Source organism: Silurus meridionalis, chromosome 12 (genome assembly GCF_014805685.1).
Source record: "Silurus meridionalis isolate SWU-2019-XX chromosome 12, ASM1480568v1, whole genome shotgun sequence".
Taxonomy (NCBI): Eukaryota; Metazoa; Chordata; class Actinopteri; order Siluriformes; family Siluridae; genus Silurus; species Silurus meridionalis.
In genome coordinates this window covers 15,685,269-15,973,626 of record NC_060895.1, presented here as the reverse complement: position 1 = coordinate 15,973,626, position 288,358 = coordinate 15,685,269, and the positions used below count along the sequence as shown (strand labels likewise).

General features: G+C 36.4%; 7 protein-coding genes and 1 pseudogene across 15 annotated transcripts; 3 read left to right on the top strand and 5 right to left on the bottom strand.

The window, feature by feature from the left end:
• Positions 1–1,293: 1,293 nt before the first annotated feature.
• tnfrsf19 (tumor necrosis factor receptor superfamily, member 19) lies at positions 1,294–18,763 on the top strand. 2 transcript variants are annotated; one of them, XM_046862620.1, is made up of 10 exons: positions 1,294–1,769; positions 2,234–2,318; positions 2,646–2,756; positions 9,033–9,211; positions 9,983–10,068; positions 14,993–15,154; positions 16,204–16,329; positions 16,485–16,587; positions 16,950–17,233; positions 18,152–18,763. In XM_046862620.1, the coding sequence occupies exons 2-10, from the start codon at positions 2,253–2,255 to the stop codon at positions 18,154–18,156; spliced, it is 1,122 nt and encodes a 373-aa protein (XP_046718576.1). In that variant the 5' UTR covers positions 1,294–1,769; positions 2,234–2,252; the 3' UTR covers positions 18,157–18,763. The 2 variants fall into 2 exon arrangements, with proteins under 2 accessions (XP_046718576.1, XP_046718575.1); XM_046862619.1 differs by having other exon boundaries at positions 1,296–1,769; positions 16,482–16,587.
• Positions 18,764–19,620: 857 nt separating this feature from the next.
• Positions 19,621–41,691, bottom strand: mipepa (mitochondrial intermediate peptidase a). The gene is made up of 19 exons (XM_046862618.1): positions 41,247–41,691; positions 38,751–38,924; positions 38,115–38,203; positions 37,950–38,036; positions 37,642–37,705; positions 36,846–37,028; positions 35,864–36,020; positions 35,651–35,699; positions 34,712–34,772; positions 34,557–34,609; positions 32,108–32,261; positions 31,892–31,969; positions 31,421–31,625; positions 30,433–30,542; positions 30,269–30,343; positions 30,064–30,180; positions 25,904–26,025; positions 25,462–25,535; positions 19,621–20,684 (listed from the first exon to the last, which is right to left on the bottom strand). The coding sequence occupies exons 1-19, from the start codon at positions 41,394–41,396 to the stop codon at positions 20,584–20,586; spliced, it is 2,103 nt and encodes a 700-aa protein (XP_046718574.1). The 5' UTR covers positions 41,397–41,691; the 3' UTR covers positions 19,621–20,583.
• Positions 41,692–42,834: 1,143 nt separating this feature from the next.
• On the bottom strand, positions 42,835–54,444 carry LOC124394382 (TRPM8 channel-associated factor homolog). Of its 2 annotated transcripts, XM_046862542.1 has the most exons (11): positions 54,412–54,444; positions 54,064–54,303; positions 50,825–51,051; positions 50,046–50,168; positions 48,386–49,089; positions 47,288–48,288; positions 45,589–45,683; positions 45,209–45,422; positions 44,230–44,469; positions 43,775–44,112; positions 42,835–43,541 (listed from the first exon to the last, which is right to left on the bottom strand). In XM_046862542.1, the coding sequence occupies exons 5-11, from the start codon at positions 49,003–49,005 to the stop codon at positions 43,299–43,301; spliced, it is 2,751 nt and encodes a 916-aa protein (XP_046718498.1). In that variant the 5' UTR covers positions 49,006–49,089; positions 50,046–50,168; positions 50,825–51,051; positions 54,064–54,303; positions 54,412–54,444; the 3' UTR covers positions 42,835–43,298. The 2 variants fall into 2 exon arrangements, with proteins under 2 accessions (XP_046718498.1, XP_046718499.1); XM_046862543.1 differs by lacking the exon at positions 54,412–54,444 and having other exon boundaries at positions 50,825–50,885; positions 54,064–54,388.
• Positions 54,445–54,577: 133 nt separating this feature from the next.
• Positions 54,578–68,563, top strand: LOC124394385 (growth factor receptor-bound protein 2-like). Its single transcript, XM_046862547.1, has 3 exons — positions 54,578–54,997; positions 67,858–68,026; positions 68,161–68,563. The coding sequence occupies exons 1-3, from the start codon at positions 54,981–54,983 to the stop codon at positions 68,344–68,346; spliced, it is 372 nt and encodes a 123-aa protein (XP_046718503.1). The 5' UTR covers positions 54,578–54,980; the 3' UTR covers positions 68,347–68,563.
• Positions 56,424–63,801, bottom strand: LOC124394383 (TRPM8 channel-associated factor homolog). The gene is made up of 7 exons (XM_046862544.1): positions 61,860–63,801; positions 60,765–61,753; positions 60,030–60,124; positions 59,667–59,880; positions 59,135–59,374; positions 58,681–59,018; positions 56,424–56,917 (listed from the first exon to the last, which is right to left on the bottom strand). Exons 1-7 carry the CDS (start codon positions 62,468–62,470, stop codon positions 56,675–56,677), a joined length of 2,730 nt encoding a protein of 909 aa, XP_046718500.1. The 5' UTR covers positions 62,471–63,801; the 3' UTR covers positions 56,424–56,674.
• A 12,644-nt stretch (positions 68,564–81,207) lies between the features above and the next one.
• On the bottom strand, positions 81,208–88,206 carry LOC124394384 (annotated as a pseudogene).
• Positions 88,207–99,914: 11,708 nt separating this feature from the next.
• LOC124394802 (transcription regulator protein BACH1-like) lies at positions 99,915–113,169 on the top strand. Of its 2 annotated transcripts, none has more exons than XM_046863263.1 (5): positions 99,915–100,050; positions 103,571–103,825; positions 104,184–105,380; positions 106,270–106,476; positions 109,972–113,169. In XM_046863263.1, the coding sequence occupies exons 2-5, from the start codon at positions 103,586–103,588 to the stop codon at positions 110,302–110,304; spliced, it is 1,977 nt and encodes a 658-aa protein (XP_046719219.1). In that variant the 5' UTR covers positions 99,915–100,050; positions 103,571–103,585; the 3' UTR covers positions 110,305–113,169. The 2 variants fall into 2 exon arrangements, with proteins under 2 accessions (XP_046719219.1, XP_046719220.1); XM_046863264.1 differs by lacking the exon at positions 99,915–100,050 and adding an exon at positions 100,381–100,494.
• A 3,152-nt stretch (positions 113,170–116,321) lies between these two features.
• Positions 116,322–278,230, bottom strand: cadm2b (cell adhesion molecule 2b). 6 transcript variants are annotated; one of them, XM_046863674.1, is made up of 12 exons: positions 277,869–278,230; positions 172,124–172,150; positions 153,187–153,336; positions 138,754–138,906; positions 137,826–137,963; positions 133,465–133,626; positions 132,826–132,916; positions 130,983–131,161; positions 124,268–124,291; positions 119,238–119,360; positions 119,010–119,115; positions 116,322–118,544 (listed from the first exon to the last, which is right to left on the bottom strand). In XM_046863674.1, exons 1-12 carry the CDS (start codon positions 277,927–277,929, stop codon positions 118,439–118,441), a joined length of 1,320 nt encoding a protein of 439 aa, XP_046719630.1. In that variant the 5' UTR covers positions 277,930–278,230; the 3' UTR covers positions 116,322–118,438. The 6 variants fall into 6 exon arrangements, with proteins under 6 accessions (XP_046719630.1, XP_046719633.1, XP_046719635.1 ...); XM_046863677.1 differs by having other exon boundaries at positions 116,322–119,115; XM_046863679.1 differs by lacking the exon at positions 119,010–119,115.
• Positions 278,231–288,358: the final 10,128 nt, after the last annotated feature.

Sequence of the window (288,358 nt, the reverse complement as noted above, 5' to 3'; positions counted from 1 at the left end):
TAGCAGTTGACACACACTGTAATTTAAGTGTACCATGTCTGATCTTTGCTTTTCGTATATTTTTCAGATGATTACATAAAGATCCTGATATTTGTGCAATGTTTAGGTTTAAATCTGTATTTTATTTAATTAAAGCTTATTTCCAGTGAGCTACTGGTCATTTGCCTGTTAGGTTCTAAGTTTGAATATATAGCTCAAATAATTAACTATAACTGAGTATATATTATTTTTGAATATGGTAATTAATGTGCATAATATATTAACAGCAGGATCGTGTTCATGATTTTGCCAATTACAAGATGCGAAGGTGGTCATTGAGCTCCAAATGTCAGTAAAACTCAAATGTAGAAAACCCATGCTTCTATGTGTTTATCTGTTCAAATCTATTTATGTATATTTATATATGCATATGTATATCAAGTCAAGTCAAGTCAAGAAGCTTTTATTGATCCTCCAGAATCCTAGATGATAGAAGGCAGCACAACTGTGATTATGTATGCAATGGATATTTGTATATATGATTATAGTACAGTAATCTAGCAGAATGAAGCTAGTATATATACGTTCAGAATTTTTTGTTTCACTATACACCGTGTCTTGATTTTATTTTTATTTTTTCGAAAGAAAACCTAAAATAACCAGTAGATGGCAGTATACTCATTTACATCAATATAAAGAACATGAAAATGATTAGAGGTCTAATAAATAGTTTAGGAATATTTAGATAATAATCCATAAAGATGATTGCAAAGTTCGTCACTTTGTTTTTGAATATTTCTTGTTAATTTATTTATGTATAATGTAATTATTTTTTTCAATTGCAACACTTCTAAAAAAGTATAATGTATAAATAAGCTAAATATAACCATTCCAACGTGATTTCATTTGGATTGAATGATCTATTGTTTACACTTGTATTATTAGTATACAATATTTTCTTCAATTTGTGTCACATAAAACTATATTAATGATAGATGCATCAGAGAAGTGGCCATATTCCCTGCCTACCCAAATTTCCCCTTTTTTCCTCAACTCATATCACACTCCAGTACAATTTCTGCAATCATAGAAAATCATTATATTTTATTTTAATTAGTGGACATTTTAATTTTTAACTACAATTTAATTGTTGTAGTTATTGCATTAAGAACAGTGGAAGAGCTAACGATCCTGCACATAAGGCTGTAGTCAGCGCTGTTATGGACTTGTTGCACATCAAAGTTTTCCTGTGAAAGAACCTGGCCAGCCAATCGCAGGGTTCCCTGGTGACGTCACGCGGCGCGTCGAGCGCGCCGATGAGCGAGGATTTCAGAGGCGCATCATCGCTTGGGCCGTCCGTCCGTCGAACACCGCGCACTCATTTTTTTTGAGCGCACGAACACTTGGGACGATCCCGGATCTTATAGGAAGCACACTCGTAAAATATTATTTTTCTGTTTGGAGGGTTTGGACTCGGGGGAGAAGGTGCATAACTGAGCTGAACGTGAAGCGCACGTTTGTCCTCCGCGATCTGCTGAAAGCTTTGATGCGCGCGCTGATCACAGATCAGATTACAAGGGTCTGTGTGATCGCAGGCACGCTGTCTTTGATGTGAACACGGAGCTCGTGTTTGCGTCGCACACACACACACACACACACACACACACACACACACACACAACCTGCTGGGGAAGAAAGAAGCCGCCGAGAAATGAGCGGATGAAGATACTGAAAACTCCTGGATTACACTACTGATTCAAGACCTGAACTATCAGAGACTGTTACTTGTGGTAAGAGAATTCTGCAGAACATTAATCCATTCATGCATTTATGCAGAATGATGTAAAATGTGTACAATGAAACTACAAACTTAACACTTTCCGATCTAGTGATTAAATATATGAAGTCACAAGTAGTCTATAAAAGTCGGCACGAGTTTGTTCAGTCCAAAAGCAAGTCATCTAAAAAAATCTTATAATTCAGAAAAACGTTTTTTCCATTTTACAGTAGACCTATATTGTATCTAAACAATTTTTTTTCACATTTTTTTGTAACCTGAAATAAGGAAATTTTCATACAGTTGGACCTTTCTGAAAATTATTTTTATTAATGCAAACAAATATTATGCATATTTTGCACAATAAAAAAAATATATATTTAGGCTATTAATGTTCTGCTTTCATGTGCCTTACATTCATTTGGTTACATATTGGAGTTGTGTTCATGCCTAATTCTAATGACTTTTATTTCACAGTGTACATGAGAACTTCAGCATGACTCTGGCATCAGGACTCAGGCGCTTTCCTCTTCTGAAGATACTTTTCCTGCACTTATTACTAGTACGTTTCACACCAAAACTTAGACACCCTGACGTACACTGCAGCTAACTAGTGAATAAAACCTTTAACATACATGTGAAGTTAATAAACATAAATCAAATTCCTGAAATCGGCTGTGGGTTTTGGAGATTTGAATACAATATGGATTCATTTTTGGTTGTGTGTGTTAACAGCACGTATTTGATGGCTACTCAGGATGCAGGAGTCATGAGGTTATTCCTCTAGGATTTAGCTCAGCATGAAAATGATCCATATAATGGCTTTTATATGCTGTGTTGAAGTGTTGGAATTTTTAACCATGGGAGATCGTGTTTATTTCCATCTCAGGTTGCTATAATGGCAGAGGAAAGAAGAGCATGCAGGGAGCAGGAATACAAGGATCAGTTCGGGAACTGCTTTGCCTGCAGGCAGTGTGACGCCGGACAAGAACTATCAAAGGTTTGGTGTGTTTTGCTCTGTTTTTTGTCCTGGATCATGTCATGATGCTAACACCGTGTTATATGTTGAAATCGTTTATTTGCTTGTTGGATGCGTTTCAAATTACTTTTGGATTAAACAATCACAGTCTGTTGACTAAGACATAGGAATGGACAGAGTTTTTAAATGTACAACAACTAAAGATTTTCTTCAGATAATTGTCAAATCACATTTGACCCTTTATGGATAATTTACAACAAAATACTTAAAAAAAAATTTGGGAAAATGTCTGAAATAAGTGTAAGCTTTGTGTGGTCCTGGAGCCACAGAAGCACAGTGGTCATAAAAAGAGACAAATTCACCAAATTGATGTCTTGAGGTTTATGAAGTTTCAGAAGCTATTGTAAAAGAGTCAGTTATGTAATAGGCCAATAGAAAAAATATTGCTTTAGAGAGGGGATATCAATGCTTTGAATAGTGTGTCCTACTCAATTATTTACTGCTTCCTCTTTGAAGAGAGAGAAGATAAAACATGTGTTGGACCTGCTTTTACAGTTACACCCATACGCCTGGGTCTCACTCGATTCTCTTTTATTAATTTTTTTAAATGCCTTTTATATTAAAAACTACTGTTTTCTGATGTGTTAAAGCATAAGCTTTAAACATTAGCTAAAGGACATGAGATTGACATTTAGTGTACAAATGTGTACTTTAAACTGTGGTCAGCTTGTAGCTATACATTATAGCGCCAAGTTAAATGAATTGTTTTACTGGAATACCTGCAGGGTTTGCAGATAAGTAAAGTGACGGAAGCATCTTAATATAAAGATACAAATGTGTTGTCAATATTAACTCTTCTATAAAATTAGCTTTATTCTTTTGCTTCTTTATATATTCTTTCAACCAAATGTGTTTTTTCTCCTGGGCAACACAAGGTTTTTGTGAAGTTTCTGTAAATGTTCACCCTGTGTGTGGGTTTCCTCTGGGTTTGCTAGCTTCCTCATAAATTTAAAAAGTGTGCCAGGAGGTGGCTTAGCTATGCTAATTTGATAAGTCCTGTAATGGACTTGCGTGCGTTAGTCAGGGTGTGTCTCTCAGATAGGTGCTGGGTCCACTATTACCATTATCAGCAGTTATTAAAGATAAAAGAATACTTTTTTTTTTCCCCCATGCAAGCTTTCTACTTCCTTTACATAATGATATTGTAAGTTCAACCACAGTTCTGTTGATTTCGTAATCCTGAGGTGTTCATCTTCTAAACAAGGCAGTCATTTTAGCTGCAAGTCATAAGTTCACATAAGTTCATAATAATGTGTCTAATTTATATGTTAATGATTCTATAGTAAAAACCTACAGAGGGATTTATGTAAAGACTTGTTGAAGCAAACTTTCCACATAAACAGATTTAAACAATGTGGCATTAGATGGAGCCTCCAATGTCAGCACTTTGTAAGTCAGAGGTAAAGCCATGCCCTCACTTTTTTTTTAGGCACTGCAAAGTATTCAGGACAGTGGGATTTGTAGTTTCATGGTAAAGCTGCATTTTTCTTCTCTAATTAACTTCAAAAGGGTAAAAAAAAAAAGTCAGGCTGGTAAGGGAATGTCTGCTTTTGGTAGCTGTCACATACATGATAACAGGAACCTGTTTTCCTCGGCAATAAATGTAATTGTAAACAGATCAAAATGTACAGTGATTCATGCTTTAATAAATGGAGCATTTTAGTATAACCAGATGTGTGTGGCATATGATGAATAAACACTATAAGACATGATGAAATAGAAAAATAAATGATCATTGTAGATATGTTTTATCAGTCATAATAATAATAATAATAATAATAATAATAATAATAATAATTTGGATTATATACTGATTCCCAGATTGTTTTACCCTTATGGGGGACACTTAAATGTCCTATAAAGAACTTTACAAGAGTATATGTTTCTTATCCTCAAGTATACAAATAACCCTGTTTTTCTAAATAGAATAAACTTTGGAAGAACTTACATTCCACCTGTAGTTCATCAAAGTCCTACAGATGTTCTGATCAGAACTGTTACATCATCACATCTTTCATAATCAAATTTCATTGCTGCATCTTTTTGAATTTCTCTTGCACCACTGTTCTTATAATCATCTAATCGAAAGATTCACCAGAGAAAACCATTTAAAAGCACAGCTCTACTTTAATTCACACATCATTGTGTCTCATTATGACAGATTAAGATCAAAATTAAAGCAATAAAGAAAAAGCTTTGCGACTCGATCAAAGTTCACCCTCAAGCTCTTTGAGAAGGCATGTAAATTGACAGGTTTTTCAGTAATTGAGGGAGTTGGAGAATTCTCCAGGGCCTGAATAAAAGCCATTTAAACACTGGTGTGTCTGAACATGCTCATGCTTCACCCAGTTTTCACTTCAATTGCCCTACTTTTCTGTTTTTTGCCTGACATCGCTAAAATCAGATGTCGAGATAGGAGCAGAATGGTATATTGTGAGTGCTGATTTCGAGAATGCTAAGGCTGTTCTAAGTTGATAGGTGTTGCTGTATGTGAAACAGGCTTTTAGCTGGAACACATTTCTGTTGTATCTTGACATTTAGCATGTGTTTATATATATACATATATATATATATATATATATATATATATATATATATATATATATACGTATATATATATATATATAAATATATATATATATATATATATATATATATATATATATATATATATATATATATATATAAACACATGCTAAATGTCAAGATACAACAGAAATGTGTTCCAGCTAAAAGCCTGTATATATATATATATATATATATAAGTTTATATGAATTAATTTATTTGTTTTTTTTAGCTATCTGGTCAACATTTCTATTCATAACAACTTGAATGAAATGATATTGGTTTTTATGGAATGTATCTATTATTTACTAATTAACAATTAGCCAAATGTCCCATATCTAGATTCCTTCACATAACTTTTGATTTTGAAGGCCAATAAACTGTCCAAACCCTTTCTCAATACTTTTTGAAGGGTCTAAAAAAGACATGCCAGAGTGGATCCAGACCTGCTGCTAGTTATCTCCTCAGTGATGGCACTCTGCCGACAAACAGAGCTGGGCTATGCTTATTTTCTTTCCTCTGTCTTTGTTGTCCAGCCCTCCTGCCCTGTTCCACAGTTGTACAGCTGTAATTCCCCATTAAATAGAAGGGCCTTATATAGGACAGGCAGGCAGCAACAGCTGCCATTGTGCTCTAACACCTCTGCCTGTTTGTTTTGTTGGACCGCTCCATGCCAAGAAGGCCAAATTGGGCTTCATGGCTGCAGAGGCTGAAAAATGTCAGATTCCTGGTGTTCTGGCGTGAGTTCAGGGCAAAGCTCCCATCGTTTACTCTATCTGACAAGCCAGGAATCTGTGCCCACATTCAGAGCCTGTGTGTGTCCAGAATGGAAAACAGTATCTGGGTGGAGAGAAGGCCACAATTTGACACTGACCTTCAAGTTAATGATATATGAGCATGTGTGTGTAATGCAACTCTGTGGTGGTGAGGCTGTAAATGTACTCTCACTGGAGAAAGGGGAGCTGGATTAGACAACACTACTGACTGATGTCATGCCACAAAGGCCCTTTTGCTTTTCTCTTATTTAAATCCACTTAAACATGGAAACCACTGTCATTTTCAGTAATATGATTTTAATTAACTGTTCAGTTTCCTGTAAATGCATTAAAAGCATTTAGTGTTATGGAATCAGAGACCAAGTGACTTTTAATAGCCATACCTACTTATACAAACTATATCACTTTATCAGCAATTAACCCATAGGCATGTAATGATGATTCATATGAATACAGTCTTTACAATATGTGGCTCTCCTGATGTGGTTATATTCATTGCAAAGAAAACAACAATAAAAGGACATAAATCAGACACTTTCTTCCTTGCAAGTTAGTATTGAAAATGACAATTACAGCAATCTACTCTACTCTAATGTGGCATAACTGTTTTGATACAGATCAAATATTTATGCCACAAGCTATTTAACAAGGTAAACTGTAAATGTTTAAAAAGCACAACATGGCATTCTTTTTATTGGTGAATTAAAATCACTGCCAAATTGCTGTGGTATAAGAGAAATAAAACTCTCCAGGGCATGCTGTTAAAAAAATAATTAAATGTATTTAAGTGGTAAGTTAACTTTGCTCACACCACCATGTGTTTGATTATTTGGTTATTTAACAAATCGTTGGAAATCTTTGGTCATTTAATGGTATAAGGATTTACTTTGATCAAACAAATATATAAATGTACAGATGTTTAACATTAGTTTCATTGAAAAATCCACCTTTAGCACAAATAAGAGCTTTACACACTCTTACCATCTGGGCAGTTAGTTTCTCCAAACATTCAGCTGAAATACGTTGCCATGCCTCTTATAAAACTTGTCAAAGGTGTTTCTCACTAGTTGGATATATCCAATTAATCACAAAGCAGTGTAATAGAATTTAGGCCCCATGATAGATAACACTCCAGCTGACTTGTTTGCTTTCTAAAAAAATGCTTACAAACTTTGGAGATATGCTTTGGATTCTTTTCTTATTGTATGGTGAAGACGGTTCCAATTAGTCACATTCCAGAGGGAACTGCATGGTGTTAAAGTGTTGAATGGTAGCCATGTTGGTTCAGTATTTCTTTCACCCAGAATAAGTCACCAACCTTCTCTGCTTCAAAACCAGCCCAAATCTTCCACCTCCATCGTTGACAGTGTATGTAGGGCAGTCTGCTTACAAACCTGCATACGTTTTTTTTTTTGTTAAAGCCATAAATGTCATTTTTCTGTCATCTGACATTTCACTGTCATATTTTTGTGTGTTTTTGCCTTTTATTCAGGTTGTTGCAATAAAAACAAAAGGAACATGCGAGTGTCTCAAAATAATTATAAAAGACTAGGTGTTTCCTACTTTTACAGGCACTGTACATAATATGCTTTTTCCACACTATCTTGGCTAATTGACACTTCTACACCAATATTGTAATTAATATTGTATATTGTTAAAACATGGTTAAACATATATATTTTTTGCCATATTAACAGCTAACCGTTCTCACACTGTAGCCACTTAAATGCTTTGTTCCATCATATCTGTCATCGTATTACAACCATTCATGTTGTCTATTCCATAGATTTAAGTATAACTAACTCATGATTATGGTACATGATCAATTGTGAACTGTCTAACTGACTAAGTCTTACACTCATTTTGGTCAGTTTGCTTTTAGAAAACACTGTTATTTTATTTTTTTTTTGTGAAGAAGACAGATACAAACTGTTTGGATTGAGTCTGATTACAAGACACATAAGACATTTGTTTAAATTTTAGAGCCAGCAGAGTTTGGTTACATTGTCTCATCACAAAACATCTTGACCAAAATTAAAGAAACACCAGATGAAAGATTTCAAAATCTGACTGACCAAGCTTAAAAGATTCTGTTGTTGACATTTTCTCTATTGTGGCATTTTGTTATTCTTGTATTTCAACACCTGTTTCTTGAGTGCATAAAAATATGTTTACAAGAACAAGTAAATTTCTTAAATCCACTTGTTTTACCCCAATTGTGTTGCTAAAGCTGAGGGAGTGTGAATGTTTTTTTTTATCTGTGTCTTGAAAACTGCTTCTCCAGATATCATGTTTTTCCATATATAGCAAACATTATCTATCCTCGAACTGCACTCTACCTCTGTGGCCCTTGATAAATATAGCTCTTATATCCATAAAAAAATCCTTGGAATACTTCAGCTATAGGCAAATTGCCATTAAAAGTAAATAATCAGACATCAGTCTCAGAGATTTTCTTAAACATGCTAACGTCAACTCTGATCTATAAACAACCATTCCCTTCTTTTCAGTGATTAAATCCTCCCTCTTAGAAAGACTTTGCTTTAGATGAAGAAGGGTCACACACAGAAAAAACCCTTACACAATGACCTCACAATAAACCAACAATAGGCATCCCTATGGGCCTTTCTTATTATAATGCCTAGTCTTTCATTGGACCTAGAGCAGAAGGCTGCCCATGGATCCTGAGAGAGTCAGGGAGATTATTGCCAGTGTACTATGGAGTATGAAAAGAAGGACAGCTTTTGTTTGCTTGGAGATCTCACACACACCGGGATCATTATTTCATTGCCGACTCTTGTTAGTCCACATTGATGCTTTTTGTAGTCTCTTACCCCCATTCCTCCCTCCTCTGCACTCTCTCACCGGTGGGATATCTTCCGTTAATCCCTGCAGGAATGTGGCTTTGGCTATGGAGAGGATGCCCATTGTGTGCCCTGTAAGGCTAGCCGCTTCAAAGAGGACCAAAGTTCGCAGAAGTGTAAACCCTGCCTTGACTGTGCTGATCTAAAACGCTTCCAGAAAGCCAACTGCTCCAGCACCAGCAATGCTGTATGTGGTGAATGCCTGCCTGGGTGAGTCTTCCTTAATTGGTAGTCTGCCCTGATTTGACATTTTTAATGCTTGGCTGGATCTCAAGGGCAGTCATCTTTTCTGTGTCTTCATAAAGATGCATTAAAAACCTTTGATCCAGTTCTAACCATTTCATTAACCCATAGGCAAAGATGTCCCCACATTTTTGTGCTCACTGGGAATTCCCCCTGCCACATATATTAAAGGAATCATGTAAATGTATTGTTCTCCCCAAAAGTAATTGCTCCACAATGCACTGTGTGGTCGTATAAGTGATCGGGCCTTCTTAAAAAAATTCTAAGAAGCTCTTTGAGGTCAAGAACCCACCCTCTAGCTTTAGTGAAGCATATAAAGCCTTCTGAGGTTAAAGTTAAGGTCAGACATTAGATATTAGAGTACGGAATTGCCCAGACATGCAGCCAATGCTAAAACATGTTAGACTTTTTACAAAGTATTTTATAATGGTACAAATATTTCTTGTCACACTAGACTTCCAGTTGATTCTTGTCACTTTATTACTTACCACTAATTATATCCCATTTCACATCCAGTTAGTTACAATTTAGGAGGAACTGCGAGGAAGATTTTTTACTTATTTATCTATTTATCTATCTATCTATCTATCTATCTATCTATCTATCTATCTATCTATCTATCTATCTATCTATCTGTCTGTCTGTCTGTCTGTCTGTCTGTCTGTCTGTCTGTCTGTCTGTCTGTCTGTCTGTAGCAATGTTTATTTAACTCCTTCACTCCTGTTCTACACACTGCAGGTTTTACAGGAAAACAAAGCTAAGTGGATTTCAAGACATGGAGTGTATCCCATGTGGAGATCCACCACCGCCTTATGAGACACATTGTAAGTACTCTCATAGAACTTGATTTATAAATCTCCCAGTTGATCTCTAAGGATGATATTTTCATAAAATGTCCCATCTGCACAAATAATTGCTCCATTGTCCTGAAACATAAACTATCGCGGAAAATGGAACATTTTTATATCATCTGCTCAGTCACTATTTTTGGCTTGCCAAGGAAACTTTTACAACCTAGAAATGCTTAGAAAATTTTCTTCATAAATTATTTAGGTTTCAAATCACTGTGCCTTTGAATTCTTGAAATCAAATTTTACATGTAAAAAGAGTCTCAGTAACTATATTTGCTATGTTGCTTTTTTTTGTCATCTATTCTTTTGAGCCATCATAGAGAATAATGTGAATCAGTAATTGAAATGAAACCATAGTGTTTTGTTAGATATTATTTATTCTCAACATTCTCATCATGTGATAAGCAACAGATGACTCACTACAAACACTAGCTTAAGACATATTATTATTAAAAGCTTTTATACATTAACTGTGATCCGATGTTTTGTGAACGTCTTCTCAATTAGCAAAAGTGCTGATATTGGATAGCTGTGTGTGCTAGCTAGTTTCGTAGGCAGTCAGGCATACATTTTAAGAGGAAACCTATCAGTCATATAAAAACAAAATATGTGATTACACAGTAAAAGTATTTATTCATTCTCTAGAGTATAATTCAGCAACATTAATGAGTCTCATTGCAACCATAACTCAGTTACAGTGTGGAATTAATGTCCTTCGTTGCTAGGCATACAGGAGTTTCATGCTATGTCCTCATAATCGAGTGTGATTTCCTGAAGGCTCCGAAGTAAGCAGCTGCTTCTTGTGAAGATTTTGGCTGTGTGAGAGAGAGTGAATTTGAGCCAGGTTTAGCATGACTCTGTCAGATGCATAGGGAAAAACCGCAGTGCTCTTGGTAATGAACTTGTGTAAGCTATTTCTTACAACACCTTATAACTCCCCATTGTGTTGACAGAGGTTGATAGAAAAATGTAGTCAAGGAACCAGATACGCATTTGTGAGAGAATTTGTCTTCACACATGCAAGATTCCAGAGACTCCCATGTTTCCCCTAGCCAAAAATAAAATATCTCGGCTCTCCCTGCAAAACCTGTACAGCCCAACCTCTTCACTTTTTAGCCCTGATATCTGACGAAAAGAGTTGAAAACGTAAAGACCAGATTACTTTAATCACAGCATGCAGGCCTGGGGCTAGAACACAGCTGTGTACATAGGCCTGTTTTTAGAGAAGTCCATAAATCTGAACCCACTCCAATCTCTCCGTCTCAGGAACAGGGGGAGGAAAACAGAGAGACATTTTATGGATTCTTCTGGCTGCTTAAATGTATTGCATCTGCTGTTGTCTCTTCTTGTCATGAGAGAACTCTAAATATTTGGCAAGGCTCTTCTCCAGCTGTCCTGTCTAGCCATATGAACCAATGTTACACCAGATTAAGTAGTCACATGAGACCAGCGTTTAAGTTGATAAAAGGTAACAGTAATGAAAATAGGCATCACCTGTCATGGAGATTATTATGTTCTAAAGATTTTTCCGTAGATATGATTTAATACCTTTGGAATATGGTTTAGAGAAGTGATTTGTGTTTAGATTTGTTTTTCATGCTTGAACACACCTGATTTAGTTCACAAAGGCCTTGATAGCTGGAAGCAAGGAAACCATTACAATGTACAACAATGTTCTTTTGGACTGGGAAACATTATGCTTCTTTTTTCTGGTTGTTCAAATTCTATGTTCTTGGCGTATTTAAAATGTATTTAAAAAAAGAAAACCTTTATGCTTCGAAATGTTATGCTTTATGCTTATACTTTTTCTCTTGTCCATTGAATATTTGACATGAAATAATGGTAAAATACTAATGCTGTAGACTGAATACACAGTATAGAATGCTCACATGTGTCGATGTATACAAACGTGAGATAAAATATGTGTATGTTATGCAATTAATGGACCAGAGATGGTTGGCTATTAATATTTAGAGTGAAGTGTTATATTCATCTTCCACTGCTTGGCCAGCAATTGTCCGCGTTGTCAACCTCAAGTTCATGTGCATGAGTTTGGCATTCTCCAAAGTCAACAAGCGCAGCGCACATATCAAAAGGAGTAGTCTATTGGCATTGAGGCCAGCTGATAAGATCAGCAGGTGAGATCTCTTCAATGGGCCAGCCTTTGTCTGTTTGCTGCAGCTGTGTGGGAGCTGATAACACTGGGAGAGGTTTGGTTTTGAAGAGTGAGAAGGAGGCAGAGAGAGAGAGTAAGAGAGAGAGAGAGAGAGAGAGAGAGAGAGAGAAACAGGGGTAAAGGTAGCTTGAGAATGAGAAAGAGAGAAAGAGAGAGAGAGAGACATCTGTGGGAAGCACAACATCTGTGGGGTACATTTTCTGGCACAGAGACATACAGGGACTTAAGTCTGTCATTTTAAAGCTGGTTTAATAGGCAAACATTTTCCTAATAGACAAAGATTTCCAATGTCTTTAAATGAACAAAACCTTTCAGTATCCTCTCATTTTCGTCATATGTTCCTGGTCATATCTAAGTGGCTTTTTTTTTCGTCCTTTTTCCCGCATCATTATTTTACTTATCGTACTTTTTACTGTTTGTGCATTCTGTCAGTGTTGTATTGATATGGTTTCACATTCATATTAAGAGCAGATTATTTAGAAGTATGAATAACACTATATGAACAAAGTTTGTGGACAACTAACCATAGCATTCACATGTGCTTTTTAAACATCCCATTTCACATTTAGTCCCCATTTGCTGTAATAATATCTGACACTTTTCCTGGAAAATCCACTAGATATAGAGTGTGGTTTATATAGAGCTGGCTTTGTGCACAGGGGCATTGTCATTCCAGAACAAGTTAGGGTCTTCTTGTTCAAGTAAAGGCATCCTTTACAATTGTGTGCTAAGTCAGGTGTCCAAATACGTTTGTACATATAGTATATGTAGCTTGCATAATAAAAAAAAGGCATGTATTGACAGCTATTATAAGATAGTTAATTTAATTTCATTAATACAGAGAAATATAAATAAAAGTATTTGCATTTTTATTATCTTCTTCTTCTTCTTTGCATTTTCAACATGAAAAGTTATCGGAGGTCACATGTTAAAAAAAACAACAATTCATGTTAGAATGGAAATGTGTGTGTTTCCTGTAGCAAGACGTCCTGTCCAGAGCTTTAGAGTCTGTTATAAAAGCAAACATTTTTTTATTATATTAAAATAACACTGAGAAAGGATGCACACTTTATTATTTATCTAACATACATCCTTTAAATGAACATCTGAGGACTATTATACATTCAATGTCTTTTGGATATAAAATACATTTTATTCATTTTGCTTTTAGAGTATTAACTTTTTTGTATTGACTACGATTTTGTCCTTTTTTTTCTTTTTTTTTTGGTTCTTTGAACTAATTTTCTACCTCATACTACTTATGAACAGATCGTGTATTGTTTATAGTATTGTGTTAAAAGTGTTTGAATTTGCAAACAGGCCAAGCCCAAATTTACTCTGTGATTAATGTGTTCAAAAGCAAATAAAGAATGGTTGTGTGCATCCATTGAAATTCCCTTAAATAAATAATTGGTTAATATTTAACCTCATTAGATACTGACCATACTTTCACACAAAGGCGCTTCAAAGGACTTTATCTTTCTCTATCAAATGCATGGTTAATGCTTTGAAACACTAAAGGTGGACAAAATGATGGAACCACCACATGAAAGGAGTCTATGTTATGAAGAGAAATACAAACTAATCATTCTAAAATATTAACAAGATTTCAAAGCTTGTATGGGGGGGGAGAAGAAGATGAAAAGATAATTTCTTATGCTGCAGGTGTGCAACAGCCAGAGTAACAAGCAGCGGTTTATTGGGTTAGAATAGACAATGTGCAGATTGGTCATGGCCTTTACAGAGACAAAACAATATATAAACCTTGATAAGAAGGGCAGAGTTCACTGCTTTTTGAGAATTAAACATATTAATCATATTGTTAGAAATATCTCATTTTAGATCAAGCATGTCTTATATGATATACTAGGCCTTCTGACACCATAAATATTTTACTGAGAGATGTTCATTTTTTTGGTCAAAATGTCTTCAGAGAAGTCTGTGCATTTTTCTAGGGCATGTGACAGGAAAATTATGCTGTCAGTTAAACATCGTGACCTTGCTTTAACTAGTCTTGTTTGGCTGAATTCTAGACACAAATGTATTCATGTAATTTAGATGGGTTTTTCCCCAGTTTTGCTCAGAGTGATGAGGCGTATGGTTTTGCAGAAGGCAGAGTTCTAATATGTGATGGCATGGTGGGAGTGAATAACAAGTAGCAGATGTTTTTTTAATGTACTGCGTACATTCCCTTTGTCTCTGTCTGAGCAGATGCTTAATAACGGAGTCATCAGACTGGCAAGTAAAGGCCCGACTGCCCTGGGGTTAGGGGTGAACACTCATCTCAGACTAAGAATGTACACCCCCAACTCCTCTTGAGCTCGAAGGCATCTTTACTTTGAACTAGAATATTTATAGCCATAGTCAGAATCTTGAGAAGTATGAATCATGAGCAGTGACATTAGAAGTGTCTTAGATATAATCGGTGGAATAGATATATAATAGCTAAAGACTTGAAGTAATACAACAGCAAAATACTTTGTAATTTAAAATGACACCATAATGGAAATTATTTTATAAAGGTTTTCCTCTAAGACCCATAAAACTCCAAAAAAATGTTGTTTAACATATTGTATTCACCCATGGAACATAGCAGACAGGTGTCATATTTAAAGCTCACTGCAAGTGTTATTTCTCTCACCTTGTACAACTGATCTCGAAACTCCAGGATCAGTTCTGTATTTATACTTTTTTTTCGTCTGTGTTTTTAATGCTTCTCAGGTGGTGGGCGTGTGAATCTGGTGCCCATCCCCTCCACAGTGACCAGCCCCAGAGACATGGCACTAGCTGCAGTCATCTGCAGTGCTCTGGCCACTGTCCTGTTTGCTCTTTTCATCCTTTGTGTCATCTACTGCAAGAGGCAGCTCCTGGAGAAAAAGCCTGGTAATTAAAAAGAAACGGACAACACACTTTTTTCCCCCCTGGAATGCATTTCTAAAGTATAGACATGTTGGACAATTCTATAGAAGGAAGTGAGATTTATTATTCACGCTACAAAAAATGTCTTCTTGGCAAATGGAACTGTAAATATCTTGAATATAGTAAAAAATATATATAGTCAATCATATAGTCAAATTATATATAGGCACCTAATTTTGCTTATTTCAAGTATTGATTTCTATAAAAAAGCAACATGATCTGCCAATATACTGTCATAAGAAACCTACAAGCTGGAAATGAAAGAATATCCAGAAATGTTTAATTATATCCTTTTTTATTTATTGTACTTTTATAAAAGGCAATAAAAACTATATACATTTATTTATATTCAAGATATATTTATTTACAATGAAGAGTTTGTTTAATGATGAGGAGTTGAAGGAAGAGTACAATGAAGAGTTGAGTTTTTTTAATATAAAATTCTCTGCGTTTTTTGCGGTTGTTCTTTTTTCCCCTGGGTCCATATACACACATTTTTAAAATCTATATCGTCATAGGCATGATTCTCATGTGTCATTAATAAAAATATATTATTCATTAATATTATTATTATTTGCAAGATAGTCTGTCATTACAGATGTTATAAGCTGTACATAATCAAGGCAATAAAGCTGTTGGTGCAGCTGTTACTGCCCACTTCTGTGTTGAAAGATTCGGATAAGGTTTTAAATGGCCAGAGAAAATGTTAGACATAACGCTTGCATTTTTGCATTTACAAAGCTGTAAAAAGAAAAAGAAAAAATCTATATTTGTGCTATTTAAGCCCTGTAATATGTATGTCAGCTTACATAGAAACTATTATTCATATATAATTGTTATTCTTTTTGGAAAATGTTATTTGTCTCCCACTCCTACAGCAGTAAGTGTGTGTCTATAGTATCTATAGTATTAATAAGTACTATAACCAAATACAGAGGTGAAATACAGCGTATCATTTCAAGACATTTGTTCGGTAAACTTACAATTGGAATAACTTTAATTACATTTGACAGCATCACTCAGATCTCAGGATGGTTCCTTTATTGGAGCTGAGCTATCCTATTTGGATCAGCAACAAGTTCTGGACTTTTCCCAGCAGCCCTGCTGCTACTGTCAGCACATCCCTGAGCAAACATGTGGTGAGTTGTCCCGATGTTCTCAATTACCACAAAATTAAAAAACGAGTAGTGAATATATTCTTTGCTTGTATGGGGCTTTGTGCGTCATACTTGATTTTGCATGGCTGTTAAATTGCAGTCTCATTTTATAATATGATATTTGTGTTAATTAGCAGGCCATGTGCACCTGCTTAACTCATTGTGCCGTGAGGACAGATGCAGCCAGAGACTGGGCCAAGACAACAGTCCCTTTCAGTCACAAAGCAGTCTGAATGATAGGTATGAGTTTAAAAGAACAAGCTGTAGAGGATCCAGAAAGCCTGTTAGATTATTTCATTCACTTTTTTTTTTCCAGTGTTTTTTTGCTGGTTTACAGTATATAGATTCCATAGATCATATTGGTATGACTACATGAGGTGATCCTGTTACCAAAATTATATAAATAAAGAAATTAAGAAAAAATGCTTTTTATAGTTTTAATTTGCAACATTTAAAAGAATTAAAAGGCACTGCAGGTGTGGAATCACCCACAATTTTTAAGGGTCAAGATTTTTGTCCTACATCTTATTTTTCTTTACTTTATTTTCCCATCAAATATCACATTTTCTTACACTTCCTTTATTTTTTATTTTCATCCCCAGACTTGTACGGCAGTCAGCGTGGAACAGCCAGTGTGATTTGGAACAAGCTACCGAACCTCTTCCTGTGGAATTTTCTGAGGAATTACCACTCATGGAGAACAATGAATACAGGACTCACCTCAGGCCACAGCCCACAAACAGCAGCAACTCTTTCTCTGAGGAAGATGAGGAGGAAAATGTGAGCGGGAAACAGCAGCATGAGTCATCTTTGGTCTGCCCTAAGCTCTCTTCAGAGATTTTACAGGATGCCAGCAGTTTGGCAGAACATCTGTCTATAGTTGAAGGTAATTGGTCCACAGGCGTGCTGATGATTTGAAGTAGCAAAGCTCCAGCCAGACTACCCTTTTGATAAAACAGGCTTCTTTTCCAAAATGAGAAAAAGAAATTATATATTTATTTCACTTTATTCTGCACCTAATTTATTATACAAATTCAAAATATACACGATACATTGTATATTATGTCTCCACAGACAATTTTAGACTGGCTTTCCTATTTGCAAACAACTATTATTAATCCGTCAGAAACAGATAGTTCATATTATTTCTGAACATTACTACATAGATGCTGTTGTGCCTAAGTTGGTCCATATAACGTCGAATTAAATATCAGCTTTTGGCAGCATATAGGCTGAAGTTGTCTGGAAAAGACTGGAACATTTTACTGTTTAAGACGTAAAAAAAAATGTACTATTATCTATCAGCTATTGCTATTGTAGCACTGTCTTATGAAAAACTGCTGTGAAATGTGAACATTCTTGTCAGAGGAAAACTGCACAATGGCAGCGTGAGAGAGAAAGAAAAACACTAGACAAATAGATCTTTTGGAGTTAAGAGCACAAGATAGTGTTCAAAACCCCACTCTGTCTGGAAGCTTTTAAAGTACATTTGGGGTTTTAACAGACCAGAAAACAAACAAACAAAAAACCAAAAAAAGATAAAAATAGAAACAAGGAACAAATGTTAATTTAATGTTAAACATCTTGCTGTGGAAAAACATCATCTTTCATTACCAGCTTTCATAATACATAAGTTTTTTAATTTATTGGATAAAAAAATTGTAAGCTTGAACAGTTGGCTAACACATTTGTTTAAGTGTAGTTTGCTGTACATTTGTGTAAATGAAAAGCAGTAATATCCATTAACAAAATGTTTTTTCCCTAACGCAATAATTCTTTTTCATTAATGTCTGCTCTTCTGTAGGATGACCTGGCTTTATCTAGCTCACATTAATCCCTAAGAACTATTCTGGATGTAAAAAGGAGGCACTGAGGAAGATGCCAGCTCAGATTATACGAGGCCACACACACGTACACATCCTGAAATCCAGGTGATGTGCTCTATCTTTCCAGCAGCCTGTGGCCCATGGCTATCCAGTCTGAATCAGACCAGACGCTGTACATAAACATGACCCAGAAAAAACCCCAAACAGACTGAAGAAATAGACTGAGGAACCCAGACAACAAAAAAAAGCTTTGTGCAATGCCACACTGCATTCCAAGTGACCTGTTAAGATTTTATTTCCTTTGCACACAAGACTTTGACTCTGAAATGAAGAGAAGTATAGAGAAAACAACTTTGTGATTGAAAATATTTTGAATGTGCATTACCTAAAAATCTGAACATGTACGTTTGTACCATTTCATTGTTTTTCTTTTTCCCCCCTTTGTAGATATTTTGTTTTATAGAATAATATTTTTTAATGTAGATAGTCAGTAGTCAGCCACAATTTCATAGTCATGGTTGAGCACTTTTCGTTGAACATGAATTTTATTTCTCTTTGTATTTGTAAATAAATAAACAAATGTCACTGAATTAGAACAAGAGTGATACATATATGGAAATCTACTTCAATTACAACATACAACCATAATTCAGTACAAAAATGGGACGCTCTGTAGTTTAATGGTGTTGGGTTCAGTCTGTATCAACAGCAGTTTTCATCTCAGTGAGTCTCGAGAATTTGATGGAAATCCCCAGTACATTCGCAACAGGAACGTTCCATTAAAAAAAAAAAAAATCTGTAATTTAATGGGTGCTTCTTAACCATCAAGACAATTTGGAGGAATATAGCCAACATTCCACAGGCGCTTTGTAGAGGAGCGGAAAAAAAAAAAACAAAGCTAGCAGGTAATTTGTGATCACATGTTTGGGGCTTTGAGTTAAGGCAGTAACCATGATCAACATGATAATATGATACAGAGATTAGTTATTATAACAAACATACAAACAAACAAAGCAGATTAAAAGCCACACATTTGACAAGTTTTAATTGTGGAACGTTCCCTAAAAAAATTACACAAGGAATAACACAGACAGGGCATGATCTGAGTGAGGAAACAATTAAATCCATTTGAAAGTTTTTGGTTTGTTCCTTTGGGGGTATAGTTAAAACCTTTAATGGTTCTCTGTGGAACCATTTCCCTTCTCAGAAAGGGTTCTAAATCTTTCCAGAGAACCCTTAAGGAAACCCCAATAAGAGAAATCCCACACTTCAAATTCATTAACACAGGGTACAAAAATTACATTCAAAATTAAATGTCAATCAGTGACACATTATTCAACATGTTATCCAATAATAAAAACTCATTTTCATTGGAAATGAGTTCTCTTAGGGATTTGGCTTTAGGTGTATATCTATGCAGTGGGTAAATAATGAAGCAGTGAAAAAATGAGGCAAAATTAGTGCATATATTTAATGTGTTACACAGAGGAATTCATTTTGCTCTAATTATTAAGTTCCTTTTTCTGGTAAGTTGTTGTCATTACCACATCAAGTTCTTTAGCTTATCCAACACATTCTATTTAATTTATCCAATTACCAAAGCATTTACAGGCTGAGGATGTGGTGTAATTAATTCTGAAGTGATTAAGCCGATATCGCACACTTGCCTTTGCTTAAAATGAAATGCATAGTGGTGCTCTGGGAAAACCCATCAGATGTTGTTATAGCTGAAATCTATTTCACCAAAACATTAATTAAATGATCTTAACTAAGGTTGTAAAAATCAGCCAGCCTGCCTTCAGATGTTCCAACATTGTAAAACTTTCAATGATGAAAACCATTCCTATGGTGCAACACCAAACCAAAAGGTTTGTGAACACCTGATCATTTGGTCCATACATGGGGTTCTTTCTCTAACCGATGCCACAAACTTGGAAGCAAATAACTGTATAAGACGTCTTTGTATGCAGTAAGATTTCCCTTCACTGGAACTAATTCCTAAACCCATATAGTAAATGTTGAAACAGTTGCACAGTATCATATCTGTGTGCTTTAAGTTCCTGTGTTTTTATTACTGCCTCAGGTAACACGAACATTCATATTGCGAAACATTGTACTTAAACTGGCATCCCTGCTTGATCAACTTAACCAAGTTATCGGACACTGGCCTGAGCTTAGAAGAAAAAAAAAAAGAAAAATTGTGTTTCTAGTAGCCTTTATATTCAACACCTATGGAGAAGGACCATATTCAGATCTCAGTGTTGAATTTGTAATCTCAAATACTGCAGAATGGACTGAAGTCTCACAGTAGCCTTGTTGATTAAAGAATCATAACTCTTTCCCTAGACAGCCTGAGGTAAGTACTATGGCCTTCACTTTTATAAAGAGGAAGCTTTGCAAGGTAGTGGAATCATCCTTCTGAGTCCATGAAAAATGTCTCAAAATTTGGGTCCAGTTCTGAGACCAGGGCATCAACAAAATCCTCGATGGATGGTCTTTTCTGCAACATGCCTGCATGAAGAAAGAAAAAAATTAAAATTATCATAGAGCTAAGAAGCTAATTTGGACAGTATGTTAATTTAATAATACATCAAGGACAGCAGTGCAGGTTATATAACAATACACAGAAAGGAAACAATTCACAATGTACACTATATGCATTCAATCTATTGATTTAAGTACAGAATTTCCTCTCTTACACACACCTGCTAAGTAGCTTCCTCACAGCACTGCTATGACTCGTGTGCGATTCAGCAGTCCGCCTGCTGGCTCCTGAACTGTGTGTGCACTCATTTTACAATTCCACGGCTCTCACGCTTTGAAGTCTGCTCATTTCCCCTTGAAGAGCTGCCAATGTAAATAGGCCCTCCTCCCCACCCCCTCTTTCCTGCATGGGTCACCTCCAACACACGCATACACTCACACACTGACGCGCAGAACTGAAGCTACAAGCGCAAAACTGTTAAAAAGACACAGACTATATATCAAAAATCAGTGCTATATAAAGAACCAAAAAAGTTCCTGTTTCAGAACCCTCCTGTTAAACTCTGACTCACGAACCGAAAACAGCTCTGGCTGAAAATGATATCTTGTAAAGATTCTGTGGAAAATCAACCATACCCAGAGGACCATCCAGACACACACCCCAACTCACGTTCACAGTAAAACTAATTTGCAGTATTGAAGAATTGGAAAAAGTACTAATCAGTGAATATTTCAACAGACTTCTGGGTTTTAATTAGATGACTATGCAGAAGGCACTAGAGAGACCGCTGTATCAGTTCCATAGACTCAGCTTCAGTCACACCTTACCCTGGGGCACATGACTGACACACGTGTATGCATGCACACACAAACACTCATACGCACACACAGGCATCTGTAAGGCACAGTGACCAAGCTAATGTCAGTTTATTTTCTGTCAGAAAAATGTTTTAATGTGAACACAACAGTCTTTGGAAGTGTGTGCACGTTATAAGCAAGGACATGCCTGCAAAGGATAAAAAAAGAGACTTTCAAATCATTAAGGTTTCGAATGGGGGGGTGCAATGTTGAAATCTCACGCTTTAATCTGAGGGTGAATCTGGAAAAACTGACCTCTATTTAGATGCTTGCTGTCTCTTACATCACCATCACTTTCTATAATAACTGCAATTTCCTGACTTTGCTCCAGATGGAACCAGCAAGCGAGATCGAAGAAAATCTTTTCTCATGGTAGACTAAAGTTATCACAATATATTCCAATTCAGCCCAATATATTTAATACTTTATGAGCATTGTATTGTGACTTCTCTAAAAGCTATGAGAGTGATGATCATTTTAGCTATAAGAATTCTAAAGTCAAACAGATCTGTAATTTTTTATCATTTGACTGCTACAGTTTCTCCTCATCTCAGAACAGCAAAATTGGTTGCTTTCAAATTCCAATGCAATCTGGCATGTACATTTCCTACATTCTGTTAAATATTTATTTATTTACTGCCAGAGCAGGAAGATAGCTATCTCTGTGATTGGTCCGGGCTCGACAGCTTGGTTTAATGATGACTCTTGGGGAGTAAGCTAACAAAATAAAAAAAACAAAAAAAAAAGACATCAAAGTGTGAGCGAGAGCCATTTCTTCTCAATTAAACCCCACGTAATGGCACGGTATCGCTCCCACAGCATCTGCCACACCTTGAGGTTTTAAAAGTCTGCACTGTACTGAGGCTTAGCTGGGCATAATCAGGCATGGTATAACATGACTAGGGTTGTCCTGCTTTGACTTTGGGAAGTGAATAAAAGCTAGTTTTCATTAAAAGCACACATTGTGATTTCACCACTACAAAATGGTGACCTGGTCATTCAATACGCTATAAAGCTGAAAGACATGGCTGACGAAAGTGTTACCCGATCAAATTCTTAGACTGAGCATGAGAAGCAACTAACAATTGTGAGTAACTTGAAACAAGTTTGGTGTGACTGTTTTTTGTAGTACGATGCTGTGATTAAACATCTTTGCATTACTGAGTGTCTAAAAAAAAATAATACTTGGGAGCTCATACATTTAAAAAGTATTCATAAATGTTCTTCCATATTTTGACTTTCCTCATAAATGCAGCTAAACCAAGTTCCTTCTGGTATGCTCGATCTTTAAACTCTACTTTGACTTTAACAAGTTGTGCTATTGGGAATAACATGGAAATGCCTTTCTCACGTCCACGGAGTCCTTGCTTTTCCTCCACACTGTTCATTCTGCCTGCATTTAAAACATGTCACGAGTTGTACTTCATAACCTCATATTCCTCCTAAAGGCAAACTACTTCTTTACAGCTTCTATAATTATGGTTTAGAGGTAAACCAGCTTCAAAGAAGTAAAAAGCAGAAAAATGGGTGTGCTGTAATTCAGAATTACGTTAAAAAAAAAAAAAAAAAAAAAAAATCCAGTAGACTTTCGAAAAAAAACTTAGGAATTTTAATGAACTTATTTTGACCAATGTTACATTTTGCATATCTGCTTGATAAGTGTCAAATGCTAATTGTGGTGCTGTTGAATAGGAAAAGTGAAACCTTGGTTATGGCTTTATCACAAAACTCCAAAGAAAGAGAACCTAGACACAGATACAATTCTCTACTACAAGACTACTAGCACACATCCCTGTACATACAGCTCTCTGTGCTGCTGGCTGGGGAACACAGGGCTTCAGTCAGCATGGCAGTCAGTCGATCGTTTTCTGCTCCCTGAGCTGCCATCTAATCTGCCCGGGGCTTTTCAGCACCAGGAGCCTGAAAGCCGGTCAGGAATTGGTACATCGCCAGCGGCAAGTTTTTTGTAGGGTTCTAAGATGACTGATTCTACTCGAGCTGCTGTTTCTGAGTGGAGCATGGTGAAACTGAAGCAGTCTTTTCACTCAGAAATACATGGACATACTGGTCCAACACTGGCACGGTAGGAATGGTAAAGCTAAGCAGGCTCAAAGTTAAGGATTATATATTAAGTAAATAAAAACACATATTTGCACAAGTGCGCATTAAAACCGTGTTATTATATGATGTGTATAGTAATGATAAATGGATGGATGAGGATCAAGTGTCTGAATGAGAACACGATATAGTAAATATGCACTGTAAGCTAACAGATCCCTGAGCTCTGAGAAACCTCTGCATTTTCAACCAAGTTAAATCCGTGTTATGATCCATTATGGCGGCAAAGAGAATTAAGACTTGTTGCAACAAGTCCTGCTTAATCTACAACCACATGTAGGAAAAACAACCATGATTCAAACTGCAGAAGTCAAAATTATACAACATGGCTACTGTTTTATGACCAGAGTCATGATGAAGTCATACTATTTCAGATTTTTATACCAGTGTAGCCTTTGGTTTGGTTACAAAAAAGCTGTTCCACACTGCTGTTTCCTTGACTGTAAACCACGTGGTGGACTCCACTAAAGTGAACCTCATGACTTGATTTTCTAAAATATGGATTCACTAAACAAGATGTGTACCCCAACATAAATAAGGATGAATTGTTTTAGATTGGAAAAAGCTCACACTTTTTTCCAAGCCTGCAGAAAATCCCACTACATACAAGCTGCAGCTAGAAACCCAGTTACAAAAAGCAATGCATTGCTCTTTACATTAAATGTGCTGCATTTTGCAGATGCCCTTATCCAGAGCAACTTATATTTATCTCAATTATCTAACTGACCAGTTGAGAATTAAGGTACTTGCCTGAGGGCAGTGGCAGCCTGGTGGTGCCTGGATTTGAACTGATGACCTTCTGACCAGAAGTCTATCATCTTAACCACTGAGATACCACTTTTATTAAATCATTACATTACCAAACCCACTCAAACAGAAATAATCCAGCTCGAATGGTGCTCATTTTGTTCTTCTGCCTTTTATATACACATGCTTAAGTGCAAAAACAGAAAATGACAAAATCCATCAAACTCTTAGCCTGTTTTTTGTTTCTGGGCAATGACCACTGCTAGTTTACACAAGTTTCCCAGAACCTAGAACGTTTTGAAAAGTCCGGAAAAGTATCTAATTTAAAGTATTCGTTTCCAGATGTGGGAAAATCTGAGAAAATCCAGAACATATTTAAACTGTAACTTTCAGACAATGACCTATTTGCTTCATTAAATCATAATCAATAAGTGTTGCGTTCTAAGCATTTTAATACTAGTAAGGAAAAAAGCTAAAAAGTTTGAAACAAACATTTTCAAGTCTAGAGAAGTCAATAGCCCCTTTTCTTTTTCAGTGTCTATTTGTAATGGCTATAAGTAGCAGTGGTAAAATGTGAGCACAGATCAGGTTTGCTTATTTGGCAACATTAACTGTGCTAAGCTTGCCAGCTAGGGACTAATCTTGTAAGATAATGCTATCTCTCCAGCAGTAGCTATGCAACTTTAGTAGCCATGTTTGTTAGTAGGTTTTAGGGGAAAACTATTCAAAATTGATGTTAATAGCCAAATTAACCAAATGCCAAATGCCTCTGCCAAAAACAATCCAAACTCTTCTTGGTGCTAATTTGTATGCCAGAAAAACTCTTTAAACAGGGGAAAAAAAGCTATTGAAGAAAATGTATGTAAGATATATTACCTCTATCTCTTACACTTAAATCCATTATGGGTTAAAATCTAGTTTCTCTGTTGGTTAAAATGATAGTCCATATAAATCCTACAAACATGATTGAGATATCACGTTTGTGATAACCTCTGACAGATAGTGAGACGTAAATGCCTGTAAAAACACACCTCCACTACTCAGTGGCAGGGATATAAAAAAACAAAGAAATTAGACTCACCTTCCACCATCAACATGGGCTCTTTCCCTCCCCCATGAGCTAGCATCTCTCGGCGGTAGCGCTCTCCAGTTTCCCTGACACAAAACCAACACACAATCAGATTAACAGAGCCAGCATGGCCAGCATCGCCAGCACCGCCAGCTGGCCAAGACTCCTCAGATTAGTTCACTGAAATGTAGTTTCAACAAAACCAAGTATTAACTGACAGGAAAGCAGAAAAACTAATAGACCCATACACCAGTAATAGGGGTAAAACCCAAACAAAGCCATGATGGTGTTTTCTGGAAGTGATTAATGATTGCTTTTAAAGGAAATCACCGCATCAAAGACAAAAAAGGTTGCTTATCTTAAGTCTGAAAGTACAATTTGCATGAAAATCAATCTCTATTGCAGAAATGCATTGTTATGTGGACCAAAAGACTAAAAAGTCTTTTAAGCACACCTGTTTAAGGGGTCCTTATGGAAACATTGCCTCCAGACCATGGAGGCTACAGCTCGAGACATCAGGTAAGAGTAGTACTTGGCCCCATAGCCAATGAGGTGACTGAATCTCAGCTGCCATGCCTGTATTTGCAAAACAGAGAACTTAGTGAGAAATTGAGGATTTATGTTATTTATGTTAATGTCTACTGCTTTTTATATATATATATATATATATATATATATATATATATATATATATATATATATATATACACATACACACACACACACACACACACACTGATTGCTATCAATCCAGGGCAACTAGCAATGAGAAAGTAAAGCCCATTTAACATTGAGCACAAACATTGTGGCACACTGTTTTAAACACTACCGACAAGACATGGGGTTTAAGATTTTTGCGAAGGAGAAACTTATTTGCTCAAAACCACATAGCAATAAACAAGATGCCCCAACATTATTTAGGAATTAAGTGTTTTAGAGTGTTAAAAGCTGCCATTTGTTTACAGCCTGCAAAAGATCCTACCGCTAAAGGCTCAGTTACAGAAAGCTCTGAACTGATTTTATTAAATCAGTTTATAACCAAACCATCTCAAATAGAAGTAATCCAGCATGAATGGAGCTCATTTTGTTCTTCTGCCTTATGCAAGGTTACGTGTAAAAAAAAAAAAAAAAACAAGAAAAATTACAAAACCCATCAAAATTTTTTCAGCCTGCTGCTCATTCTGGGCAATGACCACTTCTGAGATACCCAAGTGTTTAAGATATTAAAAAGTCCGGAAAAATATCTAATTTAAAGCATTTATTTCCAGATGTAAAAAAAATGTCAGAAAAAACAGAACATATTTAAACTGTAGTCTTTAAATATTTCCTTCTTTGTTGAACTCAAGCAGAGCAGTATGCATTTTTTATCATCATACAGTTAAGCATTTGAATATTAGTAATAATAGTGAACAAAATCCGAGAAGAAAAAAAAAAGAAAAAACATCTGGAAAAAGTGTCGACTTTGGGATGGGGAGGGAGGCATCTGGAGCACCCATTTCTCTTTTACAAAACCGTGCTGACTTATTTACGTTGAAGTTAATGCATCAGTTATATTTTTAAGAGCTTATCTGTTCAAAGGCAATGCTAAGAGACAGAAACAAGCACCAACATTCAATACACTGCAGAACAACAGGACATGTAATCCTGTCTGAGAAAATGAGTGATCCATGCTTAATAGCAGCCTATAATGTTACTAAACAAGAGTTCTATCTGTTATGGGAAAGAAAACAATTCTCTTAAAATTAAATGCTTATTAGATAGTAGTTATGCATACTGTAAACAGGAACATTTTATTCCTAATACGACTGAAAACTGATCTTTACAAGTTAACAGACAAGCACAGAGACTGAAGTTTAGCCAAGCGTGACCAGGGTTAAAATGTTGGACACTAACAGGTTGTTTGAAAAGGATGGGCTTATTCAAACATTGGGTGAGAGAGAGTGCACTAGTCACATAAAATGTACTCAAGCTGCAGAGTGTCAGCCTGATGACTCCCATCTGGCACATAATGACTTTCATAAGTGTAAACAGCACTCAAAGAGGAAACCTTAACATGTAAAAACTAAACTCTAATGAAGACCAGGATCAAAATGTGAAACTAAAGTTCTATGTTGAGGCACTCAGATCAGGCTGGATTTGGAAAATGTACTATTTCTTTAAACCTCAACTGAAGATTGAATTACTTTTGGAAATATGCAAAAGTCTGTACAAAAAAAAAAAAAAAAAAACTTGTGTGAATGGAAAGAATTGATGTGAAGGTCAATTTGATTTTTTAAAATGGAATCGTCTTTAGCTTCACTGACCATTTTATCCTGGTAAGCGTGCAATTCATCCAGAGCCGATCCTGGCCCAGGGTGGGACTTCAGTCTGTCGTAGGGCACCATGCACACCCACATTCACACACTCTTTCTCACATAAGAGAACCTAAGGTAGTTTTTCTTTACACGTATTAGTCCATTTGAAGAATCTGAAATCGGGGCAAAATCGATTCTTGGTTCCTCTGTTATTTTGCATCACATAAAAAAAAAACACGAAAAATCCGAGCACCCTGTAACAATGCGGCAGCGAGTCAAGCAAATTTAAAAGCAAATTAAAAATTTAAATATTTGTTAAATGAAACAAATGTTATAAAATTACAAAATGAGAATATTTATAAATTACTATATTGAAACGTATCTTGATTTAATAAACAAAATAAATGATTTCCAATGCATTCCCCTGCTCTAATCTCATAATGCAATACTAATTGCACTAATGCATTTTCCTACATTAATAACACAAACATTGATAGTCATTCCTTCTCATCACTCATACTTTCTAATGTGTTTCACTATATTTTAACACTTTACAACAAGGCCAGTTGTAAAAGTCATGCATTTCTTATTCATGACTCATTCATTTAAAGTTTAAAGTTTGAAAGAAAGTAGTATGAAAGTGCATGTTGAATTGAACAGAAGAATTGTATCCATCGGATTAAAGCAGAGTTGCTACAACTTCTTCCAATTAGGGTCCAAAAAAAAAAGAAAATCCCACTTGGTAAGGTCATGGGGCACAAATAAATGTTACATTGTACCAAATAAAACTAAAGTTGCCATGGTTTCTCTCATTCATTATTTTATAATATTAAAAATAAATAAACAGAAATTACACTGTAATCTGCTTGAGTAATGCAGTTTCATCAAGTTCTAGTTAAGTGAATCTTTTAGTACAACGAGAAGCAATCCAATTTAATGTACAATATAGTCTATAGGTTTAAAGTCTCCAGTTTAAAGTAAGCACTGAAAATCTCTTATTTTTGCTTAAATATGCTTAAAAAAGAGCAAAACAGGAACAGACTATTAGCTGCATTTCCCGGAGTTTAAACCGATAAAAAAAGAAAAGCCTGGTGATTTAAGGGATGTTAAGCACACTGGAGCAATTAAAGGGGAATATTTAGTGCGAGAGACGTTTGATTCCTCATGGTTTCATAAAATTACAGACTAGGAGAAATTTAAGTGCAAATCCAAAACCAAAAGTGTACTGTACATTGCCATAGCTCTTGATTGGCCATTCCTATGTTTAACTCCTTGCTGTTAGTAACATTTTCCATTTTAAATAGCTCCCTAAACAAGAGTTTCAAATTTTTCCCCTAGGGAGTGCTTATTCACACTGTAGCAAACTAAGTATAAAGGACAGAGCTTTTAGTCAGGCTTTAAAAAAAAATTTAAATAAAAAACCCAGAAGAGAAAGACGAGAAGGAGGAAAAACATTTTAATCCTATAAATGCTTGGGTATTAGACAAAAAGCTACTGTGGCAGTCCAAATTCTCACCTCTGATGTGCCTTCTTTACTGTTCAACAGAGCACATGTGCAAGACTGTAAGATGTTATTAAAGATTAGCCAGGGAAGGAATTTGAAACATTCATTAAGTTAAGTAGCTGTAATGGATCATAATCATTTGGACCACCTGTAGTGTGGATAATGTTAAACGTCCTGTCACTGTCTGGCTGCATCATTGACTATCCAGTAGCCAAAAAACCTATTCGTATAACTGCTGTTTTGACAGGCAGATTACTAGAAAGGCATACAAATCCCCACATTTGAACATTTCTAGTCTGTAATGACAAGACACAAATTAAAGGAATGAAGCAACAATGCTGCTTTTTGGTGATGGGTCACCACAAGTCACTACAGTAACTTCAGGGAACCTTGACAGGGATTCAAGATAATCTCTAGAGTGGTACTGGAGGTAAAAGTAACTCCCATGGATTAGTGTTTTGATAATGATGGTGGAGAGCGGTGTCCAATATGTCGCTTCTAAATCATCCATATGCATTCGGTAGGATAGATGCAATCGATCCAGAGACTGCAAATGCTACAGTATAGGATTTACACCATTTTCATACTCATCAAAATATTCAGTGAGCTTTCACAGTTTGTGAATGGGTGGAGTCATAAAAGAGACCAAAAAGAAAGTTGGCACTGTTACACTGATTTGCAGTAACTTCACACTAAAAGGAACAAGGGGACCCAAACCATACCCACCGCGGTGCCCCCCCCCAAAAAAAGCACCCTACCGGTCTTCCATGTGACACACCCAAGCATATAGTGAGCATTTCACCCCCATGTACTTACTGTGTTGGGTACATATGGTAAGCCATAATATTTCTGTTGCATCTCTATCAGGATATCTGTAGTTGATAGTTTTTGCGGTTTGCCGTGATAAACCTGGTCCAAAGCTGCATAGAAAACCTGCAATACAGATTTATGGCAAGTGTGTTAAATAGTTTCATGATTAAATGCATAATGTCCCGTGTTTAGCATGATGTGTCAACAGTACCTGAAGTTGAGTGTCGGCAGCACCGCAGACTTTCTTAGATTCGCAAAGTCGTGCCACCATACTCTCAGGCAAAGGCTAGGAAGAAAAATCCCAGAACTCTGTTATACATAAGCATAAACAGAAATCATTAGAAATACTGCATGTGCAATAAAAACCCTTATTACCTGTCCTGTTTGATAGTGGCGAGCAAACTGGTTGATCACACGATAATCAGTGGCAAAGTATTCCATTAGTATAGACGGCACCTCAGCGAAATCAGTGGCACACCTCGTTCCTGCAAAAGTCCAAAAGAAGCCACATTCTTTTACAAATGTGATTACACATGGCACATACAAACCTCAACAAGAATTAGTCTTAATCACAGTTGAGTATAGGTGGATGGCATGTTTTAATGAGTGTAAGTAGCAAAGGAATGCACTGACCACAATGTGATTGTTAAATGAAAAGAAGGGCTTTGTAGGACAGTTTTATTAATTTTGTTAGTTCAATTTTATTTTATTTTTTTATACGTTTTAGCATTCTGTTAATATTCACATGTATGCTGATCCTGAGAATTTAACAACTTTTGATGATGTCATGAGCTTCTTTTTAATTCGTTAAGACTGCACAGTGTAAAAAAGCATTTTCAGTCCAAAGGATAATATTAAAGCATATACATAGAAAAAAAAAAAAAAGAAAAGAAAAAACACAATGGAATCTAGGCTCTGTGTATTTTTAAATGTAGGATTAATTACATTTTAATTTAATCTGATTTAAAAATTAAAATAAAATAAATACCTAGCTCCAGTTTACATAACTCTTTAGTGGGGATGTTTGGGGGGGAAAAAATTCAACCTGATTTATAAAATTTCAGTTAACACAAAAAGATTGCAAAAAAACCCAAAAAAAAAACCAAAAAAAAAAAACAAAAAAAAAAAAAAAAAAAAAAAGGAAAGAAAAAGAAAAAAAAGAAGAAAAAATAGAAAATAAAAAAGAGTTAACAATGAGGTATATTTTCTTTAAACAAAGAAATTACTGATGATGCAAGCTTCTATATCTTTGAATTGTATTGTGTGTATTGTATTGTTGTTTTTTTATAGCAGAACCATATATTAGTTAAATAAACCAAACACATGTTTAGGAGCAGACTATGGGTGACTGTAGGTATTTTACCTGTCACGTGCTGGTAGTGTGTGCGTGCGAGCATCGAGTGCATGGCGTGACCCATTTCATGGAAGAGGTTCTCCATCATGGCTGGTGTAAGGAGTGTAGGTGCACTCTTGGTGGGGTGTGGGAGATTCAACATCAGCACCACCACTGGCAACTGGTACTGCCCATTGTCCAGCTGCCGACCTCCACGGATAGTAAAATGGCAGTCCTGGGAATACATAAATTGTATGGCCAGGATTTTACAAGCACATAACACAAGGTAGAATATGAACATTTACAGTAATGTTTTATATCTGTAGCAGTTTGTGCCAACTATAATAGGCTGAGATGACTGAAATGTGGGGCTTAACATTTGTACATCACACAATAAGATACATGTCACATATGTCAGTGAAGTGAATGTTTTGTTCAGTTTGTTATAGCCTGAAAGTATATGACACATGAGAAGTAGAGTGTATGTAAGTAATACTGTACCTGATGGGGTTTGTCTGGTCTATAGAAGAAGTCACAATAAACGTATCCCAGCAATCCTTCAGATTCATGTACCACTGCCTGGGGGTACAATTTAAAACGACATATCACTGAGCCACATAATAAGCAATCAGGAAAGTCACACTTTGCTGTCTTTTGTATGACACTTTTTCCCAGTCACATAATCTAGACTCCAGGCGCAGTGTCTACGTTGCTTACCAGTTTGCGTACATCCTCACTCCACACTTCTCCTGCACTAGGCTGTTCAGCCAAAAGTGACACACCAAATAGCTGTGCAAAGAGACTGTTCAGACCTTCCATACAGGCCCCCAGGGAGAAATAAGGGCTGTATAAGCTTGGCTCAATGTTAAATCTGCAACAAACATCATGACATTAAAAAGTGCATATTAAATTCCAGTCAATTATCAAACACCTTTCTCATTTTTCAGATAGAATATCTCTCTCTCGCTATGTATATGTATTATATTATATATACACACACATATATATTATATATATACATATACATATACATACACACACACACATACATATACACACATTTTTATATATATACATATACATACATACAATTTTTTTTTTAGTTTTTTGAAGACATGCAAAACAACAAGGCCAGAGGTTTATTTCTTTTTATTTTAAATAAGTAAATAAATAAATAAATAAAAATTGTGGCTCCTCACTCAGACCGGAAATAAGATTTGGTTTGCACATGCATGAAAACACTAAAGAATGTCCAGTTTTAAGAATTTTTCTTAGAAGGAAGAAATCCTGACAATTCTGCATATCAAGGGAATGAATAAATTAAGAATTGAAAGAACAAAGACATTTGTTAAAGTATGTTAAAATAAGTAGAATTTAATCATTTTAAAATCAATTTAATCAATATAATAAAAAAATATATTGCATTAATTAGATTTTTTTATTTGTTATAAAATATTTTGTTCATATTATTTAACCAAGCAGGCATTTTATTTATAATTGTTTTAAATATGTAAACTGTTCAAATGTTGATAAACACAAATGTTAATAATAACTGCGTTGATAAAAAAAGGTCAAGAAATGTTTGCATGAAATGCATTTGTTCCCCTAACCATAATGAAATTGAACCGAACACCCACATTATATATATATATATATATATATATATATATATATATATATATATATATATATATGTTTATTTATTTCCCTCTCTCGCTTTCTTTTCTGTTTTTTGCCTTTTGAAAACTTGAATGAAGCAATAAAGTATTTTCTGGGACAGACTTCTGTCTCATGGTTTCTCTGATTAGCCACTACCTCGGATACTCTGCTACAAAAAGTTTTCTTGCCTCACCTGCAGGTTGATATATGAACTATTAATATACAAGCTTTTAATTCATTTTAGAATCAAAGATTTGATAGGCCAAATTAATGTATTAACTTTGACATATAAATATAAGTGGCCCAAGCTGATAAATAAATAAGCATTGAATATGTATGTGCTGATATAAAAAAAATATTAAAATCCTATTTTTATCTTTGTATGTGCCTTTTATCAGTCCAAAAATCTGCACTGCTTTTCCCCTCAAATGTTCAAATGCATTTGTACACAAATTACAACTTATTTTGAGGATTCAAATAAATATTTTGCACAGTGAATATATGTGTAATATAGTTTTGACTATATTATTTTAAATTATTGAAGGTTATTTTGTTATTTAAGGTTGTTAAATTCTGCTAAAATGTACATCAGATGCATGTTTGCTCATATGAAGATACCACATGTACCTCAAGCACTTCAAATACACCCTTACTGAGAATGATTAGGGCTCCGAGAAAGTGAATAGAATTAATAATTTGTAGGCTCTAGAAATGATTAGACCAATTGTTTCATATTAGGAACTCTTTTACAAGCCAAAAAAAAAAAATATTAAGCCATTGTTGAAGCATTAGATCTACAAACTTTTGTTGATACATAATAATCTGATCAGATTGAATTGCTAACAACATATCTTACTTTTTAAATCACATCTTATCCATTGTATAATGCATTCCTTGTATTAATGTGCACTTAGATACAGTCTAAAATATTACATCTAAATATAGTCTTAAATATTACACTGGCCTTAAATTAAGAACAGCTCTTAAATGTTTCGGAAATATTTCAGTCTCATGTAATAGGGAAAAAACTACTAACAACTGAAGAACACTTCCTTTCCTCCCTCATTCAGACATAACTGCTGCCAAAAGCCCCATGTTGGAAACAGCTCAGAGGTCCTAAAAGCAAGAATGCTTGCAATAAAAGCCTGTTAACATGTCTGCCAGTGCAGCAGAGGCTCTAGTGAAGGACTGAACAGTGAACCGAGTTCATTAATAAACCAGAGACGAGCATGGCTGTGCAGTCCTAAATCTCAGAGCCAAATTTCAAACAAAAGACTTCAGCCACTGCCAGTTCCGTTTAAACAGGGCAGATTTTAAAAAGATAGATTCCAGAGTTGGACTACATCTGTATTTATCTGAAGAGAGATACATTAATAGCTGTTCTGTAAATCACAAAGGGGAGCTGATTTTTAAAACTAGACTTACCCTCAAACACAACCGTAAAACAAATATATACAATTCTTCACGGCACCATTATACAATAACTACAGTATTATCCCCAACCTACCTCTCTGCACGTACAACACCACTCAGGTAGGGGTGATCCCATGGCATAAGTTCCTACAGTGCAGAGACATGATGAGATAAATGATCTGCACATATAGTAAGTGATGCAACTACACACATTTACAGAATCAAATAAAGTGCTCGTTGATTGCTTACTGGATTCCTGGGATTAAATCTGCTCTTCATGTCTTTCATCATTTGAAAGTCTTTTGCAGTCCTTAAAAAAAAAAAAAAAAAAAAAAAAAAAAGAATGAACACAAAAATGAAATGAATCACTACAACATGATCGATGCTAATTTATCATTTAGTCCATACTGCCACCTTGTGGAAAATCATAGCCATTACTAGAATTACTAGAAGTAGAATTTAGTTAAAAACAGATTAAAAAGAAGGCATATTACATGCACATGCATATTGTGCTGAAATTAAGAGAATCCCTGTTTACAATCCCATTCATTCACAAAGTTTATATATGTATAATCCGGATTGCAATCTTTTAATGAAAAGTTGGTTCTTTTTTTAGAGATCTAAAATAGTCCTGGTTATGCTTACAAAATTTCCTGGGAAATGATCAGAAGGCGTCATGTGTGAACAGATACTATATGTACTACAGAAATGCCTTGGTGATTATTTATCCTATAGCTTGCTAACAGCTTTTAAGCAGCTGAACAAACACATTAGCACAGCAAAGCAACAACAGTCCGAAAAGTCTCATGCGCAATTCCAGGGCCTGGTGTACACTGATGAAAGCAGATAATAAAAAGTCAGGCATCAGACCCTGGGAACAAGACTTTCATTACAACTGTGAATGTTAGCAACCCAATAAAAAACAGTTTAACAAGTTGGAATGGCACAAAGCTGGAACAATATTTGCTGATTAAGTCCCAGGCTTTGAGAGTCAGCTCAGCTTCACATTAACCAAGGCCAAATGTACTTAAATCCTAAATCATAAAACTCTAAAAACTGCTTGGGTTGCATTTAATTAAGGAAATCAAATGATCATAATTGGCATTAAAAATGCCTCTGTTTTGCCAAATCATTTGATTCATGATACCTGTTGTTTCATGGTTCAAGGTTTGGGTAGGAAATTTTTACCTGTCTTCAAGCTTCTCTGTCAAAAGCTTTAGGAAATTCATCACAGTGTCTGTTCAAAAAGAATAAATGATATCAAAATGATATCAAATACAGATGAAAGTAGATCCCCAAAATATAATAAAGTGTATTATCAGGCATTTACTGATATATGTATTTTATAAAAAAAAAATGTGATGCAAAACATTTAGAGGAGAAAGGAATGAATTTTATCACCTGGGCTTTTGGCCATGGCCCCTTTTAATGCCCTGTGTGCATAAGATTCATAGCCAACCAGCTTAGCCAGTTTATGTCTACAAGCCAGCAGTTCCTCAAGGGTATGCATCATATCTTCATTTGGGTACAGAAAAATTCGGTAGGCAACTTCCCTAACCTGAAATCACAAATACACCAGAGATATATATGTGTATATATCTTTATATACATATATATCAAGCAATATATCATATGTTAAAATTTAAATTCACAACACCTAAACTTTCAAATGTATGTCCTAAATTAAACTAAAGATGAGAGTTGTAGAAATGGTGGGCAAAAGTTTATGCATGTTATTAGAAAATACTACCTGCAATGTGTACTTTTTTCTTCTCTTATTGTATTTATACATTGTACTGTGTATATACTGTATATTATAGTATGTGTATATTCTTTTTATATATTTGCATTTATTATTATTATTTTTTCTTTTTATTTCTTTCCTTTGCTGCTGTAACAAAGAAATTTCCCCACTGTGGGACGAATAAAGGTATATCTTATCTTATTAAAGTATTACAAGGAAAAAAAGAAAATATAAAATCAATGCAAACAATCTGTTTTGTTGGAAAATGTTAGTGGGGGGTCAGTCATTATAAAACACATACAGAGATCAATCTTTCTCTTTTTTTTGTCCAATGTCCAATTAATAAAAATATAAACAATGTCTTGAGATTTTTTTCTAGATTGAGTTTGGGGAAAATAAGAAAGGTTGTGGCACTAATAAAAGCTGTATCTAGCTTCTATTTTAAAACGTCCATGATGGTTCACAAAATAATACTAAAAACATTGAAATAAATAAGCATCATATAACATATTTCTTAATCACCCTGCATGGTGGTATACTTCATACATTTCCACTTTACATAAACTATCTTGTAAAATGCTTCCTCATTTTTCTATTCCCATAACATCTATAAACAACAAAAGAAAATGTGAATCGTACCAGATCATCAGGTGCATCAGCATGCAGTCCTCCAATCTGTACATATTTTCCTTCATTGGTAAATTGCTGAAGGATGTGTTTAGGGAGAGCTTTCATATCAATTCTGTTTGGTGTGTGGCAGCCCATTAGAAACTGATTATTCAGATCCAACAGCCGAACATTCAACTTGACTGCTTCCTTCCTCTAAGAAAGAAAATAAGGTTAGTGATATATTTGAGTACAAAAGAAAAAAGTACAACATGATGGAATGTTACTTAGGAGATAATGACCGAGTGCTGTGACACAGACCAGTGTTATGAAGAATAGCAGTTACCATCCCAGAGTTGACCGTGTTCGTAAAACTGCATGTCCTCAAATATTTTATTCCTTTAACATTACTATGTTTTTAAGAGTGATATTTTGTAGCTAGTGTCCGTTTAAATCTACAATGTTGTTAATGACCATGAAACAAGTTCTTCTTCCGGCTTCTCCCATTAGGGGTCGCCACAGGGGATCATCCGTCTCCACAACCTCCTGTCCTCTACATCTGCCTCTGTCACACCAACTACCTGCATGTCTTCCTTCACCACATCCATAAACCTCCTCCTTGGCCTTCCACTTTTCCTCCTTCCTGGTGGCTCCATCCTCAGCATTCTCCTACCGATATACCCCATGTCCCTCCCCTGAACATGTCCAAACCATCTCAATCTCACCTCCCTCACCTTGTCCCAAAACGTCCTACATGTGCTGTTCCTCTAATAAACTCATTTCTAATGATAAAAAATAATAATAATAACTCAAGGTAAATAAACCTGACCTGTTTTTCATCCAGGTGAATTCCACTTATCTCAAAGTCAAACATGAACAGCTCAGCTACTCTCCTGTACAGAAAAAGAAAACAAGTTTGAAGTGGTAGTGATCATTGTCCATTATAAAAATAGGCAGGAAAAAAAACCCTCTTACATAAAGTGTTTTAAGATATAATAATATAAACTTCAAACAATTTCATCAATATTATTCAAACAGGCTTGTCTTCCTTTGTTTTATTTATTTATTTATTTATTTTTTAACACTGACAATATTTGAGTAACAGTTACTTAAACTAAGAGTCAGAGCAAAACACACCTTGTTTCTGGATCCAGATTGGCCATCACCTGCTCATCATCCAGCAGGTTCTTTAAACTCTTAAACAACTCAACATTGGTGTTAAGCCTGTGGGAAAGATCAATGGGAGGTTTAAAAAATACCCCTGCTGTAGAAAAAAATAAAATGCATCAAAAGTAGACGTACTTTTCCACCGTGGTGCCGATCTTCATGCAGGTTTTCTCCGCGGCATCTCGGTACAGTGGATCAGGATGGGCCACTTTTATAAAGTCTGCCTAGAAAAATGCATTTAAAAGACATATTAAGGTAAAAAAAAAAACAATTTCATAAGTAAATAATGTTTTATTATTGCTATGAATGTCATTATTTATTAACTAAATATTTTTTTTACTGGTTTTTATTATTATTATTATTATTATTATTATTTATTCTACTTTTTGTCTCCGATCAGCCCTAATCTCAATGTTACAGAGATTATTAGGAACTCCAGATCAATTTAAATTAAAACGTTTGTATTATCTAGTCAGATTTTGAAGTATTTTGCATGATTTGCAATAATCATCTTTAACATGTTTCAGCATAAACACCTCGATCTTACTGATGTATTTTTAATCAAGAACAATTTCATCTCGATTATATGTTAGAATTAAAAAAAAAATCCATTGTTGTACAGCGATTACAAAAACAATCATATGAATCTATTTGACATTCTCACCAGCAAACCTGTTCAATAATTTATTGCACAGGTTTTAATGTATATGATCTCTATGTTTCCTGTATGAACAAGCACGAGTCAATAATGAACAAATGCGGCAGTGTTACCAGATCAGCCACTCTGCATAAACTGTCTGAGAGTTTATCGAATGTCTCCACAGTCACACGGCCGGGCGATGTGCTACAGGCTTTCTCCACCAGGTGCTCGGTCTCCTGCAGAGCTTTCTCCTGGATCACCTCAAATCCCTCTGTACAGCTCAGCTCAGGAACACCAAACAAACCCTTGATAAACATACATGAAAAAATGAAGTGGTTTTAAATGTAAACTCTAAGCAAGAATAATTCAATGACAAACTGTAGAGAAGAACTGACACATACAATATGGAGAGATTTTAACAAATGCTCCACTAATGTTCTTTTGCATCATTAATACATGTACATTTATAGCATTTAGTAAATGGCCTTGAGCAAAGCGACAAACTTTGTTGGAAGAGAAAATAGTCAGAAAAAATTTTTTTTTGTGCTAATTTAGGGAACCTCTAGAAGAGGCAGGTCTTTAGACATGTAGCTGATTCTTTAAGTCATCAAACATCAAGTGGAAGTTCGTACCATAATTTGAAACATGTCTTCCTTGTACCTTGAGAGATGGTGGGACCAGATGAGCAGTGTGTGAGGATCGAAGTAAGAGTGTTTACACATTTATACTCTATTATCCATAGTGATATTCAGGCCATGTTTATACATTAATATAAAATAAATATATGTTCTGCTTCTTTGTCTGTTTAGTCAGATATAGTTTAAATAAATACAGCAAATGTTTGCTGAAAAGCAAGTGGGACTGTGCAGGCCTGGAAATATACCTGTTTACCAACTTTCTTTTGGCTTTTCCCGTTAGGGGTCGCCACAGCGGATCCTCCGCATGTTTTGATTTGGCACGTTTTTACGCTGGATGCCCTTCCTAACGTAACCCTCCCCAATTTATCCGGGCTTGGAAACGGCACTGAGCGTGGCTGGGGTTGGTTCCCTGACCGGGGATCGAACCCGGGCCAGAGCGGTGAGAGCGCTGCATCTTAACCACTAGACCACCAGGGGACCTTTGGAAACATACCTGCTAAAAATCTCTAAAGTCATTATTGGCCTTAAATGACAGTTTATACAAGGTTGATGTAGAAATGTTGCAGGTTTCGCTTACAATTTGGTTACTAGACAGGTGTTCCTGGGCTTTCTATTAGGGCTAGGGTAAGAAATTTGGAAAGCCTTGAGGTAGAGAAGCGGCTTCTACAAATTGAGAAAAGCCTGCTACACAGGTCCAGGTACTTTAGAAAAAATGCCTGTAGTTTTAGAGAGTGGACAGAGAGCAAGTGACGGACCAAGAACCCAATGGAGAGATTATAGATCATCTTGAAAACGAGTGTGTCATTTCTTACCATCCACATGTACCATTCCTCTCCATGCAAAAAATTTGTCATCCAGCAATTATTTACAGTACAACTGTCTTCAGTACCACTCATCTTCAACTTCATTACCATAAACTGTGTACATGCTGTTTTTGCACATCTTTCTGGATTGCTGCTATTTGTTCTTTTGCACAACATTTTGTTTACATTTTTGCTACTGTGTTTACATTTTTGTTCACTTTGTCTCTTTACAACAGGTTTACTGGCGGAGCTTTTTTGTGTATTGTCTTTGCACTGTCTTGTGTTGTCTTTGCACTGTTTGCACCAGGTTGCACACATGCACTATATGTGGCGAGGACACTTATTAGTCCTTGGCCCTGTGTTTTCTGTTCTGTGATTGTTGTTGTATGTAGCATCAGGATTCTGGAGTAACGTTGTTTCATTTCACTGTGTACTGCGTCAGCTATATATGGTTGAAATGACAATAAAAGCTTCTTGACTTGACTCTTGAACTGATGTTCATGCATTGGTTTTGAATCATCGGTTTTGATGTTTTTTGCGGCACAGTTTTAACCTTGTTTAGCTTGCACTATTTATATTAATGTACGTCATATGCACTTTTATTGAAGAAAAGTATTTTTTTACCACATTTCCATTTGTTGTAAATGTTCATGTGCATTTTCACTAGAATTAAAATCTGTAAATAGATTAATTACACATTGTACTTTTAAGCTTAATTATTTGGTAAAGTTTTGTTGAAGATGATAGTCATGATTGAGGTTTTATGCGGGAACAACCTTTGTGGTTGTGTTGCTCTCAAGATCGGATGTCTGTGTGACTTGAATGAATGAGGAAAAAGGAGAGGAGGAGGAGAAGAAGAAGAAAAAACACGAAATAGTTTCAAAACTATATAACCCATCCATACTAGGGAAAGATGCTGAACATGTGGTCAGGGAAGGGAAGGGAAGTAAATAGGGAATTGGTTAGGTAATTTGAATTGATGGAAGGATGGATGGGTAGAAAGACTGAATAGACATCTTATTCTGTTACAGTGAACCTTGTGTGATTATAAATAAAATGAAAGCAATCAAGCAGGTGGTCCATTTCACTGAAAGATGGAGTAGAGGGGGAATTGACAGACAGAATGATTCCTGATTAACATGATAAATGATACAGACATGATAAACGTATCAGTGAGTTTGCATACCACATTTTGTTGAAACAGGTCAAGTCTTCTGCCAGTTTTGGCGTTGAAAGCTGCTCCAACTGGGGACCAGGTGGTGACATTCCTCCTCCAGAGCTTAACAGTTCCTCTGTGCCTTATAACACTCAGAAACAGCGCTTTCGAAGCGGACATGGCTGATACACTTCTATATTGAAATACACTTACATTTACTAACACACATAAGAGATTAGTCTGCTAGCTAGCTGGATAAAACCATGTAAAACACGTTATACAACCTGTCCTCGGTTTAATCGCTCTACAAACGTTTCAGCATTAACACTCGACATTTATCCAACTTCCCCTGTTTCTGTCCCTAATAACCTCATAGATAACTTAAAGGTTATTCATGCGGGTTCCAGCCAGTCAGTTACAGCTTCAGGCTGAATCCCAAAACGCTTCGCATCGGATATGAAGTGCACTACATAGGGCACCTCAATCCTCTATTTCATAAACAGCGCACTACTGTAGGAACGATCACGCCGTTTATGTGTTTACCCGAGCGCACATGAGCTGTGGATTTCTTCTTCTAGTATTTTTTAGTGCCCGAAATTAAAGCATAGCGACCTCTAACGCCCCTTCGAGTAATAACAGCCTCCTCTTCAGATTATTTCTTTCGGCTTCTCCCGTTAGGGGTCGCCATAGCGGACCATCCGCATGTTTGATTTGGCACGTTTACGCTGAATGCCCTTCCTAACGCAACCCTCCCCATTTATCCTCTTCAGATTATTGATGTTAAATAGCGCCACCTATCTCGCTGAGTTAGGTGGCGCTATTTCTCCTTTGTAATAAACTGTTTTACAGTCAGACCCCGACCCCGAGATATAATAATAATTTACATATATTTTATTTACTTTATTTGTCTTCTTCTTTCGACTTCTCCCATTAGGGGTCGCCACAGCGGATCATCCGTCTCCATACCCCCCTGTCCTCTACATCTGCCTCTTTCAACTCCACTACCTGCATGTCTTCCCTCACCACATCCATAAACCTCCTCTTTGGTCTTCCTCTTTTCCTCCATTCTGAGGGGCTCCATCCTCAGCATTCTCCTTCCGATATACCCCATGTCCCTCATCTGCACATGTCCAAACCATCTCAATCTCCTCCCTCACCTTGTCTCCAAAATGTTCTACATGCGCTGTCCCTCTAATAACCTCGTTCCTAATCCTGTCCATCCTCCTCACTTCCAACAAAAACCTCAACATCTTCAGCTCTGCTACCTCCAGCTCCACTTCCTGTCTAATTTACTTTATTTGTGTAAAAAACTTTATTTTATGTAAAAAAAATTAAATGTGTTTACAGTGCCTCTTTATGTCTGCGTCTGAACGTGTCATAGAGTTGCCACGCTTCTCGACTCACGACCTGATGGACTTACGACCATTTTTTCGGTCCCTATCTACGTCGTTAGTTGGGGTCTACCTGTAATTTCGCCTAAACATTACAACATCCTCTCACACACAAAAAAATGTTATTGTTTACATTTTATAAATCCCCCAAAATTTACATTTTCCCATCCGTCCCGTTCTACACCGATTAGGCATAACATTATGACCACCTGCCCAATAAACAAACATTTGTAATAATTCAAGCTTTTTATTTGTAAGCAGCATAAATAAATCTACAGACTGAGTCCAATCATAATCAGCAACATTTATTTTTTTAATGTACACATTTAATGAGAAAAGGAGATTGGCTGTATGATATGATTATTATGAATCCCTTATACATGTATCTAATATGTCCCTCCTGTGAATCAATGTACAGTATGCATGTATTTCGCATACTGTAGATTTACTTTCTATATCTCTGGGAAGTAATTTTTCTAATATGTTTATATGCATCACCCTTATATTCAAACTTAGGCCACCACCACCTCCACCACTGAGACTGGGGCATCAAGAGTACTGGGGCATCAAGCATAACTTTAATATCAAGCACATTGGAACAGAAGCATAAAGGAACTGAGAAATGGTATTCAGACATCCAGGGACAAAAGATTTTAGCATATTAGGACTCAAGCATACTAAGAACTGGTGATTAAGCATACTGGGCCATGGGATGGTCATTCCAGCCAGGCAGACTGCTGAGCATTTCATCAGTGGAGGGTTGAATGGGCCAACCCCAGGCTTTAAAGAAAGGAGCCAGATTCATGTTCACTACATTTGAGAATGTTTTAGCGTATAAGTTCATCTTTCCATCTCGGTCTTGTGGCACGTTACTAATGCTGTGGTAAGCGGCAAAGACTTTCTTGAAAGCATCCCAGCCAAATTTTTCTTGCAACTGAAACAAAATAGAGAATATAAGAAGGGGCAGAAAATATATTTACATCTGGAAATATATATATTATATATTTATATACATTAGAAATGTAAAGTGTATTTATTGCTACTATTCTAAAATTAAGAACGTAATTTGGTAATTAGGATGGTAAATATTAAATTAGTAATACCCTCCAAATACTTTCACAATATTTGAAATTGATATTTATTTAAAAAAAAAAAAAAATTGTTTACCTGAATGTACGTCTCCAGAGCTGTCCAAACACTCCATTGCTCTAGATTCCTTCCTTCATTAGCGTAACTCACAGTTCGACTCTTTCTGTTTTCTACAGACATGTTTGGATGAGCATTTTCCCTCTTCACCCCCAACACCTCCTCATGTATATACACTGACCACAGGTTACATGTGCATTCAGTGGTATGTGGAGGGAACTCCCACACTGAACGTTGCTGATTATGGCCCAATTCATGAATTGGCCCCCAAATTCCCGTTTTACGAGCTGTCTCCGGGTTCACGAGTTCCGCGGCAGAGGTGGAGTGAATCATTACTGGGTAGCCGGCATGCATGAAACCTGTTATATGAGGGATTGAGGGATTAAGAAACCTGATTAGTCATGATCATGTCATGTCTTAACCATCATTAAGTAGCTTAAGTTGTTATGTCTGTGCTACTAAGAAACAGAACAAACCATGAGAAATTTGAACATCAGCGACAAAGCGTTCCTTGCGTGGAAACTTGGCAGGCTTTGCCGCTAACTCAGCCACACCCTTCATGATGGAATCCCAGAGAGCCGCAACCTCGTCGGGACGATCCAGTTTGCGTATGAAGTCTGAGTGTAAGGTGATGATTACATTTTCAAACTCAAGTTCGGCCCAAGGAGCTGGCGCATTACGGATCTTCTTCACCCAGTCTTCTACGCTGGTTTTTCCTGATGGCGAGAGAATGTTAAGTTTACTTATTTAGCAGTACTATAATAACTTTTATGAAAAACTATGAAATACATCCAATTCCAAGATGTATTTTTAAAGCTTGGCCTAGAAGTGGCATTTTTCCTGAGTGTCTGAAACATATCTGTGAGAGTTAATTAATCTAGACATCATTGATAGCAATGTAATCATTATTTTATAATATTATTCATTAATAAGCTAATGATATGATATTTAACAAACTGCTGGCATTTACTACAAAATATATGAATAATTCATTTTAAGCATTATATTTATGGGCAAATCACCATGCTGAATTATTCACAAATCAATTAAAAAATATGTAGTCTTTTTCACATCAGTTGTCTATCCTTTTGCATAATAATCACTTCATAATGACATATAATCAACATTGATCAATTCCAATACTAAATAATCAGTTAATGACTGTTGCACTGATTCAGTTCACACTATGCCTTGTAAATCAAAGCACTGATCCAGACTATTTGTTACATTCTATATTCTAATCATTCTGTTGGAAAATGGCAAAAATGTGGACCAGCTATCCATCAATGATTTTACAGAATAAACACTTTTTTATTCCAGTCTTGCTACATGTTGTCACCAAAGATTCTCACATAGTTTTCAGATCACCGTCCACTAATCAGAGAATCAGGTATTATATTGCAGCAAACTGCTTCAGTAGTAGACAGTGCTGGTGTTAATCATAATTTAATTTACCAGACTTGTAGTACGGTGCTTTTATGGCTGTTTGTACAACAACCTCCACCCCTTTCACTTTGCTCTTGGGTGGTACAATCAGGTAAATGAGACCTCCCCACAAATTCCAGACCTGCAGCATCTCGCTGTCCAAAGCAAATCGCTCATGCACCACAGGAGCGCGTTTTAAAACATCGGCTTCTCCCAAGCAATCTGTTTGGCATCCAATCTGCAGCTGTAGACACAAAGTGTAAATGTTCACTTTACTTTATTTCAATTCTTCCTGCAAGTACACAAAACTTATCACGTGTTCATATATCTCCTGCATCTCCACGGTTGCAGCAAATATAGAGAAACATGTTTGAATGAGAACATATAGATATACTGGGCAGTGTAATTACCTGCCATCCTTTGCCTTTGATTTCTGGAGGTACTGCAATGTATGTTCGCATTCCAGGAGAAAGATACAATCCTGTGCTTATCCATTCTTCACGATCTGTAACAAATATCACTTGGTATTATACAGTGTCACGAGGTTTAGAAATACCAACATGCAGATTGTAAGCATGGCTGAAACCACAAGGACACAGAGATCCAGACCTTGGTAGTTTTGGCAGTGAATATATTGAGCTGTCAAATTCAACATGATGAACTATTGTTAAGAACCATTAGAAGTATTATTCCAAGATCTACTGTAAACTGGAAACTTTAACAGGAAATTCAGGAAAAACACCCCAGACAGGGTGCCGACCCAGTGCATGATATAATCTCTCTCTCTCTTATACACACATTCTTGCACTCACTATGAACAGTTTTAAATGCCAAACAGCCTGTAGTGCATGTCTTTGGAAGAATGTATAATACTGCTAGTCGGATCTGCTTGCTACTTGCAGTAACATTGGCTGATCAGGTTGGGCTCCAGCCTCATTAGTTGGCCATAAATAAACATTTAATGTTAGTTCAATTTGATGTTGTTATGCTGAATTACATTACTCATTATTGACACACCCTGTGTGTGATAATGCATTATTAACTCTTGTATGTCATGTCATGGGCTTGTAAATTTGTAAAACATTTCTCTTCTGTAATAATGGAAGGACAACATCAGAAGTTGGAAACGGATATATAGCACAGATTCACACTGATTTACAGTGCCTGCCAAAACTCTGCAAACACTTAGTCTTTCATAGTTTTCTGAGACACATGCATGTTTCTTTTGTTTTTATGCAACAAACCAGGTAAAAGGCAAAAACACACAAGAACTGGTGAATAACTTGAAGAAAGTTCTTTGGACAGATGAGTTCATATTTAACATTTAAATAAGAGCAGAGATGTTAGCAGACAGCCTAACCCCTAAGCTTAATTGTTTAAGGTTGTTTGATAGCAGGGAAGGTTGGAAAGTAAATACGGTTGAAAGGAACACTGAATCATTATGACTACTCATCAATATTTCAGAGCCATGCAATTCTGTCTAGACTGCAACAATTTTGGAACCAACTTCACCACACAACAAAACAATGAGCCAAAGCGTTTGTTCAAGGATCTTTAAGCAAACAGTTAGCTGGAGTGACCTAAATCATAGTGAACTGCTCCAGGATGAACAGGATCGCAAGGTCTTACAAAAATATAGTGAAGAACACCTTTGGCATATTTGACAAAGGTATTTCAGCTTAATGTTTGGAGAAACTGTTCAAATGCCAAACATGTTCAGAGATGCTAAGAGAGGATTTTTCACTGAAAATAAAGTTTATCATATGTACATTTACATATTTGGTTAGTCAAAGTAAATCCTCATAGTCATTTTTTTTGTTACCTAGTTGGTTACATTACAACTTATGTAAACAAAAGGAACATGCACATGTTAAGATCAAAAAAGAAAAAACTGGTTGTTTTCTGAACTTATGACAGTCACTGCATATATTTTAATAAAATACTAATCCTGGTTATAATTTAACGTAAACTGACTGTGGCAGAAACTTTACAGTTCACTTAGTGATTTTCCTGTTTGGTGTAAAAACAACCAGCGTAAGCTAAAATGTAAACTTAATAAATACAAAAAAACAGAAAATGTCGTTTCTATTAAAGAAAAAGAATCTCTACCAGATGTGTCTGCGCTGATCTGGATTCTCGCATTGAACACCGAGGGAAGGTTGGGTAGGTTCTTGATGATGTACGGCAGAAGTGCATCAGGTTCTTTGCACACCCTGTAAACCTCACTTCCTACATGAAGCAGCATTTTATCTTTGGAACTTTGAACAGGACACGTCTGACACACCTGTGGAACTCCTGCCTCTTTGACAATATCTGTGATCAGTGAGACCATTGAGGTATAGGAAGCGCTGTCATGAGCCTGCATACGCAGATAATGTGTGCAGTCACGTCTCAGCTTTTGCAGACAATTCTGTTCGTGTTCTGTAAGATCCTGGCCCTGGATGACATGGCCAGCAAAGCGCTGCAGCAGGTCACGGAAGTGGTATGCACGTGTACCTCTATCACCATATTCTGTCATTTGCTGGGCTTTATACAAGTCACCTCCCAAAGTATTACCCATTATACACAGTCCCATTTTACTGAGAATGCGGTTTCCTGGGCAATTGGTCATCACATTAAGTGCAGGGTTGCTCTGTGCCCAGTACCAAGCATGACCTCCAATCATGAGACCTCCACCCTCAGCAACAAATTCCTGGATCTGGTTACATTTAGAATCATCGTAGGAGGTACAAACAAAGACACTTAGGTCTTTCCTTAATCCAGTAAATTCACATTTTAGACCCGATTTGCTCAGAACACGATGGGCATCTTTAAGTTGGGGCATGATTCCGATAACCCCTTTGCGCCCTTCATCAAGCCAATGGATAGCGTTAATAAGGAAGTTAGAGAGTGAATCACGCCCAAGAAAGCTTTCATGGGTGGCCACAATTATTCTTCCTTGTCCATAGTAGGCCCCAGCAATGAATGCTCTACCACATGGGGTAAGTGCAATAGGAAAGGCTAAGGGTCCATGTGCCATCACTTCAGATGCTAAAGCACCACCTCGAACATCAAACTCTGAAACACCATTGAGTAGAAATTGCAGATCATCTTTGAAATCCTTACCAATCCTGGAAATAAGCAGACATAAAACTAGTGAGTTTTTGGGGTTTTACAGACAAAGAAATGCTTGTTAAAAAAAAAACATTTTACATTTGTTTTACTTACGAAACTGCCAGCCAGTTCGAGGGAATTTGCATGGGAATAGGACATTTGCCACATTCCCCTGGAATCTCTGAGAAATAGATTCCTGCCACACTGCACACTTTGTTTCCTGGAAAAGAGAGCAATGTATTCTCTTCTGGATTGGTCTGAGCCCAGTGCCAAGCATGACCAGCAATAAGCAAGCCTCCCCCAGCTTTAAGGAAGGCAACCAAGTCTTTGGCACATGAATCGACACTGTAGGCATCAGTCACATAGACTGCATAACCCACATTTCGGAAATCTCCTACCTCGGTTTTCAGAGCACAGTAGGATAAATTCTCAGCAAGGGAACTGAGATTCTTCTGAATGCCTACTGTTGTGCTTTCAGACTCAGGTGGCATAAGCCAAGCCAAGGCATTTTCCACCAGGATTGGGAAACTTGTTAAATACTTCTCATGTCCCAACACTACTATACGTCCCTGACCATAGCGAGATGCGGCTATCAGAACCTGACCTCTTGGATTCATAGCGAGTGGAAAGGCTTGGCTGCCTATTAGCACAAGGTCACTTGGTAAAGCATTGGCTTCAAAATCAAGTTCCTGAATTCCTTTCATAATAGCACAGTAGTCTTGCTCTCGTTCCATTGTGCTTTAGTTAATAATTTCTTCTTTGGTATCTCCGGCGTGAATTAATCTTTTACGATAGGGGTTTCAGATGGCGTAGTGGTTCTGAAAGAAAAAAAAAGGCTTAAGAATGATCACAATGTATTCACATCCCATTTTAAATGACAGAGTCTAACTGTTGTCCATTTCCTAAATGTGGATAAAGACTATGAAATTCATTAGTATACCGTAATTTCCGAACTATAAAGCGCACCCATATATAAGCCGCACCCACTTAATTTTTAAAAATATTTTTATTTTTAACATAAATAAGCCGCACCTGTCTATATTAGTGTACTGTCTATATAGTCTATGCATTAGTGTCTACAGTAATGTACTTTACACAGGCTTTAACGGTGTAACGGGTGAAATATGTTGCGCTTCCTTTAGGAGCATAGCCGTATTTTGGGAAAAGAACAGCACAGCATTTTTCTGGTATTACTGCGTATGTTCAAGACGAGGATTATGCGTTTATTATTTTCTGATGCTCATTTCTAAGTTTCTTTGACTAACCCTTAACGCTGTTGCCAAGAAAAATAAAAAAGCACGAGTTTTGGAAACCTGTCTGTGCTTATATGATTTCTGTTGTAACTGGAGTTAGTGAGCTCTCCCTTCACCCAGACTCAACGCGTTACAACGGCTTGTATCTAAACAGTAGCCTACCAAGAAAGTCATTGTTCACTGTCTTCCTCCTTCCTTTCACAACTATTTCTCTCGGGAGTTTATCTTTTGTTATCGTCGTGCGTTTAAAAAAAAAACCGCAGCCGTGCAGCTCAGAACACAGGTGAGGTGCGTTTTTTCGTTTCCGTTCGGAAATTTCATTGGACTAATGTTATGTCACCTCGTTCAAAACGTAGGAAAAAAGTACCGGCTTATAGTCCAAAAAATACGGTAATAGAATATTTGGTTCTATCCCTAGTCAGCAGATTATCTAACTTGAGACTGATTATATATTTAAAAGAACTATGTTTTAAACATTTAATATCAAGAACTAATGTAGGTCTAAAAGAGTATGTACTTACCTTAGAAAAAGAAGGAGTAACAAGCCTCTCCCTGAACGTCCAAAAATCTTTTGAGTGTGTTCATTTGAGCATTAGTGAGCCTGGTCTTGAAGAGCAACGTTTAATTGTTTGTTCTGCCAGAAGCTGGGTGGAGTAAAGAAAACTTCTTTCAGCATCACTATTCATTACACATTCTCTCCCCGTAGGTGAAGTTAGCAACACTGACTGAAATAAAACTACTGTAAGTGATCTAAAATCATGTAATTAACACGGTTGATTATTCGGGCACAATGGTGTATAGAACAAAACAACAAATATTTGTACAAAATGTAAGAGAATTAAAAATCTACTGATTTCAGTATAAATCATTACATATTTGTCATTTACCTAAACATTTTTTTGCCTTGTGCAGTATTCAGATAATGAATACAATACATTAAACAACATACATTTATTGATGTTGCCTTTTTTTGTATACATTATATTAAGGATAGAAAATGTTTTAACTGATCTTGTTTAAACACCTTAATCTTTAAATAAATAAAACTGTTTTAGACAAAGATCATTTTATTCTGTAAATATTAGTTGTTGGTCTTATTTTTGCATTCCGTCACTCAGCATACAATGTGTCATATTGAAAATATAATTAGTGTCGAGGACAGTAACCAAACAAACTGGTAGAAAAACCAATATTTCCAGTTTTATCTTAATCCCACCACAAACAAAGAGCTGCTCATCATTCTACATTACACTTCAGCATGAACTTGATTTAGATGCATGTCATGTTATACTGAACTCACCTTGTAGAGATGGTCAGCAGTGAGAGGTCAAAGATGAAGCCTTTTCTTCACACTGAGAAAACTAGCGAGCCAAAACACAACTAGTTCTCATGAAGAGTCAGGAAGAAACGCCCACATATTTATGTGTTTATAAAAAAAAAGCCCTTCTGTTCAGGGGAGGTGTGAGAAGTCTGAGTCTAACTATTATGTAACAGGAAAAGCCTGTTTTGGCAGAAAGAAAAAGATTCCTAAAATTGAAATAAAAAATAAAATAAATAAAAAAGGGCATACACATATACTTTTAAAGCTGTTGTGCTGCAAAGAGGTTTTAAAGGGATTAAACAGCTGTATGTAATTAAGCAAATATATAACCTTAGGAAGTAATACATTTTAAGGCAAAACCAATGTAGTTTTGAAATTAATGGCTGTAACACGTCTCGGAAAAGTTGGAAAAGGCTCATGTTTACCAGGGCCATGAAGTATTTCATTTTCATTTAACAACAATCTGTATACATCTGGAAACTGGGGAGACCAGTTGCTGCAGTGTGGGAGAGGAATGTTGTCCCATTCATGCCTTGTCTGCTACAGGATTCTAGCTGTGCAACTGGTCTGGGTCTTTTTTTTTGTGAAATGACGAGCCAAATGTTTACAATTGATGAAAGGTTTAGACTGCAATGCTTTTGTCATAGATGCAGTACTTTTAGCATTGTCTTACTCAAACATGCAAGGCATTCAAATAAAAACACGCAGACTGGATGGAAGCATATGCTGCTCTAAAACTTGTTTATACTTTTCAGCATTGATGGTACCATTCCAGATGTGCATGAAACCCATTCCAAAGGCACTGATCGACTCTCACACCATCAAAGATACAGGATGCAAAGTGTGAAGATGCACTGATAACAAGCCAGATGGTCCCTCTCCTCTTTAGTCTTTCTCTTTTTAGGAGAACGCAGAGTCCATTAGAGGTGTAATGCTACACAAATTTCATTGTTCAGTATGTACCTCAGTTTTAAATCACAGTTCGGTTGAATTTTGGTACGGTTAGGGGGAAGAAATGCAATACATAAAATTTCTTGTTGTTTTTATAAACCCAGTTTATTTTTATTAACATTTGTGAGCATCAACAGTTTACATTTTTAAAACAATTTTAAATAAAAATGCCTGCTTGGTTTAAAGAAAAATATAAAATGTATACAAATAAAATAAATAAATAAATAAAAACATTAAATTAATGCAATACAGTAAGCGATTACATTGACAATTTAAATTAATTAAATAAAATAAATAAGTGCAACGATCAAATTACATTGTTTATATTTGTTAGACAGCATTTGGGTAATACAGATGTGTGTTTTACATTTAATATTTAATTTTCTAAAAATAAGTTCTACTTAAATTTTTCTACTTATTTTAGAATATTTTAACAAAATGTCTTTATTCCTTCCATCCTTAATTCATTTACTCCCTCGAAATGCGAAATTGCCAGGATTTTCTCTATTTGTGATGGTTTGCTCATGCGCGTCGAGTAGAAAATAAACAAATCACTCTTTGAGATGGTTTGGACCTGCAGAGGAGGGACATGGGGTATATAAGTAGGAGAATGCTGAGGATGGAGCCACCAGGAAGGAGGAAAAGAGGAAGACCAAAGAGGAGGTTTATGGATGTGGTGAGAAAAGACATGCAGGTAGTTGGGGTGAAAGAGATGTACAGGACAGAGGGGTATGGAGAAGTTAATGGGAGAAGCCAAAAGAAGAAGACGACTATGAGACTACTAGTTCTTCTGAGTCACATTAAAGACTTTTTCAAAATGAATAAGTTGTTCATGAACGACACATCACTACTTTGCCACCATTTTAAATGAGCAGAGAAGCAGGCAGCATTTCTAAATCATATTGCAAACTGTGTTCACAGACAATGAGTTTTTCTGTTCCTGATCCCATGCAGTAATTTCCATTACAAAATCATGCTTGGTTTTAATGCTGTGTGACCTGAGGGCCCAAAGATCATGTGCACTCTAAATATTGGTTTTCACCCTTGACATTTATTTGAGATTCTCTGCCACTTTTAAAGATAGTGTACTGTAAATGAGATATTCAAAGTATTTTCAATCTGATGTTGAGGAACATTATTCTGAAATTGCTCCACAATTTGTAGATGCAGTTTTACACAGATTGGTGAACCTCTAAGCCATGTGTCAAACTCATCGGGCCTGATATACAATTATATCTGACCCGCGAGATGATTTGATATAGAGCTGTTATTATTGTTTAACGGCCTGATTAATGAAGCGCTGATAACACAAACTACAGATCCCATAATGCATCGCTTCAGCTGCCTTACCGAACGCAAGGCTACCTGGGAACATTCCAGCGTCAATCAAGTCGAGCTTCTGTTGATGTATTTAACCCTATTGTACAGTTATTGTTAAACAGCGCCTCACAGTGGTGAAGAGAAAAGTTGACTCTGAGTAGATGTTTACTGACACTGCAGGTAAACACGTGTGTCTTATTTGTGGAGCGAACGTGGCTGTAATTATGGAATTGAATCTAAGACGGAACTACGAGACAAACCATTAGAATCAGCTGAAAAACCTGAATGCAGAGCAGAAGATACAGAAAGTAGAAGAGTTAAAGAAGAATCTGACATTTCAGCAGAGCAAAATCACAAAGTGAAGCTGGTGTGAAAGCAGAGGAGAAACCAGAGTCACATCAACCGGTTATTTACTGAGGGAGAGTTTCTGAAGAGCTGCATGATGAAGGTGTGAGACGTCTTGTGTTTGACTGGAGATATTTTTATGGAGAGCAAAATATTTTAAGTTACTTAAAGTTTAATTTGATTTATTCTGGAATAATATTTCTGTCTTTTTTTTATTCATATTAATAAAAAAATAGTTTTAGTGTGTTCAATAAATGTTTTTCCTGTTCGGCCAACGACCTAAAGTGTGCTTTGAGTTTTGGCCCCTGTGCAATTGAGTTTGTCTCCCCTGCTCTAAACCATCTTTTACCTGTGAGAGATTCTGACTCTTACTTAATTACAAAATTTTTCTTATTAGTAACATTTACTTTTCCATCCTTTTGTTGCCCCATCCCAGATTTTCTGGGATGTGTTGTAGCTCTCAAATTCAAAACTACCTTATCCTTTTCCCTGTTTTCAACATTTTATATATTTAATATGTTCTATTATGAATAAAATGTGGGTCTATGAGATTTGCAAATCATTGCATTCTGTTCTTGTTTACATTTTGCACACAGTCTTACCTTTTTGAAATTGTGGTTGTAGGGTTAGCAAGGTGATTGGCCCATAACTGGTATTTAATGCAGTCTTTATCTACTTCACCATAGTTAAAGAGCTAACATAATAAAAGTGTAAGTGAGTGTATTCTGTAGAATATAAACTCCATTTTGTTGAAACAGGTCCAGTCTTCTTAGTGTTGAGAGCAGCTACAACAGGTGACCATATTTCTCCTCCAGAGCTTTACAGTTCCTCTGTGTGAAACTCTGTTGATTAAAAATGTAACACTACTTCTGATTAAAGTTTATAGAACCAATAAGAAACTAAAATCTCCGATCTTCATCACAATAACGCTTTACAGTTATACAACGTACCTCGTTTCTTCTTTGGTGTTTCCTGGCGGTTGACATCCAACTTTAATGGTGCATTACCGCCACCTACTGTGCTGGAGAGGCAACCAGCGACGTACAACGTCTACGTAGAAGGAACTCTTTCCTTCTCACCCCTCTTTATCCTAAATATAATTTCCCAAACTGTAAACTATATCCTATTTGTTTAGGAAGCCAAATAGATGTGTAAATTTTTATTATTTGAGTGGATAAAACCGCAACTAGTCAAATTGCCACTTGGGCGTATCTACTTATCCGGGTTACATGACTCGTGATTCATGAATTCTTCTCTTCATTGACTCGGATCACTTTAATCCTTGGTTATCTTGCTGCTTAACAACATGTAAATAAAACTTGTAAATTACACAGTTTAGTTGTTTTAAGCAAGTAAGTATAGCAACAGGTAGCTGACTGAGTTTTTTAGGACAGTTCCTGTATGGTCGGAAACACAGGAGTCTCAGTTTTGCAGGTCCTATACGTGTCCTGGCTGATCCACCTGAACCGTGCGATTCAGAGGATCCGTAGTGGAATCCGGGAGATTGTGAGTGGGATTCATGAATCCACGGATTCGGTAAATTAAAAAAGTGTTTGTTGAGTGCCCTCTAGTGGAATTCCATGGTAAAATCAGGCAGCATCCCAACCGACTCAAAGTGACTCAAGAGACTCGTGCGATTCGGATCCTTTCACTGAGTAATTCAAAAGGATTTGAATTCGTAAACTGATTCAGATTTCTCATCTCTACTTTCTGTTTGTTCTTCTTTGGTGTTTAACGGGGGTTGGTCTCAACGGTGTATTACCGCCACCTCTTGTACTGGAGTGTGAACCGGCACTAAACAGAGATTAACTATATCTATATATAATAGACACTTTCCTTAATCCTAATGATAATTTTAAAAACTGTAAACTATATGCTATTTGCTAAACCAGTGTCCTTTAGGAAGCTAAATAAATGTGTACTAATGTCATTTGATGTTTTTTTCCCAGTAGTTCCTTAAGTGAATTAAATGAACCCCCAATTTCCTTATGTTTTCTTTCATCATTATTTGTTCTCTCTCATACTTCCAACATTCAAGGGCCACATGCTCAACAGATTTAATACTATTACAAAATGCACATTTTCTGATCTATGCTTACCTATAATGTGTACGCACTTATTTCATCCAATGTCCCATTATTAATTTTCGATTCCTTCCAGTTGTCCTCTCTGTTCTAACCTCTATTGTACTGTGTGCTGTATAAATGTCTTCCTCGCTCCTCTCCATCCCAACTTCTCTTCCACTTTCCCATAATAAATCCAGAATTTAGTTTTAGCTTCTGTTTTACTTATTAAGATTGATATATTTTCTCTTTTAACTGGTACTTTACTTGTACATCTTACCTTCATCCCTATCTGGTACTTTATATACTAAATATTTGCCGTAACTGTGACTTAAATGATTGCTTACACTTTAAGACGGCACTAAAATCTGAGCAAATTACAACTTGGTCTAATTTTTTCTACCCACTGAATGAAATGCCAACCAGATACCAGTCAGTTTCACTGTAAATACAGATACATGATCAGACATTCTTGTTTGTACCTTGATTCCCATCTTTGATACCACGATTGCAGCCCCATCATTAGACCCATCTGTTCAGATACCTAGCAGACTCCCTATTCAGATAATACAAAATGCTTCACAGAAGTCCACCTCCTCACTACTTTTATGCTTAATATCTGTAGGTCCACACTAGGCAGTACAAAGAAAAACTTTATTATACCGCATGCAAAGACATCTTATACAATTGTGTGCCACAAGCTTTGAGAAAACAGTTCCCTATACCTTTGCCTATATAGTGTTTGTGTGTGTGTGTGTGTGTGTATAATATATAATTATATATAAATGTATATGTGAACATATAAAGTATATGTAAAACTGCATTAAATAAATCTACACATTGATATGAGAATGTGAAAGGGACTTATGTGCTACAATAAGTCCCTTTCACATTCTCATATCAATGTGTAGATTTATTTAATGCAGTTTTACATATACTTTATATGTTCACATATACATTATATATATATGATATAATATAAAGCCTTATATTCAGATATATCAAGATTTTAGTATTAGGCTATCAAGCATACAGCAATTGAAGCAAACATCATAGAGTGGTTGACAAATGGTGATCTAACAATATATTGCAACTTTATGAATCAAACATACTGGCACATCAAGAATACTAATAACTGCTAATTAGGGAGTTAAGCATACTGGGCCATGGGATGGTCGTTCCACTTAGGCAGACTGCTGAGCTTTTCCTCAGTGGAGGGTTGAATGGGCCAACCCCAGGCTTTAAAGAAAGGAGCCAGATTCATGTTCACTACCTTTGAGAATGTTTTAGCGTATAAGTTCATCTTTCCATCTCTGTCTTTTGGAACATTACTCATGCTATGATAAGCTCCAAAGACTTTCTTGAAAGCATCCCAGCCAAATTTTTCTTGCAACTGAAAAAAAAAAAGTTTATTTAAAGTGAGTTTTTCCTTTTATATATTTTAGAAACATTTGAATTTTAACACTAAAATCACACACACACACACACACACACACACACACACACACATGTTTGTCACAATTTAATGTCTCAGATCATCATCATTTAATTATTAGTAAAATATAACACAAGTTATAACTGGTTGGACCACCCTTAGCAGCAACAACTGCAATCAATCGTTAGCAATAACTTGCAGTGAGTCTGTTACAGCGCTGTGGAGGAATTTTGGTCCACTCATCTATGCATAATTGTTGTAATTCAGTCACATTGGAGAGATTATAAGCATTAAATGCATTTTTAAGGTCTTGCCACAGCATCTCAATAGCATTCAGGTCAGGACTTCACTCCAAAGTCTTCATTTTGTTTTTCTTCAGCCATTCAGATATGGACTTGCCGGTGTGTTTTGGATCATTGTCCTGCTGCAGAACCCAAGTTCGCTTCAGCTTGAGGTCTCGAACAGTTGGCGGGACATTCTCTTTAAGGATATTTTGGTAAACAGCAGAAATTATGGTTACATTTATCACAGCAAGTCTTCCATGTCCTGAAGCAGCAAAACAGCCCCAGACCACCATCATATTTTACTGTTGGTATGATGTTCTTTTCTGAAATGCGGTGTTACTTTTACGCCAGTCGTAATTTTACACACCTTCCAAATAGTTCAACTTTTGTCTCGTCAGTCCACAGAGTATTTTCCCCAAAGTCTTGGGGATCATCAAGATGTTTTCTGGCAAAACTAAGACGAGCCTTTATGTTCATTTTGTTCAGCAGCAGTTTTTGTCTTGGAACTCTGCCATGCAGACCATTTTTGCCCAGTCTCTTTCTTATGGTGGAGTCATGAACACTGACCTTAACTGAAGCAAGTGTGGCCTGCAGTTCTTTGGATGTTGTTGTGGGGTCTTTTGTGACCTCTTGGATGAGTCGTCGCTGTGCTCTTGGGGTAATATTGGTTGGCCGGCTACTCCTGGGAAGGTTCTCCACTGTTTCTATGTTTTTGCCATTTGTAAATAATGGCTCTCACTGTGGTTCACTGGAATCCCAAAGCTTTAGAAATGGCTTTATAAATTTTTCCAGACTGATAGCTCTCAATTACTTTCTTTCTCATTTGTTTCTGAATTTCTTTGGATCTCGGCATGATGTCTAGCTTTTGAGGATCTTTTAGTCTACTTTACTTTGTCAGGCAGGTCCTATTTAAGATATTTCTTGATTGTGAACAGGTGTGGCAGTAATCAGGCCTGGGTGTGGCTAGAGAAATTTAACTCAGGTGTGATAAACCACAGTTTTACCAGGTGGGCAAACACTTTTTCACACAGGGCCATGTAGTTTTGTATTTTGATTTCCCTCATTCCTTCATTTAAAAACTGCATGTTGTGTTCACTTGTGTTATCTTGTACTAATATTTAAATAAGTTTAATGATCTGAAACATTAAAGTGTGACAAACATGCAAACAAAATAAGAAATCAGGAAGGGGCAAACATTATTTCAGACCACTGTGTGTGTGTGTGTGTGTGTGTGTGTGTGTGTGTGTGTGTGTGTATACACATATATATATATATATATATATTATAAACACACACTATAATATACACATATATATATATACACACACACACACATATATATATATATAGTATTTACTAACTTAATTCAGTTACTAAATATTAAATAAAAAAATACCCCCATATTAATTGGAATAAAAACAATCAGAAAACGCTTACCTGCAGGTACGTCTCCAGAGCTGTCCAAACAGTCCATTGTTTCAGATTCCTTCCTCCCTTAACGTAATTTGTAGCTTCACGCTTTCTGTTTTCTACAGACATGCTTGGATGAGCATTTTCCCTCTTCACCCCCAACACCTCCTCATGTATATACACTGACCACAGGTTACATGTGGCTTCACTGGTATGTGGAGGGAAGTCCCACACTGAACATTGCTGATTGTGACCCAATTCATGAATTTGCCCCCAAATTCCCGTTTTACGAGCTGTCTCTGGGTTTACAAGTTCCTCAGCAGAGACAGATTGAATCATTACTGGGTAGCCGGCATGCATGAAACCTGTAATATGAGGGATTGGGGATTAAGAAACCTGATTAGTCATGATCATTTCATGTCATAACTATCATTAAGTAGCTTAAGTTGCTATGTTTGTGCTACTAAGAAACAGAACAAACCATGAGAGATTTGAACATCAGCGACAAAGCGTTCCTTGCGTGGAAACTTGACAGGCTTTGCCGCTAACTCGGCCACACCCTTCATGATGGAATCCCAGAGAGCCGCAACCTCGTCAGGACGATCCAGTTTGCGTATGAAGTCTGAGTGTAAGGTGATGATTACATTTTCAAACTCAAGTTCGGCCCAAGGAGCTGGCGCATTACGGATCTTCTTCACCCAGTCTTCTACGCTGGTTTTTCCTGATGGCAAGGAAATTCTAAGTTACCAAACTTATTTGGCAACGCTAGAATACATTTTCCCAGCATATGTTTCACAAATTTAAAATACATCCAATTCCAAGAAAAGTATAAGAAACACATGACTGACACAGGCTGATAAACCACAAGTAGAAGTGACATTTTCCATGACTAACTGTTTGAAACAAATCTGTAATTTAATTGCTCAGTGAATCACAAAATCAGATCAAAATCATTAGCAGCAAACAGTAGTAATTAATGCTGGTGTTAAGGAAGTAAATACAAATGAATTTACCAGACTTGTAGTATGGTGCTTTTATGGCTGTTTGTACAACAACCTTCACCCCATTCACTTTGCTCTTGGGTGGTGCAATCAGGTAAATGAGACCTCCCCACAAATTCCAGACCTGCATGATCTCCCTGTCTAAAGCAAATCGCTTATGCACCACAGGAGCGCGTTTTAAAACATCAGCTTCTCCCAAGCAATCTGTTTGGCATCCAATCTGCAGCTGTAGACACAAAGTGTAAACATAAGCTTTACTTAAGCATTTGTTGTTATATTTCCTGTGTCTCCACAGTTGCAGCAAATATAGAAAAAACATTTGAATGAGAACATATGGAGGGATAAATTGAACAACATACTGGGCAGTGTAATTACCTGCCATCCTTTGCCTTTGATTTCTGGAGGTACTGTAATGTAAGTTCTCATTCCAGGAGAAAGATACAATCCTGTGCTTATCCATTCTTCATGATCTGTAACAAATATCACTTGATATTATACAGTGGCACGAGCTTAATAAATACCATACATACAGATTGTATGCATGGCTGAAACCACAAGGACACAGAGGTCCAGACTTTGTTAGTTTTGGTGGTGAAGTAGCATATATTTAGCTGTCAATTTGGTGAAACATAGTAAAGAACCATTAAGACTATTATTCCAAGATCAGCAATGACAGTGATCATATTAAGGATAATTCCTATTTATTTCTTCTACTGTCAATGCCTGAACATTTAACAGAGAATTGAAGGCACCCTCTGGACAGGGTTCCAATCTAGTGCTGGGCCACAGCCAGAAGTGCCAATCAGTTTACTGTGCATGTCTTTGCAGGAATGAGTAAAGAAGGATTTTAGAATATCTGGTGGAAAACCCCTAGGGTTTTCCCAAAGACTTAATTATTTTGCTCAATAGGTTTGATATGCAATATAAGAGGCAAGCACATAACTATTAAATAGACAAAGTCAAGATATTTAACATGTAATATTTTTAAGTGCATATGCATTTGGATTTTCTTTTACTACTAACAGTAATCCTGGTAGTCAAATCAGTAAACTTAGTAAATACAATCAAGAACAAAATTTTTATTTCTATTAAAGAAAAAAGAATCTGTACCAGATGTGTCTGCGCTGATCTGGACTCTCAAGGGTAGGTTGGGCAGGTTCTTGATGATGTATGGCAGAAGTGCATCAGGATCTTTGCAAACCTTGTAAACCTCACTTGCCAAATTAAGCAGCATTTTATCTTTGAAACTTTGAACAGGACAGGTCTGAGACACCTGTGGAACTCCTGCCTCTTTGATAAACTCTGTGATCAGTGAAACCATTGAGGTATAGGAAGCGCTGTCATGAGCCTGCATACGCAGATAATGTGTGCAGTCACGATTCAGCTTTTGCAGACATTCCTGTTCGTGTTCTGTAAGATCCTGGCCCTGGATGACATGGCCAGCAAAGCGCTGCAGCAGGTCACGGAAGTGGTATGCACGTGTACCTCTGTCACCATATTCTAAAATTTGCTGGACTTTATACAAGTCACCTTCCAAAGTATTACCCATTATACACAGTCCCATTTTACTGAGGATTCTGTTTCCTGGGCAATTGGTCATCACATTAAGTGCAGGGTTGCTCTGTGCCCAGTACCAAGCATGACCTCCAATCATGAGACCTCCGCCCTCAGCAACAAATTCCTGGATCTGGTTACATTTAGAATCATCATAGGAGGTACAAACAAAGACACTTAGGTCTTTCCTTAATCCAGTGAATTCACATTTTAGACCCGATTTGCTCAGAACACGATGCGCATCTTTAAGTTGGGGCACGATCCCGATAACCCCTTTGCGCCCTTTATCAAGCCAGTGGATAGCGTTTATCAGGAAGGTAGAGAGTGAATTACGCCCAAGGTACGTTTCATGGGTTGCCACAATTATTCTTCCTTGTCCATAGTAGGCCCCAGCAATGAATGCTTTACCACATGGGGTAAGTGCAATAGGAAATGTTAAGGATCCATGTGCCATCACTTCAGATGCTAATTCCTCACCTCGAACATCAAACTCTGAAACACCTTTGAGTAGAAATTGTAGGTCATCTTTGAAATCCTTACCAATCCTGGAAATAAGCCAACATAAACCAAGTGTGATATACGAGACAATAAAAATACTTTTAAATTAAACTTTTGTTTAACAAAAACATTTTTTACATTTGCTTTACTTACGAAACTGCCAGCCAGTTCGAGGGAATTTGCATGGGCACAGAAAATTTGCCACATTCCCCTGGAGTCTCTGAGAAGTAGATTCCAGCAACACTGCACACTTTGTTCCCAGGAAAAGAGAGCAATGCATTCCCTTCAGAATTGGTCTGAGCCCAGTACCAAGCCTGACCAGCAATAAGCAAGCCTCCCCCAGCTTTTAGGAAGGCAACCAAGTCTTTAGCACATGAATCGACCCTGTAGGCATCAGTCACATAGACTGCATAACCCACATTTCGGAAATCTCCTACTTCAGTTTTCAGAGGTAAACTTCCAGCAAGGGAACCGAGATTCTTCTGTATGCCTACTGTTTTGCTTTTGGACTCAGGTGGCATAAGCCAGGCCAAGGCATTTTTCACCAGGACTGGGAAACTTGTTAAATACTTCTCATGTCCCAACACTACAATTCGTCCCTTACCATAGTGAGATGCAGCCATCAGAACCTGACCTTTTGGATTCATAGCGAGTGGAAAGGATTGGCTGCCTATTAGAACAAGTTTACATGGTAGGGCATCCCCTTCAAAATCAAACTCCTGAATCCCTTTCACAATAGCACAGTAGTCTTGCTCTCGATCCATTGTACTTCAGTTCCTGGCTTGAGATAATCTATTATGTTATGGGTTTGAGATAATGTATTATGTTATGGGGTTAATATGTGGTAGTACTGCTGAAAGAAGGAACAACCTTTAAGAATAGTCACAATCTATTTTACATCACAGTTCAAATTAAACAATGCAACATTATTAATGAATTATTATTGTAAAAGTAAAAACAATTGGCACATATTTAAATCTATAAATTTCAAATTATGGTTAGTAAGTCAGCAGTAAACAGAGACTACAGTATGAAATCAAATAGTATCAGAAAATTCAGAGGTCTGAACAAACATTACATTATTATATATTCAATTATATTATAAACAAAATAAAATATATTATAATATTAATTATAAATTAAAATAATATTGTCATTGTATCCATAATCAGCCCATTATTTAGCATGAGACAGACTACATAGTTAAAAGAAATAAAACAACAAACTATGTTGGAATTAAAAGAAAATGCATATAATGCTATATAAAAAAGAATGAGACGCAAGAGTATGAACTCACCTATGAATAAAAATAAGTAACAAGTCAGACTGTCTCTCCCTGAACTTTTAAAAGTCTTTTGAGTGTGTTAATTTGAGTATTTATAAGCCTGTTGAAAAAGAGCAAAGTCAGCCCACCACAAGCTGGGCGGGGAAAAGAAAACCTCTCTTAGCATCACCATTTATTACACATTCTCTCCCTAAAGGTGAAGTTCAAATCAAACTATTGTATTTGATAAATGGGTAATATAAGAATATGATTATTGGGCAAAATGGTGTATAATACAAAGCAACATAATTTGTACAGAATTAAAGAGAAAATCTAAATCCACTGATTTCATAATGAATCATTACATATTTGTTATTCACCTATATATTTGATTGCCCTGTGCAGAATTCAGTCATTAAGACAATACATTATACACTGATGTACATTTATGAATGTATTGCATTATTAAAAAAATCATTTTAAATAATGATTATATGCATAATATAAGTATAAAAACTGACTGGGCTGATTTTGCTCTTGCTAAACATCCTTATGATCGCTGTCACTCAGCATGCAATGTATCATACTGCTGCTGAACAAACTGGTGCTGAGTATAGTAAGCAAAAAAACTGGTTAGTAAACCAATACATCCAGTTTTATCTTAATTCCAGAGCAAACAAAGAGCTGCACATCATTTTACACTACACTGGAGCTATGATACTCTCAAATGTTGAGCTATTTTATTAGTTGCACAGTAGCTCCTGGTTCCACAATGTCAATTGACTGTATAAGACTGTAAAAAATTACTCAATCACACACACTCCAGTACTCATGGTAGTTCTCACTCTCCAGTGTTTTATATTGTCTAAAGATTTATAATCACACCCTTGATATCACCCAAATGAGGATGGGACTCTTTTGAGTCTGGTTTCTCTTAAGGTTTCTTCCTCATTACATATACAGGAGTTTTTCCTCGCCACAGTTGCCTTAGGCTTCTCATCAGGGATTAAGTTCTGTCAAACTGCTTTGAGTCAATGTCCTTTGCAAAAAGCGCTATAGAAATAAACTTGAATGACACTTTAATGAACAAATTTAAGCATGCACTTGGTTCAGATATATCTCGATTTAAACTGTACTCACATTGTAGGCGTAAACAGCAGAGCAGAGAGAGGCTGCAGATGAAGTCTTTTCTTCACATTGAGAACATGGGCATGTCAAAACACAACCAGCTTTCATGAAGAATGAGGAAAAAACATGTACATAGATCTATGTTCATAAACAAGCCAGTTGTGTATCTAGGTTGAACATGAGTATGTATATGAGAATGATACCTTCTGTTCAGGGGAGGTAAGAAGTCTGGATTGAATGATTATATTGTAACAGTAAAGCCTGTTGCAAAACAAACAAATAAACAACAAAAATAGCTATATATTTATCTACCTCCAAAGCTGGTGTACAGTAAAAAAAAAGCACATACACATTGTAATGCAGAATTTTCACTTAAAATAGTTAGAACATAGATACAATAATGTTAAATAATACAACAATAATAAATAAATAATTTGCAGAAGGGGGTTAATTTTCAGATGGTTTGAAGTAATGCATCAGTGTAAAGCCAACGCCTGATATTAACTGAGGCACCCCATGATAAAGCAAATATGATAATTTACATTTGATTACAAAATTATTATTTAAAAAAAAAATAAACAGGCAGCTGGGGTATAATTTCTTTTTTAACTGATATGTAAATAGGCTAGTGTGGTGATTTGCCCATAACTACTTCAACATAATTAATTAGAAATCTAAATTACATTGTTTTTATGCTTGGGAAAGCAAATTTGTTTTAGTTTGTACTTTTTCAATAGAAAGCCAGATTCTGGGTATGAGAGATTTAAGAGAACTCAGGTGGAGCATAAGAACTATTTAGATGGAACAGAAGTTAAATAATGAAGCTCCAAAAATAAACCAAGATAAAATAATAACCCATCTAAATAAATGGCCTATTTAAATTAAACTGGGACAATATACTGACATACATTGCTAAAATAACTCATATTTTCACTGTAGTCCTTGAATTTGAAATAAAATGATTTACCTGTTCTAGTGCACACATATTGCATTAACTATATACTTTATTAAAGTATTCACCTTTTGCTTGATGACAGCTTTTCACACTCATTGCATTGTCTCAGTACGCCTTACGAGGCAGTCACCTGGAATTGTTTTTCAACAATCTTGATGAGTTCCCAGGTGATCAGATTCAGCAGGCCATCCCTTTCCTTTTTTTAAAAGATAGCTCTTGAAGAACTTAAAGGTTTGGGTCATTGTCCATTTAAAAAAACAAAGTGCACACTAAGTGCAAACCACATGTTGCTTAAGTTTGCACTCAATTTAGACTAAATCACCAAAAGTGTCACCAGCAAAACACCCCCACACCATTACACTTGTCTTCCATGCTTCACACATTCAGAAATCATCAGTTGTAACAAAGACACAGTGATTAGAACCAAAAGTCAAAAAAATGTTCTCATCAGAACAAAAGGTCAGTTTTTCACTGATCTTATATCTATTACTTTAATTTCCTGGAACAAGCAAGTCTCTTCTGCTTGTTTCTCTTCCAAAGTAATGGTTTCTGACCACAACCATGAAGGCCTGACTTCTCTGAAGAGTAGATGTTGAAATATGCTTGTCACTTGAATTCCAGAAAGTGGTTATGTAAATCGTGGGAAAGACAACTGATGAAGTGGTCCCTAACCTTTTTTTTGCGCCACGGACCGGTTTAATGTCGGACAATATTTTCACGGACCGGTTTAATGTCGGACAATATTTTCACGGACCGGCCTTTAAGATGTGTCGGATAAATACAAAAAAATAAAATGATACGACCGGCATAAAAACTGTTTTTTTTTTAAATATAATAATAAACGTGAATCCACTGTGGTGTGTGTTTTTTTTTTTTGCTAGCTTGGGGGTTTGAATTTATCGGTAATGTATTATTTGTTAGCGGCCGGAGCCCCTTTAAGAAGGTAGCGGATGGAGGTAGACATGTGACCGAGGCATCATGAAGTGCATTAAGAGTCATAGACAGATGTGGCGGAGAGAATCCGGTCATTTTCCAAAATAAAACATCGTTCAGAACTAGATATTAAATAAAACGGAAATAATGTAAGTTATGTGTTTTTTCTGTGCGGCCCGGTACCAATTGACCCACGGACCGGTGCAGGGGGTTGGGGACCACTGCTTTAAAGCACATTAAGAGGGCAAGAAATGTCACAAATGTACTCTTGACAGGGCAAACATTTGAATTAAAAACCGTCCTAGGTGACTACCTCGTAAATCTAAAGAAAGACTACCATGAGTGTAGCAATCTGCCATTAAAGCTGAATGTTGCTACTCTGTATAATCCATAATCTAAATATACTCAGGGTTGTTTAACACTACATTGTTTACTACATAATTTCATACGTGTTGTCATAGTTTGAATGTCTTCGTATTAATGTATAATGTTGAAAATAAAAATAAAGAAGTGTGTCCAAAGTTTTGACTTAAAACCCTCAAACCAGACCAAAAAATAAATATATAATAATAATAATAATAATCATCATAATAATAATAATAATAATATTAATATTAATCATAAAAAATAAATAAATAAATAAATATATACAGTACAGACCAAAAGTTTGGACACACCTTCTCATTCAAAGAGTTTTCTTTATTTTCATGACTATAAACATTGTAGAGTCACACTGAAGGCATCAAGGGCTATTTGACCAAGAAGGAGAGTGATGGGGTGCTGCGCCAGATGACCTGGCCTCCACAGTCACCGGACCTGAACCCAATCGAGATGGTTTAGGGGTGAGCTGGACCGCAGAGTGAAGGCAAAAGGGCCAACAAGTGCCAAGCATCTCTCGGGGAACTCCTTCAAGACTGTTAGAAGACCATTTTAGGTGACTACCTCTTGAAGCTCATCAAGAGAATGCCAAGAGTGTGCAAAGCAGTAATCAAAGCAAAAGGTGGCTACTTTGAAGAACATTTTTCAGTTGTTTCACACTTTTTTGTTATGTATATAATTCCATATATAATTCCACATGTGTTAATTCATAGTTTTGATGCCTTCAGTGTGAATCTACAATTTTCATAGTCATGAAAATAAAGAAAACTCTTTGAATGAGAAGGTGTGTCCAAACTTTTGGTCTGTACTGTATATATTGGTATGTTTTGGTACCGGGTACTGGGCCGCACAAAAAGAATACATAACTTAAAAACAGTTGTTCCTTTAGTGTACCTCTGTTTCATCAGCTAGTGCGAGTGTCGGTGTGCACATGTGTTGCTGCTTCAATTGTTCTGCCATTTTATGTGCAGTTTCATATGAAAAGCAACTATTGATAGTTATCAGTTTAATTACCTGATTTACCACCGCACATGACTAGCTGGAAGAAGGGAAAGATTTTGGGTCCATTTCTGTGTTCCAGGATGAGATCAATCCACAGTCCACCTTTGAATACATTTTATTGCTAGATTTATTATGGCACTATAACTGGTGTGTTGAAGATAACGTCTGACGTGTCGCCTTCTTAAAGGAACACATTGTTTTCTTCCATTACGAGCAAAGGTATCATTTGAAATGATTTGAAATGAACATCTATACACTCAGCACTCACCTTTATTAAAAGTAAAACAGTAAAGTTTACCTAAATGTTTTTTTAAGGGGGGATGTGTGTGCTATTTCAACTGCTAATTTATGTACATTGTGTTCTTATATTTTATTGTCTATTGTTGTTTTACTGGAAAGTGCCTTGTGCTCCATTTGATTTTGATTTGTGTGAAAAATGTCTTTTCTCTCTTCCTCACTCATTCTCTCTTTCTCTCATTATGTTTCTGCAGGTTTGGCAATGATGTACTGCACTTCAAGGTGTTGCGTGATGGGACAGGAAAATACTTTTTGTGGGTTGTGAAGTTCAACTCACTTAACGAGCTGGTGGATTATCACCGTTCGACCTCCATCTCTCGAAACCAACAGATCTTTTTACTTGACATTGAGCAGGTGCTTCAGGTAATTCAGCAAAAACTTAAAGTTCCACCATTGACCCAAATGAAATGTTTATATTCGAGTTACTCGCATGTAGAGAATTTTCAGTGATTATAACTCATGCAACTTTTTTTTGTTTCTTCTTGTTGTTTGTGCAGCACCCCACATATGTGCAGGCCCTGTTTGACTTTGACCATCAGGAGGATGGAGAGTTGGGGTTCCGTCGTGGTGATTTCATCCAGGTCCTTGACAACTCCGATCCTAACTGTTGGAAAGGTGCATGCCACAGCCAGACAGGCATGTTCCCATGCAATTATGTCACACCTGCCAATTGGAACATGTAAACAGCAAAATTGTAGGTCCCTTATCTCCAAAAACACACAACCCTCTTCAGATAAGCCTCAATGTCCCCCTCTGCCCCTAACGGCCTGTGATTTGCAGAGTGAGAAAAGAAAAAAGGAAACTGAAAAAAAAGAAAAGAAAAAAGAGTCAGGAGAGTGGGTTTCATTTCTTCAGTCACATACAGGCAAAAAAACAGAATAAATAAAAAAAATCAACCAACGCTGATTTCTGAGAATTATTGATTGCAACACTATGACCGCTTGCAACCAGAATGTAATGAGCTTACTGCAACACCACACAAACTAACACCACAACAATCCTGTGTGAAGATTTCCCCTCGCTCCTTCTGCGTCTCTCTTTCAACATTTTCTCATCATAGCGCGTTTTCTCTCCATTACGTTTCAGCTGCCGTTTTGTGTCCAAGATAAAAGAAAAAAAGGTTGAATAAAAAGTAACCATACATATATGCAATTAAAAAAACTAAACAAAAAAAATAAATAAATAAATAAAAAACATCAATTATCGATGCTAATAACAAACTCTGAAATAACAGGCGCAAGAACTTTGTACAACAGTTTTTGGCCATGAACATATACATAGAGAGAATCCATTTTTAAGTAGATATATATTATATATTTGTATGTGTTTGTTTTTATTTTTCCACGCATTTTCTTTTAATTTTTTTATTTATTTTTTTAATTCTGTTCTGTTGTTTTCGGATGAAGCGGAGAAGCTCTGGGACGTGCCGAATCGTCAGTATAATTACAATGCATTTATAATCGAACATTTCTCAGATACGTCGGCATGCGGCTTAACTCACCACATATATTCTTTTTGGAGAAAAGAAGCAGAAGAAGAAAAAAAGAAAGCGTTAGTTCTGGAGCTGCATATTGTTAAACATAACAGTTTATCATGACTCCGTCAGTGACGTGCAGGTGAGAGCCATTTTATGCTGCAGGAGTTTGTTTAAATGTGAATTGTCATGAGGCCAGTCATCATTCAAAGCCAAGGTATTTACTGCAGCCACTTTTTTTTCAATTATTATTTCTTCCTCGGGCTCTGAATGTAGCTGACTTTAGTCCTTAGAAACAAGCATGAGGGACGTAAGGTCACTGTCCTGAACCACACACCCGCTGGAGATTTCAGAGGCGCGTCTATTTACGGTGTCAAAACAACGTATGACCATGTATACATACACACCAAACAATATGCACTAGACGTGTATACACGTTTTAAACAGAAGATTGAAAGTGGTGTGATTTTGATCTTTCATCATGACGTATTTCGCTAGGCCCCAAACTGGCACCAATAATACCAGTATGTAAATCCATAGAGGTTTTTTTGTATGTGAAAAGAGATATCAGCTTTCCTGATGTAACTGTTCTTTTATTTCCCCCTTCTCTCCATTCTTATTGTGTGTTTTAAGCACTTTCTATGTCGGCCATTTTGATTCCTTTATGTTTCTATATATATATTTTTTGTTCCCAGAGTTTTTTTGTTGTTCTCTCTGGATTAGTGCCTTTTTCTCTGGTGTGTCCGTGTCTCTGGCCTGCAGCTTTGGCCTGTGTGTCGAGCTCCGCCATTTCCCACAGTGAGAAATGGTGCTTCAGCACATTTCCTTGTAAACGCTTCCCCAATCGACACTTTCCACCAGTGTTTACATGGAACAAATCCTTTCTATTTAAACATCTCACCTTCTCTTATTTTTTATTCTTGAACATGTGTTGACTGATCCTTTTTTTTTTGGTACTTTTTTTCTTTTCTTTTTTTTGTTGCATGTGTTGTAATCTGTTCTCTGGCCGTTTCACTATCGATCATTTCCTTTTATTGTGTTATTATTATCAATCTATTTTTTTTCTTTTTCTTCCTTTCAAGGAAGGAGGGTGATGACTTGCTTCCTCTGCTGGCTTTCTGTGTTTAATCTTATTCCTTATTACTTTGTTTTCTCATTTTGAATTTTGACTCTTTCAGCAGTCATTTAAATGTCTGTGTTTATAGCCGGGGCCAAATCTTGGCACCTTCGGTAAAGATGAAAAAAAAAAGGGTTGAAAGAACTTTGTTGTTTTTCAATTAATAATAGCCTTTAGAACAATGATTAATATAAATGTCCTCTAGGTTCTATTTCTAATAAGTTCTTTTGACATGCTCAATTGTGGTGGGTTTTTTGTTTGTTTGTTTTATTTAAAAAAGAAAGTGAATACTGGTAGTTTTAGTATATGTAGCTTTTGGATTGCCAACATTGTTTAGGCAGATAAATACTGCTTTAATAAAAAATATTTATTCACTGTTATCAGTTACTGCTTTATCCTGGTCAGGGTCATGGTGGATCTGAAGCTTTACTATGAACACACCCAGGATCAGAAACGCCAAGCGAACAGTAACCAGAGCTCAGGCTCAGACCTCAGCACCTGCGAGTCTCCAGCACTACCTGTTATGAAGGAAATTCCAAATAAGGCAGTGTTTTTTAATAAATATTGAAGATTTTATATGTTTTGCCACCTCACAGCTCCAGGGTCGTTGGATCTATGTGGAGTTTTTCCTTAACAGAGTGACATTGGGGTTGTGGTTGCTGGGTTTAAACTGATGTTGGGTTTCTATATGTACATCGTGATTAGAACCCACAGCTGTTCCATTCAATAGCACTTCAGATTAAAACATTGCGATTAGAAGAGGAGTGGGAAAGTGTATAGGACTGTGGTGAGACCTGCAATGTTGCATGGTTTAAGATAAGATAAGATAAACCTTTATTCGTCCCACAGTGGGGAAATTTCTTTGTTACAGCAGCATGAAAAAATAAAAATAAGAGACAGGGGCATTGAGACAGTGGCATTGAGTACAAGACAGGAGGTGGAGCTGGAGGTAGCAGAGCTAAAGATGTTGAGGTTTTTGTTGGGAGTGATGAGGATGGACAGGATTAGAAATGAGTTTATTAGAGGGACCGCATGTAGGACGTTTTGGAGACAAGGTGAGTAAGGCGAGATTGAGATGGGTTGGACATTTGCAGAGGAGGGACATGGGGTATATTGGTAGATGAATGCTGAGGATGGAGCTACCATGCAGGGAGGAGAAAAAGAGGAAGACCAAGGAGGAGGTTTATGAATGTGGTGAGGGAAGACCTACAGGTAGTTGGTTTGAAAGAGGCAGATGTAGAGGACAGAGTAGTATGGAGACGGATGATCCGCTGTGGCGACCCTTAATGGGAGAAGCCGAAAGAAGAAGAAGAGGTATTATGAGAGGAGTTATCCTTTGATGGCAATTTCTTAGCCAATGCCATACATTCAAATCATTTGAGTTTTCTAGTTTTCTTAGTATATATTATTATTTATATTGATAATAAAAAAAAAAACTTTACGTTTATTCAAAATATATGGTTAAATATGCTTTTCTAATATTTTTTTTTTACTGCTTACTGTTCTAATAAAGGAGTCTAATTTTTTCAAACTACACAAAAGTTTGTGGACACCTGACTATAATGTTCAAATGTGATTTTTGAACCTCGCTTTTCACATTAATCCCCATTTGCTGATAATAAAACTTCATTCCCAAGGAATATAGCAGGCCACTTATTGATTTACATTTAATGAATTTGGCAAACACCCTTTAGAGTGACTCACAGTTCATTTATACAACTGAACAGTTGAGGGTTAAGGGTCTTGCTCAACATTAGCAGCTTGCCAGTGTTGGGTTTTGCACACCTGAAATCTTCTAGTCAGAAATCCAGTTTATATAAACCATATCTTTATTGAGCTTGTTTTGTGCACAAGGGTATTGCCATCCTGGAGCAGGTTTGGGTCTCCTAAGAAGAAAAAAGGTTTAATGCTTCTACACCTAAGAAAGAAGGAAAGAACCATGTATTGCTGGAAAAGTCTTGTGTCCCAATACTTTTGTCCTTATAGTGTATTAATTAAACAAGAAAAAAAAATTTTTGTGCATAATTTGTGTTGAAAAATTTTGTAATGTTCTGAAGTAATTCTGTAAATTGTATATAAATATAAATATATATATATATATATATATATATATATATATATATATATATATATATATATATACATTCAAAAAGTATTCAGAATTTTCAAACCCCTTCACTTTTTTCAGTTTTGTTATGTTGCAGCCTGATATTACAATTAGTCAGACTGATTTTTTTTCTCATTACTCTACACTGGCACTGGTCAGGACCTCAGTCTGTGCCAAAGGTTTACCTTCCTACATGCCAAAGACCCTTAGCACACAGCCAAAACAACACATGGGTGATGGGTGGCTTAACTCTGTGAATGTCCTAGAGTGGCCCAGCCAGAGCCCTGACTTAAACTCCATTGAACACCTCTGGAAAGACCTGAAAGTGGCTGTCCACCAACAATCCCCATCCAACCTGACCCAGCTTCAGAGAAGTTGCAATGAAGAATGGCAGAAAATCCCCTAATCCATCTTTCCAAAAGCTTTTTGCGTCAAACCCAAAAAGACCTGAGGCTGTTGTTTAAGGTGCTTCAAGTACTGTAATTTCTGGACTATAAACGCACCCATATATAAGCCACACACACTGAATTTTACAAATATTTTTATTTTTAACATAAATAAGCTGCACCTGTCAATAAGCCGCAGGTGTCTACACTAATGTACTTTACACAGGCTTTAACGAAAGACACGTTACACACGGTGTAACGGGGGAAATATGTTGCGCTTCCTTTAGGAGCATAGTGGTATTTTGGGAATAGCCTGCCACTGCATTTTTCAGTATTACTGCGTGTGTTCAAGACGAGAATTATGTCCTTATTATTTTCTGATGCTGATGTCTAAGTTTGACTAACCCTTAACGTGTTGCCAAGAAAAATAAAAAAGCACGAGTTTTGGAAACCTGTCTGTGCTTATATCATTTCTGTTGCAACTGGAGTTACAACTCGAGCTATCCCTTCACCCAGACTCAACGCGCTACAACGGCTTGTATCTAAACAGTAGCCTACCAAGAAAGTCATTGTTCACTGTCTTCCTCCTTCCTTTCACAACTATTTCTCTCCGAAGTTTATCTTTTGGCATCATCGTGCGTTTAAAAAAAAACGTTTTTTCTCCCAAAGCCGTGCAGCTCAGAACACAGGTGAGGCGCATTTTTTATTTTCTGTTCGGGAAATTTCATTGGTCTAATGTTATGTCGCTCAGTTTTTTAGCTTGAAGTTTGTGAAACCGGGAAAAACCCAGGAAAAATTTATAAATTAGCCGCTTCGTTGTTTAAGCCGCGGGGTTCAAAGCGTAGGAAAAAAGTAGCGGCTTATAGTCGAAAAAATACGGTAATTACTAAGTAAAGAGTCTGAATACTTATGTACATGTGATACGCCAGATTTCTTTTTAATGTAAAAAATATTAGACATTTCCAGAATTTTGTTTATACTTTATATACTTTATCACAAATCAAAATGTGAAGTTATTTTTGGAAAACTGGGACGCCATGTCATCCTGACTAAAAAGGACAAGGACAACCCTGTGGCAGAGGCAGCTTACACATCTGAAAGGCACCATCAATGCTGAAAGGTATATCCAAGTTCTAGAACAACATGTGCTCCCATCCAGACGTCGTCTCTTTCAGAGAAGACCTTGCATTTTCCAACATGACAATGCCAGACCACATACTGCATCAATTACAACATCATGGCTGCGTAGAAGAAGGATCTGGGTACTGAAATGGCCAGCCTGCAGTCCAGATCTTTCACCTATAGAAAACATTTGGCGCATCATATAGAGAAGGATGCGACAAAGAAGACCTAAGACAGTTGAGCAACTAGAAGCCTGTATTAGACAAGAATGGGACAACATTCCTATTCCTAAACTTAAGCAACTTGTCTCCTCAGTCCCCAGACGTTTGCAGACTGTTAAAAAAAAAGAGGGGATGCCACAGAGTGGTAAACATGGCCTTGTCCCAACTTTTTTGAGATGTGTTGATGCCATGAAATTTAATATCAACCTATTTTCCCCTTAAAATAATTAATTTTCTCATACATGTCATCTCTGTTGTATTCTGAATAAAATATTGAAATTTAAAACTTCCACATCATTGCATTTTGTTTTTATTCACAATTTGTACAGTGTCCCAACTTTTTTGGAATCGGGTTTATATATATATATATATATATATATATATATATATATATATATATATATATATATATAATATCATTAAAATGTTGATTTATTTTAGTAAGGCATTACAAAAAGTAAAATATACCGGTAGTTTAATCACACACAAACATAAAAAATTTGAATACTTAATAAGACCAAACATAAAAACGTGTTTAGTGAATTGTACTTCTGGAAAATATGTTTATTTACTGTATATGTACTCAATACTTAGTAGGGGCTCATTTTGCTTTAATTACTGCCTCAATTCAGCGTGGCATGGAGGTGATCAGTCCGTGGCACTGCTGAGGTGGTATGGAATCCCAGGTTTCTTTGGCAGTGGCCTTGAGCTCATTTGCATTTTTTTTTGGTCTTTTATTTCCTCTTGACAATATCCCATAGATTCTCTATGTTCAGTTTCAGTTCAGTTTGCTGGCCAGTTAAGCACACTAACACCATGGTCATTTACCCAACTTTTGGTGCTTTTGGCAGTGTGGCAGGTGCCAAATCCTGAAAAATGAAATCAGCATCTCCATAAAGCTGGTCAGCAGAGGGAAGCATGACATGCTCTAAAACTTCCTGGTAGACGGCTGTGCTGACCTTGGATTTGATAAAACACAGTGGACCAACACCAGCAGATGACATAACTCCCCAAACCACCACTGACTGTGTAAACTTTACACTGGACCTCAAGCAACTTGGATTCTGTGCCTCTTCTCTCTTCTTCCAAATTCTGGGACCTTGATTTCCAAGTGAAATGCAAAATTTTCTTTCCTTTCATCTGAAAAGACGACTGAGTCAACACCTTGTCGAACCACCTTTTGCTTCAGTTAAAGCTGCAGCTTTTTGGGTATGTCTCTACCAGCTTTTCACATCTAGAGACTGTAATTTTTGCCCATTCTTCTTTGCAAAACAGCTCCAGTTTAATCAGATTGGATAGAGAACATCTGTCAAAGATTCTCCATAGGATTTAGGTCTGGACCAAAATGCCCTGCATTTAGCTCTATCCATCTTTCCATCAACTCTGACCAGCTTCCCTGTCTCTGCTGAAGAAAAGTGTCCCCACAGCATGATGGTGTATTCAGGCTGATGTGCAGTGTTAGGTTTCCGCCACACATAGCATTTTGCATGCTCAATGTTCAATTTATTTTATATATATATATATATATATATATATATATATATATATATATATATATATATATATATATATATATATATACACACACACACACACTGGCGATAAAAATTAGATAACAATTTATAAAAAATTGAACAATTCTGAAATAATGCCATCTTCAGTTGAAGGAGTTTTTGTCCTGTCTATACCATGCTACCAGAACACCTTTTCCACAAATTAACTAAGACATTTAAAAAAAAAACATTATTTTGCAGAAAACACACTGATCAAAATTAGAGAACACTTTCAGATACCCCCAGTTATTGGTGTTAATCTGGCACCTGCTAATTTCCTTGATTGTCTGTCAACCCCTCTTTAACTGGCAGCCTAACTTCCAGTTTCACTGACTCTGCAAGATGGTGGGCCGTTCTAAAGTGACTGAAAGCCTCCGGCAGCAGGTTGTCCAGATGAAGGCCAAAGGGATGACCCTATCAGCCATAGCAAGACAAGTTGGTCGTTCCAAATCTGTGATTTCAAGAATATTGAATCTTTACAACATCAAAAACTTATTCAAGTCCGCCAAGAAGGCTGGTTGTCCACGGAAGACAAATACAAGAGAGGACAGGATACTGCGGAGGATCTCAATGGGCAATCGTTTCCACACTGCAGCTGGATTTGCTCACCAGTTCAGTGCTGAACAGGGTAAGGATCTGTCTCGTCATACAGTGTCTCGACATTTAAGAGCATTTGGACTGAAAGCCCACTCTGCAGTGACCAAACCTCTCATTAGCAGAAAGAATCAAAAGGCTAGACTAAACATGTTGTGTGAACAGAGGAGAACTGGTCCAAAGTTCACTTCAGTGATAAAAGCAAGTTTAATTTATTTGGGTCCGATGGAAAACATTATGTTCGGCGACAAACTGGAGAAAGACTGAACCCAAAGTGTGTAAAGAAGTCAGTGAAAAGTGGAGGAGGAAGTGTAATGGTTTGGGGCATGTTTTCTGCAGCAGGAGTTGGGCCTCTCATACAGCTACATGGCAGAGTGAATGCAAATGTTTATCAGAACCTTCTTCAACAACATATAGTACCTTCCCTGCGTTCATCACCCAATCAGCCCGCAGTGTTCATGCAGGACAACACTCCATGTCACACAACAAAACGGGTAAAGCAGTTCCTTGAAACTGAAAACATTGAAATAATGACATGGCCTGCTCAGAGTCCTGATCTCAACCTAATAGACAACCTCTGTAAAATCCTTGGTGACAAAGTTATGGACAAGAAACCCACTACAGTCACCGAACTGTGGAGGAGACTGGAAGAAGAGTGGACCAAAATCACACCAGAGCAGTGTGAGAGACTAGTGCTGTCCTGTGGCCGCAGATGTGCTGAAGTCATTCAGGGCAGAGGCCTGTACACTTCCTACTAATTGCTGACTGTTGTAACCTTCAGAAAATTTTGGAAAACTTTTTTCATGCTACAGTCATTGTTGTTCTCTAATTTTGATCAGTGTGTTTTCTGCAAAATAATGTTTTTTTTTTTTTTTTTCAAATGCCTTAGTTATTTTGTGAAAAAGGTGTTCTGGTAGCATGGTATAGACAGGACAAAAACTCCTTAAACTGTTGAGCAGTGAAGATGACATTATTTCAGAATTGTTCAATTGTTTATAAATTGTTCTCTAATTTTGATCACCAGTGTATATATAATAAACACTTTCCTTCTCAGTTCTCCATTTTTATAATACTAATGATAATTTTAAAAACTGTAAACTATATCCCATTTGCTAAACCAGTGTCCTTTAGGAAGCTAAATAAATGTGTGCTAATGTCATTTGATATTTTTCCCAGTAGTTTCTTAAGTGAACCCCAATTTCCTTATGCTTTCTTTAATCATTATTTGTTCTCTCTCATACTTCCAACATTCAAGGGTCAAATGCTCAACAGTTTCAATACTAATACAAAATGCATCCTGTTCTATGCTTACCTATAATGTGTAAGCACTTATTTCCAGTGTTCCATTATAAATCTTTTCCTTTTTTATTAGTATTCTCTTCGATTCTTTCCAGTTGTCCTCTCTGTTCTAACCTCTATTGTACTGTGTGCTGTATAAATGTCTTCCTCTCTCCTCTCCATCCCAACTTCTCTTCCACTTTCCCATAATAAATCCAGAATTTAGTTTTAGCTTCTGCTTTACTTATTGAGATTGATATTATATTTTCTCTTTTTACTTGTACTTTACTTGTACATTTTACCTTCATCCCTATCTGGTACTTTATACTAAATCTTTGCCTTAATTGCTACTTAAATTATTGCATACTCTTTAGTAGGCACTGAAATCTGAGCTAATCACAACTTTATCTGGTCTAATTTCTTCTAACCACTGAAATGCCAACCAGGTATGAATCAGCTCCACTGTAAATACAGATACATGATCAGACATTCTTGTTTGTACCTTGATTCCCATCTTTGGTACCATGATTGGAGCCCCAGTTTGTGGATCCTTAGACCCATCTGTTCAGATACCTAGCAGACTCCTTATTCAGATAATAATACAAAATACTTCACAGAAGTCCACTTCTTCTCTAAGTTTATGCTTAATATCTGTAGGTCCACACTAGGCTGTTCAAGAAGCGTGGTGGTCTGACTGGCAACAAAACTATATTTATTTTCCCTCCAACCTTATCTCCTTTACAAAAGCTTTACAAACCCATCCGAAACTCTGCTTTTTAACCCTTTCATGTTTCTAGCATGCCTGCATTACTACTCTTGTGGGGTGGGACCTGAAATGTCCTTGTAGGTTTACCCAATAATATCGCTATAAAACCATAATTTATAACAGACTTAATCAGTGCAACATATATCTTACTCAGTGACTGCCTTCTCGGCCCCACTCCTGTCAGGCACCTCATCACTTCCCTTGTTTCTGTCCTTAATAACCTCATAAATAACAAGGTTATTTATATGATTACATTCAGTTAGAGCTTCAGACTGGCATCGGATATGAATTGCACTACATACGGAAAATCAAGCCTTTATTTTTTACTCAATGTAGAACGCGTTACTGTATAGGGAGGACGGATTCATTTAGAAGTTGAAGACACATATAAAAGTGAAACTACTGCGACATCTAGCGGTCACGTTAGCAACAACAGCTAATTCTGAAGAAGGAGTCCAAGTTCAAGTGAACGAAAAACTTTATTAAACCGCATTCAAAGACATCCTATTCAATTGTGTGCATCCAGATTTGTGATAACCATATAATATACCATATAATGTGTGTATAAACACCATGTACCATATAATGTGTGTGTGTATGTATATATATCCTGAAATACCTAAACTAGCACTTTCCAAGTTTGTAGAATTCGAGTTATATTTATATTAAGTTTATAATCTTGCGTACCAGTGTAGTTTTATTCATTACTAGAGACTCAAAGCACTTTTGTACGTCGCTCTGGATAAGGGTGTCTGCTAAATGCCACAAATGTAAATGTATATATATATATATATATATATATATATATATATATATATATATATATATATATAGTGTTGGGCGGTACTTTTGACAGTAACTAATACTGTAACACGTTACTTTAAAAAATAAAGTAACTCCGTTACCGTATGGTGCGTTACCCGTTACATTTATAAATGAATAAATTTCGGCTGAAGTGTAGACTACAGCCTAACCTGCTTACAGCAGCGTCGCATTGTAGGATTGGTGGATGAACCACTGTAAACACGGAGAAGACGCATTGTAGGATTGGAGAATGAACCACTGTAAACATGAAGAAGACGCACTGTGGGCATGTCTCCGTTGATTCAGGTCTGTGCGGCAGTAATGGGGAGTCGAGGCGAGAGCAAGAGGAGTTTCTCAAAGTGGAAATGTGCTCATTATTTCACTTTAGTTGAGTATAAAGACAAAACTTTTAAGTCAAATGTAAGCTGTGTCTTTCTGGTTCGAAGCTCAAATCTACTGCGATAAACAGCAACTCCAATCTGTCAAAGCTCCTCCAGGACCTCCATGCCTGAGGAGCTAGTAGCTAGAAGCTAACCTGGTGTTCTGTTTTACATTGTTGATAGTTTTCATACTTCAGCTGTGAAAGGAACATTTTTAAGAGCTCAACACAACAGCAGAATCCACTTTAGTTTTTGATTGTGAATATATTATTTAGCTTGTTTTGTTATTTATTTCAGAAATCCTTGTGATATATTCAGTTTGTGTTGGTCTGACTTAAATGAAATAGTGTTTAAAAATGACTGTGTTTAAGTCAGTTTTGTGTTTGTAGACCATAACGCATAAAAGGGCATTAATGGGAACATTATAGAACATTCTTTAAAAAAGTAACTAAAAAGTTACTTTTAACAGTAACGCGTTAACTTTTTGGTGTAAGTAATCATCAAAGTAACGGAGTTTTTGAATGAAGTAACAAGTAACTGTAACTAGTTACTATTTTTTTTAGTAACGAGCACAACACTGTATATATATATATATATATATATATATATATATATATATATATATTAGGGATGCACCGAAATGAAAATTCTTGGCCGAAACCGAAAACCGAAAAAGAGGAAAGCAAGGCCGAAAACCGAAACACCGAAAGAAATTATGCCAATTATTATTACCATTGCATTTATGGCTACGACCTTACTAAAATCAAGGCTTTTCAATTTTTGTTTCAAAGAATTAATCAAATACAAATTATGAAAATATTTATTTATAGCACATTGCAACAATGCACAGGATAAAATTCAAACCTAAATGTTTAACTTAAATGCACTCATTTGTACATTAAATAATAATGTACAGGCCCTCTGGCCTGCTGAAAGGTTGTAAAATTAAATATGTTCTTTCATAAAAACAAAGTGCATTCAGAACAAGTGCAACTGCTTAAAGATACAACAATACAACAATATCACTGGGAAACTTCCTTGCCTTAAAAACGTCCACCAGTGCGCATGCTCGGAGGGGTTTTGCTTTTCTGTGCCGCGTTTCTCTCATGTTCAGCATAGCGATCGGATGTTTGGATTTCAGGTGATAAATTAAACCAGACGTGAAGAAAGTCTTTGCAGACGCACCCCCTCTTGAAATTTCGGCATTACATGTTTTGCAAATCGCTATCCGTGGGTCTTTCTCAGATATACTGAAATACGTCCACACCGCAGACGAGCACGTGCAGGCAGCGGTTTCTGTTTGCGTCATCACAACAAACTGTTTCGGCCGTGTTTTTCGGTGATCAAATTCTTTCGGCCGAAAACGCACTTTTGGGCCATTTTCGGCCGAAAACCTTTGGTGGCCGAATATTCGGTGCATCCTAATATATATATATATATATATATATATATATATATATATATATATATATATATATATATATATATATATATATATATATATATATATATATATATATATATATATATATATACACACACACACACACATTATATGGTACATATGTTTGTGTGTGTATATGGAAACCCAAACCTGTTCCTGTGCACAAAGTGAGCTACAATAAGTCCCTTTTACATTAATCTCATATCAATGTGTAGATGTATTTAATGCAGTTTTGCATATATATATATATATATATATATATACATACACACACACACGCACTCAGGCTAACACCATCACCACTACCAAAAAATCTAATTAAAAAATACACCAATATTTTTGTATTAGGCTATCAAGCATACAGCAATTAAAGCAAACAGCATATAATGGTTGACAAATGGTGATCTAGCAATATATTGAAACTTATAATTCAAGCATACTGGCACATCAGGAACACTGATAACTGCTGATTGGGGAGTTAAGCATACTGGGCCATGGGATGGTCGTTCCACTTAGGCAGACTGCTGAGCTTTTCCTCAGTGGAGGGTTGAATGGGCCAACCCCAGGCTTTAAAGAAAGGAGCCAGATTCATGTTCACTACATTTGAGAATGTTTTAGCGTATAAGTTCATCTTTCCGTCTCGGTCTTTTGGAACATCAGTCATGCTATGATAAGCTAAAAAGACTTTCTTGAAAGCATCCCAGCCAAATTTTTCTTGCAACTGAAAAAATAAAGTTAGAAAAAAGTGAGATTTTCCTTTTATATACTATAGAAACATTTAAATTTAACAATAAACATTTATATAAAGAATACACATTGTATATTTTACACACACACACACACACACACACACACACACACACACACACACACAGTGGTGTGAAAGTGTTTGCCTCTTCCTGATTTCTTTTTTTTTTGCATGTTTGTCACAATTTAATGTTTCAGATCATCAAACTAATTTAAATATTAGTAAAAGATAACACAAGTGAACACAACATGCAGTGTGTATATATATATATATATATATATATATATATATATATATATATATATATATATATATATATATTTGTATTTACTAAATTTAGTTACTAAATATTAAATAAAAGAATACCCCCGTATTAATTGGAATAAAACCAATCAGAAAACGCTTACCTGCAGGTACGTCTCCAGAGCTGTCCAAACAGTCCATTGTTTCAGATTCCTTCCTCCCTTAACGTAATTTTTAGCTTCACGCTTTCTGTTTTCTACAGACATGCTTGGATGAGCATTTTCCCTCTTCACCCCCAACACCTCCTCATGTATATACACTGACCACAGGTTACATGTGGCTTCACTGGTATGTGGAGGGAACTCCCACACTGAACGTTGCTGATTGTGACCCAATTCATGAATTTGCCCCCAAATTCCCGTTTTACGAGCTGTCTCTGGGTTCACGAGTTCCTCAGCAGAGACAGAGTGAATCATTACTGGGTAGCCGGCATGCATGAAACCTGTAATATGATGGATTGCGGATTAAGAAACCTGATTAGTCATGATCATGTCATGTCATAACCATCATTAAGTAGCTTAAGTTGATATATTTATGCTACTAAGAAACAGAACAAACCATGAGAGATTTGAACATCAGCGACAAAGCGTTCCTTGCGTGGAAACTTGACAGGCTTTGCCGCTAACTCAGCCACACCCTTCATGATGGAATCCCAGAGAACCGCAACCTCGTCAGGACGATCCAGTTTGCGTATGAAGTCTGAGTGTAAGGTGATGATTACATTTTCAAACTCAAGTTCGCCCAAGGAGCTGGCGACACGGATCTTCTTCACCCAGTCTTCACGCTGGTTTTTCCTGATGGCAAGGAAATTCTAAGTTACCAAACTTATTTGCCCATCATATGTTTCATAAATATAAAATACATCCAATTCCAGGAAGAAGTATTACAAACACATGACTGACACAGGCTGATAAACCACAAGTAGAAGTGACATTTTCCATGACTAACTGTTTGAAACAAATCTGTAATTTAATTGCTCAGCGAATCACAAAATCATTAGCAGCAAACAGTAGTAATTAATGCTGGTGTTAAGGAAGTAAATACAAATGAATTTACCAGACTTGTAGTATGGTGCTTTTATGGCTGTTTGTACAACAACCTCCACACCTTTTACTTTGCTCTTGGGTGGTGCAATCAGGTAAATGAGACCTCCCCACAAATTCCAGACCTGCAGGATCTCGCTGTCTAAAGCAAATCGCTCATGCACCACAGGAGCGCGTTTTAAAACATCAGCTTCTCCCAAGCAATCTGTTTGGCATCCAATCTGCAGCTGTAGACACAAAGTGTAAACATGAGCTTTACTTAAGCATTTGTTGTTATATTTCCTGTGTCTCCACAGTTGCAGCAAATATAGAAAAAAACATTTGAATGAGAACATATGGAGGGATAAATTGAACAACATACTGGGCAGTGTAATTACCTGCCATCCTTTGCCTTTGATTTCTGGAGGTACTGTAATGTAAGTTCGCATTCCAGGAGAAAGATACAATCCTGTGCTTATCCATTCTTCAAGATCTGTAACAAATATCACTTGATATTATACAGTGGCACGAGCTTAGTAAATACCATACATACAGATTGTATGCATGGCTGAAACCACAAGAACACAGAGGTCCAGACTTTGGTAGTTTTGGTGGTGAAGTAGCATATATTTAGCTGTCAATTTGGTGAAACATAGTAAAGAACCATTAAGACTATTATTCCAAGATCAGCAATGACAGTGATCATATTAAGGATAATTCCTATTTATTTTTTCTACTGTCAATGCCTGAACATTTAACAGAGAATTGAAGGCACCCTCTGGACAGGGTTCCAATCTAGTGCTGGGCCACAGCCAGAAGTGCCAATCAGTTTACTGTGCATGTCTTTGCAGGAATGAGTAAAGAAGGATTTTAGAATATCTGGTGGAAAACCCCTAGGGTTTTCCCAAAGACTTAATTATTTTGCTCAATAGGTTTGATATGCAATATTAGAGGCAAGCACATAACTATTAAATAGACATATGTCAAGTTATTTAACATGTAATATTTTTGAGTGCATATGCAATTGGATTTTCTTTTACTACTAACAGTAATCCTGGTAGTCAAATCAGTAAACTTAGTAAGTACATTTAAGAACAGAAAATGTAATTTCTATTAAAGAAAAAAGAATCTGTACCAGATGTGTCTGCGCTGATCTGGACTCTCGAGGGTAGGTTGGGCAGGTTCTTGATGATGTATGGCAGAAGTGCATCAGGATCTTTGCACACCTTGTAAACCTCACTTGCCAAATGAAGCAGCATTTTATCTTTGAAACTTTGAACAGGACAGGTCTGAGACACCTGTGGAACTCCTGCCTCTTTGATAAACTCTGTGATCAGTGAAACCATTGAGGTATAGGAAGCGCTGTCATGAGCCTGCATACGCAGATAATGTGTGCAGTCACGATTCAGCTTTTGCAGACATTCCTGTTCGTGTTCTGTAAGATCCTGGCCCTGGATGACATGGCCAGCAAAGCGCTGCAGCAGGTCAAGGAAGTGGTATGCACGTGTACCTCTGTCACCATATTTTGTAATTTGCTGGACTTTATACAAGTCACCTTTCAAAGTATTACCCATTATACACAGTCCCATTTTACTGAGGATTCTGTTTCCTGGGCAATTGGTCATCACATTAAGTGCAGGGTTGCTCTGTGCCCAGTACCAAGCATGACCTCCAATCATGAGACCCCCACCCTCAGCAACAAATTCCTGGATCTGGTTACATTGAGAATCATCGTAGGAGGTACAAACAAAGACACTTAGGTCTTTCCTTAATCCAGTGAATTCACATTTTAGACCCGATTTGCTCAGAACAGGATGGACATCTTTAAGTTGGGGCACGATTCCGATAACCCCTTTGCGCCCTTCATCAAGCCAGTGGATAGCGTTAATCAGGAAGGTAGAGAGTGAATTACGCCCAAGGTACGTTTCATGGGTGGCCACAATTATTCTTCCTTGTCCATAGTAGGCCCCAGCAATGAATGCTTTACCACATGGGGTAAGTGCAATAGGAAATGTTAAGGATCCATGTGCCATCACTTCAGATGCTAATTCCTCACCTTGAACATCAAACTCTGAAACACCTTTGAGTAGAAATTGTAGGTCATCTTTGAAATCCTTACCAATCCTGGAAATAAGTCAACATAAACCAAGTGTGATATACGAGACAATAAAAAGACTTTTAAATGAAACTTTTGTTTAAAAATTTTTTTTTTTACATTTGCTTTACTTACGAAACTGCCAGCCAGTTCGAGGGAATTTGCATGGGCACAGGAAATTTGCCACATTCCCCTGGAGTCTCTGAGAAGTAGATTCCTGCAACGCTGCACACTTTGTTACCAGGAAAAGAGAGCAATGCATTCCCTTCTGGATGGGTCTGAGCCCAGTGCCAAGCCTGACCAGCAATAAGCAAGCCTCCCCCAGCTTTTAGGAAGGCAACCATGTCTTTAGCACATGAATCAACCCTGTAGGCATCAGTCACATAGACTGCATAACCCATATTTTGGAACTCTCCTTCCTCGGTTTTCTGAGGTAAACTTCCAGCAAGGAACTGAGATTCTGTTGAATGCCTACTGTTTTGATTTTAGACTCAGGTGGCATAAGCCAGGCCAAGGCATTTTTCACCAGGACTGGGAAACTTGTTAAATACTTCTCATGTCCCAACACTACTATACGTCCCTGACCATAGCGAGATGCAGCCATCAGAACCTGACCTTTTGGATTTATAGCGAGTGGAAAGGATTGGCTGCCTATTAGAACAAGTTTACTTGGTACGGCATCCCCTTCAAAATCAAACTCCTGAATCCCTTTCACTATAGCACAGTAGTCTTGCTCTCGATCCATTGTACTTCAGTTCCTGGCTTGAGATAATGTATTATGTTATGGGGTTAAGATGTGGTAGTACTGCTGAAATAAAGAAAAAGCTTTAAGAATAGTCACTATCTATTTTACATCACAGTTCAAATTAAACAATGCAACAATTATTAATGAATTATTATCGTAAAAGTAAAAACAATTGGCACATATTTAAATATATAAATTTCAAATTATGGTTAGCAAGTCAGCAGTGAACAGAGACTACAGTATGAAATCAAATAGTATCATAGAATATTCAGAGGTCTGAACAAACATTGAATTATTACATATTAAATTATATTATAAACAAAATAAAATATATTATAATGTTAATTATAAATTAAAATCATATTGTCATTGTATCTATAATCAGCCCATTATGTAGCATGAGACAGACTACATAGTTAAAAGAAATAAAACAACAAACTATGTTGGAATTAAAAGAAAATGCATATAATGCTATGTACATAAAGAATGAGACGCAGGAGCATGAACTCACCTATGAATAAAAATAAGTAACAAGTCAGACTGTCTCTTCCTGAACTTTTAAAAGTCTTTTGAGTGTGTTAATTTGAGTATTTATAAGCCTGTTGAGAAAGAGCAAGGTCAGCCCACCAGAAGCTGGGCGGGGAAAAGAAAACCTCTCTTAGCATCACCATTTATTACACATTCTCTCCCTAAAGGTGAAGTTCAAATCAAACTATTGTATTTGATAAAATGGGTAATATAAGAATATGATTATTGGGCAAAATGGTGTATAATACAAAGCAACATTATTTATACAGAATTAAAGAGAAAATCAAAATCCACTAATTTCATAATGAATCATTACATATTTGTTATTCACCTATATATTTGATTTTTCCTGTGCAGAATACAGTCAATAAGACAATACATTATATACACTGATGTACATTTATGAATGATTATTTATTTATTGCATTATTAATAAAAAATAATTTTAAATAATGATTATATGCATAATATAAGTATAAAAACTGGCTGGGCTGATTTTGCTCTTGCTGAACATCCTTATGATCGCTGTCACTCAGCATGCAATGTATCATACTGCTGCTGAACAAACTGGTGCTGAGTATAGTAAGCAAAAAAACTGGTTAGTAAACCAATAGACTTATGTACATGTTTTTTCCTCATTCTTCATTAAAGCTGGTTGTGTTTTGACATGCCCATGTTCTCAATGTGAAGAAAAGACTTCATCTGCAGCCTCTCTCTGCTCTGCTGTTTATGCCTACAAAGTGAGTACAGTTTAAATCGAGATATATCTGAAGTAAATGCATGCTTAAATTCATTCATTAAAGTTTCTTTTAAGTTTATTTCTATAGCGCTTTTCGCAATGGACATTGACTCACAGCAGCTTTACAGAACTTAAAAATTATAATAGAATTATTTGTATTAACCCATTGTTTTTAATGCTTGGGAAAGCAAATTTGTTTTAGTTTGTACTTTTTCAATAGAAAGCCAGATTCTGGGTATGAGAAATTTAAGAGAAATGAGGTGAAGCATAAGAACTATTTCGATGGAACAGAAGTTAAATAATGAAGGTCCAAAAATAAACCAAGATAAAATAATAACCCGTCCAAATAAATGGCCTAATTAAATCAAACTGGGACAATATACTGACATACATTGCTTAAGTAACTCATATTTTCACTGTAGTCCTTGGATTTGAAGAAAACGATTGGCCTGTTCTAGTGCGCACATAGTGCATTATCAATTTCTTTATTAATCAAAGTATTCACCTTTTGATGATAGCTTTTCACAGTCTTGGCATTGTCTCAGTCAGCCTCATGATACAGTCACCTGGATTTGTTTTTCAACAATGTTGAGGAGTTCCAAGGTGATCAGATTCAGCATGCCATCACTTTCCTTTTTTGTAAAGATAGCTCTTACAGAACTTAAAGGTTTGGATTATTGTCCATTTAGAAAACAAAGTGCACACTAAGTGCAAACCACATGCTGTTTAAGTTTGCAGTCAATTTAGACTAAATCACAAACAGTGTCACCAGCAAAGCACCCCCAACACCTTCACACTTGTCTTCCATGCTTCACACACAGACACAGTGATTAGAACCAAAAATCTAACATTTTTACTCATCAGAGCAAAAGGTCAGTTAATCACTGATCTTATATCTATTACTTATATTTCCTGGAACAAGCATGTCTCTTCTGCTTGTTGCTCTTACAAAGTAATGGTTTCTGACCACGACCACGAATGCCTGACTTCTCTGAACAGTAGATGTTGAAATATGCTTGCCACCAGTGTTGGGCAGTAATGCGTTATTAGTAACGCGTTACTGTAACGCAGTTACTTTTGACAGTAACTTAATACTGTAACTTAGCTTATTTTTTAAATAAAGTAACTCCGTTACCGTATGGTGCGTTTGTGCGAATGAATTAATTTCGGCTGAAGTGTAGACTACAGTCTAACCTGTTTACAGCAGCGATGCATTGTAGGATTGGGGGATAAACCACTGTAAACACGAAGAAGACGCACTGTGGGCGTGTCTCCGTTTATTCAGGTCTGTGCAGCAGTAATGGTGAGTCGATGGCGAGAGCAAGACGAGTTTCTCAAAGTGGAAATATGCTCATTATTTCACTTTAGTTGAGCATAAAGACAAAAACTTTTTAGATAAATGTAAGCTGTGTCTTTCTGGTTCGAAGGTCGTGTCTACTGTGATAAACAGCAACTCCAATCTGTCCAAGCACCTCCAAAAACTCCATGTCTCGACGAAGCTAGAGGCTACCCCGGTGTTATGTTGTACATTGTTGATAGTTTTCATACTTAAGCTGTGAAAGGAACATTTTTAAGAGCTCAACACAACAGCTTTTATGATGCAGAAGCCAGTTTAGTTTTTGATTCTGAATATATTATTTGTTATTTATTTCAGAAATCCTTATGATGTATTTAGTTTGTGCTGGTCTGACATAAATAAAATAGTGTTTAAAATTACTTTGTGTTTAAGTCAGTTTTGTGTTTGAATAGACCATAACGCATAAAAAGGCATTAATGGGAACATTAAAGAACGTTCTTTAAAAAAGTAACTAAAAAGTCGTTTGACTCTCATCCCCTGTGCATCGTGTGCTTAGGAGTTCGACACCCACAGGCTGTGGGTAACTCCGAGTGCTGCCCGCACTGTGCTCTTTTTCCGTCAAGGGTTCGGGAGTGCCGATTGCGAGTCGCGGCTACGAAAAAAAAGGAGACCCATGTCTCTCTCTGCTGCCCGCGGAGAGGGATGAGGCTGCTTCTCAAGCACAGTGTAGCTGGGGAGAGTTGATGGACGAGGTTTCTCCTGTCCTTCCTTCACTCTTCGAATCAAACCCTTTAGTGAGTGACAAGGGTGAGGAAGAGGAAGATGATGAGGTTGCTCATTTTTTGGAGGAAGATTTGGAGGACGAAGAGGAGGATGCTATCCTTCCTCCTGATCTTCTCTCCAGGCCTGGAAGTGCTACGGGCCCTTCCCAGGTGCCAGGTGAGCTGGACCTCGTGGAGATGTGTTGGAGAGCAGCCAAAAAGCTCTCCATCAAATGGCCATCTCAACAGGTGCATCATGACGCTGAGAGAAATTTGTATGACGGGAAGAGGCTGCCATCGCGCACTTCCCCAGTTAAGCAGCTGATTCCTGCTGTACTGGCGTGTGTCACAGGAATGCGTTGTTTTTTGGGACAAACCCTTCTCACATAGAGTGCCCGTTAAGGGTTTCTCTAGACTGGAGGTGCACAATATGGAGGATTTGGGGATGTACAAAGACAGATTATCCCTTTTCACTGTTCTGTGGCAGAAGTATTGTGCTTTTTGCAAGGACATTTGGATAAGGGCAGGGCGTTTTCAACCGTTAAGGTTTATCTCGCTGCTGTTTCTGCATGCCACGTAGGGATTGACGGTAATACTATTGGTCATCACCCGCTCGTGTGCAGGTTTATGAAGGGAGCACGGCACCTGAACACATTATCAAAGCCACTGGCTCCGCCGTGGGATCTGTCAGTGGTCCTGAGCGCACTCTCTCAGCCTCATTTTGAACCGATGGAGAGTATTGATTTGAAGCGCCTTTCGCTGAAGTTTGCTTTGTTGTTGGCACTTTCTACCACGAAGCAGGTAAGTGCTCATGTTTATAACTCCTGTATGCGGTTTGCTATGGATTTCTTGCGAGTGGCTCTCAAAACTAATCCGGCATTCATCCCTAAGGTGAGCGAGTCAGCCTTCGCCTGCAGACAGGTGGATTTAATGGCTTTACAGGAAATTCCTGCGCTTTGCCTATCGGGGCACAGCCTACGAATATTTGACGGTCCCGTTCGGGCTGGCATTAGCTCCACAGATCTCATAGAAGCTCCTTTTGCTGAAGGTTGCTTTGTTGTTGGCTCTTTCTCCCGCGAAGCAGGTTAGTGAACTTCATGCTCATGTTCATAACTCCTGTATGCGGTTTGCTATGGATTTCTCGCGAGTGTCTCTCAAGACTAATCCGGCATTCATCCCTAAGGTGAGCGAGTCAGCCTTCGCCTGCAGACAGGTGGATTTAATGGCTTTTCATTACGAAAGGTTTGAGACGGAGTAATCAGCTGTTTGTTTCATGGGCTGATTCTAGTAAAGGAAAACCTGTTTCCCGGCAGCGCCTGTCCCATTGGCTCGTGGGGGCTATTATATTAAGTTATAATAGCGTGGGTCTTAACCCTCCAAAAGGACTGAGGGCTCATAGTACCTGAGGCTTGGCCACATCGTGGGCGCTTTTAAAGGGCGTTTCGATTCAGGACATTTGTGCGACAGCATGCTGTCTATATCCCATAATGAGATACTAAACAAATGTTTGAAAGAGAACTTTAGGTTACTTACGTAACCCCGGTTCTCTGATAACAGGAGTGAGGTATCTCACCACATTTCCCTCCTTGCAGTGCACGAAGAAGCGTTATGTGAGAATGAGGCAGGGACTGTCAGCAGCGGTGTATATAGGGAGGCGGAACTCCTGCATCACTGTCGTGATTGGTCTGTCAGTCGACAGACGTGGTGTGATTGATGCTTCCAGGATTGGTCATGCCCGAGGCGATTCCCATAGTGAGATACCTCACTTCTGTTATCAGAGAACCGGGGTTACGTAAGTAACCTAAAGTTAGCCTTTCACGTGCTGATTTTGCTATATAGAAATTGGAGCATTAATTGTAATTGTTGTTTTAAGCATAATAAGGTGTATTATTATTTTGTTAACATTATGATTGATGTGGGTTTTCAGTTCAAACGTGTTGTTTGTAGCTATGTGAGTTTTTTTTTTTTAGTCACTTTGTATGTTTTGTGTTTTTATTCAGCTCTTACGGTGCGTTATTTTGGACATTACTCTCTTGAAACTGATGTTTATCAAAGATAAAGGGGGGAATCGCGGCAATGCTGTTGTGTAAAAAAACCTCCAAAAACACGTGCATGTACATTCCCATTTAACAAATTTCAAGCCCATTAATATATTGCCGCCATATTAGTTTTTGTTTGTCTCGATCATCGGTTATCTCAGTGCTTTTTGGCGTCCCCTAGGCCGGCGACATAACCAGGTTCCACTGTACCGTAATTTCTGAATTATTAAGCGCACCCAAATATAAGCCACACCTTCTAAATTTGACAAAGATTAGTATTTTGAACATAAATAAGCCGCACCTCTCTATAAGCCTGTCTACACTGAAACAAATGAACTTTTCACTGGCTTTAACAAAAGACAGTGCCTGTTACACAGCTTGTATCTAAACAGTAGCCTACCAAGAAAGTCATTGTTCACTGTCTTCCTTCTTCCTTTCACAACAATTTCTCTCGAGAGTTTTTCTTTTGGCATCGTCCTGCGTTTAAAAATCACCATCGGTAAAGCTTTTCTCCCGATGCCGTGCAGCTCAGAACACAGCTGAAGGGCGTTTTTTCATGCCCGGAGAGGCAGGTCAAACGTCAGAGGAACCTCATCCATATTTATGATGTGGTGCGGCCCGATTCAGTGGGAGTGCACCCGATTTAATATAAAGAGTTTCATTGGTCTAATGTTATTGGGCTTAATTTTTTGGCTTGAAGCTTGTGAAATCGGGAAAAAAAATAGGAAAAATCCATAAATTAGCCGCTTCATTGTTTAAACCGCGGGGTTCAAAGCGTGGGAAAAAAGTAGGGGCTTATAGTCCGGAAAATACAGTGTCAAAACTGACGTATGCCCATGTATACATACACACCAAACAATATGCACTAGACGTGTATACACGTTTTAAACAGAAGATTGAAAGTGCTGCGATTGTGATCTTTCAACAAGATGCATTTCGCCAGGCCCCAAACTGGCACCAATAATACCAGTATGTGAAACGGTAGCATAGCTGAAAAGAAACACTTTACTCTCTTGAAACTGATGTTTATCAAAGATAAAGGGGGGAATCGCGGCAATGCTGTTGTGTAAAAACCTCCAAAACACGTGCATGTACATTCCCATTTAACAAATTTCAAGCCTATTAATATATTGCCGCCATATTAGTTTTTGTTTGTCTCGATCATCGGTTATCTCAGTGCTTTTGGCGTCCCCTAGGCGGCGACATAACCAGGTTCCACTGTACCGTAATTTCTGAATTATTAAGCGCACCCAAATATAAGCCACACCTTCTAAATTTGACAAAGATTAGTATTTTGAACATAAATAAGCCGCACCTCTCTATAAGCCTGTCTACACTGAAACAAATGAACTTTTCACTGGCTTTAACAAAGACAGTGCCTGTTACAACTTGTATCTAAACAGTAGCCTACCAAGAAAGTCATTGTTCACTGTCTTCCTTCTTCCTTTCACAACAATTTCTCTCGAGAGTTTTTCTTTTGGCATCGTCCTGCGTTTAAAAATCACCATCGGTAAAGCTTTTCTCCCGATGCCGTGCAGCTCAGAACACAGCTGAAGTGCGTTTTTCATGCCCGGAGAGGCAGGTCAAACGTCAGGGGAACCTCATCCATATTTATGATGTGGTGCGGCCCGATTCAGTGGGAGTGCACCCGATTTAATATAAAGAGTTTCATTGGTCTAATGTTATTGGGCTTAATTTTTTGGCTTGAAGCTTGTGAAATCGGGAAAAAAAATAGGAAAAATCCATAAATTAGCCGCTTCATTGTTTAAACCGCGGGGTTCAAAGCGTGGGAAAAAAGTAGGGGCTTATAGTCCGGAAAATACAGTGTCAAAACTGACGTATGACCATGTATACATACACACCAAACAATATGCACTAGACGTGTATACACGTTTTAAACAGAAGATTGAAAGTGCTGCGATTGTGATCTTTCAACAAGATGCATTTCGCCAGGCCCCAAACTGGCACCAATAATACCAGTATGTGAAACGGTAGCATAGCTGAAAAGAAACACTTTACTCTCTTGAAACTGATGTTTATCAAGAATTTTAATGTCCAAAATAATGCACCGTAAGAGCTGAATAAAAACACAAAACATACAAAGTGACTAAATAAAACTCACATAGCTACGTTTGAACTAAAAAACCCACAGCAATCATAATGTTAACAAAATAATAATACACCTTATTGAGCTTAAAACAATTACAATTAATGCTCCAATCTCTTTCTAGCATAATCAGCACGTGAAATGCTAACCTGCATACATACATTAGCGACCTGCTAAGCATTAACCATTAGCTTCAATGGAGATGGCTAAAATAAACATTCCAAAACCACCAAATTTCCCACACAGATGAAATTAAAATGATACCTTGTGCCCTTCATCAGCTAGGAGCTAAGGCGCAGGAAAAAACCATTTTAAAAAACGTGTGTTTGACACCAGTACAGCCAAAAGTCCACCTTTCCCTTTCAGTAACAAATCAGACTGCTATTTCACGTAGCAAAATTCACTAATGTCCCACAGCGCCATCACATGACCACACTGCCCTCTATTGGACGGAGGTAAAGTGTCCGTGATTGGAAGATTTAATGGTCATTTACAGAAACCATCGAGTTTTTTTTATGTGAATAGTAGAGATATCAGCTTACCTGATATAACTGTGTTCTCCCCCCCCCCTTCTCTCCATTCTTAATGTGTGTTTTGAGCACTTTCAACATGTCAGTTAGATCCAATTCCTACTAAATTACTGAAGGAAGTGTTATATACAACTGGTGAGCCTCTTCTCAATATTATTAACTCCTCACTATCGTTAGGTCACGTCCCTAAATCCCTCCAGTTAGCAGTTATTAAGCCCCTCATTAAAAAACCTAATCTGTATCCAAACACGCTATCGAATTACAGACCTATTTCAAATCTCCCATTTCTGTCTAAGATTTTAGAAAAGATTGTCGCTGCCCAGTTATGTTCCTACCTGCAAGAGAACAATATCTTTGAAGAATTTTAGTCAGGTTTTAGGCCCCATCATAGCACAGAAACTGCCCTAGTTAAAATCACTAATGACCTGTTTTTAGCTTCAGACCAAGGCTTCATCTCGCTGTTGGTTTTACTAGATCTTAGTGCTGCATTCGACACTATAGACCATGATCTCCTCCTCGATCGCCTACAGAATTACATCGGCATTCATGGACAGGCATTAAGCTGGTTTAAATCCTACCTGTCCGATCGTTACCATTTCGTAGATTTAAATGGAGAGCTATCCAGGCTAATGCAAGTAAATTATGGCGTGCCGCAAGGTTCAGTTCTAGGACCCCTGCTCTTCACAATATACATGCTTGCGTTAGGAAAATTATTAGCAGGCATGGAATTAGCTTCCATTATGCTGATCATACTCAGCTATATATCTCATCTAAACCAGACGATATAGCTCAATTAGCTTGAATAACTGAGTGTGTTAAGGAAATTAGAGATTGGATGACCCATAACTTTCTACTTTTAAATTCTGACAAGACTGAGATTTTGCTCATCGGCCTAAAAACTAGTATACAGAAGCTCCAGCATCTCAACCTGCATTTAGACGGATGTTCTGTAACCACTAGTTCAACGGTAAAAGACCTGGGAGTTATTTTAGACAGCAAATTGTCTTTCAAATATCATATCAACCAAGTTACAAAAACAGCCTTCTTTCACCATAGAAATATTTCTAAGTTAAGAAAAATGTTATCTATATCCGATGCAGAGAAGCTCGTCCATGCGTTCATGACCTCCAGAATAGACTATTGTAATGCAATGCAAAAAAAAAAGGTTGAAAGAACTTAGTTGTTTTTCGTTTTATAATAGCCTTTAGAACAATGATTAATTTAAATGCCCTCTATGTTCTATTTAAGTTGTCTTGACCATTTATTTTGTGAGTAATTTGTGTTAAAAGTTATGAAGATATGTATTAATTCTGTGAACTGGCTATATATATATATATATATATATATATATATATATATATATATATATATATATATATATATATAGTCCCCAGATGTTTGCAGACTGTCATTAAAGGAAGAGGGGATGCCCTACAGTGGTAAACATGGCCTTGTCCCAACTTTTCTGAGATGTGTTGATGCCATGAAATTTAAAATCAACTTATTTTCTCAGTTTAAACATTTGATATGTCATCTATGTTTATTCTTAATAAAATATTGAAATTTAAAACTTCCACATCATTGCATTATGTTTTTATTCACAATTTGTTCAGTGTCCCAACTTTTTTGGAATCGGGTTTGTATATATGTGTACATGTGTGTATGTGTATATACAGTGAGGAAAATAAGTATTTGAACACCCTGCTATTTTGCAAGTTCTCCCACTTAGAAATCATGTAGGGGTCTGAAATTGTCATCGTGGGTGCATGTCCACTGTGAGAGACATAATCTAAAAAAAAATCCAGAAATCACAATGTATGATTTTTTAACTATTTATTTGTATGATACAGCTGCAAATAAGTATTTGAACACCTGAGAAAGTCAATGTTAATATTTGGTACAGTAGCCTTAGTTTGCAATTACAGAGGTCAAACGTTTCCTGTAGTTTTTCACCAGGTTTGCACACACTGCAGGAGGGATTTTGGCCCACTCCTCCACACAGATCTTCTCTAGATCAGTCAGGTTTCTGGCCTGTCGCTGAGAAACACGGAGTTTGAGCTCCCTCCAAAGATTCTCTATTGGGTTTAGGTCTGGAGACTGGCTAGGCCATGCCAGAACCTTGATATGCTTCTTACAGAGCCACTCCTTGGTTATCCTGGCTGTGTGCTTGGTCATTGTCATGTTGGAAGACCCAGCCTCGACCCATCTTCAATGCTGTAACTGAGGGAAGGAGGTTGTTCCCCAAAATCTCGCAATACATGGCCCCGGTCATCCTCTCCTTAATACAGTGCAGTCGCCCTGTCCCATGTGCAGAAAAACACCCCCAAAGCATGATGCTACCACCCCCATGCTTCACAGTAGGGATGGTGTTCTTGGGATGGTACTCATCATTCTTCTTCCTCCAAACACGTTTAGTGGAATTATGACCCAAAAGTTCTATTTTAGTCTCATCTGACCACATGACTTTCTCCCATGACTCCTCTGGATCATCCAAATGGTCATTGGCAAACTTAAGACGTGCCTGGACATGTGCTGGTTTAAGCAGGAGAACCTTCCGTGCGTTGCATGATTTCAAACCATGACGTCTTAGTCAATTAGATTTCCCCGTAGCCCTTTCCAGCCTTGTGGAGGTGTACAATTTTGTCTCTAGTGTCTTTGGACAGCTCTTTGGTCTTGGCCATGTTAGTAGTTGGATTCTTACTGATTGTATGGGGTGGACAGGTGTCTTTATGCAGCTAACGACCTCAAACAGGCGCATCTAATTTAGGATAATAAATGTAGTGGAGGTGAACATTTTAAAGTTTTAAAAAATACTTATTTGCAGCTGTATCATACAAATAAATAGTTAAAAAATCATACATTATGATTTCTGGATTTTGTTTTTTAGATTATGTCTCTATACAATTTCAGACCCCTCTATGATTTCTAAGTGGGAGAACTTGCAAAATAGCAGGGTGTTCAAATACATATTTTCATATATATATATATATATATATATATATATATATATATATATATATATATATATATATACTGTACATACATACAGGTGCATCCCAATAAATTAGAATATCATTAAAATGTTGATTTATTTTAGTAATTCAGTACTATAATACAAGTCCTTTTTGTCCTTTTTCCAGGTAAGACACCTATGAGTTGTCTCTGCTTCAGGAGTGGCTTGACACAAGGAATGCGTCAGTTGTAGCCCATGGAAACGTCATAAAATAGCAAATTTCGGGTAGCTTCCCGGGGGGATTATTGTATTCAGCCCCATGAGTCAACACTTTGTTGAACCACCTTTCGCTCCAGAAAGCAACCAATCAATGTAAATTGGGCGGTTTGTTTTAAACTTGTTTTGTATGACGCTTAGTAGTGGCGGATTTAGGGAAAGGCGAAAGGTCGGCATCTTGCTGGGGGCGGTCAATGTCACGGTCAATGAACCTGTAGGGACGGAGGTTGGTGACTTCAACTCAGCCTTCTTGTTTTCCAGTGGGAGAAGTGGGAGAACTGATGAGAGCTGGAGTGACGTCACATCAGTAAGCAGCGCTGAAACCCAATTAAAATTATAGATGTAAAAAAAAGGTCTGAAATCTCAGAGGTCAGAGGTTGAAATGTGCAAAAGATAAAGGTGTGGTATGCAGCTCTATCATCATCTCGGTATGAGGATAGTATAGGCTAATGCCTTTAATGAAATTGGCTAATAACCAATTATTATATATCACATTTTGACAAACTACATATAATATATGTAGTTTGTCAAAATGTGTGTAGCTTGCAACAAAACAATTTCAACCTAACTAGTGTAGTTGTATTGTAGTTAAACTAGCAGTTATTAATTTGGTTACCTTCAATTAAAGTGTTGTTATCAATGTTTTCTGTGATTGTTTTAAAAAAGGTCCCGAACTGAGTTCAGTAAAGTGAATATCCAGTGCAGCTTACAGGCTAATTTGAAAGACATTCAGTGGTGTGAATAAGTGTTCCTGATTTCTTATTTTATTGTATGTTTGTCACAATTTAATTATTTCAGATCATCAAACTAATTAAAATTTTAGAAAAAGACAACACAAGTGAACACAACATGCAGTTTTTATTATTGAGAGAAAAGAAAATCCAAAACTACATGACCTTTTGTGAAAAAGTGTTTGCTCCCCTGTTAAAACTGGTTTATTAAACCTGAGTTAAATTTCTCTAGCCACACCCAGGCCTGATTACTGCCACACCTGTTTACAATCAAGATATCTCTTAAATAGGACCTGAAAGTGAAGTAGACCAAAAGATCCTCAAAAGCTAGACAGCATGCTGAGATATAAAGAAATTCAGAAACAAATTAGAACAAAAGTAACTGAGATCTATCAGTCTGGAAAAGGTTATAAAGCCATTTATAAAGTTTTGAGACTCCAGCCAACCACAGTGAGAGCCATTATTCACAACTGGCAAAAACATTGGAGTAACAGAACAGTGGAGAACCTTCCCAGGAGTAGCCGGCTGACCAAAATTACCCCAAGAGCACAGCACGACTCATCCAAGAGGTCACAAAAGACCCCACAATAACATCCAAAGACCTGCAGGCCTCACTTGCCTCAGTTAAGGTCAGTGTTCATGACTCCACCATAAGAAAGAGACTGGGCAAAAATGGTCTGCATGGCAGAGTTCCAAGACAAAAACCGCTGCTGAGCAAAAATAATATAAAGGCTTGTCTCAGTTTTGCCAGAAAACATCTTGATGATCCCCAAGACTTTGGGGAAAATACTCTGTGGACTGACGAGACTTTTTGTCTGGCGTAAACGTAACACTGCATTTCAGAAAAAGAACATCATACTAACAGTAAAATATGGTGGTGGTAGTGTGATGTCTGGGGCTGTTTTGCTGCTTCAGGACCTGGAAGATTTGCTGTGATAAATGGAACCATGAATTCTGCTGTTTACCAAAAAATCCTGAAGGAAAATTTTCGCCCATCTGTTCGTGACCTCAAGCTAAAGGGAGCTTGGGTTCTGATCCAAAACACACCAGCAAGTCTACCTCTGAATGGCTGAAGAAAATCTAAATAAAGTTTTTGGTGTGGCCTAGTCAAAGTCCTGACCTGCATCCTATTGAGATGCTGTGGCAAGACCTTAAAAAGGCAGTTAATGCTCGAAAACTCTCCAATGAGGCTAAATTAAAACAATTCTGCATAAATGAGTGGACCGCAATTCCTCCACAGTGCTGTAAAGGACTCACTGCAAGTTATCTCAAAAGCTTGATTGCAGTTGTTGCTGCTAAGGGGGGGCCCAAGCAGTTATTAGGTTTAGGGGCAAACACTTTGTCACACAGGGCCATGTAGTTTGGGATTTTGTTTTCCCTCAATAATAAAAAACCTTCATATAAAAACTGCATTTTGTGTTCACTTGTGTTATCTTTTACTAATATTTAAATAAGTTTGATGATATGAAACATTAAAGTGTAACAAACATGCAAAAAAAAAAAAAAACAACGGAATCAGGAAGGGGGCAAACACTTTTTTCACACCACTGTATACTGTATATTACAAGGATATAGATCTTGTATGTGTCTTATGGCTTCAAATTGCCAAGGAGTTGTATGGTTCTTGGTTCTGAGAGTTTAGTTGTGCACAATGTGTATTTAATTGCATGTAGGGTGATATTTATACATATATGTATGGACAGTCAAGTGTTTCACTCATTAATATCATTCTATTGATAGATTGGTGTGTTAAGAGCAACATTAGAGTATTTTCACATAAAGATAGTTGATTAAGCAATATTCTTGTGATAAAAATGATAAAAGAACAATTATAATAAATTATAGTACTTTGATTACTTAAGTACATTTGAAGTTTTAAAGGGGGAATTTTTACTGGAGTAATATTTTGCCTATTGAATCTCTTCTTTTACTCAAGTACATTTTTGTGTACTTCGACCACCACTAGCTGTAATGATAACAAACGAGAACAAAAAATGAGAACAAAACAAACAAACAAACAAAAAAACCCAAAACAAAACAAAACAACAAAAAAAAACGGGGAATATCGAAGTTTCTATCCTGCATTTATCCCGATTTGGCAACCCCATGTATAATCACGTGACCTCCCTATCTTCGCAACTTGTCCGGCTAGCAAGCTAATGTTTTGTTGTTGTTTTTTCTTTCTTTTCGAGGATTAATAAATACGGCTATGTGATGGATAGCTGAGGATTTTATAGAACATTTTCTCATCTCAGGTGATATGTCAGGTTAGTTACGACTGTTTTCCTGTTAATTATTGTGCTTGTTTAATAAGTCATGTAGAATATACGCAGGCTTGTACACATTAACGGCACATTCTTACACAATGAAGTTTAATCACTGATCGAACTCCGTTGTGATCTATTATCTATAATAATTACATAGATAATATCACATGGATTAGGCTAGTATGGGAATGTAACCAGGTAATAAGTTAGATCTCCCGAAACAGTTTTGAAGATCAGATCTTCTATTAAAGAGATGCATATGACCTAGCTCATGCATCTAACTTGCCTTTTGTATTAGGTGTTGTTTAAGGCCTCTGTGTGCTATCAGTCAGAAAGTAAGCTAACCATCACATTCTAATGCTGATCCACCTAACACCAGGCCTGCTTTCAGATGTCCTACAGCAGTGCTGATGTTGAACAGGATATTCATTTACATGAGCAGAGGTTTGTGAAGGAAAAAAATATTTAAATCTGAGTTAGAGTTTTAAAACACATGATTAAACTCAGGAGGACCACTGGCAGAATACATCAGCATTAGAAACCCTTTACACTTGCAGTTTCATTAACCAAAGCAATAACAGGTCAGAAATAGTAGCTCTCTGTATAACATGAATAGAACAGTGCAAGCAGTTTCCCTAATTTACACCACCCCGGATCTGCGCTATGTCAGGTCCTTCATGAGATGGATGCTTCAATAACATTGATTCAAGACTCTGTTTTGGTACACGACTACTCATACTGGTACTGTAATGAGTAACCTACTCAGTGTTAAACATACAGGGGCATAATGAAGTTTTCATTAGTGCACTGATCACATTACACTCCTCTTGCTCATCATGCTTGAGAAAAGGCAAAGTGAGAGCTCAGTGTAGTATCAGGGAACGTTGTCATTAAAAGGAAGATGCCACAAAGAAAGTGCAGGCTCTGGTTGAAGGAAGCACTCATGCTCAGGGCATGGAGAACGGAGGTGCTCTCTTATACACCAATGTTGCTCTGTACACTCTCTTGGTGGCACTGGGATCATAAAAAGCTTTGTAAACACAATCCACAGCACATTTCTCTCGTGTTTTAATAAACAAACTTACTGCTCAGCTTAGTGTGCTCAGGTCGACCTTCCTTTGCGCTCCAGAAAAAGCTGTTTAAGCACAGTTTGATGTTTTATCAGTCTTCTCATATTGTATGGTGATGTAGCTCCTCTTCCTGTTACTTTCTCAGTGAATATTTTGCAGTCTGTTTGATTTTAAGTTGTCCACATTGCTGCCTGTTTATCGGTGCAATAGTATACAGGACGCATACACAAGGTATTGGAGGTAAACAAACATGGCAGCAGAAGTATATCTGACACAACTATTCGTATCGATGCATATCTAGTATGGGCCAGTCTCTTCTCTATGAGTATGGCAGAAGTAAACATCTAAATGTCTTTATTGTCTTTTATTATTATGTGACTTGAGGTAAATGTTAAAAAAACAAGGGATCAGGTGGCCTAGGAGGATATAAAAACTCTTAAAAGATATACAGTACAAGTCAAAAAGTTTAGACACCCCTTTTAGTGTTTTTTTCTTTATTCTGTTATTATTTTCAACATTGTACATTAATACTGATGACATCCAATTCACAGGTTTGCATTGTCAAGAGTTTATTGGTGACATTTCTTGTTTTGTAATGTGCTTTAGACCAGTGGTCCCCAACCTTTTTTGTGCCACATACCGATTTAATGTCGGACAATATTTTCATGGACCGGTTTAATATCGGACAATATTTTCACGGACCGGCCTTTAAGGAGTAGCAGATAAATACAACAAAATAAAATTATACGACCGGCATTTTCTAAATATAATAATAAATGTGAATCCACTGTGTTGTTTTTTATTAATTTTGCTCGCTTTGAGGTTTGAATTTAGTTGTAATGTATTATGTGTTAGCGGCCGGAGCATCCCCTTTAAGAAGGTAGCGGATGTAGGTACGACATGTGACCGAGGCATCACATGCATCAAGAGTGAGTCATAGACTGATGTGGCGGAGAGAATCCGGAGAGAATCCGGGGTTCGGGGACCACTGCTTTAGACCATCAGTTGTCTTGTGCAGAGGAAAGGGTGGGTACAAGGTCAATAGCCCAATTAGTGCAACTGCAATTATGACAAGAAACACTGTAAATTAAAGAGAAGAGTCAGTCAATCTTAAGAACTTTTAAATGTTTCCCCAAGTGCAGTCTCCAATGAGGCTATGATAAAACAGGCTCTTATGAGGAAAGGAAAAAAAACAGAGCTACTTCTGCTGCAGAGGATAGTTTTATTAGAAGTACCAGCCTCACAAACTGCTGGGATACAGCACCTGAGATTAGAGCCCACTTAAATACTTCTCGGAGTTCAAGTCGCATATATATTTCAACATCCACTGTTCAAAGGAAACTGATGAGTCACGGTTAAGTTGTAGCAGAGAAACCATTACGTTGGAAGAACAACAAGCAGAAGAAACTTGCTTGTGCCAAGAAACACACTAATGGACATTAGATCAGTGGGAAGTTGCTCTTTGCTTTGTTCTTTGTCCAGATTTTAGAATTTTGGTTCTAACCACCGGGTCTTTGTGAGACATACAAAAGGTGAACAGACATTTACATAATGTGTTTCCCACTCTGAAGCATATTGGTGTGATGGTGTGGGGATGCTTGCTATTCACAATGTTGGTGATTTAATCAAAATTGAGGGTACACTTAACCAGCATGGCTACCACATACCTCTGGGAACTTTTAAGATTGTTGGAAAATCATGACTCCCTCCTGAGATTGAGAATTGCAAGATTGTGCAAAGCGGCTATCAAAGCAAAGGGTGGCATGTTTTTGTTGTCTACATAATTCCATATTTGTTCTGTCATATTTTCAATGTCTTCAGTATTAATATACAATGTTAAAAACAATAAAAAAAAACATTGAAACAGATGGTGGATTCAAACTTTAGACTGGTAGTGTAGGTTATATAATGGACAACTTTGTTTATAGGTTTTACACAGATACAGTATCAGTCTAATGTCAGGACACACCTTCTCCTTCAGTGTTTCTTTATTACACTATTTAACATTGTACATAGCACTATTGACTATGTGCTTACCCTTTCCTCTGCACAAGACAATTGGTTGTCTCAAACACATTAAGAAGGCAAGAAATGTCACAAATGAACTCTTGACAAGGCAAAACTGTGAATTAGAAACCTTTTCAGGTGGCTACTTGTGAATTTTTATTTGTAAATGGTTTGAAGGATAAAACCTATGAATAATAGCAACTTATGATGATAAAAACACACAATGTGCATATCATCACATTGTTGTTGATTATTTTCCTATAACTCCATTTAAATCCTTTTGTAATACATTGATACATTTAGGTGGCTCTAAAAAAGTTGTAATCACAATTAATAATCATTTTGCCATAAATGTTCACTTCTGACAAATGATTAATTTGAAAAAACTGTTCTACTTTTACCCCTATGCTCAGTTTATTATATATACTGCATTTCCTCTGCAGGTGAACTTCAGCGCTATGTCTGTGGATGGCTCCCGGACGTCAGTGTTTACCTTCCAGTCAGCTGTACACAGTATGCATGTCCTCCGCTGCCTGGATGAGCAGAGACAGAAGGACATCTTGTGCGATGTGACAGTGGAAGTGGAGAGCAGGAGCTTCCGAGCCCACTGCTCAGTACTGGCTTGCTGCAGTGCCTATTTTTACACCAGACTCCTAAACCACATGGGATGGAACTCGGTCATCACTCTGCCTGAGGAAGTAATCATTTGCATTAGTAATTACACATGTTAACTGGATAGGATATAACTCATGATGAGCTCCCAGAACAAAAAAAAAATCGTTTGCATCCCTTTTTTTCTTTTTTTATTCCTACTCATATTTTGACATATTACTTGAGGTTCATAAAGATCAGTTTTGTGTACTATTTAGAAATCAAGCCCAAAAGGGTATAGCAAAAATCAGTGTAGCAAATGACAGGCGATGTTGTTTGAAAAAGCACTGCTACTGGTGGACACAACTCATATTCAGTCGTTTATTCAAATACATTTTTAATAACTTATATTTACACAATTTACATAATTATATGTTTACTCCATTTGTATTCTTCCATTCCTAGGTCACAGTAGAGGGCTTTGTGCCTTTGCTGCAGTTTGCTTACACTGCAAAACTGCACTTCACCAAAGAAAACATTCTGGAAATTCGCAGATGTGCTGAGCTTTTGGGATTTCACAATCTTGACAAAGCGTGCTTTGAGTTCCTCATTCCCAAGTTCTCTGATGCAACTGAAACTACTCAGGAAGCCAAGAGGAAGAGCAAAAACAGCAACAAGAGCAAAAACCGGCATGAAAAATTGCCAGCTGCAAATGATAATTGTGAAAGAACTGCAGAACAATGCAGTAATATCGAAGGAGATGGAGCAGCTCTGGTTTCTGGAGCAAAGCTGGTACAGAATACATTATCTAGCGATACAGAGTGTCCCAATGAAAGTCCTTCTGTCACCACTGATCAGAATGTTTTAGATTTACCTGCAGTCCCATTCCAGCCTGCTACTGAGCAAACAGAACTGTGTTTACAGAACTGCGGGCCACAGCTGGCGCTGTCTTCATCCGTACCTACTGCTGAAGTGTGTCCCTTTCTTTCAATGCCATGTAGCAGTGAGCGTGACGGTGTGCATCCTGTCACAGCTGGCTGTGATGGTGGCATTTTAAATAGACTGGCAATGGATGATGTTCAAGGTGAGTGTCCTAACATGCCAAACGTTGCTGAGGGCCAAATTGAGCAGTCAGTAAGAGATTTCGAGCCAACGTCGGACTGCGGCCAGTTATGTCCCCTGTCCTCCAGGGAAACAAGTGAAGTCTTGGACAGCATTGCATCAGTAAGCAACTTGGAGAGCATTGAGAACATGAACGCTGAAACTTTTGACCCCCCTGAGCAAATATTCCCTCACCCAGCAAACAGTGATAGCTCCACAGAGAGAAGCACAGTGGAAAGGGAGGTGGCTGAGCATCTGGCTAAAGGGTTCTGGCCAGATATGAGTTCCTCTTTGACAGGAACTCCGGAGCAAATGGAGCAGGCAGCTGCTGGAAATGGCACTGATTTCCACTGGCTTAAACACCTGGATTTAGGTGCTGCACCTGATGACTGCCCTTTTCTGAGAGACTTAAATTCCACCGAAGATCTGCCCTCAGTGGCTAACAGTCTTTCCAGAGAAACAAGCAGAGAAAGTCCATTTGTGTCTCCTATAAACTCTGGTGACAATTCTGAATGTGAGCATGAGGCCGATTCTGCAGGTAGCAGTGAGCAAGCATGTGAGGTGAGCTGAATGATTGGCATTGTAAGTGCTTAAAGTCACTCATAATGCAGAATATGTGAAATAGTACAGAAATATATTCCAGTTCTAGATTGAGTTTGGGTTCCTGAAGCTCCCACAGACTTAAATTAAATTAAAAGCCAATCAGGAAAGACACTAAAGGAAAATTAAACAACAGAAGGGGTGGAGAAAATTAACAAAAGCAATCTAACTTACAGATTTAAAGAGCTATATAAACTACAATAGAATCTGAAGAAAAAAATCATTAAATACAAAACATTTTAATGAATGAGAAACGAATAAATAATTCATTTCATAGGAATATTAAATCTACCTTGAAGAGCATTTTTTACTTTACTTCAATAAACACTTGATCATATGCAGTAGATAATTGTTTACAACTAGCATCACTTAAGAAAACTGTAAACCACCACAAGATAGATGTAAATATTAACAAAGATTAAGGTGAAGTTGGACTGGACTGAAAAGCATTTAGAAAAGGGCTGACTTTTTTCCTGAACAGTCAACATACACGGCTCTGCTTGCAGGTGAACAGTCAAAACACGTTCTTCTTTAATAAACATGCTGCACAAAGGGAACCAGTCATACATTATCTCATTTACATACCCAAGATATTCTGGGGTCGTAACACTTGTGTACCTATGACAAATACAAGTTAGTTATTTTTTTTTATATTAGACCAGTCAGGTATTATGCTATTTGGGATGGCAGGTGGACATAGGCATGCTACTAAATAGCAGATTTATGTATATTCATACTCCTGGCATTTGTAACAGTATTAAAAGTGTTGATTTTGCTACAGTAGTTCAGTATCCATGTTGATCTTTTCTGTTCGTGGTACTTCAAGTGGCTTTCTTCTCTCCCTTCTCAGGTGGACTTGCCGTTCCCCGTTGAGCAGATCTCAAGCATGAGCAGGCGAGCTTTTCTGCAGATTCTGAAGGAGCAGCGGCTCACGCCAGAACAGCTGGAATTTGTGCAAGACATTCGGCGTCGAAGCAAAAACCGCATGGCTGCGCAGCGTAGCCGGAAGAGAAAGCTTGACTGTATCTACAAACTTGAGGGAGACATCAAGAAACTGGTACATTCAATAATTTTGATTGAACACTTTCAAGTCAAACAGAGTCATGTTCTTTTTCAAAGGATTAATTAGTGTGTTTGAATCTGATTTTGCTAATACTAAAACTACAACCAAACATTGTTTGTCCATTCATTCATAGTGCTACAATTCACTTCAATTGTTTTGTTGCAGCCTTAAACTACTATCGTTCAAGTTTAAGTTTTTTCTCATTAATCTACACTCAATATCTCATAATGACAGTGAAAACAGAATTCTAAAAAAAAAACCCAATTACATTCTAAAGTCTTTGCAAACCTGGATTGGGGAATTTTCTGCCATTCTTCATGGAAAATCCTCTCAACCTGGGTCACATTGGATGGGGACTGTTGCTGTTTGGCACTGTGTAGAGGCTTCTGTCTTGCCACTCTGCTATCAAAACCCAGTTCAGTGGAAGGCTGCAGTGATGGTTGTCACTCTCAGTTTGACCGGTGTCCAGCTCTTGAAAGAGTCCTGGTGGCAGCAGCAATTTTTCGTGTAGTCTAACAACAATAATTTCTCCGACCTCTGCAGGCAGTTACTTTGACCTCATGGCTTGGTTTCTGCTCTGATATGCATTGTCAACTGTGAGACCTTCTATAGAGAGGTGTGTGCCTTTCCAAATCATGTCCAAAAGACAAAAAAAAAACATTGAAAGAATTCTGTTTTCACTTTGTTAATATGGGGTGTTATGAGTGTACATTAATGAGAAACAAAATCAATCTGAGCAATTTTAATATCAGGCTGCAACATAAAGTTAAAAAGGTGAAGGGGAATTCGAAATGCACTGTATATAAATGTGAACACCTAGTGTGTACACAAAGTAACCTGAACTATGCACAGCACCCACAATGCACTTCTCAGAAATAGGAAGTAGGGGGCTTTTATATACGGTTCTTTTTTCCTCAACCATCAGCTCAAATTTTACATGTAATCCTTTGGGAGTGACAACATGGTGGGTGGAATGCAAGTGCTTTATAGAACACTGCTGCCAGTATATATTTGGTCACAGTGGAGCATTTCCAGAAAGAGAGAGCGAGTGAGAGTGAGAGTTCAGCTTTTTAAAGTGTTAAATCAGTGTTTGAGGTGTTGGACTTTTGATTGGAAGGTCATAAGTATGTCAGAAGTGGTTGTTGCCACTGCAAGGCCCATAACCCTCAACTGGTCAGGTTTTAAAAATGAGATAATTAGAAGTTGCTCTGGATAAGGGTGTCTGCCAAATACCATAAATATAAAAGGAAATGAATGACGTCAGGTCTCCTGACCAGTCAGCTTGCATGTTGGGGAGCGAACGAGAACAGCAAACTTAAAGTCTGATTAGTGAGTAAATATAAGGAGATTAGGGACATTTCAAGTTCAAGTTTATTTCTATAGCGCTTTTCACACTGGACATTGTCTTAAAGCAGCTTTACAGAATGCAAGAATTATAGAAAAATAAAATGAATATACGTGAATTATGTGTATTAATCCTAGATGAGCAAGCTTGGCGTGACTGGCAAGGAAAAAATCCCTTAGATGGTATAAGTCTTAAAAAACAACAACAAAAATACCCCACAGCAATTCTAAACACTGGAGAGTGAGAAGTACCATAAGCATTGCCTGTGATGAGTAATGTCCTTTCTACATTCTTATACAGTCAGTTGATGTTGTAGAACCAGGAGCTACTTTGCAGCTAATAAAATAGCCCAACACCAACTCTTCCATGCCAGTGCCTTTAAACATCTATCATTACCTGATGTGTACTGCTTTAACTGTGGTGACATACACGGTCTTAAAAGTAAAACTTTTGTTTAGTAGAGTGTAAACAAAAAAATATATAGAATTATAAACGCAACACTTTTGTTTTTACCCCCGTTAAGACTTTCTATGTACACAAAAGGCCTATTTCTCTCAAATATTATCACAAATCTGTCTAAATCTGTCTCCTTTGCTGAGATAATCCATCCACCTCACAGGTGTGGCGTATCAAGATGCTGATTAGACAGCATGATTATTGCACAGGTGTGCCTCAGGCTGGCCACAATAAAAGGCCACTCTAAAATGTGCAGTAGTAGTGTATTGGGGGTGCGAAACTAGTCAGTATCTGGTGTGACCACCATTTGCTTCACGCAGTGGGACACATCTCCTTATAGAGTTGATCAGAGCTTCCCTGAGACGGTTTCTGACAGTTTGAGCAGAATTCTTTGGTTATGCAAACTGATTGTTGCAGCAGTTGTCCGGGTGGCTGGTCTCAGACAATCTTGGAGGTGAAGATGGTGGTCTGCCGTTGGATGTACTGCCAAATTCTCTGAAACGCATTTGGAGATGGCTTATGGTAGAGAAATGAACATTCAATTCACGGGCAACAGCTCTGATGGACATGCCTGCAGTCAGCATGCCAATTGCACGCTCCCTCAAAACTTACGACATCTGTGGCATTGTGCTGTGTGATAAAACTGCACTTTTTAGAGTGGTCTTTTATTGTGGCCAGCCTAAGGCACACCTGTGCAATAATCATGCTGTCTAATCAGCATCTTGATATGCCACACCTGTGAGGTGGATGGATTATCTCAGCAAAGGAGAAGTGCTCACTAACACAGATTTAGGCAGATTTGTGAACATTATTTGAGAGAAATAGGCCTTTTGTGTACATTAAAAAATTTCTTAGATCCTTAAGTTCAGCTCATGAAAAATGGGGAAAAACAGAAGTGTTGCGTTTATAATTTTGATCAGTGTATACATATATATTAAATGTATATATAATGTAAATATGTATGTACGTGTGTGTGTGTGTGTGTGTGTGTGTGTGTGTGTGTGTGTGTGTGTGTGTGTGTCGTTTGTCTCGTTTAATTTCCATTTTAAACTGCACAAATACCTAAGGATGGTAACTGTTAGACCAAATATTGAAATAGTTTAATTTACTGTTTAATAATCTTTTTTTGTGTTGAAACATTATGCTTTGACACTATTAAAAAGTATGTAGATACTATATGGCTAAATGTTTTGTAAAAACCTGGATATCACATTTATATGTGTCTTTTGAACTTCCAGGTCCAGATTTACTCCCCCCTTTCACTCTTATAATGATCTCTACTGGTCAATATTTTTCACTAGATTTTGGTGCATGGCTGTGGGGTTTGTGCTCATTCAGCCACAAGAGCATCTGTGAGGTCAGTCTCTGATGTCTGGGAAAGAAGCATGGTGTGCAGACAGTGTTCCCAATCATCTCAGAATTATTGTGTGGTTGAGGTCAGGGCTCAATGAAGGACACTTAAGTTCTTCTACTCTTACTGTGGCAAAATATGTCTATCTATCTCTGCTGGATCAGGTTTGGGACTCTTAGTGAAGGGCAATTGTAACACATCAGCCTACAAAGAAGATATTTAACTAACTTTGTACAAGCACAAAGCAGCTTGATCGTTTCCTTAAAACTTATTTATTTGCATTTATCTGATTTAGTAAAATAGTTGTGAAATAATAATTTTTTGTGTTTTTAAACAGAGATTGCAAAAGGAGAAGTTGCTTCAAGAACATAACCAGCTGAAGCAGAGTATAGAGGAAACGCAGCAGTCTCTTTCAGGTCTGTGTGAAAGTGTGTGTGCTAAATCCTCCATGCAGTCAGAGCAGCTGAATGTCTTAGCCAGGTATCTGTCCCCAGACTCACCCAGCTCAGTGCTTCTCACGCCCACTGCCTCCCCAAACCTGCCCTGCCTCGAGTCCTGGAGCAGTGAGCCAACTCAACCTGACTGCACTCAAGCAAATGGCACAGCTAATAATAATATTAATGATAATGATAATAATAATAATTTGGCCACCTCTTCCGATGCTCAATGATTATTTACAGACGCAATCATAATACTCAAGCAACACAAGCAAACACAATACAAGACACAGTTACATATACAAAGCTGGATTACAAATTAACATGTACATGGAAAACACAAATTCATGTAAATAACTTCCACATTTTCACTATGGATTTTAATGGATCGAGCTGATTATGAAGAAAAGCAGCTGTATAAGCTTTCTGATTTCTCTGGGTATATATATTTTTGAAACCTTACAATCTAGTTTGTATCTAATGTAGTTCTAAACAACACAACAATCAGCACAAAAAAAGTATTCCATATAAAAGGTGACGTGTAAAGTATGGATCTATAACAGTATAGAAGTATTTCAGCAGATCAAACCTGTATACATGAAAATAACATGCAAACCACAAAAACCTGGCTGTAGTTTAGTGACTCTGGGTTGCTGAGTTTGTATCGGATGGTGTGTTAAGGATTGTCACGCCCAATCACAGGTATTTCTTCTTCTATTTATCCGAAGGCACCTCGTGTTAAAAGGAAGGACTTTTTATAGACTTGCATTAGCTGCGAAACAAAACATAACCACTTCAGATTGACGCATCTTATTTATAGCTGAAACCTTATCACTAATGGTGAATTAATAAAAGGTCATTATTGTAAGTCATAGTAGTTGCTATCTAATACTTTGTAAACAAGAAATTTGAGTTGAATACCCCTGCCATATAAACAACCACTTACTTTGTGTTATATAGGAAAATTTGTGCTCAGTGCATTCACCGTTTTTTGAAATTTCTCATTTACTCAAATAGCTGTCTGTATGACAAAGCAGAAAAAGGATCAAGTCACTAAACCAAACGTTCTTGTTTAGGTATAATCAGGAAAACTAGGATAAGCCAGATGGAGGTTAAAATCAACTCAGGCTTGAGACTGATCTGCATGTTTTCATTTTAAAAAAGTCAGTATTATCCAATGAGCCTCACTTAATCGTTTTGAAAAGTGAGAAGCATTGAAAAATCACAGACCCTCAGTATAGATTGAGGTTACGAACAAACCAATTAGGCAGATTTTTTTTATATATATATATATATATATATATATATATATATATATATATATATATATATATTATATACCAGTGACTGTTTATTACAGGACATACATTACTTTTGTATGCATTTGATTGGGTAAGAAGGACAGTGAGTGCTCCTGTTCAGTTATGCCATGCCACAACGTAACTGCCTGATTTTACTAGGGATATAAAAAGGTTTCGAGACTAGCTCTGTTTACAAAAAGTACTTTATTTATCTATGTTTACACACTATCACATTTAAAATAGTCCTCTTGCACAGCAATACAGCTCTCCCAGTTTTCTTGCCACTTCTGGAATAAGTCTTGGAAAGCTTCTTATTGAAGCGTGTTAATCACCTTCTGCGAATCGCGTGGATCTCTGCAACGTTGTCAAAACGGTGAAGCTGGATCTTCATCTTTGGGAAGAGGGCGAAGTCCACAGGAGCCAAATCTGGCGAGTGGGGTGGGTGCGGAAGTGAGATCATGTGGATTGTTTTCCGACGATCATCATGCCCAAGCTGTAGAATGGTTTCGACATTTTTAGGGGTTGAGCTCCTTGAAGGTCTTCCTGTTCTTTCGTTCTCGAAATGCGCGTGCCACTCAAAACACCTAAAGCGATTCATTACAGCATCGCTGTATGTCAAACGTATGTCATGTTAAACGTCTCCGTGGCAGATTTGCCCAGTTTCACGCAGTATTTCACGTTTGCTCTTTGTTCTAACTTGCTGTCCAAGATGAAATCGCAGACGTGGTAACGTCATATACAAGGTCAGAATAGCACCAGTTTGTACCATTAGTTTCGAAACCTTTTGATTCCACCTCATAAGAATGTAATTCTACTGCAAAAATTCACATTTTGTGTGTGTGTGTGTGTTTAAATCCTTTGAATTAAGAAAGGTCTGAACAACTAATAAACTGCCAGGGTGTATACAGTGTAGTCCTAATCAAATCTTTCTTCAGCGTTTCTTAACAGAAAAAAATAAAGATTAATTAATATCAAAAGAATCGAATGAGCTGCCATTTGTGGCAGAATTGTAACGTTGTTTTGTATGAATTGTCTTTTGTGTGCAATGATAGGCCGTTCTTCATGACTAATAGAGTTAACCATAACATTAATTCCATCCTAACATGCTTAGTTTGCATTTTCTTCCCTTTAACTGAAAGGTTTGTCATGGTCACTGCCACTGTTCGAAATGATCATAAATCATGCCACCCATGACATAAATTTAAGCCAGTATGTGCTAGAGGCTCAACCTGTAATCTTTACTCAGGAGTAAATGTTTTTGTTGTGTAATTCTGAGTATAGATTTCTTAATTTGACTTTGTTCCTTACTTTTTCATAATGTTTATGAATGTATTGAACCAAATGTGCACTATTACTTAAAACTTTTCATATGAAATTTTAGCATGGCTAATTGACCAGTTATTTGTATCATTACTGTTGCAAGACTTGCATGAGGCAAATTACACCCAGATGAAAGGACTCTTAATTATCTAAGAGTCTACTTTACACATTTCGAGATTGTGGTATTCTTAGCGTATTCACCAAATGCACTTTGTTATACTGTACAGTAATTTCATTGCTTTTAATTGTGCTTGATTTTTGATTATCATGTAATGCATCCACCCAAATGTAGCACAATAATCTCAGCACTAAAAGCATTATATGTTTATTAACTATAGAGCAGCTTTGTGCTGATATACTCATATTAACAGAGGGATTTGTTACAGGCTCTAAAATAACTGCCACGTGTGATTATGTGCTGAGGAGCAAGCAGTTTGTAAATGATTTGTAATCAATAAAAATCAAAAGTGTAAAATACTTTGTTTGCACAATTTTCTTATGCTGGTTTCACACAAATACACATCAGCATTCATTCTCACCAAGAAGCAATTTAAAGCAGACATTCCATTTCCTGGTATGTGGTTTTTGGGAGGAAACCAAAGCAGAGAACATGTGAAACAACACAGACAGTAACGTGGACTCAAAAAGTTATACAGTAAGATCATTTGTAAATATTTGTTTACATCCTGGTTCATTTTCACAGTCAGGAATTGGAAAAATATGCAGTCACTGTTTGGCATTTTGTATTTGGCAAATTGTATCTTTCGTAGATTTTTCTTTGGAGAAGTTGTTTGGAAAAAATAAATAAATAAAAATCTCTTGAGGACATCATGTTGCAAAATATTTGAAATCATAAAACTTGCACAGCTGTGTATGAAAAATTAAATCCCATAGAACCTTATTTTATTGCAATTAAAAATAATATTTCCGGAAAAAACATGGTATAATATTAATTAGGATCATGAACAGCGATTTATTTATTTATTTTTACACTGGGACATCTTTTATTCATTTATTGATAATTTAATTTTTTAGAAAATCTGGCCAAGGTCGAGATTAGAAACATGCATTGGGACTAGGATCCCTCAGGACCCAAGAAAATGTATGAGCAGTAGGTTTTTACTTACATACTTACATGTACTTGCAAGTGGGCAGATATTTTGGAAACTACATAGGCTATAAAAAATATACATCCCCCCTCAGTTTTTTTGTGAGGCAAAAATATTAAACTGAAAGTCAGCTATTTTTTCTAGCAAAAAACAAAATGTAACTGAAAAAAAAATACATTTTGTTCTGCTTCTGATGCCTTTGCTGATTTGGAATTGTGCTTGTGTTGTTATTGTGCTGGAAGGTGCTATTCTTCCCACCTTCAGCTGTTTGCAGGCATTGAAGGCCTGCATGTTTTGTGCCAAAATAGATGGGTATTTGAAGCCATCCATCATTCCCTCTATCCTGAATAAAGCTCCAGCTCAAAATAAAGCAACCATGTAGCATGATGCTTCCACCACCATGCTTCATCTTGCATATAGCATTCTTTGGTTAAGAAGTGGATACATTTTTGCACCAAACATATATTTTATAATTAATTGATGTAATTGTATGTGGTTTTGCGAAATTTAGAAAGGATTGGATTTTTATTTGTTTGTTTGTTTGCTTTAGTGATAAAGGGCATTTACTAGAAAAAGATTTTTTTTTTCTTCTGTAGGTTTTTTTTTTTTTTTTTACTTTATTTTTGGCTACTATGTTACAGTACATATCACTAACCCTAGATCTGACATGATTTATCATAATTTCATTTATTAATTTCTTTTTATTTTTTTTATCACAAAGCCCTGACAGTGTATATGTTCTCTATTCAAAATCAAGTAAGAGAATAATCAACAAATAAAAAAGTTTACAGGTTCAGCTTCATTCATAGATGCATCAAAGTAGGAATTGTGCAGGTCTACAGTATTGTAAATCATATATACTCTGTATGTATTGGCTCTCTGTTCTAGGGAAATACATTCCCACTTTTGAGTCAAATTGTGAAAGCTTCCTTCTTTAACCAAGTCTAAACCACTGAAGTTTGTTTTTAGTTTTTTGGTTGTACACACGCTTCCTCACGGCCTATAATTTATTTTCCAGTCAAAATAAGCCTGTTAAACATTTTTCTCCTATTTGAATATATTGCCATAATAAAGTTGTTTAACTCTCCAACATGGCCAGACTGTGCTGATTTAATTTCTCTTCAAAGTCAGTTGTCTGTTCTCAATTAAGTTTAAACTAATGGGGATCAAAACACTATTAAAAACTCAATCGCTTATCTTTAAATGTGTAATTGCAGTGTGTGCTGCCAGCACTTGGGGGATTCCTGGCTCTTACTTTAGATGACTTGTCAAGGTGATCTTATTCATTTGTCTGTTCCATGTACAATAACCCCCTGCCCCTCTCTTTTTTTTGTCTGTGGCCCGAAAGCCTCTCAGTCACACAGAATACAAAATCATACATGTAGACTGTTGAAATAATGCTAAAAAAAAAGACGAATTACAAACTAGTTTCACAAGAAGGAAGGAGATTACTATAATACTCATAGGCAACTACGAGTCATCATTTCACTGCATTAAGTTTTAATTAGATTAATAGAATAGAATAAGAACATTACAAATACCATTGTAGATGAGAATTCCCCCTTCACTCAGCTTGATTAATATTCTGCTCACTAATCCGCCCCTTTCCAAAGACACGGTACACTCCAGCAAGTGTGACTGTGTTTATCTTATACTACACAATCTATATTCATTCACCACTTCTTAGCAGGACTTTTAATTGTGGCTGATTCTGATTATGTTTATTCATATAGTAAGCACCTTTTATTCAAAGTAACTGAGGCAGAACATTACCAGAGCAGAACGGAAAGGGTTTAGGGGAAAGATCCACCATGTAGTACGTTAAATATGTTTATTAATTTAAATATGTAATATGTTTGGATATTTTAGCGGCTTATTTACTGTTGATGTTATATTTTATTATGATTTAGACATTGTTGTGTGCCTTGATGACAACACAGGTGACAATTCTAGAACAGTTACTCCTTACCTGTTAGTGGGATTTCTGGGCGTGGTGACTTCCACACAGTCTGTCTATTCGTGGTGATATAGTGGTACATAGTGACAGCCTCATATCATTTTCTGGTTCTAGCCTTGCCCTGTACCTGTTCTTTAGATATGCCAGTATGGAAAAACTGCTCTCACAAAGGTATGTAGTTAAAATATTCTGGAAATGTTTGGAAAAATAAATTATGGGAAAAAAATTTGATTTTAATAGTGAAATTATGTAGTCTGTCACGGACCACCGGTTGAAAACCCCTGAATTAGAGGACTAAAGCTCTGCTGCAGCATTTTCTCTAGTGGTATAGGACTAAAGCTCTGCTGCATGGTTTCTTTTGAGGTAAATAAATAAAGATGATACATTGTTTTCTCTTTAGATTAGTTGTTGCATGGTCTTTTTTCTTCTTGATCTTTAATTATAAAGATTGTTATTTTCTGAGACTGGTCTGCAGAATGCATATCCAAACCCTGCACATCCATAAATGTCCAAAATCTTCCAGGAACCTGCGCTCCCAACAAACTGAAGAAAAAAGTCCCACAGAAAGCAAAGGTATTTTATTTCATAAATGTTTAAAAAGCAAACATGGACAGAGGAAAAGGTCTGTGTGGTATTCCTTACTTGCTAATTTTTTAATGTGTAGAAAATACTATTCAGAGTAACCGTGGTTTGTAATCTGGCATCTGTTATATACACATTATATGAGTCCTGTGGTAAAGTATTATGCAGTAGTGAGACTGAAAACTATACAGAAGACATTAGATAGTGTTGCCCTTTATTTTTCTTTCTTAAACACTGAAATTTTGGTTTCAGCCAGTGAAGAGTAGCTTACCACTTCCCAGATGTTCTCCTTTAAACTGTTAGAAAACATGTAGCTTGCCTAAGCACAGAGTGATGTCATGTAGAGCTACAGAGGTAAAAGATGATTACTGATATGTTTATGATAAAAAATATATATATATATATTACAATTGGTTATCTGTGTTCATTTGAAATATTGAGAGATTTGTCATCGGGTTGGTGTTGATTTGCAGTGCCATGGAATGTTTCATCACTAGATGGCAGCAAAAAGCCAAACTAGTACAAAATAAACTAATAACAACAATAATAATAATAATTAATAATAATAATAATAATAATAATACAGTAATATTAATAATAATAATAATAATAATAATAATAATGGAGGGGGGATTATTTGCTTTCCCGTTGTTTTTCTTTTTTTTATCTGGATCTGATTGAATTGGCAAGACATCTACACATTCATGTTTGCATGAAAAAGGGCAGCTATGCGTACATTTTTACTCTGAGTTACCTTTTCTTTATATAGCGGCATAGTTTGGAAAATTGGAAAAGTAATCGTGTAAAAGCAAACCTTACATATTGTTATACAGTCAGGAAAAAAAAGAACGCTAGACCAAATAAAATACATTTTGTTACAAAATGTCTAAACTCTATCTGATGTTATATAAACAGTGAAATAAAGTATGAACATTTGAAACAGGTTTTTAAAAACTGCCTGATACCGAGTGCTTCAGTGTGTCAAATGTTTTGTTGCAAACACAAAGGCAATAACGGTGAATGTTCTGACCTTCTAAAGAACGTTTCCTGTTTACTCACAAGCTTATAATAGCATAATGATGATGATAATATTAATAATAATAATAATAATAATAATAATATTTAACTGTATTAATATAATAATAATACTGACATGTTAAAGTCTAATTATGAAACATTGAATTATGAAATGTTTGTAACCAAAAAACAGGACAAATAGAGGAATAATGATTTGAAAATTCAGTTAAATAAACTACTAAATACTGCATTATTCACATTATATACATGCTTTATGCCTGGGAAAAACTGTTACGTATGTAAATGCAATTATAAAAGTATGGAACACTTTACTCAGAGCTGATTTTCTGGACACAGATTAAGTCCAAGCTTCAGCAGAGGGAGAATCACTCAAACGACAGTGTAATTCATTTCAAAAGCTTAAACTATGTCTAGAAAGTGGGCTTTGTGTTTTGTCTAATATACAAATGTTCATATACGGAATTCCATATTTTAACAATATTTTCCACCAACAATCACATTAGCAAAGTAATGTACAGCAATATTAACAATGGAAAATAAACTGAAACTACATCATAAATCGATCATTTAGTTCTTATATTGGGAATGAAATGATTGGTTCAAGCAGACAGACGTAAATAAACTAAAAAACAAACAACAGCAACAAGAAAAAAGCAGCTATGCTTGTTGTCTGATCCTGAGACTGTCTACACCAATGATATTTAACAATGACATTGTGCTTATATGTATTAAATATTTTTTTGTCCACTTTTAAAAAATAAATTAAGAGCCAAATAGGAAAAGAGCAAGGATATACAGACATATATAATAACACAATAAGCTATATGTAAGCTTCAATAGGCCAGGAACAATTATGAATTGTGCTTTCAATTGTTATCATGTCGTTTTTTTCCTTTATTTTTGTCGATATTTTGGTATCCATATATTACATAAATGTCCATGTTCAGTCTTTTATTTTTTATATAACATTCTTGTAATGGTGTACACTTTTCACACACACTTTCACAATGTAAAAAATTTAGAAAGGAAAAAAAAAAAAAAAAGAAGAGACAATAAATATTCACATTATGCAGCGCACATATTCTTGCCTTAAAGCGTAATTATTGGCAAAGCCAAGGTTTTCCGACTTGAGATGAACCACATTTCTTGCCGCTCCCTGGTAATATCTGCAAAAGGTATATAACAGGCAGAGTGAGGGGGGTAAAGAAAACAGTATTCAAATGGGAAAAAATAAGTTTAAAAAAGCACAACAACGAACACAGAACGTGTCTGTATATTTTGGCACTTGGCAACTCAAACAAACTGATTTTTCATGAAGGGATGGTGAGTTGGAGGGAGGAATATGAGAGTTTGAGCCTAAATGGACCTGGTGTTACAGTAACAAACTCAACAAATTTTTTTGTTTGATATTTTTTGGTGATTAGACTGGCGTTATAAAATGGCAACGCTCTCTGGTGTCAAATTAGCCCATGTTAGAGGCGTAAGTAAGCTCCTTTAGGAGTTTGAGGAGGGAGACCCGGAACCCCAGCAGGCTACACCGAGTGACTTAGCGCCCTTCCCGGGCCGGCTAGCAGCGTTGCCATGACAGTTACGCAACAGAAAGGAAGAAACAGAGGTGCTAAATGAAGTACTCTTTCTTTTCCTCTGCATGTGCGTAGTTCCCCTCCGCATTGATGATGGCCGTGTCTGCGTCAGGGGCGTCCTCCGCTCCTTTGGCCTCATTGGTTAAGTATGTCCCTGTCCACACAGTCCCACATAGGTCACAGACACGTAAGGAACAGCAGTGGACAATGTTCAAGCATTTTAGCACACTCTCTAGGCCACAGGAGAGGGCCACGGAGAGATGAGGCAACACCTACCTTTATGCCTGGCCAAATAGCGGCCCAGGACGATGATGAAGCAGAGTGTGATGAAGACCACCACAGCCACCACTCCTCCGATCAGTGCATGATCAGGACCATGCTGAGTCAATGCATTTGGGTCTGGAGGACAAGACAAAGAGTAGACTGGAGTGATTCAGTTGAAGTAGAATGGATTGAAAACAGAAAATAAAAAGAAATCGAAACTATACCAACTATATATAAATATGACATGAGTGAAGAAGTCCTGTATAATTTAATAGCAGTCCAAGCCCAATTGTTGAAATTTGCCAAATATGTCATATCCGACAGCTACAGCATCCAGTTGCTGTCTGGTCCACATGTTCTCTCTATGAATTTTCCTCCAGGTTCTCTGGCTTCCTCCCACCTCCCACAAACATGCTGGCTGATGCATTGGTTTCAATAAAAAAATACCTCTAGGTGTGAGTGAATGTCTGAGTGTGTGTGCATATGATGCTCTGCAAAGGACTGGTATCCACTTTTCAAGACCTTGACCAGAATTAAGAACTTTTTGCAGATAAAAATATTGAATACAATTTTGTGGGAGTGGCAGCTCAGTGGTTAAGGTGCTGGGTTATTGATCGCAAGGTCAGGGGTTCAAGCCTCTGTATCGCCAAGCTGCCACTCTGGGCCCTTGAGCAAGGCCCTTAGCACTCTATGCTCCAGGGGCGCCGTATCATGGCTGCACTCTGACCCCAGCTTCTAAGCAAGCTGGGATATGTGAAGCATGAATTTCACTGTGCTATATATATATATATATATATATATATATATATATATATATATATATATATATATGGAAATGTATTCTGATCTCTGAAGTAATGTATTTTACAGATTCAATGCTTGAAGAATTCATTGCAGCATTTTACATGTTTTGGATGTAGGTTCCTCTGACAGGTTAAAGCACAATGTTCATTCTTCTGCAAAATTTTCATTGCTCTTCTATTCAGGACACCACTGATTGCCCTTAGACTTCCATCTTCCATTCTAAGGACATCTGAAGTAAAGTTTAGGAAAATGTGTCAAAAAGATTTTTTTTCTATTCTCAATTCTATAAAAAAAGGCTTTCTAGGAAGTCTTCCTAAATTTACTATGTTATCAATAGAGCTGGTGGAGTGAGTGGAACTGGCTTCATTAATTGTTTGACAGATTAGGGTTGTGAGTATGATTAGCTGATTTTTCAAGTTAACTGCCCTACTTTTACATATTTTAATGAACTTTCATGGATAATTGTAGAGGTTTTCAGTTAACTGCAGTTTTAGATCATGGATTTAATTTACACTGTTTCTTTTTTTTTTGTCTATTCTTAGTACCGAAAGTAATATTTCAGTTATATCACATACAGAAGGTGCCAATACTACTAAACCAATACTACTACTACTACTACTACTACTACTTCCATTACTCCTGCTAATACTACTAATAATGTCTAGCATGTCTTGAATGATTAGGGATTGTAAACATTGGTCCACAATAATCAGGTTTGATGTTTTTTTTCTCTTCCTCCAAATCACACAGATTAACCATTGACACAATATGACATCATACCAATACATTGTTTTAAACAAATGCATAGTCTCTGTTATATGCAGTATGTAGTGTATTCATATTTTTATATTCTAAAATAGAAATCCATGCCATGTTCAGCATCAATGTTTAGGCAACATCAAATCCTGAAAAAGAATCAAATAAACATTCATGGTCATGCTGTTGACTTTAAGCATTCTCATGGGGCTAATCAAGGCTGATATATTGTCAACTTTTTTATAGCTGAAAGCATATTAAAAACTGCCACTGCCACCTGAAATAAAACAGACTTTCACTATAACGTTCCTCTGCTCTGACTCTGACCGTTAAAGAAATATGACCAACTTTAAAAATGTCTGAGGTTGCTGAGGGCTAATTTGTCTCTCGGGTTTAACTTTGAGCGAGCAAATGCGGGTGAACTCAGTCATCTCTGGAGCTGTGCTGAGTAATTGCCACCTAGAATAATGACTTTCCCCTCCCTGCAGCGACCACTGCAGCAGTGATAGCCCTCTAGTGCACTCACTGCTTGTCGTGTTTGCCTTGACCCCTACCTTCTAAGGACACTGTGAAACGTCTGCTGGTCGATCTGGGTGTTGTAGGTGTTTGGCACCTTTGGCCCTGTCCACAACCTGAGTGTGTTGTTTCAGTGCTTATGTGAGCGTGTAAACTTTAACTATGTGTCTTTACCACATTGCTAGGGCGCTCTCATTAGTTCATAGTGATGAATGTGTCCTGCTGCTGCACTTGGCAAAGTGACCCTGAGAGATGAGAGGAAAAATGGGTTCTGCAGTGCCATATTTAACACTCATATAAAGCCATTTACTTCAATTAACATTTGGACTTAGTATTAAAGATGACATGGTGGCCTGGATATCATGTCTGAAAAACTGCTGGTCATGTGATGTTTTAGTAAAGATTTTAGAAATTATTTGTACACATTACTCTTTCGTTCCATTCTCTAGCCCAAGCAAGTTATTAAAGATTAGGATTAATAGTCAAGGCTTACATTTTATACATGCCATGATAACATAAATATAATGTGTATTTAAAATTAATTATCACTCTTGAATGCTGTTACACTGAAACATCAGGTGTCACGATAAAGCTGCATAATGATTTAAATACATCATGTTTATATCAATTTCGTGCAGAAGAATAGACTTAAAAGCATTACGTGCTAAAACACACACTCTCTACACTTTGCCTTTACTCATATCCACTGGTGTAGAAAGAAGTGGGCTGTTTAGATGAAAAGACAAATCAGACAAAGTACCTTTTCTTTACACCTACACATGCATCTACCCTGGACAAGCTGTTATACCTGAACCTTTAATAGTACTGTGTTTTAAACAGATAAACAATGACTTATTAGATATGAGAGAGTGCTAAATGAAAATGCAGACACTTAAGGTTCAAAGGGCTGCAAGAATCTACTTCAACTGACATATTGCATTTTTACATAACTACTCATTGCAGTCATGTATTTTACACCTGTAAATCCATCAGTATTAACATATAACTTGATAATCTATTCTGTACTCTTGTGGAACCAAGAACAACATCCCCACAAGTAATTATAAGGAAAAATACAGCGAATGACATGAAATTAAGGATGGGCCAAATTTCTTTCTGGCCCAGACCTGCAGGGTAAATGCAGGGTACCGTGGACAAGTTAGTGGAGTGGTTACACATGGTGAAACCCCTCATGCATTTGGCATTTGAATTTACTTTAGCCTACTTCATTTGTACATATACATATAACAAAGCTTTAGCCCGTGTACAAAATACAATACCAAAGTATTATAAATGAGCTCAGGAGATAGCTTATTCTTTTCCAAAAGCTTTTGAAAGAAACCTGTAAAGACTACAAGTACATGATGGGACAACAGAACTGAAGATTTAAAAGGGTCTGTGCTTTCTATGAGGAAGGACACTACATGATTTCAATTAGTGTATTCCTACATGTAGGCATAATAGCTTTATGCTTTTTAAAGAGGCTATAAAAGGCTTTTCCGTGCTGTAAGGCTCAAACAAAATGGTTTAATAATAGTTAACACAGAGTTACTGATAGGAAATCAAATGTTTTAGCCCACACATTTGGTGACTAGCTCAGTGTACTTCTGGTACATGAGGGTACATCACATAATAGTAATAATATGTTGTTGAAGAAAAGATTAAAAACAAAATCACTTTTACTTAGTTGAAATGTATAGATGCTGAAAAGTAAACATGAATGAATAAATCTTTGCCATGATCTAATACAATGGTAATATCATACAAAATATGTGCCAGTTCATTTAGGCATTATTACGACATAAAAAAAATGTAAATCTTCATGACTAAGCCTTTTAAAAGTATATGTAATTTTATGTTAGTTGTCACAAAGACAAAGTTTTATGCATTGTTGTCAAATACTGGAATTAATTTAGGTGGGAGAAGTGAAATTTAACTTCCTCCTGTCAACTGATCAAACTTAATATAATATATTGTATATTATGATTGTTATATAGTATTGTATGTAATAATCACATACTGTAGTGATGAAGATTTCATCTGAATATTTACATAGATATAATTTTTTTCAGAAAGTAAACTATATATGAGTCTATAAAAGAACCTTTTTTTTTTTTTAACAAATAATATATTAAAGAGAAATGTAAGCAGCTTAACATTTTGTTTCCATTCAGTAATTTCATTACATTTCATCTCCAAACACTCATGTACTACATAATAGTCTCTGGAAAATAAGGTGTGGGTGTGATTAGATCCTAAAAGCAAATTACTGTTTCTAATTATTTAAATAAATTCTCTCCACAGGCTAGCAATCCCTACAAATCCAATAAGATTATTAGACCAGAATATACAAGAGTTCTTGCCAAGACATAACACATACAGAAACATGGTAGAAAGAAATGACTACAGGGAAACATCAATGGACCAGAAAAAAGGACATGTAACGCTACACATAGCAGAACAGATTCACTTTTTCAAGGACACTGCCATGCACACGCTGATGATATGAAAACATGCTGCGACTCCTACATCATTTTTTTTTCTCTGTGCTTCACCAGCATAATTTTATAGAGCTTGTTAGCTCTGTGGCTCCATTTCAGGCCACAATCCTTAGCTTATTCCATACTATATGCCATGGAACAAAACAATATGAGACTATTCCGGTTGGAAACGTCTGGAAGCAGTTGCTTGATATGAAGAATTTTGTTTTACAATCAGGCCATGCTTTTTGGACATCTTTTTAAAGCTTGCGCAAGTGTTAATATAGAGTATAATGAACTTTTTACTGGCAGAAGGTGTCTGAATTTTGAGGGCCTCTCGTGGGAGTGATTGGAATGGAGCACCATGGCCTTTCGTTACTTCACCTAAGTGCTCCCATGCAAGGCAATGACCCCAAGCTCATGCTATGAAGAAGGTTGAGTGGCCACGTCTTGCAATGACCATACACTGAACGAGGCGATAGTTACCTGAAGTACCGGGTAAGTTTTTGGCTGTTGCCATGGACGCAGACAGAGAAGGGCGACAAGGGAAGACGTGGGTGAGGAGATCATAAAATCAACAGTGGTGACACACACACACGCACACACATATATATAAATATATATATATATATATATATAAACACACATAACTTTAAGAATAGTAATGAAGACAGTAAATACTTGCATGCTTTTAGAGATTTAGAATGCACATGGCAGGCTGGGACAATAAAGAAAATACAGGCACACTGAGAAACCCTGTGCAACACGCCATCATAGTATTGCATACCTACAGTGTTAGTGTCAGTATATACTGTAGCTATATTAGCTACATGCATATTAGTAGGTTTGAGGTGTGATCTCTGAACAGATTTTCCACTCTGAGCTATAGCTGTTCCTGTGGCCTCTTGGTTGCTTTACTGATTAACGCCCTCAACTACTGATCCCTGACTTTTGGTGGATGGCCTCCTTTAGGCAGAGTCACTGTTGTGCCATTTCATTTTTTGATAAATGCAGGATGTTCAGTTGTTTATGACAGTTTTTTTTCCCAAGCCCTGACTGATAGTTTTCCAGAAATTTCTCCTTGACTTGGTTGATAGTTCCTTTGTCTCCATGATGCCGCTTGCTTAGGTGTGTTTTCAACAAACAGGTGGCCTTTCATGTGTATAGCTGGACTACATATAACTAATGATATGACTTTGTACTAGTTTCACATGGACTAACATAAGAGTTTCACAGCAACACGGCTGAATACTCACACAAGCGCAATTTATTACTTCAATGTTATCCCAGTGAAGTCCATTTCACTTCAAGAGGGGTCGAATACTTATGCAATCTTCTGTGAACATATAAAGAATATAAGGGGAGCTAGCCTACAGAATTGGAAGGACTGATTGTTTTTAATCTATTTTACCTTTTATCTTTTACATCTAAGAAAGACTGACACCTGAAATTTTAGCTTTTATCTCAGTACACCATCACTAAAAACCTTTTAGGCCAATTTGTATGCTCAAAAAAAGGAGGAAAAAAGATGTTAAAAGGTGGAGGTGATGAAAAGTGGCAGAGGCCACAGAGACAATGCGAGAAAAAAGAGAGAGAGAGAGAGAGAGAGAGAGAGAGAGAGAGAGAGAGAGAGAGAGAGAGAGATAAGAACACCTACAGCTTAAGTGATTCAAACACAATATGCCTGATCCAGAACCATTTGCACTGCAGACTGTGTGTCTTCCCAATAGTATTACTTTGAACCTTTGAGCTAGGCTCTACACATCCATGCACACACTCCTAAACATATAAAGTTTACTGAAACAGTAATATTCGATGCCTCATTCCCATTGAGGGATCTTTTAAATGCTTAGCTCGTCCATTTTTAATGAGGATGGATATAAGCAAGATTCCCTGGCTTGGACTTCAAACAAGGTCCATTCAGATCACTGTCAGTCGGGCAGAGTGGTCTTCCGAGATGTTCCATCTACTCAAGTAACTTAATTAGTTCCTAAAATATCTGGATCTTTTATTTTTTCTTAAATGAAAACACCATTGTTTCATGCTCTTCAGCCAGATGCTTTTGTGCCCATGAACAAATTGGAGACGTAGCAGTTTCCCAGCAGTTTGATGAAGATGAAGGCTTTTTTACTACAATACAATTTTATAGATGTTTACTTGCCTCTCTGTGCAAATAAACGCAACCAAATCTCAATCTCTACAGTCTAATTAAAAGAGGTTTGTAGAGCAACTGATCATTTGAAGACTAAGGATGTAATGTGATAAATATTCTACTGCAATAGGCAATTGTTGCACATGTTTTTTCAACCACCCCAGAGAGAGTTATTTCTGACGCTGACTTGAAGAAAAAGTTAATGAAGAGTTTTATGCATATAGCAGAAAGTCTGGGTATATACTGCATATGCATCTTATGGCAGCAACATGAGCCTACTGTTCCTGCTGAGCAGAGATAGAAAGTAATGAAGTACAAATACTTAATTACTGTGTACTTAAGTAGATTTTTCTGGTATCAGTATTTTACTTTACTATTTATTTTTCAGACAACTTTTTACTTTCAGTTATTAAATTTTCGTTCTACCTCTTACATTTTAAAGCCAGGCTGATTTCTTTAATCTATAAGGTGACATGATCAATATTTTTTCTCCTCACTGCCTGCAGATTTTTATCCGATCAACCTATTTCTTGTCATTGTGCTGCTTTTTCGACCTACCACTGGTGTATAATTTCCTAGCTCTCATGCCCCACGGATGCAGGCTAGCCTATGAAGCAAACAACAAGCAAGGCAGAAGGTAACAAGAAGTATGCGGGTAACGTGGATGAGACAGAGGGAGTCGGCGATGTAAAAATGACTGAGAACAGAGACATTCCTGATCACCATTATCTTTTCTCTGCTTGTGTTCTATAGGGTGGTTGTTCAGGCAGGATATCCATTAGGTACCAAAGTTTGAAATTATTTTGTAAGAATATATTAATATGATGTGAGGTCCAATTACCAGCGTGACACTAAAGCAGGAAGTAGTAATAGCTACTCTTTACTTTAACTTGAGTGAAAAGTGTAGACAGTACTTTTACCAGAGCCTTTTATAATGTGAGCATCTGTACATCTACTTGAGTGAAGGATGTGTATACTTTTGCCATTTTTGCTGCTGCGATTTCAGCCTTCATAGGACAATGAACTATATTATGGCCACAAAAACCTTAAGCCATAGAAATCTTTTTTCTTGTCTATTTTGTCTATTTTGTCCATAATTTATCCCCCAAATGTATAGACACAAGTTATATGTTTGTTATAACATAAAATATATTATAAAGAGGTAAAATAATATGGGTGCCATGATTCGGCACATTTGTAAACAAAAAGAGATATGGTAATCTAAATAAATTCTAATATATTCTTGGTAAAATCTATTTCACTATGTGAGGTGATAAATCACACTGATAGGCAGTTACACAAACTCTCCTAACCCCTTTTGCATGTAATCTTTTATCATTGTTAAATTCCCATTTCTCCCTTTCCCCCTAAAGTAATTCCATGACTATATGCTGTTTAAGTAGGCTAGTCTACACCGAGTAGCCAAAATAAACTGTCATCACAGAGCTGGCTAAATAAATCAGACATGATCCAAAGATATTCACATATCTTGTGAAGAGATTATCATTAAAACCATTATGGAATTTAGACAGTTAGCATGCCTAGTACTTTTGCCAGCAGGTTTTTGCTAAATGCACTCTAAAAGAGTTTTCAGTCTAGCTAGATATCTTGCAACACTATCTGGCCAAAGCTTTGTAGACATTTAATTGGTGTAAAAGTTTGCAAATGTATGATTAAGTTAACTATCTAGCTGTACAACAATACACATTAAATGTGATAATCTGATCTTTAATTAAGGGTTAAGTGAAAAATGACTGATCAGAGGGTTGGCTATTTTTATTTCATATAAGAGTAGTATTCACTTTAGGTAGTGTAGCCCCATACTGAAATTATAAATGGACTGTTTATTTAAATTCAGCTTCACAATATAATGTATCTTTATTGTCCAAACTCACAATAAACCCTAATCACCCAGTTATAATTAGAAACAGTAAACAAAGACTTTGTGACATTGTGGCAGATACTCCAGTTTTGGGACATTCATATAATTACTCACAAATTGAACTATTCTCACAAATACCCCATTTTTCGGGTTATCAAATTATTAAAGTTATATCTCCTCCAGATTTATAAATCTTTGCTGCTTAACTGTTCATTTTCAAGTACATATGATGATCAAAGCCAACCATCCATAACTGCATATGCATAATATGGGTAATTTAGTTTTAGTGATGCCACAAAGCTTCATGAATGGCAAAGCTCATATAGAGATCAAAACGATGAAAGAGCAACCTCTAAGAGCAGTGTGTACTAATTCTTTTAGTAATGCAGCTCAGTCATTACAGTACATCAGTTATGACAGGGACACAGTAACACTTTGTTCTTTAATAGGGGGTTTATTTTTTTACAAAGTTTGTCTGTGCAACTGACAAAAATTAAATATTTTGATGATCAGGTGATCACATTTTAGTGAATCTTAAGGCAAATTAAAATAAACCAATGGGTTTCATAGCATATGAATGTTTTCTGAAAGTTCATGATTAGAAGATTACTGGTATAAGAGCTTCTTTAAATGATTTATAAATAAATATGTTTGTATCTATCTTGAAAAACAAGGCCCAGTGTTGGCATTTAAGAAGAATGTATGGCTCATCTGCCTCCTAAATTTCAATTTAACCCGTGCTGAGCATCAGAAAATTGCATCGTTAATGTTTGCATGTTATAGTGCAGATGAGTTTGTGTCTCCTGAATGGATCATATATTCATCGAGTTTTTTAATCCTGAGAGAATGGATGAAAAACAGAGATAGCAATCAATAGCACATATCTAATTTCCAAGACTTACCATAATGGTCATTTGGGAGTAGGTAAAATGAAGAAAAGCCTATCCAGACGACACGGCTTAGCATATCACATATGTTGAGTGTTCAAGGTCCAATATCTGTGCTCTCATTACAAAAGGTTATTGGTTTTTTACACTGTCCTGGGAGCAGTTTCTAAATGGAAGCCCTGTCATAAATATCAGCTTTGGGAAGCTAATGGTGCACAGTTTGGGTTTAGATTGAGTCAGGCTTCAATTGAACACTGGCATCTAATTTTCCAGCCATCATGTGCATATCCCCTCTTACATCAGGGTCCTACTTACAAAGATCTTAAAATGTTCTTTAAAAATATTCTTGCAGCCAAACACTATCTTTCAGCTTAAGTGTTTAATAAAATTCCAGGTTGCCATTTAGAGGGAAATTTTAATAGTGTCTTTAATATTTTTCAGATTAAGGTTGATACATAATAGATAATAGACATATTTGTATTATACATTTATTAAAGATTTTAATTCATTCAAAAATATCCACATGGTCTTGCTTATTATTGTGTCCCGGCTCGTTATATGATATCAAAGACTATCCACTTGTTTACATGGCTAGATGGTGATGTGTACCACTGATAGGCAGAATGCAGAAATTAAATGGAGATGAATAGTGCCTGGGTGACTTCAGATGACATTTATTGCCTCTTAGCAGTCATGCCATTAGCAAATTAGCTTCATCCAAAGGGTGGACATCTTAGAGAGAGAGAGAGAGAGAGAGGGAGGGAAAGAGGGAGAGAGGGAAAAATAAAGCAAAATAGAGAAAGAGAGATGATAAATCCCTGGCTGGCCAACAGCAAGACATTTAGATGAATTAGAAGTGAAAGTAATGAGTAATGTGAATGAGGGCCTGTCTCTCTCTCTCCATCACACACACCCTTTGTTTCAGCCTGATGAGCAAAGAATAAATGCAGCAGGATGTGCTGGTTTGTGGGGGTTTAGACAAAGTCAGGGGTGAATCGTTTTAACTTTTACAGATCACTGAGATGTGAGTACACTGTGCTGCTCTCCATTAGTGAAAATAACCTTTGGCAATGACCTTTTGCTGGGTTTAGCTTTTTCTGTCTGTTCTCTTTCCTTTAGCTATATTACTTTACACACTTTACTTCTAGAAACGTTCATTTATTGCCAGAATGAATATATATATTTTGTAAAAAATTAAGGTATTCATCATTTTGATTGAACAAAAAAACCAACAACATAATTTGGAACGATTGCACAAGGAGGAGTTTTTAAATTAAATTGAAACCTTTCATCATTTCTGACACCTTTACAATTTCACTGAATATACATTTCCTTTAAATGCCTGAGCTTTTAGTTAAAATTAGTTAATTCGTTTTTTTGGTCAAACAACAATAAGTGGTAAAAATGTAGCCTAATGTCAAAGCAATTTTTTTAAGCAGATTCATCAGCTTTTGCTTACTATTCTCTATCTTTTCTACAAATCAGACTGAAAGAGAAATCACACCTTACAGAGAATGGCCTGTGGCATGTATAATTACCTCACAGAAAATTACCTTTGGGTTAAATATGGAATGGAAAATGCAGTAAACATTTTACACACAAACAAATAATTTTTTTACCTATGCATGAGCCCCTATATTGCAAGCCAGTATATGATTGACCCTGACTGCTCCATGGCTCCTGATTATAAATCTTCATCCACAGCTAATCATTTTACCCATGTTCCAGTTTTATCTTGACAAATGCGTGCGTGTTTGTAGCCAAACCTTAATTATATGTTCTCACACAGCACCGTCTGCATCTGAGGATCAACTGATATCTCAGCGTTACCAATAAATACTGCCTCAGACAGCACTTTTCCTTCTTTCCTTATAACACAACACTAAACTGGGTCAAAATGAGTTATGAGTTATGTGTGTAAGATGGTGTGTGTATGTCTCTGCTTGTGTGTACACCTTTTGTGTGTGCACTGTGCTGTGATCGATTGAAAGACTGTGAGATAGGACCAAGGTAAATAGCAGAATGCTTAAATGAATACTTGGATGTGGAAAAGAATGAAAACAAAAAGATGCAGAAAATAATCCACCTTTATATATATATTTATATATAAATATCTGCATATATATATATATATATATATATATATATATATATATATTTATATATAAATATCTGCATATATATATATATCAAAATAATTTGATGATTATTATTTCTTTTTCTTTTAATTTTTTTTACAGTACTGTAAGCAACCATTAGCAATTTTATTTAATAACTCACCATACACAAACAGTGCATATTCATCACTGTTGATCCCAAGATGGTTCCTTGCCTCACACCGGTATGTGCCATTATCTGTTTTGTTGAGGTTTGTGATGATTAGTTCTCTGCCTTCCACGATCATTCGCTCGACATCAGGAAGTACTCCACCGTCTTTTGTCCATAACACTCGATCAGGTCTACAACAATAAATATTAGTATAAGTATTTAATTCCTGTCTTTTATAATGAGAAATAAATTGCTAACTCTGGATTGACAATATTTTCCAGATTGATTTGATAAATTCTTTAATACATATTAATCCATAATAGGCTTATATTATTATTTAAAAAGGAAAATATAACAGAGAGATCAGAAACATTGAGAAATTTAAATAGCAAACATTTTAAATGGAACACCTATAGATATGCAGTTTCATGCAGCTTCCAATTAGCCAATCATGGGCAATTCATTAAAACTGCATTCACAGTTAAAGTGTTTCAGTTCATGTTCACATTTAATATCAGAAGAGGGAAAAATCTCTTGGGAACTCTGACTGTGGCATGTTTTAAAGATGGTTGAAAATTAAAAGCATCTTTTACTTTTTTCTTGTCCTCAGCTGTCCAGTTTGGGTGAGTCCATGCCCACTATAGAATCAAACCTCTGTTCTTGTTTGGAATGGAACCCACTGTTGCCTTTTGTTGTAATCCATGCAAATCAAGATTTGATGTATTGCCCATTCTAAACAGTGATTATTTACAATTCTCCACTCATACAATACTTTCTACCAGCTCACGTTATTTTGCCAATTCTTATCTGACCTTAATTATCTAAAATGTATTTCCACCCACAGAACTGCAGTTCACAAACATTTTTTGTTTTTTTGCACCATGCTTTTAATCTTTAGAGACTAGTGTGAAAATCACAGGTCATCACCAGTTCCTGAAACACTTAAACCAGACTGTCTGACACCAACAACCATGCATTTCCCCCTATTGTGGATTTTGTTCTAAAGGTTATCTGAGACTCTTGATCTGGTTGATCTGGTCTACATGGTTAGATAATTGCACAAATAAGCAGTACATATAGTGGTTCATGAGTGTATGAACATATTAACATAATTATGACACAATTATTTTACCACAACACTTTCGTTGTGTTGGAACTGATATATTATTTATGTGTTGGTGAAAAGTAATGCACTGGTTTTAATCAATTATTGTTTCTACAGAATAAAGGATTTTTATGGGAGACACTCTGCATAAACAAACCTACATTTTTGGTATAAAGTCAGTGAAACTCACTAACATTTCTATTAATGTGATTGTGTATATTTCTAAATGATGACAAGACAGCAAGGATGAAATTATTAAATTTTTTTTTCACAGCATTGTGTTTAATGTATAACGTTATTTTGTTTGTGACAATTTTACATTTATATTTAGAATATGATGACCTGTTCTAGATTTGTACTGATGTGTAAAAAGCACTGGGTTGTTGAAAGACTTGGTATAACGTATGCTTATTTGTTTAAGACCTGCATAGTTTTGATATTTATAGCTGCAGTAAAAGTTACTGTCTCGCCCGTTATTATCATTTTGTGCGTGAGAATCCTCTAAAGGTCAGGTCTTTGGCTTGGAAAGGTCACAGAATTCACCTGACTTAATAAACGACAATATCTCTGTATTATTTAAGATTAAGCTACTAAGTATAGCTCTTCTAAATATCACAGGTCTGAGATTTATTATACCTTTTTTATATGGTGTAGAACACATCTACACTGTTCTCTGGAATTCATTTTATTCTTTATACTTAAAACAACAAAAAATATATCAGTCAACAAACGAACAAGTGAATGACTTACAGGGGGTTGCCTTTAGATGTACACTCCAGTTTGAAGTATTGCCCTTCCTGTGGCACGTTTAAAGAGGGAACAATCTCTATCTTAGGTGCATCTGTTGTGGAGAAATACAAAAAGAATTGGGACTGTTAGGTAATAGTGAACCTAATCTTTTTTATTTATTCATTTAATTATCTATTTAATATTCCCACTGAGACTAAAACCTTAATTACTTCAGGGGATGTAAAAACAAAACATCTATAAAATATATATATTAAAAAAATGCTGCAGAAATGTATGCAAGCATTAGAAAATAAGACAGTCTTTCTTAAAAAATAAAGATAAAAACACTGTTATTAATTATTTGAATTAATTAAAATGATTTCTTAAGTTATTTGGTAGCTATTAATTAATATCCCAAGCTATAACAATTAGCAATTAAAGAATAAAAAAACTATTTAAAAAATTGTATGAAAAATCAATTTAGTGCAATTTTATTGAATATAATTTATTATATATAACTTACAAGTATTTTTGCAACATATAAAATTATAGCTCTGTTAAAGCCTGATGGTAGAAAAAGTACAATCCCTATCTAAAAGATGAAAGGCTTAGAGAAGTTGGGAGGCTTTGAGATCAGCTTTTCCACAAGATGTTACTCACAGTAGACCTCCAGCACCTCTGTGACCTGGTGAGGAGTGGAGTTCAGAGCAATGTGCTCCACGCTGCAGGTGTATGCAGCTCCATCATCTTTCCGGTCCACTTGGAGGTGTACAGAGCTCCTGACTGTAAAAGACCTGCCTGTGGCATTCACCTCCTTCACACCTGAAATAGTACACACCATTAAAAAGCATGTCAGAATTCTACCCTTCTTTGTAACACTTCTCTTCAGTCCGTACATTTCAGGCAACATTGATTTATATTCTCTCATTCTTTAAGTCAGAACAGAGCTGCAACTCGCAAGTCTACAAAGCCTACTGGTTTAAGTCTTAATCTTGGTCTATAATGTTTAAACAGTACAGTAATACATTTGTTGTATTTGAAAGTCAATAAAAAACACAAAATGTGTATTTTAAAAATAAAAAAAGGAGTGTAAAGCACTACTGGTCATCTTCTAGTCATCAGAGGAGTGTAGAAAAGGACAATGATACAAAACCAGTGTCCAGGTTTTACACCAGAGGCATCCCTATCCACTCACCATGAAAGCCATTGCTCAGCAAAATCATGAACGGCTGAGTGCAAAGAGTCCCCAGGAGGGTCTTTTCTAAACAGTTCACTGCACAGTACTTGGGCTTACTCTCCTGCTTTCACTTTTTATCCCTCACACACACACACACACACACACACACACACACACACACACACACACACACACACACACACACGCACGCATCACAAGCCCAAACACGAAATTCTCTTGTCCTTGAAATTGTCATCCAAATCTCGTCTTTGCCATCTAAACAAAATATTGATTTTATTTCTGTCTTTTTTCCCTTCCTCCACACTCTTGACATCTTTTGCATCTAGATAAGCATTGGTAAACAAGAGGCAGCCAAGTTTGGCTCTGAGTGGGCAGCTTGCCACATGGTGCCTACATGTATTGATTCACCGTCTATCTATAGGGTTTAAAATTTGTTTCTTCAGTTAAATCACCGGCAATTTGTCAAAAAAAAATTGTCAATATTTCTTAAAAAGACAGCTTGACATTTTGAAAATGAATCATTTTAATCTGCGTAACCACAGAGTTATGAATTCACAATGATGTTTGATTCTATTAGTGTGCACTGCCCGACCCAGACGTAACAAATGAACAGTGAGCACAAAAGAAATCTGGCTAAATACCTTGAATATATTTCTTTATTTTCTTTATTATACACTCACACAGCTAAAACTCAATTCTAAATTAAAGCTTTATATAAATATGTGCTACAAGTTCATGGTAGCTGCAGCAAACCTGGCTTTCAAATGAGACTCACGCTGGTACTTGAGTATAACATTGATTAAATGAACTGCCGTCGATACATCAAAAAGCAAAAGAGTAAACACTTGCTTGTACATGTTGTTAATAATGTAAATGTGAATATAATCCTTTTCGCACTGTTTTAATGCTTTTGACAGCACAGGAGCAAACATGCTGTCATTATTTAATTTTAAAACCAACTTTGGTTTGCAACAATATGCCAATTTTGAGAAAAATGCTGATGGTTTTGAAACCAGACATACAGTATTTTTTGCTACCCACTAATTAAACATTGTAAAAGGCAGAACTGATGAAACCCGGCTTCAGACTAAAAAGTTTCAAATCACTTTTAATCAAAGTAACTTGCATTGTAGGAACAAAATGAATCATTGCACATACACCATGTGTAATTTTGCAAAAATGAGAATTTCACCTGCAATGCTATTCTGGCTTTTATGTTGTTTTCTGATGTTGGTTGGTGGTTAAGATGTTGGGCCCCTGATTAAAAGGTTGGGAGTTTAAATCCCATACTGCCACTCCAGGGTCCTTGATCAAGGTCCTCTGCTCAGTTTTATAAATAAGAGACCTGTAAGTCTTTAGGGATAATGGTGTCTGCTAAATACTGTAAAGGTAAATCTTCATTTTTATTTTTTTAAAGACATTCTAAATATACTGGTATATAAAAAGTATTAGAAGCACAATAAGCATTTCCTGCTTATAGAGACAAGTAAAAGTCATAAAGCTATTTTAATTTTAAAGCACCAGCATTACTGTTGCAAACTGTTAAACCCTTTTAATTAACTAACATTTATGATATAACTGATATTTACACGTACACATTGAACAAGTCAATGCATTGTTCAAGATTGTGTTTGTGAATATTTATTCATTTTATGCTATGTTGTTTATTCTATGTACACTGAACAACTGTGGAACTGCCTGAAACACAAGCTGTAATTTTGCACCCCACCTCCGGAACAGACGCACTTCACACTTTCTATTTGAGGATCATTTTCTTTGAACTCCTCCAAAGTGTCTTTCATTACAATATCACCACCCACTGTTATGAGTTACACCAGATGACAGATAAAAAAAAATAAATGTGTGGTCACTTTGTTTTGTATGTGTGTGTGTGTCTTTGTGTGTGTGTGTGTGTGTGTGTGTGTGTGTGTGTGTGTGTGTGTGTGTGTGTGTGTGTGTGTGTGTGTGTGTGTGTGTGTGAGAGAGAGAGAGAGAGAGAGCGAGCATAGCATCTTGACAACTTATTCCACTGAGCAGTTTTAATTAAATACAGGCATAATACGTTGGAGGAGAGTCTTGTATAATGAGCAAGGTAAAACTGGCACAACTAAAATTAGCATATAGGAAACGCTTATCTAATTGTATACTTCTCCCACTGGGATTTTCTAAAATTGCTTGCAAATGTGCATTGCAAGTTTGATCAAAGTTGAAAAGTATTCAAGACATCTAACTACAGTATGTGCCAATATATTATACTTCAGATATACTGTATCACAATGTCAGATTCTCTGCACCACTCAGTTTTATATATTTATTTGGGCTTTGACTATGGTGCTACAGAGCACATCCTCTCTTCTACACCAGATTTGATCATGGATTCTTTTGAAAACTGGGGAGTGACATTGAAGAGGGATGTGATGCTGTGTCGCAGCACAGTGTTGGCATTTTACTGCATGCTACGTGAACACCATTTCTGAGTCAAAAGCGCTTATCTCAGTCTCAGGCCATCAGTTACTCATGCTCCATCAACCATTCGCCTGCTTAAACCCTTGAAAACCTTTGAAAAATGCCTAGACCATATTTTGCCATCTCGGCAGGGTGGATGTGCCCTATTTGGCGAAAAATAATTCCTAGCAAGTGCCTTTAGTGTAGGGCACTGAAACTTTGTTTTAATTTGACTTATCAACTCGTGCTTAAAGCTTTACACTAGACATGCAGCTGGTGTTTTAAAAAAAAAACACACACACAGACACACACACACACACAGACACACACACACACACACACACACACACACACACACACACACACAAAGGCCCTGATTTAATAAGATCTCTAATAATGAGAATTAATTTGCATGTGTAGATATAGTTAGTGGGTGTGCTTTGGGTGATTTACAAAGAATAATTGCGTGAATGAACTGACATGCACAAAGTGGGAGGAGGAACCATTATATATTAATATACTGATTTGTTTTTGTGCTTCTTGGCAACAATAGCGAGTTTGAATCACCAGTTGAAAGGAAACTAAAACTCAAATACAATGATAATTAAAGGTGAGAAATATTTAAAAGATATGAAATGTAGGCACGAGTGTACATTTTTTAAATAATATAAATGTCAACCAATTCCTTTTCACAGGTTCTGTTTAAATAATGTTGTAAAAGGGCAGAATATATATAATATGAATACAGCTTTACTGCATAAAACATTCATAAACTTCTGATACATTAAATACATTTACTCAGTAGTTAGATGCAGTACATGAAAATTTTTTTTCTTCAAATAATTAAAATAGGCTTTTACAAATGTAATACCTGCTCTTGGTTATAGTAATTTGCAATTTAAGCACGTTCAGGCTTGTAAATTGCATTGCAAGTGCAAAATTAACCGTTTTTTTTTGTAAGCCTTATATTTAGCACCTTACAGTTATATTGCCCAAATGTTTTTACATTTTCATTAATATAAAAAATGTGCAAAACAATTATTTTGCTGATGCACTGGTGTAGATTGATATGCAGATGATGTACTCTAGCTGACAAAAAAACAACCACAATGCATTTTGTTGTTTAGAATGGCTACCTACAGTACTCTTTTTTTCCTTAGTGACACATTTAATATCAGTTGATTATGTGCTACTACTGCAATTGTGTCCTTAAGCTAGTCCAACTGGCCTGTCAAAGTAATTGCTATTTTGTTTGTCAATTTTAGAGTCATCCAGGTGAACAAAAGTCAGCCTTTTAGTTCGATGTTCACTCCTCCAGAACAAGAATGATGCGAAATTGTGAAACTATGTAACGTCAAACAGGGCTGAATTTATATACCTTGCACCTCTTTATCATTTCTGAACCATCGGATGTCGGCAGCAGGTTTGCTTCCAGATGTTACGCATGTGAGTGTGACATCCTCCCCTTCCACAGCAGGTCTTGTGAAGCCAGTGATTTCTGGTTTTTCTGGCACGCCTGGGAAAAATATTTAGATTATAAAGTGTGTATCACATCAGCCTGGGACATTACACCTTCCTGTCGGCAGAAGCCATCATTCCCTGAGTTCTACATTACCACTTCAAAGTTACTTCCTGTTTATTAGAGTATAGAAGGCACACACATGCACTGTATCTTTGTGAAGTCTTGCCAACTTTAGCATCTGTGTACATTCTGAGCCATGTATACTGCTACTGAAACTACTCCTGAATCTTACTCTGACTCCTGAATACTTATTTTTCATATAGTCATAATTTCCCACGCTTGACCATTATATAATGTACTTATATAAAGCTAGTTAATGGTACACCACATGTACCTACCTAAGTAAATAATGCATACTAAACATATAGAATATGTCTCTTTGGTGGTTTGATGACATTTATTTCTAAAAATCTATGACAGTGATCTCGAAAAAAACATGATAAACCCCCTTCAGCACATTGATCCTCAACCATCTACTAAGTCACAGTGTTACAGTTTCTGGCAAAAGCCTTTAAGAATGAGTATTATACTGGATGTAAGGAAGGAAGTCGTAAGTCTAAGCCCACTAGATTTATGGCAACAAAATCAGATCAAGAAGCCAGATGACTGTAGCACATTAAAAACTCAGCCACCATATCACAACAAACAGCACCATCTAAAAAGAAATTCTCATATCTGTCCATGATGCAGCCAAAGGAATGCTTCATCAGGAGCCCTTGGGCTCTATCAGGGCTAGCTTGACTTCAATAAAGCAGATTGAATGAAAAGCTATGACAACATTTACCCAGAACAGTGAGGAAGGCCTTGGAGGTTTTGATGGGCATGGTGAAGAGTGAACATGTATATTGCCCCTCATCTGAAAGAGTCACTTCACTGATGCTGATGGTCAGCTCCTTCCACGATGCTCGAACCAGCTCAATTCGGTTGTCTCTCAGTGCTACAATAGACAGAAAAACAAATGATATTGGAAAACATTGACCAAACTGTCCATACCGTGTCCACAAAGCAGGGTTATGTCTCAAACACACAGGATAGGATTTAAAAACACTGGCTAGATATAGAGCTGTTCAAGAATTTGCCTTACGAATTGTTTACTTTACAAACACAATGTGCTAATTACATATCGAACACTGATTTACCTGTGTTGTTATCTTTTGTTAACTGGATACAGTATTTCAAATTGTTGCATAATCTGCAGAGAAACAGATCTGCAGGAGTTCATTTGCTTCAAGGCCGTGTATAAACAGGGCAGCTCAGTTTGAACTCCTTCCCTTTCAGATTTTTGCCATTTAGACATTGTGAATAAAACAGCAAATATTGTCAAGGGCTCTCTGAGGCTGAGGAGTCCTACTGATACACAAACAAAATTAAAAATAAAAAAAGACCAGCTGGATCCTCACTCTTATTTAAAAGCATTATCATGTGCATGTATAGTCTGCAGTTCAGGATTAAGAGCCCTTATTTTGATAACCTATAATTTCTGATAACCTAATTTCAGCTCCCTGTTGTGTGCAACAACTCATTGAGAGTCATCCTATCAAATGTATTGAATTTCCAAACACAGCTTTGTTTATTGATATTCAATCTTTTGATGCCATTCAGGCATTCCAGTGCTGCAGATATCTGTTCAGAGATGTTTATTTCCCTACTTGCATACAAAATAAATACAAGGAGAAAGTAATTTGTGCAAACCCTTAAATTACCATTAATGTTGTATCTCAAACACAACAGCGCTTCATTTAAAACACCAGTTTTCTAAGGGATGAATCTGAGGAATGAGTCTGCTTGGATACTGTCTAAGAATAGGGGGTTTATGTTAGATGGCAAGTACTGGAGGGGGTTTTGGAAGCAAAGGCAGCCTAGGCAGATAAAGGCGAGAAGCAAGGTGATCAGGTGTGCGTGAGCTCAGCACAAGACAGAGCTGCATTGAAGCCTAGAGGGACAGAAACAGAGCCCTTCAAAGCCTTGGAGCAGATGACACACTTCCACTGGCCCACATCCTTCTATCTCTCTCAGACACAGAGAGACAAGGAGACAGATGAGAGAGTAGCATCCCTTGTTTCCAGAAAATCACACAAACACATGCATACACAGAACAGAAAGTTGGTGATAAGCCTAGCTGAAGCTCAAGTCACTGTTTGTGCTGCTGGCAAAAGATAGTAGCTAAATGTGGAGGAAATATAGCAGAAAACATGTAGCATTAGAAAATAAAATAAAATGAAACGACATTAACATGCAGGGCAAATGTTTAAGTGGAAGGTACATGACATGAGATGAATGTCTGTGGTACAAGAATAGTTCTTGATAAAAAAAATAAAATAAAAAATGTAAATGTAGAAAATGACAGATTTCAACAGAATTTCATGCATTGCTTAACGATGTACCAATAAATGCAAAATCTTATACTGTGTCTTTTTTTGACACAATGGGGCTAAGCACAGATCATTATTGTGAATCCATTGATGAGGTGTATATACACGAAGTGTTTGAAAAGCCCTAAAGACAAATGTCATCAATTCAGTCCAGGACAACGAGTGCTAAAAAAAATCCTCCCACTATAAGGATTGAAATGCCCAGACTTAGCTATGATCTGTCACAATTGCAGTGAAATGCCAGCACCTGACAAAGCTCATATTTTTTTTTTTACAGGGCTTGAAGAAGTCGATGTGATGAAATGGTTGGTATCAAGCATTCTTTTGACTTCCTCTGTGCCATTTACTGCTTTGAGAGAACATCATAAATCCAGAGAGCTGACCTTGTGTACTCTACCTCTGTCTCTCTGCTGATGAAAGTCTCCATAGTCTCAAATCTGAGCCACAGATATCTCCCTTTGGGCCAAGCTAACAGAAAAACTACCCATGCACATGTTCTTCCATGAAAGGTTTCTTAAATGTTTTGTCCTTCTCAGAGCTGAGACATATTGATTTTACGTATAGACCTTAAGTCCATCTCTGACTGAAATGCAGCCTGTGTTGAACAAAGTGGAGAAAAGTATATCTCTTACAAGCATGTAAGCGTTTTTTAAAAGAATGACAACCGTTATATAAAATGTGATACACTAAACATTATCGTTTTGTGCAAAATGATGAACATCTCGGCTGACAAACGTCAAAGCTTCTCACTTTGGAATTTGGACAGGTTTCACACTTGTGCTGCCAACATCACACCAAAAAGAGCCAAAGAAGGGAGTCCAGCAGCGTGGTGGTGTCTGTTCCAGTGCAGCTGGCATATTGGTCTTGGTACTAATGTGTTTAAAGAAGCCAAGAGCTTCCCTCTGTGCAATTAGACTGCTTTAACTGCTGGCTGCAGACGGTCAGTGAGTGTGCAGGAAGTGATGATTACTGGAATCCAAGCTCGTTGTTCCTGCTGCAGACAGGATGCCGCTACCCTAAAACACTTACAGACAGTCAGCACTTTGCTGCAGGTGGCCTGTGATCATAGGTTAAACAAGATCAAAAACCATACTGTGTAGATCTGAAAAGGATTTTTTAAAGAAATAAATATTACATACATACACACACTCCATGTATATTTATTTATGCACTGCAGAAAAGTGATTATCAAGTATGCACTACAAAATATAGTATTGTGTTTGTACAGGGAAGCATGACAGCACAGAGAGCAGCATTTCCACACCACTGCTTCAGGTCAACTTTAATTACTGTCTGTCCATTTTATTATTTTCTTTTTTTGTTTGTGTGGCTTTTCTCCAGATTCTCCCACAGGATGTGCATGATAGGTGCCCTGTAATGACATGGCATCCCTTTCTTCTTCACTCACAAAGTTTTCTTAAACAGGGTAAAGCAGTTACTGAAGATGAATGAATAAATATATATTTATATGACACAGAAGTGTTTAATGTTCAAATCTGGGTTGTCAGAATGTGTTTATTTTTGTATCTGAAAATTTTATTTTTCAGTTGTTTTCAGCACTTAATGAATTTAGAAATGCATACTATTGTTTATATAGTAATGACTCACTTACAAGAATATCTATGGTGGTGCAAAGACATTAAAATGTGTTGTTCTTTTAACAAAGACAAAGTATAAATCACCAGCTTTATTTATTTAATACTGATAGAAGAGGGCTTTAGTGTCAGCAGTCTGTAACAGTCAGAGGTAAAACTACTGTATATAGTCTGACAGAGAAAAGTTTTAGAGTAGATAACTTCTCCTTTGTGTTTTCTCTGTAACAAGCAACATTTTTATTGCCTTATTAGCTTCTAAAAAATTGCAGGGAACAGGGAATGACCGTTCCATTTCACATTGGGCTGCATTGCGCCTCCCCTTGTTGGTTATGTTACTCTAACAGCATGCCCTGTCATGTTTTATTCCTTACTTACTGTGCTGGTAACAATAACTAACACAATAAATCCGACATATGCCCCTGAATGCACTCGAGACATTCAGAGCCAGCAGTTAGAGAGAAAAAAAGAAATCCCATTCTCTTCAGCAATGAATCTCAGAAGGTTTAGATCTTTCACAGTGAAACAAAGGTATGTTCATAAAATGTGCTTTTTATGTCAACACGCAACTTCTGAGTAGTATCTGCAGACAGTCTATGTTGTGGTAGTTGGAGATAACTTGATGGGATATTATTTCAATTAAGGTCCATGATAAAGTTTGGGGTTCAAAAACTTGGACATAAATGATCTTTTTGCAAATCTAACTTGACTCAATCATAAATCCGCTATTCTACAAAGAGGAGAATAGGTTGGCTTTGGTGTGGTTCCTCTCAAAGTTTTTTCCTCATGTTATCTCGGCAAGTTTTTATTGCCATTGTCGCATCTGGCTTGCTCATTAGGGATGCAGATCTAATCCGGATTTCTGTAAAGCTGCTTTGTGACAATCCCTATTGAAGCTCTCTACAAATAAACCCAAATTTCATTTTAATTTAATTGAAAATCGTGCATTATGCAGAACACTAGAGACCTCAAGGCAAAAATGTCCAACTTAAAATAGCAGGAATGAATCACAATAAGTTAAATATTAATATTTTGCACATGGCTAACTTGATGTAAGGTACCAAGGTAACTTTAAGCCTTTTTTAAATCAATAGTAGGCTGGATTTTTTTTATTAATTTTCCTGTAAGACAAGCAAAATGTTTAATTACACCTTGTATGTTATTGTTAAATTATTATTGTATGACACTGAAATTTTAGAAAGTTCTGTCATTCATGATTAATTACAGTATTAAATCACGGTGTGTAAAGCTGCACTTTATGACATTTGTATGTAATTTTCTGCCTGAGCATTTTCATAATGTTTCTAATGCCTTTTTCTCCATTAAATTATCCAACCTATCCATACTGACTAAAATACAATATACAGCACAGATATCTTGCTTAAAATTTCCAGTCAATAAATTTCTCATTTAAACTTGTGGGACTAACAATGCCTCTGCACAAGTTAAAATCTAATCCGAATAACAGTCTTAGGAGGCTTTTTATCCATTAACTCATTTACCATCTGAAGAGAAATGAAGCTTTAACGAACTTAATGGAATTAAGATTTCCTCTTCTTAACAACACAGTTAATGCTGTTTACCAGAATACATTTTAAAATGTCATATGGCACTATATTTTATTTCTTTATTGTTAATTGTGTAACAAGTCCATTAGGAATCCATTTAGTTCTGTGTAAGATAGAGAGGTTTAAAATAGCCAATTACTGTCAGTAAGAGGAGGCGGTAGGCCATGATGCTGGTTTAAGATGCAAAATTCTGAATGCATATGAACAACAGAAACATATTTCACAATTTTATTGTTGCTGCTGACAAGTCAGAATAAGTGGACGTACATTGTGGAGGCAATTAGTCTGGTGTTTTATAGAAAGCACTAAGCTGTACGAGGCATTCTGAGGAAAGTCATTGTTTCTGTACTTTTACAAATATTTTAAGACATTGTTGCATGATAGCTGGTATATTTTGGCAGGCAGGGCCATTGCATGGTCTCAGTGACATAATTTAAAGTGGAAAATAAAACATTATATTAATTTGTTCTTGAAAAATATTGTTTAGATTTTTTTTTTATCTGAGTACAACAGGATAACCAACACTGAAAATAACCAGAATGGTAAAAAGAGAGGCTGAGACTGACTTCTGTCGAGTCCAGATTGTAGACAGACTACACAGTGATCAAGCCTTAGATTAGATCCTGATTTGACATGCTATTTCTCATCCCATGTCATCATCATCAATGGTTTTAGAAGTACGTAGAAGTCTCAAATCATTTTTTAAATGTGTTTGATGAGACACTGTGATATTATTGGGATTAAGCAGTGCCTTAAATCATTGTTAATTTAATAACAGCAATGCTGATATTAGATTAGATTTTACATTTCACATTTAATATCACATCCAGCAGTCATTGCAAACTAATATGAAAACTAATATAATATACATATGTATTATATTTAAGTATTTTATGGTTAGCTGAATAAATACATGCATATTCCTACATGTATAATACATACTGTATATACATTCTATTGGTTATTTTAATTCAAGTGAATGACTCCCTATAATGAATTACATTTACATTACATATCTTAATCAATTAGTCCAGTCACTAACTTCATAGCTTTCTAATCATTTTGCTTTCTCTTAATCTCATATAGCTCACATAATTTAACATTGTAAATGCATTTTATGACACTTCACATATAAAATTCCATATAACATGCAATAATTTGCATGTGCAACAGGATAAACTGTGGTTGCCTTTAAAGGCACATTGCTAGTGATGAATAATTTAGTAAATTCCTTCATATGCAAAGTGGTAGGAGGAAAAAAATATGTAAACTTTGCATGTGCTGTTTGCTCTTGATAGCCATGGTGCATTCAGGTCACTAAAAGATTCTCGCAAAGGCAAATGCAATGTGAACCTCACCGCACAAACATAATTACATGTAAAGTATACTGGCAATTAAAAGCATTGAGAAGTATCAACAAACTGTTTAAAATATGAACACAAAGAATGTATTTGTTCGGTTAATAGCAAAGCATAGCAGTGAATAAAAATCTTTTCACAGGCTCTGTTTAAATGCTGTGAAACATTAAACACAGGAATGTGCAGTGAATAAGAAATATGAAGCAAACTAAATAGACCCTCAGTAATTTTTAGTCATTAATTGTATAATCATAATTCTAACTACTGTATTAAAAGCTAGTAAATAACTTCAACTGACAGACTTCTACAAAAGCAATAACTAATATTTTGCACATACATTTGTCATTCTGGCTAAGGGCTCAATGATCTGCATTACATTTGCTAAATTTATTTATTTGCTCAGATAAAAAGTGTTGTTTTGCTCATGACTGTCTTTTGTAGACCTCATTGGTTTCATTTTTCTTTTCTTTATGTTGCAGGTTTTTAATCAAATTTGCAAGGTTTGTGGATATCAATCAGAAACAATATTCACATACTATAGCATGGCACAAGACAATTCCAACATGAATTATAATTCAATCCTAAACTCTTGTAATGCTTGTTTTTCTTGCTGCTTTTTATCAAACAATACAGAATTAGTTTGGTTTTAGGGTTATAAGGTAAGCAGTCATGACATTCTTACTTAATAACATAACATAACATAACATAACATAACATAACATAACATAACATAACATAACATAATCTTATTACACAACCGTAAGCTATTTTGTGTCATGTTCTTTATATCAAAATAAATATTTGTCTTTATAACAGTCTTTATGAACAACTGATCATTTTGAAATAGCTATGTATATGTATGTTCATGCCAATGGTCAGAAGGGTTTTTTGTAGGTGTCATGTGAAAGGAAGGATGACACCTTCAAAAAACCTTTCTGCCATGATGAATGTGATGGTGAAACAGTGCATTCAGGTACTGTATATTACCTTTGAAAGACAACACAAATGCGCTCTTGTCCTTGCCAAAAAGGGGCTATTGTATGCTAATTTTTGTTTTGCATGGTAATTGAATTTTTGCTAATAAAATCTAATGCATCGTCCATGGCTGTCTGAATCTCCTTGGCTAATGACCAATTTAACGAGTCCATTAATGCAGTAATTTTGAAGATAACAACATTCTAATTGCCCCAGGCCAATTAAGAGCCCACTCTGCATTTGACCTTTAGCAGTTGTGAGCTGAATGTTCCTAATGAACGCCAGGAAGCGTTTGAGTGGCATCAACATTCGAGATATGCTTTTAAAGAACAAGGCTTGACCTAAGCTCATTCAGTGCAACCATCCTCAATTAGGCCCCGGCTTCATACGGATTCACACAATCACTTTGTGTTACGTTTTAGACCTTTTACACCACATCTAAAACTGTAGGTATTCATCTGCATTTACATCTTCCTTCGACCATTATCTTGCTCCTATTTCATCTTAAAATTGCACATCAATTATTCAGCACCTATTACACACTGCAATAACAAGCACTTTACATCTCTCATTAAAAAGTGTCAAATGGATTTCAGACAGGTTTTGTTTTTTCCCCTAAACAGTCCAACCAGTAAATCACACTGTGTTTTGCAACGGTCCAATTTGTGTTTTTTTTTCTTTGTGATGAATCATAAGTTAGGTGCACATTAATAGAGGAACACTAAGGGAGACATATGGAATGCATTGATTTTTTTCCACTGTGGTAACTCATCATGCCAGTGCTTCTTTTAGTGCTCAGCCCTAATGGCTGTAAGGTAAGATGGATGTGTGCGCTCTTTTAGTACACACGCTAACCACAGTGGTCGACAGCACAGTGTCTCAGGCAGTCTGCAGACACCACAGTATGGATTTCCTACTAATACATAATTCATGAGTACAGATGAAGAGGAGTCACGAGTAGTTTATTCATGTCTTGGTCTGATCAGCAGTACGAGCGACGAGGCTTGTAGGTAGGATCGATTTTATTGCAGGTTTCAACAAGGAAGAACACCTCCACATGTGTTTTGTAAGGGACACACGTACATGCATACATCCTGACTCTACACTTTGAAGCTGGCACTTTGCTGAGTAGGCTGTTGTTAGGTTTAGACCTTGCGTAGGTGTTGCCTCACCTACATGACTGATAGAGTCAGGTTATATGTACAGCAAGAGGATGAAAGAGAGTGAACTATTCATCTCAGCTCCAATACATTACTATATAAGAAAAGAAATAACACTTTATCTTAAGGCTTATTTAGGTATCTAATGTAACATTAATGAATTTAAGCCTTTGAATAATTACTGAAGTCAATCATTTTGCATTAACTAATTATTTAATAAAGCAAATATGCTAAATAATGCAAACCTGAATAAATTGATATTCATATCATCAGTCATGAAATTTTAATCTGCAGTGATCAGTACGAACTCACATCTTCATTAAATTATACTCCAAAGTGAAAAGAGGTTTATAATATTTATACCTGTATTTCAGCAAGTTGTAAACATTTAGTAACATCCTGAGAAATTAAGTGGACTATTTAGTCATGTATTGAACAGTAAGTACAAGTTTACTTACAATTGAACTTAAATTAAAAGATGGAAATGTAATGTTATTACTGAAATCTTTTTTCCATTTTTTTCCAACTGTCAGATACGTTTTTTAAAAGCTGTTTTGCCTGGAATCATTCGAAAAGCAAAGAAAACAAGGCAATTTATGTCATCTAAATTAGCTAAACTAAAAGAAAGTGATTTTATACAACTCTTTGCTTACATTAATGGTTTATCCATCTTCATATGCAAAACGATCTAGCACTGTCTATGTTGAAAAGCTTGAGAAAGTCACTGCGATGACTGGACATTCAACTGAATCCATATGACTGATGCTGTATGTAGCTTATAGCAATTGGCAAGATGAAAAAAGAAAACATTGAGATTTATAGATTTTAATAAAAATGTCAGAAAAATGTCAGAAAAATATTATTCTTAGAAGTGTCATTAAGTAATAGAACAAGAATTAATTTTCACACTAACGACACCAACATTATTTAAGTAAATTAACCAAGTAGAAATAGTCACATATTTTCCACTCTATTAAGAAACTTAAATGATTATACATGTTCACTTTTTTACTTTTTCAATATTACTGTTGGTTTATTAAAGTTGAAAGTTTTCAGTTGTTAATGTTAAATAATGCAGTAAATAATACTAGTTAAAGGAACTCGAATGTAAATTATTGTATGTATGATAATGTGCTGTTTTAATGCGTGAAATGTCACTCCTATACAAGCTTTGTAGCTTATATAGATGAAGTCTCAGACAGCTCATCACTATGCGAGAGAATAAAACTTAATCAGACAGGTCATCTTGTCTGATCCCTTTATAATACAGCTAATGCATCTGAAGTGACTGTAAGCGTGTATGTGCCCCAGGCAAAAGTGTCCGAATTATAAAATGCTGAAATACTTAGCATGAAAGTAAATGTCAACTCTTTCATACTTGCAAAAATGAAAAGGACTTCCAAAGAGGCTGCATTGTCAAAAAGGAAAAAAAACCATAATATGTTTGCTGACATTTTACAAAATGCTGATTAAATGTTAAAAAAAGGAAAGAAAGGGAAAAATGTGTTTTCTCCAGTCACAAAGGGTGGGGGTGCACATCCCTGTATCTGTTATTGACTGTCTTTTTGAAATTCATGTGCTGTTTGCTACGAAGCCTAAGAGTGGATTAAGCTCTTTTCAAGTCATCTCAAGCAAACTGCCTCTACCTTACTGCAATCTTTACTCATACTTTCTATTTTTTTTACTATTGAATGGTAAATAAAACTTTTTAAAACCCTGAGTCTTCCTATAAAAATTTGAAACGAAATACATGTATAATGTGTTATAAAGCTATACACTACATGGCATCAGCTGTTTAACTACAATTAGTGCACATGCACACACACACAGGCAAAAGAACAAAGGTCAGCATGATGCTCATGTATCTAAGGCATAATGATGACATTATAACAAGCATTAAAACATGGCTATTTTATGTTTTTTTTAATTATTTTTTATAGGCAAGATTTTCACTTCACAGAGTCATAGTCACTGTCTCCCATTAAAACTTGAGTATGCGTGAAGGTTAATTTCTTTTTAACAGCTGGTTGAATAAATAATGCATCTCATTCATTAACAGAGGGGCATTTACTTTGATTAGGTTTCCAAGCACATGTTTTTTTTTTGTTGTTTTTTTTCATTTTATATTTTACCCACGCAGACAATGGATCTCAAAAAGAAGTTGCCAATGTTCATTGCTGCTCTTGATTTTTTCTCAGACAGAGGCCACAAAATAGCAGCAAAATGACAGCTCCACTATTCAGAGATTTCAAAAGGGAATGAAAAGGAACACAGACATGTTATTATTTTGGTAGGTAACAGAGGTGCATGAGTGAGCTATCTAATGGATGGCTGATTAAGGGTTTTGGGTCTGAGAGGAGACTCTCTGCCTTTCAGTAACACTGTACTATTGAAATCCATACAGATGTGCTAAGGATGCTGGAAACATTAAAGCAGTGTTCTTAACCTCTACAAAATCTTTACCTGCACGCTTTTGTCTATAGTATGTCTGATTCTTTGTATTCAATCATGCTAAATATACACACTACAAAATTTTTGATGCAATGTAAATGTAAAACACAAATTAAAAACTTTAAAAGACAGACATTGGCAGCTATTTCAAGGTCTGATAACCTAAACAAATTGGTCTCACTAGTACTTTTCTATTAAGCGTATATATCGCTGAGGTGATTGGTTGGTTGAAATTATCATATTGGCATCAGGATCTGTCAAAATGTCAGCCTCTACACCTTTTTTTCATCACACTCGAGCCAGCAGACATTGAAGTGAACATAGTCGATAACCTAAGCTGATTATTTGCGCCTTGAGCTTTGCTTACTGTGAACTTAATGTTATAGTGCTAATGTGATGAATGTGCATATGAACATGATGATGTCATCATCTCGCACAGGAGGCCAGAAATGTGTTTTTGACAAATAGGGATTTAATGGCATGATGCTTAGAAATGTAGATTGCAGTAAAAATGGATGATTATAAATAAATAAATATAGAAATAAATCCCATACACACCAAGCTACCACTCCTGGCCCCTGCTCAGTTGTATGTAAGGGAAAATGTAGCTCTGGATAAGGGCGTCTGCCAAATGGCATAAATATAAATGTAGATAACTCTTTAGTGAGTATAAATGTAAATTTGTTTATGGATTCTCTGTTAATATTTTTTGGTTTGTTTTTCTCTTTCAATTGTCCTTGGTTTCCTTTTTTTTTACTTTCTCTCTCTCTCTCTCTCTCTCTCTCTCTCATTCTCCTTGGTCATGGTAAACATGCAGGTACAGAAAACTTGAGACTAGACTGAACAAACCTGTGACCACTTCAGACTGGTGGTACTTCAGAGGCAATACTTATATCTAATTGTGACTATTTTTTCCTCTCTTGCTTTCCCTCTTTATCTCTCATGCCATCTTTTTCTTATAAGTGGCCTCACTTATCGGCTAGTGCTCCCTCAGGAGCCAGCTCACCCCTCCAGCCAGCTGCTGACAAAAATGTGTTTTTTTTTTAAATGCCCACTCATAACTTGGGTTATATTTGCAAGAACTGAATCCACAAGTTAACTGATCAGCATGAATTAAAGGAAACATATGCAATTCCTGAAAGCCATTACACTGGGGACCTTCGAGGCAAATGCACCTTTGGGAAAACTGGCAGCTTTTTTGCCCATATGTGACTGGAGACAAAAAAAGGCTAGATAAATCATGCTGCAAAGTGGGTGACAGAATAAGTCTCTAAAAGACAACCCCAGCAGGTTGTGCATTTCTGCTGCCTGTAGGCTTGTAAGTTTGCCAGCACAACAAATGGCATTTCTCTGTCCCTGTGTGTCAGGGTGTACCGAGAGCTGCTCCTCTCCTCTCCAGGCCATTCAATTATCATCAGATTCCACTAGCAAAAAGGACAGTCATCGCAATAAGTCTTTGGCATGGTCAGTGAACCTGTGTGTCTCTGTGATATCGATCACAGACCTGTCAGTTTTATTTCACTTTAACAACAGCAAATCTGTTCTAATGCCTACACAAGAGAAGCGACTAATGGTTAGTTGCCAAGTAGGCAAGGCACTAAACGTTTAGTATACTTGCCAGGTCTCAGATTCCCCTTGAGAGAATAGTGTAGTTTTTAGTTTTCTTGGATTTGGTTTCCCTAGACCTTGTGGCTAGCATGGTGACTGAGCTTTCATCTCACGTCTAGATCATTTAAAAAAATACAGAGAAAAGAAAAGTGACCTCTGAAAAAAATATTTGTGAGGACCAAGTAAGACAGATTTATGCCAGTAGGCAGTCATACATATAACAGAACCCTTAAATCTGATAAATATGTTAATGTCCAAGCTGTAGCCAAGATTATCTGTGCTTCTGCTTTAAGGCATTTAAGTAATTATGAGTAAAAACATATTAGATAGACTACCTTAAACATAGCTGATATATATGTAAAAGTAATACAGGATTTCTCGGGCACATTTGCGTATCCTTGACCTTTTTCTGCTTTGTGACTTGAGACTAATTTGTTCAAATGAACTCAATTGTGGGACTAAGATACAAACTAAATACAAATCAATAAATGCATAAACCTGTCCCTATTTAAAACCTTAATCATAAAAACCGTTCTATGAAAACTTGCAAAATTGAATTACCAGAGTTCGTTGTTGCAAAGTTTACCCTTATCTTAAAACTGATGCACTGCTTTAGCACTGAAGCTGCACACTTTGCTCATAAACACACTTGTCACTTGCACCAGGGTACACCATTAGAAATATATATATTTACCCTGGCAAGAACAAAGATTCGAACATACATGAGAAGCGATACATTCTTTAAAATCTGAGAACTCATTTTTTGTACTCAAACAGACACACACAAAATCTTAAATGTCAGTGCGGCAGGCTAATGAAGCTGCTCTTTTCCACCAGAGAATCAGCCTAGTTTTTTTTTTTGCCCATCCAGTGCCTGTTCTAAATTACGTACTCCAAAAAAATTGAAAAACTACCTGCAGACCAGTTTGAGGGCAATGAGTATTGAACAGATTGAGGGCTGAAATTGTCCTTCCGGGAGAATGACATTCAAAAGTAACAGACATACTATAATTGGGGAAGTTACTTTGTACTCGAGACATGAAGCTTAACATTTCACACCCAAATAACAATGAAGCACCATTTAACTTACAATGCAGATTTGAAAGCAAACACTCACTGTGAATAATTTATTAATCTTTATAATTAACATCTGGTCTTTGTGATGTCCAATATTTTATAAAAAAAAATTACTTTCATGAGCATGTTGACCTACTTCTCAATGGTTTTTAAAAGTTGATCAAAATGGATTTTGATTATCTGCTTATAGTAATGCCAGTTGGATTTAACCACTTGCTATGTCTTTATCTAAAGAGAGCAATTAAGCTCTGCTTTGGACTTATACCTTTCACATCAACACCACTGACAGTGCTATTGTGCATGTCATCTGCCATAAAGCAACTTGACTGTTATTTCTTGTTTTATTATCGCATTTGCTTCTTTTACTAAACAGCATTCTAAATAAGCAGTACTTTAATGTCTAAATATTATGTGCATTATATATATTATATATATTATATAATAATAATAGAATATATATTACAATTCATTAAAAAAATATTTTAACACGTTTTAAGATGGGGGTTTCTCTTTTTAGTGTGAGCCAAGTCATCAGTGATTAAAAATGAATGAGTTATTCAGAAACCGCAGTAAGACTCATAGAAAAGGGATGAAGTCCTATATCGATTTGTTGATAAGGATTGTACCTGGCCTCAATAAAAATGATAGATAAGCCAGTTGAATCTGCAAAGATTGACAAGTCTCTTCCCAGAAGCCCCACCCCCTTTCACCCATCATATATAATAATCTCTTGATTTTACTTGATTTTCTCACATGAAATACTGCAACCTCACATCCTTCCATGATGCATTTGACATTTTTGAATTTTTGAAAAAAAGAGAGGCAAAAAGAAGTTGATGCAGGTTTTATTTAAATTGTAATTATAATGAGGCAGTCGTTTTAAATGTTATTGTTGAAAATAGATATTGGAGTGCGAGTTTTCAAATTGCAAAATGGGCTTTAGGGTAAAAAGCTTTTTGTCCCAAAAGACTAGGTTCTCATCTGTCTCCCCAAATGGCACACTTTCCCCGAAGGACACCAGAACAAAGGCTTATAAACTGACCCAGTCACACTGACCTTTCTTGTCCCCAAAGAAAAGGGTTTGCTGTGCAGGGTTTGACCACTGGAGGGAGGTGTTATCGTTGTAATCGACACGGCAGGTCATGTTGGCTGTGCTGCCCTCCACCACCGTCACGTTCTGGGTGACGGGAAACTGGCTCTGGCTGCCTGCAATGACATGAAAGAGAAAGAGAGAGAGAGAGAGAGAGAGAGAGAGAGAGAGAGAGAGAGAGAGAGAGAGAAATAAATAAATAAATAAATAATTCTCACTGACTACTGCAAGTAAAATCTTGCATTTTACTGCCCATAATCTATATGCACTTTTAATCATTAATCTTCTGTTAAACGTACAACAAAAATATCATTCCATTAAATTATTCTGTGGAAGTGAAGGCTCCAAATTAACATCCACAATGAACTGCAGTAAATGATGATGGATGTTTCACAGTGTACAAAACGCAATTTATTTCTTCCTTATCATTAGTCAAAAATAGTAATTCTGTCTGAATTTTAATGACAACACTTGTGGGGGGTGTACAAGACATTTATTCTTAGAAATATATTTCCACATAAGTGGTGAATGTTTTCTGGGTAAAGTGGACAGTTTATTATGGCTTTATTTATAAGATTGTATATATTACCTGCTACCCTTAGCCCCTAGTTTATGGAAATTATATATATATATATATATATATATATATATATATATATATATATATATATATATATATATATATATATATATATATATATATATAAACCTGATCTTAATTAAATTCACATGAAATCTAAAGATGTAATACATTACTTGCAAATGACAACTAAAGTGTAAATAAAGTGTAAAGAAGAGCACCGAAAGGAAAAACAATTCCAAAAAAGGAAAAATAAGAAACAAAATTAACAAATAAATACTACAAAAAATTTACGGAGATTTATCAAAAAGTGATCCCTTAAGAATGCTATAGCTTACATAGCAGGAAACATCTACATTATAAAGAAATATGAGAGCACTACATAAAACTCTGGCAATATTCCCAAATATTTGAACTCATAGTATATATGCACATTTAGTATCTATTTATTAGCTAATACTGACTGGATTAAAGAATGCATGCAAGAAAAGTGATGCAAGTCTGGTGATACTGTAAATATAAATTTTTTATAACTAAACATAAGCTACATTGATGCATGACTTTTTTGTACATTTTGACTTTTATGTGTTGACACAAAGAACCTTGTTAATTTGCATACACATCCAATAAGTATTAAAGAATACAACAAATGTACTGTTAACTGTGAGTTAGAATCTAAATAAGCATAGCATAGTCCTGTCAGATGAAACAATTTATTTGACACAAGAGTCCAAGTTGACTACACTGAGTACAGAGTATATAAGATCTATAGAAGATAAAAACATACACACAACAATATCAGCACACAAAGTCAACAATATCTCACTTCACAAGCCTAGTGGCATTATTTCTGTTTCTGTTTTCATGCACTGTTCTCTTGCTCTGACGCTCGATCAGCAGTAATTGGTAGCAGGGCCTAATTAGAGCAAGTCATGTGTGCCTGGCATCTTATGTTACTGCAGCTGGGTTCTAAATTGACACAAAATCTCAACCATGACAAACTTCGATCTGTGCTAGAGACCTCTACTTTTATTTTATTTTTGAGCAAAAGAATAATAGCCTAAATGCATGCCATAGTGTGTATATATATGTATATATGTGTGTGTGTGTGTGTGTGTGTGTGTGTGTGTGTGTATATATACATACATACAATGTGTGTGTGTGTGTGGTCGAGTGTCTATAGATGCCACCAGAACCAAGCATAATCATATTCCCCTCAGTGGACTCTGCTGAGACTTACTCCACATTTGTTCTCTTTTTGTTGCTGAAAAGTTTTTTAATTGCAGTCTGGCTACATCTCTTCTCTTTTGTTGTATACATAACCCTGGAGTTGAGCTTTGTTAGCACCAAACTTATTATATATACAGTTACACCATGTATAGATTGCTGTATAGTGTAGTTGTATGGAAAAGATTTCTGTGAGTTGGTGTATATTTAGTATTTTTAGAAAGAATCTTTAGTTTCAGCACAATTGTTTTTTGTTGTAACAATCAGAACTAAAGTTTCTGAAAGACTTTAAGTCAGAGGGCTCTGCAGTTTGTGATACCGTCACGTGATGCGTTTTGTTTTTGTTAAATTATAGCTTAATTTTTGTTTGATTATATACAGAAGTATATAAAAAGAAAGAAATGAGCAGCTATTTGTAAATTTGTATTTCTATAACATAGTGATTAACATAACTGCATAACTACATAACTATCGGTAACTTCTGTGAATTAAGACGAATAAAACAGTTCTTGTTCTGTTACTGGAAGAAAGGAGAAAAATCCACGTCTTATCATGTTTTGTTCCTCATTCGTAATTACATGCATCATAGTGTTCATTGTCCTTGTTAGTGCTTACCACAGCTATCTTTTGCACAGACACACCAACTCCTCGTACCCAGAGGTCAACGTGCAAGTGTCTCTCGCATTACTGGAGAGTTAATCCTGTGTTTTGATAGTCTCTGAGCAGCAAGGAGGCATCACCTGGGCTTCCCACCAGCATATCTTATTGTTCTGCTCTCGTAAAGGTGACATTGGATCTGCCTCTAACATGGACCGCATGCTATGTATGTGTTGTAGGCACTGTGGAGGATTCGGCTTTCCTCATCAGTCAGGAACTGCGGGAGCTTTCAAGGTGTGAGATGCAGCAATCATAGACTCCAGGGTTTGAACTTTATGCATGTCTCTCTTGTAGTTTATCAGCAGAGAAAAAGGTTGGGTTTAATAACAAATATGGGGTATGATCCATTAGGAATATGGAGTACATGCCTAAATCTCTAAGTGAACAGTAGAACACTTAGGCAACATAAAACGTTAGTGTATGACAAGCGTTCTTAGCATAATTAAGTCTGTAATATTTTGGTGATTAAATGTTGGAAACACTGCATGTGCGTAACAGAGGGATTTTAATCAAATCTGACCTCCAGCTACGGTATATGTTGCAAATTAGTTACAGGAATTCGCATCTCTACCACGTAATTGGAAAATGAATGAAGAACTCATTTTATAATGGAAGTGCGGTTGTTGAATTCAATCAAAAAAGAATGTTAATAATAAATGTTAAAATGAGATAGATGTGAAAGAAATGCTTACTAGCCCTTTTCTGTTTTGTTCTTATAGTCATTGAACTACATGTTACATAAAACCACTAGGGCGAACAATGCAGTAAAAAATAAATAAATTATCCTTTTGGTTACTTTCCCCTGAGGCAATAATCATGCACAAACAAACTATTGTACTTTTGTGATTACTTTAAGCTTTGTTGACTAACAAATAACCATGAATTTTCTTTTTTTTTTTCAGGAAAAGTAGTTCCATCTCTGCAAATTAAATTCTGTATAATTAATCCTTCCAAGCACCTTTGAATGGAAAAATTCATGTGTGCACTACAAAAAAAAAAGCATAAAATGTTTACTGACTGCACTAACAGCTGCCCTTAGTCTTTCATTCAAGTGATTTTAGAGCAAATTGGTTTTCTGTTTCTTTTCTCAGTAAAGGGAAACATGCTGAAATTATTTTCGGGGAATCACGCATACATTACAAACGCAGCGGGTATTGATTAGTTTGTACAGGAACAAATTTATTTGTATTTTTTTTATTCTTTGCGCTTTATTTTAGTACATCTTTTGATTTTAGATTTGCAATCCAGCTGACATATTGCATGCATTTGCCATTGTTAAAACTGATGTATCCTGGCAGTGCATTGTGGGAATAGAGACAGTCCCCCAAGATCTAAAAACTACACTACATTAACACTTACAATTAACATCTTGCAAGAAAAGAATTCTGTGTTCAAGTATTTGGCATTTAACATAAACTTACAATATAGTGTCATTTTACAAGAAATTCTAAACAGTTTTATCTATTATTTTAGGTTGCTCTTATCACACGTCATTATTCCAAATGTGCAATACCACTGGAATTGTTCTCTCAGCTCAACTATCTTATTAAAAAACTGAAATTCAGCAAAAAAATTTTTAAACGTGTTCGTTTGCACACCCAGAATAAGTGAACTGGATCTTGAGCAGGAGATTGGACGTAATATGAGAGGGCTGCACATGATGGATTACGGGCTGTTAGGTCAGCAGTGTGTATTGCCAGTGCACTGATATTGAACATAGAATTTCACTGCATCAGTTAATAACAGATATCGATATTACATCTGAAAGGAGAGTATTACAGCACAGCCAGCTCACTCAGGCTTAATCTCAAAACTACAAGATTGTGCAGTGGCAAAATTGTGCCGCATGCCTGATAGCGAATGATGACATCTTACATAAAAGGATTTGGAGCCTGAAAATGATTTTCTTTTTTTTTTCTTAACTCAAATTACCTCAATGCTGGTGTTTGCTCAAGCCATAGCATTCAACTTGTAGACAATTCTAAATAACTAATCATATAAGAAATACATGTGGAAACAAATAAGTCTCATCTCTTGACCAGTATAAATGTTTTTACAGTAAGGAGGCAGTAGATTGAGCAGTACAAATGAACTTGTATCATATTGTTACTTTTTTAATTGATGCGTGGATGTCCAATATTGCATTAATTAGATGTTATTTTGTCACTTTGTATTTAAAAGGGTTTATATATATATATATATATATATATATATATATATATATATATATATATATATATATATATATATATATATATTATGGTCCTAATAATAATCTGGCAACTGTACAGATAAACAATAAGAGAATGCCATGGTTGTTGGTGTTTGTTCTTATTCTTAGGGCTTATGAGATCTGCATTTTTGAAACCCTTTTTTCAAGTAAAGATTAGTTCTTCACAGAATTGGAGGATTAAAATGACTGTAACAGCACACATTGCATTTTTGACTGGTGCATAATCTGCTCAAATTTTGCTGGTTTTTGTCTACTTAATTCAATAAATCTATGTATGGCTGGACAGAATCAGCATACGTTATATTAAATTAGTTATTCATAGCTGTATGAATATATATTTTCTGCTACACAGAACTAGTATAACTTGTATTTATTAGCACCACACTCACATTAAAATGTTCTTTTAGCTCTATCTGTATATAATCTTTATATGCATAGCTCTGTGTAACTGTCAGGTAAGAAATATGAAAACAGCAGGGTGTAATATTGCCTGTAAACCCCAAAACTAAGAATTTATAAGAGCATGTTATAAAGTGTTTTATTTACAGCTTTTTATTTAAGTATTGATGCATCATACTTTTCTCCATTTTAGTGTAATTCTGTTGTTTTCATTCTCACTTTATAGCATCATTACATCATATTTACCAATTTTGGAAAAAAAAAGCGAAATTACAAGAAACAGCAAAGCCCTCTGTCCTAGAGACTTATCATCACAAAACTTAAGCACCAGCATTAACGTAACTGTTACAAAGCAATGACACTGGAGACTCCTTCCAAAAAAAACAAATTCAGTCATACAAGTACTTTTGAAAGTAGGTCTTATTAAAACAATATCTTATTAGAATGGGTGCATTATTAAAAACCTGTGCTGCACCATTCCTCTGAAGTGCTGTTATAGAAAATTGAACACCAGTCATCATAGTGACCTCAACACTGCTGTGTTGATGCAAATTTTACTCTATTGAGTTCTTAAATTAATTGCTCTCTCCTACAGCAAACAGAGATCCCACGCTTATGGATATTAAACATTCAGAAATATTGTCAGTTGATTCAGATTGTATCTTAAGCAAATCACTCCTGCATGAAAAATGTTGAATTATGATTGATTCCTATGTAAAGAGTATTTAGATGCGGTATACAGTATATTGCTGTGCTTATTAAATAGCCAAAAGATTATAAGTTAGCAGATAGATACTGGGATATGTTTTTCTTTAAAATCCTCTTGTATTTCATGTCTGAGATAAACCAGTACCACTGACTAGTAAAAATAAAAACAAGAATCTCAGAATTTTTAGACTTTTTAGTATTGACGAAGTAAACATTAATACACTGATCATGTTTGAAGATAATGATGAATACCTAATGCTCCAAAAGCAGTCAGTATCTAAGTAAGAGAGATTTACCCTAAGATTGTACATTTTCAGGCTTGGAAGTCCAAAGTTTTAACACAGATGTGTTCAATCAGGAGTCTGTGAGCAGAGAAAATTATAAAGCAGCACTGATTAAGCAAAATTTCTTTCACATGCAGAATGAAGTCAAACATTTACAAATCTGGAACTTTATACCTCTTCATGCCCCAGAAAATGAGTTTTGTAATGCACTGGATACCATTGCAGGAAGATGTAATGAAAGATACACATTGATGTTCGCATTTATCCTACTCTAATTAACTCTGTTTATTAGCTTTCCTGCTTTTATTTATTCATCCTCATTTGTATTCAGCAATCTTTCTTTTCACTTTATTCAGATGTCTTTCATAAAAAACGGTCTCTAACAAAAAAGCTTTTGTTTTTTGTTATAGTCTACCACTGGGGAAAAAAAGCTGGCTCATGCTACTGCTCTGAGCAGTCTTTTGTTTTTGCTGTGTTACAGAAATATGGAATCCAAATCCTGTAGCAATATAAAACTGTCCTCCAGTGGACAAGTAATAGCAAAAATAGCAGAATTTTTTAACACCTAACTTTATGTTCCAGTCAACAGAGGAGGTTATAGAAACATTCATCATGTATTCGACAGGTTCTAGAAGATCTGACTGAAACAGGCCTTAAAAAAAAAACATGCAATGAAGACACAACTAATTCAAATAACCTCGAAAGGTACATTTTTGACCAAATAAATAAACAGACAACTTTGGCTAACATTTTGGCTGTGTGTGGCATGAAAAATCATTATTTGACATAGAAACAATAATTTCCATTTGATCTGTGTTGTGAGTTAGGAGTTATGGTATGGTGTTGCTGTATTTTGCTAGATGTACCTTCATATTCTAATTGTCTACCTTTAAAAAAAAAAAAGATTACTACTAATACACCATGAACCAATGGGGACACGTTAGATTCAAACAAAAATTTTATTTTGTGAATGTTATTAATGTTAAGATATATCAATGTTGCTGCAATGTAGAGACGGTTATAATAGTGTGTAAAAACATGCTCAGCAACATTTTCTACACAACAATTCTATTTTTAAATTAAAGAGCATGAACATTCCTTAAACTGTAAATGTTTTAGGCTAAGATTGTGATCCTGCACATGCTAGTCTGTATTTAAGTATAATTAGGTAAAAACCTGAACGCAATATGTGTGAGACAATATACATATGTATCTATCATTCAAGCTTGTGTCTTAAAGTGTTCATATCATTATTATACCTTTGTATACTTTTTCGCTTTGTGATTTTTTTTTCCTTGTACCAAACCATATGGAAAGCACTTTGTTATAGCATCGTATCATAAAGTCAACATGTCTTCTATCTAGTGAAGAGGCAGAAATCACAGTGAGAGAGAGAATGAGCCATGTGGTCGAAAAAAAGCTTTTTTTCTATTTCAGCTGACTGAGCCACATAATGGAAATCTGGGTCTTGATGAATGGCCAGAAGGCAGTGAAGCAAAGCATGGCAGAACAAACCGTAGACTGCAGGCACGACCAAAAAGCTAACAAATAAACTGCATAGCACATGGAGAGAAAAGGTCTCATCTCAGTTCATTACCCACTGATATGAGCCCCCATTCTCAATCTGGACTGATGTACAGTCTTTATTCACTATATTAAAGTTGACATCAGAAGTGTGCAACAAAAATGTGTGTGTGTGTGTGTGTGTGTGTGTGTGTGTGTGTGTGTGTGTGTATGTGACATCACAGGATGTCATGGGATACAAACAACCCTTCATCATGCCTTTGCTGAATTTCTGGGGCCACCAAAAATCTAGATAAGGGCACAGCAAAAGCTTCTCTATAAGAGAGTTAATATCAGTGCGATGCAAATCCGAGCAGTGACTTCAATAGATCCATCGAGTCATGTTTCATATGACTCTCACAGATCCAGCGATAGCCCTTGAGACTGCGAGTCAACTATACAAGTGCTATTTTTTCTACTTAACACTTACGAGAGAAGTAATGAACGGTGCGCTTATCTGATCAATTCCCGTTTCATGGCTTTACAGCTCCGAGCCAGCAGATTAAATGAGAACTAATGGGAGAGGAAATATGATTTGGAATTCTATGTGATGGGAATGTCTGTCAGCTGTCTTTAATAGGCACAGCAAAATTAACGTTCAGTGTCCTCATGCTGCAGTAATGAGACAGAAGATAAATTACTTTTCGTGCAAGGTTTCATTTTGACTCATGCACATGCACACACACACACACACACACACACACACACACACACACACACACACACACGTACTGCTATAAAAATGTGTAGCATGCAGGCACTCATTCTGGAAAGGCAGTCTATTCAAAATCAGTGTAATAAGACACATGCACAAGATTGCTTAAGGTTGCATGCTTAGTACCGTGGCTTAAATGCTTGTAAGATATTTATGATTAAAAAGTCTCAATAGTAAATCATCTGATTGGTCATTTGTTTATGGTCCATATTATTTGTTTTTGGAGTACCACTGAGTTTTTGCAGTAAACACGTGTCAATGTAGAAAAAAAAAGACATTACATCTGCAGGTGCAGGTGAAAACTCTCATCCGGTAAGAAGTTAGAGGTTATGTGCATCACTGACTTCACACTGGGACATTTGCTAGACACACTTACGATGGTGTTAAATAGGAGAAAAACAGGAGCGTTCGCAAACGTAAGTGATAAACAGATTGAATTACATATTAACAAGAAGCACCATGTGGAAGTAGTGGAGACAGCAAATGGTGAATACAATACAGTGATATAAACCAGTGCTGAAAGATTTAGCTGTGTCGAGTTACAGCAGATACTCAAATTGAGTTATATGCCAGATGATTAAGGTATGGATCCTGAAATTATGAGGAGAGTTTACAGATGAAGTGGTGAGACTGATTGAAAAAAGTTAAGCTCCTCTATACTATATTCTGCTTTTTAACCACAGTTAATGTAAGGATAAATCTCACTGGCACCATTGTCAGGAGGTAGTCAAATAGCATTGTAAATAATTAAAAAAAGGACACATAAACACATTTCTTTACAAAAACATTTATCGGACACAAGTGGTAATTATGCTAATTACAAAGATTAATTTTGAATTACAAGTGGTATAGGGTAGATTTTTTGCTTGGATTGAGTGATTTATAGCAAATCTGTCCAGCTCTGATCCATGGTTGGCATCTATTCTTGGCCTTTTAATCCACCCTTACTGCTACCTCTACATCAGTATGCTAATGATAGTCAGCTCTATCTGTCCTACCCTCCAGTTGACTCCTCAGTCTGCCTTCCAGATATTAAAGCCTAAATGAAGGATCACTTTCTCGAACCCAACCTTTCAAAGCTAGAGATTGTTGTCAGCCCAGCAACTCCCCTCAATCCAATAAAACATCAAATTCAACCTCAGTTTATTGTTGCTACTACTATCAAGGTCCACCAGGAATCTTGAGGTAATGATATATGAGCAGCCTGCCTCCATAAACCACACTGTGTGATTTCCCAATCCTGCAAGTTTGATTTGTATGTCAAGAAGTACATCCCATACCTGGAATGTATGACAACTCGTTCAGACACATTGAATATATTTGTATTTGGAAGACACCTTTATCCAGAGTAGCATGTGTAGTCTTTATCATAAATATAGACTACAATACAAATCGATAAGGGGCTAAACACAAAGCTAGAACCCTGTTAGGAAGGAGTTATGGTGGGAGTTGGTACAGACATGAAAAATAACAAATTTAGTTTTAATCTGTTCTCCATTCCCTCTGTAGCAATTTTACAAGTTTGTCAAATGATCTTTAATCAAAATACACATATCATTGGCTTCGGTTTATCTGAGTCTTTAATACTTGACTATTGAGTAAGTAATGTTAGTTCACCCACCCAATTTAGTTTCATTTATATATATCCTGTAGACAATAGACACAAAGTTGTTTAACAGAAATGTAATCATTTGTTACCACAATCACTCTTACAATCTTACAGTGTGTGTGTGTGTGTGTGTGTGTGTGTGTGTGTGTGTGTGTGTGTTTATGCCATAAAATACAATTACAATTACTTCTGTAACCTAAATTAAATGTTTACAGTTTACATAGCAAACTAATATTATAACATGCATACATTATAATCTTAAAACATAAAATGTTTTGATTTGTGGTGTTTGTGATGTATAGTTTTTTATTGTCAAAGAAAATCACAGCTAAAACATGTATTCTTTTAATCTAAAGAAATATACTCTATTACAAATCAGTTCACTCATGGCCAATGATTCATCTTAAAGAAACATTGAATAAGGCTTAGGCCCCACCATTTTGGACAACATAATTTCATATCCTTTAAAATGTCTCCAGGTCAGGTATGTTACCATGGTTCCCCAAGGGAATGAGACGCTGCATCAAAAACGCTTTGGAAATGTTCACGCGTTGTCCACAATCTGAATCATGTGCATAATCAGTCCAATGGAAAGCGCAGGGAGACCTCTCCTGGGGATAGCAAATGAACAGCTGCTCCAACTTTTGCTACTGTTCCGTTCTGTAGATATATATATGTCCAGTGCTCACACTGGGCACAGTCGGTGAAGCTTCTCCTGGTCTGGGGACCTGAAAGGAGGAGGAAAGAATGCCTGGAGCATAACAGGTTGTGGGATGACCGAGGGTACATTGAAAAGATACCCTAATTTAGGGTAGAGGAAGGCATTGGCCTGAAGTAGATTCTAGGAAAGAGGGGGCCACAAAGAGGGCCTGGAGATCCCCTACTCTCTTAAGAGAGGAGATGGCCAAGAGGAACACAATCAAACCCAAAAGGCACCTCGGTCAATGGCTCAAAGGGAGGCTCCGACAGGGCCTCCAAAACACTGGTCAAGTCCCATGCAGATCACTCTAGATTGCACCGGGGGCTGTACCGTGGAGAAACGTGTCACCAACAGGTTCTTACACAGCAATTGCCCTGAGAGGGGGGCATAACAGGCTGCAATGGCAGATACATAAACATTTAGGTTGGAAGGAGCCAACCCTTTGGAAAACTTTTCTTGAAGGAATTTCAACACTGGGACGAACAGGCAGTTAAAAGCGATGCATCCGTTGTAATTGTTATGTAGCAACCAAGAACTCCCTGCACAGGGCACAAAAACCTGGGATCTCTCCACACATCTAAGGCATGTAGGGCTCGCCACATGACCTTGATTGTGTGGAGTGGATTGCCCCTCCAAAAGAACCCAGACACCATATACTGAGGTGCACAGTGGCCTTTCCTGGCGGGGTCTTTAGATGGTCCTGTTGGCCTAGGGTGTCACACAGGATCATTAGCAGGGGGAGTGCGAGTAGCAACGATCTGCCTTTGCACATCTCGGTGCCTGGAGGTGCTGAGTTGAGGTTGGTGCTGCGCCCACCGAGCAGCCCCACAAGGGTGGCCATGGACCGGCCAATAGCTCTAGCGGTCTCTTTAGTAGGTGTGCAGGTTTAATAAAAAAAACAGACCCCAGCACGGGGTAGTAACGCAAGAATGCAGAACGTGCTTGTCGAGGTTACAGAATGGGCAAGCTTTCTGCTGATCAGATCATCGGCCACTCAATGTCGAGTTTGGCAACGGCTCGGGTCACTGCCTTCAATAGCTCCTCGAAGAGGACTGGCTAAGGGGGTTTGTCTGAGGGCTTACTGAGATCAATCCTCTCCCCCTCTTCAGAGAAAGAAAGGTAGAGCTGGGCGCTCTCGTTGCAAAGGGAAGAAACCGCAGAAAGGCATGCTTCCAAACCTTGCAAGAGAATGCTGGATCAAGCAGGTGAGGAATGAGTGAAGTGAGGAAAGCCTATTTCCAAACCTTCTGCTGGGTCCACCCAGGTCCTCGAACGCCGCTTCGCCTCAGCCATGGCCTAACCATGGGGAGCAGGAGCACCCCCCCTTGAAGCATTCGCATTGACATGCGAGCACAATCTTCGCAGTCAGCTCCCTCGAGAACCTAGCATGCTCTGCTCCTGAACAAGCAACACATAGGCTGTGCATATCCCCCTCCGAAATATAGCGGGGGCAAGGATGAACACACAGCCGAAAAGAGTGCTTTCTCTGAACAGTCGCTTTTATTTTGTTTCTCCCCACATGTACACACGGAGCGTTTTCTGAACAAACAGAGGCTAACGCCGGTTCCATTTCATGTGCTTTCATGGCTTCCTGGTCATGATGTCACCCTGCCGGTGATGCTGCGCCTTCCATTGGACTGATTATACACATGATTCAAAGCGTGGACAATGCAGAAGCGTTTCCGAAGCATTGTTAAAAGATACTTTTTTTAAAACTTTTTTAAATAAGTATTTAATACGTAATTAGATGAAAATGTATAACTGTTGTATTCTAATTGTTGTATTAACGTATTTATCAGTAATGTGTTGGCTTACTGCGTACTACTCAGTGGGCTCTTTTTGTTACATTTGTTGCCCTAGCTTCTGATCAGTTGGTGGGTAATTTATTTAACAGCACTTGTATCACTGTTGAGTCCTTGAAAGGCTACATGCTTGACATGCATATTGCCTTGCACATTGTAAAGAAAGAATCTGCTAAAAGAAAACATGCAATCGGAAGAAAAATTCCAGTTAATCTCTCGACACAAATAAAGTAGTAGCTATACATGCTTTTTAACAAATATAAGAAGATTTCTATGTGTTAAATTGGTCAGAGCTTGATTTATTGTTAATACAGTAATTAGATATATGGAAACACTTTTTACTAGTGTGTCAAGAGGAGGTGGTCTCCATAAAATGTGTCCCATATAGAGGTCTAATACAAATTTCCCAGCCGTAGAGAAAGAAAAAATTAAGAGACAGGAAGGAACCTAGCCCACCGACCAGAGCGCAAGGCTGACCTAATTATTAATCACTGCAAATGCAGCAACATGACACTTTTTAATTAATTGGCTGACTATGTGTGGCCTATTTGCCAACATGTTTGGGGAGCAAGTCTTACAGCATGGCTACAGACGTGTTATATTTAATTAGGACTGGAGGCTTCTCTTAGCACAAGCCCCAGAGTGGGACGATCATGGCTAGCACTCTCCGTAGGGATGCTCGGATGCTGTAATTTTTCAGGTCACTTACGCAGACAATTGCAAATTTCTAGCGAAATTAAAAAATCCATCTAAAACAACCATAAGACTATCTAGTCCTGTAATGGAGCTCTAGTAGTATTTTTTTTTCATGAGCAAGGCTTCTTCATTAGAATGTAATTAAAACTGCGTACTTTTCTCATTCTAAGTTTCACCATGAGAGATTTAAACAAATCTCAGCTCGCATCAGTAAATTCTCATGTGAATTACAAACAGTGAATGAAAAGAAAAGAAATTGCTTCATTTAATAGGAACAAACTTCTTTAAAAAATATACTTAATTTTGAAATCTGTGATTGTTTAGGCTGTGCCACAAAAGAGTTTTTTCCCTTTGGCTAGTTTGGTGGTAGATGGTTTCCTTTGCAATACTGTATGCATGGCTGTTTCCTCTGACTAATGTTGGATTTATTTGATGCATCTGCTGCAATCAACATCCCTTGTGATTCATATGAGGCAGAATATACACTAGCATCAGGAGAAGGAATTTCAGAGTAAATGTCTTGTGTATTGAGTTGAAATTTGTGCATATATAAATAAAAATTTTATTCAGTATGCAAGTTTGTGGACTATTATCTAATAAAAAATATATATAGTAAAGTTTGCAAATGAACAAGCTTAGGTAGTCTTTGTTTTGATAATATTTAATTTGATCAAATTCCTGTAGGTTAAAATACTGAACTTTATACGAAGGACTCTGGACAAAGATTAGACTAGACTTTCTATATTTCAGCCTGAATCTCATATGTTGATTTACCAACAAAATTTAGTAAGCTAGCAACGGGTTTTCAAGTCACAGATCCTACAAATTCGTGACTTCATGTCAAAATCAAATTTCTCTAGAGCCTCATGGATTTTTTATGGTTTCATTTATTCCCATTTGTGTGGTGATGAACACAATATTGGTCTTCTACTATTGTGCCCTTTCTAGCTTTCACAGGAAATTGCAGCTAAGATGGATTTTGTATGTGATCATGGCTCGTTCAGCCTTAATAGCAGGATCCCTCAATAAGATCATAACTTGTAGATAAACACTTCACGCGTAATAAAATAGTGCTTTTCTGTTTACTCTCTCCCACTTTCTGACAGCTGTTTGAAATTCAATTTAGGCAGATATGAAAAAATCCATAGGTAATTATATAAGAGCCAAGGCTCTATTACTGTTGCTTATGAATACTGTAGAACAAATCAATCTAAGTTAATGACTTGTCAAGAATGGGTTTGATTTATCTCAGGTTGACAGTACTGATGATCACAAAATGTCTTATTTTTCCCAGAAACCTGCCTTATGCATTAATTAATTGTTAATTATGTTTTTGTAAGACAAGGCAACCTTAAATGTAAACATCATAATGATTACAATGTTGGGAAAAACAGTCATTATTGCTTATTATTTAATGCTAATATGTGTCATGTATTGCTTGATCCAGTAATCAAGTATAATAAATACAATGTCTTTGCTATATACACATTCAGAATTGAAGGTTGCAACAGAATAACCAGATTCTGTTGAGAAATATGCACACACTCAAAAATCCAAAGCTAGAGAAACACAAATGCCCCATTAATGCAAAGGCTGTGCACTATCCTCCTTGCTAAATTATCACCATGGGTGGTAAGAGTCAGTGGAACAGGGAATGAATTTCCCGCCTCTTAGAATAAAGCCCTTGAGTGCTTTTCTCTCTCCTTTAAAGAGAAGGGCACAGACATTGCAATGACACACCATTGAATTGTAATAGTTCAGTGGTTTAAAAGCACTTAGACACCCCTTTAACACAGAGACAGACCCAGACACATTTCCCAAAAGTACCGTTTCGGCCACTGCTAAAAGCCTTTTACAGCAGAGTTAAAGGCAGCAGCCTTCACAGGTGTGAAATTACTGAGAAAGAAGGGCACATGATGCATCTCTTCCTGCATTGCTTAAACACATGACTAAAATTTACCTAAGCAAATGTGAACAGTACACATGCATTCTGTTTTTATTTTTAATCAAGAATGCTGGTTTGCTTTTGAAAGACAAAATTGACTTATTGTCTTTATCAATAATCTCCAGTCTATTTTCTCCATTATATGGGATATGATTTTTTTTTATTGGATATTCTTCGAGGCTAGTGTATGGACAAGAAAATGATAATAGGCTCTGTCTTCTGCCTATAAGTTATTTATTTATATGATTGTTTACTGCATCAAGGTACTGTGCTGGCAATATTCCATCATGAAACAGAAAGCCCAACAGGAAAGGCTTCATCAGATTGGTTTGGGCTTTATTGTCTAGGTTTATTTTAGCATCAGAGAGGAGAAGGAAAATTAAAACTGTTTTCTAAAAATGCACACACTACTGTATACCTGTGAAATAAAAGGACCTTGCCGCACTCAGGAACGCTGCCCAAATAAATAAAATGTATATTAGCTCTAGGGTTGTTCATCTCAACATCTCAGAACTGACTCATTCAAAGAAATCCACTCAATGTAGGCTTGAAAACATGGATACATTATTCATGCAGCCACACAGTGCAAAATGCGGCTAAAAGAGCCTTTGTTATATTGCTGGGGATGACCTGCTGCTGTGCTCAATTTCACTCAACTTATCAGCACAACTCCTTTCATATCCCTAGAGGAGCATGAGGTGCAATTTGTTGAAAGCAGTAGGGAAATACGTGAACACAGGTTGTAGAGAAGCTCCTTTTCAAAATGTCCCCTGTTTTCTCCCATTATGCAGAAGAGTCAAGCCTGAAAAAAGTCACTATTAATGTATTTACCCTTAAATAATTATTTGGGCAGTGTCATGCTCGGAATAGTTTAACAGAAACACACAGGTTGACTTTCACTAAAGGGATTCTGTTTTAAAATATTTAATAAAGGGTAAAGAAAAAAAAAAAACAGGCTCAAAAACTACAGATGGAGTACAAACCAAACAACAATGGGCAAGGGGTAAAAGGTGGAGGAAATGAGAACCGGCAAAAAGTAGATCATATGAGATGAATTGGATGGTAGAAAAATTTACATGATCCTGGATTTGTCAATTTTTCGAAGCTTTTGTTGGGATTTTCAGCAAGACAGCAAGTTGTAAACACAAACCAATTTGGGAGCAGGAGTTATCAAGACTAGATTTAGAGCACACTATTACACTATTAAATATTTATTACTAAAATATCTCACAATTAGGTGGAAAGTACTAAAAATGTTTTCTGACGAACCCAAAACTAAACCATTTACTTATGTTATTCTAAATCAGATACAGTATTCTGTATCAGATATGGAATTTTGCAAGAATTTGCTGTCGAAATAGACTTAATATTCTATTGCTTTTTGGCACACTTTAACATGCATCAGTTACTGTTGTCATCCAACTATGAAAGACAGCATTAGCAATGACTATTTTTAGTAGAGGCATGGGGAATAGATGCTTTACTGGATATTTGAGGAATCAACTCAAGCAAGCCTGGAAAGACCCTACTGTAACAGATCAGTATTTCAGGAGCAGGTGTGTTCACATTAAAAACAGAAATTGGTAAATATAAACTGCAATGATAGGCAGATCCGATCTGAGCAAAACATTGGAAAAGCTCCAAGAAGCTTGTAACATGAATGTAGCCTCACTAAATTGAGGTTCTGCAAGAGCCATTACTAGTTTTTTTACAATCATTTATTTGTGCACCCATCTAAAACAAAACTGCCTGTGATCTGAACAAGCAGACGTGTTAATATGTATCCACTACTACATTTTAATTAAAGTGTATGGCAAGAAAAGATATATCTCACTAACATGTCTCAGAAAGACTATACACGTACTGTAAATCCTTTACTAGTCTATTCAGTACAAAAATGAACTGACTTTGAGATTACAAAAGGAACAATTAGGCAAAAGTGAACCACAATGTCTTTTTTAAAGTTGGTAAGCTAATTTCCTGACTGCATCCCATAGCTACATGAAACTTGTCACATGAATGATTTCATTGCCATCTCCAAACTCTCAAATTCATTAAGCATGGTTTTGATTTATACAATATACACCCATTTCCCGATATTAAAAATATTGTAAAAGTGAGTTAATATGCAATTTTTTATTAGATTTTTTAAGTAACAGACAAATAAAGGGTCCCAGGGTTTTTCTATCTGATTTAATTAAGCTCTGTAGGTATTGTAAGTATTGCTTGTGATTTAAATCAGCAAATTACAGTATAGATAGAGTCCATAGGTCTCCGGAGACTTCATTATAAGAATTAGTATGCCTATTAAGAGACATTTTTAAATTAAAGTGTTAGAATGGGAGTTTGAGATATTGTATTTTGCCATTGCCAACCCAACTTTATACCCATTTAATGGAGATTTAAAGCAGTATAGCTTTCCTTTAACTGATCTATTGACCGATGCCAAACAATATTGAAAATACAAAATGGAAAATTATGCACACACACAAAATGACCAAATATTTAGATTTTTATAACTCCAAAAATGAAAAGCTTTCAGTTGCTTTAAAAAACATTTTTAGCTTGCTCAAAATGATACATCGTTTTATTTGTTAAACAAAATATAGAAAACAGAAAACAAAAACCCGACACTTTTAATCTTAGACAGAGCCTGTAAGATTTGATGAGTGCCAAGGAGATAAAGGTGAAACAAAGCAGTATAAATGCACAATTCAAATGAGAACAGCTGAAGCTAACTAGAAAAAAATGCGAATTAGACCGGTGACAGCAATGGTAAAGTGGGTGTGGTTTCAAATCGGGGTTTCTGGGAATTGAAGTTTTCAGAGATTGTGCTATTTGTGGAATCGAATTTATTGGATGCCGTTAGACTTAAATCAGCACTAAAGTTTTCTTATGTACCAAATGCAAATCATAAAGACTGGCCTTAAATGTTGATCAGAAATATATGCTCATTCACAGTCCCATATTTTGCACAGAGGATTACTTAAAAACAATGATAGCAAAGGTTATTGTAATAATTTATTTTGAGATATTTTGCTAGTTAAATGTGTTAATAGAAAACCGAAATAAAAGAGTATATACACATTTCCTCTGCTAGTAACAATTCAAATGAAGAATACAATGTTTACAAACTTCAGAAACCAAGTCCTTGGCTATTGTTGTTCTAGCCTCATTATATTTTAAACATATTATTCCAGTCTGTAAAGGAACAGACTGTAACTGTAACTGCAAGTTCCTGGTAACAAAAAAAAGTAGTTTGAAGTGTGTTATGCGCGTGAATAAATATTAATAGTCCATACATAAAATCTGCTCATCTCTGGTGCTTAGGCAAGATATTTTCCCACTGTTGTTTTGATGATTTACTTAACACCATCAAACATAAATGTTTTGCCTTTTTCAGAGAATCACGTGATAGACTAGTGCCTGGCATCCTAAAGATGATTTGCAGTGTCTGTAAGAAGACTATCCAAAAATTGCTACAATGTAAAAATCCCTTCTATAGGCATCCACATTGATTTTTATTGTGAAACATTGTGTACATTCTCTAACCCTGGTAACCACTGGGTTATTTATAAACCCAGAAAAGTGAAAAGAACTGATACGGTTCATAAAGTCTTAGGTCAATTTATCAAACATCCCTGGTTTGCTTTCTAGCTGACAGATGCTATGTAAATGTACCCAAACTCCTTTGGGAGATAAGAGGAGTCTGATTGTAGCATAGTTTATTGGGAACTGTGTTCGACATAAATCATCAAGCTGCAAAGACACAGAAGACAACTCACCTTTTGCTTTGCTTTTTGTTGCTGCCTCTAAGGAAAGAGAGATAGAGAAAGAGAAAAACAGACAGAGAGAGAGAGAGAGAGAGAGAGAGAGAGAGAGAGAGAGAGAGAGAGAGAATCAGTCAGATTGTAAAAGCAGAATATGTTGTTCCATAGATACTTTCCTTTAATCTAGCCTTGTTTACATTTGAGTGATATTCCTTGACATTGTGTTCTTCTTTCTGTCAGGCACTTTGAAAAGAGCTTGAGCCTAAATGCATACGTCTTGTCCTTTCATTATTCCAGGCCGTCTGTTTTGCATGCATTTCTGCCATATACACTTGGTGATGAGGAGTATAATGGCGATATTTTACAGCATGTGCCATCTGCATAGAGTTCTTTGCAGAGCCTGATGAATAATTAAGTTCAACCTTTCAGAGTCAGTGTGAACATGGAACATCAAAGGATGAAGTGAGCCTAAAGAATAAAATGACACTGAAGTTAGCGTCATGCGGGAATGTGACAAAAGAATAGCACAATAGGGTCTTTTATCATAGTTCCAAGGACTTTCTTACTTCCTCACAACCCACATACTTCAAGAACTAAGAGCAAAGGAGATATGCATTAGGCACAGCTTTGCTAATTATAAGCGCATTATCTATTTTACACAAAGATTTTTGAAATGAGACATTTTCTGAAAGTGACAGGACAATGATAGAACACTATAATGCTATATCGCTATATATAAAGAGCAGATCATCAATATAACGCCTTCCTGCTAAGAAAGGACTAATGTCTCTAGAGAATAGATTGGGTCTGAGTCTACAGGGCTACAAAGCTCACATTACTCAGTCTGCTGTGAGAAAGGGTACTGGCATATTGTTTAAAGATTCATTGTTTTTGACACTCGTTAATCTCTCCCGTACCTATGCCCTTCCCATGTTCCCTTTTAAAATTTAGGTTATTAATCTACGACTCCATCCGAGGTGTCGGAATGTAATAGTGTTGACATAGTCAGACTCCATGATAAGATTCTCCTTGCTGTGGGCAGAAAATGTTTGCCAATTCCTGACAAGAATAACAATGGGTCTCAGCATGCAGTGGAACGCAAATGCTTTTAATCGAACTGTATTTGTTTTGCATAAAAATCGTTTCTGTTCTTTTTTTTCCCCTGTATATTGATTGTTTTCGCTATGTTCGACTTGCAACTGAGAAAAACAAATATTTGAAAAATAGTCCAAGGAAGATTTATCCAAGGCTTTACTTAATGGAATTTGACTTAAACCAACATGTCAGCTAATATTACAATGACATAATTGATCTCTTCATTCATTAATTTTCAGTAAGTGCTTTATTCTGATCAGCAGATCCAGAGAAACAGTGGGTGCAACAAATACACCCTAGGTGAGACCTATTCACACAATAATTCACACACACATACCTAGAGCCAAACTAGATTTTTATTTCACCTTACAGAGAATTGCATGTTATTGGTAAATGGGAACAAAATAAGACAAAAGAAACCCAAAGACACATACACAGGAAGAACATTTGGACCTCAGATATCAATGTAAGTTTCAGATCAAACTGGAAGCCCTGGGCAAAACCTTTGACCTCGCCACCCAATCTGAGATTATATTGGCATGCAATCAGTATGCAGGTTTGTTAATTTAAGAATGCATTGACAGATTTCCTGGGATTATGCATTAGAACATACTGACAAGTGATTTTGGTATGTCACCTAATGATAATGACATAACATGGCAAACAATAAAATCATACTTTTCAAAATCACATTGGGGTCATTTTCTTATGGGTTTATTTTGAATACAGCATTTAACACTTCAAAAATATGTTATGTAATAATTATGTATAGTGCAGATGATTCAAATGATTTGCATATCGCTTTTAGTTCACATAACACTTTATTCAGCATGAAAAGTGTCCTCAGTATCCTAAAAAAAATGTATAATCCAGGCGTTACATTACCCTGGCATCAAAATTAAATATGTATTATGATTCTCTATAGAGCTCTATGAACATTACTGTAAATAAGGACTACTTTGATGTCTTTATTTCCCAGCATCCATCCCTCAGTGTAACAGTAATCAAGGCATAACTAACATACACAGTTCATCTCTGAAAGGCTTCTATTACATGCTCAGCAGTATGATGAATGTCCTCTATGGCCGGCTGTCCATCCTTAAAAAGGCATTAAAATGCTATGCTTGGAGAGGAGAATGGCAATTAGGCTGCAGTCCTACAAGGTCCTTAGCCTCCACTGCTTCGTGGCACACTCAGATCTATGTCTCTCTCATTCTCTCCTGTTCTGAAACCTGCCTGTGGGGGGCAGGTCCCTGTGGTGATTAGTCTAACCAACCATGAGAAAGAAAGGCTTTGTCCTCCACTGCACAAGATCAGGGCCCTTCTCCTTCACCCTGCCAAACAGCTCCATCCCCTGCGGTATATTGTCTTCAACTGACCCTTTCTTCGAGAGCAACTCGTCATACTCTGTTCACAAACTCTAAAAAGACTATCCTATTTTCTTGGAAAAACTGCACAATAAATATATTCTTGGAGAAGTCTCCTGTTTGTGTTTACTGAATAAGCAGCATGCTTGTCCTCTCAATGCCCTTTAAAAGAGCACCGCTTCTCAGTGCTGATAATTAGAAAGAGCTGAGCTATGCATGAAAAGGCATGAGACTTCTTTTGCATTTTAGGTCAGCCTGCATTCTGCTTGATGATAATTTACTTACAGTTTCTGCATGTGTTTGAATACATTTACCCAAAGGTTTACTCTATTTTAGCTGAAACATGCTAATTTGGCTGAAAATCTCATGGATACTTGTGATACATGTTAAAGATAATGGCAAAGCATTATCATGGAGAATAAGGAAGCATCTTATGTTCGCTTTTATGCTTTCATTACATTACATTTCATTATGTTGCTGTATGCTTTCATTAGCATTATTTACTGAGTTACTTAAAATGAACAAACCATAAGCTTTAAATATGGACGCAAATGCGGGTAAACAAAAGCTTTATTAAGCACATTTACAGGCTAATGCAAAACAAAAACAAGGTCAGGGAACAAAAACTAAGTTTGAGCTTAAATGTGTTTAATGGGAATTAAAGTGCTAGGCAGACATTACTGTAGTGCATGTTTGTTATAGGTATTTATTTATGGGTATTTAGATGCAGATTCTGAGATAAAGATGTTAATCAAATACTTCTGCATAGATGAGTAAAATTAAATTAGCATGTCACCAATTGATCTCCAAGTGTAAACATTAAAGCTTGTGTCTCAGCCTCAGTACTCAGCAAAGGATAAAGTGAAAGATCTACAAGAAAGTGGCCCATGCAGAGAACTGATCTCAACCCCACTGAGATTATTTTAACAGCAAATGGAGGTTTAATTGGAAGTGGGATGTGTGATGGTCAGGTGTCTACAAACTTTTGCCAATAAAGTATATGTGAGAGTTGTTATGTAAAACATTACCGAACATTTCTATCACATTCAGAATGGTACAATCTTTCTGAAGTGATATAATTATTCAGTTTTTTAATATTTTTCACTTAATAATGCAGAGAATCAGTCTGAAATACTGTTGTCATGTATTATATCTAAAAAAATAAACTGAATAAGAAAATGAATATGCTACCTAAATATTCACCACTAGCTTTTCTGGTTAACCAGTTTGGCTTAATGTGACTGAAGTGGCCCATTAAATGAATAATTTATTAAAAATAGTGCCCTCTTCCCCCGTCATCCACAACCACGAGAGGTGATGGCCTAGCCATTGTCACCTCCATGCTGTTTCCTTCACCTGTGCTCACCTTAGCATTAATATTTTATCACCTCTGGATTATTGATGAAGCATGAGCTATATGCAATGGGAAGTGCTGCAGGCCAATTACTGTGACAAGTGAACACAATGCACACAGTGAGAACCCCCCACATAAACACTCCAGACTACCTCATGGGGACACTTAACACTATACGCTTTTAGGCATTTTTTGTTGTTTTCTGCTTTATGCAAGAACAATGTTACAACTTAAGAGTATAGAGTTATGAAAATAAATCAGAGTATAAAGCCCAATCATATTTGAAGCCAAGTATAAAAACCGCATTGAAAGGTCAATCACACATTTGTACAATACCTCCATGGCTCTTTTGTGGACTCCAGAGGAGAAAATTGTACAGTATTTCAAAGAAATTACACTTAAGTACATATTGAGCGAAGAAATAAAAAAGAGAAAAAGGGAAATACAATAAAGAGGAAAATTGCATGTTATTATGCCGTATTTCATTTTCTTTCTCTCTCTTTATTTCTCTGTACTAAGGAAAGATTTGAAAATGACTTTTGGGAATACAGGATGATCTTGGTAAATGTCAAACCAAATAAGTTTCGTGGCTGTAACATTAGAATTGGTATTTACCCAAAAAACTACACAACGGAACAGATTCCGAAAATTAGTTAGACAGAAATTAGTCCTTATGCTTCCATGCTTCTATTTTATAATTATATACAATATTGGTTAATTAGAGTCTTTATTTACTTAATGCATACTGTTGATGTTCAGGTTTGAATCCAAGCCAAGCAGGTAGTGACTGAATTATTAATTCAAATATAATTTCTTTGTTCGCAATTCTTTTTTATTTTTTTTGCAAATCAACAAAACTCTGGAAACTGCTTCTCTTTTCTGTGTAGAGCCCTTTTACTGAGAAATTCTGTTCATCATGCCAATATTGCATCTTGATTCTGATTCCTTGATTTCATCTTTCTGGAAGGATATTGTTATAATTTTTGGTTATAATCAGTTCAACCTCCTGTATTGTGACCATTGTAACAATGGTTGATTCATTGCTAAATTGCAAGCCGCTTAAAGATAATAAAGATGATGCTCATACCGCGATTATGTGGTCAAATGTCAGTGGTCAAAATATTTTTGATTATTTTCCTGTAACAGTTGATATGATTGTGCCTGTTCTAATACATTATTGCCTTTATAGTTACAACTTATTCACACCAACTTAAACCCTAACCTTTACCATGACCCCTATCCTAAACTGAAACTTAATCTTAACCCTAACTCTTACCCTATCCCTAAACCTAGCCCTAACCCTAAATCTAACCTATCTAACCTAATCTACCTAATCTTAACGTAACTCTAAACCTCACCCTAAACCTAACACAAAACCTTAACCTTAAGCCTTTCCTCACTTTTACATTTATGGAATTTGGCAGACGCCCATATCCAGAGTGACTTACATTTACTGTATCACATTTATACAGCTGAGCAGCTATGAGGTTAAGGGCCTTGCTCAGGGGCCCAGTATTAGCAGCTTGTTGTGGCTGGGATTTGAAGTCACGACCTTCAGATCCAAAGTCCAATATCAACCACTAAGCTACCACATTCCAGAGGTTGACCTTGCCTTAACCCTAATCCTTACCCTAAACCTAACTATAGACTTAACTCTAAATTTTACTTTAAGCCAAATAAATAAATAAATAAATAAATAAATAAATAAACACATGTGTGGCTTTCTGTGACTAACATTTAAGTATCTAGTCTATAAATGGTTAAAAAAGTATGATGTGATTTATTATTACACTATTAATTCTGTAATCATTATCAAATTGCTGTGATATAGGAGAAATAACACTGCTGTGATATAGGGGCAAAGTATTTGGGTGGCTAACAGTCTCTTGCATGTCAATCCATCATTGATTCCTTTCCAACAACAGAACACCTGCTCATGTTTTATTCCTTACACTGTTAACAGACAATTGATATTTGAATTCACCACCAGGCTTGGCTGGCATTTAGACCTAACACTAACTCTAGACCACAAATCTACAAAAGAAGCGCAACTTTTTCCAAAAGCAACGTCTTACTCGTCAGCATTGTCCTGCCAGCAGCCAAATACCTTCATTTGCCAGAAACCACAAATTACTCAGTATGCAGCTAGAGTAGAGAAAATTACTTTGACATTAAGCGTCTTGTCCCTTTGCATGCTGATGAGGGACAGCGAGACAGAGGGGTAATAGTGATGGAGGATTCAACCTTCTGCTGTCCTTATCTGACATCTCCTTGGAGGAAAGACAACCTGTCAACACAGCACCTCCCGCTCGGCCCAGACTTATGCTGACAACAGAAACGACATTAGTGATTGCATGCCTGTACACACATAAAGAAGCCCTTCGACATGCAGAGTGAAATAAATTAGAGAAGAGGGGTATTTTAACATTCCCTGTAGAGTTGTGTACATGCACATGACAGTCTGCTTAATTAAAAACCTTTCCTGATAAGGATTTAATAAGGAGATGACTACAGAGCTAATGATTTCTAAATAGTTGCCTCTGTGATAACAAAACATAATTCATCTTAATCAGGAACAGGTAGACAAAACAATAATAAATCTTTGACATAACTAAAATAGTTTTGACCTCAACTGTGCACTAGTAAGCCCTAAATAAACAATTTCAACCAGATTAAGACAAGTAAAGGAAATGTGCACAATATTTAATATTTGGGAATTAATTAATGTGGGGTAGGCGCTTATATTTTGACACTCATTTTTTATTTATTTTTGATCACGTATTGTTCATGCTCATGTGATGCTGCACATCTTTGTTCAAATTCAGAAGTGCAGTTTCAAGATATAACATTGAATTGCACCCCCTTAAATAAAAAAACAACAAAAAAGATCATATAAGTGTCATGTTCCTATTCGTTTTGCTGTGAGGCTGACATAACAAATGACTTTAAATTTTCTTGGCAAAAGGTTTTGACACTTTCTGGGCTGACTTTCATTATGAAAAATGACTTTCCAAGGCCATGACACTTTAAAGACAGTTACGCAATATTTTCTCTGACCCTAAATTAGAGTAAGTTTAGTTTTGATGTTGGAAATGTCACCTAGTTCTCTGACAGGCATACCAGAAGCACACCAAGCTGCAAAGCCAGCTGCCATGTCAAATCCTCATGTAAGTCACACCAGAAAATGTCATTAACCCATAAAATGCCACATCCAGCCATGGCTGAGAACCAAGAAATTGGTTTGTGCTTAATCGGTGGGTGGGATGGAGTTACCTTCACACTCCTGTCAATCACAGCAACACTAGATAAACTTGACTCTGTATGGGCTCATGGATGTGGAAGAGGGCAGACAGCTCCTGCTTTCTAATGGGTTATGCTGGCTTGTGAACATGAGAAGCATTTCAAAAAGACACAAACTCTGTTTTGAAATTTTGAAGTATGTCTTAAACATGAAAGAAAGAGAGAGAGAGAGAGAGAGAGAGAGAGAGAGAGAGAGAGAGAGAGAGAGAACAAGAGCTGGTGGGTGAAAACTGGCAGGTGACCAAACTGGGGAGGAAAAAGATTGAGCTTAACTGACTTCGGTAGGATGTAAGTATGACATGAAAAGAAACTTGTTTGTAGCATTTTTTAGGTGAATGCCTGGAATTGTCAAGAGAAGCTTAGGTAGGTTTAATATAACACTATGAACACTTTTAAAAAATACTCAAAAAATACTTGCATAAAAGCTCTGAACGGGTTCATTAATTTTGTGTTAACTTAGGATTAGTACCGATGCCATTCCTCTCCTTGAAGTGGAAATAAAATATAGATGTCTTTGTAAAAGTGTGTATTTTGTTAGCGTTGTCAGAGCACATAAAGGTCACAAAAAGTTACTTAAACTGCAATTTTATAGTCTGACCTATGTGGCTTCTGGAATTCTTCTATTATAATGAACATGCAGCATTTTTAAGTGAAATGGCAATACAGCATCAACAGAGAACAACAAAAGCAAGTAGCATTAGCAACAAGTTACTCAGCTAAGCTCATGACTCTAATGAATACCTCCTCAAAAAAGGGGACAATTCCTAAGTAACTCGATTAATTCGATTACAAAAATCTATTGAGGCAAATTAATTTGCCTCCATGCTTCGTTTAGTCCATTTAACTAAACACAGAGCACTGTGTTTCCCACGGACCATTATAACTGACGCACCACCTGCTAAACTCTGGAGCGCTCTGGACAGGTAACACAGAAGACGCTACAGAATAAAAACAGGAAGAAAACAGCGAGGGTAGAGAAGATTCAGGTCAAAGAAAACATCTCAAACTAAAATATGAAGAAAACACTGTACAGTGCATTTACTGTCTTTAAAGTAATTTTAGATGGATCTTTTGAATGGATATTTTTTAATTATTTACAAAAAGTCCCTCTGCAGTGGCCGCGTAAGGTAGGAAGTGGAGCACGTTTTTAAAACTGCCGATAAATACACAGATTTAGTGTGTGGATAATTCCAAGCAGCTTTTCCAGAGACAGGAAAACCACATCAAGAAACTGTGCAAGATTTTTGCTATTAAATGCACTAAATGGGTTTAGTTTTCACTGATATTCTTTTATGCAATTTCAGCAAAAAAAGAGAAATAAACGAGTTGTTTGTTTAAAGAGATCTGTCTTATTTTTTCTTTCTTAGTTAGTATTGCTCTTTAATCAAAAAGTACTTATCCAATTACTCGAATATTAAATGGAATAATCATTAGAATACTTGAATAGTAAAATACTCGATAGAAGCAGCCCTAATTCATATGGCCAATTAATATGAACAAGTCTGTATTTTAACTAATATAAAGTCAGTACTGTTATTAAATATAAAACAGAGAAAAAGTTGCAACCTCACCTCAAATACAAAATCAGTATGCAAAGCAGAGAATGTGCGCACACACACACACACACACACACACACACACACACACACACACACACACACACACACACACATATGCTCACACAGACACATAGTGCTAACCAGACAGAAGCAGGATACAGGCTCTTGAGACAGTCCAGTCTCTACTGATACCTTGGCTCAAGTTGTTTCATGTCACTGTGACCTTCGAGAAGAATGTGCCCTAAATGGTTCCTCATCCATGCACACTGTGACCTTTCTAGCTCGGAGGCTTTTAGCCATACCTGCTGCACCACACAGATCCACCACCTGTTCAAAAGCCAGCTATCAGCACGCTCCGGCACTGAACGCACACTATAAAGACCACAGGCTCTCAGTCACCTTGACAGTCAACAGCTCGAGACGGCAGAAATCAAAGTCTCATCCGGCTTTTGTTTTTATAGCCAGGTTCTTAATGTCATATAAAGCGATACAATGACAGAACCATAATCAAATAACAGTGTTTAATGCGTTTGACTTTTTTCTAAAACTTATCCAAGATCATATAAATGTGAGAAATACTGCACTAAAAGGGAAAAAAAGATGTTCAAATAGAATGCTCTGGAAGTGACTTCCTATGCATCTAATGCATCAAGGCATTAAAAATTAAGAAAAGTACAGCAGGCAATAAAAAAACCTAAGTAACCTCCTTGTCTCAGTGTTTGACCCTGTTTGCAGTTGCTTGTTTTATGCTTGTTGTATCTGGACTGTAGACTGTAGAAATCATAGCAATGGTGTGTCTGGGACTAAAATCTTGTTTTAAATTTCATTACAAATTCCAAATTCAGAATTGATGAGTATGATATAAGTTTATGCAATGCAAGAAGATTTGGTTGTCAATTGTGGCCTGGAGAGACAAATATATTTACACTTATACTGTAAGTCTAAAATAAGGGTACCTACAGATTGGTCAGCAGCATAATTGCTTTGTGAAAGTAAAACTATTGGCTCCCTACTGAAAGCCTATAAGCACCACATGGCTTAGATGCATTTACCCTGTAGTCAAAGTTCTCTCAATTTCAACTCTGACCCAGTCTGTGCTGACCTTTCCAAAAAGCACCCAATAAGTTAAGCCCTCAAACATGACGTAGCAGAGTATATATATTTTTCCAATTTTTTTACAAAGGACAACCAAAGAAAAAACTTTTTTATTTGAGTTTTGCAGAATGGGCTAGCCTTATGAAGGTTCTCAAAGTAAATAAGATTTATTATTTGTATGGTACTCACCTTTATGGTGAGAGAAGTGCTAAATGCTGATCATCAGTGAGTGGCCTGACATGTGGCCATTAGTAGATATGAGTTTTAGATATAAGCTTCCAAAACTCAGTATAATTAATTTTAACATAATCACTCATGAGAAATAAATGTAATCATAATTGAAACAAAAAAACCCTACAAATATAAATGTCACCAATCAGCTATTTTTAAATTTAAGTTTGAGATCAATTGTATTATTTCTGGAGCTAGTACTTCTAAATATTGATTGCAGTTTTTTATATTAGATATTTGTAATATTGTATTTCCTATTTCTATTTGAATATACTATATTATTATATTGTCTCTGATTGAATTTTTTAACTTAAGTTCTCTTAAAAGCCCAGTTAGATAATGAGGAGTTGATGATGACATCATTGCTCTTCACACTAAGCAGTGGTATATTTTCCAATATCCACCTCCAAGAACACAGGTTTTCAAATGCCCTGGAAATTTCAGTTTTTTCTATTGACAGAGCTGAAATAACTCACGAAGTGCTTTATAATGAGCTAGGCAACCTTGAGGTGTACAAAAAACCTTGATACTGTGCAAAGAAGTCATTCCCTAGGCCTGGGGTTGAAAATCCCTCCCTAAGAGCAAAATGCAGGTTGAAAAAAAAAAAATCAGGTATGAAGCAGACTTTTAAAAAGGTGTAAACAATATATAACATAGCGTGTAAAAGAAATAACAATAATGTTAAAGTGTTCAACCATTCGGCACAAGTTAATTTGCACAATGGTGTCAGTGAATTTATAAGCTATCAAATTTAAATAAATAATAAAAAATGATAATAGGATAATAATAAAGGTGGTACAATATGTCCTTACCGGCCCCAAATCCCCCATATGATTTTAAGCTTCCATCTGTATGGAGTGTCACACTGCCAGAGCAAGTGTTTTTCTCATATGGCAGGGGTTATTTTTAGGTTCTCCTGTTAAAAGTACTTTTACATTTAAATAAAATAAAATAAAATGCAGTCAAAAAGCATCCAATAAACATACAGTATCCCATGTAAGATTGTAATATTTATGCTGTTATTATAAACGTTGCCACATTTTTATATCTTTTTACTAACAGAGACCAGCAAATACAAATAAATGACTGTAGATAGAAATACCAATAAAACTATGAAACACTCAAAACACCACTTTAAACTGTCTTTCTTTTTCTTCCATGAACTGCCATTTAATTGCTTTCCCCTACAGATGCTAATTATCTCTGTATAAATAGATAGAATAGTGATCTACTCCAATGAACAATGTAAAGATTTCTTGTTTTCCATGACAACAGATATATTAACATTCTGATCCTCACATACAGATCCTGTTTCGAAAACAGCACCAGCTGTAATGTAACACTGTAATCAAATATGACTGACATCTTTTCTCTCATAAATTACTGTACATTTATTCATTACACAAACATTCTTAGAAAACCCCACAGCTGTTGAATTAAGACAAACATGCGAGACGTTCTTGTGAGACATCTGAGATGTTCTAGTGAGACGTTCTTGCTTTTTATAGGCTAAATTTCATTAGAGACTTAGATGTATGAAGGAAAGATTGACATTTTCTCAAACACCTTTGTTTGCCAGCAAGTCATTCTCTAAAGGAACATTTAGCAGATGTTTAGCTGTGTCATGCACTGTGCACACACACACACACACATTTTATATGTGCCCTTGGCATACAACGCCGACCTCAAACACATGGCGAGACTTCCAGGATAGATCCCTTAGAGACTGAGAAGCTTGAAGCAAAATGACTTGGGCGAAGTCCAGATATGATAAAAATTATTTCTGTTTTCTTTTTGAGAAATGTGTTATTCTGAGGAGAAAAAAAAGGAATAGAGAAAATTTGGCTTTAGGAATTGGTGGCCATGTGTTCAACAGCTCTTTGTGGAGATCACAACAAACCCAATCAATTAATCACATGTATAATATCATCTCTTTGATGATTAGATCTCAGATCCTACAATTGAGAATCATTTGGAGCTTTATTGGAAAAATGTATAACATTGAGTTTTGCCTAGCCTCTAATAATGCCATACTAATAGTTAGTGACCTAAACTAACATCTATATTTATTCAGGAAAAGTTATGTGTAATCAGGAATAAGTTTAGACTCATCTAAAGACGAGTTTCTGAATGCACTAATCAGATTATTTAAATCTGGAGTGTAGTTCTTTACACACTGGTTTGAGGATTCTTCTTTAGTATAAGTATCAGGCTTTTTATGTCTACCGCCAACTTTAAACACAAGCACTTGTATGTAAAACAAAAATGTTAAATGTGGTCTAAAAATGGATGTAAATGTTCTTTTTGTTTGTTTGTTATTACAACTTCTTCTTCTTTCGGCTGCTCCCACCTATGGCAGGTAGTTGGTGTGAAAGAGGCAGATGTAGAGGACAGAGTAATATGGAGATGGATGATCCGCTGTGGTGACTCCTAATGGAAGCAGCTGAATGAAAAACAAGAAATTGTAAAAACTAAAAACATTGACATCCATTTTCAGACCACATTTGGACATTTGTCTTCCCTCACCACATCCATAAACATCCTCCTTGGCCTTCCTCTTTTCCTCCTTCCTTGTGGCTCCATCCTCAGCATTCTCCTACCGATAAACCCATGTCCCTCCTCTGCACATGTCCAAACCATCCAATTCTTAATTTTTACAACTGAAAAATGTAAATACTGCTATAATTGCTGAAGAATAAAAACGACGTTTTTTAAATAAACTTCTAACTAACATCTAACATCTAAGTACTAGAAATCACTGTACATTGTTCATTTTTATTGCATTCATATTTAATACCATTCACTGAATTCTTATAAAAGTACAAGGATCAAATAGCACAACTTATTGTTTTACATTTTCTAATTTTTAAACAGGCAGAATTTTTAATCAGGATAATTCCTTTGCCCAACCAATGGAATACATTAGATACATATACATATGTTACGTGTGTATAAGCTATACTGTCCCACATAGTAATTCTATTTTGAATTATTATAATAAATAAATAAAATACTACCAGTATTGTAGTTGATTTCATGTGCTCTGCTGTTTCCACAATTTGATTGATAAGCTGACTGAGCACTCATACACTTACTGTAATTTATTTTATAACTTTTTATAAAAATTCAGTCCTCTACACTTTAAATAAATAAAATTATAAAGCGAATACTTTGTATTTTGGCTCTGATACTTGTATACTTAAATTTTGACTTAAATATTTCGTATTTTTGACTCTGTATGACATTCTATAGTTTATTTTGAGTGTATTAACCCCTTAGAACATGAATTTCAGACTGATATATTGTGGTTACATAAAGGGATTTTACACAAACAGTTGTACAGTGCACCACAAATAAATAATGCTTCTCATTCATAAATCAAGCATAACTGAGATGCAATTTATAAATAGTGGCTACCAATTAATACAAGTTTAATATTAAATCTCTTAATTCATATTTAACTCACCTCTGAATACAGCTTTAATATCAAGACGAAAAAAAAACCAATCTCATTATGAATTATGATGTGCTAAATAATAAATGTGTTCACAATCAGACTACACAACACATAGATTAACTACTGAGAAACTCCCAGTATTTAATAGAACAAAGGCAGGCAGTAAACACTGAAAAAGTCTGCATGCATTCTTCTTTCCAAATTTATCAATAGAGCTAAAGTCTTTCTCTTTTGAAATTAGATTGGTTACTGTAGGTTAAACAGAGTCTAAAGATTTCTCCTTTACTAAGCATGTTAAATATACTTTAGATTTTCAAGAAAAAGAAAACCTGGTCATGAGACTCATTACTGGCAACTTTAGCCTCTGTCTGCTACACAGCCTATGGATTTAGATTCACAACAATCATTTAAGTAGGTCCTGGAAATCCAAGGCAACTGCACGTTTCTCTAACCCCCTGTTGACAGGGTGATTCCCAATAACTCAATTTCCAGCTTGTAATTTACTTTCAGTGCCCACTGAGTCTCCTGCTCAGCAGATCTATAGTCTAAACAAGGGCAAACAACTTTCTGTTTACACTGGCCTCTTTTTCAGAAGTACATTGACAATTTATGTGAGCTTTTTATATGGCCTGGTGAATGGATTTGGAACATAAAATGCACTTACAAAGTGTTGTCTTCCATACCAGGTGTCAAATGTATCACTTTTTTATAGGAATATCGCATTGCAACCTCACACCCAGACTTTTTCAGAGCAGCTCCTGTTGCAGTTACAATCCTTCAGTAAATTATTGAGTGACGGCAAGGCTGGCCATATGCTGCAAAGCAAGATATAGGCGTGGGGACACAGACTCAAGGTCAATAGCTGTGCCCTTCTGTTGAGCTTCCTTAGACCAGACTCATATAAAATATAACTCAACTATAATCCATTTCGTGTAAGTCAGCAGGATCCATAACAAAAGTTTTTAAAGATGCTTCTACTTGAACAGTGTGATTTTAATAAATATTGAGCTCCAAGGTCAATAATTCTCTTTAATCAGTAACCATTTCCATTAACCTTATCTGAATATTTAATATAAAGTGTTACGATTGTATTAAATGTAATCATGCATATGTCTGACAGCATGCATTCTTACATCTAGTTGACTTTAACACAATCAAACTTTGACATCTTTTTACTGTAGAGTGAGTAGAGCCCTGTCACCTTCTCGGTCCCTAAAACCAAGCTGGCCTTTATCAAGCCCTACTACACTGTGTGCCCTAAAGGAAAAAGCCAGTCACTGAGCCGTCTGACTAAATGTGAGAAAAGGCTGCTTTTGAATAGCTCCGAGCACTTAGCATGTCAGCAGATGGGAATCCAGTTGGCAGTGCTCTCATTAATGGAGCTCCAAGCCATCCTCCTTCTCATGGCCACCTGTCCGACAGGGGCAGTGCCACTCCAGCACCTGGCCAAACCATTACATGTTATGATCAGGGCTCAAGATGGGAGGCGTCGAGACTTCTTGCTTCATTTGTATGAGCGCTGGAGGGGGAAGTGGACTAATAGTGGCATATGCAGTCTCTTTTGGAAGAGGCAGTTTTTAAAAATAATGTCTATCACGGGGCTCATACTTAGTGGCATGGCGCAGAGTTACTATAAAGCTGGAACACAGAAAGTCAATGCTAACTGTACAGAGCATATGTTTGAAGAACACTGAAGTTGAGACATGGTGACACATTATTTAGTTAACATGGATGTTTACACAGTTACTAGGTTTAAGGTAAATAGTAAATCAATACAAAGATGATTCCTTAATATTTACAGTAAAGTTTAAATAACAAGCTGTTTGAATAAATAAAAAAAATAAAAATAAAAAACTCACCACCACAAAGCACAATTGCATTCAGTCAACTATCACCAGCAAAACAAAATATCTGTATAAAATAAATAAATGAATAAAAATATAATAAAAAAAGTGTATATATTTTACACATATATTATTGAATAATTGACTGATTGATTGATTGATTGATTAGTTAATAAAAAAAAAATGAATTGCACTTTTCCACCCCATACCCTGAGAGTGAATTTCGGTCATGACCAAGATTTGCTCATCTCTTTTTTTAAATGCTTAGTGTTTAAATGAATGAATCTTCTTTGTTTTCTGATCGAGATTTGCTCCACTTGCATTCCGGAAGATCAGAGAATTCCAACATTTTCATACATGAATATTAGTCTGCACAGAAATAATATTTTTCAGAGCACAGCCTATAAACTATTTGACATGAACACAAAACAGCAAAGACCATTCACTATTTTTACACTGCTGTGAAGCCTTATCATTGTCATCATACTGAACAAAACTTGGAACAAATAATGTATAAAATATATATCAAATACTTCATATGCTGTACAGCAACACACATAACACATTCTGAAGACCTCAATCCAAAGTTTTCTTTATTAACTGGAGTAAAAAAAATTGTTCTTCTTTTGATAATGATATATGAATAATAGCTAATGCCACATGAATCTTGGCTGCTACCTCAAACATGGAGCCATAAAACAGTTTGGACCAATTACCTTCCATGACTATATGTACAATCTTGCTCATTCATCCAGAAAAGTATGTATGCTCACTTTAACAAAGCAGCCATCCAAAATAACTAAACGCTGCATCAATCATGTAGGGAAGAGTGTCAACTAAAAACAATGTCAGTGTTCCAGCATATGAACCAACTGGCATATTGTGCACTGTTTCTAAAAAACTAATAATGGTTCTCTAGCCTCTCTCTCTCTCTCTCTCTCTCTCTCTCTCTCTCTCTCTCTTTCTCTTTCTAGAAGCCCCCCAACCCCACCCCTTCGAAACCTTGTACATTTGTGGACCTTTATGTAACAAGGCTTTATTTAGACTACATCTAGACCATAACACAATAGAATATATCTCATTTCTCACAATAAGGAACAGATATGCCTTCTTGCGTCATAGAAAGCTACAGAGGTGCTATATTTTTATCTGATAAACACAAATATAACAAAGTAAATTTAAATAAATGGTGCAATCTTGCTTGGTACCTTTAGGCATCTGTGTTTACTGACTTAATTAACATAAGACATGAACAAAAATAACCCAGATGCAAAAATTTATGTAACATATTTATTGTGTTGATGTATACTTTAATGCCAATAAGCAAATAAATAGCTTCCAGCCAACTACTTCTTTGTATATCAATAAATGTTTATCGTTGCACTCTGAGCTGCACAAAGGTTTAGCAGAGACACCAGTCCAAACATAATGCCCCCCCAGTTAATGTGAACGCATTTTACCCAGGTTAGAGCAGACATCTGCCAGGAAGTAATATCTCACCAGAGTGATGACCACAAGACTCCAAAAATCAATCTACCATGAAACCGTATAAAGAAACTGGGCATTACTAAATGTCCACAGAGAAACTAGACACCAAATTTTGTGCAAAGAGAGAGTTCTAAAAAATATTTTTGTGACTGTGAATTTTAAGATTTTGTGAATGCAATTAATTTAGCATTAGCATACAAAGTGTCAAAGCATTAGTGTTGTGTGCTTCGAAAGGGGTATACTCTCAATATATATATATAATTGTATAATTAAATGCCAAAACTACTTCTAAACCTCAGTGGCCGTGAGTCTGTTTGATCTTCAAGATTTCAAACAAGCATTCAAATGGGGAACACCTGGTTTGCCTAACTGCGGATTGATTGTGTAGTTCTATATACCTCTTTTGTACTGAGAGATTTGTATGATGGTAGCAATTAGGCTAATCTTTTTGTATTTTGTGTATTTTTATTTATTTATTAATTTATTTGGTTATTTTCTTGTGGTGCCAACACTCACCTTGCAGCATGCAATAATTACAGTGCTCCAGTCCTATAAAAGTCTGGTAAAATATTAATAACCATCCTTTCTATCACAAAGCAAGTATTACAAGTGTGAAAACAACCTGAGACAATGACACTGTCACCATAAATAGCATGACTTATAGAGCAGAGGGCAGGCTCTGACTTTTAGAGCTTTGTTTGAAAATCTGGGAAATAATGCTTTAGCAGGGTGTCCTGGCAAGCAAATGCAAGGGCATTTTCTTTGTATAGAACTGGGTTTGAAAATACCATTGCACTGGCAGATGTTGAATGTGACATCTGCTGGTGCACTACCTTACCTTTTGTTGACACATTTATTTCTAACCTAGAAAATAGTTAATGCAGAGCCAAGTTAGCAATACAAAGCCAATTCAAGTCTTTGATTTTAAGAAATAGAATCACTAATCTATTTGAATTCAATAAATAATGGTATCCCGGTCCACTTTTAAGATATTGGAACATGTATGGACCAAGTATAGATGTCATAAAGAACACAAATGCACTGTACTTCGAACTAAAATATATACCAGGAGAATTGTTTCATCTTCATGTATTTAACTTTTCATGTCAAATGAAGGGTATTACAGTCAGACAAAATTATGACACTATTTCAGCTGGAAATAACGGACAATTTTTGTCTAATCTCTAGCCTGCAACCTGCCAAAACCTTTACAATAATTAGCAAATCACTTAATAGGTGACATCATTAAAGTGCTGTCTATGTTTCAATCAGAAATTCTGTAAATGATATATATTTTTTTTTCCAAAATACATTTTTGCTCACAGCTGATCTCAAGACCAGTCCACTATTTACAGGTTTCCTTGTTTGATTGGCAACTAATGAACAAAGGCATCCTGTATTGAGTCAATACCCAATGACTATATAACCCCAATCTTATCATCTCTACACTGGCTACCTGTTAAGTTTAAAATCGATTACAAACTATTGCTACTTACTTACATGTATCTCTCCAGTCTTCTAAGACACTACAATCCATCAGGATCTTTGAGATCTCAAAAGTCTGGACTTCTAGTAGTTCCTAGAATAACAAATTCCACTACAGGCAGTAGAACATTCTTACATTTAGCTCCAAAACTTTGGTATAGTCTTCCTGACCGTGTTCATGGGTCAGACACACTTTCCCAGTTTAAGTGCAGATTAATGACGTATCTTTTTAGCGAGTCCTACTTATAACACATATCACATCATAACCTTGTGCTCCAGTACATCTGATCACATGCACATTATCAACTTGTGCTTGTTAATATTATAAACAGCAGCTACGCTAATTTCTCTCCACTGCTTCTCTTTCTCTAGCCATCTCGAGGCATCCTAAAGTTGCGCCAGCTCCAGTTGTGTCCCACCTCATAAATATTGTGGACCTTTAAAGAAGTAAATGCCGACCAGCAAACATCTCGAACCATCTAGAGACGTATCAGTGCCATTTGGATTCCACTTCATGTGGAGTTTGGACATTGGGCCTCTTTTAGTGTTTGAAGGCTCTGGCATGGAGAAGCTGGTGTTGGATTTTTTTATTATCTCAAATGTTGAGCTATTTTATGAGTTCAGCTCCTGGTTCTGTATTCTCAAATGATTGTATAAGACTGTAGAAAGACGATTACTCATAATCTTACATTGCGGTGCTCATGACAGTTCTCACTCTCCAGTGTTCTGTATTGTTTTAAGACTATAATCACACTCTTGATTTCACCCAAATGAGGATGGGTTCCCCTTTTGAGTCTGGTTCCTCTCAAGGTTTCTTCCTCATAACATATAAGGGAGTTTTTCCTTGCCAAAGTCACCCCAGGCTGCTCATCAGGGATAAATAGACATAATTTACATTCATTCTTAAATTCTGTAAAGCTGCTTTGAAACAATGTGCATTGTGAAAAGAGCTATAGAAGTAAACTTGACTTGACTTATACTGAATTCATACTAATTAGTATAGTAATCTATATTTCTGGTATAATAATTATGATTGGTTTAGCATTATTAGGTCTACATTACTCGCATTACATTAACTAGATGATTAACTAGAATTAATTTTAAATAATTCCATTACAGTAGTTTTGAATGTTTACACCTTTAATTGTGATTTAGGTAAATGCAAAAAAAAAAAGATATATTTCAATTACAATAGAAAAAAAATTGTAAATTCACCACTTTCCAGTATGAAACATATACTGTACATAATATGTACAATATTTCAGAGAGAGGGGAAGAGAGAGGAGGCAGGATGTTTGTTTATGATCAATCAAACTAATAGGTCCCTCTGGGAATGTTGTGTGCAATATTTATTTGCCTAAAATATATGTGTTCACCCTCCTCACTCTTCATTCAAGATAAGATAGGGGAAATATACCTCTATTGACACTGATTGTAGATGGGTGTAGTGAGCAGGGCTGAGATTCCCAGAAGCATCACAACACAAATATTGCTGTTAAATGGTAGAGCGAGCATACTATTGAACACTCTCTCTCCCTCTAGTTACTATTATCTTAAATGTATTATGCTTTTGGGAAACTCAGTCCAGATTAGCAGCTTTGCTTTGCTATGTTTTTCCCCTCAAAACCAGTGTCTCTTTCACTTGCTTTGTAGTTTGGTACAACATGTAATTCAAAGCTATCTGAACTGAAAGCCATAGCACTCTTGGTGATTCCACTGCCAAAGACTAACAATCATCAGATTTGCTCATGGACCATGCAGACAGAAAAACACCAGCTTCTGTTTGATCATCCTTGTCATTTCTGCCTTTTCTTGTACGCCAGCTTCGCTGCCCTCCATGCACAATTATTCCACTGATTTATTCATTGCATGCTTTTATTTAATGACTCAGATTTAATAAACTCTTCACACAGATGGCTGTAAATATGATTAAGGTAAAATGCATACAGTTAGCATTCAAATAGCATGACCAAATTGGCAGGTGTATTCTTACAACGTTTAACTACAATTTTGTTTTGCAAGTAATAGTCTTTTAAAAGTTTCTGAGATGTTACCTTATGTGGATGCATACCGATTTAAGCAGCAGGAATGATGATGTGTCCCTACAATTATACTCATACAGGGTGAGAGAAATAGAGAAACTCACTTGTTAGACAAAAATATGTTTTCTTTCTCTTCTGAGATTGATTGTTTAGAGCCTTTGAAATATTGTAGTAAGGCATTGGGCTGGCAAAAGTATTCCATCCCAAATGAATAAAAAACTTGGCATTTAGAGGAAATCACTTAAAAGAGCACATCTGACTAAACTTTTGTTCAAACTGCTTAATTCTGTTTGGACATTTGACCCCATTTTAGGCAGATTCTGTTACTCATCTGAAAGACAGTGCTACTAAACATGAAAAGTGAACACAATTGCATATTAGCTGATAAACAGTTAGTCTAAGTAGCTATGGTAGTTAGCCCCATAACATTAGCATAACTGCAGGATTACCTTAGCTAATATTGCCACCATTAAAAGATCCTGATTACATTAACATTGTTTCTTGTCATTTTAATATTAAACTAGCTCCATGGTTGGACTAGCTACATAAGGAGTTGGTTTCTAAGTTAACAATAACTGACTCCAGTTAATTTACATAAATTACATAAATAGACACAGCTTTTCACAGGCACATAATAAAACAAACAGAGTTGGATAAGCGTTAGGTTGTCACATAAAGTTTGTTTTCAAGTGAGACAATTTGCTAAATTTCACAGTTTATCAGGAAAAAAAATGCAACTTTTGCTGTTGCACTGTACCAGTTTTTTTGTGGCTGTGAAAAAAGAAAAATCACAGCATTCATATTTGTGTTATAGCATAGTATATTTCTATACAAAATATTTTTTTTTTTACTTTAAAGAAGTAGATGACAACCCAACAAACATCCCAAACTATCTAGAGACGTACAAGTGCCATTTGGATTTCACCTCATGTCGAGTTTGGACATCGGGCCTCTTTGAGTGTTTAAAGGCTCTGCCATTGCGAAGCTTGTGTTGGAATTATGATAATCGCAAATGTTGAGCTATTTTATGAGTTGCTTAGTAGCTCCTGGGTCCATAATCTCAAATGACTGTATAAGACTGATAAAAGAACATTACTCATAATCTTACATTCCGGTGATCATGATAGTTCTGACTCTCCAGTGTTTTGTATTGTTTTAAAGAATATAATCACACTCGTGATATTACCCAAATGAGGATGGGTTCCCATTTTAAGTCTGGTTCCTCTCAAGGTTTCTTTCTCATAACATCTATGGGAGTTTTTCCTTGCCACAGTCATCATGGCTGCTCATCAGGGATAACTGCATCATTCACCTTAACTCTTAAAATTCTGCAAAGCTGCTTTGAGACAATGTCTGTTGTGAAAAGTGCTATAGAAATAAACTTGACTTGAGTAGAATCAAATTTCTACTTTCTAACACTTTCTAAAGGTTAGGTTTTATTTTACAGAGAAGACGGTAATTTTTTTATTTTATATAGATATAATTCAGACTTCACTTTAGCATTCTTCACCAAGGGCAAAATCATATTTGATATTGACCTGTCTCTGTCTCTATTGATTATTGAAGACAAAAATAATGAGCAAAGCTATACACACCCCATGCTGCAGCTACAGCAGAAATAACGAAATACATAGAGAAACAAAACTCTACTAAAAATTACAGCAAACAGCTAATCCCAATACTTGTTGCTTGCCTGCAGTGCTAAAAAAAAAAAAAATCTGGCATTGTGCTAAAACAAGCTATGTTTTCTTTTGTTTTAAAATTGGTTAAACAGTTTCCTTGGTGAAGTCATTAATAAGTAGCCATTAGTCAGAAATTCGCCTTAGTATAGTGAAAATGAGCAGGTAAGTATCACATTAATCAGGGGTCCCAAGGTACACAAAATAATAATGATTTTTAAGAGCTAACCAATCACAAAGTAAAACTACAAACAATGAATACAATGCTGTGGTCAAATATGAGAATTAAGGAAATTAAGTACAGCCAATCAAATGCACAGATGATGGCTTATGTCGAAATCATGGCAAAGATGATGTTTTATGTTGAAATTATGGCAATCACAAGAAAATTTAAATCGAATGCAAATAGTCACTGCAATATAGTATAGTACACTGGGTTAATAGGAACAGAATTAGGTGGATGTAACATTTACCTGTGGAGTAAAACATGAAAAGTATAATGTACAACTATATGTAAAAAGTAAATGTAATTTCACAGGATCTCTATGAAACTATGGGCAGACTGCAAAAGAATTTCTCATGTAAACCTCTGTTTACATCCCTCTCACTTTTTGACTGCTGTGGTCAATTTACAATGTGATTAATACAGATTCTTTCATTCTTTCAATAAGAAATCGGATCGGAAAGGTTGAATGGTGTTAGCATTCTACAACAGCATGTCACTGACAGTACCTCAAACTGTAATTTAAATAACAGGAGAGAATATTGCTCTTTCTAATACAATACTGTTGCGATAGTAAAACCTCCTTCACAGGGACTTGTAAAGGGATCACTTTATTGTCTAAGATGAAAAATAAAACTTGCTGTTATTTAACAACAGAAAAAGTTTTATCAAAAAATGTATAAATGATGAAATTGCTGTGGGATAAGAAGAAATAAACTGTTAAAAGACAATAATGAACTATGAGGAGTAAAATTAACTCTGCATCGTTTCAATGTTCATGCACAGGTTTCTATTTTGCATCACTATTGCTGAAATTTGCAGTGGACACTCATAGTCTTTTCATGGATTTTACTATTACCTCCTGCTTTTTTATACATAGTGTATTGCTGTTTTAGTGTTCAGGGCTCTACAAAACCATAAAAAGCCACAAGTTCGTAAAACTATGTACCAGCTGTCCACTGCTCTTAATGATCTTTCTCCAAACAGGGAATGCCATTATTCCAATCAGAAATGGCATTTTAAATTTACAATGTACAAGAAAGCAGTTGGGTTATTTCTGGCTTGGTAAACATTATTTATCTCTCAAGAGTAAATACTGGGCCACTGTGTCTGCTGCGGTGATTAAAAAGAATAGTTACACTGAATTATTCTAATGGTACTCCATACAGTTCAGAAAGAGCTGATTTGTTGACATGCTAAGCAACCATTCTAATCCAGGCTACCATTACCAACAGGCCTATTATATTTGATTATTATTTTGCATTTAGGAAATGGTAGGAATGTCTGTATATGAGTAGGTAATAAGTAATAAGCAAAATAGCCCACAGCAAAAGTTATGTTTATAACATGGCTGATAGCTCCAGCAGTGAAAATGCATTTACTGTGTCCTAGTTACACACACACTAAACAGACTAGAACAGTCTCATTTGAAAGTGTTAAGCTTAGGTACATGTACAGTATGCACTAAATGGGCATTACTTCCATTATGCTGATATTACAGTCCAAGCTCTACATTGCAATAACTCACTCGGAAATAGCTAGAAATACATGCCTCTTCTTCCCTTTCAAGTTAAGCTAACTCAAAAGCTTCTATCTATTTTCAGCTCAGGCTTGGGAGAGATAATGTTCTCTAATAGCTTCAAAATATACAATTTCATCTACTGCTCAATAATCCTTCATTCCCTAGCATATTTCCAAGCACCGTCTGTTTATTTCTAACAAATGAAAAAGAAAAAAGTGCAGTTAAAACTTCCCTAAAGTCTGGGTATAGTTGACAGGGCAGTACCCATAATGTCAAATTAGTCCTGACAACAGGAACGGAGCAAAACAATTTGTGTTCTTTGCTGTGGTGGACAGCGAGCACATCAGACGCTGACAGGTGGGCGCACCAAAATTATGGGTCCCATGGGAAACATGGTCTGTGTAGTTCATTATTCTGCTCGAGGCCCAAAGAGAAAAAAATGCCCTCGATGCACTTTTTTTTCCCTCGCACATACACCCACTATTATTTCTGACACCGCTGGGCTGACTAAAAGGCACCTCTGCAACCCAGATGACTGCTTGTGCATGCATGCTGCAGAGAAAAATAAGGAACATCACACCAACTCAGAGGAACTTTTCCATTAAAAAGGTGTGGGTGTTCGAAGGTTGTGAAATATGCTTTTTTTTCAAGGCTTGCAAAAAGACAATGTAGTAAAATCAGTCCCAAATCCATTCCATCAAAATGTCGTGGCACGTGCAAAGTAGAATAAGGTATGATTTGGGTGCATTTACAGGGTATTAGGGATAGAAAAGTAGGAACATTCTTCTGGTTCTGTTTCCATGTAAAGCATGTTTATTAAAAGTCATTCAATAAATTTTTACCTTCTATCTGTTGATGGTTCAGAAAGACAGAACAAAATGTCATTTCCAGAGCAGTTTTCAAGGCCACTATAAGCAGGAAATTGGCTTACCTGTAGACAGAAAAAAAGAGACACAGCTATAAAACAACAGTCAGGTCATTTGACATAAACAAATAAATTATATTAAAAAATGTAATATGGCAGTGGTTAATAAAACATATTTGCATGCTCATGTTAATTACTGTACGGTAGTAATTTACAAGATCCAGACAACTATAACATATTTTCATCAAACATCAAGAGATCAAGGCTAAGACAAATATAATAAATCTTGTATTATGTATGTTCATATTAAAAACTGTTTAATTATTCTATGTAATAACACGTTATGATAACGAGTCCCAAGCGATAGCATCTTATTCCATACAATTCATCACTAAGCATAGAAACTTTTAAGAAACCAAACATTAAGAAAAAAGCACACTTTCTGAAATCCACCATACTTTAAAACTGTAACTTGTTCATTTACCTCAAACTCTTTTTGATTTAGAGCTTAAATCACTTTCTGATTGCAAGCGTGTAACACAAGCCTTGCTCTTTAACAGATTTATTGTGCTATCAGTCATATTTTAGCCTCCAGTCCCAAAACAGCAAAACATGATTTCAAGTCCTTTCTGTATTTAAACCAAAATTGATATGTTTCCCTGAAAAAAAAAAAAAGAATTCTGCAAATAAAATTGCCTCTGGTGACAGTTGGTTATAGAATAATGCAACATCTGATGTTTTGTGAGTTAACTGAGTCAACAAAAGCTAATTAGGGATTCTCTTAAATTTCCCACAGTGGGTGCAAGGTGTATATGGAGTCATTTAATATTTATATATAAAAAAACATTATACACTGTTGTACCTTGTAAGCACTCTCCTAACACTATTTATATAATTACTACTTGACATGACAGTAAAGTTAAATCTGAATTCTCACTTAATTATTCCACATATGGAGAGAAACTTTTACAACAGCAGACAGATGTAGCTAACGTTGAAATCTCTGAATAATACTACTAATGCTGACGAGAGTGAGAGATTATTTTGTCTTCTGATGCAATGTGTTTTTTTATTTGGACACCAATATGTCTGCAAATGTGAGGTTTGGAGACACCTTTACCATATGGCATCTGCAAATATGATGAATATACACTAACTAAATATGCTTTCTCAAAACATTGCACTAATTACAGCCTTACAATATGGTTAATGTTTTAACGATATAAAGAATAAAACACACCATGATTTACTGTTATAGAAAATGAATCAACAGTGAAAGCCTGACACAAAGTGATTATTGTTGTCTCACTCAAAGAGATATTTTCCTATTAAACTATATGCAGAAATGTTATCATCTCTTATGCCTCAGCAATTTCCCAACAGTGTTATATCATCATTCTTTTCATTGATGGGGAATGTCCAGAAAACATTTTAGTTCTAGGTATTGTTTGAATTGTAGCAGAAGCAATTGTTCCCTCATTAGCATCACTTTTAAAGTTAATGAAACCAAATCTGCATGTTGTCATGGTACTGAGACTTGCATGCTACTGAATCCGGAGTATCTCCCCATACAATCATAAATAACTGTGCTTTTCTTAGTTAATATACTAATAAATGGATATGTGAATGAACTGTAATTGTTCTAACATATTACACAAATTGTGTTTTGTATCAATGCATTTGCATATTGGGTCTTTTTGTAATATCAGCATTTCAAAGGCAATTGCAGAAAAACCCAAATGAATTACCATGCAGTTCTAATGCTAACACATATCAGGTGCATCCACTGTGCAAAAGTGTACACTATGTTTATGCATTTGTGTATCAACAGAAAAAAAAGCAAATTTCAGGTTTCATTTTTTTCTTGCAAATTTGTGACATTATAGAGAGGCAAGTGGTTATATATTAGATAACATCAATCGTTACAGATTCAAGAACAGTCCACATTATTGAGTAAAACAAATAAATGCATTATGGAAGCTATCTTGGTCCTGCAGAGACAAAAGCCACTGAGAAACAAAGTCTCCAGCAGAAGTTCTCAAAGATGTTTTGATCTGAAGCGATGTTGTTTTAAAAGCTAAGGGTGGTCACACCACTTATTGATTTTATATATTTTTACTGGTTACTTCCCTGTATAGTTAATTGTTTCTATGACTTTTCTTTTTTTTATTTGAAAGCACCATTGCTTTACAGGACATCTTTCCATTCTTTTTTAAAAAAGAAAAATAAGGGAACAAAGAATGAACTTATCAAACTGTACACTATATAACCTGTGCACTGTAAATGAACTCTGCAGCATTATTGTATATTAGATTCACAGAAATAATAAAAAATGAAACACTAAAGGTGACTTTGAACTCAGTAGGTTTTCTCCCTGTGACTTGATTATACATCTAAATCTCATTTAACTAAACCGATTAATGGGTGGGCAGGGGAGATTTTTGATCACACTGTGATCATTTGAATGTTGTTTTGAAAAGTACCGCTTTAAATAGTGTTCAGTGAAAGACTGAAATGACTCATTCATAAGTTAATGAACCTTACCTTGTGCATAGAGATCAATGGGCACTGGGAAAGCAGTGGGGTGAAACCCATTAGAACTGCATCTAGTGCTCCAAACCTCAACTTCTGACTCAAATCGGAGCAATCTTTGATGGCTGAAAGTGTGTGGTGCTTTATAATATGGGGGGTAACAAACCACACTTTTGAATTACCTGGTCTACTGAAGGCCCAATTATCACACATTGACCTGTGAAGGATGGGGGATTATATTATGAGTGATTGCAGTGAAACTGTAGTTTCTTAGTTTTGACATTGTGTAGAAGTTAATTTGGCCTCTGTGTCTCTGATCTCCATTTTTTCAAGAATTCATGCGACCAGCAATGGAGCTGATCCATGCCTACTAGTGCCACACACTAGCCCTAAAGACAGAGCCATTGTATGTATGGCAGAAGAGCTATAGAGTGAATAGGCGAGAAGTATTGTAGGCACAAGTGCATGTGGATCAATCTGGGAAATTACAAAAGCAGAGAAACGAACAAGTGAACTAGAATAATGAGGTAATTCATCATAGCTTGTCACAGCCTTGCACTAAGGAATGGAAAGAAGGACACAGGAAAAGGAGGACCACTGAAGGGGGAAAAGAACTCTTTTCTCCTTTTCCTTTTCCTGCTACTATTCATGTACACCATGGGGACTTGCTAGCAGGGGATTGATGTTAAGTGAGGCAGGGAGATATAAAATATGGATTTCATTTTTAAAATGTGATCTCATAGGAAACAAATGCAAAATTGCACACATGGTTTGAGTGCAAAAGGTTCAGGTCCAGAGATGAATATACTTGAGCGGGTCATAAAGAGTAATTTGTAATATAATCACAGATTCATCATTGCAATAAGAATGCACATTGGGTAAGTAATTAAAATTGCTAATGTAGCTTACCAGCCATAGAAGAGAAAGTGCTAATGTGTTTGAAAAATAGGTCAAATTATTTAGTTTGTTCAGTTTGCTTGAGATGAGTCATGCCATAGGGTTGTCAATTCTGTTAAAATTAAAATCGCAGCTTTATAATGTGCTTGTTCAAATACCTTATTGCTTTAATAGTAACTACTCTTTCACATGGGCTTATGTACTACATACCACATTAACAAAGGCTAATTTAAATGTATTGTATATTATTGTATTTATTATAGTACATTGTATTTACCATTTATGAAAGGAGTATCTAGCATCATTACTTTGAAGCAATCATAACTAGAAAGTTGTACTTTTTGGTTTCTAACTCAATCTAGTCTTATTAATTTCAGTAGAGAGAACTGCTAAGGACTGGTGAGGGAACTATTATTTATAGCTGCTGTAATATAATTCCATAATATAAAATGGAACTATACAATGATTACTGTTCTTGGTCAATTAAACATGGCAAATCACTTTAAAGTTTTAAGGATAACAACACCCTTTTGTGGATGATGTTCCTTTAACAGCATGTTTCAAGATTTATTCCTCACTTTAGTAAGGAGTTTTCTTCAAGCAAATAAAATTGATTACTTTAGAACTGCATTTAATCTTATGTAACCTATCAATAGTTTACAGCGATCCAGACAAATTCACACACACTCACAACAAATACAAAATGTAGTTCATTCTCATGGCTGAATCGCAAGAAAAACACACACCACCAGCTCAGCCTACATTCCTCCTACATTTCTCATATCCTCTGACCTTATGAGCTGGTTCAAATCTCCAGAGCCCTTTGCAATTCTTCATTATCAGTGTAGAAACACTTTCTGTCTCAGACAAAGCACTGGTCAGACAAAGCCTGGCGATTAACTCCAGATGAGGCAAAGTAGTCGTCTTTATATAATATTTTAGTATTTGTCTACAGACAAATGCTTTATATGCTGTGAAAAATTGTTGCTTTGTAAATTAACTACACCCGCATATATGCATATAATCATCTTAATCTCTTCACATGCTTTTGTAAATCAAGTATGCCATGAAGTGATCCTGCTGTGCTCTGTTTGTCCAGATTCCCAGGATCCACGTCACTGTAACGTTCTGAGGTGAGCAGTGGAACGACATACGTCTGTATGTCAATGAAACCAAACCTCCTGCTGCTGTAATGTCACGAGCCCAGTGGCAATCTGCAGGTCATGACGTCAAGCTGAGGAATGAGTTCCTATTAAAGCCATTGCCATCAGCCTGAAGCTTAATTGCACATTATTTTATTCTATTGTACAACATAACTCACTACACCCAATAAACTCTATGTAGATATGGTTCATGTGGTTTGGAGGGTTGGTTCAGACATTGCTTACTCTCATAACTTCTTATCATGTAATTTAGTTTCACTGAAGTTACTTAGTCATATGTTTTAAGAAGGATAACTCAATAATACTTTATTGTCTTTAATGTATTGCCTTACCAAATGCTCATTATATTGTTTATAACAAACTATGTTAACTATGTAAGACTTTATAATGCAGGTTTAAAGACAGAAACAGAGTCATGCTTGGCATTTATTCTATATTACTTTACTAATACTATATTGTTCTATATTTACTATATTTTACTATATTTATAACTATATATTAATATAATTATTATTTATAGTTCATAAGTACATTTAAACATTACAAAAAATCTTTATGACACAGTACACTGTGACACAGATAGTAATGTTGTGCCAGAGCCTATATTCCAGTTCAGTCGTGTGCTCAAGTAACTAAAAATCTGTCAACGTAAAGTTTTGTTTGCACCCTATGGTCACGTGGGCTTCCTCTGGACTTGTGTGTGTGTGCTTCCGTGTGTGTCAGCGTGTGTGTGTACAGATGCATCTCAATAAATTAGAATATCATGAAAAAGTTGATTTATTTTTGTAATTTAATACAAAAAGTTTAACTCGTAAATTATATAGATTCATCACACACAGACTGATATATTTCAAGTGTTTATTTCTATTCATTGTGATGATTTTGGCTTACATTTAACAAAAACCCACTTATATATATATATTTATATATATATATATATATATAAATTAGAATACTTCAAAAGACCATTAAAAATTTTTGTGAATTGTTGGCCTTCTGGAAAGTATGTATAAGTATTATTTACTGTATATGTACTCAATACTAGGTAGGGGCTCATTTTGCTTTAATTACTGCCTCAATTCAGCGTGGCATGGAGGTGATCAGTCTGTGGCACTGCTGAGGTGGTATGGAAGCCCAGGTTTCTTTGTTAGTGGCCTTTAGTCTATTTTTATTTTTTAATCTCTCGTTTCCTATTTTCCTCTTGACAATACCCCATAGATTCTCTATGGGGTTCAGTTCTGGTGAGTTTGCTGGCTAGTCTAGCACACCAAAACCATGGTCATTTAACCAACTTTTGGTGCTTTTTTTTAACAGTGTGGGCAGGTGCCAAATCCTGCTGGAAAATGAAATCAGCATCTCCATAAAGCTGGTCAGCAGAGGGAAGCATGACGTGCTCTAAAACTTCCTGGTAGACGGCTGTGCTGACCTTGAACTTGATAAAACAAAGTGGACCAACACTAGCAGATGACATGTCTCCCCAAACCACCACTGACTGTGTAAACTTTACACTGGATCTCAAGCAAATTGGATTCTGTGCCTCTTCTTTCTTCTTCCAGACTCTGGGACCTTGATTTCCAAATGAAATGCAAATTTTTTTTCCTTTCATCTGAAAAAGATGACTTTGGCCCACTAAGCAACAGTCCAGTTCTTTTTGTCCTTTGACTAGGTAAGACACCTCTGACGTTGTCTCTGGTTCATTAATGGCTTGACACAAGGAATGCGTCAGTTGTAGCCCATGGATATGTCTGTGCGTGGAGGCTCTTGAAGCACTGACTCCAGCTGCAGTCCACTCTTTGTGAATCTCCCAAAATTCTTGAATAGGCTTTGTTTTACCTTTTTCTACCACATTTTTTCCTTCCATTCATCTTTCCATCAATGTGCTTGGATACAGCAGTCTGTGAACAGCCAGCTTTCATGTGCAGGATGTCAATGATTGTCCTCTGGACAACTGTCAAGTCAGCAGTCTTCCCCCATGGTTGTGTAGCCTGAACCAGACTGAGACACCATTTAAAGGCTCAGGAAAGCTTTGCAGGTGTTTGGATTTAATTAGCTGATTAGAGTGTGACACAAGTCTCCAATACTGAACCTTTTTACAATATTCTAATTTTCTGAGATACTGAATTTTGGGTTTTCATTAGCTGTAAGCCATAATCATCAAAATTACAAGATATAAACACTTGAAATATATCAGTCTGTGTGTGATGAATCTATATAATATGAGTTTCAATTGTTGTATTAAATTACTTTTTAACTTTTTAATAATATTCAAATTTATTGAGATACACCTGTATGTGTGTTCTGTTTGATCTTTTTTGATTCAGGCTGCATTTCTGCCCTGCATCAGTGTTCCAAGGGTAGGGTTCTGGTGTGTTGCAACCCTGATTTGGAAACATACATTTACCACAATTTTATTTGGGAAAATCATGCAACCCAGGAACAATCATGGTTTAGAGAAATACATAAAAACAAATGTTCAGTTCCTGCTAAACTCTTGAACATTTACTTATCTGAAGAGATGCACTGAGAAACCCATTAAGTAACAGATTGCAATTATTTACTCTAGTCTCTGTGTCAGAGCACTTAATAAACAACAATTGCAAGCTCAGTCTGCTGTGTTAAATCTGCCACAATATAATGTTCAGTCTTGTCAGTTATTTGACTGCCAGAGCTACCCAACATGACAAACATGATAGCACCACTGTCATTATCCTGAAAGCACTGGAGCCCCCTAAACCCAAAAAGGCAATAATGCTTCTCGATCTCAGAGCATTCCCTCTCCCCAGCTCATTCCACAGCAGAACTGTTGGTGTTCTCGAGCCTCATTGACCTTGCGCCTTCTGCATGGCTTCCTTCTTTTAAAGCTCACCTCTGACTGGCCTTGGCACACACAGATATCTGTCACTGTCCACTTCACTGATATCCAGAGTGAAGGAAAGAGATGTGCATGACTGATGGAATCAGACAGTGGGCCTTGAGGAGAGACAGGTGCCTTATGTTTGTCCTGACATTGATATGGTGTTGAGCTTCTATCATCCAAACTCACACAGCCAAATCACTGAACTGTAAAATCATTAGAAATGTATTATTAGATTTTATGTTGAATTATGTTGTTAAAAAAATAACAAGTATACTTATACTCTATATTTAGACATTTTTGGAAATTAAAGAATGTACTAACCCTTCATCTTTTAACCATTTTAATTTATTCTCACACATATTTATGGACCTTTTTTTGTTTGGTTAACTTATGGCACAAATGTAATTCTATAAAATAGACACACTTTTCAGTGTTAAAATTGCAAAAACACAATTTCCTGAACCCCAGTGCACCTGCTACCATATTTTACCTTTAAGAAATTCTGTGATGCTCTTAGACTCATGCTGGAGAAATAACTTAAAGATAGGTGACTTTAAAGCCTCCTCGCTAGTCTACAGGAATGGGGCCCCAGTGGCACCAGCTCTGTGAGTGATTTTTAATCAGGGAGTATGACAAACGCTAAACTCGACCCTCTTCTCCTTTGTCACTGAAGGCCTGCAGGCTGCCTCATTTCCCCCCTGTGAGCCTCTGCAAAGGAGAGAAGCAGAGCCATTACAGCAAGCTCTGCAGCAGTCTTATCAACTCCCCTCGACTTCTCCTGCTTCTCGAACTCATCCACAGCAGGGCTGTGGTATACAAAAGCCTCCAGCCCAGGGAGCGAGTATATAAAAAAAATTGCCCATCTACTAGGTGTCTAAGCTGTCATCCTGCTTTATCATGAAAAAATCAGCAACTGACAGAGAATATTAATCTGTAGGAATACTTATTTATTATGAACAATCAATAAGTTATATTATATATATATATATATATATATATATATATATATATATATATATATATATATATATATATATATATATATATATATGTGTGTGTGTGTGTGTGTGTGTGTGTGTGTGTGTGTGCCTTCTAAGAAGCAATTTGCAAGCTTCAATAACATCATTTCCCTTATCTTGTGATGTTTCATGTGCATAGGGAAAATAATCATAGCCTAAAAGTATTAGTGTACACTCTGTAAATGTTGCAGTATTATGTGTTTTTGCCTCCAATGGTTTCATATATGACCTTTTTATAAAGGTATTGAAGGTGTGATGTTGAAAGGAAATGGTAGAAATCTTTTTATATAATCTTGTAATATAACCTGTTATAAATGTCTGGATGGTTCAGGATTACAATTGATTAAAATGTTGTAAACAGTTATATTTATTTGCACACAGCAAAGGTCATGACAGTTCTTTTCCTTATTGAGCTTTAGACAATGAAACCACTCTATTCTTTTTTCTGCATACGTCACTACATTTGAAATAAAGGCCTGATCTAAGCCATTCATGAGAATTCACAATTGCTTGTCCTAATACTCTGCGACAGCAAACAGAATAGTGGAGACACAGATGGCCCTAATCATTACTTGCCAAAACTGTGATGTGTTATTGTTAATGGACCATTACACTTTGTTGAGCAAAAAAGAAATCAAACGCCATTCTCCATTAGAGCTTAATGGCCACCTTTTCATCCTGGCAATAGCAGGCATCTAAATACCGCAGGCTGCTCACTCTGAGGGTGTCAGGAGCAGTGGCGATTCTGTGAACTGCGCAAAGCTAATGTCTTATGCATTTTTAAAGCCAGGCAAACGCAAGGGAAAGAGATGATTTTTTATGTACGCTGCCCAAGCGCACTCAATCAGTGTTAATGTTAAAAGCAGAACGCAAATGCAAATTTATTCAGCAGTGGAAAGAGCAGCATGTATATGTGAATATATTGGGAATCGCAACATGGCATGGGCAATAACTCAACCTCTATACAATCATGTCTCAGAGCCAAACTATGTGCTAATTTGATATGTTTCCCTAACAGTCAAGTTTGTTTCAGCTAGACAGGGATATCACAAGCTTCAGGGCAGCACTGGAACCATACTTGCCATATCTCTTCATCCACTATTTCTCACTTCACACCAACCATCATTATCTTATGCAGCCTACTGACATGACACAATTACAAGGAGAATAAGATGTCCAATATTTCCCATTGCCCTTTGCCTCCTAATTTCTCCATTTCCAGTGCCTTCTCCCTCTGCAAGTTTATATATACCATCTTGCCTTGTGGGCACATTTAAACTTCTATTCTGAACAGTGAATTGAAAAAAGGCTCCAGTTCGAAGAGGTTAGAACAGAATGTAATTCATTTAATATTGGTTTGAAAGTGCAGGCCTAACTAACTAAAAATGTTCCACTTTATCATTCATATATACACGTATATGCTACACTATATTAATTCAGATATATCATGTAGAATAAATAGAACATGAGTAGGTGTGGTGAACTTTATGATTTGACCGTAGCTATAATGAACACTTGCTACGTTTGCACAATACTGTTTTGAGCAATGTGTTAATGTGAGCAAACAAAATGACCTTGTCTCTGTGCAAGGGCGACTCACAAATACAAATATAGATGCTTAATATAAGATGAAACACATAAAAGTAAACATTTTCTAACCAGATTTTAGTGCAAAGGTTGTAACCTCCATGAACAAAAAAAATCTTTACTGTAAATATCTCTTTGATTTGGAAATGTATTTTACAGTCTATCTACAATAATGCTAATAATAATAGTTTAGAAGATTTTTTTCCATCATGTTCTCCATATATTATGGCCACCTACCAGGGAGGGTGAAAGCTACCTTGTGTTTCCCATGAGACACATGAAGTTAACCAGACCTTTGTGAAATGCTGTTCATGCTTTATTACAAGGCAGTATATGACCCTCAGAGAAAAGCTCTATCTGCTCTCTTTTGTATACATTAGTGCACATATACCCACAATTGCCTAGTTTTGCTGTGATTGACAGGGGAGCTTGACTATTACATCCCTCCAACCCAAATCCTTGTCTTCCTTGACTCCAGACCTCATTAAGGGGGCTCCGTTCATGAAATCTTGTGTGGCAATTTTGTCATGTCACTTATCTGTCATAGTGTAAAGATGTTTTTAGTATGACCTTTTTTTCCACATTTTAACTCTGGAGCACCCTGCTACTCAACATGGAACACACAGGAAAACACTTCCCTGAACATACTTGTTTTTATTTACTGGACTTCTGATCACATCCACCTGTTCCCAATCACCACACCATGCTTAATTTGTTTAATAGATGAGACTTTTGATGCTAATTGTCATTTTGTGAATGTGTATTTCTCTGTGTATACTGTTTGCTGATCACCTGACCATAGCCTGTACTTTGACTTGCCTAACATTTTGGATTTTATTTTCTGGCATTATAACTCACTGTATCTGCATCTGTCTCAGCCCACTCATCCTGACAATCGAAAGAGTTTTTATTCTTGCTTGTGTGTGTCCAGTTTACATTGTGTCATGCGAAAATACAGAGTAAACGGAGAATGCCATTTAGGAAATATACAATGAAAAAACTGTGGTGTAGACTATAAATATTCGTGGGAGTTCAAGCTATGCAGTAATGTAAAAAAGCTATAAAAGTAATGATTTTCAGCATGTAAATAAATAAATATTCTTAAATCATATTCTGCCTGTTCATTATGGAAAAAAACATTAATCACTTGTTAAAAGTCATGTGTGAAAATGATTGCGGTTTAATGATGGGTGGAAGGTTGGGTATAAGGGGCGAGCTGTGTGTGGTCATTCTTTCATGCTGAGGACAGAGTCTGTTCGCAGTCTAACTCTAATGTGTGGTGCCCTCAGCACTGCTGTTAATCTTCTACTGCTCTGATGTAGACTGGCACCCCTGCCTGTGTCTTCATTTCTACCAGATTACGCTCTACCCTACCTTGCAGCCACCAGTGTTCAATTCTAAATTACAGTACAACTAAATCAAATGCCGCATAAATCGAGCATTCAGAGGAGTCCTACACAGATTTCTGCCTACCCATCACTTCAGAGTGTGTGTGTGTGTGTGTGTGTGTGTGTGTGTGTGTGTGTGTTGGCGCATGTGTGTGTGAGTGTGGACACAGTTCTCTCAGATCTCTTCAACCTTTCGTGTCTTACCGGGCTGTGCATTCTTGCTGAATCAGTCTTTCAAAGGAAAACAAAGCAGGTTACTCGCTGAACCTGAGATTGTAATCTTTTCTTGAGAAAAAGGATTGATTGAAGAAAAAAAAATCAATTCCAAATCTTTGCTTCTTCAAATGTGGATGGTGTCTGAATATAATTGCAGCCTGTGTTTTTGTCAGCTTCACCATGACTGTGACTTATCAGCTAGCTGGAGTTATTGCTGGAATTCTGAAGTGAACATCCCGCTTCATATAATGGGATTCTAACCCCGACTGCAGAGAAAGCAACAGCCAGCACGGTGACCTTCACATCTCCTTGCACACAACAGGCAGAGGGATGTGTTTGGCTAAGCTAATTGCTCATGAAGATAAAGTCATCTAGTCAAAGCCCACATGCTCCCTTGGCTACTCCGACAATAGTGCGATTGTGTTTTTTTCACTTTATAACAGCACACAGTAATAACTGTATAAAAACAGGAAGTAATTCATTTTTTTGTTGAACATGCAACAGGATAAGTAACAATCTGCCTCCTTATACTGCAGGAAGTAAATTAAGTATTATGGCAATTTATAATTTATGAGACATATGTACTCATATGTTACTCACATGCTCATATGTACTGTACTTAGGATGCACAACATACAATCATACAGCACATTACAAACCAGGGTGTTAGGGTGGAAAAAAAAGGCACCGTAAATGTAGCTTGTGATAAGCAATAAACTATATTGCTATATTGCTATAAGCAAATACACTACCATTCATGTTTATCATTTGGTGCAGTAAAAAATTATATAGTATATGACAGCAGGAAGCATTCATCAGACAACTAATTATACAGAAGGATTGTCTACACACACTGCAATCTTCTCTGCTTGCTCCCAAAAGAAAGCGACTGACCAATTTCCCTGTTGCGAATGTAGAGGAGTTAATTAGCCTCCTCTCACTAAAGAGACATAGCATATTAAATAACACGAAAGACCAATCAACTCCTTCAGCTTTCGCACCGACTGAAAAACCTTTCCAATGTGACAAATCACCCTGATGATGAGTTGAAGGAGGTCAATTGGGAGGCAGTAGACTGTCTTACTTTACACGCATCCAATCGTCCATATCTCCAAGGATCTTAGATGAAAAGCTCATTTTTATAAAGCATTAACACATTCAAAGCTGCTATAGAAATAGAAAATGGCAATGATTGCATGTAATGCACTGGTTATGGATATTCAATGTGAGGCTTTTCAGCTCCAAATGTTCTTATTTATGACTGCAATGGTTTACAACTGACTTATTGGCAACCAGAAATATGAAGGACTTGTGGAGAGGAAGCACAACAAAAGTCATATATTTTATAAAATAGATTGAACTTTTAAATTAAACCATTGTATGAATTTATATGCGTTGCTCAGGCTGAATATTTTAACAGGTCGTAAATAAATAAATAAATGTAATTCATCTTCAGAAATATTGGGAACACTGTGTTTAAGGTGGGAAAACACGCTGGATGGTCCACCAGTCCTTCATTAGAGTGCCATGTACCCATACATTTGTACACTCATTCACACCCAGAGGTAAATTACTATAGCCAATCCACCTAGCAAGTTTTTGGGAGGAAACCAGAGAACTGTAAGGAATTCATTCGGAGAACATGCACAAAAACTCCACACAGACAGTAACCCAGCTGACGGTGGCAATAGAGTGCTATTGCAGTTCTGCCTAGAAGCAAATAAAGTCTTACCTAGCTAAAAAAGGAAAAAACTTTCCCGGAAGAATAATATATGCACATTTTCCACAAAAGTAAATGTGAGTGGAGTCCTAGCAACCCCAGAGCTTACTGAGATCCATAAATTGAATGTAGCACAAAGTAGTGCACAGCCAGTGACAGGCTTTCCCATAACTTGCTTGTAGACCACTGAAGTCTGTTGGGGAGCTGCAGAAAAGTTTGTGCTGAAAAGGCATATTTTGGCAGCTCCTGTCCATGCAGTGCAATCTCTGCCATCACTTGCTGGTGTGCTAGAATATATTTGTCTGAAACCATTTTGAGGGGGAGAATTTAATTGTGTTAATGTCTGTCGTGGATAACTTCAAAATGCCATCAAATTAAATGCTGCTCGACTTTCACCATATGGCAAAATTGTACGACAAAATGACTCAGTCAGGGTTTTAACGGTTACGGATGAGTGTTGTGTAGTTATATTGAAAAAATAGGAGTGGTGTAAAAGAAGTGGTGCTTCAACAAACTTTTGAAGTCTTTTGCTCTTCAGAAATAGTTCATGGTTTCTAATCTAACCACGCAGGCTTTTTGCGTAAAAATCCAAATCTGAGCATCAGGAATCTAATCTTAGCAAAGTGCCCAACAAATCCTACAATCCTCTTTACACATTCATGACCAAAGCCTGTTGCTGCATATCAAGTGGCTGATCTTGCACCCGGGTGACAAAGTAATAAGATAGTTATGATGCAGCAGATGTGAAACATAGTCTAGAAAGATGAACATTTTAGTGGTGCATTGAACTGTAAAAATGAACGCTGACTCTATAGACAGACAGAGCTTTGTTTGATTTTATTGCACTCTTCCACTATTCAAAATGACACCTAAATGGCGGTGCACTGTACTGAAGAAAACATTTTTATATCAGGGACGGCATCATCTAATCCACATATCACTGGCTTGGTTAGGGTCTGATCCCCATTATCCGAGAAAGCTGACATTACAAGGAGCTGTGTGCAGCTAGAAAAGAAGCTCTAATGAGTTATCATAAACAGTTACAAAGCTTTAATGAGATCAAGATTCCCTATTGGCCCGATGTTTAGTCACGGGGGCAACGAGAGCTCTAATCCTGTCAGATTGGTCTTTCTTCAGGTCTTAAGTTATTCCATCTCTCGACGACTAAGCGACAAACAGGATATTATCATTATGACACAATGGATTCAAACCAACCCTGTCATGATGGGATCGAAGTTAGATTTGTTCGAAGTTCAGAAAGTTGTTGACTAAGGAGAAACTCTTAATAAGCTTCAAGATACATAATGTTTAAGAATGTAAGAATGTAAATATAAGAATTATTAAACCTATTTCTAGACATTATTTTTAGAAGGAAGCACAATTATCTGCTAACATTAGAATCTTTAGGAATATTCAAAGCTGTACAAACATATTGAGTAATATTATATTTGATTTATTACAATCTCATAATAGGAAATATTCAATAGGCTTGGTCATATTTGCACTTGCTAATATACCTTTGAATGTGAACTGTCAAAATTATATTTCTGGTGTTTGCATGGCTATTGGTTATTTCTGTCTACTTGTAACAGCATATTTTTTTTAGCTTAACTATTTGTTTTATAATTCATGTGCTGATTAGAAGTCAATATATGTAAAACTATTTATTCTTAGTGACAGAACCAATGAATACCGTATGTGCAGTAATCTACACAATTTGGTAAATGTCATGCTTTCTATCTATGTCAAAACACACCTCAGGATATTTTGACAGATAGATATAATTGACTATTGACTATATTGTTATTTTCCCAATCTGGCACCATAAACATCCACTATACATCAGCAGGTCCACAAAGATATGATATTCCTCCTATACCTTGTAACTGCATACCTTAGTTTTACTGTGAAGTTATTGAATAATATGCTGTAAGGTTAATAAAATGACGAATTTGCTTTGAGATTATTTTAAAACCAAATAGTTGGAGTTATTTATGTATAGCATGCTCAATACATTACACTGAAACTGTAACTGTCACCTTTTTATGTTGTTTGTATTGGATTGCTTGTTTCTATACATTCCAATTTTGGTAAATCTGTGCTTAATGTATCATCAGATTCCTGTTTTTGACTGACAGAAGCGAACCCTGTTGTGGTCTATTGTTGTTGACCATCCTTAAGTTTTGACATGCGCCTTTTAAGATCCAGGGTTGTAAAGAGTGGTTATATAAGTTGGCACAACCTTCCAGCATGTGTTCATTTGTCTGGCAATGTCCTCTGATCTCTCTGCCATTTTATACAGGCATTTCTGCTCATGGATCTGCAGATCACTGGATATTGTTCATTTGTTTTGTCTCGATTTGTATTTTGTTTGCACAATCCTGCACTGTGAAAACTCTAATAAAGACTGTTGCATGTATAAGTCCAGTGTTCAGCAGTTTCTGAAATATTTAAATATATGGCACTAACAATTATTTTACAGTCAGAGACCCAGGCAAGGTTGTTGGTATGATCCTGGGAAGAACCTATTTTTCCCTATTCTGATGTTTTAGGTAAACATTACTATAACCTGAGCTCCTGATCTGTATCTACTTGACTGTATTACATGCAGTGCGCAGCCACGTGATTGGCTGGTTAGATAAACACATGAATGTGTAATATCAACTGTTTTGAGTTTTTAGGTTGGATAATTAATCAACAGTGAAAGCCCTGACCTAAGCTCCTGCTTGTGGAGATGAAAAAACAGCAGTACACTAAAATGATTAATTTTACTAAAACTGTCCTTCATCTTATTTTTTTCTCACTTCCCTTCTGAGCTGCAACCTGATTGATCAGGTGATGAAAAAGCTCTTGATGTCACTTTTTCAGCTTTTGGAAGCACTGAGCAGAGGAAGAGAAGAACATTAAAATGCAGACTACAGCATATTTTATAAATGTTTTACCCACTTTATGGTCACTTCTAACAGAATTACATTTAAAACATTAACTGGAGGAAAATGGTTAGGATGAACTCAGTTTTATGTCACAGACTTTGAAATGAAAATTGATTGTGTATTAAAACAACCTATTAAATGAACTAACATTCTACACTTGTAATATACAGTAGCTATTTTGCTCTATTGCGTAACAATAATAGTTTGTTTTGTAGATTTTAATCTATCCCATTATGGAAATTTGTTGCCAGAAGGGCATGAATGACAGGAATGCAAGTATACATTTTCTGGATTTATTTTTTTAATATAAGAAACATTCTGTGTAAGCAAAAATACTATCTCATTTGACCCTGCTTTTTCTGATTGACAAGGCACATTTTTTTCCTTGCGCTTAATACAGAAATATATTAACTTCAATAGACTGGTGTGGGAGGGAGTAAATAAAAAAGTACCATCCACCTCTCATGGCTATGAAACAGCCACTGAGACTGAGAAGATTATTAATTAACACCCACACTACAGATACAGCAAATGAAACAGAAAAATCTGTTTCAGCTTTTCTCTGACTGTGCCTCCCACACACATACACAGATGCAAACAAACTCGTTTCTTACAATCCTTGTGAGGACCTTCCATTTGGCTGACTATATACACTGGCAGGTGACATAAAAAAGGTAGCTATTTTGTTACAATGGAACCTGTTAAGGGTGGGATATATTAGGTAGCAAGTGAACACAGAGTTCTCAAAGTTGGTGTGTTGGAAGAAGAAAATAAACAAGTGTAAGGATCTGAGCAACTTGAGACAAAGGCCAAACTGTCATGGCTAAACAGAGCATTTCCTAAACAGCAGGCCTTGAAGGGTGTTTTAGTTGTTGGGTATGCAGTTGTTAGGCAACAGGGTCATGGGCACCAAAGGCTCAGTGATGTGCATTAAAAGCGAATGCTAACCCCATCTGGTTTGATCCCACAGAAAAGCTACTGGCATACTATCACGCTGGCTGTGATAGAAATGTGTCAGAACTTGCTGGATATAGGGGTATAAAAACACAGACTAGTCAGAGTGCACCACCTAAAGCGCTTACAATAGGAACATAAGCATTAGAACTGGACCAAAGTGCAATGGAAAAAGGTGGCCTGGTCCGATGAATCATCTTCTCATCGTATGAATGGCTGGTTGTGTCTGTCACTTTCCTGGGGAAAAGACGTGAACAAGATCCACTATGATAAGAATGTAAGTCAGAAGAGGCAGTGTGATGGTCTGGCCAATGTTTTGTTAAGAAACCTTTGGTTCTGGCATTTATGTGGGTGTCACTTTAACATGTATCACTTATCTGAACAGATCTACGGTATTCCTAATGCCACCCTGCCACACTGCAACAATTGTTAAGCAACAGTTCGAGGGATCTTGACAAAGTTCAAGGTGTTGACTTAGTCTTCAAATTTCCTGATCAGGTATCTGTGGGATGTGCTGTTCTAGTAAAGTGCATAAGTATGCTTCAGTTAATCCAGAATGCAGCAGTAAGCGTCCTTACCAAAACCAGAAAATAAAATCACATCACCCCTGTCTTATTCAGTCTTCATTGGCTCACAATTAAATCTCACATTGATTACAAAATACTACAACTGATGTATAAAGCACTGAAAGGTCTTGCGCCACAGTTTGACACAGTATTAGGGCTGCAGCTATCGATTATTTTAGTATTTGAGCAATACTAAATATACAAGAAAAATAAAACAGGTCTTTTAAAATGTAAGTAAAAAAAAAAGTAATTTGTTTTCTTTTAGAAAAAATTAAATTTTTATGGCTGAAATTCCATACAAGAATATCTGTGAAAACTAAACACATTTAGTGAGTTTAATTGCCATATTACATCAAAATGCATACATATATGCAAAATATACATATTAAAAAAATCATAAATAAAAATACAAAGATCAACTTTAAATTACTCTGAAAAAGGTAAACGCATTGTATGGTGTTTTCTTTATGTTTAGTTTGAAATGATCCCAAACTTTGGAAACTTTCTGTCGTTTTCTATTTTTCATTCTGCAGCGTCTTCTGTGTTACCTGTTTAGAGATTAGCGGGTGTTGCATCAGTAATAATGGTCCGTAGGGAAACACAATGCTCTGTGTGTCGTTAAATGGCCAAAACAAGCACAAATAATGATTTTTTGTATTCGAATTACTCATTTTAGCCCTAGTCAGGTTTGTAACAATTGATGTGGTGGGCCGTGTCTTGTCCCAGAGAACTCTCATGTCTGTGTTATCTTTTAGCTCTACCTTTAGTTATGCTGCCATAGCTAGTCATGCCAGAGTCCATATCTGCACCCTGTTCACAATGTACAGTCTATAACTTTCATGTAACTATAATGGAAATTATTAATTTTTATTCCTCTCTCCCTGTCACCTCTTTACTCTTCCCTCTCTCTCTCAAGTTAAACATAATCCTGAGGTACCAGTGGCCAGTGCACCTGCCCCTCTCTTCTTTTCGAATCTGCCAGTGTCATCCTGACACCCTACCTCTGGATTGATTTTTCTTCAATTGGAGACCTCTATGAAGTTTTTAACAACTCAAGAATTTTGAGGATAAATTTGGACTGTAATTACATTAACAGTCTGCTACAATGGCTTAGGACTGCAGTTTGCATGAACAGTTTTGTGTTTAAGCCCAACACTGAACAGCTAACCTTAACAATGTTAAAACTACAATGAATGAACATTAGCTGTCATCCAGTTGATGGGTTCCCATTTGAGTCTGGCTTCTCTCAAGGTTTGTTCTTTATACCATCTCAGGAAGTTTTTTTCCTGTCACTGTCACCACTGGCTTCCTCATTAAAGATAAACTTATAAGGGATAAATATATAGGTACTAAACGAATACATTCATATTTAACCTTTTTATGTTAGTAAAGCTGCATTGGGACAATGTCTATTGTTAAAAGCGGTATAAAAATTAAACTGAACTTAAAAAACAAGTCTGATCATTGGTGCCAGATACAACAGCACACCTTCAGCGGTCTTGTTTTCATGAGTCCATAAGTGAAAGCATTTCCGCTGTTTTGGGGCACAAGGGGGACCTACACAAAATTAGGCAGGTGATTTTATTGTTATGGCTGATTATAGCTCGTGTGTCCATGAGTTTGTATTCACACACACACACACACACACACACACACACACACACACACACACACACAGATTGTAGTGGGAAATGAGTATGGTCAAGTCTAGTTTTATATCTAACAGAACGAATATGCACCAGCAATACAAGATTGCACTGGTTAAATATGAATTAAAAAGTAATATTTCTTGGTGAAATGAAAATACTTCTCTAACTTTAGCTTTAAAAATTAGGTCCAACTCTATAGTAACAGACGCTGGTAAAATTGCACCCGATAAAACATGCACATTTAACATAAACTCTACCTTTGAGAAAACAGATGTTTTTATTTATTTTTTTATTTTTTACTATTTTTGATTTAAGCATTGAAAAATATTGGGCATACTATAATATGCAAAATATTCATTATTTATAGAAGTTTTTAAAAAAAAAAAGAAATTGTAACACAGACTATATAATAAATGGTATAAATGCAAGCTTTAAAAGGGTAATGCTGAAATCTCAGTATCAGTAGACAGTAATTCAAATGTATAATTAATAATCAATGTAGCAGTAAAATTTTTACATTTTGCAGTAGCAGAAACATATTCTATATTTATGTATTTTTTTTTACAAATATTACTCTATGAGGCAGATGTAGAGGACAGGGGGGTATGGAAACGGATGATCCACTGTGGTGAAGAAGAAGAAGAAGACTCTATAATTATAAAGAAGTGTGAAATGTGAAAGGGAATGACATATAGATCACCTTAAGAAGCAAGAACAGATAGATCTTTGTCATCAAGGAAGAATGGGGTTATAAAAGTGTTTCAGCAGCAATGGGTGATCATTCAGAATAACTTTGTATAGGTTTGTAGTGGCCTGTTGTAAAGGAGAAAGTGGTCGCAAATTGTGTTATGAATATTCCCCCAAATTATAACCACCAGTTTCTTCTACTGGTCTCCCATCTGTATATCAACTGCAACTCTGAAAGGTCTTTAATTACCAACACAAGCTCCATTTTTCATTAACACAATAGCAGTTTGGAACAATTTCAGAACCAACTGTTTTTGTTCAGAGTTTTTTTTGTTAATATTACCTATGCCAGTTTATGTATGGAAAGCCATGGAGTTAGATTACAAAAAAGAAAAAGAGCGTTTTGTTTCCATACATCTGCTCCGAAAGCATTCAGCATGGATTACTGTGCTCTGTACATAAGGACTCTCTCTATTTCCCCAACTGGAATTTCAGCCTTCGCAGAATATGTTCTTTCACACATAATTATTCAGAAAGCTGGCAACTGTACGATTGTGTTTGTCTAAACAGCAAAGTCTAAAGCCGCGGTTTTATGTGAGCATTCAGAAAATCAGACAAGCTTTGGCTGCAGCCCCAGAACAAGCATCTGTCAAAACAAATGGCCCTCATTTGAAAATAAATAAATAACTGAACTTAGTAATCCATGGAAAATCATATCCATAAAGATAATTCACACATAAAAAGGCAGCGGTGAGGATAAGATGAAAGTTATTTCAACTAATGCCTGGTGTCGGCATCATGCAATTTACAGCCAGGATGTGGAATAGAAGATTATTGATAGGGGTGCAATTGTGTTAAATTGCAAAAAAGCTTCAAAGCTTTTCTGCCCACTTTTAATTAATGAGTGCATGTTGGATGTGTCAGATCACTTTATGCAAGGCAGATTTTTCTTGCTTTTGGAGAATCTGGAATGATATGGATTTTACATAGTTGACATTTTTAAATCAAAGAAAGCAAATATAAATTATCTTGAATATTTCATAATTATTATTCTATACTAGTGTCTGGGCTAGTATAAGTATTTTGGAAATTGCTGGTCTTCTGCCTTTTCCAAATTCAACAGGCTCTGGATTAGAATGACCAGAGTGGTCTGTATTGGCAGGATTACTACAGTAACTCAAGTAAGCACTCTTTGCAAATGTGGTGAGCAGAAAAGCATCACTAAACAAACAACAACAATTTCTGTTTCTATAAGCAAAATAATCTGAAGCTATCCTGGGAAAATGAACATCCATCCATCCATCCATCCATCCATCCATCCTCTCTCTCTCTCTCTCTCTCTCTCTCTCTCTCTATATATATATATATATATATATATATATATATATATATATATATATATATATATATATATATACACACAAACACACACACACACACACACACAGACACACACAGACACACACACACACACACATTAATCACAACAGTGAAAAAAAATCACAAAAAAATCACAACAGTCTGGGTGTAAAAAACAAAAAACTTCCAGGGAGCAGAAATTCTGTGGGTATAAACTCCTTGTTGAAAATGGAGGTCAGAGGACAATGGCCAGTTTGGTTCCAGCTCACAGACAGTGCATAGTAATGCAAGTTACCAATCTTTATAATCATTGTAATAAGAAAGGCAACTCATAATGCATTAAATAATCAAATCTTGAGCCAAATTAGATACAACAGCAAAACACCCAAACAACATCTACTCCTGTCAGTCAAGTAGACATCGGATTCTACAGTGCACAAAGACTGGTAGAAACTGGACAGCAGAAAATTCAAGATTGGAAAGAAAAACAGAAGTTTGTCCAGTTTTCAACTTTAATATTTAGATGCATATATTTTGTTCTGTACTGATATATCTCTTATGCAAAATAGTGTCATTTTATTATATAAGAGAGTAAAAAACAGTCTTAAATTATCACCCAACTTCCTTTCATCTGCCAACCATCCTACTTTTATATAAAATTGGCAAATTTATAAAGTCCGTCTTCCCTTAACACTTCATATTGGCAGCACTTACAACTACCAACAACTGTTCCGTCTGACTTTGGCAGTAAAGAAGAACATTGTCCCTTAATGCAGTTATTGTGCCTGAACGAACGCTCACAATAGTAATTTCTTCATTTCTCACTCTTCACTGTCCTGAATGGAGCTAATTAGGTCACTTTCTCCATTAGAAACCTTGTTTGGAGATTGAAGAGCTCAGCCCATCTGGCTAATGAGTTGATAAGGTCTCAACTCCTATTAAAATATCCACCACTGTGGAGAATAAAATATATTGAATTCTATTATTGTCTCATTTAATCCAATTTACTTCAAATACCCAGATCGTGCTCTTCTGAGGGACATTTTTTATATATATAAAAGACTAATGCTTTTATTATTAACTACACCACTCACCTCTTTTGCGCCACCACAGTCACACATAAAACTGTGTGAAAAAGTGAGCATACCTTCATGACTAAATAATAAATTTAGTGGAAATTATATGTTAGCTTTCACAGATTTTCACTCATTAACCCAAGAAAAAAAAACACGCAGATATTTAATGAGTGTAAATAGTGGATTCAAAATGACTTAGACTTCACAACACTACCTTCTTCATATCACATGAAATCATTTTCTATTTATTTAATTATATTTATATTAACCACAGTGTTTTTACAATTTAAATAAATTTGTTTGCACTCATATTTATGTATCAAAGAATTTGATCTCTATTGCATCAAAATAACAGTATTTTAAAAATAATTATATTTTATTCTTTCTTCTCTCTCAGGCATTAACCTTTACTTTTCCGTAATGTCATAAACATGTAAATCAGATTTTTTTTTTTGTTCACGATATATCAGAGACTGAAGTCCCCACTCACAGTAAGACTAGCATCCTGACATGGAGTCCCTAATAACTTGTCCTTCTGAATTTGTTCACCTTTCAGTTTCAGCTGATAAAGATCTAGCGCGCCACCTCCTCTGAGTCGAAGCTGTCTGATCTAAATTGCTGGAAACCTTATCATTCTCTGTACGTGTGCCAGCAGTGCACTAAGATGATTTTAGGTGAATGTGAAAAGCTTAATACAGACAAGTCCACAGGCCTCCGGGTCTCTCATCAGTTTCGGGAAGAGGTTTGTCATCTGTAATATTCAAGTGATATTCACATCGAGAAGCAAAAAGTCCAAAGGTTTGAGTTCTTTTTATTTTATTTTATTTTTTTTGCTAAACTCAAGTAAATGTTTGGGATGTTGGGATGCTCCATATAGTGCTGCATGTCAATAACATTCAGACAGCTCTGGCTAAAAGGTCCCTCACCTCGACCTTGAATACAATGTAGTGAAGAAATTGTCTGTTTCTGCACAGTACATGTCTAGAAACATAGCTAAAATGTATTAAAACTTGACTGCAGTGATGATGTGTGTTAAACCAAAATGTCATTATGCCCTAATGTATTAAGCACATATTAAATAATATTGAATAATATTCTAATTTATGGAAGAAACCGTCAGAAGCACTGACCTACATTTACAACTTAAATTCTAATATTTCTTCCATGAAATTGTATAAATTTTTTCCCAACAGTTTATTCTCTTCATTTTGTATCGTTCTCTTGGCTGCACTGCTTCCAGTACGTGTATGTGGATGTTAGATTTTTTTTTGTCCAATCAGATTTCAGCCTGTATGTGCTGCCATGTCAATCTAATCTGCCCAGGGCCTTCAAAGTCTGTACTGCTGGCTCTTTGGCCATAGAGAATATTAGCAACGGGTGTGGTTATTTAACCAATCAGATTTCATATTATCATATTATATCATTATCATATCATATGATTTCATATCAGCTAGCTGGGCCAGAATAGAGGCAGCATTTTTCCGTCTTCTGATTGGTTTGTCAGAGGGAAACTGTTACAGCCAAGTTTGACTGGCAAAACATGTGTATTGCTCTTCACACATTAATACATCTGAATTAGATTTTTATTTTATGCCTACGAGAAAAGAAATTTATTTGGTCGCGGACATACTTAAAAATCCAGTTTGAAGAAAAGCTAGGCATCGTGAGAAGAGGTTGGCCAACCCCAAAGCTAGCTAGCTTGTCTCAGCCTGGGAAAGGGTTTGATCTCCAATTCCAGACCAGTGAATACGAGCGGTATGACTGGCTTACAGCCTCTGAGGAGCGGTGCAAATTATGAGTCTGCATCTCTGGTGTGTAGGTTGTATTTTATTTAAATTTTTTATGTTTTTGTCATGTTATAAGACAAATATTGATTCTGAACTGCTCCAGATGATGTAGGTGCACAGTTGTGGTTGTAGTGTAGAGGTTTTTAGTTGTCCTAAGTGGGTTTCTAGCTTTAGTAAAAATGGTATTTACCTTCCATATGTGAAATGCCTCTCTCTCTGTAATGGAACGCGTTGTTATATTGCGTTTTTCTATTGCATTGATGGTTTCTATAATTGCGACGTGATAGTGGTGGTATTAAAAGGTGGATTAAGATTTGGGTAAGTCCTTAATGAAGGCCCAGGAACCAAATTCACGGGCCCCTGGAGTAAACAAATATAGTAAATAGGAAGCCAGTAAATGATGATAGCTTTAACCTGGATTACAGATGAAAAGAAAGGTGAAATCAAAGAACAGATAGATAAACATTTATTTCTTCTCTCTTTTTTATTTTTTAAATACAGTTGGTAAATACATAAATATGTTTTCAACCATTGAATTGGATGCCAAAATTGTCATATTGTGTCATGAAGTGTTTTGAACCAGAACCTTTAAAAAGGGAAACTTTATTTATTGATGTAATAGATTGCTGCAGTCTTGCAAATAAATACACTGGAGAAGGACTTTCAGAGGAATGCCATAAAGAGCGGTTTCTTTGTTCCTCAAAGAACATTTAAGTTTATCTTTTTCTAGCCTGTTCCAATGTACCACACAATAAAAACCACAGTAATTTTTTTATACGATATCACTATAAAGAACCTTTTTGGTACTGTACCTTTTTTGTGCACTACACTAAACTACAGTGTTGTTTTGTAGTGTTGCAGAGCATCAGATTATATAGAGAGCTTGTTTTCTTTGTTTATCTGTGTGTTTGTTTTATTTAACTAATCAGTGATCTGCAATACCTCTAGCTCTGAGCATTGGAGAAAAGTATATAAGCAATATGAGGTACAAGGCTAGTACTAAACTAAATTATATACATACGAAAAAATACTATTGGGGAAATCTAGCATAATGTACAAATATATAAATGTACAATTAGTGGGATTGTAGGAAAAATATATAAAGCTTGTCCTCTACCTTTCTACTCAATGGCTAGTATTTCAACGATATTGAAAAATACTGAAACTAGAAAATCAACAAGGTGTTATTCGAGCTTAAGACAGTCGTTTAGGGTTGCCTACATAACTTCCTGTCTCCACTCTTTGTCTTTTTCTTGGTGTATACAGGCTGACCAGTGATGATGCTCTAAGCCCAGAACTACAGAAATAGAAACAGAAAACACAACAAATCCATATGGCACCTAGGGAGCATTCAGACAGATGGTTGTAACACTGTTGATCAGCTTCAGTTCAGACAGCATTAAGTCTATTTTTAACAATAAGAAGCACTTGGGATAAGCAAAATATGATCAAATCTTTGTCTTCTTCTTCCCAGTGTCTTTTCATCACTTCCTCCTCATGCCTTTTCTCTTCTATTTGGCTCGTGGTCATTCTATAGTGGTCATTTTAGTTTCCCTTTCTCTCAACCTACACCTCCAATGATGATGTACTCTTCGTATAGTATGCTTCACACTACACATAACATAGGCAACTCTTTAGAGAGTAGCATTCACAATGCATCGTGAAGAATGCATCTCCCACATTTAATGAGGGACAACAGTGAATAGAGCCTGTGCACTTCCTTTTCACTTACTCCTACACACAAAAAGCCCTGAAGCGCTTCGATGACAGTATGCATAACTACATATCCTTCACACATCCGGAGACACCATGAGGATGCTAAACTGTATGTCTCCACAATCTACATATATAAAATATCCTTTACACTGTCTTGGCTCAGAGAGCTCATTGCAGACTTTGTTGGTAGTTCAAAGAACGGCAAATTGAGTCCTCCTCTCCAATTGGCTTCCGATACTGCCATCTGCCCCGTCTCCCCATGACACACACATGCACACATACCCTTTTGACAGTCTGAATTATGCCATCAGGGTTGATGGAGGCAGATTGACCAGTAATTGTGATTGCTGATGGTTCAATCACCCACGCTCTAATTTCAGAGGTGTGGATTCCTCAGGGGAATATATCCTCCATATTGACCAGTTCCTGGTCCACCATGTAGCAAACACATTCACAAATGATCAAACTGTAGCAAAGAGTAGTTTCTTTGCACAATTCTATACCTGACTCAAGGTAAGTAAGGCTTACAAATAGACACTGACTACATTTTTTTCTTTAGACGTCTAGACAAGACATCTGTCACTGAGGACTTCAAGAGCTTTTATTCCTTTATTTTAATGCTGCTCAGTGAATAAACTCAAACATAAATGGTGTGTGTGTGTGTGTGTGTGTGTGTGTGTGTGTGTGTGTGTATTCTCCTCATTACCTACTGTACCTAGATTTTGTACTACCCACTGCTCACAGACGCTCTAGGAGACGCCACTTTCAAAAATCACACTTTTGCTTTAATTTTGATCAAAATCAGATACTGTGAAATGAATCTCACATGAATTATACATAAAGCAGACTGCCAGTCAAATGTGTTACTTTTCCGCTACATGTATAAAAACTATTTTTCAATATATATTTAATTTAAAAAGAAAACCTGCATGCTTTTTTACAGAGATGTTTGCTAAAAAGAGAGACGAATTTAAGTGGTCACATCATGTAAACTGATTGTCTTTATTTTGGGGAATTTTAGAGCAGGAAAACACACACACACACACACACACACACACACACACACCAATGCTGCTCTGCTACTAGAAATTCTCTACAGCACCAAAGACTTATTAAAGTCTAGTACCTTTGCCTAGTTTGTGAATCGCTCAAAGGACAGCACCTTCCAAATTTCCAAATGCCTGATTAACTCACAAGGGAGCAAATGGAGTCCTTTTAATGTACTGACTGACATTTCTATCCAGCCAAGAAAACCTCTATGGTCACTGCATGTTTAATAATTATTCAAAGGCTTCACATAATCTGTAATTATTGATTATGTTAAAAGTAAAGGACTTCAGTACTTTCCTAAATGATTTACAATTATTATTTAGTTATCATGTATTCATAGGGCACTATGTACATATGAATATTTGCAGCTGAAAATACAACACCTGTATTAGAAATTATAAATCATAATAATAAACATTTGATAATCATTTAATATATTGTCTTTATTTCAATATTTTACATGTGGAAATTTGGAGCAGAAGGTTCACATTCATTCTCTAGTAATATTTCAGAAACCAGAAGACCAGAATAATTTATAGGCTTTTCATTATTTAGTGTGGCCTGCTAGTTTCTTTTTTTTTTTTTTGGGATATCTAGTGTAAGTATTAGCATTGTTCAAAATGGCATCTGAAGTTGCACTAGATATCTCATGTTCCTCTTTACAATTGTCTTTTTATTTTATAAAATATGCTTTTTGTAATACTTTTTCTAGACCAGTGTTTTGTAATTAAAGATATTTACAATTATTTATCACAACGAATCAGAATGCTATTAGAATTGCCATATTCTAGTCTAGTTTTTAACAGGTAAAGCTCTGGGTTACTCATCAGAAGTTTGGGGGTTTTGAGCCCCAAGCACTGCCAAGCTGCTATGTTTGAGTCAGCTTTGTCAGCTTTTGAGCTTTGTTGCACTCTGCTATATGTTTATTAGGCATGGCCCTTAACTCATTCTGCTCCGTGGCACCATATCATAGCTGACCCTCTATTCTTAACTTAGTTTCCTAGCAAGCTAAGACATGCAAAAAATGTTTAGTAATTACAAAAACAAGCCTTCTGCTTCTAAAACTAAAATTATTTGGCAAAAATGCGGCACATCATGTTTGGAGCAAGAAGCCCAGGTAAGCAGGTAGGCTCCCAGCAACACCATATTCACAGTGATGTATGGAGATGGGAACATTATGATACAGGGCTGCTTCACTGCAAACTGCACATCATGAAAAGCAACACAAATAGAGCAATGCGTGTGATAATAGATATAATAGAGAAGAATTTAATCCTACTTTTCAAGAAACTGAAACATGCTGAGAATGGCTCAAGAAGGCCTTTCATGGAAAAGTAATCTGTTTTGGCTTGAATTCCACTGAAAATCTATTGAAGATTATAAAATAGCGTTAAGTGAAAAGAATTGCAGAGAGCAATGAACTAAAAGTGAACCACGATGCGCAGCAAAGGACTAATGTGGTTAATTTGTGGTGCACGGATATTGAAACATATACTGTATATCTCTGTTTTTTTATGGTTGTATGTACAAAGTGTAAAGACATGATATCTGTGTTTACACTGTGTCTCAATGTGTGAGTTATCAAACCTTAAATGAACATATAGGAGGTTTGAAAAGAATTTACATATTTCTTAAAGAGAAAAAACTTGATTATTTACATTTTACTGTAATTTACATTCTGCATATAACTACTGTATATTTGTGACAAACAAAATCTTGAAAATAATCATTATTTTAAATATGAAGATATTGTGAAGGAATACATCTGTGCTAAAGTGGCTCAAATAGCATTACAGGTACTCGGCAAGTAATCGGCAATCCAGAGGAGGAAATAGGAAATGGGCTTGGCCATTACCTGAGTCTGTAAATGAGTGAGCCTCATCAGTCTGGCGCATCCTGGCACAGCCGCCTCTCATGCTCTCCCGGTCCTGCTCTGCCTCTAATGATAAACACCATTAGCCACTGTGCGTGACGCTAATGCGCCTATCTGGGGAGAACAGGCCGCCACCAGGATAAACCTGACTGCCTCACTAATCACACGACTTGTTCTTTCTCACCGGCATGGCACATACAGAGGAGACGGAGCAAAAGGAGAGAGGGATAGAGGCTGTTATGTGGGGCAGACAGGTAAGAGGTCATCATCATTTAAATGAAGAAGAGACAATAAGACAATAAATGATACTAAATGTTGTACAAACCTAAAACTTTTGTTTTATTAGTACTAAGACCATTAAAACCCCAATCACCATTGCCTGTTTTATAGTCAACATTATCCATCCATATGTGTTCAGACAATTAATTGAAAAGATACATAGTCGTTATATTGGGGATTATGATGGTGCTATTATTTTGGCTAGATCACTTTATACATCCCAGAGGGAAATTGACAAAAAAATTAATGTTCTAACAATGTCAAGGTTTCCTATGCTAAACTCCCATGGGCCTGTTTTATAAAAAAAAAAAAAAAAAATCAAATGGATTTGTCAAATGGATTTACAACTTATCAGCAACACACAGCACTGCTGGAACTCATAACTGCTGTAATGTTGTTTTGTTACCCTGGATGGAGCCATAAATCATTACAGCTCGCATAGGAGGCTTTCAGACAATGCCATCCAGTCGAGGAAAAAAAGACTGTAATTTATCTGTTTTTGTGAATACACTCATACGTGAGGACAGAAATAGTATGCATACTGAACATAAACAAGTTTCAGACTAATCAATACACACAAATTTGGCTTAAATGGATTACATTAGTTGACTTAATGAGGACGAAGAGCAGCTCACAAATTACACAGAACATAGAGGGTGTTGAGCACTTGGGAATTTCTCCACATTATCACAATATCTTTCATGCACTAACTACCCTTTCACCCGTTCTCACTCTTAAAACAGATCAGCTGTGTATGTGTCTGGTTTTAAGCAAAGCAGCATGAGTCATGTTAAAAGACTAGCTAGTAATGTCACTCCATCTCTCCTTATCAGTCTGTCTGCGTGCCTTCCATGCCTATCCATCGCCTCGTTCCACTGCTCGCCTTCCTCCTCCTCATTTTCCCGCTTCCCCCTGAGCTTCCCTGCCGATTCCTGGAGGTCTGCCGGGCTGCTTCACAGGAAGCCACATAATCAGAATCAAGTCTTCTGTGAAGGAGACATTTGTCTTCCTTGAACCTTGCTCTATGCCATAAGCTAATGTGCACTCATTGAAAAATGACTGGTATTTACGATGTGCCAATCAAGTTACAAGAAAGACAAGCTGCTGTACAAGGCATCCTGGTGAAGGGAGGATCTGGGGCTCTCTCTATAGAGTACCATGTGTTGTGTTTCTTCCACAGTTTGCTGTGAACACTACAGGGTTGAAAGTAATGTAACAAAAGCTGAGAATCAATAGTACAGACTTGTAAGTCAAGTAAATGATGAGATGCAGACTTTAAGTATTTCACAGACCACTCAATAGAGTTTTATAGGAACCTTGGAAATCTCAGTCTATAGAAAAAGTTAACTAAAAGGTAAAAAGCAAAAACTGTGTAAAGCATTTTTTATTGGCATTTCCTGCACAAAGGAAAAATATATTTTTTCTTTTGAGTTTCAAATCATTATGCTTTAGAAGAATGTACAGCAGAGGTTTCGGTGGAAATCAAGACCTGTGGTCAAAACATGGTTCTATAATCTGCATAGAGCAGGTCTCAGGTTCAATCAGTATCTGTTGCTAAAATTCAGTATCATTTGAAAGAGTGTTAATTTTCTGAAGTATTACAGAATAGTCAAATAAATTTCCGAAAAGTACAATAGAAAACATACTTTTTACTTTCATTTTGACCTTATATATGAACTTAATGATATTTTGGTTTTGGACAGTCTTTTGCTGAAGTTACTGATTTTCAAAGAGATGCAAATACATTAGATGCTTTCATTTTCCTCCAATGTAAATAATAACAATTGCTATTTGAGCCTGGATATAATTTAAGTAAATGTAATTATATTAGTGTGTTAATTCTGTAATTTAGCTAGTTAAATGCTATTTTCTATTTAATGTCAAATGAATGCTGCTTACAGCGACAAACTCTGATTCCCAAAATGCATCACAGCCTCACAACATGCCTGAACAGGACTCCATTTCCAATCAGCCTCATTCACCTGCATGTTCAAGGTCAGTGCACTTCTAATCACACACACCTGTTTACAATCATACACACACAACATATAAAATAACTCGATATATAGTTTACAGTGTCTGTAAATTATATACATTAATTTTATATTTTTTTCTGAATCCCTTTTTATTCAACTTTAGTTGGAATGCAAGATTTCATTTAGGTTTGTCTAAGTAAAACTGTCTTTGTGGGTAAAATTAATATTTATTTAAATATTAATATCCAGTGTGTTCATCCTCTTAAAAACTATAGCGTAAAGTCACCAAAAAGTCCACTGATAAGGGAATACTGTAATTGAAATATTTTTAAATGTAAACCCTGTTAGACTTTTACCCAGCTCAATGAAATTGTCAGTGTCTTGACCGAGTACACTTTATTATTACTGTGTTTATGTAGGTTTCCTCTGGGTGCTCAAGATTCCCTCCACCTCCAAAAAAACAGGAGGTGGACTATGTGAACATGTGTGTCTGCATGGTGTTTTTTAATTCCATAATAATGGAATAATAATGGAATAATCATTTGTTTTCATATAGACGATAAGCATCCTTGGCTTGGAGTGAGTGTTGACACATCTCAGTCAATTTAACACAAAAAAGATCCAAGCCAGCTGACTGAGTCAAGAAGCTAATAATGTGATTAGAAGAATCAATGCGTTCGTATTACTAAGTTGTTACAGATGTCAGTTAGTGCAAATATGCTTAAATTCAATATTCTTTGCAGTATTTCCTACCCTACCCTCCCAAACCACATTGTCTAACTCATGATGTGTGCGGTGTTTCAAAGCAAGCTGTTGAAATTGCAGCTTAGACAACTGTGCCCTAAATCGAGTGCGCAATTTGCCTCCATTTGTTTACCAAGCACACAAAGGAGGGCAAAAAACGCAAGAAGTCAGCAGTAATCAGCAGTAAACATGGCCTCATGTTGTGATGGTGTGGCAGTTTGTGTTTGACAACTGTTTATTTGTGTGCTTGAGAGGCAACTGGTACATTTATTTGTGCGCTGAGAGCGCACCAGTATGATGGATGTGGCTCGTCTCGGTATGTCGCTTCTTCCACTCGGAGCAGCATGCACTCCTGCAGTTTGGCCACGGAATAAATGTGTGTGTCTCCTAGAGCTGCACACACACACTGTTCTGAGTGTGGTCTAGCCCCGGGTTAACAGAACGTCAGTGCGAGCTTAGCTGTGTCTCACCCCTCCGGACTGGCATCATCAGAGCAGGTGCTAATGCGTGTGACAGAAGGATACACACATCGTCCAGACTTCCTCAGCTGCGAGGCAGTGAAGAGATCTAATTGAGCCACGGGTTTCCATGGAGAGCAATATGTTCCTATGCTTTGCAGTGGGTTTTGTGATTCACTATGAACTCTGGTTAACCTCCGGACTTGATTTGGTAATTTCTTCATGTTCTGCAGAACGTAATAAAAAGAGGAGTACCTGAGGCACTGAGTGCAGAGGTCACAGACGGAAAATGTTTGCGAGCACCCACATGATGAATTTGGATGCATTAATAGTGTTTAAGTACATTGGAGAGTTTCAATTAAAGGTGTGTGTCAAAGGGAACTTAAATTGCATGTTGTGGAGTGACTAGTCATTTTATACACCCACCAGCCATAACATTAAAACCACCTGCATAATATGTGGATCTCTGAGTCACAAAGGCATGAACTACACAAGACATCCGAAGATGTGCAGTAGTATTTGGCATCAAGGCGTTAGCAGCAGAGCCTTAAGGTTCTGTACATTGTGAGGTGGCCTCCATGGATCAGATTTTTTTTCTTTAGCACATCTCACAGAGGCTCATTTAGATTGAAATTGAAAATTTGGAGGAAACATGACATCATCTTGAACACTTTCAGTTTCCTTGCTCCCCAGATAAAACAGTGAGCCTTGGCTGACCATGGTCCTATTACTCATTCACCAGTTACCACTTCCAGGAAGGTAATAACCACTGCATACTGGAAACACACCAGAAGACACTGTCCCGGAAAAACCCTGACCCAGTACTTCTTTATAGAAGTGCATTAACTAGCTGCATCGGTTTGCTTGATTCAAGGAAGGGTTGCCGCGAGAATAAAAGTGGTTCATTGCACTTTAGAAAACACTTTTGTAAAGAGGTAATTGCACCAGAATATCTTGTTGTCAGAGACACAATATATTGTTGTCTGTATAAATTTTTTTCACCAAAATCTTTTTTTTTTGCTGTCCGCTGCTAAGAACAATTTCGTAAGCTGAATTATATGTTTTTGGTCTTTTGTAGGAAGATGCTGCAGATTGTCCCCTCAATATTTTTGCAGAGCACAGTTTGTGGTCTTCTCTGCTTTGATTGCCATCATTAATGGTGAAATTCCTCCAGATGGAAGCCATTTTGTCTGTTCATTAGCATGACAAAATACACTAGAAATAGAATCACATGCGATTGGAGGTTGGTGAGGAAAAAAAATATTTTCATGGTTTTGAATATTCGAATATACAGTATCTATATCTGAATCTACTTAGTACATAAAATATCTGTATTTGTTTACTGATATAAATAAAAAGTGGTGTGGCTTAAACCATGTTTTTTTTTTTTTTTTTAAGACCTAACATTATTTATTAAATATTGAAAAATACTGGATATTCACAGAGTTCATCAAACTGCTTCGAGAGTCTTGTCATGAGGTACATCAAGACCCAGCTACCACCCTCACTGGATGCAGTTTGCGTATCATTCAAACCGTTCCATGGATGATGCCTTTGCCATGACCCTCCATCTGGCCCTCACCCACCTGGTCAATAAGGACAGATGCATACGAATGCTGTTTATAAGACTTCAGTTCAGCATTGAACTGGAGGACCTCAGGACCTGATAGAGAAGCTGAGCTTACTGGGCCTGTACACCTCCCTCTACAACTGAATCCTGAACTTCCTGACTCTGAGACCACAGGAATAGCATCTCCAGCACTACCACACTGAGCACTGGGGCCCCTCAGGGCTGCGTGCTCAGCCCACTGCTGTTCACTCTGCTGACTCACAACTGTGTAGCAATGCACAGTTTGAACCAGATCATAAGTTCACAGATGACACGACCACAGTGGGTCTAATCAGCAAAAAGGACGAGTAAGCATACAGAGAGGAGGTTAAACAGTTAACAGTCTGATGCAGAGCTAACAACCTGTCTCTGAACGTTGACAAAACTTAAGAGATGGTGGTTGACTTTAGGAAAGCACAGAGCGGCTATTCTCCACTGATCATCAATGGATACTCTGTGGAAATCATCAAGATCACCAAATTTTTGCTGTTTATCTGGCGGAAAACTTCATCTGGTCACTCAACACCAGCTCCATTGGCAAAAAAGCCCAGCTACATTTGTACTTCCTGAGAAGGATGAGGGAAGCCTATCTCCCTTCCCCCATCCTAACCATGTTCTACAGAGGGACCATCGAGAGTATCCTAAGCAGCAGCATCATTGCCTGGTTTGGGAACTGCGCCAACTCGGATCGCAAGACCCTACAGAATATTGTGAGGACAGCTGAAAAGATCATTGGAGTCTCTCTCTCCTCTATTATAAACATTTACACCACACGCTTCATCCGCAAAGCCAACAGCATTGTGGACGCCCCCACATAACCCTCATACACACTTTTCACTCTCCTACCATCAGGAAAGAGGTTCCTGTACAACAGATTTTTCCCTCAAGCCATCAGGCTCCTCAACACACAGAACTGAACTGTGTGTTGAGGACACACACACACACACACACACACACACACACACACACACACACTCAATACTCATTTCACTTTACTTACATACACATCCATGTCTTTAGCACCACCCTTATCATATTAATCATATTACAGGAAGTCGTCGAATTATGACCTATGCAACTTACGACCACAATCGCTAGCCGCGGTGTACGACAGTAAGAAACAAAATGGTGTAGAGATGATACAAATGGCATAAAATGAACAAAGAAAATGATATATACAGTATAACAATAGTAAAAAAAATTATGATAAAATACTACTTAAAGATTTTTATAACATCATTTCACAGTACTGTACATATAGCCTACTCTACTTACGAACAAATCGTGGTACGACCGGTCTGTCGGAACCAATCGTGGTGGTAAGTTGACGACTACCTGTATAATGTTTACATGATGTTTTGCACTTCTCATGTTTACAAGTACACTCTTGTTTTCTATTTCTCTCTTTTGCACATTGTACTGTATAACATATTATACTGTAGGTTTACGCTATTTTATGTTTTGTGTATCTGTCCAACACTGTCTTGTGTTGTGTTGCACTGTCTTTTGTCTTCCACTGTTTGCACCAGATTGTACACGATGCACTTTATGTGGTGAGGACACTTATTTTAGTCCTTAGCTCTGTGTTCTGTTATGTAGCTCTATGTTGTGTGTTGTAGCTCTAGGTTGTTTTATGTAGCACCAGGGTTCTGGAGGAACGTTGTCTCATTTCACTGTGTACTGCGTCAGCTATACTGTATATAGTTGAAATGACAATAAAAGCTTCTTGAATTGACTAGACTTAAGTTTCTCAGAATCAGTGTTGGGCAGTAAACGTTTACCGGTAACGCGTTACTTTTGACAGTAACTAATACTGTAACGCGTTACTTTTAAAAATAAAGTAATTTCGTTACCGTTACCGTATGGTGCGTTACCCATTACTTTTTTTAATGAATTAATTTTGGCTGAAGTGTAGACTACAGCCTAATCTGTTTACAGCAGCGATGCATTGTAGAATTGGTGGATGAACCACTGTAAACACAAAGAAGACATGCTGTGGGCGTGTCTCCGTTGATTCAGGTCTGTGCGGCAGTAATGGCGAGTCGAGGCGAGAGCAAGAGGAGTTTCTCAAAGTGGAAATATGCTCAATATTTCAATTTAGTTGAGTATAAAGACAAAAACTTTTAAGTCAAATGTAAGCTGTGTCTTTCTGGTTCGAAGGTCGTATCTACTGCGATAAACAGAAACTCCAATCTGTTGAAGCTCCTCAAGGAACGCCATGCTAGAAGCTAGAAGCTAGAAGCTAACCCGGTGTTCTGTTGTACATTGTTGATAGTTTTCATACTTCAGCTGTGAAAGGAACATTTTTTAAGAGCTCAACACAACAGCAGAAGCCACTTTAGTTTTTGATTCTGAATATATTATTTAGCTTGTTTTGTTATTTATTTCAAAAATCCTTGTGATATATTCAGTTTGTGCTGGTCTGACTTAAATAAAATAGTGTTTAAAAATGACTTTGTGTTTAAGTCAGTTTTGTGTTTGTAGACCATAACGCATAAAAGGGCATTAATGGTTAAAAAAGTGACTAAAAAGTAACTTTTAACAGTAACGCATTACTTTTTGGTGTAAGTAATCAACAAAGTATCAAAGTTACTTTTTGAATGAAGTAACGAGTAACTGTAACTAGTTACTATTTTTTTAGTAACTAGCACTGCTCAGAATCATGTCCTTAACATCAAGATGTATTGTGACCCTCAAACTTTCTCTTAAAAAAACAACAAAAAAAATTACATTATTCATACAAATATTGTATTCATATTAACTTATATCCATATAGTATTAGCACTGATGTAGTAATAATCAGAAACTGGCATGTTCATGAAACATCTTCATGACAACTTGAGCGATCATCTCATTTCATGATCCTGTTAATGTGCCTGTCGATTAGTAGACGTCCCTTCCGGCAATACCAATTTTCTCTTTCCTTTCCTACCTGAACTTGTTCTGATGCCCTGAATAACACATTTATTTTTGATGACCTTCAAACCGTCTCCAAATCTCCCAAAACGCTCAAACAACAAAAAACTTTGACTGATATTTTGGAAATAGTTAGATCACCACTGAGTTTCTTGTTTCTCATTTTTTATTTATTTATTTATTTGCTTGCTTGCATGTTGACTTGGTGCACTTTCTTTCTCACTTTCCCTGTTCTCTCTATCTGTCTGTGCGAGCCACAGGGTCTACAGTAATCAATGGTGATGAATGGAGGGGAAGGCTCTCTTTATTCTGCTCCTCACTGAATAGAAAGTTTCCATTATCTCTCACAATGTATTCACTCTATCAAAGTGACAGGGTTGAGGCTAGCCACACTCCATTGCCCTCCCTTGTGCCCTACCTACCTACGTAGGCCTACTTCAAAAGCGGGAGAGAAGAGCCAGGGAAGGTTTAAAGCAAAATGACGCTGTGTTCTATACTATGGGCTTTAAGTCCATCCCAATTACGAATTGTAGTTCATAGCTTTTCATTTCTTGAACGGATTTTCATTAGTGTTTGTCAGTGACTGTTATAAGGAACTCAAGGAAATGATGCAATATGTTTAGAAGAAAAAAGGACTACAAATCCCAAAGTGCCATTGTTTTTAGTCTGTGTAAATAAAGCAAAAAGCACCAAACAGCACCACAAACAAGAGAAGCAGCATAAAGGTATTCATTCTGGTTCAGTGTTGGATCAGTTACAGTTTTTTTTTTTTTTGGCTGCAGTAGGACATTTTTTATTTTATCTGAATTATATTACATTAATTAATACTGCATATTGCAAAAATACACCATCCTACCACATGAAAACTATTCTTATGTGTGTATAATAAATATGTCCTTGAAAAATCTACCCAATCTCATAGTTATGCTTTATTAATAGTATAACAATATATTTAATAAAACTTATATAATTCAATCATTTCAGGACCATGGTAAATAAACTTGTCATCTGGGGAAATTACATTTTTTTATATTACTTGGCCATCCAGACTTGTTTTTCATCTGTTTTGTCTTATATATCTGGCAACCCTCTCGCCACCCAGATACACAAGTTGGAACTTCTTCAACCCCAAAAGAAAATTCTATTAAATATGATTTTTATATTGTAAGCAGCTGTCAGGTGGTGAAGACGGTTGCAGTTGCGAATACAGACTTTATTATTAACACAGGCAGACCAATTCAAATCACCTGATTATACCTGACAGTAGCGTGGTCAGAAACAATACTAGAGTCAGTTGATTAGCAAACAGACTTGACAAGACAAAACCAAAATAAAAAACCAGAGAGCAACAAACATTATCATAAACCTGCCAAGGAAACACAAGATATAAGGCATAGTACATCAGTCAATAGAAAATACAGAATAGAAAAACAAGTTGTTATTATTATTATTATTATTATTATTATAATGATTATTATTATTATTGTTGTTGTTATTAATTCTGTAATTGTGATAATAACAACACCAGCAACAACAACAACAACAATAATAATAATAATTAATAATAATAATAATAACCTTAAAAAAGTACATACTTTTTTTTTTGGTTTATTGTGATATTAATAATTTTAGCAAAATATCTATGATATATTTAAGGTTTGCTGGTTACAGTTGATTTATAATTACACTGTGACCACTCAATTCTGTTGCCTGCTGTTAAAATGAAAGCATTAATTACGCTTTAACGCAAATTTATTTTAACAGCACTAATTTTTATAAACGCGCAATTAATGCAGCGTGCATTTCTGTTTGACAATATTTAATAATAAAGAAATAAATAAATAGAAAAAGGTGAAATTAAAACTTCAACGCATCACACATTTATTCACAATGTCCTTTCTTTACTCAGATATAAAAAAAAAACCCTTTTTTTTAAATTACTGATGTGACAAGTCTCAAACCAAGCACCAGAAGTCACCATGATGCACACATCCGGCCATTAAATCCATCCTTGTGGAAACAAAGCAAAAGTTCAGTTTGTTGTCCTGATGATTACTAATGTTAAACACCATAATTATTTTGGAACATTAACGAGTATTTTTTCGAGCTGCCCTGTTATCTGAAAATAAAGAGAAATAATGGGATGTTCTTTTTTTCATGTGGGTAATAGATATAAACAAGTTCTTTAAAAAACATCAATGACCTCTATGAAACATGTCCAGACTTCATGCTCTATGTTGAGTATGATTTCACTAATAATAAACATACATTTTAATAAAGCATCCATCCCATGTTGATTAAAGTATTAAAAACTTGAAAAGTATTAATTTAGGGTACATTTAGAACAGATAAAAATGTGCGATTAAGGGTTGATTAATCACGAGTTAACTCATGACAATTAAGCGATTTAATATTTTGATCAATTGACAGCCCTAAGTTATTTATTTAACAGTGAAATATGTGTGGGCAGTGTTGTGAAAGTGTATTCACAATACTCCAGCTACAATATGTTGTGACATGATTTATCACAGTAGGAAATGTCAGAAATTCTCTTGTGTCTCTCTTGTGCCATGCGTAATACTTCTAAATTAAAAATGCATTTGTTTACAGTGGCCTGCTCTAATAAATGCTTGCCACCAATTTGACTTGCTCATGTTTCTTTGTTGTGCCCTCAACCAACCAGTTTCCTTCCTTTTTGCATTTTGATTGGTGTAAAAAGTAAAGACAAGACATGACATGGCAGCCTGGGTTAGAGATGTTGAGCTGAATATAAAGTGGTGGTCCTCTGGTAGAGGGGTCACACATTAAGCAGGAAAAAATTGACCCAGATCCTCCCACTAACAGCGAGGGGAGGGAAGGACCCATTTTCCATGCTTTGTGACACTACTTTCCCTCTACTTGCTATTAAGCAAAGTATAATAATCCCAAACTGCTGCTTTTCACTTCTCTCTCCCTCATTACCTTTTAATGCTGTTGATCAAGGAAAATGACTTTGTACTTTCCTTTACCTTTTTAATTTGCACCAAGGTCAATTACCCCTAGCTATTAAAGTTACATTCAGTGTGCTTGGCCTGAGCTGAACTGAATGCCACCAGGCCGATTCTAGCAAAAGCTGTGCCTCATAACCATGGTGAGAAAATAGTGACAGAGTAGCAAATAGTACTGATGTAGCTTCACATTCCATATGCTACATTACTTTAGGATAGGGTAATTTCTCGGTTGGCTTACATGCATTAGCTACAGAGTCCTTGTCATTCTGCATAAACCTATTACAGAGCCAGACATTGAAAACTACCCATATGACTAAAAGCTTTTTCTCAAGGGTAATACACCCTGAAGGTAATAAGATGGCATAGCATGCAAAATACTGTCCGTGGAAACCAGGAAGGGTGGACTTTTGGATCATCTATTATAATACTACAGCATTAGCGGCTCAAAATATGCTACCATAAGGATAATAATAGGAACAGATGTGAAAGCTGGCAAACTCCAATCTAATAAAACAGACAGCCTCAAGATAGTAAACGTTATTATTAATATTAATACATGACCAAAGAGCTCATGAATATCTTTTTCGAATCGTCATATTGAATGAACTGACAAATCCAATCTTGTCCCTTTTTTTATTATGTTCATGCTATTAATTAGTCAGAACAGTTCCATATACTGTAGTGAGATCACTTCAGCAGCTACAATCTCAGAGCAATTTGTACTTCAAGTACTTCTTTTAGTTGCAAGAATTAGGCTACCTGCGTTTTGCTAAATAAAAGTTCTCCTAAACCGAACAAACATGCAGTTTCCTTCACACTCTGAGTTACTTGGAAAGAACTAATACAGTCTATAAACTACAAAGACACACTATGAAATTCAGTCGGACAATACCATTCAAACCACAGTGTCATTGAATGTGTGATCCTTATTTTCTATAATAGCAGCTGTGACAGTAGTTCCTGCTGCAAGGTTCATATTATTGCATTAATACAGTACCATTTCTGTGGTCATTTACACAGGGACTTGTATAGCAGACACTTACACAAGTGGATGTTTTTGCTTTAATAATTTGCTGCGGTCTCCAGTGTAAGCACTTTGTAACAGTCGGAGGTAGTACTTGTTAGTTTTGAAACACAGGTAAGTCTTCCACAGAAAACTGAGGGTTTTGTGGTATCTAGGTAACATGAGTCTTGTTACTTCAAGACAGAAGAAAATAGTGTCTGGTAAAGAAACGACTGTTGATAACTCTTATAAGGGATTCCAAGACACCGGATATTCCACAACATTAAATGTAAATATAAATGGGAAGAATGTTGCTAATGTGGTATTTATGAAATAAATTACTGAACACTTATTATTTAAAAAAATATTATTTTTGCTGCACCACTTTGTCAATGATTATTTTCCTCTAACAGCTTGCCCAGTTATAGGTTATTCCTAAGATATTACAGCACCTCCAATGAAGCCATCTACAGTCAAAAGTACCACTATTTACATTGCAAACAAGCTTTTTTAGACATTTAGACAAGACTTTAGTTTTTTTGTAAAATCAGTAACATGGATATTTTCTTAGATTTAATTTGTTTTGAGAGCACGGGACTACAACTAACATTCTTTATTCAGTAGCAGGTATCTTATATGGCTCTATCCACTATTTGACATAATAAAAAAAAGGAAAGAAAACCACCCTGTCTATTCCACAAAAAAATCCTTCTGAATGAATGTTATATCAGTTTTCTTAGCCTGCAAAGAAATACAGTATTGTTAATGCTGCAATTGAACTATTCATTTTAATTATACAGGGGAAAAAACTGTGTTTCTAGGTTACAGTGTGTGGAAATGTAAAAAGGTCACAGCAGTAATGATGGACTGTTGGAAGAGGAACTTTCAAGTCAGCTTATCTTTGTTTTGTTTTAAATCCTGCTGTGACAATTGCAGAAAAGATAGAGCATGCTAAAATGTTTTAAAATTCCAGAAATCTGCGTCCAAATATGTGTAACTTTAAAAATGAAATTTTAACGATAATCGTATGAGAAAAAAACTCTTACATTTCAGTCTAAGAAGCATTAGCATTTTGCTGATTTTTTTGGGAACTTTGAGTATATTAAGTTTGATCAGAGATCCACTTTTCTCAATATCTCTATCGCAGGACACAGGTTCGGGTTCTAATCTGTAGGGTTTTTTTTGTAAATCTCAGCCCCAACTCAGATTCCTCCAAACCAAGGTTTCAGTTTCAGACTCTTTCATCATAACCTTATCCTCTGCCTGTCTTACTTTCATTTCCCCTCGGACAAAGAGGCTCAGATTTATGAACCCTTCTCTTGTTACGTCTTTAAATAAAATGTGGGTTGGTGTCTTCGAGGTGGTTCCCAGCAGAGACGGTAGATGAGTCTGTTTCCTGGTCCGCACTCAAAGGTATGTTCTTACAAACACAATATCTGTGAACAGTGTGAGAACAGCTTTAATGTATTGATTTTAGTGCAGCCCTTGTAATTAGACAGGGGAACATTAACTTCCTGGCTCCTTCCTTAACACTTGGACCCTGGTGTGGACACAGTTTTTCTTTTTCAGTCAAGAGAGACTGAGAGACTAGATGGGAAGGATCTGAGTGAAGCAGTTATTGCTAGTCCATTGGCTGAGAAATGATGGACGAAAAAAATCGACTTGGTTCTATGCAAAGCAATTACTGAGGAAATGAGAGATTTACAAATAAAGAACGTTATCACCTCTGGCCATACAGACACAAGAACACAGGAACCCAGTGGATGATGGGGGTGGCTATGTAGGTGGTCTGGAATAATAAACAAGATAAAAGTGGATACAATAAAAGAAAAGCCAATCAGAGTAGAGTCTATGTCTATATATACATTTTATGATATAAAAAACTGATCAACATGCATTTAAATAAATGTCCATGTCAATTAACTGTTCCAAAACAAACATTTAAAATATCCACAATTCTCGCCACATCATAGTCATCACTCTTGAAAGCTGAAAGCTGACTTTTCAGAGAAGACTTGGAGTTGAAACACACTTCGCAATCAACCAAATAGCAAGAGCACTTATGAACAAGCAATCAGTAATGCAGTTCCTAATATAAATGATATGATTAATTTCAATTACAACAGCTGTCGGAACACAAACCGAACTAAAATAGAACTCTCAAGCATATGCTGCAGGGTCACGTTTGTCCTTGATACATTTTACGAACATTTCTCCTCCATTTTTCTTCATCAGTTGACGGAAATTGCGTTGATAAGGGCAATATTTGTTCAGGCAGCTCGGCACTAAGGTAAATTAATTTCACAGAGGCCCTCTCGGTCTGAGAGGATCATTCATTCTGCCAGTCACGTCACTAAACAACTATTAAATCAATTTTAAAAAGATCATGGTTTACACAAGAGGACCAAATAACCACACAGTGTTTGCATTCAAGTGTGAATTGCAGGGATTTAATTAGAAGTTAATTTGAGTCATTCTGCTAATACAAACAGTATGGAAATGAGAGGCTGCATCTGTGTTGAGAGACCCTTCTCCAGCATGTACTGGGAATGACAGACAGGAGAGGACAGAACTGCGGGAGCAGGAACACATACTCACTCCCTTATGTAGCTACTCTAAAGACTGTATTCATGCGAAAGATTAAATAACAGAACTTGCCATTTGCACTAATCAGCAGCGGTGATGTTAGATGTGAGGGCTAAAATCTAGCTATTTATTAGTAGCTTTTAAAATGTAATTATAAAATTAGTATAATGGTGTCATTAAAAATACAATTATTAATAATTCATGAAGTGTATTGTGTCATAAAGATGTATTCATTAATGGCTTAATAAAAATTATGGGAGGTTTGTCACAGTTTTTTCACACTTACACATACACTTTCTAAAATACAAATATTTGCATTTTCATTTGTTGGATCTATTTATTTTCAGTTGAGTTTCTGCCCAAAGTGACATTGGTCCAAAGAATGAGGTTGCTACCAATCTAACACCCACTAACATGCCAGAATGATCAACTACCTAAATACCATCCAGTCAACATTGATCATATGATTGATCTTTAACAGTGATGGACAGAGTGAAGTGGGAATCACAATTTAGGCTGCAACCAGTAACCGCATTTCCACAACATGCACCCGTGTGGTATTTCTACCTGCAAATTACAACAGCAAGCACACCTAGTGCACACACACTTTCACAACATGAAGCATTACCAAATAAGGCTCCTTTTTTATAATCCAGACATACAACTATTTACCATGCAGAGTTCACAGATATATTTTACTCTAATGAATACGTTTCTGGCAGCGCCATGGTGATATTAAGGATTTTTTTTTTTATAGCACGACAACTCTGCAGTAATTTTTTACATTTGCATGATGTATTGAATGGAGCCTTACATGGAAAAAAACCTCCATTTAGATGCATTAAATCAAAATGCAAATGAAAGCTAATTATGTCGTGATGCTGAGGTATGAGCATTCCTGGTGTAATTATGCAGAGAGCTCACCTGAAAACTCAGATGACACTAGACTGCACCGTGCCAAAGCCACTGCGGAAAGCAGAGCATGTTAATGCTGAAAAGAGGCACGAATTAGAAGCTCAAAAGACACAAATCATACTGAATGCCTAGTGATGAAAAACATCACCAAAGAGGTGAAATGAATGGTAAACTGTATAAACCTTGTGTTTAAGCATTTCATAGTTCCGATCAAAAACAAACAAAAAACTGCATAAAAATGAGTCACACTGTGTAATTTTTGAAATTTGAGCTTGTATATATATATATATATATATATATATATATATATATATATATATATATATATATATATATATATTATATATATATATATATATATATATATATATATATATATATATATATATATATATATATATATATATATATATATATATATTAGGCTGTTGCTATCGATTATTTTAGTAATCAAGTATTTTACGATTATTCCAATAAATAGTTATTAATTAAAAAGTACTTTTTTTAATTAAAGAGCAATACTTATTAAACAGGAAAAAATAAGACAGGTCACTTGAAATAGTGTAGTAGAGCAGTTTCTGGAACTGCTTGACAGTGAGAAGCTGACCTTCTCTGACCTTCCTGGCGGCCGCAGGGATGGCCATAATGCGGGCAGGGGAAAGCTGGTGGATAGGTGGTTCTCTGTAATGGAGAAAGCACACTCTTCCCAGCATACAGACGAAACCACAACACCTTCATGTGGGCAAGAACAACATCTCGAGGCCTGACTGCCAACTGCTCTGATTGAGCTAGGATCAACCAATTGTATTCTATTTAAATTAATGAAGCTTGCAAATGTTTTTTATATTTCCTTTCAAGATATGGGCATGAATAGCACTAAATAAATTTGAAAATATGAGGTTTTTGCAGTCATATATAAAATCCTCACATGCATGGAAAAGAGGGTCAGTATGTGGACACTGCAGGTTATATTAATGTAAGTCAAAAACATCCTCATTAACTAGTTTATAGTTGAAAAAAGGGATAAAGTTAAAAGAATCGTTAGAGTGGCAACATTAAAATTCATAATGCACTGGATTAAAGATTTACCCATTATGTGGGATAATTTCAATAAATATCAGAAGCACAGAGCAGGCAGCAGTGCGAATCGATGTAAGTAAAGCAGCAATTCAGCAGCACAGGCTAAAGATAAGATCTCTTGTGGTCAAAAGCTTTGCAGAGATCAATTGCCTTTTTTCACAAATGAATCCATGCCATCCCTGTAAAAAAAAAAAAAAAAAAAAAAGTTGAATTTCCTCTCAATTGTAAAATGTGTAGATTTTTTTGACCCACATATCTTACGGCAAGTCTTTCTGTGAAATTAAGGTTTAAAGATTCTAGTCAAATGCAAACACATATTCTCCATCAAGCTAACCAGAGTTGTGCCCTGAGGGAAATTTCACTTGAGTTTGAGCTCGTAGCATGTGCACAACTGTTTTCACTCATCAACAGATTACTAATTATTATCTCTATTAACTGTAAAATATTAAACTGTGCCATGTTCTGAATCTAAAAAAAAAAAAAGGAATAAAAGATGGAATTAGCGAAGCCCGTAGAATCTGCTAAGAATTGTTATGGAAGATTTTACGCAGTACACTGCCGTACATTCATGTGAAGAACAGTGTGAATAAATGCAAGAGAGGAAAGAGAAATCTATACAGCTGCAGCATAATAATGTACATTTTCTTAGCTTTCAACATAAATGGTGAGCCACGGCTGCCCTAGCTAATTTCAAGCACAGCAAATAAGAAAAAAGTTCTAATCAAAACGTTGAGCAAACCCTCTATTTTCATCAATGCACTGTTTCATCTTGTGCTGAATACCAATGACATGGCACTGTGCTCCAGTCCCCTCGGGCCAGAAGGGAATGCGACTTCCTCATATGCAACCTCATCTGTATATCTCATTTCTCTTCTATTCTTTTCAATGCACATGTTTCTCTAACCAACACAACTGTCATAAAGATTTATTGCAAGTATTGTTTTAAGTATTATGCAGTAATGACTGATTCTTTACATGTATATTCAACCTAAAACAAAAGTGATGATCTGCCAAACAATTTATAAGCTTCCATCTACTGTCTGATTAAGTAATCGATATAGATATAAGCAGTGGCGGGCCGTGCATTTGGTACCTGGGCCTTCAGTGGGGACTTACCCGACTTAATCCACCTCTTATCAACACCACTATCATGTTGCGATTATAGAAACCATCAATATAATACAAAAATGCAGAATAACAACATATGGCATTACAGAGTGAGAGGCATTTCGCATATGGAGGGTGAATACCATTTTACTAAAGCAAGCCCCAAACCTCTACACTATAACCACAACTGTGCCACCTACATCATCTGCAGCAGTTCAGAATCAATATTAGTCTAATAACATGACAAAAACATTTTAAATATAAATAAAATGTAACCTACTTACCAGAGATGCAGACTCATAATTTGCACCGCTCCTGTAATTCAGTGGTACCGCTCGTATTCACTAGTCTGGAAGTGGAGAACAAACCCTTTCCCGGGCTGAGACAAGCTAGCTAGCTTCGGGGTTGGCCGATCTCTTCTCAGGATGTCTAACTTTTCTGGAAAATGTATTTTTAAGTATGTTCGCAACCATATAAATTTCTCTTTCTCCATAGGCAGAAAAAAAGTTTAACTCAGATGTATTAACGTGTGCAGAGCGCTGCACATGTATTTTGCCAGTTGAACTTGGCTGTAACTGTTTCCCTCTGACCAACCAAACAGAGGACGGAAAAATGCTGCCGCTATTCTGGGCCAGCTAGCTGCCCTGTGAGGTGAATATGAAATCTAATTGGTTAAAGAAACAGACACATTGCTATTATTTTCTATGGCCAAAGAGCCAGCAGAACCAACGTTGCAGGCCCTGGGCAGATTAGATTGACCTTAGCAGCACATAGAGGCTGAAATCTGATTGGACAAAAAATCTAACATCCACATACTGCAACTCCCTGTTCACCCACGATTGTGCTCCTCTGTACAACAATGACGAATCGGCCTACAGGGAAGAGATCCGAAGCCTGACAGCATGGTGTGCCAACAACAACATGACCCTCAACGTCACAAAGATTAAAGAGCTCATTGTAGACTTTCGGAAATCCAACAGCAGGAGAGATCTACCAATAAACATCAATGGAACTGAGGTAGACCGAGTCTCCAGCTTTAAGTTCCTGGGAGTTCACATCTCTGAGGATCTGTCCTGGCAGCAGAACACTTTAGCTCTGCTTAAGAAAGCACAACAACACCTGTACTTCTTGAGAAGTTTCAAGAAAGCTCATCTGTCCCCAGGGATTTTAACGAGTTTCTACCGCAATATAATCGAGAGCATCCTAACCAACTCCATCGCCGTATGGTATGGAGGCTCCACTGTGTGTGAAGGTAAAGCCCTGCGAAGGGTGGTCAAAACCGCCCAACGCATCACTGGCACCCAACTACCTGCCATTCAACAACTTTACAACAGCAGATGTCTAAATATGTCTATAATATTTATATATATTTATATATATAGTAGACTGTTTATTCAGCTTGCACATTTCTTAAATGCCATAATCTTATAACTTCCACTTCTGCACATTCCTCTTCAATGCCATAGCCTTAGAACCATTTGTCTGTACTTCTTAATGATGTTCACACATCTCTGCACTGTTATAGCCTTTATATTTATTCACTGTACATATGCTTACATATACTGTATATCACATCATCTATCTATCTATCTATCTATCTATCTATCTATCTATCTATCTATCTATCTATCTATCTATCTATCTATCTATCTATCTATCTATCTATTTGTCTGTCTGTCTGTCTGTCTGTCTGTCTATGCACGTACTGGAAGCAGTGCAGCCAAGAGAAACGCTACGAAATGGAGCGAATAAACTGTTGGTAATAAATTAATACAATTTAATGGAACAAATATAAGAATTTAGGTTGTAAATGTAGGTCAGTGCTTCTCATAGTGTTTAGGCCAGCAGAGAAGGCTTTGCTGGCCCTGACCACCCGCCACTGGATGCAAGTCATCTCAATATCAAGCCATGAGCTGTAACTACATTTTGTGCCATTATAATATTCAGGAAAACAATCGATGCAAAATAATGCCCTACAAATAATACTCTTTTACTATTAAACAAACAAACTAACTAAAAACAAATTTAGCCCTTGAGTACTGACACTACATTTCTTCTGTAACATCCAAGGTTGAGGACCCTTGAAAAGGGATCTTGGTTTATAAACAACAATTTAATTCAGGCCACATTTTTTTACACTCTATGAGCAAATATTTGTGGACATCTGACTTGACACCAATATGTGGTTCTTCCCCAAACTGTTCTCACAAAGAAGCTACCAATTCTTCTTTTTTTTGGCTGCTCCTGTTTGGCTAACTCCAGGTTTCCTTGGCCAGCATCAGTACCCAAATTCACAAATCCATTGAACCACATTCCAAATCTATTGGAAAAAAATCCCAGAAGATTGAAAGCTTTTAAAGGAGCAAATGGGGCAATAATTGTGGAATAAGGTTGTGCACATATGGGTGTGATGGTCATGTGTCCACAAACCTTGGTTTCATCTTGCACACTTGTGTTTCCTTTTTTGTCAAGGATTATGATAAAACATGTAAATATATTATTACGTATGAATATTGCATTTCTGTTGGAGGAAACAACATTTTCTCTTATTACTTGCTTAAAATATAGGCATATAATTTATATATTTTTTATTTTTATAGGCATAGAAAAAAATAAATTTTATTTTTGCTTAATTTCATGAAAAGTAGCCGTAATTCTATATCATGTCTGGAAATTATGAATACATACAGTAACAAAACATGATTTAACGTTTATTGGCTTAATAGTGATAAATAGTGATGGCTACTTGAGCTGGCTAGGTCTAATAAAGAGCATTTACACAATCTTACCAAACTCAGAATTTATTATAGAATTATACTCAAATGATAACTGCAATTTCAAATGAAAATAGTGCTGACATTAAGTGGATCACTTTAAATAAATGTGTACTTTGTTTATGTTATCTTAATTAAAGGCATGCAAGTCTGCTAGCCCTTGAATTGCAGTGTGTGGAAGAAAATCAATATGACAGTCTGCACTCGCTTATCAAACTTCGGTGATTTATACGCCTTTGATTAATTTCTTTTCTTGAAAATAGGAGATATTTGCACAGCATAAATGTCATGTTGAGCAGCTCCCTGATTACTGTAACAAAGGGCAGTCATTATCATGAAATAGGGACTGTGTCTTTTCACAGGCAGCACACTCTGGGCTTTGCCTACACTTTAATGTAGGTATGTGGAAAATTCTGCCCTTAAAGCCATGACAGTATGCATAATAATTAAGGCAGAGATATCTCTGGACTCTAGTCAAACTCTTTTTCAGCTTGGCTCCATCGTTTTTATTCAGAAAATACCTCCTTTGTACCTTCATAACATATTCATAAACATTGCATAAATATTGTATAAAGCAATGTCCGAAAGCTTATGTAAGGCTTATGTCAAAACTCATGAGGTGACATTGCAGAATTTATGGAATATGACACTATGCCTATAGGCATGTATTGAGAGGTGGGAGAAAAAAATCGAGAACTCGGAGGAAACCCACTCGGACACAGGAGAACCCTGGAGCTGTGCGGCAGCAATGCTCACTGCTGCACTAACGTGGCACCCATTGTAAGAAGACTTCAGTTTCTCTTTAATAATAAAATACATGGCTCTCGAGTGGAAAAACAGAAAAGTATTCATGGCAGGTTGCGATAAACACCCTTAAGTGCAATTCAAGGGAACTTCATATCTGTGTATTCTGGATGGGCTGGTACAGGGGTATACTATGCTCTAGAGTCTTCACCTTTCTTGGTTAGCTGTCAAATGACAGAGCAAATCTAGCAAGGGGTTGGGATTTGGCAGTTTTATTTACTACTGTTTCAACCTAAACTTTTGAATACCCTCTGAAGTCAGGACATACATCTACTGTATACATCTATGTGTAGACATCTGCATCATGTTTATATCATACTAATAATTGTGCAGCAGTGTTTCCCCAGTGGAAACTGAACAGCGATGCAAATGTATACAAAGGTATCAGATTGCAACCTTCTACACATTGAAGCTTACAGCCAAAATAAATTTTAAAAAAATTACATCAGAAGCTCTGTAGACTGTGGCGTGTCTAAAAGTGACATTAAAGGAGCTGAATGGGTGAACACTGTTTACATTTTTTAACTGAAAGCATTTCTATAAAGCAGTGGGGAACTGAACTACATCACTGTTGTCAGCAGCATTATGGCATGCTATAATTTACAAAATTGTAATTAGTTTTGCTTGCCATTCACATAAGGTGGGTGATGTCCTCCAGGTATACTTCTATGCTTATTTTTTTGACAAATTAACAATACTATAAACACATTAGCAGATGGAGTGCTGGATGACAGCAATCCACAAGTGAATTGTTTTCACACACCTCATCGAACTCCCTCTTAAACCTTTTTAATTTCCCTTCGAAGGCACTTTTGGCATTCAAGGCTGTTTTTCATACAGCAAACTTTGTCGCATATGTTTCCCAACTTTTCATCGCTGGCTGTAATTATCTGTAATATATTAGTGTTCACACACAGCAGCCCCATCTGTTCCACTCTTAGACAAGCTATTTCTCATTACTTGACTCACCACCCCCATTGTCAGTGTTGAAGGGTGGGTGACCTCTGGAACTGTATTTCTAACCCGAGAGCCTAATTACCGAAAGGCAAGTCATCCACCACACAATGTAAGCTACAGTTCATTTATTATGTTAATGAGAGCACTGGCTTTTCAGCGTGCTGCCTGACAGGTGCACCGAAGTGTGCTTCTCATGGGTTTGTGGAACGCTGCGATTCTGGCATGTGCTCATATGAGCCTGTTCTATGTGACAGCGAGAAATCAGACTGACGTGTAATAAGTAACAGGAGAGAAAGAACCTATTGAGTGTCTACTATGATCCACAGTGATGTTAGTGCGTGACTTTACAAGAATCCTTGAACTTCATTGAAGTGCGAGGTTGTATTTGTTGATTATCTGAAAATGAAGCAGTGTTTCAGGTTGTGCACATGAAAAGAAATTAGACTAGGATAAATGATTTCCAAAGGAGAACTGTTTATTGAATAGGAATGGTTTAGATACGGCATGATCATTAGTGCTTTCCAGGGTACGTGCCGGGTAACAACAGCACAATGCAATAATCAGAACCTTGCTAAATGGCACAGCAGTGTTACTATGCAAAAGCACTCTTGAACCTAAAGCACTTGGGTTGTAAGTCAACATCCCCAGTGTCCACTTTGGCTTTCAGCCAGCAACCCCGCAGCTCCACCATGTTCCCATTGCTGGAATCGAGCCCTAACCCACAAAGCCACTGCCGCCATTTAAAAAAAAAAACAGCGAGTTCATCAACATGAAATTAAAACTGGAGACAGCTATGGATTAGCTTGCTACACAATTCCTAGGAGTTTGCAGTTTAACGGAGCAAAAAAATCAACAGCTGACGTTAACTGACGAAATTTCATGTAATGGGTTTCAACAGGGAGCAAAATTATTTACAGCTTTATGAGACGGTGTGAATTACTAAATCAAAATATTTAGATATTATTTTGCATTTTGAAATTTCTCTCCCATAATTCATGCTATAACACACATATTTTCTTAACATAAATGTTGTTAGCGTTACACCTTGTGTCAGGTTTACATTTTATTGGGCATGTTGGAGTCTACAGTACACCAAGCACTTGTCTTAATCATTTATGTTTTGTTGATCCACATCAGACTTCAACTAAGTCTATAAGTCATAAGTCTATACTAAGTCATGCACCCAATTTCACCCAACTACTTGATTTTAAATAATTCAGACATTTAGTCTTGCTCAAGTTTTCCTCCAGTGTTATTGTACATCTGTGAAAGTTCAAAGCGTTTGTTATCTGCCTGATTTCATTAGTGTTTGTCTTTTGCATGAGTCATGACCACGGATTCATCTAGTTGTGTGTTTGATCACATTTGCATTGGCCTGTCTCATATTTCTTAGCATTGCCTAGGTGGCTCTGAGTCTCGTCTGCTACACTGGTTTTAAACCAGAAACCAGAAAACCTGCACTTGCATCCATCTGTCCACTTAATGACACACATGACCAGTAGCCATGCTTTGCTTAAAGCACACACAGTTAGAGGAGAGAAGCAGAGAAGATAAGCAAGAAGGAGCAAAGAAGGCATTGTGCTTCCTCATCATTTTTCTTATTTATAATTAAAGAAAAATATTATATGCTAATAGAAAATGATTGAATTCAAATTTAATTAAATACTTCTGAAATCAAACTATATTTTTCTTATGCTGTTAATGTTAATAGTACAGCAAAAATGTTGTATATTCAAAATCTATCATTCACGAGCTCAAAATCCTCCCTCAAATGTCTTCATGGCAGCTCCATGCTTCAGGGGACAATTCATTTGTTCCGGTTTCCACACCGGCAGCCTGGTAGGTAACCTGGATGACATGACATCGGAAATGACCACATTGGCCCAGTATGCGCAATTATTGCACTGGGCTGATCTTCAAACAAGCTCCGGAGTCCTGGTAGCTCTTTGGAACTGCACGGTAATGGAGATGACTGGATCTGTGAGTCTCATGCTGGCCTCAGTCAGACCAATGTTTGTAATTGCTGCATGTGTCACAGGGGGAAACGGGACGAGGCCACACGAAAGAAGAGCAAGGACAGATGGCTTAGGGATCAGGCCGATGCAGGAGATATGACAAGGCACAACTCACCTCACCACAGGTACCTGACAGTGCAGGAGGCTCCCGCCAAGAGTCCATAATCTCTCTCCGGCACCGTCCGCCAAGCTGCCATCAAGAACATGTTCATGTGGTCTTACCCTACAGTTTGACTGGTGTGTGTGTGTGTGTGTGTGTGTTAGAGATGACTCAGAGTGGAAAGTCTGGACATTGAAAAAACTACACTTAACTCACCGACTCATCAGCTACTTTGTGCAGTTTGAACATGCATCCCATTGTAATAGTAACATCCCGTCCCATTATCTATACTTTATCGATGGTTAATTTCATTAGGTTTCCTGTCGAGTCGTATCTTCGTGCTTTTGAGCAGTAGAATATGTATGAACATTTGTCCTCTGCAAGAGGGTAATTTTAAATACCAGCAATCTAGCACTGGTCCCCTAATGGGTGGGATTCAAACTGGCATTAACATGCAAGGAGTGCCAAGGTCTTAGGTCCTGAGCCTTCAGTGTATGGCACTTAGTCGATGCAAAACACTGAATAATTTATAGGAGAAAGAAATAAATTCAAGTCATGAGACACAAAAAAACCCAAGTGTCATGGCTAGGATGAAGATTAACCCTGAGGTGACTGGGAAAGTTGTTAATAAATCTTCATCAGGGAATCTAAGTAGCTTTGACAAATTCAAGTTTAATTACTGACTAGCAGTTTTATTTAAAGGTAAAATAGACAGCTGGCAAAATCGTGAAGTACTACTCATTTAACAGAAATGGCACATCTCTGTTTGTAGAGATTCTTTTGCAATCATATTTTTATATCATAATCACACACAGGATGGTCCAAATTTGACGGATTTTGATAACTGACAGCAATAAAATCAAATAAATGAATAAATAAAAAATATAAAAAAGTTATTTAAAATAAATAACATTCACATTTTTTATTACAAATTACAATTACAATTTCTTAAAGAGCCCCAAAATATGCTAAAATATATAATACTTAAAAATGTGGCACTTTTGTACAAATGTTTGTGCACTAAGGCTGTTCCATGTCAAATTTGACCCAGATCCACAGAGAGGTATTTTTAAACTGCCCGTGTGAATCAAATCAGCAAAAAATAAACAGAATGGTGATTTTAGGGAAACGTTTGTTTATGGAAACAACTGTACGTGTCTGTGTACTTAACAGAAACAGTTCCAGAAAGTTTTTGCTATTTCTATTCAAACTTTTATTGAACTTTAAATCATTATGCTGCTAGGTTTTGATGTGTGAGGGAAAATAGAGCATGATATGTGATGGCAGACGTTTTTGCGTTTTGCTTCTTGGAGGATTCACAGAAGAAGAATATAAATGTATGGTGTTACAGAAGTACATTTGACAATACATTTAGATTTTTGAATCATGACATAGAAAATAAGAACTTTATTTATTTTTTTAATTATTTTATGAAATTTTAATTTAATTGTGAACACTTTTTAATTTTCACTCCCGTATCATTTTGACCAAAGCTTCCTCTTTTAATTCAACAACTGACACAATATCTAAACTTTAATTTGACTGCCCCCCCATACAAAAATGAGAAAATATTACATTTAGATAATACATTCAGGTATTAGATATGGCCTTGTCAGAATAGATTATCATAGTGTAGTCTTTCGTCTGTTACTGATTTTTTTTTTTTCCACACACCGACACATATTAAAGCTGACACATCATTGCTCTTCATGATTCTGGTTACAATATACATCCCACTCTTCAACTTTCCACATTTATTTTCACTGAATCCACTATAGAATACTGTCATTAACATGTTCATGTGTTTTTTTATTATACTGCTTTGTGCTGTTAAATGATACTGAATACATAAGAGGACAATCAAATCAACACTTACATCCTATAATTTTATTACTTAGTTTTGTCTTTACTAAAAAAAAAAGAAACAAAATGTTCTTGGCTTGAAAATTGGTATTTACATTATCTTAAAGCATAAACTCTTCTTGATGTAATTCTAGCTCTAATCCTTCCTAATTCACTCGCATTTCTAAATGTCCTCAGAGGTGAAGTAAAGTATATGACTATCAGTTCTATCATAAGAGTTTGCATAAAAATCTGATGACACATACATCCTGAGCTCATGAATGTGTGAGCTTCTAATAGGATTATGCAGGTATTAGAGAGAGATGCAAATACGGAAATCCAAACCAATCCCATTATATTCACTGACTAAATTTCCAGATGCTTCTATGTGTTGCTTGTTGCTTTTCTCAATTACAGCCAATGTATGATTTGTGCAATTTGGGGTAAGAGTTGTTTGTGTGTGTATATACTAACCCATTTTTCATTTTTTATACTTAAATATACTCTCTAAAAATAGTTATTGGTTAATAGTTCTCACACACACACACACACACACACACACACACACACGTGTGTGTGTGTGTGTGTGTGTGTGTGTGTGTGTGTGTGTGTGAGAGAGAACTATTAACCAAGAACTATTTTTAGAGAGCAATCAGGAATTCATTAGCAGTAAATAAAGTTGCAATTTTATATTTAAGTATAAAAAATTGAAAATGGAACATTAATACCGATAACAATAGCTGTTGTTCTTGCAGATGTCATTATCACATTACAGAACAAAAAACCACAATTTGATAGCAAGGCAAAAATAAATAGATAAGAAAAGGAACAAAAAATAAAATAACACCACAATTAGGAAGAACATTTACAGTAAAAAAAAAAAAACTTTAATGCTTCCTATATTTACACATATGTATATATCCTGGAATTCTTTGTCAGTCTTATACAAAAGTATTAAATAGAGTAGAGTTTGTGTTACAAACATTTTAATAATAATAACAAAAAAACAACACATCAAGTGGGAGGCAGGCCTGTAAGTGGAAATGCCTTTTTGATGAGAGGTCAGAAGAAAATGGATAAATGTCTTCCATCTGACAAGAAGGCTAAAGTATCTTAAATATCCACTATAAGTAAACATGGTTGGCAGAAAAGCATCTCAAACACAAAACATATCGAGGCAGAGGGGCTAGGGGGTTATTATATAACATAAATGCAGAAAAAATCGATTACTCTTTTAAGTTTTAATAGTTAATAAAGGTTCAGTAGTAGAAGACATTAGTTATAAAATAAGCCTAAATAATGTTGCTTAAGTGAACTTTTTCATTGTTTACTATCCAACATGAGGCCTATGATGTCCCCAAACTCAAAGTGCTGATGAGAAGCAGGTGCCAGGTACCTGAAGAGCCAATTTTACTATATTTCACAATAGGGCAGGAATACACGCTGTTAAAATTACATGCAACAAGCACTAGTGAAACCTGGGAACTCTGTCATAATGTCAATAAAGCAGAATCAAAAGTGAGAGCACACATTTCACACAACATACTCACACTCCCCAAGTGGTACTGGGTAAAAGACCTCCGACACCCACCATTCATAATACTAAGATAACACTAATCTGTCTTCTAAAGTAATCTAAAGCACACTACAAATGCACCACACCACAAAAACTCGCTTCATATATATATATATATATATATATATATATATATATATATATATATATATATATATATATATATACATATGTCACATTGTATCACTATGACATACATTCCAAAAAAATTATAAATTATTATTTATAATTATAATAAAAAATAATTATTATATGTTTTTAAACCAAAATTCTCTGAAAGCCTGCATTAATAACTATTGCAACTTCTATTCCTAATTATATAGAAATTACAAAGGAATATCCCAAAATGTGCAAATTTACATTAAATTTTTCCATTAAACTGCCCTTTAAAAGTCTTTCCCTTGAGGGAGTATTCTTAAGAAAAAAAAAAGTTAGATCAAAAGATTAGATTTTTTTTTCTCTATTTATTGTATTAAATATGCAAATATATGCATATTTAATTAGGCAAACGCATATTAGCATAAATAAATGTTAACCTTTTTAAAAGCCTGATTGTAATATGCATCATTTTTAAAAATAAGAAAGTAAATCTGTGCAGATCTGGGCAGATGTGAAAAAATGCTCTAATGTAAGAATGTCTTTTAAAAAATTGGCAAAAGTGTTAACAGTTTACTTGTATTCATTAGCAAAAATTTAAAGGTAATAAACAGAAGAGAAATCCGAATCAAAACAATATGTGGTGTGACCAACCTTTGCCAGCAAAACTCTAGGTCTAGGTACACTTTCACACAGATTTTTTAAAGAAACTTGGCAGATAGGTTGTTCCAAATATCTTGAAGGAACTAACCACAGCTTCAAATCCTTCTGTCTCTTCATGTAATCCCAGACAGACTCAATGATATTGAGATCAGGATCTGTGGGGGACAATCACTTCCATGTCTCCTAGTCTTTCTTTATGCTAAAGATAATAATGAGATTTGCTGTAAGTTTGGGGTCGATGTCCTCCTGGGTCCGATGTCCTCCTTCAAATTTTTGGCCAATTAAAAGCTTCCCTGATGGTATTGCATGATAGCTAAGTATCAGCATGTATTTCCCAGCATTGAGGACCCTATTAATCCTGTCCACATCTCCATAGCTATTTGCAGAAATGCAGCCCCAAACTTGCAAGGAACCTTCACCATGCTTCACTGTTGCCTGTAGACACTCATTATTGTACCGTTCTCAGCGCTTCAGCAAACAACTTGCCTTCTGCCACAACCAAATAGTTTTTGACTAATCAGACCAGCGCGCCTCCTTCCATTCGTTTGCACTCTGTTCCTATGTTTTTGTGCACAGTTACAGTAAATTGTGAAATGTATCTTCCAAATCTTTTATGAAGACTTCTGCAGACAGTACATGTGTGTGCATGTGAGTCCCACTGGTTTCACACAGTTTCTTGCTGATGACACTGCTGAAGATCTTTCGATGTAAAAAGGAATAAACATGATGCGTCTTTCATACACTGCATTAACAACTGCATCTACTGTCCTCAACATTGCCCATTTCTTGTGCTTTTTTCAGAATAGCTTGAACAGCACATCTTGAATCCCCAGTCTGCAATAAAATCTTTGCCTGGAAGAGACCCTGCTGATGTATTATAACTACCATGTGCCTTGTTTTGCCATGGTGTATGACCTGTGACATGATACTCTCTTGCACAACCTCACCATAGTAGCAGTAGGGTTTGGCTGTTTCCTAATCCAGGTTTAAGCCTTCGACACAACTGTTTCTGTTACAGTTCATGACTGTGTTTCAACCTACATAAAAAATTGATGATCATTAGCACTTTGGTATAATTAATCATACACCTGAGTCTGACCCTTCAAAATCCCTCGAAGTGTACAATGTGTGCAAAGTGTAAGAATTGAAAAGCAAAAGTCACTCCAAATATTGATTTAATTTAGATTCTTCTTCAGTTCGCTTACTTGACATTTTGTAAATTGATCAAAATAAAAAATGTAAATATATATTAAACATATACTTTGCTTTACTTTACATTTTTATCTGCTCTAAATGTACCTTAAATTAATACTCTTCAAGTTTTAATACTCTAATCAAACATGAGCATGGACAAATATGGATGCTTCATGCAAATGTATGTTTATTATAAGTGAAACCAAACACAACATAGAGCATGAAAAAAAAAATCCTTGCAAATGTTTATCCGGACACCAAACTAAACTTTTGCTATGTTTCCACACAGATGGTTTTTACTGCCGGATATATATATATATATATGATTAAAGAGAGGAAGTTGTGAATATATGTGTCTTGTGTTAAAGTTTTTAATTTCGCCTCTTATATATTCATTCATTTATATTTTTAATAAAAAAGGTCAAACAGAAATGCGTGCGTGTGTGTGTGTGTGTGTGTGTGTGTGTGTGTGAGAGAGAGATTTACATTATTTTTACATTGTGGCTTAGCTTCAGTTAATTTTCTAAAACCAAAGCACAAAGCATACTACGATAATCCAATAATTATTTCAGCTGATGCTTTGACTGGTTATAACCATCATTCCACATAGTTAACATCACTGTGTCATATATGCGTTAAATGCCAAAAGTACATCAGCCATTCTCCTTGACTGCAGCTGAATACAGATCCAACATGTCAGGCCAATACTTTTAGCTAGGCGTTGAGGACGATGATAGGTGACATATAGCATGAGCTGTATAAATCAAACAGAGATGCTTTCTTGGTAGCCATTAAAAAATGTATAGCTGTTCAAAGGCAGTTAACAGATGCTTGAAGCAAGCTTCTCTTTAGGCATTCTTCTCCCATCTGTTCCTCTCTGGCAGTGCCATTATCAGTAGGGCTATTGGCTCTGCGCTAAAGCACTCCACAGGAAACGGTTTGCCCTGAGCTATGGGGAACTAAAAACGAGACCCCAAGAAGAGCTTTTAATTTTGTTTTCATTAATGAGTTGATGTCTTTATGCTGCACGGAGGATTAGCGCATCTAAAGATCCAAATTTATCAGTGTCCACTCTAATACATTTTCTAATCTCACTTCTCCTGTTTCTACAGATACCATACAATGTTTGAGGGCAAAATTTCTGTGAAATGGCCCAAAATGATCTGTACTTACATAAGAGCAAAATCTGAGAGACCGTTTCTAATCATCTCTAAACTCAGAGACACAATTTGTTGTTCTTTGCCTGCAGTGAGATTGTTTACTGCAGCATGAATATAGACTACTGTGACAGTTTTATGAAAACAACTCAATACTTCATATGATTGATATTCAAATTCTGGCTGTTCAGCTCATGGTTTTTTTGGGGGGTTGTTTGTTCATTCACTCATATGAACATATGGCACCTAGTGACATCACTGTGGCACCTGCTGAAGTTTAGCTGAAGCCTGCTTGCACTATATTCATTATATGAGCAAAAGCTTTTTATAAGCACCTAAAAATAAACTCATATGTCCACATATGCAATCCACATTTAGTCCCATTTGCTGTTAAAATAACCTCCACTCTTTTGGGAAAATGTTCCACTAGATTTTAAAGAGTGATACAAGGGTAATGTAGGGTGGGGAGCATTCCAATTCATCACAAATGTGCTTCCAACTTTGTGGATTTTAACAGTTTGCACAAAAAAACACAGACATAAATGGAATGTCAGGTACCCCAATGCCATATGTCCATATATTTTAATGTGTGTATATATATATATATATATATATATATATATATATATATATATATATATATATATATATATATAGTATTCAGACCTCAGATATAAATAGCCTTGAAAGCCTTGAACTCTACTTAAAAACTTTTTTTACAATTAAAAATAAATAAATACAAATAAAAGCTATTTTACAATTTTATAGTGTGAATAAATAGAACGTTTAGTGTGTGAAAAACGTTCAGCATACATGCATAGACAACTTACCACACAATACACTTCTTCTTCTTTCAGCTTCTCCCATTAGGGGTCGCCACAACGGATCATCCGTCCCCATACCCTTCTGTCCTCTACATCTGCCTCTTTTAAACCAACTACCTGCATGTCTTCCCTCACCACATTCATAAACCTCCTCCTTGGCCTTCCTCTTTTCCTCCTTCCTGGTGGCTTCATCCTCAGCATTCTCCTACCGATATACCCCATGTCCCTCCTCTGCACATGTCCAAACCATCTCAATCTCGCCTCCATCACCTTGTCTCCAAAACGTCCTCCATGCGCTGTCCCTCTAATAAATGTATTTCTAATCCTGTCCATCCTCGTCACTCCCAACAAAAACCTCAACATCTTCAGCTCTGCTACCTCCAGCTTCACCTCCTGTCTTTTACTCAATGTCTCTAAACCATACAACATCGCAGGTCTCACCACAGTCCTATAAACTTTTCCTTTCACTCTCGCAGATAACCTTCTATCACAAATCACTCCTGCCACTCTTCTCCACCCACTCCACCCTGCCTGCACTCCTAAATTCACTTCTCTAACACACTCTCCATCACTTTTACCGCACAACATACTAATGTTTAAAAAATAATAAGAGACACATTTAACTTAAAGACATATATTCACATAGATTCACTGACTCTAGAAAAAGGATTCTGAGGGTACAAGGGGTAAATCAGGTTCGGCATATACTCAGTGGTAAAAACAAATGTTTCATCGACATCCACGAACAAACATAAAATCTTTGTTTGATATCCTGTAGATGATTATTGATCTGAATGAAAGCATAGTCTATGATACGATACTAGTGCAAGAAAAACAGCAATGGGTATTAGGCTAGCAAACAAATACTGGGAAATTCCCTTAGATATTTAAGATTTAGTGTTTGAAAGCACTTCAGCTTCCCAGTAAATAACCGAGCTGAAGGATGTTGCTCTTTGACAGTTTGGTGGTGCTAGAATTTGAACACACATGACCTTCCCATTTGTAACACAAAGCGTTATCGGCTAAGCCACCACAACCAGCTCTATCATGACACATTGATTCACTACAATTAACTACACTAAAAGATTGCATGGGATCAATGCAGGTTTTTTGCCTGTATAGTGGCTCAGTGCTTAAGGCTTTGAGTTACAGTTCAGTCGGTCATGTGTTCAAATTCTTGCATTGTTCTGTTTTATAAGAGATAAGATAAGATAAACCTTTATTCGTCCCACAGTGGGGAAATTTCTATGTTACAGCAGCAAGACAAAGAAATAAAAATAGATGCAAATATATATAAAAAGAAGAATATACAAAAAAATAAAAAACAGAAATAAAAATAAATAATAATAACAATAATAATAATAATAATAATAACAAAGAAATAAAAATAAATGCAAATATCTAAAAATAATATACATATACTACAATAAGTATATGTATCAGACAAATGAGCAAATGTATTCGATTGTGTGTTTTTCTATATTATGTAATTGATGACATACTTGACCATGAATCTTCTTTACAGTTGTTTACTGTAAGTCTTTTAAAATTTGCTAAGGTACAGAATGATATATTAGTATGCCATAACCAATATATATTTGTTTCAGTACACTGGCATAAACATAGCAAAAACAGAGTGCTTTTTTTTATTAGAAGTTGGAATAGATAACACAATAATTGTCATTAAGTTGTACTTTCATAACGTTGGATGTTTTAAGACAAAATTAGAAAAAAAAGCACATGTTGCGGCAATGCTAATTTTTGCCGTATCAGTTATTGCTCTGCATCACACCCCTAATAAGTTAGCAGTAATAGTTTATAATCAATTAATACATTTTTTTTGCATCTACATAAATTCTACAATAAATATATGTTGTTTAGGCACACATTGGAACATCCTAGTGCAAAAATTTGTTAGTAACATTAGTTGTCACTATTCGTGTGTTAAGGTACAGTAATCCTCTGGAACTGGCGGGGGTTCTGTTGTAAGACCCCCCACAAGTCCAAAAATTAAAATTTTGTTGGATTTTTTTTTTGGGGGGTGCGTCCAAATTTTGGACATCTAGACATCATGTCACTTGACTACAATAATGTGTTTTTAAAATGGTATGAAATTTGTTAGTAAAAAAACATAGTTTAAAATGTTATTCCTAAAGTTCCTAAACATTCTGTCTCTCTGCGGATTCCCGCAAATCTTAAAATAATCCGCAATTTGCTGTTAGTTACGTTCCAAATGAGAACCCGCGAATTTTGCGAGTCGCGAGTTATGAACTGCGAATTATCAGAGGTTGACTGTATTTACACAGTATGTAATGTATGAGACTTGTCTGTACCATATGCCTCCTTTCTCTTATTCTCTTTCTCTATGAGAAATGAGAAATGAGAGTGTGTGTGTGGGCCCATGTGGTGGACTCTAACTGATGAAATTAAAGAAAAATGTCACAAATTGAAAACTAATTAATAAGATAGAGCTCAGGGAACACTTGCAACAGGAAAGACTGATTGTTCCATTAGCACTCAAAAATGATCGTTTAACCTTGTGGCTGAATTCAACCCCCCCCTGTAACTCACTTTGGCTGCTAATAAGTCAAAGCTGATGTGAGCTGGTATAGATCGATAAAGCATTACATAGCTCTGTAAAATTCAGTGTTGTTTTCAGGTAAAAGCTTTCAGGTTGAGAATTACATACAGATTAAAAGAAACAACAAACCTGGTCATCCTTGGTTTAGTCTGGATGTTGCTTCAATTTGTCCTGGGAAACTATTTATAATGCATTTTTACGTACAGACATAAAATATAGACTGGAGCCTTTATTCATATAACCAAAGGGTTTTGAATGTTAATAACTCATAAAATAGTGTAGTCTGATGTTCACTGCAGGCTGTACCCATATCTCCAGATGCCACTTCTATTCATTTGCCCCCATCCGAACATAAAATATGGAACAACCTTGGGGTTCACAGTAAACAAAGACAGGCTTTATGACAGTATAATGTATGTTTTGTCACAAATCTGTTGTCCCAAACCTTTTGGGTGCTAGTGGGGAAAAAAAAGATAAATGCTTTGAGTATTAGAGACCGTGTACTTTTATATGGTATACAAATCTAGTTTTTTCTTTCTACTGAGTAAAACACTGACATAATCTGTGTTATATTTGAGGTTGTAATATAGACAGTATACAGTATCTAATTATCAATCTCAGTTTATGATATTGGCTTAAGGTTTAAGGTTAATAAATGCAGTTTTTTAGTTCAAAGGATTGATGTTACTTTGCTATAATACTCTGGCCAGTGCAGTGAAAAAACAACATGAATTAAACAGCTTTTGTGATTTTAGTACAGTGGAACCCCGTTGTACGAGCATAATTTGTTCTTGAAAATTGCTCGTGTGTCCATTTGCTCGTATGTTCGAACTGATTTTCCCCATAGGAATGAATGTAAAAGTGATTTAATCCGTTCCGAGATCTCATTCGATCGCTTATTTCTGCACTTATAAAGTATTTGTAGCCTATTTTTTAAAAACAAATACACAGCAAATTACCGTAATATAAACACAATTTAACACTTATTCGTGTGATAGTGGTTGATTGCGAGTGTGAGACGCACATCACGCTCATAACCTCCTCGGTTTCTATGTAATTCTATTTACTTTCGTTTTCACAGCACCATCACCGATTTTCTTGGGAGACATTTTTCAAGATTTCTAGTGAAATAAAAATATAAAACTAAAAAAAGTTACTGTGGGAGAGCGTATGAATACAGGAATAAGGAACGCCACAACAGGTCAGGTGCAAAGGCTTCACATCCACTTTTATTTGTTTTTTGTGTCGGTCTGCTTAGTGCCCCACGTAGCACGTCTCTGGCGCGCGCGTGCGCGCGCGCACACACACACACACACACACACACACACGCTCTCCTCCTTAAATGCACCCTCCGATCACTTGAAAAGAGAGAACAATCATTAGGTCACATTAACTTCAGGTGAGGCAATCCCCTGCCTATCTGCTCCCGGACCCGCCCTCCATTCACACACCGCCGCTCGGCCACGCCCCCGCTGCCACAGTTAGGTTTTTGCTGCACTGAACAACGAGAGCGACCGAGTGATACGTCATCAACTAAGCGACTGATGCGACCCTCCGCCGAAAACGGGGAACCGGCAGCGTGGGTTTGCTCGTGCCTTCGAAATTTGCTCGTGAAACAGGGTAAAATTTTGCGAGCGAGTTTGCTCGTATCTCCGTTTGCTCGTACAACGGGGTTCCACTGTATACTATAAGTTTATATGCTATAAGTGTATTAGTTTTATAGTGTTAGTAGTTATTTAGCCTCATCTACAGTGCCCTTCAAAACTGTTCACAAAAATGAATACATTAATAAATAATAAGGTATACAACACACAATAATCAGGCACTGTATGGATTTAGTTCAACGTTTTTGAGTTTAAGAAAATACATGTTTCAACAAAAGCAGCACCTTTAAAATTAATATTTTATTACACTTGCCCCCAAAAAAATACACAAACCGAGTATATTCTTTTCCTTCTTGTGATGTTTCTCTAGAACAAACACAAATAAATTATGTGCAATGTTTATTTATTAAAATCAATCGTATTCATTTTAATAAGGCTACCAATCATTCCGCTAGCATTATAGTAATAGGAATCTCTTTTCTATATAGAATTTCACATGATTGTTACAAACGTCATCCATATAACCTCTGTACTGGAAATACTGGAAACCGAAATATTTATAGCAATAGCAATGTATTACTATTATTACTTGTAGTAGAATTATAGACATCTTCTTTCCAATTATACCTAGACAGTATAAACTGTAAAATACTTGATATTTAGTGTACTTCTTTCAGTACACTTGAAGTAACCTTGCAGAATGGCTGGCTGAAAAAGATACTTCATCTATAACATTATTTTATAAGGGTATTACAGTTATTGAAGGCCATGCTATAAATAGCTCATTTGAGGTTTTTTACATTTTAAATAAATAATATATTTTTTTATAAAATGAATCAATTGAATAATGTTAGAGGTATATGTTTGTTTATATATTCAAACTGTATTTGTAGTTTTAACTTTAAGTAAATCACAGGAACGCATTCGTGAGTGCAATTATTTTTCTTTTTACTGAAACAGAAAAAAAGGAAATTTAATGGTCCTTCCTTTATAAAAAAAAAAAAAAAGTGACAAATATCTGTACAAATGCCAAAGTTCCCAACTATACTTTGATGCCCTTAAACTGTCATACTGACATTACTGTGGTTTGAGCTTACAGTTAGAATGGCATCTGTGAAGCTGTCTTCTACAACAAAGCGAAATGAACTCTCTGGACTTTCTTCCAGTCTGCTGATCACAGAAAATTTTCAATTATTAGAGAACAAAGGCAGATTTAAGGGGTTTTGGCAGGAGAAATGAACGATTTCCGTCAGAAACCCGCTTATTCAGGCTCCATTTGAAGGAGTTTAACTTATGCCCTTCAGCCACAATGATGAGAAGCCGTGACAATAAATTAATGGTTAAAAAAAAAATGAAGAGAAATTGACAAGAGCACTAAAGCTGGTATAAGATATTAGTAGAATGATTAACCTATGTGAAAAAAGGTAGGATTTTGATATGTTTCAGGATGGCATTGGGGTGCAGTGGTAATCTTGAGCTCAGGTTACCATCTTGGTAAAAAATCAGATGTTCTTGTTGTCTCTGTGTGAGTTTGCTCAATGATCTTCGGTTTCCTTTCATATCTCAATAACTTAATGCTAATAAGAAGAACTACTTTTAGTTGCTATAGAGATTAAAAAAGTGTGTGTGTGTGTGTGTGTGTGTGTGTGTGTGTGTGTGTGTGTGTGTGTGTGTGTTTGTGTGTGTGTGTGTCTGTGTGTGTATACGGGGAACTACAATAGGAATCAACTGTGGATCCACCATGACTCTAGCAAGAACTCTAATAAATTGTATACTGAAGATGAATGAATAAATGAATGTTTCCATTAAATTAGTCTTTGGAATCAGCAAGAATACAAAGTCAGATACTTGACTAATTGACTTTTCTTTTCAACATTTATATCCCTGTTTTTTCCATTTTCTTCTCTACATGCATCCCTTGCCCTCTGGGTTCTCCTCCATCTGTGAGTGTGGACAAATTGACACTTCCCTGAACTTCCGACAGAGAAAGTCAAACTGTTAATCCCTGAATCTGATGCTTCAGCATCACAGACACAACGCAATCCAGCAGAGAACCTTTGATTTTGACTTTGCACTTTCCTCCACCGCTCAGTTTCTCAGGCTTCAAAATGCAAGTCCTCTGAGGAAGGTGCTAACTGCCAAATCTGCTCTATTCTCTATGTGACAGCAGGAACAACATGTCCATGCTTTAGAACTGCTGTTCTCACTGAACCTCAACCACAGCAGCACACACGTTTATGGCTGTGACGCTTCATTCATCTTCATCTACAGACAACTACTATTTGTTCGTTTCCATGGTTTTTGATCTATTCTGACCAGATAAGTTAAGTAGATCTAAAAATGTATGTTGTTTTTTTCATGGTAAAAAGCAGGCCAACACCTTGAAACAACTTTGTATGGAAAAGTGTTTGTGTATAGAGTCAAATAGCTCAAAATGGAAACATGTTTTTCTGTTGTTCACAACAATATGGAAAAGTGAGAGTTGCAGGTTTCCTTAGCTTACATTATCACTATAAAAAGGTACATGGAGGACTGTTGTTCTGTATATGGAGTTGAGTAGCACCAGTGTATTGGATGTCACAGCTATTGCATAATTATCTTATTATTACAGTGATTTGAGCGTAGCCCAAAAAGTTTTGAGTTTGAATCCGAATCATGCAAAGCGGATGTCCACAGGGTCCGGGAGCAAGAACCTTTGCCTACAACTGACCTGTTTAATTTTAACTGCTTTTGGCAACCAGTATGTTCCAATAAAATAAGGTAAATGTACTCATAATTAACTGTTAATTTTCTCAAACATGTAGGTGTTTTAGCAAATCTGTATGTCTGTTTTTAGCTAGGGAAATTGAGTTTAATGTCAGTAAGTATGTATGTAGTTATTCACAGTACGTTTGCAACTCTGATCCAGCATTCAAAATGATTCATTAAAAATGTTTCATTCACATTTACCTTTTTAGCATAATAGACACTGTGCCTACACTCTTTTATTTCATTTATTCAGTCATACTGTATAGAGTTTTCATTCTGAAACCATATTTACACAATCTTTTTACCTTTAACTTTCAGTTATACAAACAGTTATTCTTTGTAAAACGTGCATCGTGGCCATTACTGTGCGTGCAGTTTATCAATTTTGTACACCCAAATGTAGCACTCAATTTTGTGACTGTTTGTAATCAGGGCCTCCAAACTGCCATGTGAAATTGCCACTATACTGTACAGGTACTTCATGTGGTTAGAAACATTCTACAAAGTCTAATGCTAAAGCTTTCTTCAATTTAAAAAAATCTAAACTGTCTTACCTTTTAACATTTATAGTCCGCATTTATCCAAAACTATTCTAATACAACCCTATTCTAATATAACAACTACTGTTGGCAGCCTTACCTTATTTGTACAAGCAATTTTAAAATTATTTGTTGATCCACATATTTGATCCACCTAAAATCCCCACTGATTATTAAGAAATTATCAAACAATGCAGGTACTTAACAGGAGGAAAGTTATTTCCAAAATAAAACTAATAATTGATACTGTTTTTTTCTTTTCTTTTTTATTATTTTGGAAAAATTGCATCGAGGCGACCTAATTGTCCTTTGCTTTGCTACTCTCAGCCAAACCATAAAACACATTTATAAAGAATACAAGTGAAACCTTTTATCTTTACCCTTTATATCAGCTTGCCCATCATTATCAGTGTCATTCACCTGTCTGCTACTAAAATCAAGTTTAAAGTAAAAATCTTCTTCACATTATAGTTACATAGTAATATTCAGTATAAAAAGCTGGCTGGCAAAAACAACCAAAGAATGTACAGTCAAAATACAATGGATATGTGTGAAAGATATACCATATAATCCTATAAGCATGCAATGGTTGGACTAAATAATCTTTATTTGATGGGTAAATTATACCGTTCCATTTAAAAACAAAGCGTTTTCAAATAGTGTTATTTTGCTAGACATGCAGAGTGAAGTTGACTTATTTTGTATTACTTCAAATACAAATGAAATTCACACTTGTTGTCACATGGAAGATATGCACAGAATTAAAGGTGTTCTATTGCATATCATTGATTACCTATTAGTATGTTAGTTAAGCACAATCACTGACAAATCAGACACCTTTTAACTACTTCTCAGTATGTCCATATCAGTTTGTTGGGTAATAGGGACATGGAACATGCTTTTTGTGTCGTCTTTCGATCAAATTCTTTCACAAGCCATCGCTTTCCTGAAAATAACTACAGAAAAACAGGACACTCTTGTGAGAGGAAAAGACAGTATTAATTAAATAAACAGTATTAGGCAGAAATAGAAAGAGCTGCTGTATGTGGCTGACTCATTCTCCTGAGTAAAGCTGGGAGCTGCTTTTTTTCCTGTTTTCTACATTACATGACTTACTGTGTTATATAACTTCCACACGTAATGTATTTTAGTTCCAGAAATAAGTGATAAAATAGTATAAGGTAATAAGGTGTGAAATGTCATCAACAGCAAACATCTTATTTTTTTGCAAAGAATATAGCTAGTGACAGTGGAATCTTTATAACCTATTTTCCTCATACATTAAATACATTTCTTCAGAACATTCTCTGTCAGTTCGGCAGCTAGGCTATGGTTTTGTTCCCATTCACTGACAATCTGTGTCTCACCTTTTTCCGCCGTATTTTTTGATGTGCGAATCGTTACTAGCATTCGGGGTATGAAATACAGCTCAAAACATTCAAATGATTCAAATGAACAGCGATAATACCAGAGCTATAGCGGATAAACACAGAAACGCTGAATCTCTCTCTTTTCTCCCACTCTTGCTGGGTCTGTCTCTCAGATTAGTGGCTCTGAGGGCATTTTTTTCTCCCTAGCACATCTTGCTCCCTGGCTCAGGGCTTCGCCATCCCCACAATCAGTATGCAGCATCCGTGCGCAGTGCTGATCCGTCTTTACGAGGACATGGAGTTGCTGTGCTTTTATCCCCAGCCTCCACCCGCCCCCGGCTCCTTCACTGACACCTTCACTTGCAAATCCGCCAGCGATCTATCTCTCCTCCCAGGCCTCTCACGCACCCGTGGAAACCTTTACAAAGATCAAATCAATAGTAGGATATAAACATGCATCAACTGAAGTTTGTGTTTCTCACTCTCCGTGTGTAAAGTTAGGCTCTTGAACATTATGTTGCACTTCACTGCCACTAAGCTGACACAAGACAAATAAAACCACAATCTGCCATGACCTATACACTGAAAGAATAAAGATTGCTATTAATGATTTTATTGTATTTTGTAAATAGCATTCTGATCATCAGAAAATGCTTGGAATGTACATTAGTATAACAAATTCACAATAACATAGTAATGTGGAGGCTTAAACAGGATTATAGAATTTCAGTTCAGAGCTAATGGAATTTCAATTGTATACAGATTTTAGTGGGGTTTTCTTTATCATTGGGTTTGTATTTTTGGCTTATTGTTTTGTTATAAAGAATAATAAAATACAAATCTGATATGACAAAACTTAATTTGAGGTATCACCTGGAAACTGCAAAAGCACTGAGTCACTTGCTGTAAGATATAACAAGGTTAGAGAGCCATGGTTCTCATAATGGGTCTGGGGATCCTCAGGGGTCTGTAAAGTATTATTTCCTATTATTTGCTAGTTCTGTGGTGGAAACTACAACCCACCATTATTAAAGTTATTATGACTATATATAATGGCACCTGAAGTTTATTGACAAATTTTAACTTCAGTTCAGAAAGTTGCGAAACAAGTTGAGCTTACACAGCAAAGGGATTCCTCCTCCATCTTATTGTTGCTAATTGATTTGCCAAAACTCCTCTTCAAATATAGTTCAAACATGAAGAAGGCTATTGAAGTAAATTTCAGACATTTGACCTTGCCTTGAGGCTGTTTGGATCAATTCCAAAATCTATTCAGTTCATCTGCTGGTGCCAATGATAATTCTATTTAAAAGCCTACAAACATTCAGCCCCTCCTTCTCTAGATATTGCACAAACAAGAATCTAAAATAGATGTGCAGATTTTCTGATGGATGGACAGATGGATAGAATGATGGGCAAAAAAAAATGGATTGCAATAAAAATTCAACCACTCGTTCTTGAGATCTGGACTAATGAGAATCTCGGACAGATGGACAAAGAGTCAAAAAAATGAACCTTCCCCGGCTCTCGAGAGGAGACATAAAAATAGGAAAAATATTACTTGGGGATTGAGGGAGTCTTTTTTTCTTACATGTAAAGGGGTTCCTGGCTGTAAAATGATTGGAATCCCTGTTCTAATGGATCTTTCCATGTACACATCTATATATACCTGATTGGTGTATAGATTGCCTTTTTCAATTCAGACCACAGACTTTCAATATGGTTCAAATCCAGAGGCTTTGATTATATGTCCTGACAATCACTTCTGTGTGATTTCGATAAATGTTTGGTGTCATCATATTGTGTAATGATCCATCTACAGCCATGTCCATGCAACCAAACAAGACACTAAATATTGTGCTTGGAATTGAGCTTGGAACCCTTCTGAACAGTTTGCTTTAATAGATGATTCTGAAACAACCATAAGAACCAACTAAATTGCAGTTTTAAATTCAAATGACTTTTTTCCGCCCTTATTGTGCTCAATGGTATGTTGTTTCAACTGGATATTAATCTGTACATCAATTTCTTGACTTGTCAGCAAATATTACATGCTCTCAGCCTCCTACCATATTAGACTTGCAAGAAGGAATATGAGTTTTATAATCTCACAGTTATGGAGACAAAGCAGAGACACATAATTAAATTTCTGGGAACCAAAATGATTTTGTGTAATAATTTACAAGACATAAATTCACTAAATATGAAATTAAATGAATGTTAAAATAATGTTCCATATATATTTCTCTATAATTTGAGAAAATAAATATATCTATATCTATATCTGTCTATATCTATATCTATCTATATCTATATCTATATCTATCTATATCTATATCTATATATATATATATATATATATATATATATATATATATATATATATATAAACACTTTTTTAGTAAGTAAAGCCTTTTTCCAATTAGCTGGGCAGATGATTTTGAGGACCATGTGTGTTATTTTTTCTATCTAGAGTTGACTCTAAACAGCAGGTCCCAAAGATTGCAAATTTCTGTTTTATTTCACTATTATTTCGTCAGCAACGCTCTTTTAAAGAAGCCTTTTCCTCAACCCCTTCTCTCTCCCTGATTAGATTAAATTGTCTCAGCAGCTGATTTAAGAACAAAAATCAATTACTGCACTCCTCCATGTCTGTATCACGGCAATACACGCTGGATATGAAATGGCCCTCGCCTTTTCCTGTTTAATCTGTGATTACGCCTTCAATTTGTTCCGGTGTTATCTTCCTCCACTTTGTTGCCACACCATCATCATTGAGATGTATCACCTCACACGGTTTATATTACACTCGCTCCAAATCTCTTAATTGCTGTTTGACATAACAGATGAAGTCACTGCAAAATCCCCAGTGTTGAATTAACTTAACGTCTCATGGTGTTCATTTGTGTCCAGCCGGGCTTAAATGATCACTGTAGGTGGTAATTCAACATAGTATTAATACAACTCTGGGGATTTTTCTCTGACCGCTAGGCTAGAACACACGTTGGGTCTTTTCGGGACTGTTTGGATTGTCTAGATTGTCTTAATGAGGACATGCTTGAAATAGCACTGAAAAAAAAAGAAAGCATTAGATGTGTAGGTAGGAAACCAATGCTAAAATACAGCAGCTGTATAATTGCCCAGTTGGAGGGTTATAATAACTGATACAAAGTCCAATTCTGGATCTTATTGGAGTTGGCAGGATGGTGAAGTCTCTCATCCTTTATCGCTCTACATAGCAACAGCTAGACGGGCGTCTGCATGTTTCGCATTGGCAGATTCAAGTGCTGATGGCTCTGCCGATGGAGAGAGACCGCTCACTGAGACACGTAGCGCTGAGGATGGCACAAAGTAAATGAGATTCATTGTCTGGCCGCTGTCTATGCACTGAGAGAGTGCATTCAGCAAGGAGTGAGAGGAGCAAGAAAGACTGTTTAAAGGTCAGGACTGCAGACAGCTGATGAGCCAAGCGCCCGGCTTCATTCGGAGCCAAATATGATATTCTCAAAGACAAGAAAGAAAAAAATATAGAAACGCAAACACCTCAAACAGAATCCCTTGGACTGTTCTTTGGGTACGGTAATGCCTCTAGGCTGAGGTAGATGCTCTCTGTAAACATAATATGCAATGCAGGACTCAGTGCATAAGTCTTCTCTTCTGGCTTAATAATTCAAAAATTAAAAGATAAAGAAATGTACTGCATTTTTCATTTATTCGTCTTCAATGACTGCTTCGTCATTTATATTATTCATATTTTTTCATGCTTTATACAGTCTGTGCAACAATATATTATCTTTATTCATTCAGTGTCATTGAGGGGGAAATTATTCCTTGACTCCTGAAGTGTTTTATTTCGATGCAATGTATATAATCATTTAGATGTATTATTGCTAAAGGCCTTGTATCTTGCTACTTTACATACAACTGATCAATGCAGAAAGTAGATAATGGTGCCACAAATACTGACTGATCACCACCTCTGAGGAGCAAACTTAAGGCTGTGCACAAACCCCTGAATGCATGTCAATAGTCACATTTTTTCCCCCTTTATATACTTATCCAGGCAAGTGTCTGCTATTTGTAGGAATGACAGAAAATCCTAGAACTTTCTATAAGAGGTAGGGCTTTCAGAAAATTTCACTATTCAAATATTTCAATGATAATATTCTGGTAAAAAAAAAAAAGGCAGACAATGAGCTCATCCCTGTGAGCAATAAAAGTTTTAAAAGGCACAAAACTGTCATTTGGACTTCTAGCTTTTTTTAAATCCGAAGACAACCGTAAGAACAGGGACAATATTGTTTTGCTCATTTTAGATTAGGGAAAAAAAAAACAGAACGTCACCTCTGGTGTACTCACTGAATGAGGTATTTCTTTCTATAAATAAATGTCTTTAAAACTTTTTGGCTGAATGAAGTTAAGAATGCATATTGCCTCCTTGTGAATTTCTTCGCTTCAGCAAATGCAACAATATTATCATATCTGTTGTATGTGATATGAACTTCTGTCTGTATAAAATTATAGCCTCATTAATATTCAAATGTGTAAAAAAAAACTCATTCTCATAACTAATTAACATTCAAATTAACTTTTTTTGACAGCCCCAGTTGGCATTCATACACAAAGTCTGAAAGAAATTCAGAGTTTCAGGGTTTTGCAAATGCCCCCATGTGCTTCCGGGCTTCGTGCTTTACGACCGACTGTGCCGTTTCAGTCAATATTCACAACAACTTTCTCCTTTCCGAGGACACGTCAATCACCTGTGAGATTCATAATGCAAGTAAACAAATTTATCTAGGCACATTAGCATGTGTCCATTAAAACAAAGCCTTGCAAAGGCTGAGGGGGGGGAGCGAGAAGGGGAGATGGGGAGGGGAGCTAGATTTGGTTGAGGATTTGCTGTCGATGGCTTTTTTTTTTTTTTTTCGAAGAGGGATTTTAATGAGGAATTTCATTATTCATTTTCATTAGTGACTATTCGTGCGTGGTTGTTTTTTTACGTCAATGTCCTCTTTTCATTTCGGGGCGGTTGTGTGTTAAGACCTTGTGTTGGATGATGTTCATACTGCGATCTATTCAGTTGAAAAGGTTTTATTACAGGAAAAATAATAACATACTGCATTGAAGGTCTAGACATTGACGATATGCGCTCCGGGTAAGAATAATATTCGGAATGTGACCTTGGGGAGACACAGACGTGTAATGCATTATAGCATTAGATATGGAATAAATGACTGCCAGCCTTATTGGACAGGAGAATGTAAATAACTATCATGATGATGTAGGTGGTCCAGCTGTCCTACATATGCACAAAGCAGATTGGTGTAGGTGTGAAGCCTATTCGAAATCCATTTCACGCTTAGACGTCCACTGTTTTAAAGGAAATATTGCACATTCTGTAGGCAGGACTATATTTCTTCACAGATGAGGCTGTTTGACAGTAACAGTTTTTTATCCTCGGTTTATTTATGACTGTCAGGACGGTCTGAACAGCTTTTCCAGGATTGAAAGAATACCAAATATTGGAGGCAAATGGCTAATTGGAGAGCTCTCTTATAGTAGTAGAATGTGTTTTGAAGGTTCCTTTAAATACAATTCAATGAGACACTACCGGGAAAAAAAGGCAATTAGGTGGCACACTTCTGGCCTGGTATAGCGGGCTGGAAAGAAAAGTTAAAAATGATGGTTCTGTTTACTAAATGAGTTGCGAATTCATAGGCTTTAGCCCAGGCTTTTTTCCCCAGACAGTAATGTGCTAACAATCAGATGCGAGAGTGCAGCTTTCTGTAAACAGCCAATTAAATCCCTTGATATACCAGCAGACAGAAGAAACCATTTTGTGCTATTGACATTTTTTTTACACTTGTTTTCCCCAATACTTTGTAGGTTGAACTTATTTTTTACTCAGAATCCTTTATGGATTGAAATATAAGGTAGTTTCTCAGAAATGCACAGACAAACATATGGACAGACTCCTGGAGAAATAGATGGATACATACACGAATGAAAGGATATATAGATGGATAGGTTTTGTTTTTGATCTTAAGCTTTTTTGGCCAAGCGCTGTTGATGTCCTACTGTGTCACAAAAGACGGAAAACACTAGATGCGAAAGGCACGGTGGTGTTTACTGGTGACAATGTGTGCTCAAAGACGGTGCAAGAAACGACAATGACTGATGAAGTCTGCTAACAGAATACTGATTAGGACATTGGTTACACAGCTAGGTTTAAAAATATTCAATAAAAACACAGAAGAAAACCAGTGTACTATAGCTATGCATCAAATCGCAGACTATGTCCCAAATAATGTCCTAAATCAGCCACCAATGTTTTTTTTTTTTTTTCTCCTGTAAGTGGAAATGACAAATTGCCGCACAACACGTCATGTCATTTAGCCACAGGTGAACATTTAACAGCCACAGGAACAACTGCCAGTTTTAATTTTCTGACTGTCCTCCCTAAACTTTTTGTTCTAAATAAAATCTGAGCATCAGCTTCTTAAAATAAAACTGCAGTGGTATTTGATGGCTTTTTCGCTATGTACAGCAAGATGCAGAAATGGAACAGACACTGGAAGACTCCAGACCCAGATTATACTATTCCTTTGTGTGTACCAGAAAACACATAGTGACCTGCCATCACGCATAACATCTAGAATGGTGAACTAATTACAGCCATGAAATTGCTGGAATGTTAAACGATTTTATCTATTAAATACAGAACAGAGGTCTTTCAGGTTTAGTGGTTTTCAAACATGTCATGACTGTTATATAAGCCAATACGTGTTCATATTTGAAAGTTATATTGCACAAGAACAAAACAAAAATAAGTAAACTAATTTTAAAAAGAGGTTTATAGCTGTTTTAGTTCAGTTTTAGTTTCCATGGAAATGAAATCAGATGATCCTGAGGTCTCAGAAATAGAATACTTGAAAATAGTGTTGTTGCTGTTCAGGTCCCCAGTTCGATCCTGAGCTCAGGTCACTGTCAGTTCGGAGTTTCATGTGTTTTCACAGCGTTCCTGATATCTACTCGGATCCTGACAAAGCGGCTTACTGACAATATAATTGTAAACAAACTGCAAAGGTTTATTTTCAGCTAAAAAAATATTCGCTATACATTATAATAGTTTTGTGTTTATGGTAGGAGACATTGGTGGGACATGAATTCTTCGCCAATGCATTCGATATGCTACAAAATAGCAACAAATCTGTATGCAGATTAGAGGGCAGCTGTGAATTTCCTATAGGTTTAATCGAGAACATAGTCATGGCAACTATAAATATGCTGTAGAACAAACTGTAATTAGTCAAAACATCTTGGTCAGAATGTGTTATTATATTTCTACACTACAGTCTGAAATCTTTTGAGTTTGTGCACATTTATTCTGGCCATGCAGCACTATATACATGGTGTTCAATCCATACACGGGTGGATGCATTAAACAAGGCTTGAAGTTTTGCACTAAAAAAAAAAAGATATCTCCAGATAATCAAGACAATCATGAGTTATGTTTAAAAATAAATAAATAAATACAATACAATACCTAAGATGAATTTTGAAGGTGAAAATAATGAGCACTTTCAATTTAAAACAGCTCACTCTATCTCAATTAATGCAATAACTTGAATGTTAAACACCAAAAACCCCAAATATAATCGTGATCTCTTTTTCCGTCTTTTCTGTGTCTGCAGGCTTCAACGAGAAGCTAATTATCATGTCTGCATGCCCAGAGGTAGGTGATCTTATTAACTGACTGTGTCACAGAACCATTTATCAGTAGAGTTATTATGGCCTCCTCGAGCAAGCTATATATGTCTTTCATTAAGGAAGTCTTTCAAAGACACACTACTTTTTCTGAATTTGCTGTGAACAGCCTCATTAAACCTGATGGAGGAGAGAGAGAGAGAGAGAAAGAGAGAGAGAGAGAGAGAGAGAGAGAGAGAGAGAGAGAGAGAACGCGCGAGAGAGAAAAATGTCATTCGTGGCCACGTAGTTTTGCACAGCTGTGATTGCTTCAGCTTTAGCAGGAGATTAACTGAGCTATTTCGGGATTAATCATTAATATAAACAGTAGACAATGTTATCGGGTCAGTTTCCAACAGACAGGGCGTCCTCTTGCTGCATCATCAAAGTTCCAGGAAAGCGCATGCTCATTTGTTCTTTTACGATTGGAATGAATTTAATCGTCACGATTTTTATTTAAAGAAAAGAGGAAAATCATTCGGGGTGGGGGGGTTGGGAGGAGGAATGGGGGGGCATACATTTTAGGTGATGAAAAGCGCTCACGAACAAATAAATAAATAAATAAATAAACCACAGAAGTAAAAAGCGAGCAGTCACAAGAATAAAAACAGACCAAAATGCTAGCTGTCAGCATAACAGCTCATGTCTGCTGCCCAGTGTGTCTCTTGTATGGTGGCGGGGTTTTTTTTTTTTTGGCTCTGCTCTCTGACTGAGCCGTGTAGATGCAGATCTGTCAGCAAGCACAAAGCAGTGAGGCTCGGTGCCTGCGCACTCCCAGTCTCCTTCCTCCACTGGATTATTTATAGCGTAGCTCCATGGCCAGCACTCACAGGCTTAAAGCCCATTCTTCCAGGATAAGCTAACTCTCTGGCGCAGCGGAGGGGGGCATCTTTGAGCGGCAAATAAAAAAGCACTTTCCTCGGATGCACTCCGTGTGTCAAAATTCCTCCAATAAACCAAAGTTAACTGAGGTGCTCTAGTGGCACATCGTCCCATCCAAATGTGCAGCTAGGCCCTCTGGCATCTCTGCAGTTATGTTTGAGGGGGATTTATTTTTTTTTGTCCCACAGGTCCAATTTGTGAGTCACATTACATCTTCAGTACAAATGTCTTATTCTATGAGTCACTAACTAAGGTGGGAAAAAGGCTCCTCTTGTGGGGATTAGACAGGGGAGAGCCATAGAAAAGCAGATGAAACCCTGACCTAAATGTCTGGTCCCTAAAGGGATGTCAGGCCCTGAGCTTTTTATAGCGATTACACACCTACAAAAAAAAACTTGCAGACATTAAGTGTCAGCGAGACAAAAGAGTGCGAAAGAGTGGACATGAGAAATATCCCGGATACAAAGCGACGATTTATTGGGTCGCTATGGGAATCATTTCATTCGTCAGAGCAACTGCTAATCTGGTTGAATTCTTTTAGCCTGAAAGGAGCAATTTGACATTTTTTAGAGCACTCTGTTGGCGAGCTGCAACTAAAGCGAAAACACTCCTTCTAAATAAATGAAAGCTCTACCTGAGGTTTTCCAGACATTCACTAGTCACTAATCTCTTCACAGACTGTTCCACTGTACACAGAGGAATAGATAGGACAGCTGGTATTAAAGCCCAATAAAATATCGAAATATAACAATTTAGTGTTGATTTCAAGGATGCAACTAGAATCCAAAAACAAATGGAAGCTGTAAAATGCATTTTCTGCTATAAATACACATAACAATTGGCTGTTACTTGTACTAAAAAGCGACTGCTGATTTATACAATGTGTTTGGCCGTTACAGTGTGCTTAATTTTATTTCAAGCTGAAAGAAACTGGCATATTGTTCTTAGCTATCTGGGGAATATGATCATGTGCTGATGCTACAAAATGGCTGACACGCAAAACAGTGCGCTATATGGAAAATAGGGAGCAAAATTCAGACACGGTGCCTGTATGCCCCATGGGTTATCTTTTATGGGAAAAACGCACGGCTGAACAGCTCTGCTTCATATGGAAAATGGGCCTATTTAATGGCCAGAGAAAAAGGCTATATATTTAAAATATATATACAAATTCTACATATAATTTCATTGCATAATCTCAGATCTACTCATCATTTGATTCAGGGGGGGGAAACACAAGTAAACTAAAGTATTAGTTTCTCTCTCTCTCTCTCTCTCTCTCTCTCTCTCTATATATATATATATATATATATATATATATATATATATATATATATATATATATATATATATAAAACTAGCATTTAAGTAATATGTCTACAGCAGGCAACTGTGGAAAAGTTTTGTTTCTACTCTTATTCAATGTGCCCCTTTAAAATCAATAAATTATTTATAAATTGCTGATTAATACACATCGCCTAATAAGGAATTCAATGTATCGCAATTTTACTGAAGCTTATAAAAATCCGGCCTCTTTCCACATCCGATTTATTTTTCTCATGATTAAAGTCCAGTGACAGACACGTCAGTCTCATCTGCACCGCACCAGAATTTTTATTTTTTATTTTTTTCATTTGTGGGAGTTGGCTTATGTCATACAACCTTTTTATGTATCTGCTGTGATGTTGGAATGTTCTCTCACACAGTGTGCCCACTGCTGGATAACTACCAATAAACCGAGCTGAAGTCCAACACACCTGGCTGTGATATTCAGACGCTACCAAAGCCCGTGATTAACTGGATCAGGTGTGCTAGATTAGGCCTGGACAAAACTCTAGAGGTCTAGAAGCACACCTGGACAGTTTTGGGGCTCATTTGGTATAGAACTAATGCAAATAATAATAATAAAAAAAGGAATTATTTTAAGGATTAAGAGTAGTGAGGGTATGCTAAGGTTCAGACAGACTAACTAGAGAGAGGATGAGGGGCTACAGTATTCTCATGGTCCTCTTTGGAGATTTTGTTGCTAGCATAGGAGTCACATTTTGGCAAACCAATGCATGCATTTTTTTTTGTTTAGGTCATCAAAGTAGTTTTTATTTTGCTGTTGTGTTTACATTCAAATCACGTCCAATCCCGTTTGAGCAATCCAAGGATGCATTACGCTACAGTTGCAGTTTCTTGTCCTCTAGTCCTAGGCTTGCATCGCGGAGAAAATCTCTTATGCTTTATACTAGGACGACCCCAAGATGCAGACGGCTGCAAATACCGCAGTCTGATGGGAGCGCAACCCGCTCGCGCATGCATGCCACTGTACTCTACCGAAACGCATGGCCATTTCATGTGGCTAAAACTATTCAGGAGCGATAGGATACGGTTCCTAACCCAGCCCAAGTGAAAGCACTGGTCCTAAAGCAATCGGAGCACACCCGCAGCTCCCTTCAACACTCCTGGACTAAACATTAGACTTGCCTTTTTTCCCCCAAAAAACACATGCAGAATGAAAGGGCGCTCTAATAGCCGTGCACTTTGCAGTACATCACGAACGCTGATGTCTCCAGGTCCCTAATGATCCAAAAGCTGAGCCACATCGCCTGGCCCCTCTAGTGCATATATATATATATATATATATATATATATATATATATATATATATATATATATATATATTTGGGAAAGTTGTTCAAAACAAATGCACCACGCAGCTCTTTATACCCTTCCTCTGTAGCTCTCCATCATCCCCTCCATCATCCCCTCCATCATCAGCGCAACTTCGCAGCCACCGGTCAGTGCGCAAGAATGCGCGCGCACCAAACTTCTCAGCGCGTGTTTTATCTGTAAATCTCCTCCCCGGGATAGCACTCTATTATAAGTGTGTGTGAGTGCGCGTGTGGGAGAGAGTGTGTGTTTGCGCAAAAGACAGCCAAAGACAACTCCCTTCACCGCCGCAGGCAGTAAAAAAAAACCCCGGCGCATCCTCGGGTGCTCACCTTTAACGACAGTCCCGCAGACGCTGCAGAGCACGAAGAGCAGGTGCTGTTTCAACATCATAATGTCTTTTTTTGGGGGTGATGTTTTCTCAGTCACATACACACACACACACACACACGCACACACACACACGCTTGTTTCCCTTCGGCAAAGTGTACCGGCGTTCCGTGGTGCGTTTTCTGTCCTGCAGAAGACGGCCTTATCCGGCTGGGTGCGCACTTTTTTTTGGACACACTGGGAGGGAGCACGCGGACTCCACGGGTTTGGCGTGACGCGCCCGGAGCGGAGCGGAGCGGAGGCTGCGCTGTAACTGCCCGCACAGAGACGCGCTCCCCGCCACACTGACGAGCAGAGTGCCGCTCCAGCCTCCACAGCCGTCAGCGCTACCACCGCGCACCAAGCCCCGCCCATCACCAGGTTGCCAGATTTGAATAACTGTTTTGAACCCTGTCGCGGTTTAAAACACCACATAATGTATGGTCATCAAACGAATCCTATGTATGTACATATAATTATATATGAGCATACTTCTAAAAATCCAGAGAAACAATAAGTCTGGTGCAAGTATGCACATTTCAAAATGAATTTGTTGGACAGGATTACTGGGTATTTGGCAACCCTGATCCACGCCCGTTTCACAGGCAGAGACACCTGACCAGAACCTCAGCATAAAGACAGCATCTTCTGCAAACTAAAAAACTTAAAATAAAAGCACAATACTACAGGAAAGCTTCAATGTGAACATTCCTTTTACTATTCACATTGGGATCATTGGGAGCTTGGTGGTGCTTGGATTTGATCTCATAACCTTCTGACACACCTTAACCACTGAGTGACCACCAACTCTTTAATCTGTAGTTATCTATCTATCTAAGGACTAAGGCATATTCAGGTTTTTTTCTTGAAGCTTTTTGGCCCACTTAGGAAAAAATTATGATCTGAAGGTCAAGGTCGTGGGTTCAGGGCACTATTTGCGCAATTATGCTGGGTGTATGGCTTGGTTTAAGAGGTGGATCACATTCAAGTGACAACAGTAACACCAACCTTAACTGTTCAGAACAAAAGGCTTATAAATATTTTTGTATGTCAGCCAATCAGCAGTAACACATTCATCCATTTATTCAGACCAGCATCTGCTTTTTTTGTTTTTCATGTCGATTCAATGTTCATTTTACAATCTCAAGTTTGCAACAGGACAACTAGTCCACCACTGTAATGTACTAAAACTGATCTCTTTTACCCTATTTTATCTATATTATTATACCCCTTCTAACATTTCCTCCTTAAACAACCACAGATACAGGTGCCTGTTTCCTCCTCATGACTCAGATTCCATTGCACTTACATGCTGTACAGTTTAGTAAGCTCTCTTTGAACCAATTACTCTTGTGGGCATAGGAAAAGCTGATTCCACCTTCAAAATACCTCTCACGAGACATTCAGAGAAAGATACACATATTCAGACATATCCTGAAGGTCAAATCCATCATCATGGTGATGGAATGCTTGAAAGAAATGTGTAGCTTGTTGAGGGCCGGGTATGGTCGGTTTTAAAGCATAATGAAAACGCATTTTCTGACAAGAGCACAGCAGACGCTTTCATGACCCCATTAGTGATGTTAGAGTCATTATGTTTGCTGTGGTTTCAGCCTCATTGAAACTGATCTTGAGTTCTTATGATATACTATTAGATAAGCAGCTGGAGAGTGAAAGAAATAACACGCTTTATCTTTTACAGAGTGGCTGCAGCTTTCTGTTTTTAGTCTGCTACACCCCGACAGTATCAGACTATGGAAACATTACATTATGGGATTTACTTTTTTCTCTCATACAACTTTTAAGATCTAGCTGTTTCTATGTCTAGCCAATAGAGTTTAACTTCTCTTTGATGATGGGAACAGAGGTTTGTGCCTGTACCGCAGCCAAACCTGAATTGTCAGTGGAACTTGCTAATAAGATAATAAGGTCTGTGAATTTGTGTGTAGTTTTATGAGCGTGGGTTTGCTTTTCAGACATTAGCTTCCCTGTGAGGAGGATAAATAGACAGCACTGTGCAAGAGGACAAAAATTATTTTTGTCTGACATTTGTGCCTGTTATGAGGATAAATAGACTTTGGAACTCTTCTCAAAGTAACTTTGATATGAAATGTTATACAGCAGAATTTACTACAAATCATTTGTACATCCTGCTCTGGAAAATGTTTTGGTAATTGCTTTTTTTTGTCACTTCAGGCTAAATAATCTGATGAAGATTAAAGATATAATTCTGTAAAACTTTCCATTCTCAATTGTCTTGTACTATTTGTTCATATTTGTGAAAAGGTTATAAATATGATCGCTGCATTGTTTAATTTGTGAAAAAAAACATTTATATTTATAAAAGCCAATTTTTGCTCTTTGCTTGAAAAAAAAGTTTTCACTAAGGGCATGCTCTTTGCCATTTCCTTTTTTTCTCTTTGCCATTTCCTTTTTTTCTTTTTTTACAATGGAAAAAAAACTTAATTACGCAATCCCAAATAAATGCTTTAATCTTCAATTACAATATAAAAATAACATTACAATATTCACCTGTAAAAATACAATATATTGCTATAGACAGCATAAACTACATGAAAGTTGCCATATGAATAGGTGATTTGCAAACCAGCTGCCTGTACCTTACTTTGAATTTACACTAAAAGTTGTTGCCTTGTAGCATTATACAAAAAATGCTAGCAATCAGACTTGTCTAGGTTGAAAGGACAGATAAGCTATAGCATAGTCTGTGGTCAAAAATTGCTAAGAACACGTAGCTAATACATAAGGTAGCATTCAGACTGTCTGCTATATTCTCTTAATATCATTAAACCTTTCCAGTCAAATTAGTGAAGACCGTCAAACTAAAATGACTTCACAGCAGTATACCGGGTCACTGCATTGTCTCTATTATGAGTGAAAAATGGGCCCTGAATTTAAGGACACCTTCAACACATTTAAATGATGTATGCCTTTAACAGTTTTTATCTCACCTTCATGTTCTAAGCATTTACTGTGACAAATTATTTCAGCCTTGTTCTGTGTGTTGTACACATTACAGAATTGTTATGCTGTTGGAAAAGTGCTGGTGCTGGGTGAAAACCTGATCAAAGTGCATATCCGCGCATCGCATAAAACACTCGTCTCATGAATATGCAAGACTTCATTCAGATAAATGCCGCATAGACAAACTATACTGCTCTCACTCTCTTTTTTCCCCTAAACTGAAATAGGAGAAATGTTTGTTTTTTTTAAGTGTGATATGAATAAGGAATAAAAACTCTAAAACTGCGAATAAAAACTAATAAAATATATAATGTGATCAAACCATGGTGATGGGTTCATCATTTAACCAAGCGACAATTCAGTACAGCTGTAATGATGCCCTGTTTCTTGTGTTCTCAACATTTCTGAGCATTCCTATTTCTTATTTTGAGTATATTTGTTGTATGCAGGATGTCTTCGAAGACATCCTGCATCTCTTAAATATCAATATTCAGATTTAGCATTCTAATGCTGTTGAGTGCATCATTAATTTTGCCTCGAGAGTAAAATAGCACTCAAATTTTGTGATTTTATATCCTAGGAATACTTTGAAAATGTAGACTGCTTTTAGAATGCTGTAAATGATAGGCTCTTTGCTTGCAGACGCTGACTGCTGAGATCTGGCCTGGACTGTTTCTGTAAGAGCAGTAAATGGTTTCCCAGGTTTGCAGCATCTTATTGTATGAATAATGAAGCTTAGGTTGCAGCAAAGCATTGTGCATAGCTTTCTGATACCTAAACATGCGGCTCTAATTTGCTAGTTTTACTGCACTTGTGACATTTGGGGTGGAAAAGATGGCTCACAGTACAGCTACTATAATATTGCTTTTTTTTAAGGACCACTACATTTTAAAATTGCTTTTTTTTAAGGACCACTACATTTTAAAACTATGGCTTGAGTAATAGGATTAGGTTCACTGTAAGGGGTGCATAAGGAAATCAGTGCAAACTGAAATGGGTGGTGAGATGGAGATAGACAGAAGAATGGGGTGGTGGGGGGTCTGCAAAACAGAGAAATCTCAAGGGTTTTTTTGCAGTGAAAAGCTGTACCATACTGACAACTGTGACAGTGGCTGGCAGAGAGGACGGGGTATAATGTAGCATGTTTGTCAGACACAACCGGACAGTACTCCAACAAACCCCATAGGCATCGCAGATTGACGGCATGCCATGTTTTCAGGCCACAGGAAGAGGGAATGCTTCACACACTGCTTGTTCCAATGCGTGGTTCAAGTAAACTCAGAAAGCATTTCAATAGCAAAGATTTCTCTTTTACTTTTTTCCCCAACAAAAGACTATAAAATGAGTCACAGTAAAGATAATGGAGGGATGCAATTGAAAATTAATGCATTACTCACAATGAACAGATAATATGTTCTGAAAGAGTACAAATACAAAAAGGAGGCATTCGATTTAATTATATCTCATTCTATTATTTTTTGTATTTTTTGTATTTATTTATTTATTATTTATTTATTAATAAAAAAAAGTTTAGCAAAATAGTTTTACTGGGCATCTTTAGACAATACTAGAGTTTTGCATCTGGATTGAGATCCCAAAGTGAAAAAAAGTTGAATTCATTAACATGAACATGATTAATGCATTTCTAGAGATCATTTTGCCGCACTTATTTATTTATCTGATTCAGGGTTATGATAGTTTGAATTAGGTCAGTAATTAGTACAGACATAGAAAAAAACTGAATTTGTTACCAAATAATATATATATATTTTAAAGAGTAGTTAAGACCAATTGTGAAGTTGAAATATATAGCTGAAGTTGAAGAACTGTCAAACCAGAATTAACACAGCATGACTACACTGTTGGATATTTTTTATATCAGTTCTGGAGGAGAATATTATTAGGAGTTCATTGGAAAAAAAAAAGACCTCAACCACTTCATGTATTAATCCAAATAGAGACATATTCAGATATTTGGAACACTAAACAAATAGAGATGCAGTTGTGTCATTGTATTTCAACTCTAAGGTGTATCTTAATATTAGTGTTCCACAGCTGCAAAAAAACCCCAAAATGATTGCACACAAAGGATAAGACTGCAGACAGGAAATGGATCTTGTCATATCTGCCTTGGTGTTCTCAGTAAAAGATTAAACATAAGGAGCTTTATCTTCACCCAGTTCATAAGAAAAAGAAAAAAGTGTCATTAGTTAGCACAAAATGCACACTCTGAATCTCTGAGATATCAAGACTTTGAAATATCGTATTTCATTGGAGATGTTGTTCCCCCTTAAGTGACTAAATGTATCTAGTGAACTTGTCACCCGTGTACTTCAGCATTCAGAAAGGAGTTTTATCTGGCCCCACATATGAGCTTAAGGGGATTCATTTTTACATGTATATCTAAAACTCTGTCAGTTTCACTCCTGGTTATGAGGTATATACTGTGTTATCAAATTTGCAATGCAAATCAGACAGATGGAAAAAAAAAAAACATTAAAATAGCAGACAACAATAAAACATGAATTATGTTAATAAGTTCAGTGTGAAAAATAGGCTAATCTGAAAAGCTTTCAAGCTCTGGGTGCTATTTTTTCTATCCTTTTTATCAATACGACAGAAAATGTGAGAGAGAAATGCAGACTTGAAGTCAATAGACTGGGACAGAATACAAAATCCAACACCCAGTACTAATTGGCTCCCCTGCCACTGTTCTAATCACACAATTTGAATCTCGAGATCTGCATTATCTGAAACAGAATGTACCAGAATGCTCCTCAGTTGGTCTGCCCTCCCCACTGGGTCAGTGAAAAGAAGGAGGGTGGACAAAGTTTCTGGCAGTTTATGTGTGGAGAGATGATCACTTTGTGTTTGCTAGCATACACAAGTGATAGCCCATGGCAGCTGGCTTTCTTACAGACCACTGCATGCAAAATGGACCGATTTCCTGATTTAATTATCCACAATGGATTTAATTCTCTCTCTGTGTTCCTCTCTCTCTCTCTCTCTCTCTCTCTCTCTCTCCATCTTTCTCACTCTTTCTCTCAGTTAGAACTGAACTGAGATAAGAGAAATGACAGAAGCATTGGTCCATACAAGCTTTCACATTTATTTTATGGCTGTGGTCCATGTGCTTAATTTGTATTGTGTCATTAGCATAGCTAACTATTTGCGTTTTGGACCAAAGTCTGACTGCAACAGTTTCTCTTTTTTTCTTTTTTCTGCATTTAAAAATTATATACATATACATATTTTGTATTCCAAAACGTTGTAATAAACTGCATTCATATACTTCACTTAACACAGCCTTAAAAAACTGTTCGTTAATAATAATAATCGTTAAATAACCATTAACCAGTAAAATAAAATTAACATTAATAATGCTAACTAATGTCATGTTCTGACTTTTCCAGCCATATGAGGTTCTTCCTTAAACTGTTACCAAAATCTCGGCGGCAAAAAAGTATTGGATGGAGTATTGGATGTCATTGGATGTGGTAGCAGGACATTTTAACTATGAAACCCAAACCTATTCAAGCATTACAATGCCCCTGTGCACAAATCCAGCTCTATAAAGATATAGTTCACATGGTTTAGATTGTAAGATCCTAACCTCAACCCAATTTAAACACCTTTGGAATGAATTGCACTGCATCCCAAGCCTCCTTAATCTACATTAGTACATGACTTTACTAATGCCCTCTTGGCTGAATGAGCACAAATTTCTACCACCACTCCAAAATCTAGTGAAACATCTTCCCAGAAGAGTGGAGGTTATTATAACAGCAAATGGGGACTAAATGTGGAAGGGGGGTGTTCAAAAAGAAGTTCAAACTTTTGTACATATAGTTATTGCATTTAGCTAAACTTCCATAACCATTTGCTTACTAATCTGTTAAGTGTTTATTAATGTACGTTTATTGCTTTACTACAGCGTTTTGCTTAAAATATTGTGCCAACTTTCCTTAAGTAACTGTGATTCTTATTCAGTTGCTCAAACAAATATAACACACGTCAGAATGTAATTTTATTCTTGCTATGCACTGTTCAATAACTGTCACATAAATACTGGCGTATCTGCTCCAAACATATTTCCCAAATGAATTAGGGAAATGGTGCCTGGGATGAAGATGACATAAAAGTTTTTTATGTTTTTTGAATAAAAAATGCTTACACTCCTGAGTGAGGACAAACAGAAATCAAGTGGCACATTTTATACATATACAATGGAGTGAAGTCTTTACTGGTGTTTTCTGGCTTTTTTAAGGATTATATTTATATGTTAAATGGAAACACACCCAAATAGATTTGCTTTTATTCTATGTATTGTTTCTCATTCCCCATTTTTAATGTGGTCTCGGTTTTATCCACTCAGCCTTCTGCGGATGCTGAAGTGACAGCATTAATGGGCAACCTGTTTTGTTTTGATGATTAGTCCTATTGCCATCTGTGCTGTTTTAGAGGAGTAACCCTCCAACAAGCTTCAGGATGAAATCCTTCATAGAAACAGATTTTTTACTGCAATATGCCACCGGCTAGAAAACGGGACCACCATGCTTCCTTACAGTACTGTGGAATTTTGAATTTCAATTGCTTAATTATTTAAACCTAATTGACTTAAAGGCAGATGTTATAAGCAAATTTTCCAGATTTACTTTACCTGCATCAGCCTTTCTGAGACTATTGTTGTTATTGCCTCAAATAACAAACAAAAATCTTTCCGGCTGTATTGTGAACCAATAAGTTGGTTTTTCTGTTAAGCCAGAAATTATTAATTTCCTGTTTTTCGTGATGTTTATAATATGTTTTGAACAGTTTGCCTTCTATATTAAATCGATGTGGTACATTATATTTTAAACATGACCAGTTTAGTGTCATCAACATTGCAAAATTACTTGGAAAATCTATTAAAACATGCACTTTTTGCCAAAAAGAGCAATACAGGAGCATTTTTAATTGTTTTCCCCATTGTCTAAATGAGGATACAAATGATCAATTAAGCTTCCTTTAGAATATTTACGGCCCTGGTATAACCGTTATTTTGTTGGTGCTGAATTTAGTGCAGTGCCTCATCAGTACTCTTTTCAGTGCCATTCCTCTGTCCATGTCTCTTCCTCCTAGCCATCTGTTCTTGGCTGCCAATCTTCAGTCGTCCTGCTGTCATGAACCTTCTTTCTGCAGAGGTAGTGACAGAAAGGACACTGTTCTCTCCATCCTTAGACATAATCATTCCTCCCAGCATGGAATTACAGCCATCCGTGTGACTCATGTTTACAAGACACTGCATTTCGAGCCATCGGATGTCAGAAACACATCTTTGGTGTATCCATTATAGGGGTTAAAGTGAAAGTTAATGAGAGAAATTAAAAGAGCCGACGTGATGTGTATGACCGATAGCTTTGTCCAGTTTAGTTTCTTCAACTTTTTGAGTTTATTTTACGAGTCGTTCCTCATCTCGCATCGATTGTGAATAGACCTTGTTCGCTCTTAAACTCTTGCAGCTGCTTGTGCGCGTGCTGTTGTGAACACGTCCAGGTGTTCTATTGTGAGCAGATGACAGGCACAGCCCTGAACTGACTGAAACAGCAACTCTGAAATAAATCCAAGGGAACAAAGCCTGAGAGAACTGGGGCCTTGCATTATGCAGTGAGGTAAACGTGCTTCTTTGTCGAACGACATGCTCTTGTACTGCTGACAATGACTGAGACAGCGTGGTCATGCGGTTTACATCAAAGAGACCATTCAAGGTCTCAAGCTTTCAAAGCCCATAATGTTATGATTTCATTTCCATTTTAATTCTCCATACGCTAATAGAGACACCACACACTCACTACGTATCTCAGCAGCGCTTCCATAACGTCTTGCATCTTTGCAATATGGTTAGGGTTTTAGTTCAAACTACTGGAAGTCTGAAATCTCAAGTAATAATTTCCTATTTAATGACATGGAAAAACATGAGTTATGTATTTTTTTCCCTTCGTTTTAGTTACCACTTTCTCAAGAGCTTACACTTTGTTTGAGTTTTGGATTATGCATGATTAAATGTATTATTTATAGATGTGTAAAATTTTAATCAGGGAAATACGACTGTATGAGGTACATGCAATTACAAGCTTTGCTCTCATCAAAGTGAGATAAAATTATTTAAATAAGTAATGAAGAGACAAGTATGTGGTGTAATGGTGGTAAAAAGTAAAAGAAAAAAAGAAAAAATATCTTCTTAAATTGGACAAATTGCATTCCTAGTTGTCTAGAAGGAAAACTTAAAGGAAAAAAAAATCAATGTCTGTCTTCTACTTTCGTCATCTCTTAAAAAAGTGATTACTGTTTGCTTGGGAAGAGTTTGTTTATTCAAATATATTAGTATGTATGTGAGGATCCGCCGCCTTTCCCGCAGATCTTTAAGGCTAAGAAATCACCTTGCGCTTGATCTGGGAAAGTTACTGACTCAGCAATTAAAGATAGGCTGCCTGTTTTCAAAGTCAACACTGCTGTTTGTTTCATTCTTCTTATCTTAGAAGTTTTACATGCATTAGAAGTAGCAGAAGAAACAGGACAAAAATGTTTATAAACAAAATGTTATGTCTGTATTCAGTAGAATAATTCATAGACACAATGCATATTTAGCGAATCGGGCCCATTGCCAGTAACAGGATTTTTTATTTGTAATATTCCAGCATCTAAATAGTCAAGCCAGATGTGGTGCTAATAAGTTATTCTAGGGACATAACACCTTTTCAGTACAGTGAGTTTAAACATCCTCTTTGCTCCTAAGTGCTGTCCTGTTTAGAGTTGTTCTCAAATGGGAGCAGCCCCTGACCCCCAACAACAACACACACACACACACACACACACACACACACACACACACACACACGCACACACACACACACACACACACACACACACACACACACACACACACACACACACACACACACACACACGCACGCACACAGGCGCACACACACACACACACACTCCACTTTCTATTTACCCATGCTGGATGACTGTCAGAGAATGGACTTGACTTGATATTCACACACACACACACACACACACACACACACACACACACACACACACCTACATAACTTCTTGATGTTCTGATTTGTCTGTGCCTTGACCTATCAGCACCTGCCTTTTGATCAGTCAACAGCTGGCACTTGTTTTATAAAGGGAACGTTACATTTTCGGTGTGATACACATTTGATTTGAATACAACATGACTACTTTAAATTGTTTGTTCTAAATCTGGTTTATTTAAGGACTTGGCCAAAATGAATGAAAAATGAGCAACCATATGTGAAAAAAAGCACATAAGCACAGATCCAATAACTTGTATAATTACATTTAGCTGTAATATCTTGAAGGAATCATGTTCTGTATGACTTTCAGTCTCTCACATTGTTGTGGAGAAAATTTGGCTCACTGTTCTTTACAACCAGGGCTGCAGCTATCGATTATT

Coding starts and splice junctions, on each gene's coding strand:
- tnfrsf19 (XM_046862619.1), top strand. CDS start 2,253: ATGACTCTGGCATCAGGACTCAGGCGCTTTCCTCTTCTGAAGATACTT. Junction 2,757..9,032: donor CCGGACAAGAACTATCAAAG/GTTTGGTGTGTT, acceptor TAATCCCTGCAG/GAATGTGGCTTTGGCTATGG. Junction 16,588..16,949: donor CAAAGCAGTCTGAATGATAG/GTATGAGTTTAA, acceptor TTTCATCCCCAG/ACTTGTACGGCAGTCAGCGT.
- mipepa (XM_046862618.1), bottom strand. CDS start 41,396: ATGTCCGCTTCGAAAGCGCTGTTTCTGAGTGTTATAAGGCACAGAGGA. Junction 38,037..38,114: donor ATCGGCACCACGGTGGAAAA/GTACGTCTACTT, acceptor TCTTTCCCACAG/GCTTAACACCAATGTTGAGT. Junction 20,685..25,461: donor GCCCATGTTGATGGTGGAAG/GTGAGTCTAATT, acceptor TTCTTCATGCAG/GCATGTTGCAGAAAAGACCA.
- LOC124394382 (XM_046862542.1), bottom strand. CDS start 49,005: ATGGAACGAGAGCAAGACTACTGTGCTATTATGAAAGGAATTCAGGAA. Junction 45,684..47,287: donor GATCAGCGCAGACACATCTG/GTAGAGATTCTT, acceptor TATTTGTTACAG/ATCGTGAAGAATGGATAAGC. Junction 44,113..44,229: donor TGATGTTCAAATTTCTCATG/GTTTGTTCTGTT, acceptor CTCATATAACAG/GTTTCATGCATGCCGGCTAC.
- LOC124394385 (XM_046862547.1), top strand. Junction 68,027..68,160: donor ACATTGAGCAGGTGCTTCAG/GTAATTCAGCAA, acceptor TTGTTTGTGCAG/CACCCCACATATGTGCAGGC.
- LOC124394383 (XM_046862544.1), bottom strand. CDS start 62,470: ATGGATCGAGAGCAAGACTACTGTGCTATTGTGAAAGGGATTCAGGAG. Junction 61,754..61,859: donor TCGAACTGGCTGGCAGTTTC/GTAAGTAAAGCA, acceptor GCTTATTTCCAG/GATTGGTAAGGATTTCAAAG. Junction 59,375..59,666: donor AGCACCATACTACAAGTCTG/GTAAATTCATTT, acceptor CCTTGCCATCAG/GAAAAACCAGCGTAGAAGAC.
- LOC124394802 (XM_046863263.1), top strand. CDS start 103,586: ATGTCTGTGGATGGCTCCCGGACGTCAGTGTTTACCTTCCAGTCAGCT. Junction 105,381..106,269: donor GCAGTGAGCAAGCATGTGAG/GTGAGCTGAATG, acceptor CTCCCTTCTCAG/GTGGACTTGCCGTTCCCCGT. Junction 106,477..109,971: donor AGGGAGACATCAAGAAACTG/GTACATTCAATA, acceptor GTTTTTAAACAG/AGATTGCAAAAGGAGAAGTT.
- cadm2b (XM_046863674.1), bottom strand. CDS start 277,929: ATGATGTTGAAACAGCACCTGCTCTTCGTGCTCTGCAGCGTCTGCGGG. Junction 137,964..138,753: donor GGCCTTCCTCACTGTTCTGG/GTAAATGTTGTC, acceptor TATTTTTCCCAG/GCGTGCCAGAAAAACCAGAA. Junction 118,545..119,009: donor CATGCAGAGGAAAAGAAAGA/GTACTTCATTTA, acceptor TACCTTTTGCAG/ATATTACCAGGGAGCGGCAA.